The sequence below is a fragment of the Echeneis naucrates genome, chromosome 15 (assembly GCF_900963305.1).
Source record: "Echeneis naucrates chromosome 15, fEcheNa1.1, whole genome shotgun sequence".
NCBI lineage: Eukaryota > Metazoa > Chordata > Actinopteri > Carangiformes > Echeneidae > Echeneis > Echeneis naucrates.
In genome coordinates this window covers 69,744-337,725 of record NC_042525.1, presented here as the reverse complement: position 1 = coordinate 337,725, position 267,982 = coordinate 69,744, and the positions used below count along the sequence as shown (strand labels likewise).

The window sequence follows — 267,982 nt, the reverse complement described above, 5'->3', positions numbered from 1 at the left end:
CACACACAGAAAGACAGACAGACAGACAGACACACACACACACAGAAAGACAGACAGACAGACAGACACACACACACACAGAAAGACAGACAGACAGACAGACACACACACACACAGAAAGACAGACAGACACACACACAGAAAGACAGACAGACACACACACAGAAAGACAGACAGACAGACAGACAGACACACACACAGAAAGACAGACAGACAGACAGACACAGACACACACACAGAAAGACAGACAGACACACACACACACAGAAAGACAGACAGACAGACACACAGACACACACACAGAAAGACAGACAGACAGACACAGACACACAGACACACACACAGAAAGACAGACAGACAGACAGACAGACACACACACAGAAAGACAGACAGACAGACAGACACAGACACACACACAGAAAGACAGACAGACAGACAGACACAGACACACACACAGAAAGACAGACAGACAGACAGACAGACAGACAGACAGACAGACAGACACAGACACACACACAGAAAGACAGACAGACAGACACAGACACAGAAAGACAGACAGACAGACACAGACACAGAAAGACAGACAGACAGACACAGACACAGACAGACAGACAGACAGACAGACAGACACACACACACACACAGAAAGACAGACAGACAGACAGACAGACAGACACACACACACACACACACACACAGAAAGACAGACAGACAGACACAGAAAGACAGACAGACAGACAGACAGACACACAGACACACACACAGAAAGACAGACAGACAGACACAGAAAGACAGACAGACAGACAGACAGACACACACACACACAGTCTCACCGTCCGGGACTTCGTGTATCTTCAGGAGCTGCAGCGCGGACAGAAACTCCATCTTGATTGTTTTGAAACAGCCCGCCAGAATCAGCCGAACTTTTGCACATGCGCAGTTAAAATTTCCTTTTTTCTCAGGTTTGTTCTTCCGTCATCTTGTGGCGGGAGGCCGAACTGCAGCAGGGACCATCAAAGGTCACTGTCACATGACCCGGTCGTGGGACGTCATATGAAACGTCACACGTGAACAGAAACAGTGACAGTGACGTCAGTTCGGATGTGCCCTTAAAGAACATTCACAGGTTAGATTTTAAATGTCACAATGAGAAGGCCATATTAAAAAACAGATTTCCTTCTTAAAATACATATTAAAGCAGTAATGTGTTTTTGTAAAAAAAAATGTCAGCTTAATAACCAATACAGTCACACAACAGCCAATCAAGCACTTGGGGTATCCAATGAGATTGAAGATCTGTCCTGTGGCGCACCATGCCACCCCCTTGGCCCCGCCCATCCTGCCAGATGTAAACAATATTTCTTCTTCTCTTGTTTCGATGGAATCTGTCAACTCCAATTTTTTTATTGTCAAAAACTCCCTGGGTGTATTTTCATTCAGGAATTTTATTGATTTGATTTTTGGATCATCTTACAAAGTCAAAAACAGGTCAATTATTTATTCAAAACAGAAAAGCAGAGGTATGAGATATTTCTGACATCCTGAGAAGTAACATTCAAATTTTCTCCCAAAAGTTCTTAAGTAGGACAGAATGTGACAGTACGGACTATAAATATTATATATAGAATATGACTTAAACAGAACTTTACATAAAGTCTCTTAAAGTTTTCAACACAATTCTACACTGAACCAAAGTAGGCCACACCACAATGAAAGCTGAAAGAACAAAAAAGGTCAAAGCAGCAGATTTTTCAGTGTTGGAGTCAAGCACCTGATGGAGTGTGTCCTCCTGAAGGCCTTAAGAGATGAAAAACACATCTCATCGTCCAAACAAAGTCAAAGTGTCAAAAACTGTGTGTGTGTTTGTCAGAATGTTTGTTTCAGGAAGAAGCAGACGGATTCCCATCAGAGTCCAGATCCAGCAGTGACTGAGTCCAGACCACTAGAGTCCAGCAGTTAGTTGGTCCGTCCCATAGACTCCCATGTTAAAGGTCCATCCTGTCTCTAGTCTGGACTTAAAACTGTTGTGGTCTCGTGAGGCTGTTCAGGTTAAAGTGATGGAGGACTGGGGGCGGGGCCTGTCAGCTGAGGACGTCCATCTCTTTCTCCAGGGCCTCCACATTGTTCTCAAGGCTGTACGTGGCCCATTTGTTGAGCCGGCTGTAGAGCGGCAGGCCGTTCTTCTCCCGGTACAGGTAGACGCCTGTTATTCTGTTCCAATCGGTGCTGTTGATTGGACGAAGACTCTGGAGTCCATCCAGCTGCTCCCGCTCCTCCTTCTCCAGAGCCACGAAGCCAAAGAAGCTCTTCACGTTCTGGGCAGCCAAGAAGTTGGTGTGGACGGCGGCCGTGCGCTCAAACAGGGTGTTCTCACTGTGGCGATACTGGGACCAGTAGTCCTCCTGCAGGTATCCGAGGGGGGAGGAGCAGCGCTTCAGACACATGATGAGGAAGATGATCACAGAACTTCCTGCCAGCAGCAGCCAGCCAATCAGCTGCAAACAACACACAGTGTTACCACCTCAGAGCATCACCTGACCGCCTCATCTCTGTGGTGACAGCATCTGACAACTGAACACACAAGAGACAAACACAAAGCAGGAAGTTCTTCACTACCTGAGATTCATATTTCAGTTGACGCTCAACTTCCACCCAGAAACTCTGCACTGCCTCTGGAACGCCTCCTGGACACGACAATCTAGCCATGACCTCTGACCCCTGACCTGGTGGGAAGTTCTTCAGGGTGCTAGGATCAACAAACTCACTGAGAGCGCACGTGTACGCCTGGCCGTGCAACAAAGAGATGACCACCCAGGTGAGCGGCGCCACCACAGCTCGACCTACGATGCTTCCCAGCAGTGCGAAGGCAGTGGCTGCCGACAGCTTCCGGCACTTTCTGAGGCGGCACTCGGAAACCAGGTCCCACGTCCTCTTGTTCAGCATTATTCCCACCAGGAAAAAAGCCAGTGCTGGAACGCCAATGGCCGCTAAGCCGTAGCAGTAGTTCCTCCCTGAAGCGCATGGGCAATGAAAGGCAAACACGGTGTACGCAGACTGTCCGGCAACTGTCCCCAGAGCAATCAGACCGTTAAAGATCATCACATCTTTACTCTTGAAGAAGAGCGACACAAACTTAAAATTTTCTGTGACGAGTGCAGCAGCAGCCATGTTGGGTGTTTACTGACAGTTAAATTGAAGGGACACAAAGAAAAGGAAACTGATGAACAGCAGCTGCTACAAGATGAAGGGAGTTCACTTCTATTGTTCCTCTACCAGTCAACAGACACAGATTGAAGCAGACTGAGAAAAGACTCAAACAAAGAGTTCCTGTCCAACAGTCACGCAAACTCACACAGGCCGTTTCCTGAGGCAGGTCATGTGACTCAGCCTTTCAAGTCCAGCAGAAACATCCAAACCAACAAAATATGAAGAAAACTTTCAAGTCCGCGACAGAAAGTCGACTGTGAGGCTGAAAATGAGCAGCTTCCTCTTCATTCAGTCAGACTCCTCCCAATGGAAAAAAGGAAAAAACGTGGTGTGTAAGTGAAAACATGTGTTGGAGAAGGAGCGGGGGGGCTGAAGGAACCAAACATCAGACCTACAGACACTGAATCAGCTGAGTCAGATTGTATTAACAAACTGACTTTGAGTCTGTTTGTTCTAAACTTTCATTTGCATTTTTGTGTTTGTTAGTAAAATCAACTCAAACCCACAAATTCAAATAACCAGAGAAATTGAAGGAGATGCAAACATACAGACAGAGAGTCAAAAAAAAGACAAATAGACAACGAACTGCAGAAAATCAAATCTACTTCAACATCATCAAGTCATCAAAACACAAGAACAACATCAACCCCCAGAATACACGTGAGAGGTCAAAGGTCACTGAATAGAAGTCAATGGACGAACCGAGTTAGATCCAACTGAATTAAGGCAGTTTGACGGATCTGAATGCTGCGTGGACCTTTGACCTTTGACCTAAGATCATCTACATCCTGCTCGGCGTGTCCTAGACATCAGAGTATAAAATCTTCCTGTCGCGGTCCTCCCAGGTGACGCAGGTCCTGGGTCTGTGTGCGATGCGGGTCACGTCCAGCTCCGGTTTGCTGTAGAACCACTTGTTGAGCAGCTGGTCCATCTGCTCCTGCTTTGTTATCCCGTGAAGTCGCTCTTCCTCCTCCTCCTCCCACCCGTCCAGGAACTTGCTGATGATGGGCGGGTGAGGAAGACGGAAGATGGTGTCCTCCCTCATGTCCTCAAAGAACTGCACCACACAATTCTGGGCGAATTCACGAGCGTGAAGGACGCAGGTCTCATCGAAGAGCTTCTGCTCCATGTCCAGGTAGTTGCTCCAATAACGCGTCTGCAGGAAGGTGGCGTGGTCGTCGAAACACGGCTTGACGAGGCGGCCCAGGGCTCCCAGTATGATGAGAAAGAGGAGGATGGACCAGCCCACAGCCTGGACGGGGACAAAGGATCAGTATCTCAGTGCATGTCTGTGTGTACACACGTGACAAAAGCTCAGCTGGGACAATGACTCACATTTGTCTTTGTCTGTCTTTGAATTGTGTGTTTTGTTTGTATTGTGTGCATTTGTGTGTGTACTGTGTGTTTAGTTCTCAGACTTTGATTTGAGCAAAACCCTAGTTCCTTTTTTTTTTTATAGGACTCAGTCCTGTATCTGACCAGACCAGGTGTGGGCCCGACCCCCAACGGATTAAAAGGTGTGTGTTTAAATGTAGTATAAAGTCATCTCATGTTGCTGTGGTATTGTGTTGTGTTGTGTTGTGTTGTTGACCTGAGAGTAGCAGCGGATGTAACGTGACACGGCTTTACGGAATGAGCTGTTCTTGAAGATCACATCTTCTTTACAGGGAACTTTAGCCATGATCCGGATCACCTCCAGACCAGTGCTGTTTGGCAAACCTGAAGAAACACAGGACAGACCAGGACAGACCAGAACAAACCAGGACAAACCAGGACAGACCAGGACAAACCAGGACAGACCAGGACAGACCAGGACAAACCAGGACAAACCAGGACAGACCATGACAAACCAGGACAGACCAGGACAGACCAGGACAAACCAGGACAGACCTGGACCAGGAGAACCAGTACCTGAAAAAAGACCTGGGTCCACGGTGACACTGAAGGCACAGATGAAGATCTTTCCATCCAACAGAGTGACCAGGATCCAGACCATGGGGGCCAGCAGGGCCCTCTGCATCATGGCTGAGAACAGGTACCTGGGGGCCGGTGGCAGGTCAGACCCAAAAACCATTAGATTAGATAAAAACAAAATTGTTTGCATTCTTGAAAAAACAAAGAGTCAGCAGACAAATAAACAGGAAGTCGGTCAGTGATGGATCTGCGTATCCTCGTTAGGACGAAGGAACAAAATGGCCAAAGCATCAGACTGAATCAGGAGTTTAAGGAGGCGACAGACTCACTTCACCACAGCTGGATTCTTGGACCTGTTCCCTGTCGGTCTCATCCACTCGTCCATCATGACACCCGTGTGTCTGTTGACCAGGATGCCCAGGAAGAAGAGGATGATGGGAGGGATGATCATGACACCCAGCGAGTACAGCTTGTTGTACTGGGGGAGGCAGGGGCAGTTGAAGTCGAAGCTGGTGTAGAGTTTGACGCTGACCAGGGCCAGGATGATGCAGATCCCGTTGGAGATGGACTCGGAGTTGGACTGGAAATACTGCAGGACCAACTTCAGTCGCTCCATGGCGTCACGACTCTGAGAGCCGAAGGCTCTTCAATGGCCAACGCAGGAAACACGGCTGAAACAGACACTGATGTTCACTCGACTCAACCTCACAGTCTGAGTCCTGACTCACCTGTGCAGGTAACAGAGCCATGTGACCACACCCTTCGTTGCTCTTAAAGGAACCACAACAGGAAGCACCAACTTCAAAGCACAAAGGGCTGTCAGTGAACGCAGCACCATCCTCCATTGTCTTCAGGAAAAGGAGCAGGATGTCCTTTTGAGATTTATTTTGAAAAGGCAACTCAAGACCTTTGATTGTCTTTACTTTTATTGGGTAATTTCAAACTAAGGGTGTGCCTAGTTTTTCGTTGAATCATGAAAGTTTTTTTTTTCAATATTTATATTTACAGGAGACAGAAGGTAAGACAGAGAAGTCGGACTGAAACATGATGTCCACTCTCTCATCGTGCTTCCATATATTACACTTTTCATAGTAAATACTGACCTGGAATAGAAAACTGAATCATGTTCTGCAGGTGTAACTGAGGCTGGAAAAGGCCACGCCCCTCACAGCTTAACATGATCTGTGGAAACGACCTCAGATTTGTTTCATATCCAGCTGTAACTGAACTGTTCAGCTCAGTCTGACCACAAACACCTAGTGTATTTGATTATGTTTATTTGTTATTTAGATGCAATTTCCTTTATTAAAGTTTTAGGGCTTATATTTTGAAGTTACTCGTCATATTCTGTAGCTTCACAAAGATACAATCAGTTGTTTTGTGTTCTTTTATTTTCTTTTGTTTTACTACAAAAAGTTACATGTCATCTTTGTTACAGTCAGTTTCATTTTACGGGAGCTTTCAGAGATAAACCACAAAGTCACTGATGAAACAATCAGTTCTGTTCAGCCTCAGAAATCAGGTCAAACAACACAAAGTTTTTATTTCAGTACAAAATTATTTATATCAAAGAGGAAAGAACATGTTTACTTGACCTGCATGAAAGTGCTTTAATTACAACATCGTTAGATGATTTTTAATCATCAGAGTGGGGAAAAAAAAAAAAAAAAGCTAAAGAAGGAGATCCACATTAAACAACAACAGAGACGGCCTCTCTCCACAAATAATAAAGTGGGTGGAGCTTCCTGACAGGGAGGAGTCAGGCCATACGATCGATGGTTACAGTCCAACCATCAGAGCTTATTAAAGCTGAACAAGGCAGCGAAGGACAAAATATACGGTTTTGATACACAGCAGTTTGGTGATGTTTTAGTCACCATGACGACGTCAGCCAAGTCGTCTCCAGTTCAGGTCAGCGAGATCTCTGACGACTCTTCAGCATCGATCACCCTGAAGACGCCAACCTTCTCCTTCTTCACACCGCTCTTCCCTTTTTCTGAAAGACACAAGACCAAAACAGAAGAATTTTAAAGTCAGGAAGGACAGAGACCAGATTCAAACACCGACTTCACTCATCCATCCATGTTGTTGTTGTGCCTCCTCACCCAGTAAGTCGCTGCGGTCCAGTAAAGCCTCCAGATCCTTGTCACTGATCACCTTCCCCTTCGACGCCTTCACCTGTCTGAGGCAACAAACCAACAAGTTACTCTCCTGGTTTCCACCAGAACCAGCTGATTCTAGTCCAGTGATTTATTTCTAGAGGTCCAGTTTGTCTTTCTGCTCAGACAGAGCTCAAAAGGAGTGATGTCATCAGGAAGAGACACAGTGGAGGGGTGCTTTCATCAGCATTCATATGTTTTTCCAACAAACAGAGACAGAGCCTAAAAGTCCCTCCAGATAGTTGCATCAAGTGAATGAATCAAATCATGATTTTTTTTTTTTTACCTTTTAACACTTAAGATTCCTCTTGTCCACCTGGACCTTTTGCTTAATTTAACCATAAAAAGGGCCAGAAGGTGTCTTGTCAGTGCCATTTTTCCAGAACACATAATGTATTAACAGTAAATGACAAAGGAGCAGATTCGCCAGCTTTCGTCAAAAGTGCAAGTGGAATTACCGTAGTGACCCAATATTGGCTGGGAAGCGCAACAGCTCAGCTTTCAGGATCCGCTGGAATTCTTGCATAGTTGAGCAAAAGTGGGCGGAATGCTTGATGAAAAGGGGTTAACTTCAGTCAAACCAAATCTGGGCGCTTCAGCCATCGAGAGCTAAACTGCTCGTTCTTATTTTTTATTTTAAGTGTAAGTAAGATTGGTGAAAAAAAAAAAAAAAACATCTTCCCAAGGGGCGGAGCTTCGTGACTCCCCGACTCATTAACTGGACATGTTCAGCTGACGATAAGGAGCAGCCATATTGAACCTAACCACTCAATAAATACTCATTTTGGGCCTGAAAGCTAATTGGAGGCTTTAACGTTGACAACAAAAGCCGAGTCCAGGTCAGGTTCTGGTCTTACTTCTCTGCGCCTTGGGCTTTCAGCAGGTCCATCAACTCGTCCAGATCAATGCAGCTTTTACTTTGATTCAACTCTGCCTTCCCGCCTTTGAACTTATCTGGGGAAGAACAAGAAGTGTCAGAAAGCACCTCAGCACTTGATCCAGAGTTTCCAGGCCTACTGATGTAATGCTGGTGTGTGCATGTGTGCGTAGTGACTGACTCTTGTGAATGACCATCTGCTCCAGCTTCCTCTTGGCTGATGCTCTCTCCAGGATCTTCTCATCGATGGTGTTAACAGTGACCAGACGATAAACCAGCACCGGTTTTGTCTGACCGATGCGATGACAGCGATCCTGGGCCTGCAGGTCCGCCTGGGGGTTCTGTTAATCGGGGGGGGGGGGGGGGGGGGGGTATCAGCACACACTGTCTCAATTGCAAACACAAACAGGAAGTACCTCCAGCATTGATGATGGATAATGTGTCACCCACCCAGTCACTGTCAAAGATGATGACGGTGTCGGCGGCCGTCAGGTTGATCCCCAGACCTCCAGCTCTGGTGCTGAGGAGGAACAGAAAAACTTCCGGATCTTGTGAAAACTTGGACATCTGAGGGAGAAGAAGGTGATGATGTCAAAACAAAGAAGAAGATCAGAGAAGACACACAACTGCAGCCCGACACTGTGCCGGCTCAAGTCAAAATGTGAATCTCACGTTTTCATCTCTGTCGGCGTATGACATCGAACCATCCAGGCGGCTGAACTGGAAGCCGCGCAGGAAGCAGTAATCCATCAGAATATCCAAGATGGACGTCATCTGACTGAAGATCAGGACCTGGATCACAAAGACACCCAACACATCAGGACGGACTAAACTGAGACACCTGAGCTCTACAACAGCACCGAGTAAACCACTGATCACGGATCAGTCCTCGAGGATCAGGACCAGGACCACCTCGACCTGAGTCAGACGATGTAGCTGCTGGTTCCTGTCTCACCTTGTGTCCTCGTTCTTTCAGAGCTGGTAAAAGTCTGTCCAAGATGAGCAACTTCCCCGAACTCTGCACCAACTGCTCATCTATCTGTTGGGGGACAAGGAAAATATATGATGAAGTCTCAGGAAAAAGAAGTGAACCTGTTGAATCTTTTCAGGGCAATGGGGGGGGGGGGGGGGGGGGGCATTACCTTAAACTCCTGTGTGACAGGGTCCAGTGGGTACTCCACCAGGTAGGGGTGGTTGCAGCATCTCTTCAGCACCATCAGGATGTTCTGCAGCTTCAGGGTGACCTGAGAGTCCAGCTTGGTCTTGATGTCCAGCACCGGCATAGATCTTTAAGCGGAGAAGACGGTCAGACTGAGACACATGGAGTCGTCAGGAGGACGACATACGTGTGGGCGGTGCTTACCTTTGCTCGGGCTCCTTGTAAAGACTCTCCAGATACTTCTCCAGACCGCGGGGTGTGTCTGACTCTGTCTCTTTGTAGTCCACCACCTTTCGACCTCTACGCTTCGGTCTGCCACTCATTGTCAGCTCCATGGGAGTTTCTGTCTGCAGAACATCAGGAAATTAACACCATTATTGATTGCTCGTATCATGATAGTGATGAGGAGGGTTGAGCTTCATCATAATTCAGGTCTCTATATCACATTAACACACTGCAGTAACTCAACAGGTCTGGTTCGCATCAGGCCAGACTTTAGAGAGATGTCATTAAGGTACTCTGTGTGTTTTAATCAGGTCACAGTGACCCTGACTTTTGATCTCCAAAGTTTAATTTCTCCCAAGGTTCACTTTGAGACCAGGTCAGTGAATCCAACATGGCATTACCTTTTCCAAGCCCAGCGTCTTGGTGATGGTCTTGTTGACCACGGCGGTGTAAAACAACTCCTGTTTGGCCGTCAGAGGGGCGTAAACGATTATCTCCTTCTTTGGAGGAACTTCCAGCGTCACATCTGTTTTCAACCTCCTCAGCAAGAACGGAGTCAGAATCTGAAATGAGCCAGAACCTTTAGGACCTGCAGAACCCTAAGAACTTGGAGGGAGAGTGTTCCACAGCAGACACTGACAGTTGGAAGGAGCTGCAGAGGAACGCTGACACTGACCTGGTGCAACATGCTCAGGATGTTCTGCTCGCGCTCAGCAACCACGACACTCTCAGCCTCCCCAAGAGTGTTGATGTCAAACCATGATTCAAAGCTGCACAGGAAACATGACAGGACTTCACATCTGAGCCACAAGTTCAACCTCAACTACGAGAACATGAGGCTGTTTTGTATTTTTACAATAACATAAAAAAACAGTAGAGACTTCATTTGGCTCTGAAAGGGTTAAGCAGCAGAACTGATCTGCTTTCCACTTATCAATAATCAAAAGGAAATACCTCTCAAGGTCATCAAACACCTCCGGCAGCAGGAAGTTGAGGAGGGACCAGAGCTCAGCAAGGTTGTTCTGCAGCGGCGTCCCCGTCAGCAGCAGCTTGTTGTCGGTGGGAAGCACCTTCAGCTCCCTCACCAGACGACAGTTAAGGTTTTTGATGCGATGGCCTTCGTCCACAATCAGATACTTCCAGTGGAAACGCTGGAGACACAACAGGAAGTTAACAGACTTATCAGTACATTGAGCCTTCTCTCTATCATCAGTTTGACTGTTCCAGCAAGAGTCGCATCACGCAAGGAGTCAATAAATCAAGAAATGATTGATAATCGTTCCTTGTTAATCCTTTCCCAGAGCCTCCCTCCCAGATGTGATCCCTGCTAGGATCTTACCTGGAGAAACTTCCTGTCAATCATAGATATCTCAAAGGAGGTGATGACCACAGGACACATGCTGAGGAGCCCCTGAGGTCTACGGATCTGCTTCAGTTTTTGGGCCCTCTCTGCCTGGGGGCCGTGATAGAGGACCACAGATACCTGGGACAAACACACAAGACCAGGTCAGACTGGAAGGGACCAGGTGAGACTTGAAAAGACCTGGTCATCCTCTCACCTCTGGCGTGAAGCGTTTGAACTCATTGATCCAATTGGGCAGGGTGGAGAGCGGCGCCACCACCAGGAAGGGGCCCATGACTTTCTTTTCAATCATCATGGCAATGTGAGCGATGCACTGGATGGTCTTCCCCAGGCCCATCTCATCCGCCAGGATCCCGTTGATGCCATTCTCCCACAGCATCTGGAACAGTGAAGAGACAACAGGGCGGTTTAGTCCACACAGAAAATACCTTAATTAATTTCCCTTTTGAGGTCACTTGACTCACCCTCAACCACTCGATGCCCTCGATCTGGTACCACCTCATGACCCCCCCAGTGAAGAGCTGTGGCTGCTGAGCAGGGACCGGCTCGCCGTTGACCATCCTGTTAGGGTCCAGCAGGTGCTTAGCATTGTCTCGCACCGTCTCTGACAGCCGGTTTTTGATGTCTTGGTTTGAGTCGCTCATTTTCTCAATGTCCTCAGCTTCTAGTTTCTTCTGGACCGGGCCCTCGTCCTAACGTCACAGGTTTGAGATGTAGGTTTGGATAAAAAAAACCTTTGGGCCCCCAACAGAGGCTTAAAATACAAATCATCAAAAATTAAGGACAAAATCATCCCTTACCGCTGCCTCCACTTTTGCTTTCTTAGCCTGTGACATGATTTCCTGAAGAAAAAAAAAATCCAGCAACTTGAGATATGAGTAAATGGAACATGAGCAGAAGAGGAAAATAATAATAATAATAATTTAAAAAAAAAAAAAAAAATCAAAAATCTTACTTCTTTTGACATGATGTCTGAAATTTTATAGTCTTCATCCCTCCTTCTCTTCTTTTTCTCTGGAGAAAAAAAAACAAAAACAAACAAACATCACACCGAGTTTGGCTCATTTAAAATTAGTATCATCAATAAAACTGAGTTACTTCATCGACGAGTCAGTCAGGATGGACTCACCTTTCTCAGGTTCAGCCTTGTTGGTGCCCTGCATCAAACACAGAAACCATCTTTAATCAATCATCTTAACTTCCTCTGATGTGATGCTCAGGTGTGTGAATCAAATGCTCCTCACCTTCTTGTTCTTCTTCTCTAGTTTCTCCTTTCTTAGTTTCTCCTGAAATGAAGAAACAGAACGTGAGCATCTGCAGGAGCAACACCTCGTCACTCATGGTTGCGTTGCAGTTCACACAAACTCTACCTCGTTCTGTTGCTGCTCCATTTTAGTCAACAGGAACTTGGAGTAGATGTTGCTCTTCTGCAGGAGATGCTGCAGCCTCTTAAAGCGCATGTTGTGAGAGTCTTTCTGCCACGTCTCCCGGGCCTTCAGAGGAACAACACACACACACACATCACTACACACAAATGACCACAGTACACAACTTTCTCCCAAATCATTTCGGTGAAATGGACTGAGAGGCTTCAGGTCCTTCTGACCAATCAGGGGAGAAGCTCACCGCTGTCACTCAGCACAATAAGAGTCTTTCGAAAACCAAACAGACCTTTTCCATCATCTCCTTCTCTTTCCTCTCGCCTTCTTCCATCAGCTGCTTCTCCTCTTCCTCCATTTCCTTTGTGATGACAACTTCAGATGACACACTCTCACATTTCACACTGACATCTTCAAAGAAACAACAGCGATAGTTAAGACCCAGTTGGGACACTTCTTTTCAAACCATAGCAATCAGATATTTAGAGCATTAGAGGCTTTGGAGCTGATTTTTCATCATGACTGCTCCGAAGAATGAGCAGAACGCCTGACCATTTAGAGACATTTTAAAAATTACAAAACAGAAGAGCCTGAATGAGGCTTTAAAAAGTGAATGAAGGTTACTACCACCACCACCATCATCATCATCATCTCATAGCTAAAGAGCAGTAGCTCCTGGGGGGTCGCTGACCTTTGGCAGCTTCAGTCTCCATGGTGGTGCCCAGAGGCTCCTCGGGCTCGTCCGGTTTGGGACAGTGAGGAGACACACTACGACTTCCTGCCTTCACACTGTCCACACAAAAACAACACAATCAGACCAACACAGTGTTAACACTGACATCAACAACACAATCAGCCCTGCAGTCACTGTCTCCTGCACCGCTGACCCCCTTAAATTACCACAATAACACAAACAGTGTTAACTCCCACTGTTTAAAGGGTTAACATGCTGTTTCATTAAATATTCAACATGCAGACTTCGAACTTCTACCTAAACATTCATCTTTTAAACTTTCAGACAGGAAATTATTAAAATAATTAAACTTATGAACAGACTGTTGTGATATCAAACATTTCACTCACCTGCTCATTGCTTCCTGCAGAAAAGCTGATATTTAGTTTTTAATGTTTTTCTGTCAGAAAACTGACTTTAATAAGACAAAACAACTTTTCAGAGTTACACAACCGACTGATTCACCAGACCAGAGACACACAAAGACAGTTTGTTTAGAGCTCTTCAGATATGAAACATCTGCTGGTTCGGACTCTGCCGGTTCGGACTCTGCCGTTCTGGACTCTGCTGATTCGGACTCTGCCGGTCTGGACTCTGCTGGTTCGGATTCTGCCGGTCTGGGCTCTGCCGGTTCGGACTCTGCCGTTCTGGGCTCTGCCGGTCTGGACTATGCTGGTTCGGATTCTGCCGGTCTGGACTCCACGCTCTCGGGTCCCGATCTTCAGCCGCCAGAAGCGTCGGAGAACACCGAGGAAACAGCCGGACGGAGCCTTTCAAAATAAAACCGTTTAACACCGGTTTACATGGAAAGTTGCCTGAAGAGGCTGGTGTGGTTTCTTATTCTGACGTTCCCAAGGACTTCCGCTTCTTTCGTTTTCAGGGCGACTTGACTCATATGGATGGGCGGGGTTAATCCATTTCGCGCCAGTACGGACGAAACCATTTCCAGTAAAACAGGGGGATTTTTGTTAACAGCTGTAAAAATCGCGATATTTCAGGAGCAAACACGAACATCGGAATAACAATGACACGTTTTAATTTGTTAAAATGAAGTTAAACGCGAGTCTGTTCACTGGAGGTTATTTATTTCAAAGACAAAAATATTGAATAACTCAGCGCCTGCCCCCGACAGACATAATTACCATAACTAATCTGATAGTTCCCGCGAATCTAAATTGCGGAAATTGCTTGTCTATACTTGAACATAATAAACACAAATTGACTTAGTTAATTACATATAATATTCAGTTATATATATATATATAACACATATATAGTTTACTTATGATTATGATTGATGTTATTATTAATTAATTATATTCATTATTGGATCAATTCCTATCTGATTCAGATAGGAATTCATCTGTTCGTGAATTTTTCTCTTCACAGTTACTAACCAGAGCTTTAAAATGTCACACAGTGAAAATTATCACTGTCAATCAATCAAATCAAATCAATCAATCAAAACTTATTACAGACTCAGAGCCCAAGATAAAAGATCAACACAACATCAATACACATAAAAGAATCACACTACACACAAAATATAAAAGATTAAATTCACCATATTCAGGTTATTACTGTAATACATAATAAATGTGTGATAATAAATGGACCGACATTTGTGTGATGCTTGAAGTTAAATCATTCGCAGCTCATTTGTGTATTTGGTTGTGTTGTGTTTGTAATGTCAAACTGTTAAATATGTTTAAAAAATGTTGTTTGTGTTTTGCTTATTTGCAGGCGTTGTTGAGTTGCAGTGCTTTGAGCTCTCAGAGCCACCGTACATTAATTTATTTACGCTTTAGGTCCTCTTCCTGTCTGCTCTTTGCTCTGTTAGTTTTGAGAAATTAGAAATAAAAACACAATGAGAGGAAAAGAGCATCTCTGTTTTGTGTGTCATGGTGGGTCGGATAAAACAAACCTCGGAGCTTTGACATCACTGTAAGCTCTAACTCACCTGTGCAGGTGAGAACATGAACCGCCGGGTCGCACCTCCTTCCTGTTTGATGACTCAACGTGACGTCGTTACCACGGGAGAAGTTTCTGGAAGAATAATGTGATCAGTTTTAGGATATCGATCTTTTCCGATCTAATTTTATTCACTTTGATCAGAACTGGACCGTTGCCGGAAATACAGGTCGTGCCTTTAGAAATAAAAGTCTCTCCAGACAGAGTCCAGGAGGGCGAGCTTTATGTTGAAGTGTTGGTCCGGAACTTGTGTGTTGTGTGTATTGTGTGTAGTTGTGCACACGGGGCAGTGTGTGAGTCTTGTGTGCCACGTTTCACTAAATGACGTAATCCCAGTGCGGTCTGACAGGTCGATGGTGCAGTAACGTTACCGACACACATTCAACACAACCGGCCGCTGACACACAACCGCCCCGTCCGTTCCTACTCGGTTCCTGGCTGTAGAGACGGCTCCCAGTCGCTTCTCGGTCCCCGGCCGCCCGGTACTCCTGATCGGCTAACCCCTCTGGCTAATGTTAGCCGTTTCCTGGTCGGAGCTGCAGCCATTTTGGGTTTTTACGGAGAAGCCAGTAGCCGGCCGCCGTCTGAAGCTAACGCATCTTCATCACCGAACAGCACCGTTTGTCTGAAAAAGGAGAGCTTTCAGCGGAGGAGACAGGCCACACACCGAGACAAACATGAATCCAGAGTAGTGAGTATCTGTCTGAAGGACGCGGGGGACATTTTGGAGCTTTTAGTTCTGGTTAGCTCCGGGCTAACCCGGAGTTAGCTACGTGAAAGAACTTGCTGGCTCGGTTAGCGGCTCCGTCAGCTGCTGACTGTTGGAAGTCCACCTGTACCTGCCGGAACAGGCTCCGTGTTCTGGGTTACGGTTAGGGTCAGGGTTCATGGTTACCCTGTTTACTGAATAAACAGCTGGATGTCGATGTAAATACAGGACACGGATCTCTGTTTGCTCACAAACACCAGCACACCAGGCTGAGTCGTTGTGTGTCCGTGTGAGTCTGTATGTGTTATCGTTGTGTTGGAGCTTCACCTGTTGTTGACCATGACTCAGTGTCGGTCAGTCATGTGGGGGTCACATGCTGCAGGACAAGCCCCAGTTTCACCACAGGGATGTTGAGCAATCACTCACTTCACTTTTCTGCCTCTGCTTCATCAAACTGCTCTGTCAAGCCGATCACGCTTCAAATATCTGGATACTGGTCTTACTGGTCGTTGTTACGTAAATCGGTGCAGTGTCCATTCATCTCTGCAGAATCAGTGTAATTAATGATTCACCTCCTTGGTATGGAGCAGATCCTCAGTCAGCGTCATAGAGGGAAGATTCACCTCATAATTTACCTAAAAATTCAGTAACGTGTGACTGAGGCTGGTTTGGATTTTTCTGTTGAACACAGTGAACAGACTGATGACGGTCTTCTTACTGTCAGATCCTTCTCTTGTCTTTACTAAGGACTCTGTTTGTTCTAGTTTTAGTTGGAATCCTTGATTTTCGTCACACCCGTTTGGCCAACTGCTTTTTGTCAGAGATGTGTTGAGCAGCGAGCGGTCAGCCTTGCATAAGGACGACCATTGTCCTCGGTCACAGGTTTAATGAAAAGGGAATGACTGGATTTTATCCAATGGGGAGAAAAACAGAGACGTCTTGGGAGGAAGGATACGACCAGACTCAGCTGATGTGACAAGCTGCTTCCCTCCATGATGCTGCTGATGGATCAGTGGTTTATACTGCAGAACTTGGTTAATTTGGAGGTTTTAGCAGTATCAGACCCATCAGGCTGTGGTTTAAATCAAAAGCTTTACCTTGAAAGCAGATGGAAACACATTATTCCGGGTTTCACTCCTCAGGATCACAACATGCAGCACAGATCCTTTCCTCTGGATTTCTGCTCTGCTTTTGTTCTCAGGATTATGAGTTTGTGCTGCGATAGGTCAGCAGGGAAAGTGAGACTGAAAAAGGCAGGATACGAAGAGCCTTCTGACAGAGTAGATACTGGTGTGTGTCTGTGTGTGTTGGGAAAGATTCTAATTATATGGCCTCCTTTTTATATGTGTGTAATTGTGAGCAGGATGTAGTTTAGACTTGCATGTTGGCTGCTGGCTGCCTGGACCCGCCTCGCTGCATGATGGGCAGGATTAATGTAACAGCTGAATGCCCAACCTAAGTATGAAAGTTCCCCCTCAATAATACTGTTACACATTCCACAGAGCACAACAGAATCAGACCACATAATCCTGAAGGCTCCTTCATTCCCCACAGTATGCAGTGTGTTTGATGTTAAGTATTCAGATGGGTGTCAGGAAGCTTTTCATGAGGAACACTTTAGTTTTTCCTCTTCTCTTGATGACTCAGGGGTTTTGTTTTTTCAGGAAGTCAGTTCTTATTTCAACACCAATAATGTATGAAATTGTTCTCCTGAATCATAAGACTGGTCCCAGCGGTAACTGGTTTCTGGTGATTTCCAGTTCAATTCAACTTCAGTCATGGTTTGTGTTGGTTGTTGGGGAGTTTCCTCTGCAGGAGCAGGAGTTCTGGCCCAGGAACCAAAAGTGGAACTAAGTTTCTGTGGTTAAAACAGATTACGTTTCTGGTCAGCAGCAGCACATAGCTGTTTTATCAGCCAAGGACAGATTATCAGAAAATGGGCCCCTGAGAAGGTAAAAGGTCAGCCAGTCCCACTACAGGAGAGTTCCACCACAGGTGCTAGTTCTGAGTCTCTGGGTGCTTTTCGTTGACTGAATACGACTCAAAGAGCTGGAGTAGAAAGTTACACCACGTGACCAAGGAAACTTTATATGGCCCATCACCTGGCTTCCTGCTCGTCATCCTGAAAATGTGGCTGATCTCAGCAGGGTCATTGTCCTCAGTGTTTCCTTCCTTTGTATGCTGCAGATCTTTCAGTCACTCTGCCAAACCATGAAATGACACTAATGCTGATCAGCATCTCAGTCAGACTGAGTGTCCTGATAGTTCTGAGTCATCTGAACCAGGTCTTGTTTTAATGGGTAATCTGTAATTTGCTCACCTTGTTAACTATTTCTGAAATGTCATTTTCTTCTTCCCTCTTAGTGACTATTTATTCAAACTGCTCCTGATCGGGGACTCTGGTGTCGGAAAGTCTTGCCTCCTTCTTCGGTTTGCAGTAAGTTTCCCAAAGAAGCAGCAGATTCAGTGTCTGAGAATCTGGTTTCAGGGTTTGAGGAAACTGGAAGAAACTGACTGTCTGTACCTGCTTCATTCAGATCATTGTATAATGACTGACACTCCAGGTTGTGTGTCTGCTTGTGTGTTTAGTGAACAGGTTGTGTGAGTGATCTGACCAAGTGCGTTTCTCTCTGCAGGACGACACATACACAGAAAGTTACATTAGCACTATTGGAGTGGACTTCAAAATACGAACCATAGAACTGGATGGAAAGACCATTAAACTTCAGATTGTAAGTCTGTGTGTGAATAAACTAGTGAATAAAAACTCAAGCTATCATTCATTCTGAACTGAGTTCTGGTTCTGGTCCACAGTGGGACACGGCAGGTCAGGAACGGTTTCGTACAATCACGTCTAGCTACTACAGAGGAGCTCATGGTATCATTGTAGTCTATGATGTCACAGACCAGGTGAGTATGACATCACAACTGTAACACCTTCCAAACACACACTGTCCTCCATTTACACACCAGCATATTTCATTCATCCATAAAAAGAGTGTGATCTGATTCCAGACTTCACCGGACTGAGATGTTTGCTCTCTGGCCTCTGATGGGGGAATCAAATCCATCTTCTTTCCTCTTCCTCACTCTGAAATTATTTTGATCATAAGTTGCACTAGACATTTTCATTGTCCGTTTAAAAAAAAAAAAAAAAAAAATCTGTCATAATCTAGTTTATCTGTCATTTTAATTTTTGTTTTTAATTATAATAAAGTCATAGTCAATAGTATTTAATTTTCATTCATTTGTTTTTAATACAAATTCAATTAGAACAAACTAAATGATGCACTTATAAAGGCATGAGAGAAAACATTCATCATGTCAGCACCACATTTCCCTGCAGTGACATCGGTGACCACTATAAACACCAACTGTGGCCATAAGCATAAAACAACACAGTTTTACAAAATTAAATACTTGCAATTAAAATATGAACAAATGCAAGAAATCAGCTGAATTTAACTCAGTTCACCTGCTGCGGCCTGAACTCAGTCTCATTCACACCTTCCTCCTGTTGTGCATGGAGTGAAACGGGGTGCCCGCTATTGTGTAACCAAATGCGTCAGGTGACGCTGCTGCAGAGGCGATTGTCATTAAATTTTGTGCCTTTGCCTCGGACAGACAGCTTCTCATGGCTGTTTTGATATTGCTTTGAAGTAAATGCAACCTGTCAAAATGGCAGATGGCCTTCAGATTTGTCTGTCAAATCTTAAAAAAAATCCATCAATGACGGCAAATGCTCGGTTAACGCATTCCCTGATTCTGATGTTAAACTTCCATTTTGCCCTGAAATCGAAAGTCACTCTGAAACAGGTTGCTGACTATTGTAGATGTTGGGCATCACCAATGACCTGACCTGGCTTTGCTATGAGGTCGGGCTCAGGGCTCTAGGTTTAGGGTTCAGGGTTTTCACAGGTCTGACTCTGATCTTCTCCTCTAAATAAAATGAAGATCTGAATTGAGACATTCAGGTCTGAAAGGATTGCCCTGGTCTCATCTGATGGTAGTCCTGAAAAACCAGGAAGTAATCCTGGATCCTGTTGCAGATCTTTCTGAAACCACCATGATCCAGTTTAAATGCACTTTGACACGTTAACGCACTTGAGTCTAGTCTTCTTCATGGACTTTGGACTGAGAGCAGATGAACATGTGATGTGGTCACTTGCTGTTGCTCACCTCGTTAACCACTGTCTTCTTTCCGTCTTCTGCTGTCTATCCCCTGTCTTCCATCCACAAAAGAAGCACAGCTCCTAAAGTGTGACATCAGTCTGCAACAAAGTTTCAAAGTGACTTCCTGTCAGAGCATTTGCACGCCGGTCTTTAAACACATCCATATTTCAGTGCTTCACTTTGCTCTGAGCCTCAGCTTTAGCTCTCTGCTAATGCTAATCTGTTTCCTGTGTCAGGAGTCCTTCAACAACGTCAAACAGTGGCTGCAGGAAATCGACCGCTACGCCAGTGAAAATGTCAACAAGCTTTTGGTCGGGAACAAGTGCGACCTGACGACAAAGAAAGTGGTGGATTACACAACAGCAAAGGTAACACACCTGAGTGGGTACACTCAGACTCACGCTCTGCGGGTTTTACCTGCTTCACGTCAGCTGTAGTCAGACTCAGGTGATCGACCTCCGTCCTCACCTGGAGCTCCATTGGTGGAAACAAGTTTCAGAGTTCAGATGTTGATCAGTCTGAATCTTTACAAGCAGAAACTCACTGAGCAGAATATTTAACAGCTAAAATAAATAATATCATTAATCTGACCTTCATCTCCTGCAGGACATCGTCTCGACATCTTTTTCATGTAATGCAGAAATAAAATCTGACCCTCCCCTCTCTTTTTTTTGTTCATCCAGGAGTTTGCAGATTCTCTGGGAATCCCCTTTTTGGAAACCAGTGCCAAGAACGCCACCAATGTGGAGCAGGCCTTCATGACAATGGCCGCTGAGATCAAGAAGAGGATGGGCCCTGGGGCCACAGCCGGGGGGGGTGAGAAGCCCAACGTGAAGCTGACCCCCGGCACAACTGTCAAGCCTTCGTCAGGAGGATGCTGCTGAGAGAAAAACCACCTCCATTTGAACACCCCCACCACCTCTCCCGTCCAGAATTCTCACCCAAACCCAAACTCCACCGTGTCCCAGTAACCCCTCTGCCCCCTCCCCACCAGACAGGACAGGAAAGATTGATGACATGTATGTGAGAAGATGAGGTTGCCTGTATTTGTACTGTACATACTGTAGCCGCACTACCAAAAACAAATAAAGCATCCTTCTTGTCTTACTGTCCTGTTATTGAGGCTCCGCCCCCTGCCCCTCCCTCCTCCCCCCGCCCTCTCAGAAACGACTTTTATTTGGTTGACGAGAGGAGTGTGTGAGAGAGTGTGTGTGTTTCTCTGCATTCCTTCAGCTGTCGGATGATTCAGTTTGTAAAGATCTTTTCTCCTTCTGTGATTTTGTTTCAGTTTTGTGTTTATAATTTTGTTTGCTCGGCCTTCTGCACAGCAGCGTCACTGTCCAGCACCTGAAGTCTAGTGCGACCATATATGTACATAAACAATATGTATATATATATATGTAAGATCTGATCTGCCAGTTCTGTCATGTTCATACGTTCATGGGAAGTCTTGACTCTTTTTGTCTGCATTAAATCTGTGGCTGAAGACGTAACATGTAACAATTCAACTTCAAATAAATATTGTACAACAGACTGTACGAGGCGGCAGCAGCTGTTTGTGTAGGAACCTGAGTTATTTATTGTGCGTTTGTTTGGATCATCACTGATCTCAGCAGAGCTCATACAAACACCATGTTCTCTTGTTTTCTTAATAAAAGCAACTGGTTTCAGTTTGAAAGGAATTCTGGGAGCAGTGTTTCAGTGTCTAGTTGTGTACGAAGGTCACGATGTGTGTAGTTGAATGAGCTCAATGCTGAAACTCAAACAGGAAGTGAGTTGAAGCCATTTTTTATTCCACACAAATTGTGATAAAATATTAACACAAACACGAAAATGTCCACAACTCATGAGTTTCATTCCCGAGACATCACAGTGATGTACTGGTGCAGGAAGTGAGGACAGAAAAGGGAACTCTGATCAGCACTAACACATTAGTTGGTTGTCATAGTAACGGGTCAGAAACATCCTGTTTGTGAAGTCTAGCTAAAATATTTGCTTAAAAAAGTGTTCAAGCATAAAGTTAGAAAAGGTGAGAAAACAAAGCCAATAAAAACAGCCACATCCTGTGGTCTGTTTATGAGGTGGATCCCTGGGCCTCCACTGGGAGCTGGTCCCGGTTTCTGTCCTCTGTGCTGGGCAGACTGGGCGGGGTCAGGCTGTCCATGGCCGACAGGATGGCGGCGAACAGGCGTTCGGTGCAGGTCTGCAGGGCTCCAGACTGGATCTGGATCAGTTGCAGGGCGTCTCTGAGAACTGGACCAGGATACAGAAAACAAAGATGTCAGAGGAAGACCAGAGAAAGGAAGGCACCTGTTGTTATTGGAAGAGTGTGTGATGATGTCAGACTGACGTGGAGATGTAGTGTTAATGCAGCTGAGCAGGAGTTGTCCGGTGTGAAGGACGCAGGAAGTCAGTGGCTGGTGGCGGCTCATCACTCTCTGGAGACTCTGACAACAAGACCAAGCCTGTGAGGAAACTGGAGCTTCCTGTCCCGCCATTCTTTGCTGCAACAAAAATTAAAAACTGGTCTTACCTGATAGTCAGCCAGACACGACTTTACGCTGCCGATGTCTGTGGTGGGCGGAGCCAGCAGCTCCATCTTCTCTGACACGGAGTACAGCTGCTGGATTAGCAGCTCCAGATGTGAGCAGAAGACCTGAAACATCCACAACATCTGGTCACAGTTCAGGTCCAGACGCTGTCAGGATGAGGGTACTCAGGAGGAGCCCGGTTTGTCTCTACCTGGATCTGCTGCATCAAGGAGTCACTTTGCTCCAGCTCGCCTTCGTTGCTCTTTTGGCTCCCAGGAAGCGAGAGACCCCGCAGTTGCTCCATCAAGACCTCCACCTCCCTGAGACCGGACCGACTCAGCCCCCCCCTGACAGGATCCACCCCCATCACAGAGCCAGCTGTAGGGGGACAGGACATTTTTCAGACACCAAATGGTTCTGCTCTCCACTTCGCTTGAGACCCTGAGAATCTAGACTAATGAATACCAGTCTGAGCAGGACTCATCTCCTCTCCGCCCCCCCCCTCGCCCTCAGCATCCTCTTTCAGAGCGACAGAGGACTGGATGGACATGGTCCCCGGCTCCAGAGACTCCCAGCTGGCTGAGACAGGCTGGCCGATCGTGGCTGTCACCTCCCTCACCTGCACGCAAACACAACAACATCAGGAGCAACTGCGTTTTCCTGCAGCGCCTGAAGAGAACACACTTTAAGCTGATTCATATTTATTTTCTAAAACAATCATCAACGAATTATCAAATAATAAAATCTGAATATCACCATGGAAACTGTTCCTGTCACTTATCTAAATCATTGATATGAGGCTGACATGATAGCTGTGCAGAGTCAGCTGTTTCCAGGTCAAACGGATCATCCTGATTGGTGATCGATCAGTGATGTCATGGGTCCACTCACCTGTCTACTCAGCAGCTGCAGCTGCTCCAGCTGCTGCGGAAGAGGCCAGAACTCGTCCCCCCCGCCACAGAGAGACTTGGGCAGGGGGGGGAGGCAGGATAGGGGTGGTGGGCATCTCTGGTACCGATACGGTCCACCTGAGTCTAGACTGTAGTGCAAACTGGGGGGTTCTGTTAGGGGGGATGGGGTACTGCAGAGACCAGATGATCTGGTTAGCCCCAGGTGGTCAGGTGACCCACGCCGCCCCCCAGGCGGAGACTTCACAGAGAGGTCCAACCCTGACAGACTGGTGGCGCTACAAGGGTGGTCCAGCTCGATCCCCGAGTCCTGCAGGTCTTGGCAGAGAGTGCCCCCCCCCTGTGGTGGTCTGAGGGGGTAGGTGTAGTCCAGCAGAGCCTGGTACTCCCTGTCCGGTTCCCAGTCTACAGACAGCCTGTCTGGAGACGGAGGCCCAGTTTTGGGGATGGCACAGGCCCAGTAGTTCTCCTGATGTGGGGACATGGTCTTTCTTTTGGTCCCCCCCCCACCCCCCATCCCCATCTGGCCTGACCTCCAGTGCCCTGAGCGAGGGGTGTAGGTGGGGTTCAGGACGGGGGAGGACAGGTGCGGTCTTTGGGGGGGTTTGGGGGATCTGTGGACCTCCAGGATGGAGCTGAACAGGCCACTCTCAGCTGATCCTAATGTGGGTTCTAAGTGGGACCGCCGGCCCCCAAGCTCCCAGACCCCGCAGGGTGAGGTGGGCAGGTCTGAGGGGGGTGACACATCTCTGGGGGAGCAGCTTGGGCTCCAAGGGGACACGCCCTCACCTGGTTTGCTTGAAAAATTCTTCTCAGCTTGGTCTCTGCTACAAACACCTGAGAGTTTCTCCTGGTGGGGGGGGTCAATGAATTAACTGATTGTTATAACTCTGCCCTTAAAAAACTGAAATGATGTGAATTCATTTAATTTAGCATCAGACTCATCAGTGACTTTAAAGGTCCTCACCTCCTGACTCTTCTTTAAGATGGACGTCTCTGCACAGAACAGAGGTCTCCTCATCACATACTGTCGGTCTGTCAGCAGACGGCAGGTGGACGCCAACGACACACTTTTGTCTGTCCCTCCTCTGTCTCTCTCTGCTTTCTCTCTTTCACTCAGGCATCTTGTCCTGAGCTGAAACTCTGAGAGACTTTGTCTCTTCCATCTCTGGGCTTCCATTGGACGGAGGAGACGGAGAAGATGGCGGAGATGGAGGACGGTTCTGTCGACTGAAGGAAGAAGCTCAGTCAGAAAAATTAAAACAAAATGTCTCTCTGATTGTTCAAATCTTTTGTTCATACCTGAGAGTGACTGAGAGTCTTTTCCAACATAAACTTCATGTTCTGAAGTTTCAAAGTTCTGTCACGACAAACATATGAAGATACAGACACAATGAGCAAAGTCTGGTCAAAGAGACCAGAACCTGATCCTGGGCCTACAGAAACCAGGTCTGGCACATTACAGACTTTGTGCTTCAAAAACTAATCATCTATAATCAGCCGCTCTGTTAAAGGCATAAAACATCAACAACAGGAAGCTCTAAATCAGTCTGCTGTGACGTCACAGAGATGAGGTGGGCCTCCATTGTGGTGCTGTCTGGTTTCCCTGGTGACGGCCAAGAGGGGGCGGTGGCTCCGACAGAACAAAGAGGCAGAAAAAGAAACACAATCAGTCAGTGTGTGGACACACAGACTCTCACACACACGTCCTGCTGGTTGATCCGGATCCACAGACACAGCTGATTCTGACTCTAACTCAGCTTCAGAATTTAGAAACTTGTTGATTTTCAGGAAACAGCTCCTGTTTTAAATATTAACAACGTGTAGGCTTGTCACGTGACAGTTTCTGGTCCAATCAGGACCGAAGTGATAAAAGTTACAAAAGTTGGCCCGTTGTAGTGACGTCAGACTGTTTGGACCAATCACCGGCGGTACATTAACACGATACCTGAAGGCGGAAGTGGGGCGTCACCATGGCAACAAACAGATGGCTTACACTTGTCACCTGCACCCCCAGATCCGGATCCGGATCACGACAGCGACCCGAAACTCATTTTAACATGATTCCATGAACACAACAGCGAAACCCCACGCCCAAGAAACCGGGACGGACCGAGACCGACCCGGACCGACCGGGACAAAGACATTACAAAGGGACGAACCGAACACAAGCTAACCTAGTCTTGGACCAGCCGCTGGTCCTGGTCCACCCGGTCTCTGATGGTCTCTGATGGTCTCCGGTAGTCCTCCCGGGCTCTGATGGTCTCTGATGGTCTCCGGTAATCCTCCCGGTCTCTGATGGTCCTCCCGGTTTCGGATGGTCTCTGATAGTCCTCCCGGTCTCTGGTGGTCTCTGGTAGTCCTCCCGGTCTCTGGTGGTCTCTGATAGTCCTCCCGGTCTCTGGTGGTCTCTGGTAGTCCTCCCGGTCTCTGGTGGTCTCTGATAGTCCTCCCGGTCTCTGGTAGTCCTCCCGGTCTCTGGTGGTCTCTGGTAGTCCTCCCGGTCTCTGGTGGTCTCTGATAGTCCTCCCGGTCTCTGGTAGTCCTCCCGGTCTCTGGTGGTCTCTGGTAGTCCTCCCGGTCTCTGGTGGTCTCTGATAGTCCTCCCGGTCTCTGGTAGTCCTCCCGGTCTCTGGTGGTCTCTGGTAGTCCTCCTGGTCTCTGATGGTCTCCGGTAGTCCTCCCGGTCTCTGATGGTCCTCCCGGTTTCGGATGGTCTCTGATAGTCCTCCCGGTCTCTGGTGGTCTCTGGTAGTCCTCCCGGTCTCTGGTGGTCTCTGGTAGTCCTCCCGGTCTCTGGTGGTCTCTGGTAGTCCTCCTGGTCTCTGATGGTCTCTGATGGTCCTCCCGCCGTCAGCTTCCTTTTTAGACTTCCTCGCTCCGTGCTGCCTTCACGGGCTGCTCGTCACATCCGTCATTTGTCTACCGCCGTTGGAATAAAGTTCTGACTAATAATGCTGAGGACTCAAGACTCAGGACTTCTTTACTTCTAATGACTACTACTACTAAACGACTCTAATGATGATGATGATGATGATTTCTGGAATTCACTGTAGTAAAGAGGCAGAATTCAACCATTTTCTGTCTAATTTTTTGTTATTTTAATGTATACATTTGCAGAGTGAAAAATCTTCATTCCAGCAGTGGAAGACTTTTTCTTTATTGTTCTGACCACAGGTCGGAGGTCCCTACGTAAGTTTGACTTTACGTTGTTACCAATAACACACAACATTAAAAAGAAGATGGCCAACAGGATTTCAGGTGTTGGATCAGGACCAGAACTAGAAGTCCACACAGCGGCCCTTCCTCTCCCAGTCTCCATAGCGAGTGGGTTCTGGGCCCCGGGGACCCCCCTTTTCTTTGGTGATCGGGTTCACGTCATCAGGAAACTCTGGGAAACAACAAGATACTGGTTCAGTTTGGTTCACAGCAAGGACCCCCAGCTGACCTAGCTCAGACCAGAGTCCAGTCCTAACCCTAACCCTGGTCTTAGGAGATTCATGCTTTCATACAATGAATAGATTTATTCTATTCTCTGTCTGCGGACCTCCAGGAACCCAGGCCAGGTTCCTGATGGTCCAGACCTCAGTCTAACACCTGTATACATCTGGACTCAAAGTCCACTTCCGGACTTTCAGCACCGTCGTCCTCAGTCAGGTCACGTGACACATGAGAGCGGAAACAGAGAACAGCGGAGCCGCGTTCACGGCCTCCTCTGCCCGTCGTCTGTTTGAGCTCCACGGACTAAAGACGGAGGCTCACTCTCCAGGACGTCTCTGCTCCTCTCCTCCGGGCTGTCGAACCGGCCCTGCGGGGTTTTGGCCTTCCTCAGCGGCTCCTTGTCCTTCGCTGCTCCACTGGCTGCCCGAGGAGCCCCTGAAGACAGACACAGAATTTAGGACACGGACACACAGAGCCCGACAGCGGTGACCGAGGTTCGGCCAGCTCACCTGCGAAGAACCGGTCCAGAGCCGGACCCGGAGATACCCGGACTGAAGCACAGAGATTCCGCAGCAGAGACATGTCCAACTGGACCGACTCAAGGAACTGCTGCTGTATGTCGCGCTGCAGTGACGCAGATTCCGTCATCACCATGCGACAAAACATGGAGCGAAACACGGTGGTGTAATGTTTGTTACACGTCACTAGAGGGCGACACAAGATCAACTTTACAGTGGTGATTAAAAAAGAAATAAAATACCAACGCTACTATTATTATTACACATTCAATTGCTATGAGAGAAGATGATAATGGGAGAAAGTATTTTATAATATCAGTCAGTTTCTTTTCTATCTGTATTCTAGAAAGTACTGTAAGTATTTTCCAATTTCCGCGAGCCAAATCAGGAAAGAATTGTTTATGATTTAAGCTTTCGCTTCTAAAAAAAAAAAGGTTTATTCATTCAAACTTCAGTAGTTGAGTCCTGGAAACCAAAAAGGAAATTGTCATTTAAGGGGAAATTATCACCAAATTTTGGTTTAGTCAAATTCTTCAAAGATTTTAGGGAACATTGCAAAATAAATGTATACTAAAGGAGAAAAAAGAAAATGTAATTGATCTGATGCTGTTTCTTCTGTATGTCAGAGTGATGGCACAAAGCTGGACTCAGGATGTTAGCCTAGCTTAGCATAGATACATGCTGCCTGTCCAGAACTAAAAACATACAGCTGAACTGGCCAACATGGTCTGTCTCTTAATTCATTCCCTGGACTGAAGTGGAAATGAGGAGGTGCAGCTGACGGGGCCTTTTTCTTGATGAAGTGAAGAATGTGAAGATGAAAACCTGGAAGTGTTTCAGCACCTCTGACTGAGGATCACTGTGTGTAACATTGTCGTCTCATTTCTCTGCCGTTTCAGATTAAACACACATTTTGTCCCCTGAGAGCAGCTCAAAGACACAAACAGTCTTTACAACCAGTCTGGATCATCAGCAACCTGTTGACATGTTTTTCAGTCTTTTAAGATGAAGAATAAACTCATGTGGCTGTGTTGATGTCGAACCTGCAGCAGATCTGATCCTGGAGCATCACAGAGGTCCAGCTCTGATCCAGCTGATGATCAGATCTGGCTCACAGGAACTAAACCAACTGGACCTGCTGACATCAGAGTTCTGTGAGGTCCACTCCAGTTGTTCCAAATCAAAGACAGGAGCCATTTAATCGAGCAAAATATTAATGTTGCTCTTCAGAGAAAAACAGCCCGGCCAGAAATATGTGGACAGCTGACAGCAGGCCAAACAGAGATCTGCTGCTTTCTCAACTCACTTTACCTTTATCAGCTCTGGTGACTGTGCTTCCTCCCCAGGGGAAAAAGTGTGTGTGTGTGGGAGGAATTCCAGGAGGTTTCAGTGCTGATATTTCTGAGTGGATGATGAAATTTCTCCTTTACATTCTTCTTCAAGCTTTTAGAGAGCAGTTCTGGAGAATATCACATCTCACACACACACACACATTTTCAGAAATTCCTGGACAAAAAAATAAAATGCAACTCCCATTTTTCCAACATCTGTGAATCTTTATCAACATAAATCTGGAAAAGAAAAGATCCTGCTGTGTAAAAAAAAAATAAACACAAAGAGTCACAAACACAAACACAAAGAGATGAAGAATTATTCTATCTGCTGTTTCATTTAATTTATTTGTGTTTTTTCTAGAAGTAATTGATAGATTGAGAGTTTTTTTTAATGTTCATTCATTTCTTGAATGGATTTTAATGATCTTCTTGTCCTTTTAGTTTGTCGTTTCATCTCTGGGTGAATCAGTTTAATCTCCAGGTTTTAATCATAAAATCAACCCAAATAATAAAAGTTAAAAAAAAAAAAAACAGAAACAGTTTCACTCCAGGACAGAACTCATTTTCATGGTCAAAGTTTAATAAATAAGAAAGAAAAAGGTGTTTTAATGGTGGCAGACTCACAGACTGAGATCTCACACAGTTCCTGTTCTGGTTCAGAGCGGCTGGTGGAGACCAAACATTGAATGTCACACTAGGTGACCCTGCTAATAATCCACTGATGTCGGTCAAACAGCTGATTTCCCCTGTGGATCAATATAAAATCAGTTGTACTTTGAACGCGAGCTGCTTATTGTTGTCATTTTCAGATTCAGGCCTCATGTTGATGACCAAGAAAGAAAAAGCTGAGGGGGGAAAAAGAAGCAGCTGATTTCTTCTAAAACAAACAAAATATACAGGAAGATAAAGTCGAGTTAAATGTGTTTCTATTTAAAATGACATCAGGCTGAAAAATGAAGAATATATTCAGTAAATTGTGACTGTGATGTTTTCACCAACTATTTATATGCAGATTGAATTTATTTCAGCAATAAAATGTTAAAAAGTCTATTACATGTTCAAACCAGAATATGTGACAGAGGAAAGAATTAAATCTGATGAACAGAAAATATAAAAATGATAAAATATTAAAATATCTGCTGGTCTCTCTCTCTCTCACACACACACACACACACACACACACACACATAAACATATGATTGTTGGTCAGACAGAAAAACACAATAAACAACAAGAGTTTATGTGAAGTGACCTAAACTGAGTCAAAGGTCAAACGTGAAGTTTTGACGTCAGTAAACGTCACTGATTGGAGGCCAAAATGACGGAAATTTTAAATCACCAGGTGTGTTCAAAGTTCTCTTCATACAAAGGTGCTGAAACAAGCGCTGCTGTCGAACGCCATTACACGTCAGATAACCACTGATGACGTCAAATATGAAAATATGCTGTTTATGAAACATCGAGTCTTTTAAGGTCAACTATAATACTACAGTCCTGGTCTGGTCCTGGTCCGGGTCTCTGTAGGATCCACATCGGACCGTGGATCCTGGTGGATCGGGATCCAGTTGAGCCCTGTTAGCTGTTAGCCTTTAGCTGAACTGACAGGGGTGGGGAGCAACAAAGTCCTGCACCGGGATAAAGTCCACCTCGGTGCCGAGCCGGACTCTGTCCCGGTCCCGGCTCTACTCGCAGGCCGACACCGTACTGATCTTGGCTGTGTTCTCGGTCCAGGGCTGCAGGTTCTGCAGGGCGAACAGGGAGCTGTTCTGCAGGCACAGCGGGTCCGGTGTCACCGGCTGGTTGATGCTCTTCTGGAAGGCCTCCTGCTGCAGCTGCATCAGGATCCGGTTCGCCTGCTGCCGCTCCGCCTCCCGTTCCTCCGCCGTCTGCCGCCTGCAACAAGGACACACCGGGACTCCGTCAGCCCGGATCCACCGGATCCACCTCTGATGATTTTAGTATCTAACGCTGATTTAAAGAGCTCAGAAAGACCTTAAATGATGAGAGATGTTTCTCATCTGTGCATTTACGGAAATTAATATAAATCATATGGCATTATTTACACAAAGACCATAAAGTTAAAACTACTATATACACAAACGCCGATAAATAATTATATTTATGGTTTACACGCTATAATTCATTGCAGGAGAAGTTCCGTTGTTCTCTGGGGAATCATTAAAGAGGAAAAACAGGCCAAAATAAACAGTAAAAAAATCTTAACAATCAAATAGGTGAAGAAATAAATTCATAAAGTGTTTCCTGATTTTTTTATTTTTGTTAAAATCGTTTCTTCTTTTCTGTCTGCTGAACATTGTCCATTTTAAATTATTTTTTACATGTTCATGTTTTATTTATGCTGAGATTTAAATGATCAATAATATTAATTATAACTGATAATTAAACGATTAACGATAACGACCACTGATGATGAAAATGATTAAAAACGTTAACAATAATATTGTGAAAATTAGCCGTATTTTTTAAACTGATCATTTTAAATATAATTATTTCTCTTTTATTCTTCCTCTTTTCATCCTGTTGTTTTTATTATTAAATGTATTAAAATATTATTAACTGATCGATAAGCCTGTATCTGGTTTCCATGGGGACAGACACCAGAGGTGGATCTTGTTGTTTTTTCCGGTTCAGGAAATTTTTTTTAATTTACAGAAGCCCTGCAGTCAGTCAGCTGTGTTATTTAGTTCACCTCATCACTATTAAAAGGACTTCACTGCTAAAAGACAGAAACGCCACCAGCTCCGTCCTCAGAGACTACAGGAAGGTCCAGCAGGACCAGGACCCGACAGTTTGTGTTTCGTCATAATTTCATCAAAAATTTACTGAACATGTCAAAGTGGAGTCAAAAGGACGACTCCTGGTGATAACGATCAAATCAATAATCCAGAAATAAAATGATTTTGATTTTTTTGATTTTGCGTCCAGGGTGGCCCCGCCCCTCGCCCGGAACGTTGGCTGGGATTGGCTCCGGCAGCCCCGCGACCCGGAAACGGAAAAGCGGTAGAAGATGGATGGGTGAGTGTTAATTTTGCCCCATCGGAGCCTCTGGTCCCTAAAAACCAGGCCCTGACCAGCAGAAAGAATCATTCACCTCCATTTGGTGCGTCTGTTCTGGAACCAGGTTTTGACCTGAGCGTCCGTCATCTTCAGAGCTTTGGCCAAAGCTGCTCGCTCAGCAGACGCCAGATATTTCTGACGATGGAAACGTTTCTCCAGCTCACAGATCTGCAGCCTCGTAAAGGACGTCCGCGGCTTCTTCTTCTTAGGAGGCGTCCGGTTCTGGTACGGGTGACCTACACGACGTGTCACAGTGAGCGGTGAGAGGGACACTGGACAGGTGGGACAGGACAGAGGAGGACAGGTGAGACAGGACAGAGGAGGACAGGTGAGACAGGACAGAGGAGGACAGGTGAGACAGGACAGAGGAGGACAGGTGGGACAGGACAGAGGAGGACAGGTGAGACAGGACAGAGGAGGACAGAGGAGGACAGGTGGGACAGGACAGAGGAGGACAGGTGAGACAGGACAGAGGAGGACAGAGGAGGACAGGTGGGACAGGTGGGACAGGACAGAGGAGGACAGGTGGGACAGGACAAGCGGGTGTGCAGGGAAAGACACAGAGCAGCAGTTTAAAGTTCAGATTCCGGTTTGAATTTATTACAGATGAGACAGAAACGACTTCCTGTCTGTAACTTTACTGTCCATCCGTTTTACTCCGAAACTCGAAACCTTTGATTAACAGGAGAACTGGATCTGATGGTTATATTTAAATATTCATTCATTTATGGTTTTTATTTATTCTGCAACTCTTTGGAGAAACTGTGTGTCAGAAAGAAGATGAGACGCCAGAAACAGAAGAAGAAACACAACAAACAGCAACACAAAAACCTTCACACAATAAAAACGTTCACCATCATTGCAGTAATCCTGCTGTACAGGTCTGACAGATATCAGGTGTTAATGGAATCACATTGAATTCATAATTATTACAGAAATAATATCGTCCATCGTTTGACAGACTTGAACATAATAAATGTTTATTATTAAATCAACATTAACTACACAATTTAAACGTCACGATTTAAGTGTTTAAATATCGGAAAATATAATTACAGAATTATTTTAAAATGTCGTTTAAGATGTAATTATGATACTAATAACAATTGTAATAATAATTCAGATAAGAATAATTAAATATTTAGGATTTTCTTCTATTTTTTTAAATCTATATTTTATATTATTATATGATTTCACATTTGTTCAAACATTTTATGACCATCAATATTAAATCGAACGCTGGTTTGATGTAAAAATTAACAGATATTTTTTCATATTATATTGAAATATTTAATTTCTTCTTTTAACTGTTTATTTTGGTCGAATAAAATCTGGAGATCAAGTTTTCTATCTGAGGAAATAAATTAATAATCGGCCGATCAATTAAATCCTTTATCAAACATTATTGATCGGGGAATTTTCAAAAGTTGTTGTTTTTAATTATTAAAGTAATAATTAATATTAAATCTGCGGCCTTTTTGAAAACAGACTTTTTATTTTATTCAGTGAACTTTAATCAATAATTGATTAATCTTATTTTTTTCCTAAACTGTGGACCGAAGTCTGATCCACCTGGGAACCGGTCCCGGACCCGCTGATCCGGACCCACCTGTGAACCGGTCCTTGGTGTAGCGCCGGTTGCTCTCCATCCAGGGGAAGGTGAGCGCGCTCAGGTTGTTGATGTTCCCGGTCACCGGAGGAACGGCGGGGCTCGCGCCGTTCAGAGGCCGGTGCGCGGGGACTCGGATGACCCCGGCGCTGTTCACGTTAGTTCCGGTCACATTCACGCCCATGTTCATGTGATAGGAGCCGCCAAGCGAGCTCATCCCGCACGAGCCGCCGCCGGTATATCCGGTGTTGGCGCACGTGAAGCCGCCGCCGTTGCCGCAGCCGCTCGAGCCGCCGCCGTAGGGCGGGTGTCCGTAGTCCGACTCGTGCATCCTGGCTCCCAGCATGCAGTTCTGCTCCACCGTGTTCAGGATCTGATCGATGCCGAAGCTGATGGGCTCCACGTGCGCGTGCTGCTGCAGATGCGCCCCCAGAAGCCCTAAATGGTCCATGACCTCCGCGAGCCCCCGCTCCGCGCGAGGATCTGTCTGGTCCGCGCGCCGCTCCGACTGGGCTGCAGCTGCACGAGCTCCGCGGGTTTTCTATGGGGCGCAGGCGCACGTAAGTGTGTGTGCGTGTGTGTGTGTGTGTGTGGCTGGGAGGACGTCTGTCAAGGCGCCAAATAGACCGCGCCAGATGAAGCTCCGGGTTTGGGCCTAAAGAGAGCGTGAGCTCAGGTGCGTCCTAAAGCTCCACAGGTAAGGATCAATTAGCCGCGCACGCGCACATCCGTTGAATTTTCTGACATTATATAAAAAAATCTGATCGATCACTTAATATGATCAGTTTTTTCCAAACACTGATCGATCAAAGTTTTTCTTCATCAGCAGGTTCGAGTCCGGGCCCTAAAGGGCGGGAAACTGAGCTCATTAAAGATGCTGACGTCAATGACATTATAAATGAATAGTTTGGAATTAATTCGATAAACAAACAAACGAATAAAACAGTAAATTATCGATCAGGCGGACGGTGATTGATCACGTGCTGCTCCACCTGTTTTATTATTCATCCCTGCTGATGACGTGTTTTCACGTGTTGGTGAGCACTCAATAATAAGAATAATAATAAGTCATAATGCGAATTCATTAAAATCCAAATAACGAACCCGGAAATGATCAACGAGGCCGGCGACTCCAATGAGAGGAGGATTAATGATCGGACACCGGAAATCACGGACTCCATGACGTTTCACCGTAGATCGGAAATAACGAGCAGCTTCTTCCCTCGAACAACAAACACACAATTAAAGCACGATGATTCTTCCGCCTCCGGAAAACCACAGGGACTTAATTACTTAATATTTAAGTTTAAATATTTAATCAGCTGGCCCGCTGCAGAGTTTAACGCAGGAGCACCCAATCAGAGGAGGGGATCTGGAGGATCCATGATGAAGATGAGGGAGAGGAAGGAAGACAGAACAAACAGCACTGAGGCTTCATCTCTATTATTTATAATAATAATAATAATTGGATAAAATAAACAGGAAGACTAAACCAGAATAATCGATCATTTACTGATAATTGATTCATAATGATGCGGTTCGTTGTCTGCAGAAGGAAGTGGGGTGTTTTCTGAGGCAGCTGGTAGTCTGAGACTTTGTGGACTTTGTCCTGGTCCTGGACCTGGTCTGTGTATTACTGTGTAGGCCCTTAAAATGGGAGAATCATCATCCATCAGAGAGCCCGTTTGAACTCAGTGAGACCAGAACCGGATCTTCAGTCAGACCATTTAAATGATTAATTGAATCAAACAAAACAGCTCCACTCAGAGACTGAAATCCAGCTCTGACAGTGAGGATAATAAATCATGATAATTACTGATGGCTGATTTATGTTTCTAATATCTACTCTTAGCTATGGTATGGAACATGGACAATAACAATAATAATAATAATAAACATAATATTTTTTGAATATTCTGAAATTAGAATTTTCTTTTTCTCATGTCCCTAAAGTTCTTCTTTTTACGCATTATTATTATTATTATTATGATTTACACTTCTGGTGTTTGTGTTTGTGTGTGCGTGTGGGTGGAGGGGTGTTACCTGAGTCCTTGACCTTTGACCTCTCCATTATCTTTCCTTGTCAGAGCAGCTTCCATCACGGTGACTGAGAGAACAACGTCTTCGTTCACTAACTGTCAGAAACCGTCAGTGCCACTTCAGACCTGACCGTGGGGTCGTGGTGGCCACGCCCCTTTTGTTAGCAGCAACAGGTTGTATCTGTGGTGGCCCTGAAGGTTCAACACACCACAGCGTAAGGAAAGAAGCAAAACACAAGAATATTCCGAAAAAACATGCGTTACAAATATACACAACACAACTAAAGACATTGTGTGTCACATTTGTTCATGAAGGCAGCATGTGCTTGATGGGATGGCGCCGCAGCAGCCTGAACAGGAAGAGCCCGATCTGACGGACAGGAGTCAACTGGAGCCTTGTTCTGTCAGGTCTGAAATAACATGTGGAGACGAGGGACGATCATCCTGTTCAGGAACACGGGGAAACACTGCAGCATGGACGACTATCCCACCGCCACCCCCCAAGAGGAAACACAACCAGAACAGAAATGAACTCTTCAGTCAGAGTGAACGTCGGCCATGATGAAAACCAGCACAACTGATGACACATTTATATCTGAAATATCATGTTAACTGGTTTAATGTCACCATCTGTGATGTCATCTACAGGTTTTCCGTCTGTCGGACATCTTGCTGTTTTAAACCAGTAGAATATTTGGACGAGAAGGTGTAGCCAAGATGCTCTGTACTCTCTTCTGATTGGGTGGTACACTCAATTACACAATAGTCACGCCCCCTACTAGGGGGCGTGGCTATTGTGTAATTGAGTTTCTCCAGACCATAAACTTATCAGGAAAATGTTTACTAAGCTAATAAATCAGAGAGGAGGAGGGACATTTTCCCATAGACTTCAGTACAGTCTGTTATGTTTAAAAGGGCAGACTGGCTGCTGTGATCAGCCATCAGTGATGCTGATTCTGACCGACTGCTGTCAGCTTGTTTTGTGTCGACTGATACATTTCCCATGTGTTGTTGTGTGTATCTGTTCACAGTGTTGTTAGTGTTTTTGTGTGTCTGTTCTCTATTGTGGTTCGGTCCAGACCCTGATCCAGATCAGCGGTGGACTTACAAGTCTCGCTGTCCGCTCTCTGTTTCCTGCCGGCTGTTTTCCTTCCTGCTGTGTGACTGACAGCTCCCCATCTGAGCACTTATCATCTGAACGTCAAGCACTTCCAGAAAATCCCATTTTCAGGTGATTAATGGAGGCCAGTCAGCACGAAAAAAACAAAACTAAAAAGATACTACATGTCAAACCAAAATATCCGTTCCTTTCTTTCACATGTTCTGATGCAGCTCGTTTGAAATGAGTCATTAAATCTTCAACTTCATTGTTTCACAAAAACAAAACTAAACCAGGAAGTCATTTTCCTGCAGCACCTTCACCTTTGACCTCAGGGACCTGACAGGTGACAGCGACAAGTCTGGACCGGTGATCTGTCCCTACCTGTCCCAGGACACCCAGAGCCTCTGTCCAGGCTCACAGATCCACTGGGCCACAGCGTCCGATAGTTTCCCATATAAGGCCCGAAGTCAGCCGGCTCAGGTCGACCTCTGTGTGAGGACGGTCGGGCCGGGGGGAGGCTGGGAACGCTCGATGTTTGGCCCGAGTTCTCAGAGCGGAAGATGAAACTTTTAGGCGCTGATGAAGAAACGTCTCCCTGCTGATCTCTGACTCCGAGTTTCTGTGAGAACTTCCACAGAGGAAGATCCACGTTGGCATCGATCAATCACAGTGAACTAGATCTTAATGTGGCTCCTCAGACTGGGACCTGAACCCAGATCCTGGTTCTGATCCTGCATCCAGGATCAGGTTTCAGTGAGGGTCAGTTTGTTTTTGCTGGCAGCTAAAGCCCGTAATGGAGAACGGGATGTTGTTTTAGTAAGGGTAAAGTTAGCATGAACGTTAGCTGTGAGCTAACAAGGACTCATGTCACCCTCAGACCGTTTCATTTCTTCACCAGCCTCATTTTGATCAGTTTTAGGAAGGGTTGGTTATTAATCCCTGAGAATTAGAGATGTCTCCTGTGATACGCTCTGTTCCATGAACATTAAACAGAAAACGCAGACACAGTGTGATCCGATCCGATCCGAAGAACTTCTGTAGCTTCTGTCAGCAGAGATTTAAAAAAACATTACAAACTGAAAAATATTCAACAACTGATGATAATATTTGCAGTTTTATTACAACTACTCCGTCGCTCTGCGAGGGAAACGTGTCATTAGAGCCGCAGACAAAGACACAACAACAGAGCTATGAGCATGCAGTCAGTCTCTTTAGACCAAACACAATCTATCACACAGACACACAAGACAAGCATCATTCTAATGTGACACAACACAACCATTACAACTGGGCTAACTCATTTTCTTTAATATCTGTTGTTAGAATACTTGAACATGAAATTGCTCCTGTCATTTATTTCAGAATGATAACTTTTGATTTTTGACCACAGCGCAGAAAATGTCCCTGATTTCCAATTCAGAAATCTGATCACCTTAGTTGTGAAAAACAGTTTGAGCTAACTACACAACTACTTTGTTAATGGCAAACAAAAAAGTTCTACATCTTTTTGCCCAAATCATCATCCTGAAGATGATGATGATGTGTCTTTGTAACTGACGGCTCAAACTGTTTTCACTCAAGGTTTATCCAAAGTAACACATACACACACACACAGAGCCAACAGGTGGGCTGTGTCCTATGGAACACCCCCCCCCCTCCCCTGTCAGCACCCTGAGGCCCCAACAACTGTCCTCCCAGTGCATCGTGGGTGCTCCGTCCTGCTGGAGGTCGAGTGTGTGTTTCCTGCCGTCACTGTCAGACTGATGATTATTCTGGTCTTCAGTCCTCATCCATCTGAGACAGCCCATCCGGTTCTGATCATCTTCATCTGCTTTTAGGAAGTTTTCAGTATTACAGTCCGTCATTGCAGCAGCCAATCAAAACTGGCCGCCGTGACATCAAACGGCCCCAAAATGGCATCTATGATCAGGCGAAGTCAGGTGACGTATCAGAGACTCGTCTCCTGCGTGGAACTGTTTCTGCTGCTTCATAAGCCCTGATGATGGCAGCTGTCTACCTGAAGCGTTGACGTATGATCAGACTCACTGATGTTGGTGGTTTTATTTATTTCTGCAGAACCTGATGATAAATAATGAAATCTTTCAGGTTCTTCACTGAAACAGATAAATCCTCTTTTTAAGAGTTTGAAGCTGACTTTTATGATAGTCCCAATAATATTGGAGATGATTTCAGTTCAGGGAGATAATTAACGTGATTTGGCTCAGGAAAAGTTTGAATGACCTGAACATTTTTTGATAAATTGCTTTGATCTGAATGGGTAAACTGAACGTCTGATCACAGAAGAAAACAGCTTAAATACATTTAATGCACAATCATCAACTGCTGAGACCATTTTCAAACTCTCTCTCTCTCACACACACACACAGACAAACACCCCTGGGGCTGCACAGGCACCAGACAGTCTGTTTCTGAAGTGTGTGTGTGTGTGTGTTTCTGCCATAATGACACGTTCAGATCCAGATCAAGCTGCAGATTCAGGGAGGAGAGAGGACACCCCCCCCCAAACCATTATAACAGATCTGGACTCTCTGACTCTGTCACTTCATTAAGTTCCAACAATCTTTCTGACAAACTCAAGTCTGTTGTTTTTCCTTCGTCCTGTTTCTATGGTTTTTATAGAAAAGCTAATCTGTGTGTGTGTTGGCAATGACAGACAGCAGAAACACACAAACAGACTAGAAGCTGGGTTTAACAACAAAAATGTTTGTGTGTGTGTGGTTGTATTTCTCTCTTTTCTCTCACAGGGGTCAAAGGTCAGTTCTAATTGTCTTAATGGACAGTGTGGACCTAAGGCCAGCAGATCTGAGGTCAGTCCAGATCAGAGACCAACATAGTGTTAGACACAACACTGACATCCAGCAGCCAGATCCAGTTACTGTGTCCACACACACACAGACTCACACAAACTCACACGCACACAAGGCGAGCATATGGATACGCTGCGGTTTGTCAGGAAGTAATTCCTGCACAACGTCTCTAAACCAAAAGAAGTTGTTGCTGATGTTTCTGTTGAACTGCATGAACTACACAACAGACACACACTTTCTACCACAATGAAGCATTGGTAGTACACACACACACACACACACACACACACTTCTGTCGGCTTGTAGTTGTGGGGACTCTTGTTGACATGAGAAGCTAACAGACAGGATCAATAACCTTGAATTGATCAGGCTCCTGTTGTGTGACATCATCAGGGTTGTGTTTTCCTCTGTTGTCATTTCATGAACTGATTTTTGTTGGAACTTTCCTGTGTGGCGATGAAAACGGCATCACTGAGTAACACAGCGGGCATGATGATGGGCGGACCTTTCCATGTCGGGGTCAGAGGTCAGGAACCATCATAACTCCTGGCTGTGTGTTTCCAGCTTCCTGGAGCTGGTCGGAAGTCCTTCGGCTGAGGCCTCTCAGAGCCGTCACAGTCAGATATTTATGAGCCAGAGAGTCCAGAGTTCACATACTGAGTCCACACACTGGGGCCCCCGTTAAAACATGATGTGGCCCTGAACTCGCCTCTTAGGGCCCAAACAGCAGTGGTCCCCTGGACTGATTCTGTTCTCTCTGCAGCAGATCAGACCTCCAGTGTCTCAGTCCTGAGGACAGAAACCAGCTCAGCATTGGACTGTCTCCTCCACCGGACCGGACCAGACTGGACCAGACCCTGGTTGTCATGGTTACAAGGCCTGCAAACTGGTCTCTCCATCACCCTGGTTACAACAGTGATGGTCACATGGAGCACAATCAATATAAATCCCAGGTAAGGATATCACAACGTCATTGGCACCATCACATTAGCTGTGATGAGAAGAGAAGTCTTTTGGATCAGAACCAGAAGAATCGGATCAGAGAACAAAATGTTTCTGCTCCGTTTTGTTTTGTTTTTTTTTTCAGAAAAAGTCCTGAGGACCAAAAGGTCTCTTTATTTTGTCCTTTCTGTTTCTTCTTGTCGTAAAATGATAATAATAACCAAACAAACAACTTTTTCAATTCTCTTGAAATATTAATAGTTAATTCCAAAAACCCTTTTTTCATTATGAAGTTTACAATCAAAATAAAAACTTTTTGATTCTGATAACATTTAAAAACAGAACACAAAATACTAAAACAAAAACTATCACAGATACAAACACCAATAAAACAACACAATTAAAACAATTAACCCAAAACATAAAACTCCAGCTGTTCTACTGTCTGAGTGTGTGTGTGTGTGTGTGTGTGTGTGTGTGAGATAGACTTATGATGTTTGAGTCAGTAATAAGTGGAGGCAGCGTGGCATCACTCAACAACATAAACAGTGTCAGAGTTTGAAATAGACCAGACCTCACACACACACACACCTGACTTGTCACTGTCAGTCTTTTTCTCAGGGACAGCGGAGCCAAACACAACCAATGTGAAATGTGTGTTGCTGTAAGCAAACAGACACACACAGGTGTGAGATTGTGTGTGTATGTGACAGAGAGGTTGTAATTTTACACAAGCCTTTAATTGACCAAACTTTTGTTCAACATACTGGGGAAACATGGCTGCATCAGTCTCGTGCCAATTACAAGTGGCTCCATGCCGACCGGGCCCCTGGTCGCCGTGACAACCTGGATGATTGATCACCAACAGCAACAATTCTCTAACCTGATCAGGCAAATTACCGTGGCGACCGCCGGGGCCATCTGAGTCCCACACTACAAAATTAAATCCACTGAGCTCATCACCTCAACTCAGAGATACACACACACACACACACCAGCAGCTCCACAGCTCTTTTTATTCACACAGACAGAAAGAAAGAGAAGACTGTGTTGTGGGGCCCCTGGGGGCCGAAGGACCAGGTGACAGGAGCTTTGGGGGGACACGAAGACATGAAGACATATTAATGTACTAAAGACTTAATGAACCTCCATAGTGGGGGGGGTTACTTTATTAGTTTACAGCAGATTAATGGGGATAATCATTTAAGTGATGGAGATGGATTACCCTCTCAAAGCTGGACGCACAGCCACCCACACACACATACACACACAGACATGCAGACACATACAAACACACACACATACACACACAGACATGCAGACACATACACACACAGACACACATATAAAGCAGATCTTTTCACAGGTTGGATCTTTCTCAGTCTTCCTCACAGTGACAAGGATCCATCAAACATGATGATCAGCTGATCATTCACAGTTGGGGCGGGGTTTACCCCTTAGCCCCGCCCATCAGGGACACATCCTCCTGCGGTTGTCTTTTTCTTGGTCTTTTTGTTTTTGTTGTGTTGGTTTTGTGTTTTCTTTGGGCAGTTTGTCCATCAGCCACTGTACACATTAATCTGATCCTGAACCTGATCAGGGTCTGAACCACTAAATCTGGACTACAGGAGTCCTGATCCTGATCCTGACTCATCTTCATCCTGAATGAAACCAGACCAGATCCCATCAGCATGCAGCGCTGCAGCTGAACCAGGTCTGACTTCATCAGAGGATGATCTGTAAATAAACATGAGTTCTGTCGCTCGGCCTTCTGGGTGATTGAGTTTAGACCTGATGTACAGTTGATGGAGCGAGTCTCTGCTCCCTGGAGGAAATTAAGACGCCATTTTGTCACCCAGATATTGCCTCCATCCACTGGCAATAAAAGTGACACACACACACACACAGAGCAGTTTTACACATACATATTGAGATGCACACGTGCACGAACACTTCTGCAGAGTTGGTTGCAATCATGTTCAACAATGCAGGTACACACACACACACACAGACAATCCTGCAGCACTTCACTTCACATCTGCACACAAATAAAGTCAAGGGTGGAGACACATACAGACAGAAAACACACACACATCCACCAAGAGGTTTAATTACTGTCCTCTCTTTGGTTTGTCGTCTCTCGGCTGCAGCTCTAAGACAGATCTGAGTGTCAGAGCGGCTGACAGATGGAGACAGAGCACAGGTACCACTGCATATGTACAGACACACACACGCACACACACTACAGTCTCACATAAACACATATGAGCATTAACCCTCTAACTGTGCTCCTTCTGGTTGCCGTGGTAACAGAGTACACAGTAAACAGAGGTCGGTCTCTGGACCTGAATGGTTTGGATTAAAGCTCCGTGAATCTGGCTCCATGTAAACAGCTTTAAAATGACCATCAACATCTCTGCTGCTGGAGAGGGCAGTAAAATAACACACACGCAGTCTGAATGTCATCACTTCCTGTTTTTGTTTCTTTGATCTGAAAGTGAATATGTCAAATAGGAAATATGAAGGAAAATAAAATAAAAAGATGAATAATAACCATTGACTGATGAGTCTGAAACAACCTGATTGTGAAAAAAAAAACGTTTCACTCATTTATTCATTCACATTTATTTATTTTTTATCATTATAGTTATTTTTCTCTTACATTCATCCAAACAATGTGTTTTTACTCACTTATTAATGTCAGCGATTGAATTCGCATAAGAAATACAGACACACAAAGACACATTTTCCTTTTCACTTCATCTGTTTGTCTTTTTGGTTTAATTATTACATCTGTCCATTTTTTCCTTCATATTACACATTTTTATTTTCCTTATAAAAAAAATCACATCTAATCTGAATAATTTCTGAAAATTAAGAGAGAGAAGCTGTTGTAACGCAAACATACACACAAACATTAGCATCATCAGAGTCACAGTCAGAGGTTTAATAATTTATCAGGGTGAAAAATGAGATGCAGCAGCTCTGCAGCTCTTTGCATCTCAATGAGGTTTTCTAATAAACCTGTGTATGTCTGTGTGTTTCTCACAAACACAGCATGTGTGTGTTCCCAAAGAAACGGTGCACGAAAATAAACACAAATAAGTGCAAGAAAATCACGAAGTTGCTGCTTGTTTCTGTGATGGAGTCTCTCTCTCTGTCTCCTGCTGCTCTGGAATAAAATAATGAATAACCTTTAAATTTAAATGATCAGTTTATTTTTTCCATAAATATAAAGTGAAACACTATCCATCAATCATTCATCACATCATCAACACACAACTTAATAAAATAGTAAACCTGAAGAGAAGATCAAGTTAAAAAAATAAGCGTCTACAAGTGAAATACATGATGATTTGATTCTAATAAGATTCCTTCTGCAAAGCTGAAATTTAAAAGTTCAGTAAAAATCACATCGAACACGTGCAACATAATCCTTTAATTTAATCATCCTGTCATTTTGACCACAGTGATGTCAAAGCTCTGGCAGGTAGTCTCTGTGTTTGACCCATGACCTCATCAGGATCCAGAACCAGGTCCAGACCTGAGCCGGGTTGAGCTTCTGGTCTACTACCTGCAGCTTCCCATTGAATGTTCTCGTGGTGAGGACACGCCCCCTGGTGGTCTCAGCAGCATTTAACAGCCAGAGTCACTCTGGAGTCAGTTTTCTGCTCAGAAACCAGAATCTGGGCCACAATCTGAGCCAAAGCCACATTCAAAGGTTTCTGGGCTCCAGCAATAAAGAACCTCCAGAGACAAAGAGAGAGACGATATCAGGGAGTGAAGAACCTGAATAATGAGGACTTTTTCAGAAGAACAAAATAAAGAGAAGTTTTGGTAGTTTTTCTGAAGAGAAAAACATTTTGTTCTCTGATCCGATTCTTCTGGTTCTGATCCAACAGGCTTCTCTCTGACCTAACAACTGATGTGATGTTTATAGTGGTTTTCTCTGAAGGTCCTGGTTGGGTTCCCGGCCTGGGGCCTCCAAAGACATCCTGTTTGGGTTTATTGGTGACTCTAAACTGTCCGTAGGTCTGTCTGTCTCTTTGATGGACAGGAGACCTGTCCAGGGTGATTTGTTGATTTGCTTATGTATCAGGATCCCTGTTGGCTCTGCCCTGAAACACTGCTGGTCCAACTGGGAATCACATAAAAACAACAAATTTCAAAAGAAGACAGAACAAACACGCTGTTTGACTTGTAACGTGAAGGCTCCACCACTCGGCGGCAGCAGAGCTTCATTATTTTAAGGCGTCCAAGAAAAAGAAAATTTAGATCAAACGGACAGAAATTTATTTGTAAATTATTTATTTTATTTGGAATAAATTTGGAATAAATAGCATATAACACACAAAAATCTTCTTTGTGTTTAAGTGTTCAGTACGATCAGAAGGTGAAGAAGGACGAGGCGGTACCTGTGAGGATCATGGTGTGAGAAGAAACAAAAAAACTGCATGTGTGTTTTTTTATGTTGTTGGGAGAGAGGGCGAGAGGGAGGGGGGAGTTTAGCCTGTCCCAGGATGAAGTTAATCATCTGGCTCCTGCGTTTGGTGGCCCTCCTGTACCTGAAGCCCAGGATGAAGGTCTGGAGGGAGAACACCTCTTTCCTGAGCATTTGGTCCAGCAGGGAGAACAGGGGGCCGAGCCGAGGACTCTGGGAGAAACAGTGAAAGACCGTTTCTACGGCACCACAGAAGGGACACTTGTTGGAGATGGATGGGTCGAGGACGCAGACAAAGGCGGCCACCTTTGGTGAGTGGAGGTTTGTAGAGGCTCCTCCACTCAGGCTTGTTGGACCCAGTGCAGCTTGTCCCAGAAGAGGTCCACCAGTGCTGCTTGGATCCTGGAGAGCAGGTTCGGAGGGGGGGTTGACGCAGGCCACAAAGAGGAGGACACCAGATTGTTAACCACTAGTGTCCTTCCTCTGTACGACATGCCGGGCAGGAGCCACCCCCACCGCCTCAGTCTGCCCTGTGTGGACTCCAGGGCGCCGTCCCAGTTCTTTTTTAAAAACAGTTCGTCGCCTAAAAACACCCCCAGGTACTTTAGCCCTCCCGTCCTCCAACACAGCCCCCCCGGTAAAACCAGCTCATTTAGAGAGTCTTTTCTGACTGCCACAGCTTCGCTCTTTTTCCAGTTCACTCTGGCTGAAGACAGTTTGTTAAAAAGGGCCACGTTCTCCTCTAAAACCCAAATGTCCTTCTGTGTATTTAAAACCACGATCAGGTCTTCAGTGTACGCTGACAGCTTAACTGCTGCGGGACATCCAGGGAAGGCCACTCCCCCCAGCCGAACCCAAAAGCACAGAGCGTCCGCCACAGGTACCGGTGTTCGACCCGGTCAAAAGCCTTCTCCTGGTCTATGGAAATAAGACCAGTGTCCACGTCCAATGAGCCAGAGAGCTCCAAAACATGCCGAATTAAAGTGACGTTGTCACTTATGGTCCTGCCGGGCACACAGTAACTCTGGTCCACATGAACGACCTCGGCCATCACCTCTCTGAGCCTCCGGGCCAGAGCTTTGGCCAGGACTTTATAGTCCCCACACAGTAAGGAGACCGGCCTCCAGTTCCTCAGGTCCTGCAGGTCACCCTTTTTGGGGAGCAGGGTGATGACGGCTCTCCTGCAGCTCTGAGGTAGCAGTCCGGTCCTCAGGCTCTCCTGGAACACCTGCAGCATGTCTGGTCCCAGCTCAGACCAGAAGGCCTTATAGAAGTCCACTGGGAGACCGTCGATTCCAGGAGCTTTCTGCTGGCGAGGCTCATGAGGGCTGCGTTCAGCTCCTCCACAGTCAGCGGGGCCTCCAGCATGGTGTTGGATGCTGCTGTCACCTGTGGCAGGCTGGAGAGGAAGGCTGCAGCCAGCTCAGGGTCCTCCACCAGCTCCTTCCGGTACAGCTCCTGGTAGAACTGTGTGGCGAACCTCCTGATCTCCCGAGCGTCCTCCACTGGGGAACCGTCGTCGGAGGGCAGGGGGTGGATGATCTTCCTCTGGCCGTTCCTGCGCTCCAGGCCGAAGAAGAACTGTGACGGGGCGTCCATCAGGGAGGCGTTCATGAAGCGTGACCGGACCAGAGCTCCCTGTGCTGTTACACCCAGCAGGTTGGCTAAAGCAGCCTTTTTACTTCTCAGGGCTTCAACACACCCTTGGTCTCCTGTACAGTCCAGTAAGGTCTGTACCTCGGTCTCCAGGTCCTGAAGGGATCTGATGATGTGCTTGGTGACGTTGCACGTATACTGCTGACAGAACTGTTTAGTCAGCGTCTTTCCCCACTCCCACCACTGCTGCACTGAGGAGAACGTGGACTTCCTCTCTCTGTGTGAGGACCATAAAACCCTAAAAGCTTCTCTAAAAGAGCTGTCTGATAACAGAGCTGTGTTAAAATGCCAGTAGGCGCTGGGGGTCTTTACATTCTGGATAAAAAAACAACAGTGAACCAGAGAGTGATCAGACAGGCCGACAGGAACAATGTGACAGCTTTTAAAAATGCTAAAATGGTGTTTAAAACAGTAAAAGCGGTCCAACCTGGCCAGAGAGACAGAGTCGTCTTTAAAATGAGTCCAGGTGAACTGTCTGTCCCTCACGTTAAAACCTCTCCACACATCCTTCAGCTCGTGGGTTTCCATCAGGCGTTTGAGCCGAGCAGAGGAAGCAGGATGAGGCTCCAGGTGGTTCCTGTCTGACCTGTCGTCTTCAGTGCAGTTAAAATCACCCCCCAGGAATAAATATTCATCAGCACAGTCACTCAAGGTTTTACATAAAACATCTAAAAACTCCATCCTCTCTGTGCTTAAAACCGGAGCATAAATACAGATAAAAGCCATTTTAACATTTTCATACAGAGCCATGACTTTTAAAATGTGTCCTGATAAAATATGCTCTACCTCCACGGAGCGAGGACTAAAAGTTCTAGAGAGCAGGACCCCCACCCCGGCACTGTTGGATCTCTTGTGGCTCAGGAAGACCCCCCCAGGCCATTCCTTCTTCCAGTTCCCCTCAATTTCTGGGGTGCTGTGAGTCTCCTGAATAAAAACCACATCAAGTTTCTTAATCTCAAACAGTTTAAAAGCAGCAGCTCTCTTGGAGCTCCGAGCTCCGTTAATGTTAAAAGATCCGATGTGGATGTTCGACATGGTGGAGGTAAAAAAAGGACACACTAGAAGAAGCACAGATAGTTAAAAGCCGTCATCATCTTCCTCATCATCATCATCATCATCGTCATCATCATTTGAGAGCTCATACCTCACCTTTGTGACCAGCTTTTTGAGCCTGTAGACCACCTGGTTGCTAAAAACCTGCTCTTTTCTCAGCCGGCTGACAGACGTGATAAAACCGTTGAGGTCAGGAAACTCCTCCTCCAACTTCACTGCCCTCTGACCTTTGGTCTCCATTAAAAAAGTCTTTACCCTCTTAAACAAATAGACTATCCATTTTTCTTTTTGGGAAGCAGTCAGATAGCTGTCCTTCTCCTCATCGGAGAGAGTCAGCAGTCAAATCCGTGTCATCATCTTTGCTTCCCTGTTTTTTCCTCTTTCCGGTCTACAGAGTGAGGCCTGAGTCGTCAGCGCCGTCCTCCATTAAAATATCAGGAACCAGGCAGACTGCCTGACAGTCCTCCTCTTTCCCTCCACTCTCCTCCAACAGTTTAGAACCAGTTTCCCCTTCCACCTCCATCACCTCCTGACCTCTCCCTGTCTGTCCATTAACATTTCCTACAGTTGGTGTGTTGGTCACCTCACCAGGTGAGTCCGACTCACCCGTTCCCTCCTCTGTCTCCCTGACTCCGGCTGCGTCTGCCGGTGGACCACCAGAGGCTCCGGCCCCGGAGCACCGGCCAACCCCACTGGTGGGTCTGAGGGCGGACCACAGCCCGGACCCCCAGCCACTCCTCTGGTCTCAGGACAGGCCCACACCAGGTGTCCCTCCGCCCCACACCCAAAACACTTCATGGTGTCAGATGTCACAAACACCATGTATCCGAACCCGTCCACCCTGAAGGTCAGGGTCAGGTTCAGGGGGGACTCCGTGTCCTTCAGAACCATGTGGACCTGTCTCCTGTGACAGGCCACATGCCGCAGCTTCGGGGACTTACAGCCCAGTGGCACCATTCTAATGGGCCCGACCATCTGCCCGTACCGGGACAGGGCTTTGGCCAGGTCCTCGTTTTTAATGAAGGGGGGGATGTTACTGATTATGACCCTCTTGGTGGGGGTCTCCAGCGGCTGCACCGGAGTGAACGGAGAAGATTCCCTTCTCCACCACCTGCTCCACCTTACAAACCTCGTCCAGGAACAGGACCATGGCTCCGTTCATCCTGGAGGCCGTCCTCCTCCCCCACAGCCAGGGCCACCTCCTCTACAGTGGGCGGACAGCCGGGCACCTTAACGCCACCAGCCAGACAAAGCCTGGCCGGCAAACTCCCCACAAACACACACAGACACCAAACAACAATGAACAAATAAACACAAACACTAAACAGACAACTTACACCGAACTACACTTCAACAAAACTCAAAAATACAAGCTATTAGTATTGTTTTAGATTTAATTTGCTCTGACCGGGGTGGACAGAGACGGGGGGGGTTCTGCCCTGCAGCTCTGTTGGATCCATTTCTCCATTTGAATCAACTAGAATTTGATTAATATGCTAATGTTTGTCTGTGTGTGTGTGTGTGTGTGTGCATGGGGGGGGCTCCTGGGGGGCTCTGTAATTAATCACAGCTTAAAGTAAATGAATACATACATCAGTTTTGTCAGGAACGTGTTCAGTTCAACAGCCCGTTAAATTGAAGCTTGAAGTGTTCAAAGCTTCCAACTAAGACTTTCACATCTGCCCATTTAGTGATCAATCATCCAGAGCCCGGGGCCTCAGGATCCGGATCACCAGGACCAGGACAGGATGGGTCAGTCCATCCCAGTCAAGAACAGTCCAGTCCAGTAGAGTCCAGAACAGTCCAGTCCAGTCCAGTCCAGTCCAGTCCAGAATGGCCTTGTCCATGTTATTATTACTGTAATAATAATGATCACTGTGTGACATGAATACATTAATACAACAAATTCTAAAGAAGAAACAGTTTAAATAGCATAATTGTTATTATATACAGACAATATTATCTGTTGTCATATAAGATAATTTTCCTTTTTTCATAATTTAAATGTATACAAAATGAAATAAATAAAATGGCAGAAATTATAGTTATTTTATTATAAATAAATCAACAACATATAACAACATTACATAATAAGTTTTACAAGTTTAACCAAGTTTAACCATTTATGTTACATTAATAACAAATCATTCAGGATGTCGTTATAGTTATGTTTTTAGTGTCAGCTCCCAGTTAATTCTCCTGTGTGTGTCTGTGTGTCCTGTAAATAATATGAATTAAATGTGAATAAATTCACTCACTGCACAAACGTGATGATGAAAATCAGGTGACGTCATTTTTCACTGAGCTCCGTTAGTGTAGCATGTACGTCATCCCACACACACACACACACACACACACACACACACACACACAGGAGAGTCAGCTGTCAGGAGTGCCTTTAAACGGCCCGTGATGTGTTCACAGACCGGTGACAGTAGTTTTTTGACACTGTTGTGTTAAAGGCACTTTAACTGGTGAAATATAAATGCATGAAATGTGGATTTCTTTCTTCACCTTCATCATCATCACACGATAATCCGGTGGTGTGCAGCAGGTGACGTTCAGGTGAGTCTGGTGTTGACGTCACAGTTCAATCATCCACGTCGATCTCCTCGTCCTCCGAGCAGAACCGGCTGCTCGGCCGGTCCGGCTCCCGGGAAAACGGCGACACGTGCGGCCTGCTGGAGTCCAGGCCTCCGGTTCCGGGAGTGTGGTCCGGCTCGGTGGAACCCGGAAGTTTGGACTTTACCGTCCCGAGGTCCACGGCCCCCGCGGCCTTGGCGGACTCCACGTCCGCCTTCATCTCCTCCAAGTCCCGCTTGAACTTGGCCCGCCGGTTCTGGAACCAGGTGATGACCTGCGCGTTGGTCAGGCCCAGCTGCTGGGACACCTGGTCCCGGTCCGCCGGACTCAGGTACTTCTGGTACAGAAACCGCTTCTCCAGCTCGTAGATCTGGTGGTTGGTGAACGCCGTCCGGGACTTCCGGCGCTTCTTCGGAACGTTTCTGTGTCCGAAGAGCGAGAGACCATCCCGGCCTGAAAGACGGAGACCAGCCGGGTCAGCCTCAAGACATGGATTTAATGTAAGCAGAATATTCTGAAACATCAAATTGAAATCTTTTTCCGTGTAAAAAAATATGATTCGTTTTTAATGAAATTAGCTTTTTTCCTGCCGCACCAAACTGGATGTTGTGTCGACACAAACACAATTTAAATATATTTTCTCTTTGTGGCCTGTTGAATAAAATCCGAGTGAAAATTACATCCAATTCATTTATAGTAGATTAATGCTGAAATATGAAATTCCATCAGTTGAATTTTATTTATATTGGACCACATCATGAAAAAGTTCATTCACTGCAGGTCCAAACAAATCCACCACAAAATATTCGATCACAAAACTATTTATTGGTTTAAAAACACCGTTTGGTTAGGGTTATTTATTTATTTTACATATTTTAGTATTTGATGACAGACCCGTGAATCTCTGACTGAATAATAATAATACATTCAAAATATTATCAGATCTTCTTTATTTACACAAATTACGCATTTTTCTGGAATTAACAAAACATGGCAATAAAATAAAATGTTAATAAAATGGATAAATTAAAATGAAGGTTTCATTTTAATGAGATGTTGGGGGCTCTTACCTTCGGCCGCCTGCAGCACGCTGACCTCCAGGCCCCTGAAGGTTTTGCTGGCCAGCTCTTCCAGCGCGCAGAGCGGGGACGCAGACAGGCTGTAACCGGCCGAGGGCAGCCTGTCCCTGGGGGAGAGGGGCCGGGCCGCCCCGCTCAGCCCCCCCCCTCTCCGGATCGGAGCTTTGCTCAGAATGTCCTCGATGCTGAACGGCGTCAGCGGCTTGTTGGAGTTGGCCGGGGGGGGCAGCTGGTCCAGCCGGCTGAGCCCCCGGTCCGCCGGAGAGGCTTCCTTGGTGGTCATGGGGGGGGGGGGGCGGGGGACCGGGGGGGTCCTGAAGGTTTACACCAGGACCAAGACTGAGCTGCTGGGGCCGCACAGTCAGGAGAGACCAGAAGAAGAACCCGCCGGATCACAGGTGAGGTCCACAGGTCCACTTCGTCCGAGTCCACTTAGACCCCCCCGGCTCCCGGACTCAGGTCCAGACTGACACACGACCAGGAGCGAACTGACGGTGAGAGAGAGGGAGGGGACGAGTTAGGGCTGAGGGAGGGGGCAATTATTGTCCATGTCTCCCTCTCTGTCCGACAGACCAGCATGACAACACCGGAGAGTGTGTGTCTGTGTGTGTCTGTGTGTGTGTGTTTCAGAGATAAATAAAACTTTTTGAGCGAAATAATTAAACTTGAAGATTTGAATATTTCTGGATTGAGATTTTTTTATATTGAGAAGGAATTATTTTTTAAGCAGGGACCATAACAAAGAAAATCTGAGGTATTTTTTCTGTTTCTATGAGTTTTGTCAGTGGACTGTGGGGGGGGGGGGGACTGCCGGTACTTCCAATAACAAAACAACAGAAGTGTCAGTAATAATGATGATGATGATGATGTATGTGTAGAAATATAGATGGATATGTTCGTCTCTTTGCCTACAGCTGTGTTTATTTGCAGCCATAAAGAAGATGGATGAGTGTGGGGGGGGGGGGGGGGGGGCAGTCAGCCTTCTGGAGCTTTGACAAAGTCCTGGATGGTTTTATTTTGTAATCTGCTGCTGTGTTGTCATGCTGTGACATTTGATTACTCGCCTGGTCCTGAATCTTTGAGGACCCCCCCCCCCCCAAGCCACTCAGCTCAACATTATATTATTATTATTATTATGACAACAGTTGTGTGTTTTGTGCCTAACTTCCTGCTGATTGTTGATTGTGAGTCAGATGTTGGCGCCTCCATTTGAAGATGTCCAACATCCAGGTCACAGTTTGTGTGGTTATGCGGTTGTGTGTTGTGCAGTAATGGACTGCTGGGGGGAGACTGCCGTCATTCAGGAGATGATCTTTAGGAATCTGCAGGAAAATCAATTTTCATTAAAGTGAAGCAGCTTCAGTCGGTGATGGACCGGTCACCTGATCAGCTGCATCCATCACCTGTGGACTCATGGGAAATGGGTTACACATTACTCTGTGTGTGTCTGTAACCTAACTGACGTCGATGACAGCATGAATTTACAGTAAGAGCTCCAGGTGTGTGTAGACTGTTTTCTCTGTTTTCACTGAGAGGTTCTACCTGCCAGGTGAGCACGTCTGTTACATCATGGTGGACTTTGGTCTGTCTCCCCTCTGAGGCCAAATTAACCAGTCTGGACTAAAAGACTCTCCACTCTGGTTGGTCCAGAAATAGTTCAAACCACATGACGTGATGACATCATGGCGTGGTGGACACGCTGCGTCTGTACGTGGTTATTTCTGTGTCCTGTATGTTTCTAACCTCAGGAGAAGTTGGTGTGAGATATGTGGAGCTGGTTTTTCATCATTACTGAGCAGAACTCCTGATCAGATAAAAACAGAAATGACCCAAACACATGACAGGAATTTTTCTTTGGAGAAGAAGGAGACATTCAGAGTCTGAACTGATCAGACAGAATAAGATGAGTCTGAATAGGAGGAGAGCTTTTTTAAAATGACAAACACAAAGAGAGTGTGTGGGGGGGTCTATCCTGCGAAATGAAGCAGGACAAAGAAGAGAGCAAGAACCAAGATGGATTAATATGTGATGAGAGTGAATTTGCAGACACCATTAAAACTAAAGAACAGGAGGGAGAGAGAGTCGCCACATGAAGCTTGTCTAGTTGGAGGGAAAACAATCACAGTATTCAGTCAAGCCATTAATAACTGTTTCTGTGTGTGTGAGACATGTGCCCTTTGTGAGTGTGTGTGCTCCAGGGTGTTAATTTCCAGCGATGGGATGAGTCCTTGGCTTCCCAGCGTGAATCATATTAAAAGTCAATTGGCCTTAAAATTTGGCCGGACCCCCGAAGTCAACATGTAGCTGAGGGTGATGATATTGACGGTGCCGCGGCCGCCATCATATGGCTGAAATTGAATCTGACCAGAGAAGCCAATGGGCCAGACACACGAGTGACCATTACACTGATGAAGACGCCTCTGCCTGCACGCCGTGTTTGTCTGTGTGCTGTTGGGATGAAATTATGTTGTGCTGTCTTGTGTTGCGTTTTGTTGGGTGGCCCCTCGGCCGGTGACATCACTGCGACCATCAGCGTCCCCTGACTCTTAATTTCCCGCCTGTGTGGCTGTGTGCCGAGGTGTGTCAATGCTGCTGAGAAATGGAAAGAGATGAGAACAGAGTCCATCAGCCTCCTGCTGCTGCTGTGATTTGCTACGACCTCGACCATAATCACCGCACGCCAGCACTGCACCGCCAAACATTAACAACCTCCACCAAACTTCACCAAACTTGTCCAAAGTTCTGTCACATGACCTTTGGCTGAATCCCTCGACAGAGCTTCAGGTGTGTGTGTGTTCTGGGGGAGGAGTCAGTGTTTTAATGGATGTCTCCTCTTCACTCAGTTTATGATCCAGAACTTCTCCAGCAGCTTTTACTGATCTCAGTCTGACAGCATCAATGTGACTTTATTATTTTTGGTGGGACGACCCAGCAGATGGCCCCGCCCCCAACACCAGCTGAGCCACACACACACAGAGGCTCCATCCGTCATTGTGATGTTAATTGTCTCTGGGTTAAATAAGGCTGTTTGTCTCTGATCTGATGTGAGGACAATGTTGTCCCTCAGTGTTCACATAGATGTGTATCTCTAAAGCTGACTCCACTTCAGCCCGACACACACACTCAGCTGTAGTTCCTCTTGTTGCAGAAGAAGAAAACCATCCTGGCTGGAACTGCCGGGATTGGTCCTAATGCCCCCCCCCCCCCCCCCCCCCAGTGAGCCGCAGGCTGGATGTCAGTCAATCAAACGACAGCTCAGCCTGCTGCTGATTCACTGTGACTGAATCTTCAGTGTCCAAATCATGAAATCATGTCTGTTTTGCTGGGTCCAGGTCTCATCCAGCTGGGGACAGCTGTGTCTTCAAACTGCCGTCTCTTTGAAGACAATAACAAATGACCGCCAGGAGCATCAAAGGACCGGGGGGGGGGTCGAAAGAGGGAGAGAGTCTGATGTCTGTGACTAAAACCACGACAACGGACACCTGAGAAGACACCTGAGGAGGGGACACCTGAGGGGGAGACACCTGAGGGGGAGACACCTGAGGGAGAGACACCTGAGGGAGGGACACCTGAGGAGGAGACACCTGAGGAGGAGACACCTGAGAAGGAGACACCTGAGGAGGGGACACCAGAGGGGACACCGGAGGGGACACCGGAGGGGACACACCTGAGGAGGGGACACCTGAGGAGGGGACACCGGAGGGGACACCGGAGGGGACACCTGAGGAGGAGACACCTGAGGAAGGGACACCTGAGGGGGCGACACCTGAGAAGGAGACACCTGAGGAGGGGACACCAGAGGGGACACCGGAGGGGACACCGGAGGGGACACCTGAGGAGGAGGGGACACACCTGAGGAGGGGACACCAGAGGAGGGGACACCTGAGGAGGAGGGGACACACCTGAGGAGGAGACACCTGAGGAGGGGACACCTGAGGAGGAGGGGACACACCTGAGGAGGAGACACCTGAGGAGGGGACACCTGAAGAGGGGACACCTGAGGAGGAGACACCTGAGAAGGAGACACCTGAGGAGGGGACACCAGAGGGGACACCGGAGGGGACACCTTAGGAGGAGGGGACACACCTGAGGAGGGGACACCAGAGGGGACACCTGAGGAGGGGACACCGGAGGGGACACCCGAGGAGGGGACACCTGAGGGGGCGACACCTGAGGGAGAGACACCTGAGGAGGGGACACCTGAGGAGGGGACACCTGAGGGGGAGACACCTGAGGGAGAGACACCTGAGGAGGAGACACCTGAGGGGACACCTGAGGAGGGGACACCTGAGGGAGAGACACCTGAGGGAGGGACACCTGAGGAGGAGACACCTGAGGAGGAGACACCTGAGAAGGAGACACCTGAGGAGGGGACACCAGAGGGGACACCGGAGGGGACACCGGAGGGGACACACCTGAGGAGGGGACACCGGAGGGGACACCCGAGGAGGGGACACCGGAGGGGACACCCGAGGAGGGGACACCGGAGGGGACACCTGAGGAGGAGACACCTGAGGAAGGGACACCTGAGGGGGCGACACCTGAGAAGGAGACACCTGAGGAGGGGACACCAGAGGGGACACCGGAGGGGACACCGGAGGGGACACCGGAGGGGACACCTGAGGAGGAGGGGACACACCTGAGGAGGGGACACCAGAGGAGGGGACACCTGAGGAGACACCTGAGGAGGAGACACCTGAGGAGGGGACACCTGAGGAGGAGGGGACACACCTGAGGAGGAGACACCTGAGGAGGGGACACCTGAAGAGGGGACACCTGAGGAGGAGACACCTGAGAAGGAGACACCTGAGGAGGGGACACCAGAGGGGACACCGGAGGGGACACCTTAGGAGGAGGGGACACACCTGAGGAGGGGACACCAGAGGGGACACCTGAGGAGGGGACACCGGAGGGGACACCCGAGGAGGGGACACCTGAGGGGGCGACACCTGAGGGAGAGACACCTGAGGAGGGGACACCTGAGGAGGGGACACCTGAGGGGGAGACACCTGAGGGAGAGACACCTGAGGAGGAGACACCTGAGGGGACACCTGAGGAGGGGACACCGGAGGAGACACCTGAGGAGGGGACACCTGAGGAGGAGACACTTGAGAAGGAGACACCTGAGGAGGGGACACCAGAGGGGACACCCGAGGAGGGGACACCGGAGGGGACACCGGAGGGGACACCTGAGGAGGAGACACCTGAGAAGACACCTGAGGAGGAGACCCCTGAGGAGGGGACATCGGAGGGGACATCTGAGGAGGAGGGGACACACCTGAGGGGGAGACACCTGAGGGGGTGACACCTGAGGGGGAGACACCTGAGGAGACGTCTCCTCTCGTCGTCTCCTCTCTCCTCCCCTCCTCTCCTCTCAGGCTCCTCCCCTCCTCCCCTCCTCCCCTCTCATAGTCTCCTCCTCCTCTTTGTAAATTCACTTAAACTAATAACTTGCAGCAGACTTTTCTCTCACTCCGTCACGCTGCTCTCCATCATGTGATGGCAGTGTGTGTGTGTGTGTGTGTGTGTGTGTGTGTGTGTGTGTTGTGACCTGACAAGCTGCCGCTGATCTGGTGTCTGGTCTTCAGTGGACTGAGACTTCTGGGACTCACAGGTTCTCCAATGGCTGAGGAGGTTTTACTTCCGTCGTCAGGAAGACTTACTTCGGTGAGTGGACGGACCAGACCAGGTCCAGATCTCGGTCAGCTGACTGAGTGTTTCAAAGTCCAGCTCAGAGCGTTCAGACAAAGTGGATCAGTGAGAGATTTTGATTCACTTTAAAGTAGGTCAACATTTTAAAATTGGCGAAAGAACTGTTGGATTCCAATGAACTGAGTTTGTTTCTCTGTGGGGGGTCAGGGAGGGTCGGGGAGGTTAGTGGGGGGGGGCAAAGTAAATGAACAGATTTATTGTGTTTTTGTGTTACCAACCAGACGGACCAGGTCTGGGCTCCTATTGGCTGAAATGTGTCCTCACTCTGTCTGGTCCTGGTTCTGACTTTGATGATTATCTGTAAACTCTAAAGGAAGAGAACGACCAGTTTATTTTCACCAGAGAGGAATCCTGTGGGCTGTTAGTGGAGGTGCAGGGGACGATGCAAATGAAGGAAGGGACCGGGTTATGATGTCATCAGGCCTGGACCTTCTCCCAGACAAATGAAAGGGGGGGGGGGCGCAGGAGGGAGGTGACTGAACTGAACCAGACAGTAAAACAGGAAGCAAAACATTTCTTAGATCAGAAAATCAAAGCTACTGAACCTGACAGGAAGTAAACCCCCCCACCTCCGTCCTGACTCCGCCTCCTCAGCAGGAATCATGTGAAGCAGCATCTGATGTCTCTGTACCCCCCAGCACCTGACCGGCTCTCTGTTGGCGGTGGCGTTCCTCTCTTCCTTTGGGAGCTCCATGCTTTATGGCTACAATCTGGCTGTGGTGAACTCCCCTGCTGTGGTAACACACGCATTAAGTGATTATTGATCATGTTTCCCTGTTCTGTCCTCTGATTGGTTAATCCAGTCACAGTGAAATTGTATTTGAGGACTCTCTCGTTTCTTCTCGTCTGACCCTTGACTCTTGACCTCTGACCTTCAGTACATAAAGGACTTCTATAACCGGACGGTCCTGAGTCGTAATGGAACCGGACTCAGTGGAGAGACCTTGACGATCATGTACTCTCTCACTGTGTCGGTGTTCGCCATCGGAGGTTTGGTGGGCTCCCTGATCGTCGGCATGTTGGTCACTCGCTTTGGCAGGTAACACCCCCCCACTGACGTCATTTCCTGTTTAATCAGCTTCTGAACAGTTGTCCAATTTTGTCTGTTTGTTTTTAGAAAGATCTGACTTGTATGCTTTTGTGTGTGTGTGTGTGTGTGTGTGTTCAGGAAAGGAACAGTGGTGAACACAACGGTGCTGGTTTTCATTGCTGGCTCCCTGATGGGCTTCAGTCGGATCTGTGGTTCACCTGAGATGGTCATAATAGGCCGCTTCATCACAGGGATCCACTCAGGTACACACACGGACATGCAAACACTGTAGTGTAGTTGTTTTGATCTAAACTCTTGGTTTTTGTCTTTTGTGCCTGCTGAATGTGCGGCTGTGTCCCTGAAGGCATCTCTCTGAGCGCCGTCCCGATGTATCTGGGGGAGATCGCTCCTAAGAACCTGCGGGGCTTCCTCGGCCTCGTCCCCAGCATCTTCATCGGCACCGGAGTCTTTATCGCCCAAGTCCTCGGCCTTCATGAGCTTCTGGGAAAAGTAAATGCTTCTTTCTGACAACAGCCAGTCATGTGACCATGTGGTTACATCGTCTCGGTTCCTCTTGTCCACAAATCAGAATGAGCATCAAAGTAAAATGGGTTGATGGATGAAACGAGCTGCTCCGTCATCAGACCTGTAATCAGATGTGGTCTGTTCCAGGAGGAGCATTGGCCCGTCTTCCTGTCTGTGGTGGTGGTACCCACCTTCATCCAGCTGATGCTGTTGCCATGGTTCCCAGAGAGCCCCAGATACCTGCTGATAGAGAAACACAACGTGCACGCTACCATCACAGGTCGGTCCGTCAGACGTCACCAAGGCAGAGTCCAATAAAGAAGAAATAAAAGTCCGGATCCGTTTATTTTTAATACATTTATAAACAATTCTTTTGTTGATGTTGCAATAACTTCACAGATTCGTCAGCAAAGTAATACAGGCTTATTCAGACTGTATATGACGAGATGCTGCCCCACTCCGCCCTGATCCTGCCCCTTATCCTGCCCCTGATCCGACCCCTGATCCTGCTCCCAATCCTTTCCCTCAGCTCTGAAGTGGTACCGGACCAGGTGTAACATCCAGGTGGAGATCGAGGAGATGCAGGAGGAGCAGCGCTCGCTGTCGTCAGTGGAGACACTGTCGGTGTGGAAGCTGCTGCTGGACGACTCCGTGCGTTGGCAGGTCCTGAGCGTGATGGTCATTAACGTGGGGATGCAGCTGTCGGGCATTGATGCTGTAAGAACCTGTTGGGTTTTTCTGGGATCAGGTCCCCTGCCCCCTGTCCCCTTTCAGCACTGTATCACTCTAACACCTTTAATAATGTTAGTCTGACACCACCTCTTTAATGTTACAGTCTGACCCCGCCTCCCTTAATAATCTTAGTCTGACCCCACCCCCTAAATAGTGTTAAAGTCTGACCCTGCCCCCTTGAATAATGGTACAGTCCATTGTGAAACCCCAAACCAAAATGTTCTACTGGTCTAAAGGTCTTGCCTGAGGCCAGAAGATGGTCTTTATGGTCCAGAACTGATCCTGGATCAGGATCACAAACATCTGTTCTGCCTTCAGGTGCTGAGTGTCCTTTTAGTCAGTCCTTGTGTAGAACTGAACCAGTGAGAACCTCTTACGGTGGACTCACCTCGTCTGTCTTTGTGCGTTTTCCTCCACAGATCTGGTTCTACACCAACAACATATTTGAGAACGCTGGGATCCCCGGTCCAGAGATCCAGTACACCACAGCCGGGACCGGGATCATTGAGATCTTTGCTGGACTCGTAGGGGTAAAGGGGCAGAAACAGATGCTGGACTAGACTGGCTCCAAATGAAAAGTGAACAATGATGATTTGATCAGATCAGTCACTGTTGTTGTTTTTCCTTCAGTGTTTCACGATAGAAAAACTGGGCCGGCGGCCTCTGATGATTGGAGGATTCACCATGATGGGAATCTGCAGCGCTGGAATCACACTCGCTCTCATTTTACAGGTGTGTGTGTGTGTTTTTCAGACCTGTGTTGAACTTGACAGTAATGATTTAGGCAGTCATAACAGACCAGGTAGACACATTGAGTCCTCATTTCCTGGTAGGAAGAGCAAGAGAGCCGCAGTGAGAGGAAGTGAGGTCATGCCAGATGTTGTACAGATGTTGTTTTGTGATGCTGCAGAGCGGAGCTTCACCTCTCTCTCATCCTGCAGGCTCACTTGTCGTTCATGCGTTACATCAGTGTTTGCTGCGTTGTCGGCATCATTGCCGGATTCTGCATCGGTCCAGGTGAGCAGGACTTCCTGGAGTCCCTCCACTCCGTCAGAGCTCTGATGGTTCTTCTGTCTTTCATGTCTGAAGCTGGAACTCTTATTATGCTTATTCCATCTTCTATTATTTCATGATGTCTCCAGAGGAGGCTGACAGAGAAACGGCTGTAACGTCATCAAAGCTCTTCTTCCTGCTCAGGTGTTGTATGTTGTTGCCCCCTGGAGGACACAACACAACACAAGCTCCTGCTTTAATGTTCACTCAGTCAAATCGGTTCATTTCTAATGAATGAATCAATTTTACAAATGTGAATATCCAGTTATTTCATATTGGCGGTGCAGTATTCTCTAGTCAGCGAAAATTGTAGCAGTGCTTTATTTTCTTTATTATGCAGCTGATTCTCATCCTGAAAAGGACAAATAATTTGGTTTTAATGGTAGACTAGAAAAATAATCAAATCTAATCAATTTTATTTACAGAGCATGTTTAAAAAAACAACCTGGTTTATTGAGGTGCTTTACACAAATATAAAAGTAAATGAAATAAAGATCAAGGAAAATATAAAAACTTGCCAAATAAAAGCAATTGAAAGAGTAAAAAACAAGAAGGGTGTAAATTGAAGGTCTCAAATTGTGTTAAGGCCAAAAACAGAAGTGTGTTTTAAGACGTGTTTTAAAACAGCTAGCCTGGGGCTGAAGTTCCAGAGTGAGGATCGACTGACAGATGAAGTCCGTTACAGTAATCAAGGCGTGTAGTAATGAAAACAGATATGAACAGTTTAACCTTTGAGAGCATTCTGCAATGATAAAAACCAGCTTTGACCACAATAAAATACATCACTAAATAAATAAATATGTGTTTAACATAACGCTCACCTGAGTGGTGAGATGATGAGCAGAAGGTATCCTGTCAGACTCATAGATGGTTGTGTTTTTCTATGTTTGGTTCTGGTCCTGGTCCCGGGTGTGGTCCAGCGGGGGTCCCCTTCCTGATCACAGCTGAGCTCTTCAAACAGTCCCATCGCCCAGCGGCCTACATTGTTGGAGGATCCCTCAACTGGATCTCCAACTTCACTGTGGGCTTTGTCTTCCCCTTCTTACAGGTGAGAACTACCTGCTTGCCCCTCCCCGCCCCTGTTCGGCCCCGCCCAGTGACATCCCACTGAGCTCTCCTCTGTGTCCCTCAGATGTCAGCGGGGTCGTTCTGCTACATGGTGTTTGCTGTCATATGTCTGTCTGTGGCGGTCTACGTCTACATCGTGATCCCAGAGACCAAAAACAAGACCTTCATGGAGATCAGCCGGATGTTCTCTAAGAAGGAGGCGGTCCTGGAGACCCAGGGCCTGATCCATGTGGACCAACTGAAGCTGAAGAAGATCAGTGGTTACGGCGGACTCAATCATGCATCGCTGGAGTTTGACAGCTCTTCTTCTGTGCCTTAAAATGGATACTTGTGGTCTCACCAGGACTGAAGCCACGCCTCACTTCCTTTACTGTGACGTACGCCGTCACCAAATACCACCTCACATGGACTCAGTGGATCTGATTGGTGGAGCTGTATTTTTCACTTGATGTCTCAGGAAACACACAAGCCTGCTGCAGATATATTCCTGGTCCTGGTCCTGGGGGGGTCATGTATAAATTCATGCTGGAGGTTTAGATCCGAACTGGTAGCATCTTTTTATTAACATATTTTCACTAAATTAAACGAGTTATATTTTTTCTCTAAAATGAAATGAAATCTACGTACAGAATTAAAAACTATCAGAAAGTTTTGTTATATTAACTGAACCACGAAAACAGCTGAAAGACTTTTTTCTTTCATTCACTGAGTTTTAACAATGAATTAACAGTTGACTTAAGTTAATGCTGAAAATGCTGGGGTCAAAGGTCACAGACAAACAGTCAGACCTCAATGTTAGATGTCCTCATGAGGACATCACACCCCCCTCCCCAGGCCTGGCACCTCAGGTCCCCATAAGTGTGGAAAGTCTGAGCAACACCAGAACCCAAACACACCAGTTATTACTCTAACACACACACTCTCAGCATTGTAATTCAGGACAGTGTTTTCATTCATTCTGTTTATTATGAGTCATAAATACCTGTATAAGATAAGATAGGCTTTATTTTATACATGATACAATGAGCAGTGAAATATGTTGTTTCACCTTCTACCAATAAAAACAAAGCACACAAATAAAATAATTAACTCTGTGTGTGTGTGTTACTATATCAGAATGGACAGATAGGTGCTGATCCTGAATCTGGATCTGGATCTGTACCTGGACCAGGTCTGGGTGTGAGGACCGTAGGTGTGTAAATGCTGCAACAGGAAGTGGAAATGTGAGATCATTATCTGGGTGAAAGGTCATCAATTAACCATTTAATAGTTTCTTAACTCCATTCATTCATGCAGAGACACGTTTGTTTGCATGGTGGTTTGCTGCAGCCTGGTTTATTTCAGTCACACAAACTTAAATAACACAACGTCAAAACACAACATGGTTTCCTGGGATTGAAAAGTGACTTTATAAATTATCATTTTAACCAGAAACCAAACAGAAAAAATGAGACAACACGGACAGATAAAGGAAGATGAAGATGATGATGATAAACTTCTGTGTTACTGTCCTGATGTTTGGCTGTCGTTTGTTTTCCTGCCACCAGAGGATGCTGCCGATGCGTCAGAAGTTCCTGCCTCAGGATTCAGGTCCGGAGAGAATCGGCAGGTGGAATCATTTGGTTGACTCACATCCTGAATCTGTTCAGACCTTCAGACCGTACCGAGACACCCCCCCCCCTCCCTCTGTTCCCAGGAGAAGGTGACACAGACACGTCATTACTCTGCTCATTTACAACCCTGAAAACAACAAATCACCAATACACACTGAATACACACGCCCCCCCCGTCTGTGGACCGGCCCTCCATGTGCTGGGGGCCTTCACCTTCAGACCTATTTGAAGTCTTTGTGCTGCAGAGCTTCTTTGTGTCCTGGACTCTCATCTCCACAGTTCAGACACTTCACAACTACCTGTAACGCTGGACCCCCCCAACCCGCCCCCGCCTGAGTGTCTGCCTCTATGAATAACAATACAACAGTTTCCCGGTTGTGGCCCTCGTGTGTCGCCCCCACAAGGTTCTATTGGCCCTATGAAGGCTCTTTACAGTCACTAATACATGAGAGACAACAATGGCAGCTCATCAGTCTGCACTGTGATTGGTCCTGCCGTGACTTGAGCCAGGGTGTGAAACGCGTGGTGTTAACAGAATCTAGGTCGGTCAGATACAGATCTCTGAGGTCGGGCTCTGTGTGTTCCTCTGGTGAACTTTGTCTTCACAGTAACACAATACACATGAGGTGAAGTGGCGAGTTTTCGTTGGTTGTCCCAGTTGCCATGGTTACATCAGTAAATGTTGTGTCGTAGGGATGCCTGAACAGCAGATCATGTGATCTTCAGTCCAGTTCAAGGCTTAGGTCCCAGTCAGGCTCAGGTGTCCTCTGTCCAACAGGTGGATCACTCAGGGTCCAACATCAGATTGAAAGGTTCAACTGGCCCTAAAGGGAACCAAAACTTCAAATCCTTCATGAAGCAGAGGGTCTCTTTTTGGTTCCAGACCTCCATAGATCATGTCCTGGACCTTGCTTGTAAATTTGTGTTAAGAACCCATTTTCTAAATGCATCTGATGGTTAAAGGTCACAGAAAACAGCGTGACAAAATCAAACCAGCTGCATGTCACATTGATGCCGTTCAGTCATGTAAACAGGAAGTGGGTGACACCGTCACTGGACCTCCAGCTCGGCCTGTTCCCGCCTTGGCCTGATGGCACCCAGCCAGTGGTCTGTGGTCGTTCAGGGTCGGAGTTGCGTGCAGCCTTTCTGGGTGGAGCTCAGCCACGTGGAGCTCCAAAAAAACTGACCGCCTGTAACCTGTGATTTTAGCCGCGGTCACACTCTGGAGCCGGACTCGGAGGACAGGACTCTGGTCAGTGAGGTTGACCTGGGTCAGACCTGAACCCTGTGTTCAGAGCCGACAAGGCTCCATCCAAATATGCAGCCTGTGAAAATGTCAGACGTCCAGGAGACAGGATGGAAGTGTCTCTTTACAAACTGTGGAAGATCCTGGTTGAGAATCCGCTGTGGTCAGCTCCAAGTTACTCCTGCATGCTGAGAAATACCCAGAAAGAGGCTAATGCAGCAGATTGAACCTGAAACAGGAAGGAGTTCCACTGACTCTCAGACGTCTCACTCTCGTCCACGTTCTTTCGTCCTGATCCAGCTCTCCATGTCTCAACCAGTGTTTTCCAGCCGTGAAGGAGCGAAGACATCTCATCACAATTTGTCCAAATCACAGCGCAGGCCGGGTGTAATGAGCGGGACGCCACAGCTATGATGATTACAGCATCAGCAGCGGTGAGCAGCACACAATAACTGCTGGGAGCTGACGGGGGGGAGAGGAGGAAGAGGAGATGTTGGTCAGCTCCTCATGCAGGAAAAAACAGCAGAGTCTCTGTAACTCAACACAATCACAAAAAAATCTGCACAAACTTGTGGACATCAGCTGTAGTTGTGTCTCCTCCCTCAGTCTGATCAGGAAGTCCAGTTCTTCCAGATCGTCATTCCCGTTCCTCCTCTTCCTCTGTGAATGATAACTGACGTTGTGGGTGTCTGTCTGTGTTTAAAACAAACTGGCATCACTCGTGTCATCACAGCTGACGGATTATCATGAGCCCACAGGTATCACTGGACCTGGGTCTCAGGAGGTTCTGTGTTGGATCCTGAAGGTCAACACCATCGCCAAAAGAAAATCTGGAGTTGATTCAGTCATCATAACATCGTCATTGTGATAACTTGAAAACAGGATCAAGGAGAAGAAATGAAGTGTTTGAAACAATATTATAGATAAATGTGTGCGTGTGTGTGTGTGTGTGTGTGTGTGTGTGTGTGTGTGTGTGAGTCATTAACATGCAGCTTCACCCACAGATGGATTGCTCCTCTGTTCATCCTACAGGTGATTGATCTGTTAACAACTATTTCCCTTACAGACCTTTGATTGAGTGCTGCTTGTCTTTGCCTGAAAGGAACAGTGTGTGTGTGTGTGTGTGTGTGTGTGTGTGGAGGCCGGCCCACAGCAGCCTCAGTTGGGGGTTTTCAGTTCTCTATTTATGAGCTTTTCTTTACATATTCATTCTGCTGCTGTTAAACAAAAGGCACAGTGACTGTACTACTGTGTGTGTGCTGACAGAAAAGAATAATAAAAGAGGTCCTGGGACACAGCAGACCATCTCTGTGATGAAGTCCTGTCTGTCCGTCTTCTGCTGAATCATTCGGAGACTGGATGTTGGTGAAGGTGAATCTTCATGTGAATCGAAAATCGTTTTAGTTAATTTTAAACACTTTTACAGAAAATGATGAAGATAAACTGCTGAGTCTGTAGAGCATCCGTTCCAGACTCTGAGCTCAGGACCTGGTCTCTGGTCTCTGATCTCGATATGTGAAGTGTGGGAATTTGACAGTGTAGATAACAAGGCCCTGGTTTCCATGGTGAAGGTATTTGATTGGCAGCTGGTGGGGGGGCTTGATTGATAAGGACCCCCCTGCTATTCCAGTGACAGCTGCTGTCAGAGAGTCAGAGTCCACATCAGATCTATCAACTGGTACACCCCCAACACACACACAGTGTGATCAACTTTCTTCACCATGTCTCAGAAATGTATTCAATGAAAGACTTTAACTGTCAAAGTGTTAAAATTAAACAGCTCACAAACTGATTCAACTATAAAATGTGATGAAATAACTAACAGGTTCAACTCATTAATAATTAATAATATATAATAATCAATTAATAAACATTTCCCAGGTCATTTTAGAGGAAGTGGTGACCTCAGAAACAGGAAGTGACGGCTGAGCTCCTCGTTAAACTGGAACTATTTCACTGATGAACTGGGAGAGAAGCTCAGATTCAATGTCCAGATTGGCCCCGCCCACTCTGACATCATGAAGACCATCATCACCAGCACACAAAACAGGAAGTTAGCACTGAACATACAGATGTCTGGTCATTGAAGTCGTGTTAAAAACATATAAATATGTGAAGCTGCAACCTGCAACTTCTTCTTCTGTGGTTTTCTCTGAGCTGACGCTTGCCTGGTGAGTATCCCGCCATCATCATTGATAATGAATGATTGTGTCCTGGTTTTTAACATTGCTAATGTTAGCATAGAATAAAGTGAAACCAAGCACTATCTGAAAATGGGCGGTCTCCTCTGTCACCACCTGGGGGGCCGCCAACAGAGGAGGAGCAGAGATAATGTCTCTGATTGACAGCACCCCCTGCCGTCCCCCCAAACCCAGAGAGCATCAATACTTAAGAGAGACCATGAGATGGGGGGTTGGATGATAAACATTATCCCTCAACTTCCACCATAAAGGGATCAAAGGTCTAGGATCATCATCAATATCGTGAACTTTTAGTCCACGTGGAGTAGAAGAAGACGCCTTCAACTTCCTGATCCTCCTCTGAATTCAAACAGCCAAACAGGAAGTCTGGTCTGGAACACAATCTCAGAGAAACAAAGTTCAAACTCCCCATTTTGTATTTAATGATCTTGACCTGCTCTGTATCAGCTACACCAATTTTTACCCAATTACAGCCTAACAGGGTAACCTCAGCCAATCATTTGTCTCTATCACGTCATTCAAGACAATGGGACCCACCACCTGTGGCGTATCCTAAACCCGGACCCTCCTCCAGCCTGACGTTTCCTGCTCAGAGTCTGGATGCTGACGAAAGATTCCTCTGACTGGTCGAACCCTAAACCTGTCAATCGTTCACTTCCTGTCTGAGTATCGAAGTGTTTCCCTCTCAAGGTCTCCAGATGAACTCAGTCTGAGTTGGAATCTGAGTCCTATTCTCAGAGCTGGTCTGGGTCCTGGTCTGGGTCCTGGTCTCCTGCTGTGTCTGCAGGTTGACCTGGATGCTATGCTGGGCCTGCCTGTTGGTCCCGATCCCAGTCCTGGTATTGGCGCCCCTCCCTTGTGGTCCAGCCACCCCAGAACAGCATCTGTTAAAGTCATCAGTCAGCCTTTGAAGGGGGGGGGGGCAGAAACTCTGAACATGACGTGTTTCCAGCAGCCACTTCTTTCTTTCCCTTTTGAAAAAGTCCTACAAGACCCAAAATTACTCTCTGCTCATTAAATTTACACTCCCGGTTCCATTTAATGCTAACCTACCTCAACAACAGGAAGTGAAGACAAAAACATCTCTGTCCTTCAATCACAATGTTCAATTCCCACAAGTGTGTGTGTGTGGGGGCGGGGGGGGTCCATTTGATGTTCGTCCTCTCAGGAAAGCTTCTCTCTAATGTAACATGACCATCCCAGACTCCTCCCACAACACTGACATCATCAGCTTATCATCATAAAAACAGAATTTTTCATTGTTTTAGCTTCCAAATACACAAATATGACCTTTGACCTCTGTTTCATCTCAATGACATGAAATATGACTTGATCATTATTTTTCTGTACCAGCTTCAGATCTTTATTATTATTTATTTCATGTTTATGAAATCCTTCAGAAAGTGAAGTTCACTGTTAAAAACCAACCAGCAAACAACTCCAGTCAGCATCCAGTCAGATCACATGACTCTAAAGTGGACTCTGATTGGTCTGTAAACACAACATGGCCTCACATGTCACACAGAGAACTGAGTGACACACTCCACACACAGACGCAGCGAGGGCAAATTCATGACCAGTTGCGATTTAAATCAATTGCATAGACCCCCCCACACACACGCACACACACCATGAGTCCATCAGTGGGAACTCAGCAGCTTCCGCCGTAAACCCACACAGCTCCAGTTTCCCACGCTGCCTCACACACACCAGCTTGTGTGTGTGTGTGTGTGATTAGGGTTAGGGTTAGGGTTAGCACTTTTGTGTGTTCTGGTTGAAGTCAGATGTCTCATTTAATTTCAATTTGTGTTTGTATTTGATGATGTGACAAAGTGTTCATTTAATCATATTTGTGTGTGTGTGTCTGCTCTCAGACATTCAGCTAATTCTCAGCAGCGGCAGGTTGCCAGGTATTTTTACTGCCTGACCTGTGTGTGTGTGTGTGTGTGTGTGTGTGTGTGTGTTGGGTGGTGTTAGCAGAGCATAGATGTGAAAACCAGCAGCGTCCAGCTGACTGAAGTGAAGGCAGAGAGTCTACGGTGGCCTTGAAGGACAAACAGAAACAGGAAGTGCCACAGGAGGATCCAAGTAAAGCGCCATCCTTTGACTGAGGTTGTCTGAGGTCACATCCTCCCTTCCCCAATATGACCAATGAGAGGAGAGGAGAGTCAGTGACACACCGGTTCAGGGGCTGAGTCTTAACCTGGCTTCATCTTCAGGGATGATTTTGTCAGTCGATGATAGAAAACAAGGTGTTTTGGTTTCACGGCATGTTTTCGTGTTGCAGCAGCATTTGAAGGGCGTTTTATTAATTAGTTAACATAAAAAGCCATGACATGCCAGCTCCACCCCTGTGACAGACAGGACAACTACTGATTGGGTCAAAGGTGGTTCTGGACTGAACCAGCTCACCTTTCCATGAGTTAGCTCAGGGATGCTAATGTATAACTGCCCTCTGCTAACTTCTCAGTGGTCTTCATTTTGTCCCTTCTCCTGCCCCGTACATGTTTGTCCGGCTTGGTTTGTTTGTGGTCAGACTAAAGTTATGAAACATGTGGGGCTGAGGACTCTGAGCTGACCCTTGACCACCAGGTCCTGGTCTCAGGTGACTGTGTGTGTGTGTGTGTGTGTGTCAAAGGACACCATCCATTTGTTGCCTGATGCAGGTCTGGGTGTGTAATTAGAAAGTTCAAGACTCTGGTGGTCATTGACCCTCCTGCAGGATCTGGTTAAGCCCTGCAGACCGGAGGCTCAGTGGGATTCAGATGGAACATCAGTGAATGTGTCTGTTGGTCAAACCTAGAAGGACAATGAAAGATGTTCAGATTTAAAATGGAAATGTCTGTAAGTTCAGAGATGGCAGCCTCTCTCTCTTTCTCTCAGTCTGTCTCTGTCTCTCTCCCGCCCTGTCCAGATAAATAAACAGATGAGCTCACACTTAATGATGGAGAGGAAGGACTAAGAGCAATCCAATTCAAATCAATTTCGTTAACCATCTCCAGCCCACAGGAAGAGTTTCCTCCTCCATCAGCTGTGATTCCTCCTGATGGTTCTTCCTCTTTCCTCCTTAAACTGATCAGATCTGATCAGTCCGACTCTCTGACTCCTTCTGTGTGTTTATCCGTCCATTCTCATCCTCCATCTTTGATAGTGACGTCTAGAGTCACATCTCTACATCGGACGCTCCTATTGGCTCCGGTGGGTGATGTCACAGCCAATCAGAGTCTCTGGGTCAGTCCTGTATGTTTGTGGGTTTATTGTGTTGACAGAATAAAGACAATCAGATATTTGGAGCAGATTTTTCATCATTAGTGAGCAGAACTGCTGATCAGATAAAGATAGAAACGACCCAAACACATGACAGGAACTTTTCTTTGGAGAAGAAGGAAACATTCAGAGTGTTTTTAGTTAGTTCCTGTTTTCTGAGTCTGAACTGATCAGACAGACTCAGATGAGGAGAGTTTTAGACTTTAAAAAAAAGAAAGACAAAGGGAAGACAGAATGAGGGGGTTTTAACACAAACACAGCCAGTTCTGTTAATGACATTGTTTTGTGACTGGAATCTGACAGAAGTGTTGACTTAAGGTAAATGAATGAATAATGAACGAGTGGTTAAAGTGGTTAACGACTCATTCATTAAATGAACATCAGCTCAGGTGTGAATGTTTGTGACCTGGTCTGAGCCTCCTGGATTCATTTGACCCAGCATTAGGAAGTGAAGAAACATGGATGTCAAAATAAAAGCCTTTAACTAAAAGGCTAAAAGGCTATTAAAATGCTCCAGAAAAACACCAATCCAGAGAACACAACAACACAACGAAACACAAACCACAGGATGAAGCACAATGTCTTCACCTTCACAAGGTGAATGAGTCCGAGTCAGGCGGGTGATCCAGCTCTGAGAGGAGGGGGGAGGAGAAGAGGGAGGAAAAGCAGAGGAAGGAAAGATGGAGGGGGAGGAAGAGCAGAGGGAGGAAGGATGGAGGTGGGAGGTAGAGAAGGGGGAGGGAGGATGGAGGTGGGAGAAAGAGAAGGGGTAGGAAGAGAAGGAGGAGGAAGGATAGAGGTGGGAGGAAGAGAAGGGGGAGGGAGGATGGAGGTGGGAGGAAGAGAAGGGGGAGGAAGGATGGAGGTGGGAGGAAGAGAAGGGGGAGAAAAGGAGGGGGGAAGAAGAGAAGGGGGAGGAAGAGAAGGGGGAGGAAAGGAGGAGAAGGAGGAAGAGAAGGGGGAGGAAGGATGGAGGTGGGAAGAAGAGAAGGGGGAGGAAGGATGGAGGTGGGAGGAAGAGAAGGGGGAGGAAAGGATGGAGGTGGGAGGAAGAGAAGGGGGAGGAAAGGAGGAGGGGAGGAAGAGAAGGGGGAGGAAGGACGGAGGTGATAGGAAGAGAAGGGGGAGGAAGGATGGAGGTGGGAGGAAGAGAAGGGGGAGGATAAGAAGGGGTAGGAAGAGAAGGGGGAGGAAAGGAGGAGGGGAGGAAGAGAAGGGGGAGGATAAGAAGGGGTAGGAAGAGAAGGGGGAGGAAAGGAGGAGGGGAGGAAGAGAAGGGGGAGGAAGGATGGAGGTGGGAGGGAAGAGAAGGGGGAGGAAGGGAGGAGGGGAGGTGGCAGATGGCTGCAGAGCAGGAACGATGGAGAGAGAGAGAGAGAGAGAGAGAGAGAGAGAGAGAGAGGTGTAACCAAGGTGGTGAAGTAGAGAGAGGGAAGTTGGAGGATGGGAGGCGTCTCTGTGTGTGTGTGTGTGTGTGTGTGTGTGTGTGTGTGTGTGCATGTGTGTGTTGGGGGTTACCTGTTCTGGAGGAAAATGGAGCTTCACCTTCATGATGGGACATAAAAACAAACTCAGTAGATTAAAGATGATCTGCCCCCTCCTCAGTGGATGAACATAAAGGCCCCCCCCCACAGGGCAGCTGATGGATGTAGAGACTCCTGGGGCTAAGGGGGGGCAGTTAGAGCCTGAGCCAAGTCCACATATACACAGACAGACCTGGTCCTGTGCTGGTTCCTGTGCTGGTCCTGGTTCTGTTCTGGTCCTGGTACTGGTCATGCTTTGGCCCTGGTCCTGGTCCTGTTCTGGCCCTGGTCCTGCTCAGGTCCTGGTCCTGCACTGGTCCTGGGTCTGGGTTAGTTAGTTCAGACTTTCTATCCTCGTGGCCGATACTCTGCTAATTAACGATAATCAATAAAGTCTAATTGATGATGAATGTCATAAAGGGCGTGGTTTGAAGGTCGTTCATTTCTGACGTCACACGGTGAGCGGGCCATTCATCCTGGGGGGGGGGCTAATCGCCTGTAATCCTTTTAATGTCTCTCACTCAGTCAATACACAACCAGCCTCACTGTAAAGTATTAATGTGGGGGGGGTCAGGTCCATGACCCTCTTCACTCCGAGGATGCCCTCTCTTTGGGAGGGCGTCATTTCTCTTGGTGTTTTTGACTGAGCAGCGCGCGCAGGGCAGCTCAGGCTCCTCCCCCCCCCCCCCCCCCCCCCCCTCCCTCCGGTCCTCAGGTAAAGAGATGTTTTAAATGTGGGGGGGGGGAGCGGGGCCGGGGTTGGGGGGGGGTCCGCTTTTGTTCTGCAGGAAAAGGGGCTTGTTCTCCGCAGAGCTGCTGCCATTTTAACGGGGGTGTGAGAGAGACACAGTCCCGCCACTCCAAGCCGAGCAGCAGCCGCGAGGACCGAGCCGGAGCGGGAATACACACTCTGACACACACACAGACACACACAGACGCACACCTGAGGCCGGAGCAGGACGGACTGTCAGTCCGGCTCCGCTCTCTGAAGGAAAACCTGCAGCGCGCTGCTCCAAAACTTCAGGCGCAGCAAAGATCCTGCAAGTGCACTTGGTCCTGCAGCCCGGACCAGGACCCGGACCCGGACCAGGAGCAGGACCAGCACCGTGTCCACGAGCTTCATTACCAGGTCGTTCAGCTTCCTGCAGAGCACCGGCTCAGCCGTAATGGACCTTGGTCTTAAGAATCCTCACCTCTGATCCGGATCGGAAATTTGTGGACCCGAGCTCCGATTTCATCAAACCAGACCAGCTGGACTCTACAAGAGACAAGAATTTACTGAGAGACCGTTTCACCTCCATCCAACATGCGACCCATCAGGTCCAGACTCAGCTACCTGTGAGTCCTCACCTCCTTCTGTCCTCTCCTCCTTCCTCTCCTCGTCCTCACTAACTTCTTCTTGTTCTTCTTCGCAGGTTTCTGCACTTGTTTGCTTTCTTCTTCTACGCTCAGGTGAGTCACACTTAAACAACAAATATCTGACAATTATTGTTTTCATTCTGGGAGATAAAATCTGTTAACATGTGCAGTGGAGGCGCGCGGACATCAGGTGAGGACTCATCCTCACACCGTCACATCTCCCATGGTGCACCGGGCAGGGGGCGCGCGGCCCGCTGCTCCACAGCCCGGTCCTGGCACAGGGCGCGCGGGCACAGACGGAGCTCGGACCGGGGGCGGGAGAAATGAGGAGTCAGACCCGGTCTTAGTTCCGTCCTGCAGGTCTCCGGGACTCAGCTGAACTTTAGAGAAATAAGAGAGCAATGTTGACGCGCTGACGACGACGACGATGATGATGATGATGATTTAATTTCTGACAGGTAACCAATCAGTCCCCGCCTAATTTCACGCAGCATGTAAGCGAGCAGAGCAAAGTGACGGACCGCGTGAGCCGCAGGTTGATCCGGATCTACCAGCTCTACAGCCGGACCAGCGGAAAGCACGTCCAGGTCCTGCCCAACAAGAAGATCAACGCCATGGCGGAGGACGGAGACGCGCACGGTAAGACCTCCACTTAGAAACCAGGTGTCTCCACTCCACTTTAGGTTTTTAAAGCGTCGGTTTAACACTTGCAGAAAACAATTCGAATTTTATTTCAGACAAATCAAATATTTTATGGTTTAACTAATTATTTCTGTTTGTAAGTAAAATAATTCTCTGATATTTTCCGACGTGGCTGAAAAATCATTTAAATTATTAAATTAATGAGCAGAAATAAAGAACGGGTGTTTCTTTTATTAGTCAACACGTGCACATGGACAGCCTGCTACCGGGATAAAGTCCGGATTTACCGGAGACCGGCCGGGGCGGGGGGGGCGTCCGGCGCAGAGTGCGCGGTGCTGGGGCTGGTCCTCCAGAGACCCGCCGGTCTGGAAGATCCATTAGAGTCATCGCGCTGCTTCCCCAAACATTTCCTGCTCAGAGCCCCCACCCCACCCACCGGAGCCGGTCCAGGCTGCAGCTCCTCCATCTCTGTGCATTTGAACAGTTTGTGTAGATAACGGGGGTCCTGGCGCTGTGGGGGTCTGACTCTGCAGCTTCAGACCCGGTCTTATGAGACCATGTGGATTTGGATTATGTTGCATCTGATGCTTTAAAGTTGTAGATCGGTATCTAGGAGGTCCTAAACAGCACCCGGTTCAGGTTCTGGAACGTGGTCCGAGATCAGACATTATTAAAATCATCTTAAAAATTAAGCTGAACTGTATTATTGTGAGCACAAAACTTCCTGAAATGCAGATTCTTCTCAAGAAGAATTCATGATGGACCTGACTCCAGAGTCCAGAATCCAGAGTCCTGACTCCAGAATGAATCTCTTTCTCTTTCAAAGAATCAGAGACACATGGTTTTAGCATTTTGAAAGAATTTCAGCTCACATGAATCTCCAGGAACAGTCCCTGAGGTTGGAATGTGTGTTTGTGCACACATGTATGTATGTGTAAGTGTGTGTGTGCGTGTCTGCGTTTAACTGAACTCCTGTTTGTGTGTTTCAGCTAAACTCATTGTGGAGACAGACACATTTGGGAGTCGAGTCCGGATTAGAGGTGCTGAGACTGGATTCTACATCTGCATGAACAAGAGGGGGAAGCTGATTGGGAAGGTGAGTCCGGTTCAGCTCCTGGAGACCACGAGTCTGAACACAGCTAAATATCACCACACACAGACACACAAGTCCAGATTCCAACAACAAAACCCAGAAGAGACCCTGATGTGGGTCAGTCACACACATTGTGTTGACAATAACAAAATATCACAGGTCTGTGATGACTATATAAATGACGACTATGTATGTGTGTATGTATTATGTGTGTGTGTTGGGCTTTCTCACTATGACGGCTAATAAAAAGAGCTGGCCCCCCCACCCCCCACCCTCTCCTCTCCACCCACCCAGCACCCCGCCTCGTGCACCATCTGCCCTGAGCTACCGGCCCAGTTACAGCCCCAGTGTGTGTGTGTGTGTGTTGATGGGAGAGGGAGTGTGTCTTTTGGATGTATGTGTGTACCATGACTATTTTTATAACACATGCTATGATCTGGGGGTTGGGGGGGGGGGGGGGGGGTACAGTAGGAAAACACCAGGGGTCCAGGTCCAGGTCCTGGTCCAGTCTGGTTGAGTTGACCTGACTGTACTGTCACCTTAAATAGACTGTTGATCACACGTTGTCTCATAGTTCTGGGGGGCGGTATGATGATCAGAGCTTCACAGTTTGACCTCAGGGCCGACGGTTCAGGCTCCGTCCTCCAGTTCTGACCCTCCAACCCACCGAGGGGGGGGGGCCTCGGCCTCTCTGATGTATAATGACTGTAGCATCTGCTGTGTGAATGTGGGGGGGCTGATATCTTCTCCATGTCTCCTGCAGAGAAATGGTCAGGGTCGCGACTGCATCTTCACCGAGATCGTCTTGGAGAACAACTACACGGCGCTCAGGAACGCTCGCTATGAGGGCTGGTACATGGCGTTCACCCGCCGTGGCCGCCCACGCAAGGGATCACGCACACGCCAGCACCAGCGCGAGGTCCATTTCATGAAAAGGCTGCCGAGGGGGCAGCAGCCCGCCCATCCGAGCCACCACCGGCCCTTCGACTTCATCCACTACCCCTTCAGCCAAAGGACTAAACGCACTCGGTACTCGTCAGAACACTAAGGATCATGGGAAACACGGACACTGAACAGACACACACTCTCTGAGCTTCGCTGTGTGACTTTCTGTACATACACCCAAAGATCACAATCTATTTTTGTACTCGGGACTTTTAGTAACAGAGTTTGTTTTTAGAGGCACAGAATCCATTAGATCCTGGTCTTGGAGTCCTGGGCTCCAGGTCCAACTCCTGTACCTGGACTTGCGGGGGAGTTGCTTTAGAGGGTTGTGTAGTTTTTGTGTTGCTGGACTCACCTGCTGGGACCTGATGAGCTGCTGAACGCTGCATTCATAGACACACTGTCCCTCAGAGCGTTGGAGTCAGTGAACGCAGCGTCTGATGAACATTGAAGCAGCTACACCTGATCACAGGCTCCTGTCCTGACGTGTACAAATGCATCAAAGTGTAAGGGCTCCAGGTGTTGTGTCCTCCCCCCGGATGTTTTATACTTATATAAATCTATTTTTATTTGAGGATTGTAAAATAATTTTAAATGATATTTATTTAAACACAACTGAGCATTAGATCTGACATTAAACTCTTGTTTGGTTAATGTCTGTTTGAGCATCTGTGACACACAACACTTTAATACAACACGACACAGAGACAACACAGATATGCAACATGGAGACCACATTTTAACACAGCTTGCATCTTTGACAAGAACCTTTCCACTGTTTCAGTTACACATACACAATCTGAAAACAGGACTCATGTTGTCTCCTCTCAGTAAGTTTGAGACTAAAACAGTAGAAGAAGAAAAGACGAGTTTAAAGGTCAAATGTGTTGTTTCGTGTCACTTTGGAAACTTTAACATGCATTAAACATACAAACGTGTGGAACAGAAGAACAAACTGAGCTGTGTCATGTTGAGTTGTTGTATAAATGTTGCCATGTTGTGTTGTTGTTGTAGTTGTTGGAGGGGGCACAGAGAGACAGATGAAGATGGACCTACTGCTGCCATGTCTCCATGGACGCAGGTTTGGGACAAAATGAAAATGTCCTGACTCTTGACATTAATCTGTTTAAATCCGTCCATGTTGTATTAACAGGGATTTGTCCCTGAGCAAAGGAACAGAGAGACACCAGGTCAATCAACTCAACAGAGTTTTCATGGTCTTAGACAGAGACCATGACCCCCCCCCAGCTGAACTGCCTTGTGGGAAAAGTCGCACCTTCTGTGTTGCCCCCATGCAAATGTGGAGAAACAGGGGAAATGTCACTTTCATCCATTTTATTGAGCTGCTGCCGTTGTCCTAAACTCTGGATAAACAAACAGCTGCCATCTTCATCTGATTAGGGGGCAGTTTAACTCCTGGACCCACCCCCATCAGAAAAAACAGGCAGCTCATGCTCTTAGTGTTTGTGATCAGACCTGTTGTCTTTTCCATTGGAAGCTGTAAGTTTGTGTTTGTGCGTTTCTGTGGCTGATCTGCACAATTATCAGCTAAATGTGTTTGCCAGCTCAAGCAGAGCCCCCTGCCCTAAAAAGATCAAAAGAGATGATCCCCCCACACACACACACACCCCCACCACAACCGTCAAACACCCCCCCCCCATCCCCACTCCCAACCTCTTCATTTCCTTTCAGCCATTATAGTTCAGTTGGAAATCCAAACATAAATTATGTTTCTGGATGGTGTGGTGTCTGCGTATTTGAATTACAGGCTGCTTGTGCTCAGCTGACCTTCGTCACATGCATGACAATCAAATAGATACTACGGATGCCAACCGTCAAAAGGTCAACCAGCTTTTAGGGTTTAGACCCCGATACAAGCTGAATAGGAACTGTGTGTGTGTGTGTGCTGTATGTGACGCTGTCCTGCAGCCTCTTCGTCAGCGGGCTGATGTGGCAGATAAAATAGTGGATAGAAATAGTTTTATCTGAGATGTTTGCCACTAAAAACATAAATCATTCTTTGTCTCTCTTCTGAGTGAAGCCAACAGACAAACAAGACCATGTTTTAGTCTAACATCACGTCGTCCTGTCCGGTGTGTTCAGGGCCCTGAAACAGACGAGCTGAAACTGAGACCTTTGAAATGGTGATGAGCTGCTGATCCCTTCATTTCAGGACTGTATCTCTGGATGTATGTGAGTAGTCATGTGGTCTGTTTTCTCAGGTGTGTTACTGTTCACATCCTGATCCACAACACAAGCACAGATCAGCCTCTCATTGAGTTCCTGAATCACAACCAGTGACTCATTGGCTGCTTTTGGCAGAGGAGCAGAGAGTGAATACTCGAGGAGGCAGAGCCTCTTCAGAGGGGCTCTTCACAGCACGACTATGAAACAAAGTGACTCATTGAGGAGTCTGAAGTCCAACTGCCTGTTTCCATCCTTCAGCCTCTGTCAGTCCATCATGGTTTTTTCATTTGACTTCCCCAGTTGGTGGATTTCCTCGTCAGGTCCACCGTAGACCACACATTCACTTCTTCATCTCTTCTCCCAGTGCACTTATACACTTATATTTGTTGAACTTCCGGCTTTGGGTCTTATTTGTGTCCACGAATTCTCACCTTTTCTCTGTCTGGAGGCAGCAAAAACAAATCTGATTGGGTGACTCTATTTTGATGGTTTTGGCTTCAGTTCCTCAACTCGTGTATCTAGAGGCTAGCCCCCTCTGTTGGCCAACACAAACACAGCTCCAGCGGTTTCCTGTCTGTTCTGCTGCTTGTCTGTCTCTTTGCTGTTTTTCAACCACAAGTAAAGACCAGGACATTTCTGGGAACAGCTCCAGGATGGGCCGGATCCAAAAAACAGGTATATTCCACCACAAGAAATTGTCTACAAGAAACTGGTTCAAAGGACACAGTTTATTGTGAATATCAACATCTCCAATATAAATATTCACAGAGCAGGACATTTGAATTGTCTGTCAATTATTTGAAGTTGTTCCACTATATTCCACTGTCAAACCAGTAAAACAGCAGTTTGTCTTTGTGCTAAATCCCTTATTTTTCCATATATTATGGGAATATTACACTGTATAATCGTTCAGTTTAGGTTGAAGGAGCTTGTCTGCCAGTTTATTCAGATTTTGTGGTGGTGTAAATAAATATGTATTTACTTATTTTTTACTTACTGTTATCATTTTTGTGTAGATAGAGCTTGCTCACGGGATTCCATATTATTTTGACCATAGTTAATTATAACAATAATCTTTCATTACAGTTAAACGTGTGGAAACAATCCAGACCATAAACGAGACAAATTCAAATTTGAATGAGCATGTGAAAAAAACAGGTAAAATACAAATATAGGATGAAACTATTGACTTCATAAAACAAACGTTTCTGAAAAAATACCAAGTATTTATTAATGGTCATTAAGACAAACAACAAACAAGCAAACAAAACAATACAACACAAAAAGAGACAACCGAGTTTTTACACAATAATGGACTCAATCAAATACAAATGAAAGAGGTTCAGTAAAAACAAAAACCAAATTATTATTTTATGTTTTCAGAAAATAAACAAACGAACAGCGTCTCAAGGCTACGTCATCACGCCCAGTGACGTACAGGTTTCGTCATCAGCCGGCAGCACGAACAGCTTCCTGCTTTCTGTCTCTGAAATATGGTTCCTTGTATATTTGTTCAAACTCCCGAGTTTTCTGAGCGTCTCCTGCGGGAAAACGAGCCCCGTGAGGCGGACGGCCGGGACGGTGTGAGCGGGGAATAGAGCTGCCGTCCGCGGCCTCAGGATGCTGCTGCTGCAGCTGCCGGACGACGTCCTCTATCACGTCCTGTCCTACCTGGACTGCAGGTCTCTCAGCCGGCTGGCTCAGGTCTGTAGGAGCTTCTGTCGCTTTGTGAACCGGGACGAGGTGTGGAGGAGGACCGCCAGACGGTGTCTGAACACCGGGATCGGTCCGGACGGAACGGACATGTAAGAAAACTGCTGCCTGCCAGAGCTAGCCTGTTAGCCTGTTAGCTGCTGACCCTGGTGGATTGGGGTTAGCAGTAGCAGGGCTGGATTACCTCCGGGGGGGGTTAGGGGCTGTTATTTTTGTCATTGTCTTCTTTTGCCAGTATGTTGATGGACCACAACCACCATAATTAATCAGCAGCATTCAGGTTCGTAATTGATGCATGTACTCATCCATCCATCTTCTTCCAGAGGTTCTGGAGCCAATTTTGGGCTGATCGATTAATGGAATTTTTAGTGAAATTGCGATTTCAAACATCACGATTAGCAAATCACACTGATGTTTGATGGTGCCATACCTGGGAGCCATAGCAAAGAAATACAAATGATGAGTCCTTTAGTTCCTTCAGTTCCTTCATGGTGAAATCGTTGGATGAACATGGTGATGTGATTTGTCTGCCTCAGATATCCTCACATCCCTCTGAAGGAGAGAGTGAAAGTGTCTCGGAACTGGAGAAACGGGGTCTGCAGGAGGGCAGTTCCTCTCAAATGGAAAACACAGTAAGTTACCTGCTCAGGTCGAGAGCTTTCTTCCTTTGCTTCCTGTCCAGATGCTAAGCTAGGCTAACCAGTCAGTTCATAACACGGGACAAAAGTTTGACACAAGTTTTCTGCTATGTCCTTGTCTGCAGACTGTTGCCATGGTTACAACTGGACAGGGATGTGCTGTTTCTGTCTCAGGCTGCTGATATTGGAGCGTACCGTTTGCACCAAGACTCAGGGAAGATCCATCGAAACCCATTTGAAATCTACTCAGGGCACATAGGAGATGTGTGTCACTTTGTCCTGACAGACTCTCATCTGATCAGTGGTGGAAGGTAGATCACATTCTCTCCTCCTGACCTCCCTAATTAGTCTGCAGATAATCAAAGTCATCATTTGTGTTTAAGTTCTGGATGAACTTTAAGTACAGAGAACACTGAAGCAGATACATGAAAACTAATCACAGCTTTGTTCATTGAAAATCCTGACTGATCTGTCACACACTGAGACCAGTATCCTCTCCTGCCTGTCAGTGATGGCAAGATCCTGGTCCATAGCAGGACCAGCAATGAGTCAGTGGAGCTGTCAGGTCATAACCAGGAAGTCAACTGTGTGGACTCAAAAGATGGACTCATCATCAGCGGGTCCAGAGACCGAACAGCCCGGGTCAGAACCTCTAGAGTTTAGATTTCATAATGTAATGCTCAGCACCTGCAATTCTCATAACACGCCATGTTGCTCTTAAAAATCCAAACTTTTGCTTCTGTAGATCTGGAATTTGACCTCCAGCTGCCCCAGAGACACCATCCACATGTTTGACAGAGTGTGGTCTGTGGCTGTTAGTCCCTCACTGAGGTGAGTCCTCCTCTGAAACCGGTCCAGCCCAGGGCAAGACTCAGACAGCCAACTGTAGTCGTGGTAGGAGTCTGTGTGAATGGATTATGATGTAAAAAGTAGAAAATATCCATAAAAATGTGTCTTTATGGTTAACAGCAGAAGGTTCAGGTTCACATGAACAGAAAACAGTGAAGAGGCTCAGTCTTAGTAGTGGTGGACGAGTACCATGTTGGTACTGAGCCACTTAGTGAACCCCCCCACAGCCAGAGCTGTAACTGTATCCTGATGGTAGCAGGTGAATGTCCATCTGGCTTCAGAATGGAAACATCTCAGGTTTGGGTGAGGGCTGCGTTCTCATCGTCTGAATGGTCTGGTTGATGTGGGCGTCACTTCTTTGGATCTGGTTCCTCTGTTGCCTCGGTGATCTCCCGCATCATTGGTGTGAGACCCAGCGTATGAATTTGGTTCTGAGTTATTTTCAGCTGTCTGATGTTTTTGCAGCATAGAAGCTGATTATTACAATTAAGTTTTTAGGTCCTTGAATCTGGCACTCAGCACGTGAGTGAGGACCAGGTTAAATATTCCTTCGTCTGTTGCTGTTGCTCCCAGGAAAATAAGAAACCTAGTACATGCAGGGAGGCCTTGTATCTGGTCCAGTTTTTGGAGAGTCGCTCAGATCTGAGAGGAACGATTATCCACATCGTTAATTCTTCAATTTGCTGGCTGAAATAGCACACTGTGCCTCAGCCCGCTGCCTCCTCATAATGGAAACCTGCTCTCTGCCTCTCACTGACCAGCGGCCTGGTTAATTAAAACTCCTCTGGAAACCAGGTGTCAGGTCACTTATATACCTATTAAACCCACACCCATCTCCTCCAGCTGGTCCCTGAGGGTTTTCAGCTCAGAGGTTAAAGTCACAGACCAAGTTGTTGGACTCGGTCACAGTCACAGTTACACAACTACTACACTGCCTGAAGGTTAACACACATTAATCCTCCACCTGCAAAGTTAGCACAACAGCTGAAAGGAATCAGGACACATCAGATGTCACATTATCACGTTTATGATGACATCACCTTAGCATTGACACGGAGGAACAAATATTTTTGGTTGTCATTAAAATATGTTTAAAATAAGTCATCTTCTGAATATAGATCAGACTGTAAACATGGCTGCTTCATGTGGAAGAGTTAGAATGTTGGTCTGTTAGCTCCTGACCCGGCCTGTGTATTTCTGGTGGCTGAGGGTTAGCAGTCACAGTATCAGGGCTGGATTAACTCCTCGGGGTTCAGGCTCCCAGAAAGCAAGCAGTTCTCAGCTCGGTGATTTGTTGGGTCTGGCTATGTCTATTACGAAAATAAGAAAATAAGCAGTTCATAATACAAACAATAACTGACGGTTTAGGGAACGTCTCTGGCTTCGGTGCTGTTACAGGGGATCTTGAGATTTACCATTTCTGTTCATCATAATCCAACTGGAGGGAAATTAGTCTGTGGGTGAACCAGGTGCACAGCCAGAGTTTCCATCCCTCTATCTTCCCTTTAGATCTCATCTCAAGGTCTGCTACAGCTTTACTGTGGCTGCGGTGAAATGTCAAGGTTGAAGCAGGAAGGCTGCCTCCACCAGCTGAGATAAACGTAATTCAGTCTGATTTGATTGATTTGAATCAATTCAACTGAAGTAATTCTCAAAATTCTGTTTTGTTTTGTTTTGTTTTGTTTTTTTTTTTTAGAGAGAGAATCTGAAACTTCTCTCTCGCTCGCTCTCTCTCTTTGTCTTTCCCTCTCTCTCTCTCTCTCTCTCTTTGTCTTTCTCTTTCCCTCTCTCTCTCTCTCTCTCTCTCTCTTTGTCTTTCTCTTTCCCTCTCTCTCTCTCTCTCTCTCTCTCTCTCTCTCTCTCTCTCTCTCTCTCTCTCTGGGTCTGGGGGTCGAGGCAGCAGGTGATGATCTAATAATTGCCTGAGATGTTTCCTGCTGTTGTCCCAACGAGCCCCAACAGGCTGGCAGCTACTGCTGTGCAGCGGCGGGTCGGGCTGATGCTGTTTGGTGGAGCAGCACACAGTGAGGCAGTGCAGATGGTTCGATTCCCTCATCAGGGTTCTGGAGCTTTAGTAATGTTCCAAGTCCCTCTTTCTGACCCAGCTTTGTTGACTGGATGATGGAAGTGTTTTCATGGAAGCGCAACTAGTCTCTGTAGCAGGAAACACCACAGATGACCACTACATTTAGCATTTGATCGATTATTTGCTTTGTCCTCAGGAAGCAAGTATTGGTTAGTTTCTGGTTAGCTACAAGTTAGTTGCTGTTACTTAAAGGCTAGTTACCGTTCATTTCTGGTTAGTAAGCTATGCCACCATTTGGTCGTGTGCCTTGAAGTTGCAGCAGGAAATGGTTTTTATTGGTCCTGATGTTGTGGTTGAACTTTGTGTTGTGCAGCATCTCTTTAGTAGGTTCACAATTATTTTTCCTTCAATCACACAGAACCTCAAGTTTTCTACAAACTATGAATCCATAACTTTTAGATTCTCATGTGCTAAATGTCTCCTTTTTCCATGGAAACAGTTTGCAGTGTTTTGCCGACGACAACAGTGATTGACTTTACCACCTATGCTGAAGATGCGTTGTTTTTATCTGTCCTGTGAGTGTGTGTTCATATGTGTTTAAATCAGGGGTGAATGGAGGCTCTGTCCTGATCCTGGTCTTAATGTGACTTTATGCTCCAGTTTCTGGTGCTAGACTAGGTGGGTTCCTGACTTGGAGCTGGGGGGTGTTGGGGGTACGCGGCCCTGACTAGTGGTGTAGAGCAGGGGGCTGGGCAGGAGGCAGTGAAGGGAGAAGCTACCCTGAAGAGAGGTGAGGATGGGGAGGGGGGGTTGTTTTGTCTAGAATTCCTCAAGCACAACTACAAAGATGCTGCAGGGACCAAAAGCGCTTTTGAAAGTTTCCAAAAGAAGAACATGATTGTTGGATAAACCATCCCCACTTTGCCACTTTCTCACCACCGCCGGGGGAGGACGACCTCTGACCTCCGCAATGAAAGTACAGGGTGACGCCACAGCAGCCACCCAGCCAGCCAGAGCCAGCGCTCTCTGACTGCACCCCCGTCGCCGCTGCCACCACCCAACCTCACACACTCCAATTTCACCCCCACTGCTCTGCCCCACTCAACCGCAAGAAAAAAACAGAAATTCATGTCTTTCTCTTTGGTCTCTCCCGAGCCGTCCCTGTGGCTCAGGAGTCAAGAATTCAATTAGTTAAAAAAAGAGAAGAAAAGAGCGAAGCTGCAACAATGAGCGATAAGGGGCAGAATGAGCGTTCCCACACGCTAAATACAGGGCGCTTTCCCTGGGGCCCACAGAGCCAGAGGACCCGCACCACAGGAGGCGAGAATAATCACAGCTCCCTCTGAACCCCCTCATTACACACACACACACCTTACATTCCTTACACACAGATAGCTTCATGCAGACACACATTACAGCCAGACATTCCGCTGAAGAGGGGCACACCTTACAGACGCGCACACACATACACACAAAGACCTCTCATTACATGCCGGCCTCTTACAGGTGTTCTCAGGTCTCAGGTATTCATTCACTTTGTCTGAAAAACAAGAGTCTGAACAGTGAAAACAAGAACACAACACGCTCAGATCAGAGCTGCAGCATGGGGACAAATCAGATGATTTATTTCATTATTTTGGGGGATGTTGTGCTTTAAAGATTAAAGGGTAATGTTTTCTGAAGAAATTCTGTTCCTCAAGTACACAAACACAACAGGACATAACAGATAGGAAAGACTTCAGAGTAAGAATTATTCTTTTTATTATAGTTGTTATTAGTAGTATTAAACATCTCTATTAATATATACTTACTGCACTTTCACTAGATGGTAACAGATAAAAATGCATCAAAAGCAGATGCAAGGAAAGCAGTGAAATAGTTGTTTATTTAATTTAACTGATAATTTCATCTTCCACCAAATGAAATGATCGCATAGATCCTGCAGAGGATTTGACTTCTCTTTCACACAAAAACCCTCAACATGTCGACAACACACAACAGTGCCGTGGCTCATTTGTCCTGTGAGCTGATTCTGTTCAGTTGAGCTGCAGAAAAAAAACCCACTTTATTTGACAGTCTCATAAACTGAAGTGTTAAAGTTGGTGCCTATTAAAGGTGTTATCAGTTCATTTTGGTCTTTTTTTTATAGTTTTAAATATATATGTTGTTTCATTCTTAAGTGATTAATCAGGCAAGAGAAGAAACGGGTAATGAACAGAATCATTTGAATCCATCTGTAATAAATAAATTGTTTCAATGCATTTTATTTTGAACAAATATTGTCCATGAATGAAACTCGTTAGGGCTGTTACATTGAACATGTTTTACTCTAACTGAGTAAATTTGAAGTTTATGATAATTTCCTGTAATGAGATGTTTGTGATGATGGTGAGCGGAATAAAGCTGCGGCTGACGACCTCCATCTTCCTCATGTGTTTAATTATAGACTGTAGCTGTATGCAGGGTTGAGCTGTGGACTGATCAGGCAGCGTGGAGCCTGAACAGCGTGGGAGTGGAGCTGTGTGCCGGCAGCAGTGTTATTCATACAGCACATTATCCTAATGAGCGTCACTCCCACCACATTTCAGCAGGAGAAAGCTCTGTGATCACTGAAGCTCTGCTTCCACTGGATCCCAATTTAAAAGCTGTCAGTCGCGCCGAGCCGACAGCACACACTCCCGCCAAAATCTCTCCAAACGATGCTGTTGGTTCAAAGGCTATTTTCTCTCTTTTTTCTCTCTTTAACTGTTGATTGATTTCTTTCACAGAGACAGTAGTTTAGATCCAAGTGGACTGCATCAGGTCAGAATCAGATGTCAGCTGGATCTGGTCTGATATGACCCTGTGGATTAATCTGACCATCACAGAAGTTTACAGAAACACGAGGAGACATTAGCATCACCGTGATAGAGGCGGCTCTAGAAGCAGTCAATTAACATTAGTGTGCTGTCGGGTCCAAGTCTGTTCCAGGCCTTTTCCAGGTCTGTTCCAGGCGACTGAACAGAGCCCAGAGGCTGACTGAGGAATGTCCTGGTGACCCTTCACACAGGAGACACAAACAGAAGCCAAAAGGGCCGCAGGAGGGGTGGGGGTGGGAGAACTAGGTCCATTCGTGTGTGTGTGTTCATGCATAGCAGCGTGAATTTGTGAGAAAGAAAGTGCATGTTTGTGTGCATGCATTTGTTTGCCCATGCATATCAGTGTAAGGCTGGAAGACGCAGAGGAGGGTGTGTGTGTGTGTGTGTGTGTGTGTGTGTGTCAGCAGGGATCAGACCTTGCACCCTTTGACCATTGTCTCCCTCCCTGACCGATATAAAAGCATCATAACCCTTTGAGCTCAGACATATTTAGAAAGCAGATAAAAGCACTTTTTACAAACTAGATACACGTCGGGCACAAAGCCTGGGGTCAAGCGCAACAAATTAACAACCCTCTTTGTGACGGGGTGAGGGGGTGACAGGGCAAAGCTAAACTGCCCCTGAAGTCCAGAGCCAAATGCCTCCACATTCCCAGAGGGCCGTTCTCTCCCTTTGGCTGTGATTGGTCCTGATCGCTGTTGATTCATGTTCTCCATAAACTGATTCTCACTCTCATCTGTCACTCAGGCTCCGCCCACTCTTCTTCGATTGTTTTTAACTTGTTGCTTCAGTTTTAAAACTGAAACTATGAAACCGTTAACTCATTGTTGTCCTGTTGTTGGCCTGTTGTCCTGTTGTTAAGCTGTTGTCGTCCTGTTATTGTCCTGTTGTCGTCCTGTTATTGTCCTGTTGTTGTCCTGTTGTCGTCCTGTTATTGTCCTGTTGTTGTCCTGTTGCCTTGTTGTCTTCCTGTTGTCCTGTTATCGTCCTGTTGTCCTGTTTTCCTGTTGTCGTCCTGTTGTCCTGTTTTTATCCTGTTATTGTCCTGTTGTCCTGCTGTCGTCCTGTTGTCTTCCTGTTGTTGTCCTGTTATCGTCCTGTTATCATCCTGTTGTCATCCTGTCGTCCTGTTGTCTTTCTGTTGTCTTGTTATTGTCCTGTTGTCGTCCTATTGTCATCCTGTCGTCCTGTTGTCTTCCTGTTGTCGTCCTGTTGTCTTGTTATCGTCCTGTTGTCGTCCTGTTGTCGTCCTGTCATCCTGTCATCCTGTTGTCGTCCTGTTGTCTTGTTGTCGTCCTGTTGTCTTGTTATCGTCCTGTTATCGTCCTGTTGTCTTCCTGTTGTCGTCCTGTCGTCCTGTTGTCTTCCTGTTGTCGTCCTGTCGTCCTGTCGTCCTGTTGTCTTCCTGTTGTCGTCCTGTCGTCCTGTTGTCTTCCTGTTGTCGTCCTGTCGTCCTGTTGTCTTCCTGTTGTCGTCCTGTCGTCCTGTCGTCCTGTTGTCTTCCTGTTGTCGTCCTGTCGTCCTGTTGTCTTCCTGTTGTCGTCCTGTTATCGTCCTGTTATCGTCCTGCTGTCGTCCTGTCTTCCTGTTGTCGTCCTGTCGTCCTGTTGTCTTCCTGTCATCCTGTCATCCTGTTGTCGTCCTGTTATCGTCCTGTTGTCTTCCTGTTGTCGTCCTGTTAACGTCCTCTTGTCTTCCTGTTGTCGTCCTGTCGTCCTGTTATCGTCCTGTTGTCTTCCTGTTGTCGTCCTGTTGTCCTGTTATCGTCCTGTTGTCTTCCTGTTGTCGTCCTGTCGTCCTGTTAACGTCCTCTTGTCTTCCTGTTGTCGTCCTGTCGTCCTGTTATCGTCCTGTTGTCTTCCTGTTGTCGTCCTGTTGTCTTGTTATCGTCCTGTTGTCGTCCTGTCGTCCTGTTATCGTCCTGTTATCGTCCTGTTGTCTTCCTGTCGTCGTCCTGTTATCGTCCTGTTGTCTTCCTGTCGTCGTCCTGTCGTCCTGTTATCGTCCTGTTGTCTTCCTGTTGTCGTCCTGTTATCGTCCTGTTGTCGTCCTGTTGTCGTCCTGTTATCGTCCTGTTGTCTTCCTGTTGTCGTCCTGTCGTCCTGTTGTCTTCCTGTTGTCGTCCTGTTATCGTCCTGTTATCGTCCTGTTGTCATCCTGTTGTCTTGTTACCGTCCTGTTGTCTTGTTATCGTCCTGTTGTCGTCCTGTCATCCTGTCATCTTGTTGTCGTCCTGTTGTCTTGTTATCGTCCTGTTGTCATCCTGTTGTCTTGTTATCGTCCTGTTGTCATCCTGTTATCGTCCTGTTATCGTCCTGTTGTCGTCCTGTTGTCGTCCTGTTGTCGTCCTGTTGTCTTGTTATCGTCCTGTTGTCATCCTGTTATCGTCCTGTTATCGTCCTGTTGTCGTCCTGTTGTCTTGTTATCGTCCTGTTGTCTTCCTGTTATCGTCCTGTTATCGTCCTGTTGTCTTGTTATCGTCCTGTTATCGTCCTGTTATCGTCCTGTTGTCTTCCTGTTGTCGTCCTGTTATCGTCCTGTTATCGTCCTGTTGTCGTCCTGTTGTCTTGTTATCGTCCTGTTATCGTCCTGTTGTCTTCCTGTTGTCGTCCTGTCGTCCTGTTGTCTTCCTGTCATCCTGTCATCCTGTTGTCTTCCTGTTGTCGCCCTGTTATCGTCCTGTTGTCGTCCTGTCGTCCTGTTAACGTCCTCTTGTCTTCCTGTTGTCGTCCTGTTGTCCTGTTATCGTCCTGTGGTCTTCCTGTTGTCGTCCTGTCGTCCTGTTATCGTCCTGTTGTCTTCCTGTTGTCGTCCTGTCGTCCTGTTAACGTCCTCTTGTCTTCCTGTTGTCGTCCTGTCGTCCTGTTGTCGTCCTGTCGTCCTGTTATCGTCCTGTTGTCTTCCTGTTGTCGTCCTGTTGTCCTGTTATCGTCCTGTTGTCTTCCTGTTGTCGTCCTGTCGTCCTGTTATCGTCCTGTTGTCTTCCTGTTGTCGTCCTGTTGTCCTGTTATCGTCCTGTTGTCTTCCTGTTGTCGTCCTGTCGTCCTGTTATCGTCCTGTTGTCGTCCTGTTGTCATCCTGTTGTCATCCTGTTGTCTTGTTATCGTCCTGTTGTCGTCCTGTCATCCTGTCATCCTGTTGTCTTGTTATCGTCCTGTTGTCGTCCTGTTGTCGTCCTGTCATCCTGTCATCCTGTTGTCTTGTTGTCGTCCTGTTATCGTCCTGTTATCGTGTCATCCTGTTGTCTTGTTGTTGTCCTGTTGTCTTGTTGTCGTCCTGTTGTCTTGTTATCGTCCTGTTATTGTCCTGTTGTCATCCTGTTGTCTTGTTATCGTCCTGTTGTCGTCTTGTTATCGTCCTGTTGTCGTCCTGTTATCGTCCTGTTGTCGTCCTGTTGTCATCCTGTTGTCTTGTTATCGTCCTGTTGTCGTCCTGTTGTCTTGTTATTGTCCTGTTGTTGTCCTGTTGTCTTGTTATCGTCCTGTTGTCATCCTGTTGTCATCCTGTTGTCTTGTTATCGTCCTGTTGTCGTCCTGTTGTCTTGTTATCGTCCTGTTGTCGTCCTGTTGTCTTGTTATCGTCCTGTTGTCGTCTTGTCATCCTGTCATCCTGTTGTCTTGTTGTCGTCCTGTTGTCTTGTTGTCATCCTGTTGTCTTGTTGTCGTCCTGTTATCGTCCTGTTATCGTGTCATCCTGTTGTCTTGTTGTCGTCCTGTTGTCTTGTTGTCGTCCTGTTGTCCTGTTATCGTCCTGTTGTCATCCTGTTGTCCTGTTATCGTCCTGTTATCGTCCTGTTATCTTGTTATCGTCCTGTTGTCTTGTTATCGTCCTGTTGTCATCCTGTTGTCCTGTTATCGTCCTGTTGTCTTCCTGTTGTCGTCCTGTTGTCTTGTTATCGTCCTGTTGTCGTCCTGTTGTCGTCCTGTTGTCTTGTTATCGTCCTGTTGTCGTCCTGTTATCGTCCTGTTATCGTCCTGTTGTCTTCCTGTTGTCGTCCTGTTGTCTTCCTGTTGTCGTCCTGTTGTCATCCTTTTGTCTTGTTATCGTCCTGTTGTCGTCCTGTTGTCTTGTTATCGTCCTGTTGTCGTCCTGTTGTCGTCCTGTTGTCTTGTTATCGTCCTGTTATCGTCCTGTTATCGTCCTGTTGTCTTCCTGTTGTCGTCCTGTTGTCTTCCTGTTGTCGTCCTGTTGTCGTCCTGTTGTCGTCCTGTTATCGTCCTGTTATCGTCCTGTTGTCGTCCTGTTATCGTCCTGTTATCGTCCTGTTGTCTTGTTATCGTCCTGTTGTCGTCCTGTTGTCTTCCTGTTATCGTCCTGTTGTCTTCCTGTTGTCGTCCTGTTGTCTTCCTGTTGTTGTCCTGTTGTCATCCTTTTGTCTTGTTATCGTCCTGTTGTCGTCCTGTTGTCTTGTTATCGTCCTGTTGTTGTCCTGTTGTCGTCTTGTCATCCTGTCATCCTGTTGTCTTGTTATCGTCCTGTTGTCGTCCTGTTATCGTCCTGTTATCGTCCTGTTGTCGTCCTGTTATCGTCCTGTTGTCGTCCTGTTATCGTCCTGTTGTCGTCCTGTTATCGTCCTGTTGTCGTCCTGTTGTCCTGTTGTCTTCCTGTTGTCGTCCTGTCGTCCTGTTATCGTCCTGTTGTCTTCCTGTTATCGTCCTGTTGTCTTGTTATCGTCCTGTTGTCGTCCTGTTGTCTTGTTATCGTCCTGTTGTCATCCTGTTATCGTCCTGTTATCGTCCTGTTATCGTCCTGTTGTCATCCTGTTGTCCTGTTATCGTCCTGTTATCGTCCTGTTATCTTGTTATCGTCCTGTTGTCTTGTTATCGTCCTGTTGTCATCCTGTTGTCCTGTTATCGTCCTGTTGTCTTCCTGTTGTCGTCCTGTTGTCTTGTTATCGTCCTGTTGTCGTCCTGTTGTCGTCCTGTTGTCTTGTTATCGTCCTGTTGTCGTCCTGTTATCGTCCTGTTATCGTCCTGTTGTCTTCCTGTTGTCGTCCTGTTGTCTTCCTGTTGTCGTCCTGTTGTCATCCTTTTGTCTTGTTATCGTCCTGTTGTCGTCCTGTTGTCTTGTTATCGTCCTGTTGTCGTCCTGTTGTCGTCCTGTTGTCTTGTTATCGTCCTGTTATCGTCCTGTTATCGTCCTGTTGTCTTCCTGTTGTCGTCCTGTTGTCTTCCTGTTGTCGTCCTGTTGTCGTCCTGTCGTCCTGTTATCGTCCTGTTATCGTCCTGTTGTCGTCCTGTTATCGTCCTGTTATCGTCCTGTTGTCTTGTTATCGTCCTGTTGTCTTCCTGTTATCGTCCTGTTGTCTTCCTGTTGTCGTCCTGTTGTCTTCCTGTTGTTGTCCTGTTGTCATCCTTTTGTCTTGTTATCGTCCTGTTGTCGTCCTGTTGTCTTGTTATCGTCCTGTTGTTGTCCTGTTGTCGTCTTGTCATCCTGTCATCCTGTTGTCTTGTTATCGTCCTGTTGTCGTCCTGTTATCGTCCTGTTATCGTCCTGTTGTCGTCCTGTTATCGTCCTGTTATCGTCCTGTTGTCGTCCTGTTATCGTCCTGTTATCGTCCTGTTGTCGTCCTGTTGTCTTCCTGTTGTCGTCCTGTCGTCCTGTTATCGTCCTGTTGTCTTCCTGTTATCGTCCTGTTGTCTTGTTATCGTCCTGTTGTCGTCCTGTTGTCTTGTTATCGTCCTGTTGTCATCCTGTTATCGTCCTGTTATCGTCCTGTTATCGTCCTGTTGTCGTCCTGTTGTCTTGTTATCGTCCTGTTATCGTCCTGTTATCGTCCTGTTGTCGTCCTGTTGTCTTCCTGTTGTCGTCCTGTTGTCTTGTTATCGTCCTGTTGTCTTGTTATCGTCCTGTTGTCTTGTTATCGTCCTGTTGTCGTCCTGTTATCGTCCTGTTATCGTCCTGTTGTCTTCCTGTTGTCGTCCTGTTGTCGTCCTGTTGTTGTGTTATCGTCCTGTTGTCTTGTTATCGTCCTGTTGTCGTCCTGTTATCGTCCTGTTATCGTCCTGTTGTCTTCCTGTTGTCGTCCTGTTGTCGTCCTGTTGTCTTGTTATCGTCCTGTTGTCTTGTTATCGTCCTGTTATCGTCCTGTTGTCGTCCTGTTGTCGTCCTGTTGTCGTCCTGTTGTCGTCCTGTTGTCTTGTTATCGTCCTGTTGTCGTCCTGTTATCGTCCTGTTATCGTCCTGTTGTCGTCCTGTTGTCTTCCTGTTGTCGTCCTGTCGTCCTGTTATCGTCCTGTTGTCTTCCTGTTATCGCCCTGTCGTCCTGTTGTCGTCCTGTTGTCGTGTTATCATCCTGTTGTCTTGTTATCGTCCTGTTATCGTCCTGTTGTCTTCCTGTTGTCGTCCTGTTGTCGTCCTGTTGTCTTGTTATCGTCCTGTTATCGTCCTGTTATCGTCCTGTTGTCGTCCTGTTATCGTCCTGTTATCGTCCTGTTATCGTCCTGTTGTCGTCCTGTTATCGTCCTGTTATCGTCCTGTTGTCGTCCTGTTGTCGTCCTGTTGTCTTGTTATCGTCCTGTTGTCGTCCTGTTATCGTCCTGTTGTCTTGTTATCGTCCTGTTGTCGTCCTGTCGTCCTGTTGTCGTCCTGTTGTCGTCCTGTTATCGTCCTGTTATCGTCCTGTTGTCGTCCTGTTATCGTCCTGTTATCGTCCTGTTGTCGTCCTGTTGTCTTGTTGTCGTCCTGTCGTCCTGTTATCGTCCTGTTGTCTTATTATCGTCCTGTTGTCGTCCTGTCGTCCTGTTATCGTCCTGTTATCGTCCTGTTGTCGTCCTGTTGTCTTGTTGTCGTCCTGTCGTCCTGTTATCGCCCTGTCGTCTTGTTATCGTCCTGTTGTCGTCCTGTCGTCCTGTTATTGTCCTGTTATCGTCCTGTTGTCGTCCTGTTGTCTTGTTGTCGTCCTGTCGTCCTGTTATCGTCCTGTTGTCTTGTTATCGTCCTGTTGTTGTCCTGTTATCGTCCTGTTGTCGTCCTGTTATCGTCCTGTTATCGTCCTGTTGTCTTGTTATCGTCCTGTTGTCGTCCTGTTGTCGTCCTGTTGTCGTCCTGTTATCGTCCTGTTATCGTCCTGTTGTCTTGTTATCGTCCTGTTGTCGTCCTGTTATCGTCCTGTTGTCTTCCTGTTATCGCCCTGTCGTCTTGTTATCGTCCTGTTGTCGTCCTGTTGTCGTCCTGTTATCGTCCTGTTATCGTCCTGTTATCGTCCTGTTATCGTCCTGTTGTCTTGTTATCGTCCTGTCGTCCTGTTATCGTCCTGTTATCGTCCTGTTATCGTCCTGTCGTCCTGTTATCGTCCTGTTATCGTCCTGTTGTCTTCCTGTTGTCGTCCTGTTGTCGTCCTGTTATCGTCCTGTTATCGTCCTGTTATCGTCCTGTTGTCTTGTTATCGTCCTGTCGTCCTGTTGTCTTCCTGTTATCGCCCTGTCGTCTTGTTATCGTCCTGTTATCGTCCTGTTGTCTTCCTGTTATCGCCCTGTCGTCTTGTTCGCGTCCTGTTATCGTCCTGTTGTCGTCCTGTTGTCGTCCTGTCGTCCTGTTATCGTCCTGTTGTCGTCCTGTTGTCGGAATGCCCTGAGCTGGGATCGGAGCAGCGAGCGGTGGTGGTCTTGGGAAAGCGTGGTGCTCCCTGTGCGGTCAGTTGGTTGATTTGGCACTACCAATGTTTCTACTGGATTCAACTCTCAGCATGAGCTCCCACACTTTGTGTGTGTGTTGTTGTCTATCTGTGTGTGTATCTGTGTCTGTGCTTCTGACTGTGTGTGACAGAGTGCTGTTAATGTGTGTAGTTGTGTTTTTCATATCTATGTGTCTGAGGACTCAGTTTGTGTGACCCTGCCACGTAGACCCTCAGATGATACAACCAGCTGATGAGGTTACCCAAACGGCAGCAGAGGCCCAGCGTGCTGCTCATGGGGGGGGACTCCGTTTGGTCAGAGATATGGCTGTGTGTGTGTGAGGGGGGGTGACATCTGCCCCACATTAGGCGAGAGAGGCTCTGACCTTAGCAGCTATAATATCAGTGAGAGTTCTGACCCCAGATCAGTCCTGGTAGGTGCTTCAGAGGGGTGTGGGGGGGTGGAGGGTGCTGGGGGAGACAAGAGGGGAGTCGTTTCATTGTATGGCCGGTGTCCCCCGCCCTGCCTCCACCAGCACCACGGCCTAGTGAGGGGTGAGTAATGTGAGTAATGGAGAGTAATAGGGTCTAGATAGTGAGTGTGACCGTAACCCTATTGTATCCTGTGTCAATGGGTCAAAGGTCACCCGCCACGCATACTGGTCCTGCCCGACCCATTTGGGCCATAAATGAGTTTACCCAACACTAATTACTGGGGGGCTGCCAATGGGCTGTGCTGCCTAACAGGCCTGACAGCTGCCTCTATGCCTCACTTACACATCCTCAACCCCCCCCAACTCTGTCCTGTCCTGCCACCATTTTAAACTCCAAACCCCCCCCTTACACACACACACCCCATCAGCCTTCAATTCCCTTGGCAGATGGGGTGTGTGTTGATGCCAGCTCAGTCTGGTTCTGTCTGGACCCTCTTTATGTAACCTGGGCCTGATGGACCAGTCCAGTCTCCTGATAATGTCTCAGGTCAGGGGGGGGGTATCGGGCTTCAGGGAGCAGGGAATCGAACACAGTCCAGCCTCCATCCTCAGACTAGGTTGGTCCAGAGTATGAACTGTGGGCTGGTGGGTCGGTCTAGAGCTGAGGGATCAACATTGTTGTTATTGTTTGTGATCAGATAGAGTTTAATTTTTCAGATCAATGACTTTTGAGATGCAGTGATGTCACAGGATGCAGCTCATGGCGTGGTGATGTCACAGAGTCTCAGCCTTAGCTGCTTCCTGTCGTTGTGGTACACAGATGGAGAATCATCATCTAGTCAACATTCATGTGGTCTCTGGTTTGTGTGTTTATCCAGTCAGGCTCTGGAACTATCTCTGGAATTTTCTTGTTTCTACTCACATGCGCAGCTGCACATCTGGTCGGTCAGTTTGTTTCTTATACCTGAAGAGTAACGCCCCCCCACCCTTTTAGGACTGTCCTTATACTGTTCATTCTGGAGGAGTCTGGGTCTGAGACTAGCCCTCAAAACTGGACCACCTACAGGAACTTATGAAGTAAAGACGATCTGGACTGATACGGACTCAGCCTGCAGCCCCCCCCCCCATGGTGCGTCAACAGCAGCAGCGTTTGTCAGTGACCACCTCCCTTTAGCTGGCCCCTCCCCCTGTCCATCAACCCTGCAGGAGAGCACTAAGCCCGAACCCAACAGAAGCCCCCCACTACCAGGACCCCTGGTTACCCCCCACCCTCCCATCAAGCTTCCAACAGCCAAACACACCCCAACACCCCCCACCACACACACATGCAGGGAATTTACTGAGCATACCTGGTTACCAACCTGCTCCAATCAGAGATTCTCTTTTCTTCTGCTGCCAACAATGCATCTTAAAAAGGGGGATGGGGGGGCTTTCTTTTTGCTGCTTTTCTCACATCAGCTGTTGACATTATAAATGATCAATAACTTTCAGAGAAAAGAGGAGGACCAGTCAAAACAGGAAGTTTCACTCTGAGGGTCAAAGTTCAAACATCAACCACAATGTTTCACAGTTTAGAAACCAAATGAAGCTCCAGAAAAACACTTTTCATGAAATATCCCAAATTTTCTTTGCAGCAGTTTGTATAAAAAACATCTGAGATCACAATCTGTCTCCCCCCACAGTTCTTTTGTTACTGGGACATCGTGTTGTGAGAATTTCTCTCCTCTTCGTATCTGGGACGTTGAGCGGTGAGTTAAAACTCTAAATGCTGTTTACTGATTATTTGTTTTTTTCATTAAAATGTAACATGCCATTAACATTAAAGTTATGGAGAAATAAGGGGTGTGGCCTCTTTCAAAGGTGTGATTGACACAAACTGACATAAACCAATGTATTAGCCCCACCTCTTCACCCATATTTGGATTAGCTGGGCGTGAGAGGCAGACTCAGGCAAGGCCAAGATGGCTGCTTCAGAAACCTGTGGTGACATCACAGAGGTGGCATCCATTTTTCTTCACTGTCTGATGTTTTGTGTTGAAGGCTCATGGTCTTTCTGGCCCCTCCCTCCTGTGGTGATCAGTCTGTTTGCTGATTGGAGGATGAACGGTGTGATTTCTGATGATGCTCATGATGTCAGAAAATCTTTGCACTGATATAATTTATGTATCATGCCCCAGTGCATTGTGGGTTGTGCTGTGATGATTTAAGTTTCACTGCTGCAAACCTAATTCACCAAGCCGACATTCCCACGTGGCTTTAGCAGCACTGAGCAGCTCTGGTGGGGGGGGGGGGCTCCCAGGATTCCTGTCTCTGAAAGACGAGGCTTAAACCTGATACGTCTCTGATGAGGCAGCTGTAAGTCCCAGCTTTACCTGAGCCAATTAAAACAAGACGACACAACACAAAGCTACTTCCTGAAGTCGGGGGGAGCAGGCCGCAGGTGTTGAGGAAACGTTACAAGGTGTAGTGGACCTGGATAATACCTGCATCCTCTTAAAGCTCAGGATATCTCATTTTCTCCCTGGGCTCACATGAACAACGCCCCCCCCCATTCCTCTTTCAGATAAACAGCTGAGAGCAGCAGGTGATGATGATGATGATGATCGGGGCAGACTGTTACTGTAACTACACAACCACAACATGACAAACATGAACAAACATCACACACACACTGCCCTCACGCACCAGCATCAGCTTCAGACTCAGTACAAACACACATCTCTTTTGATTCAAGAGCCAAAACATCATCATCATCATCTCCCTGTTGTACCGGCAGCACTTCCTGTCTGTGGAAAATGAAAAGCAGTTTGAAAACAGCAACGGGTTCACAATTAAAGAACCAGCTCATAGTATACTGTGGTCCTGGTCTTCGTGCTGGTCCTCGCCTCATCCTTTGTGGTCCCAGCATGCCTGACTTTGCAACATTAGGAAGGAAATTAAGTAAAATAATTAAAATTTTTGGAAAACCTCCGATTCTCTTCCCTTCTGTTACCTGGTTCCTTTTGTTTCGTCATCTTTTCCATTCCTGTGTTTTTTGGGGGGGCATGAAACAGTTCAACGTTGTTCTACAAATTTTACCTTCATTTGCCTTCGCAATGAACACGTGTGTCACATTTTGAAGTCGGTCATTGTTGTGGTCTGAGGACCGGCCCCCAGCATCCCAGTGGTCCTAGTGGCCCCAAGCGGTCTGACCCCCCTTCACACACACAGTTAGGCCAACCCTGGTCGACATGCAGCAGGTTCCCTCTGTTTGTTTTAGGCAGTAAAAACCTCGGTGGGGGCCTTTTCTCCACCTGTCTGACAGCTTTTGACGAGAGGGCCCGTCTCCCCGTGTGGCCCCGGGCCCCTGTTTAGAGCTTAGACTTAACTTTACAACAGCCTCCAACCACTTGCGCCACAAAAACACACACACTCTTTTCTCTGGCAGAGGATAATGGCCTCAGCTTCTGCTGCTGTTTCCAACATTGTGGATTCATTAATGAATCCTTTCACCATCTGTGTGTGTGTGTGGCCCCCGAAGCTAACCTGACTCCTGTGGGGAGACCAGACCGGCTTAGACCAGGACTTAGACTCTGTGTGCCACACAGTCAGTGGCCCCTCATTACAATCAGTCTGTGCCCCCCAGGACCACCGACCTGCCCCCCACACAAAGTTGCTGAAAACTCAAACTGCTTCATTCTCCAGCAGCAAAATCAAGATCTGAGTCAAAGTGTTCATCTGAAGAATCAGGGTCCTCAGGAACCGGGTCTGAACAGACCAGAACCAGAGGTCAACTCTCAGGGATATGGACGCCACATCTGTGAAGTCACCACAGGTTTCTGACATCGGAATGCCCCATTCTTGCCACCTTAGTAGTACCTGACCCCGCCCCTTAACCTCTGTCCAGTACAAATTTGGCAAAGAGGTGGGGCCTGTCAGTTGGTGTCAACCATACGCCACAACCATGTCACTCATAAAAGCCACGCCCCCAAAACGAAACCATTCTGTCCTAGGCTGTGGACATGTGGACCTTAGGACACGGAAGTCTATAAGATGGACTCTCTACTGGACTCTAGTGGTCTGTGGAGGAACTGCAGGTTGTAGTTCATGGTCCTTCACAGAGACAGTGAATCAAACTAACAAAACTTTATTCACAGACATCTGAAAGAGTTCAAGTTTGGGAATCCTTTTATTGACTTTATGCTTAAAGTGCACGCTTTATATCACATGATGTCATGTGACATGACGCCATGTGTGCAGCCCTCGGCGGCGTGCTGTCAGGGTTATGACTATGAGCCTCCCTACTGAAGCTTGCACCTTCCCTCCACTGCCCTGTAATCATGGCGCTCGGTAAACACCGTGACCCTCCAGGTTCAGCCTGCTGATGTCACATGGAACGACTACAGGTGACGCTCCATTTTATGGACAGCTTTCTCTGACAGAATGGTCAGATTGTGCCCCCCGCCCCTGTCAGTGCTGTGATGGAGACATCATTACTCAGCTATGAATGAAGCGGCTGCTGCCCCAGCCCTGAATGGGGCTGTTGTTGTGGGGAATAAGCTCCAGGGCTTTAGTCGTAAAGGGAAAATGAGGGTCACTGCCCTGCAGACTCCCCATTGGCTCAGGCTTAGTCATGAGACCTCGGCACCAAGAGAGCTCTCACCCAATAAGGCGCCCTGTGGGCAAAGCCCCAGTCCAATAAGAAGGACCCCCGAGGGCAGGCGGGGGATTACCAGCTCCAGGCCGGGTGGGGGGGGCACGAGTCGAAGGACGGACCACTCTGTCGCCAAGGCCAGCAGACTCCTTTAAATGGTTGCTACGGCACAGGTATCGAACAGGCGACAGTCGCACACAGTCACGGTCATGGGGGGAATTAAAGGGCAACAAAGAGACAGTTATTCTGCAATAATCTGCCCCAGTGAGGGCAAGTTATTCTCCAATAATCAGGAGGCTGTGATCACAAGAGCGTGGACACACACACACACACACACAGATTCTACAAGTGGAGAAGAAACACTGATAGAAACAGGAAATCCTTTCAGAATAAAAGCCTCTCCCCCCAGGTCACTGTGTGTGAGCAGTCTGGGCACAGACTTCCGTCGGGGGGCTGGAGTCCTGGATCTGGTCTTCGAGTCTCCGGTCCAGCTCTTCACCTGTGGCTATGACACCTTCATCCGTCTGTGGGACCTTCGGCTGGACCCCCGGTACGACCCCTCTCCCCCCATCTCCCCTCGTCCCACCCTGACCCCCTCCCGTTCCCTTGCCCCCTCTCCCATCTCCCCCATCTCCTCCCACTGTCTGTCCTGATTGTGGGGCAGTGTTCAGGGGGCGGGGTCAGTGAAGTAAGACAAATGAGATGTGATTGGCAGATCACTCTGGGACTAAGGGGGGGTGAAGGGCTGGTGGGGGGGGGTCCCTCTTTAGATATCAATAATTGATCTGGTCTAAGCACTGAGGCTCCCAGGGTCACACTGGAGGTCCAGGTTGTCTGGAGGTGATGACACGGTGACAACATTAGAAGAAACAACCTGGATGATGTCATCAGCATGTTCATGTATGTGCGTGTGTCTGTCTGCGTGTGTGTGTTAGGGATGGTTATTTTCTGCCAATAGACATCGATCCTCCATTAGAGCCTCATCAATAAGTGATGGAGACACTGGGGGCAGACAGAGACGTCTGGAGACACACACACACACTAGTGTCCTGATTCACCTTAGTTCAGATTTTGGGCGTTGGTCTTGACCCCCCCATCCTCGTCCTTCAGTGTAGACAGTCTGAACTGAACTAAAACTGAAACTGTTTCCTGTTAACAAGCTGAAGCCTCAATGATTTGTCAGTGATACGTTCACTCAGCTGTCAGTCAAAGAGACCACACCCCCCCAATCCCCTTACAACCTGTAAACAGGTGTGTTCTCCGAATCCTTCCCTCAGTTCTCATGAAGAACAAACTGATCTCCAGAGACCAGAACAGTTTTGGGTCCAGACTGCAATCATGCTTTATCCATCCCTGGTGTTCTATGGAGGAACTGCGGGTTTAGTTGATGGGTCAGTCCTACTAAACTCTCATGTCCTTCCCAACAGGAAGTGTGCAATGGAGTGGGAGGAGCCACATGACAGCACTCTGTACTGCATCCAGACAGACGGAAATCACATGATTGCCAGTGGCTCCTCGTACTACGGCGTCGTACGGCTCTGGGACAAACGCCAGACAAAGTGCCTACAGGTAAACACCCCCCCTTTTTGTATGTTGGTCACATGTCTGAGGAGCAGGTTCTGACTGCTTCCTGTGGTGCAGTTCTTCCAGCTGAGCTCAAACCTGGCGAGCAGCCCCGTATACTGCCTCCGCTTCAGCAGTGCTCACCTGTACGCTGTCCTTGCCACCAGCCTCCATTGTCTGGACTTCAGACTGACCGCCACCTGCATCAGATGACACATAGTGCACCTTTATCAGTTCCTGTCTGTTTTCACAATAAAAGTTTTCACATTTTAATGGATGGTCAGTTGTCTGTGTTTGGTTGAATTGAACCTGAACAGACTTCCTGTTGTGAATCTGTCACCCTGGTGACATCACTGTTACATTACCAGCAACGTACAGAGACCATCAAACTGAAGACATGAAGAGGACTCACTGGCCCTTCTTTTGAGAACCATGTCCCATTAATCCTTGCTGCAGCAAATTTAAAGTAAAAAGAAGACTGCGAAAGGTGTTTTGTTTTTTTTTTAGGAAATGAAGCTTCTGAAACTTGTTTATCTGATCCTGGAGCTTCAAATCCAGATCTAGAATACCTTGATTTCAAAAACTGCAGCTTCAAGTTGATAAATGAGCTGGACTGACAGAAGTGTTGGATGACAGGAAGTTGACATGTGGCAAGTAAAGGGCTAATCCGTTAGCTCGAGGCTCTATGAGTAAGAATCAAATTCTCTAAAGACGTCCGTCAGACACAGACCAGGTCTCTGAATTCACACTGAACCTTTGAAGGGATTAAGGCACATTAGCCTCTTGTCAAAAACATCTCATTGCCATGGAAATGCACTGTTTGGGTTTACATTCATTTGACCTCTGACCTGAGATCACACGGGAGAGGAATCCACTTCATACAATGTGAGGATCCACTTGATGGACAGAGACCTGGATAAGCACACACACACCTGGACTCTTTGTGTGTGTGTTAGGTCACCTGTCTAAAACACGAAATACCAGATGTGCCTCAACCTTAAACTTTGTGAGCCACAGATTGAAATCTTCTTTCTCACATTTTCGTCAAATCTAATATTTAACGTTTAGATAAGATTCATCTGTTTTAGTGAAGAACAATCTAAAATAATTCATTGTTGATCATCAGTTTCTGCAGAAATGAAATCACCAACATCGGTAAGTGATCTGTCTCATGTCCCCTAAAGTCAGATGTCCAACTGTCCTGCTGCCTCGTCCCCTGGTCACACAGAGCTCAGTACTGTGTGAGGACATTAACATGGTCAATGTTGGTTTGATACTTTCTAAATACAACATATTCAGGCTAAGCAGCCAATAGAGATGGAGATGTTAATGATGTCACTGTGGCTCATTATCTCACAGTCAGTAATTTAGTAAATTTTGTCTTGTCAGATGTAAATGTTGAATCGCTGCTGATGCTGACATCTTGTCAGTCAATCCTCTGTCACCCTGACAGTGATGTCACTTATGATGATCAAATCAAATCAGATTTATTTATATCACGCCAAATCATGACAAAGTTCCATCAAGACACTTTACATACAGAGCAGGTCTAGACCAACAGATCCCCCGATGAGCAGGAAAAACTTCCTTTAAGAGGCAGAAATCTCGTGCAGAACCAGGCTCAGGGGGGGCATCTGCCTTTAAGGGTTGAGAGAGAGAGAGACACGTGGGGCAGGGGTGGCAAAGTTGGGCAGAGAAGGGAGAGATGAGAGCAGGAGGACAGGATATTCAAATCAGGTGCAGGCATGAACATGATGCTGCATGAAGTTCATAGAAATTATGCTGGATGGAGTTCAAGAAGATGTGTGAGCAGCAGATAGTGATGATTCACCACCAGCAGGATGAGGACAGGGAGAGAGAGGAGAGGCAATGGGAGAGACAGAAACTTTAGGTAACATGGTTAAGGGATACAGTAAACATACTTAGAACTGGGAGAAACAGGGATTTAGGAGAACCATTGTTATTGGTATGTCAGCGCATGCAAGAGGGGGAGGGAGAGATGCTCAGTCCTTCCCCCAGCAGTCTCAGCCTATAGCAGCAGAGCTAAAGAGTAGATGGACTTTGACTTTTTAACTATCAGCTCTGTCATACAGAAAGGTTTTCGGCCTGGTCTAAAGAGTCTGACCTGGACCGATACAGAGAAGAGGAGACTGATAACTGAAAGATCTGCCTCCAGATTTACTCTTGGAGACTCTAGGAACCACAAGTAAACCTCCATCTAGAGAGTGGAGTGGCCTGCTAGGACAGTAAGGAACTATGAGCTGTCTGAGATATGATGGAGTTTGGTCATTAAGAGCTTAATATGTTAAAAGAAGGATTTTAAATTCTACTCTGTATTTTACCAGCAGCCAATGAAGAGGAGCTAACACAGGAGCGATCTCTTTTCCTTTAGATAGCGTTTCTCTCAGGTGCTTAGGACCAAGTATAATAACTTGTCTTTATCTGAATTTAGAAGTAGAAAGTTACGGTTGATCCAGACTTTTATGTCTTCAAGATATGTCTGCAGTTTAACTATCTGACTGACTTCATTTAGCTTCATTGATAAATATAGCTGAGTGTCATCTGCATAGCAGCGGAAATTGTTGCTGTGCTTCCTGATAATGTTGCCTAAAGGAAGCAGATATAAAGTGAGGAGGATTGGTCCAAGTACCGAACCCTGCGGGACTCCATGACTGACTACAGGTCATGAGGAGGAGCTGTTGTTTACATGAACAAACTGATGTCTATCTGATAAGTAGGATTTGAACCACTTTAGTGCAGTTCCTTTAATTCCAATTTCATGTTCCAGTCTCTGTCGTAAAATATTATGATCTATGGTGTCGAATGCAGCACTAAGATCTAGAAGGAGAAGTATGGAGGCTGATCCATTGTCTGAGGCCATTAGAATGTCATTGTCACTTTAACCAGCGCTGTTTCTGTGCTATGATGGGCTCTAAATCCTGACTGAAACTCTTCAAGCAAACCGTTCCCATCCAGATTGTTGTGTAATTGGTTTCTTACTTTCTCATTGATTTTAGAAATGAATGGAAGGTTTGATATGGGTCTATAGTTTGCCAAAACATCTGGATCAAGGTTCGGTTTTTTAAGTTGGGGTTTGATGACTGCAGTCTGAAGAGTCTGAGGTACATAACCCAAAGATAAGGTCAGGTTAATCAGATTTGGAATGAACGGCTCAGTTAAGTTGAAAATCTTTAAAGAGATTTTCAACTTAACTGGTTAGCACTGGGTCTAAAAGACAGGTTGATGATTTAGATGACGAAACCATAGAAGCTGGCTCTGAGAGATTCAGAGATGAGAATGACTCCAGGTGTAAAATAGGTGTTAAAGTTGATTAAGGAGCTGAATTCAGTCGAAGATTATTGTCTAATGTAGGTAAGAGCTGATGAATTCTTTCTCTGATTGTTGTTATAATAAAAAAAACTCAGCTGTTTAGTTTAGCGTAGCACTGTAACATGACAGAGTGGCATCACTAAAGCATCACTATCACTAACCTTAACAGAAACCTCAGCTCAGACTCAGGGGACAATAAGTGTGCCCTCCCTACTGCCCCTAAAATCCTTTAATAGCATATATCAGATCATGTGATGTCCATTAACCAACACAGGGGGGCCACATGAAAGTGAAGGCCTGGGTGCGTACAGACATTGCACATCCATGCAGGAGATGTGGCCCCAGGGGACCGACCCCTGAATTAATCATGGGAGCAGAGGATGATGGCTGATCTCCATGACAACACTGCTCGCTCCAGGTTTTAGCATCAGTGTCACATGATTCAAAAATCCTGCTCCTAAAGGGGTGGGGGTGGGGATGCCACCACCTCAACGTTTTAAGACAGAGGGTCATGACCGAGGATGATGAGAATATCATCTCACTGTCTGGCTGGGAGATGGTGATGAAGTCTGAGATCAGATGCTGGATTTTAGGTCTTGTGCACACTCGTCTTCATCTCCTCAGAAGTGTCACTAGAGGTTTGGATCTCTAGACCTTTGGGGGAGAAAAAAGACCTGAGACCCAGATCTGAGGAGACGTCATCATTTCAGGAGGTGCTGCCGGAAAAGCCTTTTCATCCACACAGACTCCTTTTCACCCTCATCATTATCATCTTCATCGTTACAGATGATGAGATATTCAGGTCCTCCGTTCACTATGGTTGGTCTGTTCATGTCTGTCAGTCCCTCACTACATCTTTAGAGACACAGGTGAGACATGACAGTGTCTCTGGACTGTCTGTGTGTGTCTTCCGATCTAAAATGGTCATCGCATATTTGTGCTGATGGGGCCACCTGGTGTTTGTGCAGTGAACTACAGGACTCCTCTCAGTGTCACGGGCTCATTTTCATTACCACATTAAGGATTGTCCACTCTCTCTTCTTTTCCTCTGTGAATATTTTGTTGCAACAACAAACAGACAGGTCAGAGTCTCTGAGGCAGCTATTTAAAGCTAATGTCTGAACAGTAGCTGAATTCATGACTCTAATCAAATCAAATTTTTTTTGATTAAAGAAAGAAACCAAATTTTTTCTTCAGTGCTGCAACAAACAATTGAACATCTGTGTGTAATGTAGAAATGTTCAAAAAGACATTTAGTGTGCTTTATTGTTCTTTTTCAAAGCTCTTGTTAACTTGATGTTTCCTGTGTACTGCAGAGCAGTGATGCATTAATCCATCACTGAAAATAGTCTCATAAAAACTCATCTTCCTTTTTGAAGCTTGATGTTTTTTCACAAATATTGCTATTTATTATTTTCTTGCAGCCTCCTGCCAGCAAATTCTCCATTCAAAGTTACTTGGCAATAAAATGGATTCTGGTTTGTATTTAAATTTGTCTCAGTGATTCTGCAACAGCTGAATTGAAATGTGTGTGTGTGTCTTGAAATAACACACACACTCATGTTCCTCCAGAGGAATGCGAAGGAAAATCAACTGTATCCCCCCGACCCCCCAACCCAGGATACAAGTCTCTTCATCCTCCACAACAGCCCCCTCCCTCCCCCGCTCAGCTGCAGCCCCTCACCTGTCAGTCATTCCAGGGACAGCAGGCCTGTCAGACCTCCAGCAGCCTCTCAAAGAAATCCCCCCACCCCCAGGCCTGCTAAACAAAAATAAAGTCACATTGAAGAGAATGAAGAGAGCTGCAGAGGTAGTGGATGGCCCTCCTGGCTGTCACTCAGGGGCCAGGCCCTTAATCCTATTGTCTGCCCGACAGGATTACAGTCGGTGGTCCGTCCTCCCTGCGGCTGCCTGAAGGAGAAAGGCCAGATTAAGGAGATTAGCTTGTATCCTCCTGACTTGTCAAACTGGGATGTGAGGAACTATTGACTTTGTTGGGAAGCTGAATGAGCAGAAGCAGAAAGAAGAAGGTCATGAAAGAAGAAAACAGAATTCCTGAGAGGACAAATGGATTTGTTTGGTTTTGTTCCCTCAAACTGGACTGAAAGGTTCGAAGGGCCTGAGGGTGTGTGTGTTTGAATGTCATTCTTCATTACAGATGAAATGTTCTCTTGGGTTCAGATCATGTTGGTATGGAGATAAGAGGGTGAGTTCTGGACCCAGACCGAGTTTAGAGTCCGGGAGGACCCTGGTTCCTAATTTAATACACAGTTTAATTTCTCTCCATATTGTTGTTTGTCTGTTCTTTCACTGTTTGTCAATAAAGCTCTCGAGCTGAAAAAATCTAATTGACTTGACAACAGGAACAGCCAATGGCTGTCGGGTTACCGCCCACATTCCTGGACGGACCAATGGCGGAGCAGCCGTCCGGAACAATCGTTGGACTTTTCCGAACTTGTTTTGTTTTGGTCGGTCGGTCGAAGCTTCACCGGCTGTCAGAAATGTTCTGATCCGAACACAGCAGCCGGACTCTCCCCTCTCCGTCATGGTGTCGCCGAAGGCCGCCGTTGGAGCAGAACATCTGGCCACAGCGGCCTCGGTGTCGGAGGTTAGCGGCTCTTACACAGCGAGCATTGGTCTTAGCCGGCCGACTAACTGACTCCAGTCGGTCCAGTCGGGATGGTTCCGTCTCTGGATCCTGATCTGTGGGCCGGGTTAACGGCTGCCTTCATCACAGACCAGCTTCATCATCACCAATTGTTCTAAAAACGACCAGTAGTGTTAGCATTAGCTGCCGAGAATAGGCTAACTCGGCTAACGTTAGCAGGGAAAGGCGCTAGCTTTGTGTGCTTTGTGTGACTGATGACTCTAAAACTCATCAGATCTGTCTGATCTCACTGGAATGAATGAACCACTTTGAGATTTTACTGCCGAGGTTTCTGATCCTGTTCCGGTCTGCGATCAGCTAATTATGACAGTCAGTGATCATCTGAGGAAACAAACTAATTCAGCTCATTCGTGTGTGTGTCAGGACTACAGTCATGACACACACAAAGAGGTCGATCAGGAGCTAGTCAAATTAGTCTCTTTGATGTGTTGATGTACAAAAGAATTCAACACAGAATAGTTGATATTAAACAGGATGGCCTTCCTTAAATGTTTTGTAATAGCCATTAAATAAATAAAAGTTGTGCTTAAATTTGGTTTTAAATCATTTGCATTACAGTCTCGTTACCATCATGTTGAAGTCACCAAGATGATAAAAAGTATGGAAGTGTTTGAGGCATTGAAAAACAAATCTGTAGTTTTGTAGTTTCAGTAACTTCCTTGTGTTTTTTCAGGCCAACCTGGTTTGTCAAGGCTTAAACAACCAGACCTACATCTGTGAGTCAGGTCACTGCTGTGGGGAAACACAGTGCTGCAGCTACTACTATGAACTGTGGTGTAAGTGACTCATCCCTGCTTCAATCGCTTCATGAAACTTATTCAATCATTAGAAGCAGAATCACAAAGAATATTTGTCTGTATTTCTACCAGTGCAAAGTTGTTATCGTTTAGCAGACTTAAAGGTGAAGGAATGAGAAGCACATGTTTGATATAGCTCAGTGGGACCAGTTTGACAGGTGGAGTCTAATTTATCCTTCACAATCTCTGCTTGTTTACTGTCTGAGCTGCTGCTCGGCCGCCTGCTTGTCTCTCATGTTTCAGACACACCCAAGAGCCTTTTAACAGAAGCTGCCAGACCATCAGGCACTCAGTGGTGCTTCTTTATTTAAGGCTGCAGGTCCATGCATGAAAAACTAACAGACAGAATGATTTTCTCAGGACTGACAGTCATGTTTGAACTGTTTGTGAGGACTCATGCTGAAGGTGTTTGGACCCATGTGGTCCCTGCAGGGTTCTGGTTGGTGTGGGCCCTGATCATTATCCTGGCATGCTGCTGTGTGTGTCAGCACTGGCGCTCCAAACAACGTTTCCAACAGCAGCGGCGGCAGAATGAGATCAACCTCATCGCCTACAGAGAGGCTCACAACAACTCTCAGCTCCCGCTCTATCTCCGTACGTCTGTGCTGCTGCCTCCACACATTCCTCACATACATGTAGTCAGTTTCACCTGTCAGACACTTCACCTGCTGCAGGTCACACACTCCTCAAGTTAAACTACACCAAAGGGTCACCCCAATCTCTCTGATCATGTTTCCTTCTGGTTTCTAATCCTGTTTGTGGGGTACAGAGGGGGAGACGTTTTTCTCTGGGTTTATTTTTGGACATTTCTCTTCACATCCTCCAGCTTATGGAAAAACAAGTTTGTGTATCTTTAACCTCAGTCATTGTTCATGTCAGACATGTTCATGTTTATCCTCCTTCTTACTCGTTATTCTTCAGGGTTCTTGCCCACCTACCTGCTGCCGGCCTATGAAGAGGTAGTTGGCCGCCCAGCCACACCCCCTCCCCCCTACACCCCCCTCCAACTAGTACCTCCACCCACCGATCCACCTGAGGAGTCTCTGTGTACCCAGTCTGTGATCTCCGTCCCCAGTGATACTGATGCAGCACTTCCTGTAGCTTCAGAGGCCCCGCAGACACTCCTTCACAGCGCCACCAACCCCAACAAGGACTCCACGCCGGGCAGGTACCGGCGCTTCACTGGGGATTCTGGGATTGAGGTATGTGATGGTCAGGAACTGTGGGATCAGCACAGCTTCTTAGAGACAGAGGAAGAGGGGGTGGGACCTGTGGAAGACCCATGTGATCACAGGTCCTTTGAGCAGTGCTGCAGTAGTGATTCAGATGGACACACAGAACCAAAGTCTCTGAGGTAATCCAGAATGAACTTCCTGTCTGTGGAGATGCCACTCTGCAGCTCTCTGATGCAATATTTTTACACATGGTGCTCAGGGGTTTGGTCTTTTACAACATGTTAAATTTTGACTGACACCAGTGTGACAGATGACACACTTGATGAAATATTCAACAACTTCCCAAAATGAAAAGTTCCATCCTTTTCAAACAACAGTGAAACAGGAAGTGCAACACTTTGTTAGCATTTGAACAGTTACTTCTTGGTTAGAGAGCCACTGCTGCATCACTGTGACATGAAAGCCATCAAAGAGACATTTCACTTTATTATCAGATGGTGCTTAACTCATGAAACTGACCAACGTTCAGGAAAAAAAAAAGAGTCAACAGTTCAGACATCTTGACCTCAAACATTAGCTACACACGTTTATGTTGAATCATCTGCCCCTCAGTCAGTGATGGAATCTCCTGTTTTCTGTCACACTGATGTTAGTCAAAGGTTCTGATGCCATTGTGCCATAATGAGTAGCCTCTGAAATATTTAGATTAACGTAATCAAATTGAGTCACTGGGAGTGAACTCATGGATATTCATCATTAACCAATGTTGTTTTCCTGTATTTGTTAAGTTGTTTAAAGTATTAATAATGGATCTGAATTCTGATTCTGAAACATGACATCTGTGTTGAACATTACTGGTTGTAAATCCAAAGTGTGTGTACAGAGGAAATGACTGTGGTGAAACAGAATAACACTCCATGTAAAAATGTGTCTGGCTGTCCGGAAGCTGACATGAAACCCAACCTTCCAGTGCACTGAGGCGACGTAGAGCCTGCTGAGCACTTTTCTACATATGCAGCACCTGGTGCTAATCTCTGTACATTCGCTCTTTGTTACCTGCTGAATAAAAGTATATTTTTCTGTTCCGTTTTGTATAAAAGAGTTATTAAAATGTAAGTGAAGAACCAATCGTTGTGTTCTTTCATTTCTTTCAGCTCTAAAATCTATTCAATCTACACGAGTGCAATTCGTATCCATAACCCTCAGACAGGATCAATGAGCTCCTGTCAAATACACTTTTCATTTAGACAATTTATCAGTTTAATGAGACAAATTATCCAAAATACATTGACTAATGCTAAGCTTCTTAGAAACAAAGCTCCACCTGTTCAGTTTATGGACCTTCACTAACATATTTAAAGATGAATTGTTGACAACACTGGTCTCTTGAAAAAAAAAAAAGAAGTAGTACATAATTTATTTCAGTGCAACTTCATAACTATGAATTTAAGTTTGACAGCTAACCTTTGCTTACTTTTGAAAAAAAAAACAGCTGACAGAACATAAATTTAGGTCTATGTTCATTTGACAGTTTTATTTACATTAAAGGTGTTTGAGGTGGTTTGTGAATAAACCCTAATGGACGCTGTCTTGATTACATTATTAATGCCTCATTTCTGTATGAGTTTGAGTGTTTATTTGAGTTTATAATATGATCATTTAATTCAGTAACAGGCCGCAGTGGGCGGGGCCATGTCCAGCAGGTGGCGGTAAAGTAAAATTAAATGAGACGAAGAAGAAAAGGAAACGATCTTGGCGCATGCTCCGCGCTATTAGGACGGATCTCGGTAAACTCGTAAGTGCTGCTGTTGTTGTTTACTCGGCTCACGAGCCGTTTGTTTACGTATGTAGTGCCTTACGGTGGTTAAGCGCCGTATAGGTTTTATTGTGGCTGCGGATGTCCGCCTTCTCTCCTTTACCGGGCACTGAGCTAACTTTAGCTTAGCCTCCATTTTCCTGCTGACGCCTGTCAGCGTCATGCTAATTCTAACGGTGTCAGTTTAACGACTTGTCGTCCACAGAAACGGTTCAAGATGACGACATCATGGAGCGACCGGCTGCAGAACTACGCGGACTTACCCGCCAACATGGACGGAGTGACCATGAAGAAATATCGGCGTGAGGCTCATCAGAGGTAGGAGACGCTTTCTGCCCCCGAACACCAGGGGGCGACTCCCCCGGCCAGAGAAGAGGTCACACTGTACTGAAATCGATGGGAAAACGGTTCAAGTCCTCAATACAACATGATGTTCATTTTTTTAATGTCCAGGAAGTAGGGGATGGGTTAGGGGGCGGGGCCACTTTGTGATTGACAGACGGAACCGCCCAATCAGGAGAGAGTACAGAGCATGTCCGATCCACCTTCTCCAAAGATGGTTTCTACTGTTTTAAAGAACCAAGAGGGCCGACAGTCCATGATGAGATGGAAGCTCTAAAAAGTCTCAAAAACAGCTGACTGACGAAACAGTTGCTCAGTCAGAGTTCTGGCTCCCAGCGATTCTTCCACCCAAACCAGTTTGTTCTCCCAGCGGTTTTAATGTCCATATCCAAAACCATTCATTGGTTTGGATATCAGAATAAAAATCACATGAAATGGGCCGGAGAGCAAACTCTGTGCACCTGAATCATGTCTGTGTTAACACAGTGTTGTGGTTTGTTAGTCATCATTCTGCCCATTTCAGCTCAGTTACGGTCTCATGTCTGTGTGTTGCTGCCTCGTTTGTCAGAAAGAAGCAGTTTGAACTTCCACTGTGAGCAGAAGCTGAAGGGATCATCAGATCCACAGAAATTATATTTATTTAAACATTCTTTTAATGGACGACAGTCACACAATTGAAACAACCTCTTGAAAAAAACTGAAGAAGGATGTTGACACTGTGTGTGTGTGTCTTCCAAGCAAACAGGAAGTCGGGGTCTGACTGAAACCTGGAAATCTTTACAGCTGCTAATTGTTTTTTTGAATAAAACACAAAATTTGTTTGAAGTCATGAAAGAAGCTGATTTCATGTGAAAACATGATAGATATATTAATACTGCTGATCATTTTCACACCATCAGCTTTTAACCTGGAGTTAGGGACATAGTCGGTCTTGATGTCGGTGTGTCCACAGCACTGAGAGCAAGTTCAGTTCTGTCCTGCAAACAATGTTGGGCACACCACTTTAAAAAAGTAATTATTTATAGTTACTATTTACTTCTCTCAAAAGTAACTTGTTAGCAGGGAAAGTAACTATTGTGTTAGATTTAAAAAACATATATATATACATACACCAGTAATAAACTTTCAATTCAATAGTTTCTGAAGTTATATATCGTAACAAATAAAGAAAATTAAAATAAACTTGTTAATTCCTCTCAGGCTGAGAGAGCTGGTGTCGATTTAATAAGCTCAGCTACAGTAACACACCCCATGCAATTGTTGGATGGAAAGAGTAATTAGATTTCAGGATATTGAAAAAAGTAACACTTGCTATTTCAACACTGATATTCCCTTCACTACTTACAAAACACAAAGATTTCTACATTTCACATTAGACTGCTGACTGAAAACATCAAGAGAGGCGGTTAGGGTTTCCATGGACTGGTTTGTCACTTGCCTGTACTTTTTCAGACATCAGTCTTTATGACCTCTGTTAGGCTTATCCAAAGACTGACGTCTGAAAGCTCCAGATGTTCAGTCACAGCTGTTTGTTATGTGATGGAGGAAGTTTAGATTGAAATAGGCAGCACGTGAGTTTTCCTCATTTCAAAATACACATTTTAACCCTCACACATTTCTTCAAGTTCATTCCTTCAGTTTCGGTTGAGAAGCAAAGACACTGGATGAAAAGAGGTGAGATCATCAACCTGGGTCAGAAAAATCACTGTCAGCTGTTTGTCTGAATAGGCTATAGATTATTAATTGGTGTGACATAAGTGGTTGGAGTAGCAGTTTGGCTTTAGTGGTAATACTGCATGTATTCTCTATTGCAAAGCTTTCCAAGGGATCTGGCTCAAAACCATCCTGGAATGAGGTATGCCGTCCTTTTGTTGAACAGACTAGGACTACTGACTCAATGATTCATGTGTGTTGGTGTCCATGAATTCATGAACTCCATCCATACTGACACCAACCAGTCGGGCTCCTCCTTGTGGAAACATCAACTGATTGGTCACTATGGTCCCCTACTCTGCATCTTTTCTTTAATCCCATCACTTCCTGTCGGCCTCACGTCATCTCACCCTCTGAGTGGAGACAGACTCTGCAGCCTGAGCAGAGTCAGATTATATTTCGCTCTGTATAATCTGTATCTGAGTGTCTGGGTCTCCACTGATGACGATTCAATGGACAAGTTTTTCCTCTGTTACTGCAGCTTCCCTAGTGATGGTAGAGGTCAGGGGGTTGAGGTGGGGTGGGGGGGTCTCACTGTAGCTGATGAACTGATCAACCAAGAATAAACCAGCTACTTTGATAAAGTTTTTCTCAGGCGAACTTTTGACATGTGGATTATAAAAAAAACAATGAATGAAGAAACTGTGTGACTGATTGATAATGTAGATAAATTCTTATAGATTTAGTCAAATATCAAACACTTGGCCAGATTTTCTCACGTTAGGGTTAGTTAATGGGGTTAATCTTCAGTCACATCAGGAATGAAGTTTCTTCTTCTGTGATGATGATGTTTTTGTGTCTTTATTCTGAGTCAGCTCCATTTTACCTCCAATGCTCTGATGTTTGTATCAGTAACAGTGAGCGTGTGTGTGTGTGTGTTGTGTTGTGGTCAGACTTAGACTGACCTCAGGAAGTTTGTGTTGATTTGTGACAGTGTTGCATGATTATCTCTGAACACATTGTTCTTCCTGCAGAGTGTTTGTGAACCGCAGTTTGGCCATGGAGAAGATCAAGTGCTTCGGTTTTGATATGGATTACACTCTGGCAGGTGGGTGCAGTCTGATCCTGATCACAGCTAACATGAGGTCTGACCAGAAACCATCTGTCCAGTCCTCCCTCATCCTCTGTTGTAGTCTCTCAGGCCTCCATTAGTTTCTTCATCTGTTGTCATTTCCTCTGAGTTAAAGCAAATTCAACTAATTTACAGCCCACCAGGTTTAATTTGAAAACACTTCCTGCTCAGCAGTTTGTTATTTTCCCTTCTGGCTTGGGCCTCAGAGGGCCCTGGAGACCTCATGGTCCCAGGGACCAAAGGATGGCCTGAAATATAGTAATAAACTTAAAAGTAATAAATATACAAATATATTTTTGACTGAATTTGAATTAAAATGCTCTGGTTGTTGATTATGTGTGAACATGACACCCACCCATAGTCTATAAATCTCCTGAGTACGAATCTCTGGGCTTTGACCTGACGGTGGAGCGTCTGGTCTCCATCGGTTATCCACAGGAGCTGCTCAACTTTGTGTACGACCCCTCCTTCCCCACCAGGTTGGTTCAGGATCCCCAGCAGTTTGTCTCTCTCAGGTATGTCCTGTCCTAAATCACCTGTCTTGTCTTTCTCAGAGGTCTGGTTTTTGACACCATGTATGGAAACCTGCTCAAAGTGGACACCTATGGGAACATCCTGGTCTGTGTGCACGGCTTCAACTTTTTAAGGGGGTGAGGACTGCAGGGCTCTCCTGGTCTCCACAGACCATGTCTGTGTAAAGACCTCAACACTGACAGCCTTAGGTCTTTAAAGATCTGTGTTCCAGTGGACCAGATCTCTAAAGACCTCAGCACTGATGGAAGCATTTGATCAGGTGACCTGCTGACCTTTAACCTGCTGATGGCGCTACAGGAAGTGAGCTAGATTCATCCTCAGAAAACCATGACTTTTTTACTGAGTGTGCGTGTGTGTCTGTATAGACCTGACATCAGAGAGATGTACCCCAACAAATTTATCCAGCGTGGTGACACCGATCGTTTTTATATCCTCAATACACTCTTCAACCTTCCTGGTGAGAAAAATTACAGACATTACAGACATCTAACCGATATTGAAGTCTTTACTGGACCGTCTGTCTTGGATGGACGGGGCTCCTGACATCTCCGTCTCCCTCCACAGAAACCTACCTGTTTGCCTGCCTTGTGGATTTCTTCAGTAACTGCTCCAGATATTCCAGGTACTGAGTCTCTGTTCCTTCTGTCTCCATCTGAGTTCTGTCTCAGGCTTAAACATCATTCATGTCTCTGCAGTTGTGAGACTGGCTTCAAAGATGGAGACCTGTTCATGTCTTATAAGAGCATGTTCCAGGATGTCAGAGATGCTGTGGACTGGGTCCACTTCAAGGTAATGTCCAGACAGATGTGGACTTCTCATGCAGTCACCCCACCCTCTGCCTGTCCTGATCCTGCTCTGATCTCTCCTCTGTCCTCAGGGCTCTTTAAAGGAAAAAACTGTTGAGAACCTGGAGAAGTACGTGGTGAAGGACGTGAGTATCGTCTGTCTTCTGCATCTCTGTGTTGTTGATGTTTGTTGAACTTGGTTATGTTGTTCCTCCCCCAGCCAAAGCTTCCTCTCCTCCTCAGTCGCATGAACGAGGTAGCTAAAGTGTTTCTGGCCACAAACAGCGATTACAAATACACAGAGGTGAGACATCACACAGCAGAGTCCTGGAACCAGAACCTGGTCTTCTCTTCTGGTCCGCATTGCTCTCAAAATCATGTTTTAATTTTTCAGAAAATCATGACCTACCTGTTTGACTTCCCCCACGGCCCTAAGGTAAACATCGGTCAGCTAATTTTAGTGGATTTGGCTTCAGATTTTTTAAGATCCATTCATGATTAAGAGCTAATCATCTTCATCACAATTAACACATTAAAGCTTCACCCACTGGTGATGTTTTTGTGTTTGTCTCCCCCCTCATCTCTGGTTGTGTCCTCTCAGCCTGGTACCCCCCACTGTCCCTGGCAGTCTTACTTTGACCTGATCCTGGTTGACGCTCGTAAGCCGGTGTTCTTTGGCGAGGGGACGGTGCTGCGGCAGGTGGACACTGTAAGTGAAGCCTGCATGAACACAAGACGTGACTGTGCTTACATCTGAGAGCAGGTTTCACTGAGGCTTGGTTTGTCTCAGACCACAGGAAGGCTGAAGATTGGGACGTACACCGGCCCCCTGCAGCACGGCATTGTTTACTCTGGAGGTAAAAACAAACAGCTGAACTCAACGAGGGGTCTTCAGACCAGATCTGTGACTAACCTAGAAGACACTATTAATTATTGGTGTTACTGTCCTGGTGAAGATCTCCAACTCAAACAACTCCTCTTACTGGAGTTAGGTCCTGAATTAGTAGAGTTAATATCAGAGGTTGAATTCAGCTGCAGTTTGATGTCAAACATTGTAAATGTTTTCTTCTGTTCTTCTGTCCTGGTCCAGGGTCCTCGGACATCGTGTGTGACCTGCTGGGAGCTAAAGGAAAGGACATCATATACATCGGAGACCACATCTTCGGGGACATCCTCAAATCGAAGAAACGTCAGGGCTGGAGGACTTTCCTGGTGATACCTGAGCTGGCCCAGGAGCTGCATGTGTGGACCGACAAGAGCTGTGAGACACACACTCGTACATACATGTGCACACACACATTGTTGATGTGTGTTTTTCACACAAACATGTACCTCAGATCATAGACACGCACATGACTTTGATGCTATGTGAGTGATGTGAAATTTGATCAAATAAAATTTCCAAATATTGAAGTTTGACCAAATCTCCAAACTCAAGGGAACATGAATGCTTTAAATAACGTGTGATCTGAGTCGATGGAAATTTCTCATCGTATTTCAAGAAAATGAAGACTTGACTGTGGACTTCCAGGATAAAAGATCACTTTGCACGTTGCTTTGGTTAGGGTTAGTCTTTTGGTGGATGAAGAATTCCACATGGTGAATTTAAGTTAATTCGACTTTCCAAAGCTCTAGGAATGTTGCAGGAGGTGAAACGTCAGGTTGAAGGAGTTTAATGTCTAAAGACGACCATTCTGTCGTATTTAAAAAATTTTAATTCTGTGACAGGATGTGACTTCATGATACTGATGAACTAACTCTGTTTTTCAGCCATTTTTGAGGAGCTTCAGTCTCTGGACTGTTTCCTGGCAGAACTTTACAAGTGAGCTGAAGAGTTTAAATTCTGATTCAGACCAACAGGGTCCACTATCTGCTGGTCCAGGTCTGTGTGATCCTGATCAGTCTCTGTTCTGTCCTCAGACACTTGGACAGCAGCAGCAATGAGAGACCTGACATCAGCTCGCTGCAGCGGCGGATCAAGGTATGACTGTCTGTGACATCATCCGACATGACTGGTCTCCATTATGACATCATCACTACTCTGACCATTGACAGTGAAGTTCAGGGTCCCTGGTCCCTGTTCTGTGAAGGACCTGGGTGTTAGATCTGCAGGTCTTCAGGTTGTTGGATGTTGTCAAACCAACAGGAAGTGTTCTTTCTCTCCATGTCCTCAGAAAGTCACCCATGATATGGACATGTGTTACGGCATGATGGGAAGTCTGTTTCGTAGTGGCTCTCGTCAGACACTGTTTGCCTCCCAGGTGATGCGTTATGCAGACCTGTACGCCGCCTCCTTCATCAACTTGCTGTACTACCCCTTCAGCTACCTTTTCAGAGCTGCACATGTACTGGTGAGTGTCTGTGTGTGTTTGTCTGCTTTCCACTTCCCGTGTTTTTGATTTGTCCTCCCTTCCTTCTGCAGATGCCTCATGAGTCAACAGTAGACCATGCCCACATCGCCATCATTGAAACTGAATCTCCTCTGGCCACACGAAACCGCCACGATGTGGACTTCAAGGAGATGGAGTGCAAACGGCACCAGTTGACCCGGTCCATCAGCGAGATCCAGCCTCCCCACTTCTTCCCCCAGGCCCCCCAGGAGATCACCCACTGCCATGATGAAGATGATGATGAGGAGGAGTAGATGGCTTCTTTCTGTTACACTCAGTTTTAATGTTTGATCTTTTCTTTGTGGCTGCACAAACCTGAGTCCGGATGTCAGATCCACATTCACATTTAAGAGGATCGGGGTCAGTGGGTCTGCTGGTCTGGACCTGATCCTGTTCAGATGAGGCTTACTGGTACCTGGACCTCCAATACACCAGTTAACAGGAAGAACTTCCTGAACTCAGGCAGAGCCAGACTTGGGTCCAGCCCACCCTCTAATTCCAGGTCTTTGACATGAAGGCATTTCTCATCAGCACAAATCTGGAATCAAAGAAACAAACTGAGTCTGTTTCAATTTTTGTGTGTGTGTGTGTGTGTGTGTGAGAGTGAGAGGGAAAAAAAAGTGTGTGGGTCATGTGGCATCAGAAGCAGATCCACCTTCCTCCCTCAGTTTTGAATAAGGCCAGGTTTGTTGTATGAATAGATTCTCGTCTGCACGGGGCCACGTTGGGACCCCTGGCTCCTGAAGTCTGGGGCTTTTATTTTTCTGTCTGAGAAATGTTTTTGAATGGCTAATTTTCCTGATGAAGATGGTCTGTGAAGCCGCTGTTACTGGAAAAGGATCAGCTGCCGTTGAGATTTGCACTGTTGTCATGGATACTGTCATCACTGATACTGTTGTCATGGATACTGCAGATTTATGCAATAGAGTGGTTTTATAAACTTTGGATGATAAATAAGTGTTTTTTTTTTTTGTGTGTGTCCATGGTGTGAAAGCAGCTGCTCTGAGTGACAGACTGATGATTGCTCAGTGTTTTATAGTTTGTGTTTGCATTGTTACATCCTTGGTCAGTTGTGATGATGTGGACTGTCTCATGAATGTATTTCTGTGTTCAGCTGCTGCATGGTGATTTAATTCCCTGAAGTTTGTAATAAACCTTCTGAATCAACGTGGCTACAGAGCTTGTCATCACAGGATCTAATTTAAATACAAACAAGAATCACAATTGTCACAAAATACACAATGTGATGCTGAGCTTCTTGCCCAAATTCATCAGATGGAGATGAGATTTGACCTTTGACCTCAATCCCTGCACACTGAGGGCAGAGACACGTGCAGCTTGAAGGAACAGGACTGAGCTGCCTGCGCTCAGGGACGCCACCAAGGTCAAGCAGCTGTTGGACCTTCAGCAGCTGATAAGTTTGTCCCTTCGCTCTTTATCAGTCTGAGCCAATGATGCAGCCGAAGAACACCATTAATTAAAGGCTGAAATATTCTGTTCTGATCCGTCTGTTTCTACTACATGCACTCGTGAACAGGTAAATGTGGGCAGAGCTGGACAATGAAAACGGAACAGCAGATTTAACAGACAGCTGACCGCAGTGGTTCAGATGATGTCATACAATGAACAGGTAAAGGAAGTGACATCTTCATTCAGGTGATCCCGAATCTTTTACTGTGCCGCCAAACAGACGACAATAGATATATTAACCAACCAAAAAAAAAAAAAAAAAAAACCACACAGGCCAGGTTTGTGTTTGAATCCAGAAGGACCAGGACCAACACTGTAGAACCTTCAGGCTCAGACCTCGTTAGTCCCCAAAGGATCCTCCTCAGGTCCCATCACTTCAGCAGGTGTCTCAGCTGATCCTGCAGGTTCTTCGAGTGCTCCACGCTGGGGGGGTGGGGGGACAACCACAGTGATGTCATCTGTGTGTTATGGCTTCATGAGGACATGATGTTGTCATCAGTGTATCGCAAACAGACTGTTTAGACTTACTTCTTCTGGATGGCTTCCTGCCTGAGAGACAGACAGGGAGACAGAGACAGAGACAGACAGACAGATAGACAGGGGGAGAGAGAGAGACAGATAGACAGGGGGAGAGAGAGACAGAAAGAGACGGATAGACAGGGAGAGAGAGAGAGAGACAGACGGATAGACAGGGAGAGAGAGAGAGAGAGAGAGAGAGAGAGACAGACAGACAGAGAGACAAGGAAGAGAGAGAGAGAGAGAGGGAGAGAGACAGAGAGAGAGAGAGAGAGAGAGACAGAGAGAGACAAGAGAGACAGAGAGAGAGAGAGAGAGAAGAGAGAGACAGAGAGAGAGAGAGAGAGGAAGAGAGAGAGAGAGAGAGAGAGAGAGAGAGAGAGAGACAGAGAGAGAGAGAGACAGAGAGAGAGACAGACAGACAGAGAGACAAAGGAAGAGAGAGAGAGACGGATAGACAGAGAGAGACATAGAGAGACATAGAGAGAGAGAGAGAGAGAGAGAGAGACAGAAAGAGATAGACGGGGAGAGAGAGACAGGCAGCACCAAACAGAGAGAGAGACAGAGAGACAGAGACAAAGGGAGAGAGGGAGACAGAGAGACAGAGGAGGGGGGGGGGGGGGGGACGGACAGAGAGTCAGTTTAGAATCAGTCCCACAGTGAATCCCTGTCCCTCCTGTCTTCATGTCCTCCACCTGGCTCAGACCTACATACTCACTGGTACTGCAGGTGTGTGGTGATGATGGACATTTTCCTCAGACTCTGAAAGAGACAGTTGGACATTAGCGGGTTAGTATCACAGCCCCCCGTAGTAAATGGTGCCTGCTGTCTTCACTCACGTCCTCAGAGTGCAGGATGGCGTCCTCCTGAATCACCATGTTTCTGGCCGCTTGACCCAGAAGCTGAAAGACAATGACGTCAGATCACGTGATGACGTTATATGTTTGCCGTGAACCGGATCTTGTTGCTAATCTGATATCTGATCTTTATCTTAAAAAACCCGGATAGCCTGAATTATTTTATCGAGCTAACGGAAACTAAACCGGAGCTCCTAAAACTACGAACGAACAAAACAGCCGTGCTTTTATTGTGGAGCAAAGACTGCACAGCCGCTTCCGGTTGTTCTTCGCGTTTTCCTTACGACAAAAAGTGGCGGGTTTTTACCTCCTGACCGCGGGAACCCTTCAGCACTTGGCGGGTCAGGGCGATGATGTCAGAGCTGCAGGACGTGACCTTGTCGGACAGAAGTCCTTTAACGGACTGACCGAACCGCGGCGGGGACTCGGCGGCCGCCATTTTGTAATCTTAACTACGGTGCGCTGTCAGGGTCAAACTACACAGAAACCGCATAAAATAATAATAATAATAATAATAATAATGTTTAAATAAAGAGTATAATATTTGATTCTCATTTATTTGATGAGGAAACAGTAAATAATGTCAGACTTTAATATTACAAGTTTTTTTGTTGTTGTTTTTTAATTTTGTTTTTATACAATATTGTTGACTTGTTTCCCCTGTTTTCTGAGGTATCTTAATTATTAAATGAAATTGTTAAGTCAAATCAAATCAATTTATGATTATGTAAGCAATAATTCAAACTGTTGCAATTGACACCCAACAAATCCTCCATGAGCAAACACTTGGTGGCAGTGGGAGGAAAACCTCAGAGAGGTCAGCTGTCCTCTGGGCAGCACACCTTCATATTTATTCTGGGCTACAGTTTTATCATTTCAGTCCTATGTCTACTTTTTTAAAGTGATCCTGAGTGAATGATGAACACACTACACCAACATAAAAGTCTATCTCACTCATCTCTGTTGCTTGTTTTCCTATTATTACATGTTGGAGCTGAAAATGTGAGGATCCTTTATTAATGAAATCTAGAGCTGGATAATCATAAAAAAGAGCGGGAAATCAAGAAACTGAAACTTGAGATCGAGCAACTGGAGTATGAGAAGAACACCCTGCAGTAAATGGTACTTTAAAATGTTTTGTTAAGCATGATTGACATTTTATACTTAAGACTTTTCCTTTTCCAGAACTCTAATAAATAAGAAAGCACATCCTGTGATTGGTGTTTTTTTATTGGGTGAAAAACCGCTGCTGATGGCTTTGTTTGGTCCCATTACTTCCATCTAGTCACCAAAATAACAGAAACGGTGAGCTCATTTTCAGGGAGGATGATCATTGAAGTCAGCGCTTTTTACAGCCGACTTTAAGCCGAAAGTCGGAACAAAAACTGGTCCAGACCAGGTTATGTTGCAGCATCCGTTACCATGGTGATACAGACAGCTTCAAAGAGAGCCGCCTTCGTTACACAGAAAAGTCTGACTTTAGGCTCAACATAGCTCGATAAGGCACTAATCTGTCTTCGGAGTTATTAATCCCCTTCTGACTGCTGTTTTGTTACTTTAAATCTTTCAACTGCTTCTGACACTGTGGACCATAAGATGCTACTACTGAACCTTAAAAAGTGTGTACACATCGAGGTATTTTCATATAAAACTAAAGGTGGCAATACCCAGACTAGACCCAGGAACAACCTGCCCATCAATATAAAATCTGCTGATGTCCTGACTGTCGAAGAACCTCTTGTCTTTTAACACAAAATCATTTGAGCATCTTGTTTATGTGTCTCTTTAGTGTCTGGTTATATTGTGCACATTTTAAAGACTCTTTGATCAATTCTGGTTGTTTGTAAATGTGCTTTATAGTTAAATTTGATTTTGCCCAATCTTCTTTCATGAAAGTGTGACGTTTTTAATGTTTGTGTAAAATAATTAAACTGTAGTATAAACTTCTTCAGTATTTGTGTTTTTTGTATTAGAATGAACTTCTTTAATATCAGTGTTATTGTAAAGTTTTTTTAACAGTAGTGTAAAGGTCTTTAAAATTGTTATAGTTTGAAGAAGAGACCAAAAATAGATTGTGAGGTAGAAAGTACAGTTACAGGTAAAATGCCTCAGTGATCACTTCCTGTCAGTGATGTGTGGTTGTAGTTATTTGTGTGTCTGAGCTGAACCATTGTTGTATTTGTGTGCATTCACATTGTGGTCACGAGTCAATAAATCAAGTGCAGTCTTATCTCGTCCGAGTTGGCGCCGCCTCACTGCCAAGGATGTGACATTGAAGGAGCAGAATAAAAGTCGGGCCCCCAGCAGCTCAGGGCCGTCTGTGCTGGTCTCCTCTGAGCTGCTGGCCGCAGGGATGACTTGGTTTCTGTGTGTTTGTGTGTTTTTGGCTCTAGCCTTGTTAGCACTGAAGTTAAAGCTCAGAGTGTCCACACGAGGCCCCCAGGAGCCCCCTTGCCTTCCTGCACTCCCCCTGATTGGCAGTCTGCTCAGCTTGCGGGGGCCCCAACCTCCTCATTTGCTCTTCAAAGGACTGCAGGAGAAATATGGACAGACATACTCTCTGATGATGGGCCCCCACCCCGTCATCATCATCAACCAGCACAGACATGCCAGAGAGGTCCTGCTGAAGAAGGGGAAGGTGTTTGCAGGAAGACCAAGGACTGTGGGTAACCCCCCCCCCCAAAAAAAATCCCTCCACTGCTATCTTTTGTCTGTCCTCGGCTGTGGTCATTGGTCATTCATGTTGTCTCCTGTCTGTCCCTGTCCTGAAGGTGACCACAGACATCCTGACCAGAGATGGGAAAGACATCGCCTTTGGAGATTATGGGTCTACCTGGAGGTTCCACAGGAAGGTGGTCCATGGAGCTCTGTGCATGTTTGGGGAGGGGTCCTCCTCCATCGAGAAGATCAGTGAGTACACATCTCCAACACTAGTCCTCTGAGCATGAAGCTCACACGCTGCAGCAGGTTTAGGACACCAGGTCAAACCTCGGCAGGTCTGGTCTAAGGTTAAACTCCACAGACCGGAGCTACTTTTTGTTTACTGTGTTCAGTGTCCAGGACTGACGTTGATCTGTCCTGGGTCCTGCTCAGTCTGTGCAGAGGCCCAGGCCCTAAGGTTGGTCCTGTCTGAGTCGGCGGCTGCCGGACTGGCCCTGGATCTGACTCCGGAGTTGACCCGAGCCATTACCAATGTCATCTGCTCTCTCTGCTTCAACTCATCCTACCGCAGAGGAGACCCCGACTTCGAGGCCATGCTGCGCTACAGCCAGGGCATCGTGGACACGGTGGCCAAGGACAGTCTGGTGGACATCTTTCCCTGGTTACAGGTGGGGGGGCAAAAGAGACATTAAACCTCTGAGTCCTAGTTTTCAATGACCCGCAGAAAGACACATGTTCACTTCTGGCCTGTTTCAGGTGTTTCCCAACGCAGACCTGCGTCTCCTGAAGTGGTGCGTCTCCGTCAGGGACAAACTTCTCCAGCAGAAATATGATGAACACAAAGTAAAGACAGCAAGCACAGAGTGGAGCTGGACACGGTGCAGCACAGCAGGCTGCTCAGTTTGTTTGTGTTTGTCTGCCCCTCCCCAGGCCAATTACAGCGACCACGTGCAGAGGGACCTGCTGGACGCCCTGCTGAGAGCCAAACGCAGCGCCGACAACAACAACACAGTGGAGGCCGGATCCGAGTCCGTGGGGCTCAGTGACGACCACCTGCTGATGACAGTGGGAGACATCTTCGGAGCTGGAGTGGAAACGACCACCACGGTGCTGAGATGGGCTGTCATCTACCTGATCCACCACCCTCAGGTGCCCCACACTAACCCAGCTTTCCCCCAGACAGACGCCATGAGGGTCCTTTAACTGTCAGCCATTCCTGTCTGCTTTGACTCCACTGTGATGTGATCACATCAAGAACAAACACATTGGTTTACACACACACGTGTGTGTGTGTTCAGGTGCAGAGGCGTATCCAGGAGGAACTGGACAGTAAGGTGGGGGCAGGGCGCCCTCCCCAGCTCAGTGACAGAGGCAGCCTTCCCTACCTGGAGGCCACCATCAGGGAGGTGCTGCGGATCCGTCCTGTGGCCCCCCTGTTTATCCCCCATGTGGCCCTCAGTGACACCAGGTATTGTCCAACAGTCCCGCCCCTAATCAGTGCATCAGTGGGCGGAGTCTCTAACTGCCCCTGTGTCTCTGCAGCATCGGGGACTTCACCGTGAGGAGGGGGACTCGGGTCATCATCAACCTGTGGTCTCTGCACCACGACGAGGCGGAGTGGGAAAATCCAGACCGGTTCGACCCCGGTGAGTGCAGGTGTAAAAAAAAAGAAAAAAAATTAATTAATTCTCCAAAATCTTGCAAATATGAAAAAAAAAAAAAAAATCAATAAATTTGGAAAACATTCCTGTGAACAGAATGAATATTAAATTCAACTTTTAAACATGTTTGCAAACGTTCTCATCTCTGATTCACAGGTGTGTTTGTAACGTTTAGAACTTTTTCATGAAATTTCCATTTATTTATTTTTCCCTTTGCAGATAAATATTCTCAATGCAAGAATGTACTAATATATCTTATCTATTTAAGGAGGCTTTTCACAACATAGACCTAAATCTATGGGAAAATGTCCCTCCTCCTCCTCAGTAAACGTTTCCCTGATGAGTTCATGGTCTCCATCTCTAGTTTACAGTCTTCAACACAACATGATGTTAATTTTTTAAATGATGCTCCATTTAGAGGGAAACAGAATAGCTAATTTGTTCAGACGAATATTGAAATTAATCTTCTTCCACTTAAACACAATCTTGTCTTTTAAGTGAAGTCAAAATAATCTGAATGCAGAAAAAAGACATTTAGGTGATTTAATGTTGAGTCTAGTGCACAGACTCTGACCTCTCACCTCTGACCCAAACTGTTTCTGTCTGATGTGGATGTAATTTCAGGTTCTGGACAAATTAAACTAAAACTCTGTAGTCCAGCAGGTAAACCGAGTGAAGCAGAACTAATGGCCTCTGAGGTCTGGACATGCGCTGATCCCAGTCTTCTTCCTCTGCAGGTCGGTTCTTGAACAGTGAGGGCACGGCTGTGGTCATCCCGTCATCCAGCTACCTCCCTTTCGGTGCAGGGGTCAGGGTCTGTCTCGGGGAGGCCTTGGCTAAGATGGAGCTCTTCCTCTTCCTGTCCTGGATCCTGCAGCACTTCACCCTCTCTGTCCCAACAGGCCACACTCTACCCAGCCTTGAAGGAAAGTTTGGCGTGGTCCTCCAGCCAGCCAAGTACAAAGTGAACGCTACACCGAGACCAGGTTGGGAGATGGACCAGAACCAGATGTGCTGAGACCGTGTCTTCCACTGTGGACGGGCCTACGAGCCAACAGAAGGTCAGGGATGTAGCGGTGAACAGGAAAGAGTTTCTCTTTGTAATGATTATTTCTTAACTCTGGACTGAACCTGACGAGGGTCCAGACCTGCACCAGCAACAGAGGAGTGCCAGGTTGACCAAGTTCTGGCTTCTGACGAAGTAGGTCCTAACCTGGTTCAAAACTGCAGCTCCACAGCTGATTGGAGAACCACGTTTGTTCGCCTGAGTAGATCCAGGACTCTGGGTCTGGACCTGAGATAGATGTGGTCTTGCAGTCAGTTTCAGGTCACAATATACATACACAACTTTAATCATCCAGGTGTGCTCTCTATAATTAATAATTAATAATTAATAATTAATGAATTATTTAAATTTGTTTGAGTGTGAACAGGCAGAGAATGACAAATCTATGACAAATTATATATAGTAAAAGGCTGTCTTTTATAAGGGGGGTGGCTGCTTTCATTTTCAAAATAAAACTAAATTAAATAAAACTAATCTGGTTTTTTCATTTTATTTGAGTAAAAAAAACTGCAAAACTATTCAATGTTTTAATAAAATCTAACATAAGCTAAAAAAAAGCTAAATAGAAGATCATGATCTTCATCAGGACATTCACTTGACAGGGTCTCTCCCTTCTTGTCTGGCGCACCAATCTCAGCTTGTCAGTCACCACCTGTGTGAAACAGGAGACCTCAGTTGGGTCACCTGGTCACCCCAATGTCAAAATAAAACACTCAAACCTGGATGGGTTGATCAATCACCAGCCTCCAAGTTATAAACAAAGGAGGACACTGTTCAGGAGAAATTAGTTTTATTTCATTCAATTATGATAAGAATTATAAATTTCACTCAGATTGATGGACAGCAGGTTCAGATGGTGTTTTAGTATATGCTGGGATAATAGACAACAGCATTAGCGTGTTAGTGCTAAATGAATCTGTTGGTTAGTTAATACACTAAAACATTCTGCTTATTGTAAAATTCCTCTACAAGCTAACATGTAGCATGTAGCATTCCTCTTTTACTAGAACTGATACTAAAGCTAACATAATGCTGTAAGTTAGCCACAGGCTAACGCAGGTTTAATAAGCTAACTCTGACAGTTGGCTTCTACTCAGATGTAGCAGGATGCTAACGGTGCTCTGAACACCAGCAGTTAACTTTATTCTAACAAAAACTGATTATTTACAACGGTGAAGAAGAAACAAAAACAAATCAGATTGTGCTACAGAGGTCAGAGGTCAGCTTCAGAAAAATTATGTTATAACATGAAAATAAAGAAGTTAAGAAGTTGAGTATGTTTAAAGATGAAGAAGATGAAGATGAACTTTACAGAAGCTGAAGATTCAGAGAAAAGCAGACTGTGACAATTTGTGTTGAGATGAAGCTGAACGTGAAGCAAGTGGAAGATGGGATGAGAAGCCGAGTCCAGGAAGCTCAGATTACAGTGAAGATGAGTTGCAGGTTTGTTAACAAAGTTGACAGGAAATGGAAACAGGACATTCAGCTTCATCTCGGTTCGTGTCAGATGGGTGTTACCGTGGTAACAACTGAGACAAGCTCTGTTCCATGTTCAGATCTGGAACCGGACCAGACCATCCTGGTTTCACTGTGGCTTCTGTTACATTAAGAGGAAACAGTCATTTCTACTTATGAGACACAGAAACATTTTTCTTTGAACTCTGACTCATTTTGTTTTTGACCTGAAGACAATAAAGATTTTACAAAAACAATCAACTCATAGTTAAAAAAACTGAATGAAGTAAAGTGCAAATGATGGATCCTCTGTTTCGTGTGCGTGAAGGATGCCATCTATTGGTGAAACCACAGAGCAGTCCCATCCTGTCCAGACCTGCACTAATCCAGATCCGCCTCAGACCCAGACTGGACCTCGTCTGCTGCTCTGAAACTATTCCAAAAATCAATTTTTAAACTTAAACTTTATCTCAGCCACTGTGTCGTAAATATGTCCCTTATAAGTGAAGAAGCCGGTGACAGTATTGAAGACGTTCGACCCCCCAGGTAGAAAAAAACAAGTGCAAATATTCCCACCAATAAAAACAGGAAGTGTTCCTCTGCTGTGGATATGGCTGTGATGCTGCTCCGTCTGTCACTGTAAACGTTAACTTGCTGTGAGGTCATGGTGGCGCTCCGAGTCATCATGAACCTGGAGGACCATGGTCTGCTGGTTCCGCTCTAACGGATTCTGCTGGACTATGTAGGAGTTCAGCTTCGGTGTGATGGAACCACAAATGGGACAATAAGTCACATGACTTCCACTTCCAACAGACGTCTGACATAGCAGCTCAGGACTCCAGAGAATCCAGTTCAGACCTGACAGAGTCAGAAGTCAGGACCACCTGAGGACCAGTGGGCAGAGACCTGAACCACTGGAGGAGGTGCTGTTACTGGCAGAACCAGTTCAAACCAGATCAGACAAGCCGAGCCGATCACAAGCATGGCAAAGTTCAGATCTGATTTGTGATCGATCACCTGAGACACAAGTTCCCGGTGAGGAAGACCTTCATGCTGTGGTCCAGGGGTTGGTTGGTACTGGACTGGTTCCAGGATAAAGGTTCTAGCTTCAGTTTTGTTCTTTTTTTTAAGTCAGTTCCTGGATCCAGTCCAGACCCACAGGATCTTCACACAACATCCAACCTGCATCTGTTGTGTGATGCTGGTGCCTGGACGCCTCAGGGAGGGGTCTCAGCAGACCCTGTGGGTCAGGAGTTTAGATAATGAGGGAGTGGCAGAGGCGACCAGCAGGAGGAGGAGGAAAGTGTCAGTTCTCAGCCAATGACAGAGCCAGAGCTGCCTGGAGAGCTGCCTCTTCATCAATGCTGTAGTCCTGAGAAGAGAGAGGGACAGTCAGGTCGGCTGACCAGGACCCCCACAGACCACTGAAGACCAGAAGTCTTGGTCAGATCTACCAAAGAACTACACACTGAACTCACAACGAAGGTGTCATAGGAGAACTTGTGTCTGTGCAGAAGATGCTGGAGGAAGTTGGAGCTCTTGTAGCTAGGATCTCCCCACGGCATGGCTGAACACACCGGGCAAACCTGAACACACACATTTAAAATATGAACAAAAGAGGAAACAAGAAGTATCAGTGTCAGCTGAGGTTTTGGTTCGAGGACTATGATTCCCTCACCACTTTGTTGGGGTCGTTGCGGTGGTTCTCCATACAGTGTTTCACCAGCTCCTGCTGGTCCAGGTTTCTCGTCCCACAGAACGGACACACAAAGGTAGACCTGTTTGGAATATTGCTACATGAGGGAGGACACACACACAGAGGGGAAGATGAGTTAGCATGGACTGTTTTGTCATTCCTTCTACACAGATCAAATCAAATCAGATTTATTTATATTGTGCCAAATCATAACAAAGTTACATCAAGACACTAACCCAGATCTACAGCAGGTCTGGACCAAACTCTTTATAAAATGATTTATGAGACCCAACAGATCCTCGATGAGCAGGAAAGACCTGCTTTAAGAGTCCTCCTCAGGCAGGGCTGCTTCCCCCAGCAGTCTCAGCCTATAGCAGCAGAGCTAAAGAGCAGATGGACTTTGACTTTTTAACTATAAGCTCTGTCATACAGAAAGGTTTTAAGCCTGGTCTTGAAAATTGCTGGAAAATCCACCCCCCGGACCAATACCTACAAGAAGAGCCTGATAATTCAAAGATCTCCCTCCAGATTTACTCTTGGAGACTCTAGGAATCACAAGTAAACCTCCATCTAGAGAGCGGAGTGGCCTGCTAGGACAGTAAGGAACTATGAGCTCTCTGAGATATGATGGAGTTTGGTCATTAAGAGCTTTATACGTTAAAAGAAGGATTTTGAATTCTACTCTGTATTTTACCAGCAGCCAATGAAGAGGAGCTAACACAGGAGAGATGGGATCTCTTTTCCTTTAGATAGCGTTTCTCTCAGGTGCTTAGGACCAAGTATAATAACTTGTCTTTATCTGAATTTAGAAGTAGAAAGTTACGGTTGATCCAGACTTTTATGTCTTCAAGATATGTCTGCAGTTTAACTATCTGACTGACTTCATTTAGCTTCATTGATAAATATAGCTGAGTGTCATCTGCATAGCAGCAGAAATTGTTGCTGTGCTTCCTGATAATGTTGCCTAAAGGAAGCAGATATAAAGTGAGGAGGATTGGTCCAAGTACCGAACCCTGCGGGACTCCATGACTGACTACAGGTCATGAGGAGGAGCTGTTGTTAACATGAACAAACTGATGTCTATCTAATAAGTAGGATTTGAGCCACCTTAGTGTAGTTCCTTTAATTCCAATGTCATGTTCCAGTCTCTGTAGTAAAATATTATGATCTATGGTGTCGAATGCAGCACTAAGATCTAGAAGGAGAAGTATGGAGGCTGATCCATTGTCTGAGGCCATTAGAATGTCATTGGAGACTTTAACCAGCGCTGTTTCTGTGCTATGATGGGCTCTAAATCCTGACTGAAACTCTTCAAGCAAACCGTTCCCATCCAGATTGTTGTGTAATTGGTTTCTTACTTTCTCATTGATTTTAGAAATGAATGGAAGGTTTGATATGGGTCTATAGTTGGCCAAAACATCTGGATCAAGGTTCGGTTTTTTAAGTTGGGGTTTGATGACTGCAGTCTGAAGAGTCTGAGGTACATAACCCAAAGATAAGGTCAGGTTAATCAGATTTGGAATGAACGGCTCAGTTAAGTTGAAAATCTCTTTAAAGAGGCTGGTCAGCACTGGGTCTAAAAGACAGGTTGATGGTCTAGAAGACTAAGTATAGAAGCTGGCTCTGAGAGATTCAGAGATGAGAATGACTCCAGATGTAAAAGAGGCGTTGCGGTTGATTCAGCAGCTGCAGAACTTAGTAGATTATTGTCTAATGTAGGTAAGAGCTGATGAATTCTTTCTCTGATTGTTAGACTGTCAGACAGACACACACTCTACCTGGGTATAGGCTGGGATGTGGGAATCATCGGAACAAACTTAGGACAGTTGTTGATCTGCTCCTGCACCTTCGAACAGGAAGTGATGTGGGACCTCATCTTCACCAGAGCCACCTGACAACACACACACACACACACACACACAATAACGGTGTCTTCGTATCTTAACAGTTGTATTTCATGTTAATCATATGATGATGACAATGTCCCCCAACCTTCTTGCTGCAGCCCCTGCAGGGAGCTTTGTATGAGGCCAGCTGCTTCTCCACGCTGGAGGAGCGCTCCACCTTCTTGGGGTCGAAGGGCACGCGACAGAGAGGGCAGAGGGGGGAAGTCACCTGAAGACATGGCTGCAGACACTCACCACAGAACCTGGTGGGGGAACATTAACATTAACTCAACACAACATGAGACACTGGAGCCAGGTGTTTTCACATATAAATGTGTGTGTGTGCACAGCATCAGTGCCTCATGTTTGATCCACAGCAGTTAAAATAGCTGCATTTCCCAAAAACAGAAATAGATGTGAAAAGCTCAGATTAGAAACGGTCTCAACAGGGAGTGATCATCATATTGATGTGTCTTTTACTGTAAACATTTGAGCTTATGTTCAGCAGAAAGATGTCCATTTTATTATCACCTATCTTCATAAGTTCTATAAAAAAGCATGTTAATTATTAGAAGACATCGATATGATTGGTGTGAACCTGATCAAGTTTATTAAAATTGAAAACAAAGAAGTAACCGGAAAATTCATCCTGACGTTTCACTCAGCGTCATGTATGTGACGTCACACGTGCGTTTATCACCTGCCGCAGGTGATGTCACATGTTTTACTCAGCTGTTACAAACCACACAACCCGACACACACACACACGCGCGCGCCGGGACTTTACGTGTGAGCGCAGCTGCTGATGCTGACGGGTTTGTGATACACCTCCAGGCAGATCGGGCAGGAGAACTGGTGCTCAATGCCGTCCCCCGGGGCCCCCGGGGCCGCCGAGGAGCCGCCGCCGGGCTGCTGTTGCTGGAGGAGGAGCTGGCTGCCCGCAGAGACGAAGCTCCGGAACATCGCCATCACGGAGCCGGAGAGGATCCGTCGATGACAGCTCGCTCCGGGTTCAGAGAGGCGGCGACCGGCCGGCGGACACGGAGCCTGTTCGAGTCCCGCGCTGTTACACGAGCCTCGGCCTCATAAAGACACGTCCCCGGGCTGGGGGGGCCGCTCCGGGCGGGTAAACACCGGCAGCTGGGCCGGTCCGGCGTCAACATGGTGCAGGACGGTGACCTGAATAACGGCGCAGATCTGCGGCGGCCTGAGCTCCATCCGGCTGCTGCTCAGATCAGCGGCACGCTCAAAGGCTCATGGGAGATGTAGTCCGCCCCGCACTCCGCCCCGGGGCCGTCCTCCTCAGAACTACAACCCCGAGCTGCGTCACTGCCGTACGGTGGCCGTACGGTAACCGGCTGGGACAAATGGGACGAAATTCGTGTTGCCAATCATCACATCCCGCTAAAGCGGGAACCGGCAGCTGACCGGAAATGATTAACCCGACCGGAACATCAAGTCCAAAGCAATCAAACTGCCGGAGCAGGATCCGAACGAGCCCAGCTGGTGGCGATGTTACGTCAGGAGGACGGCCGTGTACGTCATCAAATGGGGCCGCGATCGGACACGTGACGCAGCCTGTCCGTCTCCGTGTATGTTTGTGAGATTTCCATCATGTGTCAGGTAGACGAGCACTACGAGGAAGGACTGGAGCGCGCGGAGGTGCCCAGGTAGGTTCTGACGTCGGGGAGGGGGGTCAGAGTCCGACCAGGACCCGACGGTCTGGACCAGGAGGGGCACCATGGGACCTGATCCTGATGTCGGTCTTCTTCAGTGTTTCCAGGAAATGTGTGAAGTGTAAAGAGGCGGAAGCGACTGTGGTAATCAGGGCGGGAGACTCGTTCTGCAGGTGAGGGGGGGTTGGCGGGGGGGGGGCTGGGGGCGTTGGGGGCGTTGGGGGCGTTGTTCTACATGTAGAATGACTGACTCTTCATCCTCCTCTTCCTCAGGACCTGCTTCAGGGAGTACTTCATCCACAAGTTTAGAGCCATGCTGGGAAAGAACCGGATCATCTTTCCAGGAGAGAAGGTGGACGTGGACTCTGCTGGACGTCAGTCGTCCTCAGGTGTCTCTGTACCTGCTCAGTAACTGTCTCTGTGTCCAGGTGCTGCTGGCGGTCTCTGGAGGACCATCATCATCTTCAATGCTCCGTCAAGTCCAAGAGGTTTGTTTCCTGTTGTTACAGTGAGGACAGAATGTCCCGGTCCATATCCGTCTTGGTCCAGTTCCGTCCAGTTCCATCCTGGTCCATATCTTCTTGGTCCAGTTCCGTCCAGTTCTGTCCTCTGTCCTCATACTCTGAGTTTGACCCAGTGATCTCTGTCTCCTCAGGGTTTGAGTCAAAATGCTCACAAGAAGCTGAGGTTCTGTCCAGGGATCATCTTCATCGACGGTAAATGAGAAGAGGACACGCTGGAGGCTCAGTGGACACAGAGCTGACTGTTGTTGTTTGATGTTGTGTGTTTTCAGAGGGGGGGGTTGTGGGACAGTCCGTGGAGCAGAGACGGAGGACGGCAGGGGAGCTGCTGACTGTGTTCAGAGCCGCTGGGTTCCCTGTCCACATGGTTCCTCTGGAGCAGGTGAGGTCATCGCTTCGTGGTCAGCCGTCCAATCCCATTGGAGTCATCGGAGACAACCTGACTGTTTCCTCATCCGTCCTCTCAGGTTCTGGATCTGCCCAGTTCCATTCTGGCCTCGGCTTCATTGGCCTCCAAGAGAACGGCCAGCTCCTACAAGGTGGCGGTGGACCGCTTCGTCCGGACGGATGGCGGCAGCAGTCTGACACCGCAGGACCAGGAAGTGATGTTATTACCGCCAGTTAACCAGTCACAGACACAAGCGCTGCAGCAGCTGATGATGTCAGCAACGACACTGACAGCCAGACAGGAGCTGCTGAACACACTGAGGTCAGGGGGCGGGACTACGCTTTGGTGGTCAGGTGGGGGGCTCCTGGCTTAGGTTCTGACCTATAACCTTTGTGACCTCACAGGCTTCACCTGCTGGTCCACACAGCTCGAAGCAAAGGATACAACAAAGTGATGCTGGGAGACAACGGAACCAGAGCAGCCGTCAAACTGGTGTCCAGCATCGCACTGGGGAGGGGGGCTCAGCTGGCCCAGGACACTGTGAGTGAGACAGTCTTTGTGACAAAGAGAGAGACAGACAGTCTGTGTGTGTGAGACAGAGAGAGAGAGAGAGAGAGAGAGACAGACAGTCTGTGTGACAGAGAGAAAGACAGACAGTCTGTGTGAGAGAGAGAGGGAGGAAGAGTGAGACAGTCTGTGTGACAAAGAGAAAGACAGTCTGTGAGAGAGAGAGAGAGAGAGAGAGAGACACACACTCATTTAGTGTGTGTGTGCGTGCGTTGTAGGGTTTCTCTGACTCCAGGTTTGGTGACATCATCTTAGTTCGCCCAATGAGAGACTACTCAGCTAAAGAGATTTCTTACTACAATTACTTGTTCAGCGTCCCGTCTGTCTTCATACCTGCTCTGGACACAAAGGTGAGTTGGCCCAGAAAGTGATATCATCATGACATCACAACAAGTGTCTCAGGTTGTGTCCAAAGCCACCCCCTCCTCCCTACAGGGAGATGAATGTAGTGGACTGTATTGGACACTACTTTTGGCGCAGCTAATTGCGTCATTGCTGTCATTTTGCTCTCCTCTCACTGTTCCTTGTTCTGCTGGAATCGCCATTTTTGCTGCAAGCGCAGTGCATCATGGGATATCTTGCGTGGTCGTGACGGGTTAGTGACCATCGGCTATTCTCTACTTTTCACAATGCATTGTGGGACACGTTGAGTGCACTACATTTTCTCACAACACATTCGGACACCACTACAAAATGACGAGCTCACTATATAGTAATTAGGGGGCGGTTTTGGACACAGCCTCAGTCTCACTTTGTCTCACGGAGACGCAGCACTTCATGTGCCCATGATAAGTGCTTTGGTCCGTTGGCCTCGTCATGTTTGTCCCTTAGACGGTAGACAAATCCAGCATTCAGCATCTGACCGAGATCTTCATCACCAAACTGCAGGCCGACTTCCCGTCCACCGTCAGCACTGTCTACAGGTCAGTGAATGCTACGCAGTGTTTGCCTGTGACATGGAGTCCAAACTTATCAGTGATCTTGTCTCCTGTAGGACCAGTGAGAAGCTGCAGACAGTCTGTAGGGGCCCGTCCACCCCAGAGCACACCACCCGCTGTCTGCTCTGTGTCTGTGACCTGGACACTGCTACAGGTGAGTGGACAGGTCAGGGTGGGTCTGGACAGAACAGGTGAAGACAGGTTGTTTCACTGAGGTCCTCCCTCCTGTCTCCTTCCTCGTCCCTTCTCTCAGAGGAAGCCTCAGCCTTCCAGGCCACATTGACTTCAGAGCAGCTGTCTGTAGGACCTTCAGGAGCTGCTAGGACTGAGACCCAGAGACAGGATCCAGGTAGAGGACACATGTAATACGTGACCTGTGAATCTGTCCCTTGTATTGTTTCCCTTGATCCCAGAATCTGAATGACTGAATCTGTTTCCAGTGGGGCTGAACCAAGCTGCCCCCCCCAGACAATGCTGCCCTTCAGGGGGAGGAGCTGAGGACTGTGGGAGAGCAGCAAGCGGTGGAGGCTGCTGTTCGTCAGCCAGGTGAGACCCACTTGGTTCTGGATTTGATGTCATTGGTTTTGCAGTATCAACATAAAATGTGTATTTGTGGGTTAGTGGCAGGAACCTAGTCTGGTCCCAGTTCTGGCTCCTTCTCCTGGTTTGTGTCAGAGCAGTAAACTGTTGTGATCTTCAGACTCCACCTCTCTGTCCACTGTTTTAGGCTCCTGGTGGGGTCCGATCTCAGGAGCCTGTTGTGTTATAGTTGTCAGCTCATGGTCAAAGACTTGGTAGGTGAAAACACCTGCACAGGTAAACAGACCGAATGTGATATCACTGATGTTTGACATGAAGTCTGCTGTCTCATCCAGGCGTCAGTGGAAAGTCTTCCTCACTACATCCTGTCTGAGGCTCAGAGGAGGCAGAGGAGGTGAGATCTGAACCAGTCTTGCTTCAGAATAAGACCAGTTCAACATCAGTGGTCAAATCTGGAACTAAGATGTGTTGTTCTTGCAGGTCTCAGATGAGAGACGAGATCAGTGACTTCCTCCTTGGTGATGATGAAGGTTAGCTCATCCTGAAGGAGGGATTGCTTTGTTTTAGATTTACTGTTATCAATAAAGTTTTTATTCAAAACTCTTCCATTGTGACAGTTTTTCAGTAGCAGCTGACAGAGCTCAGTCAAAACCAGACCAGATTCATTCATGAAGTCTGGATGATCACCCTGTACAAACATCCAGATATTAGTCGGATCCAGGCTTTTATGAAACTGAACACTACTGAGATGACATCGAAATCCCAGATAAAAATCATCAGGTTGTGATGTCAATCTGAGCTCTAAACTGGAAACGTGAAGTCTGAATAAATAAACAGATGAAGGTCAAAGTTCTGAGAATCGCTGAAAGTGCAGTTTTATTGAAAAGACAAGACGAGTCTACAACTATTTTCACACACACACACACACACACAAGTATTTACAGAATGATTCACTTTAGAGTCAAATGTCTCAGATTTTGTTAATGGCGGCAGCAGGCAACGTTGACTTATCCAGGTCGTCAAAGTACGGGTGAGTCATGGCCTCCCGTGCTGAGATCCGCTTGGGGGGGTTGTAGGTCAACATTTTCTAAAGAGAAGAGGCAGGACAACAGTTTTCTGTACCCACATTCTGTCTTTTGTTTTTCATGTATACATATATATTATTAAAAAAACAAAAAAAAAAAAAAGTCCAAATTCAGACTCCGCTCAACCTCATCTGATTCTGTCTGATCAAACAGGAACTAACTAAAAACACTCTGAATGTCTCCTTCTCCAAAGAAAAGTTCCTCTCATGTGTTTGGGTCGTTTCTGTCTTTATCTGATCAGGAGTTCTGCTCATTAATGATGAAAAATCAGCTCCAAATATCTGACTGTCTTTATTCTGTCAACACAATAAACTCAAACATACAGGACTTATCCAGAGACTCTGATTGGCTGTGACATCACCCACCGGAGCCAATAGGAGCGTCTGACGTAGAGATGTGACTCTAGACGTCACTATCAAAGATGGAGGATGAGAATGGACGGATGAACACACAGAAGGAGTCAGAGTCAGACTGATCCAGACCCCGATCAGCTGATTCTGAAGGAAACAGCAGCTGATGGAGGAGGAGCTAAGCTATTTTACTGCCAGAACTGTTATTAATGTGACAGTGACATTGGAGCAGCACACAAATGCCAAGAAAATCTAACATTTGTTGGTAGGCTTTTATGAAAGACCCCTTTATCAGAGTTTCATTTACATTTTATCATTCATATTACAGGAACTGCATTTTGCTGCTCACTTGGAGTTTCTGAAAGAGTGGAAAACTCACAAATAAATAATTTGACTCAGTGGCTTGCAGTGCATCTTTGGTTCGTCATATCAAATATCAGACTGTTGAATTGTATCCGATCAGTAGTTACTGTTTGGTTAATGTATCTGATCATGTGTATCGTATTGGCTGATAATCCATTGATCAGGTTTGTCATGTATTCATTCTGATACTCAGGCACTTACTGCCAGGAGGTCCAGGCCGTTCTTATCCAGGTTCTTCACCATGGATGACAGATTCCCAGACTTCCACTTGGGGAAAGTGTTTTTGTAGTCAGGCAGACTCTCCACCTCTGGCCACACATCGTTGTTTGGGGTTCCCAGAGTCCTGGAAGTGCAGATACACAACAAAGGAGGGGCTCACAGGCTGCTGCTCATTGGTTGAATACAAAGCCTTATCGTCACATGGACATTCAAACAGCTCCAAATGATTGTACTGATAAACAGACTGGCTCAAAGGAGCCTGTTTTCTGAGTCACAAAATATGAGGGACTGACAGCTGATGAGGCTCTAACAAAACAGATGTGTTCTGTTGGTCTACCTGAAGATCCTGAAGAGCTGGTCGATCTCTGAATCTCCATGGAACAGGGGCTTCTTAGTGGCCAGTTCAGCAAAGATGGTTCCAGTGCTCCAGACGTCAACAGGGGTTGAGTACCGGGGGGAACCCAGGAGAACTTCTGGAGCTCGGTACCAGAGCGTTACAACCTGAGGACACACATGGGTTCCATGCTGTTAAAAGCTGTTTGATAATGAATGGTTACTGTCCCACAGGGGTGGGGACACTCACCTCGTGGGTGTAGACCCGGACAGGAACTCCAAAGGCCCGAGCCAGGCCAAAGTCTGCCAATTTGATAACTCCCTTGTTGTCGATCAGGAGGTTCTGTGGTTTCAGGTCCCGGTGGAGGACTCGGCGGCAGTGACAGAAATAAATGCCCTCCAAGATCTGGTAGAGGTAACTCTGGGGGTGGGGGGGGGGGGTAAGTTTTTTTTTTTTCCTTTTTAACATTTGTCCGCACATGCTCACAGGCACATATGGTGCAGCAGCAGAGAGAAAAAAGGTGCAGTGATCAAGTGGACTGTTGACTGCCCACTATGCCTGGACGGCATGAGTAGACAGCTTACTACTCACTGTACATTCTATTATTTTTGTTTGTTTGCACATACAGAATTATTGTATCATTCCATTTTACATCCCTACACACAACACCTCAGCTTCTACTACTAAGATTTGCTGCCAAACAAAATTTCATCGTTTCTCAGTACGACAATAAAGCTTCTTCTATGATTGCTTACTATGCATTGATGTCACCAAATCCTGTCTCATGATCCTGTTTTCATAGAGACCAGCAGAGACAGTTACTGGTCAACCAATTAGAAAAACTGACAAATATTCAACTCACCATTTTACCATAACACAGGTGAACTGCACACACACCTTGACTAGCATCGGCTCCATGTACTGTCCCGAGGGGATGGAGTCCAGGTACTTCTTGAGGTCCATGGACAGGAACTCAAAGATGAGGTAGAGACGAGACTCCTGCATCAGGACATCCAGGAGTCTAGGTATACACAGTGACACACAAGTTAGGTTGTCATCATCATGTAACAAAGTGTTCCAGTAAAACTTCGATCCTGTATTGTTTGTTGAATATTTCTCTCTTTATACTTTACACTGACTCATCAATGATTTCTCCCCTTCACTGCCCGCTCATATAGTCAGTTGATTGTCATCATTGTGTTTTACCTTGAAAACATCAGTGAGTCAAACTTGGCTCTCCAGTCAGTTCAGACTGATGCTTGATCTCCATTGATGAAGGTGATGAGAAATTAGTGAAAACTAACCCTAACATCTATTTCTATGACTGCAACATGATGGGAAAAATTATCACATTGCAATATGATAATTTCAGTTGAAATAGACCTTTGTGGAATGTATTTTCACAAAAAAAAAAATATAAATAAATAAATTGGGGGGGGGGGGGGAATCGATAATTATGCTTGTTGGTCTTCTTCCAAACAAGCAAATATTTCCCCTCATGTCTGGAAACATGATCTGTTGTTGGAACATCTGTGGCATCACAACATTGATGCTACAAAACAGTTATGACACATTTTACTTTCATCAAAAAAATTGCTCATTCAATTTGGTTTTGCTTTACACTGCATGGTGGCTTCGAATGTATTTTGATTAATTGTGCAGCTCTAATTTGTACACAACATGCTGATATTATTTTGTAGAGACAGATTAACAGCTGTTGTATCTTTTGGTCTGACATGGTGCTTACTAGTGGAAGTGGAGCGAAAGCAGTAACACCTATTACAGACTGAGATGACAGCAACGACCTCAGAGTTGATGATCTCTAAACTCTCCACACAGCGAACCCACCGCACGACGTTGGGATGTTTCAGCTCCTGGAGCAGAGACACCTCCCTGACAGCGGTGCTGGGGACCCCCTCCTCCTCGCTCTCTAGGCGGATCTTCTTCATGGCGACAACCTGCCCGGTCACCTTGTGTCGGCCTTTATACACCACTCCATAGGTGCCTGCAGGGACATGTGAGGTGTGAGACAGACAAACAAACTGCAGCCATGACTGACTGACTGACTGAAGCAGCCAAACACCGACCTTCTCCAATTTTCTCTATTTTCAGATAGTCTTCCATTTCCACCTGAAAAAGAAAAGGTCAGATTTCAACATGCGTCATGATTTCCCAGGATCCTCAGCTCTCCAGGTGTGACCACCGACACATCAGCTCACTAACTGACTTCAGGCTGCTGACGTCATGACCAGCAGCCTTGTGGACCGACTGGACCGCGCATTAACGTTAGCTGGATGTAGACTGAACGTCGTTTTAACGTCGTTCTGTCCGGTATCAGCGGTCAGTTACAGGTGAGCCAGTGAGCGTCGACATCAACTGCTGGTTAGTCGACCAGCGTTAGCTTAGCTCATGCTAACGGTATCGAGTCTATCTTCTACCTTCTTATTGGCGGCTGTTTGGGTCCAGACTTTTTGAGTCCCGATCCTGGAGCTCCCTGACGGACGGTCCAGCTGAGGTGGGGCCGGGTTAAACGCAGATATGAGCCGCCAGAGAACGTTGTGACTTCGGCCAGAGTCCGTCCGATCTGCCGCTGGAATCTGCGCTCACTCTTTTGAATTCACCGCAGTTCGGCAGCGGTTCAAAACTGACCAATCAGATCACACGCTGCGCTTCAAAACAGCCAATCAAGGAAGGGAATGAGGTCACGAGGCCAGAGCGGGAGCGAACGCGCTGATTCTGGAATCAGCTGTGTGCCCCGAATGTTGTCTGTCAGGCGGAGAGCAATGTTAGCATTTATGCTATAGGAGCGTTAGCCTGAGAGCCTGAAGGAGGCTTCAGTGATCTCTGAACAATGACCATCGAAACAATTAATACTTTATTAGTAACGGAATTCACAGACAGATATGTCTCTGCATGAATGATGACAGGACAGTTCGTGTTATCGTCCCAGACTTTATTCAGTTTGTGCATTGAAGTTACAGCCACAACAGACTTCTATGTATTCTTCTACACATTGTGTCAGCGATTATAGATATTAACGACAATAAACTTATTCTGCTTAAATTTATGAACATTATGGATCTGAGTGTAATTTCATCTTCAACAGCCCCATTTATTAAACCAGCTCAAGAATAAATAAAATCTCAGTAAGACTCAAGTGACACAGGTTCAGACTCTCAGTCTCTATTTAACATAATTGTTGCACAGCATCTAAAGGAGAAATAACGTAACTGCAGATTTTACACAACATTTCCTTACTGACATTTAGAAAAAGCATGCTCTAAATCAAGTAGAGGCCAGGAGTCGTAAACTCCGTAAGACCCAGGACAGAACAGACACAACCATGAGAAGATGGGCTTAGATGGCACAGACAGAGAACAGCCCCCTCAGAGTCTGACCTACCATTAAGTCACATCATACAGAGTTTCTCATCTACGGACCTCCACATCACCCAGATCCACCAAACCTCCCAGACCTCACAGACCTGAATTCACCTGTTTGAAAAGTGATTGATAGGACCGCAACATGAACAACTTTAACTTCACTGTGACCTCATTGTGGATGTGAGTCACAGTTCCGACTTCCTGGTCAGGTGGTTCAGTCTTCCTCATGTGAGGTTGATGATTTTACTGGAGATTGAAGAGTGACGCTGTCTTGAAGACAAACATATTTACAGCATGTCCCTCGTGACATTACATAGACAGGAGGATATTGAAGGTGAAGGTTTGATGCATGCTGTAAAGGTGACTGTCTCTCCTCTTTGTTTCTTTTCTGTCTCTTTGACAAACATCTCTGAGTCTCTTTAATAGTTTTCTGTTTCTCTCTCTGAGGTCGGAAGTCAGAGGTCATAGGTCACAGGTCACCACTGTCACCAGGCTCAGCAGCCTCCCATGGTGCCTTGCTGCTGTTTATAGATGAGATGAGGTGGAGAAACAGAGTTTCAGGGTGTAAGGGTTGGACCCATCTGAAACACAGACACACACATTTATTTCCCCTTCAGTTACATTTTCTTTAAAAAGAGATTTTTTTTTATAATTATGGTATATTTTTGTTGTGTAAATAAATAATTTTCATATTTTCTTGAGGTAGAAATGCCTTGGCTGATGACTGTGGATGCTTTGTCGTGACATCTAAAAGTCCCAGAAGTCCTGTTTTAAGGTTCAGTTTCTGAATCCTGACTCTGATCATTTCTCTGTGGACTGAGACCTTTGAGACTTTAAATGGATTAATATAGAACCTAATTTAGGATCAGGGACCACATGGAGGTCTACCTTGAGACTGTATGGACCTTTAAACCTGGTTGGCTGTGAACATTATTTATTTTTACTTTTATTATTCTGCAGGAAGTCGTCCAACCTGTGAGGATGTGTTCAGTGTACATAAGATATAAATTCATATAATTTGACCAGTGGACTCACTGGGGATCCTGATCTGGTAATGATTGAGAACAGTCAGGACCTCCACAGCCTCTGTCTTATTGTCAAACTCGAGCAGGCCGGAGATGGTCTTGGAGGATGCTGGTGGACGAATGCAGGAGAAGAGTGAGACTGTCTGCCAGTGATTCAACAAAAAGGCAACAACAGTCTCACAGTGATGTTTTACTCACGTTTGGCATCAAACATCTTGAATTTGATGAAGCCAGGAACATCGTGCTCTGTACACAGCTGACAGGAAACAACAGATAACCAATGTCAGAACTGCGACACCATGTGACTCGATCAGGAGAAGGAGTCACAGCTCCACCCTGTTTTCACAGCAAAACATGCATCTGGTCTTCCTACAAAACCTACAGGTGAAAGGTCACAGACACGAGCGGAGGTAGTGTACCCTGAGTAAATGGTCCTGGGACACACATGGAGGGACGTTGTAGTAGTGCAGCACTGCAGATGGCGGCTGGATGATGTTTTTGGATGCCTGTCCAGCGCTGCTGAAGCGGTTGTTCCTCGTCATGGCAAAGTCTTTGTAGCTGCTGCTGCCGTCCTCCAATTCAAACACCTGACTGGGGATCACCGCATGCTGCTTAGACACACTGACACAACATACCTGAGTCACTGTGCTGCCTTGATGACATCACACCAATACACACACAAGTGTGTCACAAAGTGGTGTAACAGACACACACTCACCAGACGTTGAGTCTCTTCCCAAACACCTTGATGCTGTTCAGGTGAGTGATGGCTCTGTCAACAGCATATTCGTCCCCCATTTCCACCAACGCTGTGCCAGGAACACTCTTCATGAACTTCACCTAAACACACATACACAGTATGTATCAATCAAGATGTTTGAAATCATTCAGAGAGGAAAATGAATCTTGTTTTTACTGACATTAACTTCTATTATAGACACAAAAAATACTCAAATGCACACACAAACCTTCTCGATGTTGCCATAGAGACAGAAGAGGTTGAAGATGCGGGTGCAGTTCATCTTGGATGGATGGAGGCCACTCACCATGGCGACAGAGCTGGAGGCGTGGCCAGAGTACGAACAGGACGACTGAGGCAGAGGGTAGGACACCATGTCTGGGACGTCCACTGAGCTCAGCTTGTACCTGCTGTTACTGGGCAGAGGCAGCAGGGGGCAGGTCTGACCTGGGGGGGGGGGGGGCAGGGTCTTCATCATCATCATTAAAGATCACAATCATCAAACACTCAACAGTCCAATGTCCACTTTACCTCTGCACAGCACCACTTTGCCCCCAGTGCACACAATCACACAACTGCACCCAGTGAAGAGGAACATAACACAACACGACACAACACAGCACAACACAACATGACACAACATGACACGACACAACACAGACAGCTCACAGTAAGACAGTGTAAATGACAGCAATCTGTTTCCATGCAGGTGAACGTAAATTTACTGACCAACAACTGTTGTGTGTGGTGTTTGTGTGTCTGTGTATTACCATAACTGTTCTCACTGTAGGATGATGGGTGTTCACCTAAAATGGCCTGTCTCTGTCTGCCCTTTCCACGGTCTGAAACACACACACACAAACAAACACGCACATTTAATCAAGAGTTCTCCATCTGAGTCCATAGAACAGAACTGTCTGTCTCCCTGGACTACCACAATAAGACAGCAACACACCTCTGACACACACAGGCTCTTACTGTTCATGCATCTAAAAGCTCAAGAGAAGGACGATCCCCTCTGTTACGAAGACTGAAGCTACTGGACCACAGCATGAACCTGGACTGAGCTGAACCTGGACCGAGCTGAACCTGGACTATAACATCCTGTTCATGTTGGGACTGTTCTGAACTGTCCTCTGTCACCTTTCACAGTTTAAACATTACATTTATACAGAAGCTTCACTCAGACCAACAATCACAACTTGTTGTGACTTAAAGTGAGTTGAATTCAAAGTCAGATTTTTTAAACCAGATCATGAGGATGTTTGTTCTGAGAAATGAAAAGTGAGATGATGAATCAGAAATCAAGTTTTATTGAGGTAGATTTATGATACAGAGTCATATGAGATAGACAGTACCTGTGAGGACCAAGCTCTGTTTTCTCCTTCAGCACGAATCAACCTGCATTACATCATCATCATAATGACAAACATGACATCATCATCATCATCACCGTGGCTGTCAAACCACACAACGCACACATTACACACATTACATACATTACACACCTACACTATATACCAGTATATCAGCTTACATTACATCATCATCATAATCATACTGGCTGTCAAACACATGGACTAAGACAATTTCATACACACACACACACAAACACAACACACACTTGAAATTACATTGGAGGCACATTGACTTGACACTTACTTTTTTATAAAAGCAAAACCAGACCACGCTAGGTCAGATGAGACCAGAGCAGATTAGACCAGACCCCTGTACCAGATCCTCATCTAAGACCTCCATGTTCACATATTTGATATAAAAGAATTGTGATCAATTCCTACTGCCTCACAGCTTCAAACAGAGGAATTTTATATCCCAAGAGCCCCTTCAGTAGAATAACCCAAACCCTGGGAGTCCACCTGGACTTGACCAGATTTGACCAGTCCCATATCAGAAAGGGGCCAAGCCAACTGTTTGTTTTAAGGAGGATCAGATCCTCAAACGTCAGCAGAAAGATGGTTCACCAGTCTGTGGTGGTAGGTAATCTATGCTGCAGTCTGCTGGACAAACTGGTTCAAAGAACAGGTTCTGTGATGGGAACCAGATTAGACTTACTTGGGGCTGAGGGGGAGCAACGCACACAGAGGGAGGTAGAAATGATCCTAAAATACTCTGAACATCCTTGTGGATCAGAGAGACCACAGCAGGGAGCACTTGGTCCATCAATGATGCAGAAAATCATTCAGTCATTCATGCTGCTCTCAGACTTCACAGCTCCTGAATTTGAGAAGATCCCAAACAGCAGAATTTACCTCCACGGCTCAATAAAGGATTTTTGATTGTGATCTGTTTCCCTGTTCCAACCTTTCACAGCTGAGTCCTTCATCATGGTTGAGGACCAAATCTGGTCACTCATGTTTCCCAATCCCTGATTCTTTGTCTGGTCAGACTCAAAGCACTGGCCCTAAAGGAACCAGACGAGGAGACAATTCCCATGATCCCACACTGCATCATGATGTTGCCAAACCTGTTTCATGTGACAGATTTGACTGAGAGCCAGTTCAATGCACCTCCAAACAACTGAACAGTGGATTCACAGATCTGTGACCAGTTCACAGTGATTCAATCAGTTCATGATTTTCAAGCAAAGAAGGTGTTCTGATGATCATGATCTTTGACCTTTGACCTGATGGCTGTTACAGACTGAATGTGAATAAATAAGGAACTTTAACTCTTCAAAATAATGTTTCCTGAAATGATTGAATCAAGAATGAACCAACCTACATGAACAGAGTCCTGATCTCAGGACGGTGCAGCACCACCTGTAACCTAAGACCTGACCCAGTCAAACCCTTAATCTGAGGATCAGAGGCGTCACCACTGTAGGACAAAGAAGCCCAGAGCATTCTGGGACCGGGACCATGCCAGTCCAGACCAGATCAGATCAGACCAGATGGCCGGTGACAGACCAGGGTTCAGGTCTCCAGTACCAGGTCTGAGTAAGGACTCTGGATCAGGTCAACAGGACCCGTCTGAGTAAAGACTTGGGACCAGGTGTGAGTAAAGAGGAGCAGAAAGATGGGGGTCTGACTGACGTCCTGCGGCGGCAGAGGTCCTGGGCATGTTGATGCCCCGGCTGTGTGGCAGTCTGCAGGTCTGGGTGGGTGGAGGTGAAGATGGGGGAAAGCTGCTGTGCAGAGTCAGCCTGACTTCTGACGTCCGTCCCTCTGTCTCCCGCGGTGAGAGCAGGTGCAGGCTAATTGGCTGGTGTGAGTGTTTAGACGTGAGGTGGAAGAGTCTTGGTGTGCCGAACGACTACACGCATAATCCAATCCAGACTGAAGACCTGGACCCAGAGTCCCCAAACTGAAACTACCCTAGGATCCACTTTGGCACCCGAGACCAGGAAGTTACTAAGAACAGGCCTACCTTCATCATCATCATCATCATCATCATCATTACAGGAGCTTCTTTGTGATGAGGAAGGAGGTCGAGGGACAGAGAGAGAGAGTGTGCGTGTGTGTGTGTGTCTGTGTGTGTGTGTGTGTGTGTGTGTGTCCCACCTCGTCTCAGGTGTGGTTTTGTGTAGTCCCAGCTCTCATTGTCATTCTTGATCACATTCAGACGTGTTGGCTGTTGAGACGAAAGAAAAAACTTTAAAGACTTTAAACTTTAGTGTCAATAATAGAACCACATTATTATTGATGTTATTTATAAATAACACAGAGACAGAACCTTCATCCTCTTCATCAGTCTCTGTGTTGGTTTCTGATCATACTAATGTGACCATCTCTTGTTGAAAAGAAAAAAGTACATCAGAAACTGAACCCAGACCTGAACCCAGACTAGGGCTCCCAGGTTTCAAAGTTCAGTGAATCCATTTTAACAGTGATGTTCAATCGAGTGGATGTTTTAAGTTCTACATTTGCTGATAATTCAATCAGCATTTATTAAAAATTTTAACGTAATAAGATCACACCTCATTGTGACATCAAAAAGTGCCATCAGCCTTATCTCTCTTACCCGGGCGTATTCAATCTTGAGTGTGCAGCAGCCGGCGTAGATGTCCGCTCCGTTGAGAGCAGCTTTGGCCTTTTGGGCACACTGGACAGACTCAAACCTGGAGGGAGGGGGGGTTAAGGATAAAGGCACACTCTAACACACAGATGCACACAGGAAGGAGAGACACACACTGAGGAGGGATACTCCACCATGGCCTGGATCCCATTCCGCTTGAAGATGACAATCCTCAGGACGCTGCCAATGGGATTGCACACTGTGTACAGAACGTCCTGGACCACGGGGACCACAGACATAAATCAACACACTAAGCAGGACAAAAGAAAATGATGGGCAGTGTCAGTGTGTGTCTTTGCGTGTCTGTGTTTGTACCGTGGTGATGGGGTAAAGGGGGTTCTGGATGGACAGCAGCAACACCTTGTTGCCCATATTGGGGTTATCAGCACTGGTCGGCCTGGTGATTCTCTTGGAGGTGGAATAATTAAAATGAGCCTGTTGACCTGAAAACATGAAGCAAACACATAAACATGTTAATAAACTCAGTGACACCAAGACAAGGACTAGGATCAGGACTGGGATCAGCACTAGGATCAGGACTGGGATCAGGACCAGGACTAGGATCAGGACTGGGATCAGGACTAGGATCAGGACCAGGACCAGGACTGGGATCAGGACCAGGAATAGGACCAGGACCAGGACCAGGACTGGGATCAGGACTGGGATCAGGACCAGGACTAGGATCAGGACTGGGATCAGGACCAGGAATAGGACCAGGACCAGGACTGGGATCAGGATCAGGACTAGGACCAGGACTAAGACCGGGACTAGGAATAGGACTAGGACTGGGATCAGGACCAGGACTAGGACCAGGACCGGGATCAGGACCAGGACTAGGATCTATATTCTGGACAACGTGGGAATCAAACCTGCGATGTAAACGGGCTCTGTGGCTCCACAGGACACACAACGGTCAGCACTGTCCACTGCTGAGAACTCAACCAGGGCCTGACGCTTGAACGGCATCATCATCACATAACTGAGGGGACACACACAGGTCATCAGGTCTTTTCACTGTCATTCATCACCTCCTCTGCAGCAGCTTGTGATGCATTAGACAGTATTCAGTAACACACAGACACACACAGGATGTTTTCTCACCATATGGGTCCAAACTTCTCCAGAGCATCAATCAGATCGGCCTCCACCACAGACTCACACAGGCCTCTGACGTGAACCACCGGACTGGGAGAGATTCTGTGGGAGTCAGCACCATCCTGTAACACACAGTAACACAAATGATACACAACAGTTACACTACTGATATACAAGTCACCAAACAGGTAACAGGGGTCCTACAGCTTAAGGCAAGTTAGATCTAAGACTTTTTACGACTTTTTTAATGCCACTTGGAGTGAAATTTAAGACCAATTTACAATTACCAAAACTGAAGAAAAAAATTACATAGATTCCTCGGGGTTAGGGACAATTTTGGTCCAGTGAAAAAACTATACAATGTACTTCAAATGTTGGAAAAACAAACAAACAAAAAAAACGCTTTCTAGTGTGGAACGCATGGAAAACAATAACATAAATCAATCAATCAATTTTGCCTCAGATAGACGGGCCTAATCCAAACTTGCTAATGTAGGCCATCTTGTCGGAACTACACACAAACGTACGGGTAATTTCAGAGACCAGAAACATTGCGCGGAATAAGTCACCAACTCCCTCATTTGACTTATATGAATTGGGTTTTGTTATGGTGTTCAGACACCACAGTACCTCAGCTTTCAGTGCAGCAGTACACCCAAATATTGTCTGGTGGTCTGGTGCTGGTGTCAGAGATGGGGTTGGAGGAACGGTGGAGACGAGGGTAGAACAAAATTGAGAAATACCTGGTGTCTAACTGGCTAACTGTGCAGGTTTCTCAGTCTGCATGTGGAATTTCTTTCTGCACCAAATACAAAGTGCCTCATACACATTGTCTGGTACCGGTTTCAGTGTTGTATCAGCCAATCAGATAGTGCTTCTTGCTTCTCCTGTCAGACTACATTTCTAAAATGAGTGTTGTTGTTTCCTCTACCCTGATCTACATGGTGTTTATGCGAGAGGCATTATGCAAATTGTTAAAAAAATAAATGTCAATTATTTTGAGATTTTGAATTGCAATGTCAGAGAAAATAAATTAAATCCTCCTTTCCGTGTCGGCATTTTTAAGACCTTTGAAATACTGATTTAAGACATCTAAATGCCAACTAAGACCTTATTTTTTAAAACTTTAAGGATCCACGGGAACCCTGAGGTAAGCAGTCCACAGGGTTGGGTCACATGATCACATGATGTCAGGAGGTCAACGGTTTCTGGAAACAAGTTTCCGCCTTCACTCTGTTTGTAAGGTGAGGGTCCAACCTGTGGGGACAACAAGGCTGAATCCAGCTGGTCAGCCCGTCACCGGCATGCATACCAATAGGTGAACCCCTGGACCACCGTGCCAGCTGCTGAACGGGGCGGCCAGGTTCTTATTCTGTAGTTTTATCTATTTATTTTAATCATATTTTGGGTTTTTGTGTCCTTACATTCGTTATTAGTATTAGTATTTGGCAGAGAGGGCAGCAGGAAGCGAAAGGGGGGTGACCTGAAACTACCGTACGTCACTTTCCCCGCAAAGATTGTGATCTATAAAAAAAGAGACTTGACAGGAGAATGCATGCACCCCGAAACAAACTCTGACTCATGGCTTTTGGGCATACGTACACTTTTAGTAATGATCCTACACACAGTTTCATAAATGAGGCCCCAGGTGACTGACTACACAGTGTGTGTGTGTGTGTGTGTGTGTGTGTGTGTGAGACAAAGGGAAGCAGATCAAAATTTGTGTTACATTCTTCTCTTGGAGCTTCACATCTATGTGTACTCTGCGTCGTCACAGCAACAACCAGCAGGATTTCACCAGTTTAACTAAAAACAGACTCAGATTTATCACATGTGTGTGTGAGTACGAGTCTCACTTCTCTCTCCTGTTTCGTAACTTCCACATGTAATGCCCCCCCCAACAAAGAGGGACTCTTTTTCTTCCACTGTTTTAGATTTAAATTAATCGATTTTCATCTGGAAATCTGAACTCATCACACAAAGCAATATGACTACATTATCTACTCCTTAAATATTAATATCTACACAATCACCTGGACCTGGGCCTTGATTAGGACCAGGATAAGGACCTGACGTGTCACAATATCAACAGACAGACTCACACAGTTGCTTCACTGAAGGTGACACTTGCAAAACGTTCTGTATGATGTCATGTTTGTAACAGTGGCATTCCCAGTGCTCACAGTTTTACTCTTTTTTATTAATCTTTTTCAGCAGCTTTTCAGTTATTACAGACGTTAAATCCACCAAGTTCATGTTCATGTATCAGCGCTAATGGCTAATATTGACAGATGGCAGCTACACTGATTAATGGAGATGCAGGAAGGCGAAGAGGAGCTCGAGTCAGAGGAAGTGAGGGGACCGAGGTCATTGACCACAGTCCTACCCACAATCCTTCAGGGAACCTGACAACTAACACAGTTAACTGACTGAAACTGTTCCCAGAAACCAGCACTGAACGAGCAGATATCGCTCTGCAGAAGTGAAATCATCTGAGGCCCAACCAGAACCAGGACCAAGACCAGGACCAGGATCAGGACCAGGACCAAGATCAGGACCAGTACCAAGATCAGGACCAAGACCAGGACCAGTACCAAGATCAGGACCAAGATTAGGACCAAGACCAAGATCAGGACCAAGATCAGGACCAGGATCAGGACCAGGATCAGGACCAGGACTAAGACCAAGATCAGGACCAAGATCAGGACCAGGACCAAGATCACGACCAAGATCAGGACCAAGACCAGGACCAAGACCAGGACCAAGACCAGGACCAAGATCAGGACCAGGATCAGGACCAGGACTAGGACCAAGTTAAGGACCAGTACCAAGATCAGGACCAAGATTAGGACCAAGACCAGGACCAAGACCAGGACCAAGACCAGGACCAAGATCAGGACCAGGATGTTTTGATTTTCAAACTGCATCGACACGGACAAGTTTACACAAAAGTCAAACCACAGCAACAAACAAACATACATACATACAGATGTTTTATGTAAAATGACTTCTCTACGTGTGTGTCGGTGTGTGTATCATTGTGTGTATGAGTGTAGTCAGTGTGTGCCCCCCCCCGTTAGTTTCTTACCTTCCTTCCGGTTCCGTACTGACCAGAGATCCACCGGACCCGGTTATCTGGTTCCGTCTCTCCGTTACCGGGCAGTGAACCGGAGTCTGAGTCCTCCCCCTCCTCCCCCTCCTCCCCCTCCTCCAGCTCTTCCCCCTCCTCCCCCTCCTCCCTCTCCTCCGTCCTCAGACGTTTTGCCGCCCTCCCGTACTCTCCGTCCTCTGCCGTCGCCATGTTGGGTTATCAGCGGTCCTGTATGGAGGTCAGACCGGGGGGGACATGATGTCCTGGTGTCCTCCTGTCTTGGGTTGATGTCTCCGTCTGTCCCCGTCTGATTCTGTGGAGGTGTGAGGGCGCTGACGGCCCCGCCCCCCGCTCCGATTGGTCAATATGCCGCTGCGCCTGGATACACGGCGTCTGATTGGATGGTGACGATGCGTCAACAAAGAGCGCACAGACTGCAGGAAGGGGGGGGGGGGGGGGGAGAGAGAGAGAGGAAGGACAAAGGGGGAGGGGAGGTGGGGGACACATCAGCACTGTGGGGGAGGCGGTGATGTTCTGATGTCCCAGAGAAGACCTTTGACCTGAGAACATGATCATCAGGAGTAGGCGGAGTCTGTTCCTGATGAAAGATGAGAGGTTGCTATAGCAACACAGCTAATCAATGAGCAGGATGATGCTTTCTCATGTGAACCAGCCTCACACAGACACACTCTTACACAACAGTGTTACACACACACTGTTACACAACACTGCACAAAGCAATGGACAAGTGACACCAGGTCTTTCACAATTTTAGGTTTAATGTGGGAAAGGTCACCTGAGGTCACCTAATAATGTTCACAGAAACTGATTGGGTGAGTCATTTGTGGATTCCTTTCCACTTCCTGTCAGCTCCTCCTCCTCTTCATCAGTGTCCCCGATCAGACAGTGGTGAAGGTGAAGCGAGTGATGTGTTGGTAGAGCTCACCTGGACGCAGGAGACAGTCAGGGAAAGAGTCCTGACAACACACACACACATACAGACAAGTTTCCATCAGATTAGAACTCATAACTCTTCCTCATCATCCTCATCCTACCTGGTTCACAGCATCGGGCCAGTTCTGAGTCTCCAGACAGAAGGAGCTGTGCCTCCCGTACCTGGCCCCGCCCTTTCCTGCTATTAAACCATCCAGGAAGTTGGCGGTGTAGAACTGTACTCCCGGTTGGCTGGTCGAAACCTCCAAGACACGCCCACTGGCCAGGTGACACACTCTGTGGCCAGGAAAGACAGTGTGTTGTTATGTCACTGTGTGTTGGTTTCATGTTGTTGTGCAGCAGCAGCACCTGGCGATGTGTCTTTCTGTCCAGGTGTCTCCAGGTGACGAAAGACAGAAGTTGTGGTCAAACCCTGGACCAGGAATTTCCTTCAGCCGTGGGCCAATCAGAACAGGCTTCCTGAGGTCAAAGGGCGTGGCCTCCACTGCTCTGACCTCTCCTGTTGACACATGAAGTTACAGATTGGACCTTTGTGACCACGCTCATATGTAAGGCTAAACAGAGCTCCGCCCCCCAGCAGTCACTGGTGACTGATACCTGTAGGAATCGATGTGTCGTCCACAGGCAGGTAAGACTGAGCACTGATGGTCACCTGGTGGTCATAAATATCTGCTGCACCCTGCACACACACACAGCCTATAGGAGGTCCTCCGACTGATAAATCAGGTGATCACACAGCTAATGTGAGTTCTTACCTGTCCAGCCAGGTTAAAGTAGGTGTGGTTAGTCAGGTTGATGGGTGTGGTTTTGGTCGACCTGGCCTGATATTCAGCTGTTAGTGTTTCCCCCTGAACACACAGCTCCTCTTATTATTACCTTTTTAACATCCAGAGTGAGAGTGTCTTTTAATCCAGGGAAGTGTGTGTCATCACACAGGTGAGTTTACCTGTAGAGTGTAGGTGACGGACACCTGAACCTCCCCGGGATAACCCTCATCTCCATCTGGGCTGGTGAGACTCAGCCGGACACCCCCATCCACTGCTGCAGCAAGCCACACCGCCTGCCGACCGCACAGAGCTCAGGTGTGTGAGTTAGTCCGGACAGGTGTCGGTCCCCTGCTGACCTGCTGACTCACCTGGTTGAAGCCCTTCAGGCCTCCATGAAGAGCATTGGGTCCGTTGTTGATGTGGAGCTGATGCTGTTTCCCCTCCAGGACAAAGCGCCCTCTTGCAATCCTGTTGGCCACCCGGCCGACCACGGCCCCCAGGTACCTCTTATCTGACACATAACCTGGCAACACAGCACCGGTGACATCATCAGCGGTGCTGCGTGACGTCACCACTTCTAATTAATATTCATGATCTTACGGGCTGTTCTGGACCTTCTACCTTCCAGGGAGTCGAATCCCAAGACTACATCCTCCATGCAGCCGTCCTTTCCCCCGCAGACCACAGACCTGATGATGGCGCCCAGAGTCAGGACCTCCACCCGGACCTGGGCAGACCGGAGGACCCAAAGGTCCACCATGCCTAGTCCTGCCACCTCCCCCCACTGCCGCTGGCTCACCTCAGTCATGCTGGAGCCCAGGACCACGACGACCAGGACACGGGCTTCAGGTCCGGATTCACGTCCCTGATAATCCACGTTGTTAGGACTGAGGCCTGAACAGCTCGTCAGTGAAGTGAATTCTGTCAAATTTATTTTCACCTGAGAAACTTTAGTCACTCACGAGACTTTGCAACTTTATGTGTCACGTCATCTGACTTCCTGTTGTTACGTGGTCGCATTTCTCCCTCAGTACAGACTGACAGGCAGCCAATCAGAGGACAGGCCACTCGACATGCGTCTGAATGATTTCATTCATATAGATTAGATCAGATTAGATTAAAAGACCTTTTTGTTAATTTATTTTACATAAAACGGATTTGTCTTTGATACAGGCATACACAAAACATCGTACAGAATGTATGAGAAAGATAATGACGACTTTATATGGAAATAAATAATTTGGCTTCCTCCACACTCATATTATACTGTTATGTTATATCATGTTATTATAATGTGACTTCTGATGTTGCATATGTGAAAACCATGTACGAATGAAGAAGTGATGATTGTGTTGACCTTTTGTGTGAAAGACAACAGGCTGTAAAATGAGATGTTGAAGCTGCTTTATTTTATTTTTCTCTAAAACTCCCGAAAAGTTGATGATGATGATGACAATGACCCCCTCACTCCCGTACTAGAGTCATTGCCTGTTCAGATGTTTCCAGGTTCAACATGTGTGTAGTTTCCACCTCCTCTGTCTTGTGACTTGTGTGTTGTTTCCTCCGTCTGTGGACGTAGCCAAATATCTCAGACACAGAGACATGGACAGTGACCTTCAGACTAATAGACCACAGTCAGATTTATTGCTGGTTAATGAGGCTCTGTTAATGATTTTGCTTTAAGGAGCTGATTGTGGACTAGAGGTTGTAGATCAACCAGGTTTTAATCCTGAAGCTGATGAGCTGGTTGTGTTAGCTTGTGCTTTTATTGTGACACAACATATTAAATTAAGTCAAACTATTTTTCTGCACAGTCCTGAACTCAGTCCAACGATGAAGGCCAACATATTGAGATGAAAACTCTGACAGAAACTGTACCATCATCAGTTTCATGTTCTGGACACTTTATAGATTTGAGTAAATGCTTGAATCCTCTGGACCTGGAGCTGGGCCTTGAAAGAGGGACCCGACCTAAGTCACTGAACCGACAGCATGTCTCCAGACCAGATCCAGGTCCACGGACTGGCACTAAGTCACAGACCAGAACGAGGTCATTGGGCCGACACTGGGTCACCAGACCAGAACCAGGCCTGAGTCAAGTCTTTAGAAAGAAAATGTCAAAGTTTTCCTTGGATCAACTTTTTTTTCTTTTGGAAAAAGAAAATGTCAAACCTGAAACATCTGATGTCATGTGACCATGGAAACAGTGGATCTGGTTGGCACTGACTGAGACTGGAGGTCATGTTTCATAAAAGCTGTGAGACTTTCAGATGATGTTCAGTGTCAGTCTGTGCAGTAAGATGGTTTGATTTTGGGGAAGTGCTCTAGCCGCTGTCATCCAGGCGGCTTAAAATGGCGTTGGCCTGTGACGCCACTTTGCTGCTGCTGTGGTCACTCAGTTTCCTGAGACTCTCCTTCATTTTGACCAAGTTCAGCTCGTCCCTCATCACACCTGAGGACAGAGGAGGAACCACAGACACGTCAGCAGAGGGTAAGAAGCTGTTCCTGTCCAAAGCATCTACTGTGAACACTTTATTAGGAACATCTGTCTAACACCAGGTGGTTAAACTCTTCCTCTGAGACTCTGTGTTCCTTTTAAATCCCAAAGGGGGTCTACTGTATCCAGAGCTGACACTAAACTGTACTCTACATCTCGGTGAATTATTCTGCAGAAAGTGGAACTGACTCAGTCTAAAACTGGGTGTGATTGGGGTTAAGGTCCAGGATGTAGGCTTACTGGAGTTAGCAAGACTGCAGATGAGACCTAGAGCGCTGAACTTGACTTCGACAGCACCCACAGGATCCTCTAGCATCTTCTTCAGGAGGCAGATTAGCTCCATCTCCCTGAACACGTCCCTCATGGGCTCTGCAGTCGCACAAACACAAACACACCACCGATGAAAGACACAGGTTCACCCTCCATGTCCTCACACAAAGAGACAATCTGTCACTGCTTTACCAAGGTTGATGGCAGATGCTATCGCCAGCGCCACCAGGGCTTCATTCTGCATGATCACATGCTCGCTTGTTGCCATGGAGATGAGATGCCGAACCCCGTCTGCTTTGGCTACAGCACAAACCACTTCCTGTCAGAGATAGGAAGTGACTCTGTTAGACAGGCACTGTCAAACCTGGATTTTCAGACCTGGACTCATTGACTCACGGGGCTGCGGCTGTGTCTGATGAAGGCAGCCAGGAGGCGGCTGGCTTCTCCTCGGACTCCAGCGTGGTCTTTGGCTTCACACCACTCCATGACCCGGGTCAGGAGCTCAGCATCTCTGCCCAAGACCAGGGCAGCCTCCTCTGATGCAAACACACAACAACAGAGTTTAGATCAGTGTGATGTCACAGCGCAGGGGAAGGGATCAGTCTCGGGTGAACTCACCTTGTCCATCTACCATCATGCGCAGCGTTCCAAGCAGTTTGAACTGGACCGGTGGCATGTCGGAGCTCAGCAGCGTCTTTATGCGCTCAGTCACTCCGTCCTCCAACATCCGCACCTTGTTAGAGGCTGAGGCAATTCCAGCATCCATCATTATAGATATAAAATAAACCCCAACCCTGCGAGCACAGGGAGCACTGGGAACGCTGAGAGCACAACAGGGGAGGATGGCACAACAACGAGGAACATGGTACAAGTGACCATTCATTCATTCATCAGGTCTCCAGTCCATCACAGAGACAGACAGAGACCAACAACCACAGACTCACACTCAGACCTACAGACAATTTAGAGTCACCAATGAACCCAAACATGACGTCTTTGGAGACTCCACACAGAAAGGCCCCATCCCGGGAACCCAACCAGGACCTTCTTGTTGTGGGGCAACAGTGCTAAACGCTGTGACACCATGTTGCCAGGAAGTGACCATTTAAAATAAAACAGGAAATAAGCGAAGAGACTATTAAGTGTCTGACTTGCTCTGACCGTACCAGGGATTGCCAGGTTTCTGAGTGCGCTCAGTCCAGCATGTTGAACGGACACATCTCCTTCATCCACATGTTGCTCCAGCAGAGTCAGGATGTGAGGCACCACACCAAGGTCCAGCATCTTCAAACAGTTACTGTCTGACAGACACACAGCACACACTGTTACATCACAGGTTGAAACGCATCCACACACACATACACTGAGTGACCTTACCGTTCCTGGCGAAGTTGGCAATGGCGAGGGCACCAGACAGCTGCAGCTGAGTGTTGGAGCTCTGCAGCCAGGACAGAACATCCTGATAGATGCGTCCTGATCCCTCGCCAAAACACTTCTGCATTGACTCGTCTGGGGCCGACACAAATAACCTGCGATCAGTCGCTGTGACATCACAACACTCAAGCACTGATATCAGATATTTCCTGATTCACCTCCAAGGAGCAGTGACACAATGAGGTTGGAGGCGATCTTGATGCTGCAGAGGTCATGGGGGTCAGAACCACCCTGCAGATGCCCAATCATTTCAGATAAAGACTCAGGAACCCCTGACTCAGCAAACTGCAGCTTCAGAGCATCTGACACATCAGATGACATCACATCAGAGTAAGAATGTTGGTTAATATCACAGAACACAACAAACAATTCACATCATGATGTGACACTGATCCAGACTGACTGACTGACCAACCCAGACTAGCTGGAACAGATTATATTTTATATAACATCAACATGAATAAAATGTCTGCCATTCACCGATCAATCAACATCAAAACATCTGTTTCAGGTCACGATGACATCAGTCTCCACCACCCTGCCGGTCTTACCACTCTCTCCAAGCGCGCCCAGTATCTCCAGGATGACATGTCGGCGTTCTGCGTCAGGTGCTCGCTTCAGCTGAAACGTCAGCACATCTGCTACATCCAGCTCAGCCAGGGCCTGTCTGGCTGAGTCTGCAAACACAGGGTCAGGTGACTACATGTCACAGACACAGGCATGATGGGATGGCGTTCCCTCAGCACCATCAGGGAATGAACTCACCCATGTCGGCCAGATTACAGAGGGCAAGCAGGCAGACGTTGACCAGCGGGTCGTTCTCTGGGTGCTCCCTCATTATGGACACCAGTCTGGGAATGACTCCGCTTTGGACTAACTGGTCCTGCTGGTATGCTGGAGGGAGGAAAAAGGAGGATATGAGTCCGAGATTCATTCTATTTGAAATTAATCCTAACAGAGAGACAAAAGCATCTTCCTCAACCTCAGCGCCACATAAACTCACAGTTGTCAAAGCAGATACGTCCAATGGCTCGTCCAGCGTTCAGCAGCATCTCTGGGTCCCTGCTGTTCAGGTGGGGAACCAAGACCTTCACCAGCCCCGCCTCAATGCACGGCTCCCGGACTGCCGCTGGAACACCATCATCATCATCATCATTATCATCATCACCATCATCTCGAATAAAACAGACAAACAAAACCCCTCCAATGGGAAAATCCTTTCATGGAGGTGGAACAGAGAGGGGAACATTGGAAATAATGACAGGAAATAGATACTGTACCTTCTCGGGCCATCTCTGCCACCACCAGAGCTACCTGGCAATTCAGGCTGCTTTTATTCTGAAGGGCCTGGGCCAAGGAGGGGAGAATCCCACTACTGGAAATCTCAACTGCAGCATCTTTCCCTGCGGACACAACAGCAAGAAATGATGTCGCAGCCAGTAGGAACACATTTCCTCGTTCTGACTGATACAGTTCTGCTGTTTCTCCCCAACACCAGAATCAGCCACAACAAGAATCAGGCTTTGCCCGTCACACCTGTCTGCGACAGCAGCTCCAGATGTTGGTACCATGTCTGAAGCACCTGTGTCAGTTTTCAGTATGAGACAGGTGGCATCATGACTTACTCTTCTCCAGCAGAGAGGTCAGCACCGTGTCCAGATGAGGCTTCAGCTCCTCCTCAATCAGCTCTGTGCTTACACTGATGGCCTTCAGTGCCTCACTCAGGGAGTCTGCATATATGCATGCACACACACACACACAGATTAGCATCATATTCCCTGCTGCAGCCCGAGTTCAAAGCTGTGATGAGTTAGCTTAACAGAGAAGTCCCAGTTTGTCTTTTCCTGTGTGGCTCCAGATGAAGTCTGGTGCCACAGACTCTTCTTCAATGTTTTATTTGTGTTGCTTTGAAAAAGTGTTGCGGTCACAAACTCCAGTAATTTGAGATTCATCAACACTGACTCTTATGACATCACAGTTTGATGACCCATCATTATTTATTGGCTCCTTGTCTGAACTTCAGCTCGCCATCATCAGTAGAAACAGGAAGTCAGAGCAACCTCCAGCCAGTCAACATCATTGATATCAGTCAACATTTGGTCCACAGCAGGGAAACACACACACACACACAAAAACACAATACAGTGTATTGCACACACGCCCTGAGGAGGGATTTTCATGATAATCAGCTCAGCTAATCTGCTGTAAGTCGAATGAAAATAGCTTGAGTGGACCCAGCCCCCACCTCCTAATGATTCCGGGGGTGGGGGGGGGCATGTCCATGTGTCTTTGAAAAGAGACCAGACAGGTAATTTTTTGGGGGATGATTTCAGCTTCAGCCTGCGCATGTTTCCTCATATAGAAACAGAAGATGCAGATCCAGACAGATCCAGAACAGGAAGACAGGAAGTCCACTAAATAAAACTAAAGATGAAGATGAAGATGAAGATGATGGTATTGCTACAGTCTGAAGTACAAGCTGTGGGCACTTCCTGTCTTGGGAAGTGGGGGGGGTGTCCACACCTTGCACCAAAACACTGAGGAGACTCATTCATTGATCTATCAAATCAATCGATCAATCATTCAACCACTCAATCTGTCATCTTATCACAAATCTACCAGTGACACTGAGGATGTTCAGAGGAAGCTACTCACCAGCGTCTGTCATGGCTGCTGGTCGACCGGCTCTCTGGCTGCTCACTGCCAGTGTGTGTGTGTGTGTGTGTGTGTGTGTGTGGGGGGGGGGGGGGGGTTGTTTGTTTGTTTAGCTAAGGAGCCCCCCCCCCCCCCCCCCCTTCAGGTCAGGTGTTCCAAACTCCGTCTCTCGCACTGACTCTCTCCTCCCTCAATCTCATTATCTCTCTCTTTCTGTCCTCCCTGCCCCCACACTATGCTTGCACTGCCTCTCCTCCATGTCCTACTCCTACCCCCCCCGCCCGCCAGATGAGTTTCAGCTGAACAGACTCTGACATACAGAAAGTCGTGACACACACAAATGTCTGCAGATGTGTTTCTACTTTTGTCCACTGGGTGGAGCAAAAGGATAGAGAAAACACAAGGCCACCTCCTGTCCCTGGTCCTGGATTCTGTAGTTTAAACCAGCTCAGTGTTATTATCAGTCAGACATTGGCTGTTTGTAGAAGGAAGCAGGTGATGATGTCATTAGTGCTGCGCCTCCAAGCCTGCTGGCATGCTGACGTTAATCTGAGTAATCAGATTACTTCAGTGAACCAAGAATTTTATTATGCGTGACCTCTGACCTTTGTGTGTCAGATCAGTGGCTCTTCCAGGTCCTGACCCTCCAGTAACCAGTCTGTCATCACACAATGTCTTCATCCTATGGAAAGCATGAAAGTTATGATAGTTAAACTATGGACAGGTCAAAGGTCAACATCATCTGTGTCCAGGTACAGCTGATGGACTGGTTGTCCATGTCACTCATGAAGAAACTTCATATAATCTCCCCCCTTCGTCTTAACCCACTAAATCCCTCCAGCCTGATAGACAGAGTCTGATGAAGTGTTTCCTTCTGCCAAAGAAAACATTATTAGAGGGAGTGTGTTTGTTTTTTCCACCAGACAGACATTCATTCATTAGAATAATCTCTTCAGTGTGTCAGTCTGAACCCTGATGAACTTTCATCTGCCTGATGCTCCACTTATTACTTTTGTTTCTTTCTGATAAGGCCTAAGAACAGTTGAAAAAAGCCACCATCTTGGATCTTGTGTATACTGGAGTATACTGAAGTGGAGTGGAGGAGTTTATTTCTACAGATTCCTGCTGCCCTTCTGATAGGCCCTGATCATCTCTCACGGAGGTGTCCGTTTTCATTTGTAAAATGATCTGAAGCTAATCAAAAACCTTGTTTTGTCTGAAAAGTCTCAACATTTTTGTTTTACTGTATATTTGAAGCTAGGCTAGCTGTTTACTTCTTTTTTCTTTCTTTGTGCTAAGCTAGGCTAACCATGTTTTAACTGCAGCTCTACACCTAACATACAAATTTCAATGTTCTTTTTTGTTTATTATACTATAGTTTTCTCCTGCTACATATTTAATGTTAGCATCAGCACCTGTTCATCTTCATCCTTCACTCACCAACATCTGTCTCCACATGTGGAGCTAAGCCTTCTTCTTTTGCTTCTGCTTCTTGTCTTGTAGCCTGCTAACCGGCTAACCATAGCTAAATGGGTGTCTTCAATTTCTGATATGTCACTGTAGCGTTGAGGCTAAGGAAGAGTTGGACCTTTTAGAATCTCTTGTCAAGCTACTGATGGTTTGCTGGGGGCTTTAGCATACCTATCTAACACCACTAATGTAACCAGAAACTGTTGAGATGAGCAGCAGTGACATCATCAGAGGATATTTATCAGATAGTGTCCCCCACTTAAACCTCACACTTCTCTTTTCATCCCCAAAGTCAGTCAAGTCAAGTCAAACTGTAAAATTACCATGTCACAGTTTGCCCCAGAGACTGAGGGCTGTGGGAATCAAACCATGACACCTAACTCCCCTGGGGGGCAGGTCTTTGTCTCTGTGGATCCATCTGTTTGGCGACCTCAGCCTGGTAAATATGTAGATCTGCAGAGGCTTTCAGTGTTGTCTTTTTAGCACTGTAGACACTGCTCGGGGGGTGGGGGCAGAAACACAAACAAGGAGATTCTGAAACACATTCCTCAGGGTCCTAGCTCAACTTAGACCTGTTCCAGAGGAGGTCCTGGTCTCAGGAAAGTGGAGGACACTTCTTCAGCCTCGATGCACATCATCTGCAGCTACACGCTGTCATTTCCTGTTTTATTTTGAAATGACTCTCCCTGTTTGTCTGTTAGTTTTACTTCCAGTCTTGTGACAGCTTGTACTGCTGTCTGTCGTTGCACCTGTGGCTCCTTTTCTTCCTCACCTGTTTAACCTAAGTCAGATCATGATTAGTGATAAAACAGAGCAGCTCCAAGTGTCTTTGTGATGTGTTGGTCCATCACCATAACGACACCAGGTTCATGGAGTCAGTCAGTGACAGGACACCCCTCATCCTCCCATCCCCAAATGAAGCATCACAGAGTCTAGACCTGGAACAGATGTATACCAGTTTGAACAACAGTGTCAGTCATGATCCAGACCATAGACCTGGACCCGCTGATGTCTTTCAGAAGAATGTAAAAAAGGTTTTAGACTTTTGTTTGGGGTTAGGGTTTATTTAATTTAATGTTTTTTAGTTTAATATCATTTCAAAACTACCACATCTGTAGCACTTTCTCTCAAGCTGCTGTTGATGTTTTGGTGCTACATGAATAAAGTTTAGTGACCCAGTCTGGGTGTGAAGACTGGAGTTAAACTGATCCTGGCACAGAATCAAATCCACAGTCAGACACAGCTGTGAACATCAGGTTTCCTCCAGCTGAAGAACATGCAGAGACACAGACCAGTGGCAGGAATGTGTCTGCAGCCCAGAGGACACAAGGGGAAGTCCAACCGTCTCCAACAGAAAAAATGCAAAGTGAGAAGAGAAATAAATCAGATTTATTCAGTTAAAGCAGATCTCTTCTGTGTTTTGTTGTGAGCAATGGCTCTGGCAGGCATGAATCTGCAGCTCAGCTCGTCACTGTTACAGCTGGTGGAGACCAAACACAGAGCTGAGCCGTCAGCCAACGCATTGGGCTGGCCCCGCTGACCGGACTGAGGACCAGGAGGTTTCGTTGGTGTATTTGATTTGTTCAGTGATCTGGGGTTTTAATTCACCACTTTAGAGTCTCAGTGAGTGTGTGTGTGTGTGTGTGGTTGAAGGGGAAGCTGAACTCTCACCTCTCTTACCTGCTGACGCTGCAGCCTCACTGAGCACGCTCAGCACAGATGGACGTTGGGACTTGCCCACATTCTCCATGAATGGCATCAGCCGGAGGCAGAAAAACCTACACAACACAGGATTCTGTCAGAAATCAATAAACTTCCTTAGTATTTCATTCGTGAAGAGAAAACCAGTCCCTGTTTCCTTCCAAAACGTCGACATTAATATTTTTTTGAAGCTTTTATTCCAGCTTTAATTTGCATTTATCAATCATGATCAGAAACGTTTCGGTGAGATATCGCGAGACCGTGACGGAGACCGGAAGTGGTGTGAAAAAAGTTAATTTCTCCCGCTTTGTCTTAAATGGTCTTTTTAATGGGGAGGTGGGGGAAGATCTGCGGACCGTGTTTGTTTCTGTGACCGTGAGGAGCCGGGGAAAGTGCGAGGGGGAATAAATCTCCCGGTTTTACGACAGTGAACGTTACGTTTTACGGGCAACATGGCGCTGTACGGCCAAGCCCGGTGAAACGTTCAGGTGAGCTGCGTCTTCTTCTTCTTCTTCTTCTTCAAACTCAGCTCTGCCCGCCGTCCCTCGTTCGCATCAGTTGACGTCGGGAGCAACATGGCGGCGCAGGGAGGCGTCTCCTTCCAGGAAAAGGTCGGGAGACTGCTAAGCAGGCGGGACGGAAAACCGGTCCTGAAACCGTCCAGGACTCTGGCCCTAAGGGACGAGGTGGCCAACAGGAAGGTCAAGAAAGGAGGTACACTGTGTGTGTGTGTGTGTGTGTGTGTGTGTGTGTGTGTGTGTCTGTCTGTCTGTCTGTCTGTCTGTGTCTGTGTCTGTGTGTGTGTGTGTGTGTCTGTCTGTCTCTGTCTGTGTGTGTGTGTGTGTGTGTGTGTGTGTGAGTGAGTGAGTGAGTGAGCGATCGAGCTCTAACTCTGAACTTAACCACTCCAGCTTTGTTTTCACTGATGCCGTCTGATTAAGTCTACATGCTGTTGGGACTAATCAGCTCCTGTCCCCCAGACTACAGCACAACCTTGGAGTTTTCTAAATAAAAGCCCATTAAAAGACCCAGCAGTGTTTCTGTTCTCGGGGCTGGAGTTCTGAAACTGTGTGGAGTTTGAACAGAAATTAAGTGTGCCACTGTCTCCTGCAGATTGGAGACTTAGCTCCAGATGTGTAATTAGTGACAGACATTAAGACCGTTGCTGATTTTTGTGGAGTCGTCAGGATTAAAAAGAAACCTCTCCTCCTCAGAGGCCACATGTGTCACAGAGATGTCTGTCCTCATGGCGTGCTGGAAGCAGAACAACTTTGTGGACAGTCTGTGCTCCACTGAGATGAACAGCTTCTACTCCTGCGTGGAAAAGGCTCAGGTGAGTCCATGTCCGTCACACTCAAATCTGTCTCAAATGTGAACTACAACATCATTGTTATGTTATACTCCCTCCCCCACCCAGGGTATGCAGAATGTTTTGATCAGATAAAATAAACTCAGCTGTGAGTTCAGTGAGTGATTAGAGGAACCAACACAGTCCAGCTGCTTTCTGGCAGGAGACACAACAAAATCTATTCTTTCTCTCTCAGCACATCTGTGCTGCAAAGTCTTCTGCTGTTTCCTGTTGATGAAGCAAAGTTAGTTTTCCTTCAGCCTGCAGATCCGCTTCGTTTTGTCTCCAACATCCAGTGTCAGCAGTTTTTACTTTCCTACATCTTCAAGAATACAAATCACTGTCAGCCATTCTAACCAATCACCTTCTTCTTCCCCAGGCTGCACTGAAGAATAAATCAGATGAGATCAGCTCTCAGGCAGGACGTCTGCCCCCAAAACAGGCCACCACCCTCCTGAAGAGATACCCCAACCTGTGCTCTGAGATCTAGGCTTAGGCTGGATTGAGGCTGGACCACACACACATCTCAGTCAGGACCTTCGTCAATTTACAGTCATGAGCTGGTGTCCTTGGCAACTTTGTCTCCTCTGGTTGATGTGATTTCCTGCTCGTCTCCTGGTCTGACCCCATCTCGTCTGGACTTAATTTAGCAGAGTGGAGACCTGATGGAATTATTCTTCTTGGGTTTCACGGCTTGTCTTCCATTATGACTGAGCACTGCAGTGACTTATCACTGTTGCCAGGCGCTGGTTAAACATCAGCCAATCACAGACAGAGTTGCAGCTCTTTGGTGGATCTGGACTCACATCATCCAATGTATCCCAGAATGCAATGCATGGAGGAAAGAGCCTCAAAGGCCCTGGAAAGTAATTAAATTGATGAAAAAATGCTGTTCTGATGTTTGTTGATGTTTGTTTGTTTGTTTGTGACAATTTAAATAAAATTAGACAATGAGAAGTGAAGGCTCCTTCACTCAGTACATCCCACATGAACAAATGTCTGAATGAGTCATTCTTTCCTCAGCTGCTTCAGAATATCCAACTGTGTTAATGGTGCTTCTTGTTGTGTCTGAAGAACAGGATGTACTTTATGTTGTGTTTGCCCCCCCCACCATTGTCATAATGTGGAGCGGTGTCCCTGGTTATCAGCTGCCATTACAGGCCTAGCCGCGCCCTCCTTATCACTTCCTCCCAAATGTCTGGAGCACAGAGGAAACACCATCACAATATCAGTCCTCCTCCTTCCCACCTTAGACCAGAGCCCACTTCAGACTACGGGGTCTAAACTGGTCACATGTGAAACATGACCCTGGTCCTGCTGAGGATAAATCCCGACTCAGGACCTAAATACAACTCAGGTCTGTAAACAAGTCGGCCTGCCGACACTAACCCCATTACTGAGCTGAGCTACCCAGCACATGGTCTACATCAATGTTCACAAGGACCAGTCCATCAGGTTTCTAGTCAGTGATGAAGTCCCAGACCGGGTCCTGAAACCAGTCTGGGCCTTCAAGGACCTCAGGACTTTTCACTTCTCTGCTGCTCTTAACCTCTGAACACTGTCATCGATCAGGGTGGTGGGAGGAGTCATCCCTAATGACGCAAGTGGCCACGCCCTGAAGAAGCAGCTGTGTGTGTGTGTGTGTGTGTGTGTGTGTGTGCACACTCCAGGTAGGCGTCAGAGAGTTTTTGGTCAGTCTGTTCAGCAGCGCATCATTTTTAGCTCTGGAGCGGACTTGGGCCGGGTCCAGACCACGGAGCCGGTGTTTGAGCGTCTCCCGTCAGTTCCTTCGGTCGGACGGGGAGGGGCAGCCGGAGTGTGGAGGACATGGTCCCGGCAGGATGGACGGGACTAAAGTCGTGCCCCGGTGCCTAATCCCAGTCTTGATTCCGGTGCTGGTCATCTTCGTCCCAGCCGAGGTAAGAGGGCTGTGACTGAACCCGGTTCAGGTCTCTGTCGCAATTTGAGGATTTAGTTGATTTTTTTCGGAACCTAGTCTGTCCAGCTGCGCAGAGTCCGCACGTCCATCTCTGGATGAGGATCTGGACCTGGACCCGGTCTCGCATGTTCCCGCTGTTCAGCTTGTGACGGTGGGTTTCACTGTGACGTCATCAGTTTTTATTTTATTATTATTGCATTTTTTTATGTTTATGTAGTTAATTCTGCACACTAATTATTACCGGATGGTTGGGCACACATGTTGGAGGAGGGGCAATAATCTTGCCCCTCCTGCAGGATGTGCTGGTCTGGCTGCCCCCCCCCCCCCCCCCCCAAGGCCCCAGATCCTCAGCTTTTACAAGTTATGATCTGCGCTCTAAGTCAACAAGCTGCTGATGACGTAATCGCATCCTAAAACCTCAAAAACTGTATTAACCTCAGTGACATATCAAACTGGACCAGAACCAGACAGAAGCTGTGACCTGGTCAGGACTTGGACCTGGACCCTGGTCTTTGTCTTAGTCTCTGGTTAAGAGTTCTTCACACTCTTCATTATTTGGTCTTTTCCAGGTCAGCAAGTCTAGACTTACTGATGCGTCCATCGGGGCGTATACCTCCCCGCTCCCCTCTTTCACTCTGACCTGTCACCTGTCCTCCCTGTGAGCTCCTCTTGTAGGTTTGATAATAAAAGTGTTTTTGCTCCTCAGGTGTGTGGGGGCGGGGCCTTGGATGCTCAGCAGAGAGCAGGTGAGTCTATCCACACAGTGTGTTGTTGTGTTCAGTGTGTCACCACAGTGTAGGATCACACACAGTGTTGTGATGTGAGGATGGTCTTTTATGAAAGGTTATGAGGTTGAAGCTGATTGTTCAGTTGTTCACGTTACATGACTGTGTCTCTTCAGCCCCTCCCCCTTGTCCAGACCTCGAGGACCAGGGACACTATAATGGTTCCGTGTCCCACACAGACTCGGGCTCCCCCTGTCTGAAGTGGACCGACTTCCCAGACTACCTGAGGCAGCATCCGGGCCGAGGCCTTGGGGACCACAACCACTGCCGGAGTCCAGACCAGGACGACACACCCTGGTGCTTCTTCAGGGAGCAGTCCGGTGCTGTCAGTTGGGCCTACTGTGACTGCCACCAGGGTGAGCCAGGCGGGCAGCTTTGAGTGAGCTGGGCCTGCTAACTGTCACCATGAGAACAGCTTTTCTTCCTGTGTTCTTTGCAGGTGCAGTCAGGCTGGTGGGAGGGGCCTCAGGAAACAGTGGACGTGTCGAAATTTATCTGAACCACAAGTGGGGGGCGGTTTGTGACACACACTGGACAGACCGGGACGCCACTGTCATATGTAGACAACTTGGACTGGGGTGAGACACACACAGACACACAAAAATACACCAGAGCTGACAGGGATTAGCTACCACAGAAGGCTGAGGTTCAGAAAAGGAAGTGCTGTAACTGTAATGATATCATTTTATTAGAGACAGCTTTTGTATCATGTATCATTGCATTATGACCTGGTCATCTCATGATGATGGCCTGGAGCTCCACCCACTTCTCCACCTCAGCCTTAAAGCTTAGTGGTGACCTTGCTCTGTGCCACATGTGCAGTGAAATCGGGACAGCCCTGCAGCATTCCTACTTCAGTCCAGGATCTGTCTTCCACTATGAGCGTCTGAGTTGCCGGGGAAATGAGAAATCACTCCTCGAGTGCCGGAGCCGGAAGTTTGTCAGCGGTGACTGTTCCCATGGCAACGAAGCAGGCATGGTCTGTGCTAAACCGGAAGGTGAGAAACAGGCACAGAACATGTGTCACAGACCAGAACCAGAACACATCACCGTTGACTGAGGTGGGTTAGAGCCACCATGGTTCATTACTGGTCAATGAACTGACTTGATTATTGATCTTCATCGTCATAGAGCAGGTCTGAAACCAGTCGCCCCTTTTTTTGTCAGGTGTCCCTCTAAGGCTGGTGGACGGTCTGGAGGATTTTGAGGGCCGGGTGGAGGTGTACTACAGAGGCAGGTGGGGGACTGTCTGCGACAACCAATGGGATGACACTGATGCTGATGTGGTGTGTCGACAGCTGGGCCTGGGGTGAGACCTCACATTGACATGGATGCATGTTGGGTAATTTTCACATGTTGTGTGTGCTGTGTAAAGGCACAACAATTTGTGACCATCACCAACATCAAGGTGTGTAACTGACCTTCAGGGGTGTGGCCAAGGCCTGGAACTTGGCCCACTATGGTCAGGGTTCTGGTCCCATCCTGCTGGACCAGGTCCAGTGTTCAGGAAACGAACTCTCTCTGGAGGAATGTTCACACAACAGCTGGGAGATGCACAACTGTGACCACAGAGAAGATGCTGGGGTGTCCTGTAACCCATACACAGGTCAGAAAAAAAACCCCACAGAGATCAGATACACAGAACCACACAGTTCAGACACACACAAACTATCAGTGTGTGTCTGCGTGTAGATGGAGCAGTGCGCCTGGTCGGGGCCAACAGTTGGAGTGAGGGCCGTGTGGAGATTTACCATCAGGGGGCCTGGGGCTCTGTGTGTGACGACAACTGGACCGAGCTCAACGCACAAGTGGTGTGTCGACAATTGGGTTTCAGGTCAGTGTGGAACTGATAACGATAATTATGGTGATGAAGAAGTACCACAGATCCCTGGTGTGTTGTGTTGCATTGTCAGAGGCTGTCTCCGTCTCTTTCAGGGGCCGGGCGGAGGTGGCCCCGGATGGGTCATTTGAGGAGGGGCAGGGCCCGATTCTGCTGGACGAGGTGCAGTGTCAGGGGTCAGAGGTCAGGTTACTGGACTGTTCCCACTCTGGGTGGGGTCAACATGACTGCTCCCACAGCGAGGATGTGGGGGTGCGGTGTGAGAGGAGGGGGGCAGGGATGCCAGGCCTGCGGCCCCCTGCTGGTGAGTCACACCTTCGGGCTGCAGACTATGTCCTTGTGACCCCCTGGCACTGATCAGTGACTGTGTTGCAGGCCCCCTTCTGCGTCTAGTGTCAGGTGAGACCAGGGCTGAAGGCAGGGTGGAGGTTTTCATCAACGGCCGATGGGGGAGCATATGTGATGATGGCTGGAACGATATCAACGCTGCCGTCGTTTGCAAACAGCTGGGATTCAGGTCAGTGTGACATCACATCTGACATCAGGGCTAAGGTTCACCTCAAAGGAGAACCAGGAGTATGGTACCTAATGTCTCTGTTGATATGTCTGTGTCCCGTATTTCCTGTCTGTGCGTCAAATCTCAGCGGGACAGCTAAAGCTCGGTCCATGGCATACTTCGGTGAAGGCCTGGGGCCTATCCATCTGGATAACGTTCGATGCTTTGGCTCAGAGACATCCTTGGGCCAGTGTGCATTTGCGAATCAACATGACTGTCGCCACAGCGAGGATGCCAGTGTCATTTGTGATTACACTGTTGACCCCTTGAAAGACGAGGCTGCAAAAACGACCTGTGGCCTGAGAATCAATAACCAGGGCCGTCGACGAAGAATCATCGGAGGAGATAAATCACTGAGGTCAGTGACCTCACACTACCACTCTTGCTTTAATACATTTAACACCCAATGAAAACCATGAGGAAAACCTCGGGACCGTTGGGTTTCCACCTGTGGTCCTGTCAGTGTCATGTGTAATGTGATCTCAGGGGGGAGTGGCCCTGGCAGGTGTCCCTGTGGCTCAGGTCCCAGGCCAGAGGAAACCACCCTCTGTGTGGAGCATCCCTTATCAGCTCCTGCTGGGTGGTGACAGCTGCCCACTGCTTCAAGAGGTAGGAAGCAGCTCCCCCTGATGGTGGGAACTCTAAAATGAGTCTGTTAAATTGAGTCCTTCACCTGTTGAAGGTTTTAGCCCAGGTTGTGATTCTGCTCCTCTAGGTTCGGCAGAGACCCCACTCGCTACATGCTGCGCCTGGGTGACTACCACACCGAGGAGCAGGATGACTTTGAACGCACCTTGTCCCCTGAGCGCATTGTTGTCCACAGAAAGTATCAGAGTCAGGGCTGGGAATACGATATTGCCCTCCTGAGGCTCAAGGGCACAGAGGGTGAGTGTGTGGCGTTCAACCCTCACACCGGCACAGTGTGTCTTCCAGAGCCGGGGAACCAGAGGGAGAGGAAGCCTGCTGCTTGCATCATCACCGGTTGGGGCGTCACAGGTAAAAAGACCAGACTGATCTGGTTCATCTGATCTGAACCGGCCTGACCTGCCTGTCTCTCTCATCCCCCTCAGACTCTGAGTATCCCCGGACTCTGCTGCAGGCCTGGGTCCCCCTCCTCCCGGCCTGGAAGTGTAAGAAGCGTTATGGCAAGCGTTTCACCAGCCGCATGCTGTGTGCCGGCAGCCTGTCAGAGCGCCACCGGGTGGACAGTTGCCAGGGTGACAGTGGGGGTCCATTGGTCTGCCAGGGGGAGGGGGGGCGCTGGGTGCTGACTGGAGTCATCTCATGGGGACATGGCTGTGGGAACCCCTCCTTCCCTGGGGTGTACACTCGTGTTAGCAGGTTCCTGCAATGGATCAACAAAGTCATCAACAAACCCTACAAGGCCTGATAGTTCAGGGAGGAGGCCCCTGAGCCTGGTCCAGGACACCTGGTCAGAGGAGGAGGCCCATGTCCAGTCTCTCCCTCCTCTCACCACAGACTCTACTGGGAGGCCACATAGAAATGCATGTTCAGGGCTTTGTAAGGTATTTGCGACCAAAATTGCGCAATTGCGAGATTATGTTACATGGTCACCTCATGACTAACCACTAATGATGTCACTCTTACAAAATGTATTTCTGTCAAAAAGTGATTTAGTGATCCATTTAAGAATTGATCACAAGCAGCAAGAACCTTGATCCAGGGGCCCTTAGTCAGGTGTCCACAGAGTCTGGAGTCAGGAGTCTGTGGTCAGGGCCACAGTGAGTGTGTGAGCATTTCATGTGTCTTGGTTCGCTTCTGTTTTGTTGTTGTCATTGAAAATCATCCCCGCTAACTTGTATTTCCAGAACCTTCACCTTCACAGACCAGACAGATGACATGGTCCACAGGACTGGACCACAAAGTCTCATCATGCAGCAGCTTGTTGGCTCTGAACTAAGTTGAAGCCATTTGTTTTTATATGTTATTGCTTTAATAAAATCTCAGTTCAGTTAGGGTCTGTGTTCTGGATCTGATCCTCGTTGAGTCCCTCCAGTGTTGTGCTTCAGCTGCTTAGTGTAAACGTGTATCTGTGTGTGTCCGTGTGTGTTGTCCAGTGTTGGATGAATTACGTATCCAACATTCAGAAATGTAAACGTTGATGTTCGACTGGTAGAATTCATCAAATGTTTTGTTGAATCTGAACCGAAATAAATAATTTGATATTTCATCCCAGTCTGAACAGAAATCAAAGTTTATCATCTAATTTATTCGTAGTTATTCGTTTTTATTCAAATTAAATTTGGTAAACACCGTTTGATTGTTAAAAGGCGTTTTTGTTACCTAAACTTTGACAGTTCCTGAGCGCTTCAGAATGTGAGTCCGGAGACTCCTTCAGTAATTATTCCACCGGGCCGCTGGGCTCAGGTGTCCCGGCTCGGCCCCACCTCACCTGGCCGCGGAGTGGAACCCGGGCCGCGGCCGAGCTGAGCCGGCAGCCGGAAGCTGTGATCAGCTGACGGAGGAGGAGCTGAGAGAGGTGAGCCATCTTCCACCGGCAGACCGACGGAACCAGGGATCCAGGGAGACCGGAGATCATCTGGGGACCCGGTGTCAGCTGGAGACAGAGACAAGTAGAGGAAGCCCGTGGCCGTGGGGGAGGGGGGCGTCAAGGACCGGAGCTGGGGAGGAAAACAGCTTAACGTCAGACACCGGACTCTAACCCGGACCCTCCGGTACAAAGAAAGGAAAACACCGAGCGGGGATTAATGTCGAACATGAAGGAAACATGAAAGAAAAGGCCTGACTCCGGGGAACCGCGGAGGGTGATTAACTTGTCGGTCCGGGGGGGGGCGCGAAATGTAAACAAACAGCTATCTAAGCTAGCTGAAGTTAGCCGACAGGGTAGGCTTCGTACCGCTAGTTCACACAGTTCATGTCGGTAGAACTGGACCAGACCGAGGGGAGTCCGGACACCTTGGACCAGACTTCGGGCTGATACCCAGGCCGGACCTCTGTGCAGGGTCCCCAGTGGATGACAGCCGTCCGCCGTATCTCAGTGGGCCGTTATTAGCAGTTAGCCTCGGAGCTAACGGGGGCTAAATGTTATTTGCATTAGCTTCCCGGGAGAAGAACAGAAAAGCAGCACAGGAAAACTGAACAAAGGGCCGTTTGTCGGCTCTGAAGCTCCGTCCTGTCTGAACGTTAAACCATCCAGGATCCGGATCAGTCCCACTGACTGGCTGAAAACTGTCGGTATGAAGGAAAACTACTTAATGACTTAAAGATCTGATCTGTGAGCTGACCGACCTTCTGCAGCCCACTCTGTTCGACTGTGACCGGGTCGATCTCTGGAGCTCGGCTCGGTGTCGGCTGTCCGGTCAAAGGGAGGAGGACCTTCCGTTCAGATTTACAGGTTGTTGGGGAGGGGGGGGCAGCTCGGCCTGGACTGAGCCGTTCAGTCGATCCTGGTCTGAATTGAAAACACACCAATCTGTATAAAACCCATATCAGCTGGTTGGGACACTCGGGAATCGAACCTTTGTGGTAAAAACCTGTCCGGTGGGGGCCTCGGTGGGCCCCTCGGCCGTGTTTTGGTTGCTCGGGGCCTCCCTCCCCAAGTCTTCAGTCTCCCGGGTTTCCTCCGGGGTTCCAGGCTGAAGAAAGGCCGGGGCCTCTCACCAAAGCCGCCGGACTCCGAGGCCGTTAAAAGTGGATGTAATGGAACTGATGTTCGCCGAGTGGGAGGACGGGGAGAGGTTCTCCTTCGAAGACTCGGACCGGTTCGAGGAGGACTCCTTGTGCTCCTTCATCTCCGAGGCCGAGAGTCTGTGTCAGAACTGGAGAGGCTGGAGGAAACAGTCTGCCGGACCGAACTCCCCCACGGTGAAAATTAAAGGTGGGACAGGAGCAGACACACAACCCCCTGAACATAAGTCACATCGGGGTCAAAGGTCAAAATATATAGTATAGATGTGTGTGTGTGCTCCTCCATTTTTCTGGCCTTCAGTGACCTTTCAGAATAAGAGCTCATTCATTTGGTTTAAAACAAAGGTTAGGAATCAGTTCTGTTCTCTCTTCGCTCAGGCTCTTTGTTACAAAACTGAAGCTTTGGAAACTGGTAGAAGAGGTGGGGGGAGTGGGTCTTTAAAAACCCAATGACAACATCAGCGGCTCCTGCCTCCCTGAGCTCAGTGGCTATGGAAACTTTACACTTTAAACTTGTCAGCTTCACTTCTAATCCAGGCCAAAACTATCAAAGTGTTTGATAGGGCCAATATTCTGTAGAATATTGGGCCACCTTAAATAGGCTTCATGTCAGGATCAGGTGTAATAGGCCCTGCCCACTTCCCACAGGAGTCAACTGAGTCTATTATAGTCCCTCCTTTCTGATTGCGGACAGCTAACAGTCATTAACTTACTGCAGCCAGTCACAGATGCCCATCTGGTCTGACATTTTATGTGTGGACACTCATATGGTCAAAAGTGTCACCAATAAATTTTTAATGATGAACTAATTGATCAATTGACCTGCTAAGACACAGACACAGGGCTGTACGCTGAGCTGATCTTCCTCCTGTGGTCTTCCTCAGATGGTCAGGTGATCCCCCTGGTGGAGCTCTCAGCGAAGCAGGTGGCATTCCACATCCCGTTTGAGGTGGTGGAGAAGGTTTACCCTCCTGTTCCTGAGCAGCTGCAGCTTCGAATCGCCTACTGGAGCTTCCCTGAGAACGAGGAGGACATCAGGTGAGGTTGCTGATGATGATGATGATGATGACAGTCCCCTAGCAGAGCTTGTGGTTCACATCTGATGCTGGACTGATCCGGTTGGCAGATCTGAATGATGACAATGATGATTATGAAAAAGAAGGCTAACTAACATCAGTTGTCTAACAGTCTCCATCTGCTATTGATGCCCCCTCCCAGGTTGTACTCCTGCCTGGCCAATGGGAGTCCAGATGAGTTCCAGCGTGGGGAGCAGCTTTACAGGATCCGAGCTGTCAAAGACCCCCTGCAGATCGGTGGGTGTCCACTGTGGAGGTGTAGTCTAAGTGTACATCCGTGTGTGTTGTCTTCTGATTGTATGTCTGTTTGTCAGGCTTCCACCTCAGCGCCACTGTGGTTTCCAGTCAGGCCGGTCAGTCTAAAGGAGCCTACAATGTGGCAGTCATGTTCGACCGCTGCCGCATCACTTCCTGTAGCTGCACCTGTGGTGCGGGGGCCAAGTGGTGTGCCCACGTGGTGGCACTTTGCCTCTTTAGGATCCACAATGTGAGTTTTTGTCTGAAGCCTCTTTTCCACTGATAGATAAACCAATAATCAGATGAGGCAGGTTTCAGGTGTGTGTGTGTGTGTGTGTGTGCATGCGCTCGTGCTCATGCGTGCACATGTCTGTGTGTCTGCAGGCTTCAGCAGTGTGTCTGAGGGCTCCGGTCTCTGAGTCCCTGTCTAGGCTGCAGAGGGACCAGCTCCAGAAGTTTGCCCAGTACCTGATCAGTGAGCTGCCTCAGCAGGTAGAGTCCAGGTCCTGGTTTTGGTTCTTCATGTGTCTTCATGTATCAATAATTCAGATCTGTGTTCCAGATCTTACCCACAGCCCAGCGACTGCTGGACGAGCTTCTGTCTTCCCAGTCCACTGCCATCAACACAGTGTGCGGTGCTCCAGGTACTGACACCAGCACACACACAACCAGAACAAATAATGAAGCACGTCAAGATTAGAAGCAGAAGTGTGTCTGTGTGTGTGTGTGTGTGCGTGCGTGTGCGTGTGTGTGTGCGCGTGCGTGCGTGCGTGCGTAGACCCAACAGCAGGTCCTTCAGCATCTGACCAGAGCACCTGGTACCTGGATGAGTCAACTCTCAGTGACAACATTAAAAAGACTCTGCACAAGTTCTGTGGCCCCTCCCCTGTGGTTTTCAGGTACCTGTTGCTGCACAGCTGCATACACACAGACACACATGGAGCCAGCAACATTGCTTCCAGTGTAGTCAAGAAGTATTTTTGTTTGTTTAAAATGCTGTCTGCTTAGTCTAAAGCTGTTTCCTCCTGTCTGATTTCACAGTTGCTCTGAACTTGCAATTTTATTCACAGTGATGTAAACTCCATGTATCTGTCGTCCACGGAACCACCAGCTGCTGCTGAGTGGGCATGTCTGTTACGACCTCTGAGGGGCAGAGAGCCAGAGGGCATCTGGAACCTTCTGTCAATTGTCAGGGAGATGTTCAAGAGACGAGACAGTAATGCAGCGCCGCTGCTGGAGATCCTAACTGAACAGTGCCTCACCTATGAACAGGTAGGTCCCAAATGACACGCTGCGTCTAGGTGTGTGTGCCAGTAAACCCAAAGTGAACCAGCTCTCAGCTGTGTGTGCGTGTGTGCGTGGTTGCATGGTTGTGCAGATCATCAGCTGGTGGTACAGTGTCCGGACCTCAGCGTCCCACAGCAGTGCCAGTGGCCACACTGGGCGCAGTAATGGCCAATCAGAGGTGGCAGCCCACGCCTGTGCCAGCATGTGTGATGAGATGGTGGTGCTCTGGAGGCTGGCAGTGCTGGATCCCACCATGAGCCCCTGCAGGTTAGGCCAGGATACTTAAGAGTTGGGGACGCCAAGCCAGACACTGCTAACAATACTAACACTTCGGCTGCATCTCTCTTCCAGGCGTCTGGAGTTGGCCATCCAGCTGAAGCAGTGGCACCTGAAGGTCATCGAGATTGTGAAACGGGGGCAACATCGAAAGTCCTTGGACAAACTGTTCCAGGGCTTCAAACCGGCTGTGGAGTCCTGCTACTTCAACTGGGAAGCAGCCTACCCCCTGGAAGGTATTACCTACTGCAGCGCCGATAAGAAGAGCGCCACGTTTTGCTGGTCCAGGGCTGTGCAGCATCAGAGAGGAGTCAAAGCTGCTGCAGGGGGGGGTGGAGAACCCCCAGAACCAGGGGGAGGAGGGAGAGCTGAAGGTGATTATAAAGGAAGGGGTAGTGGTCAGTTGTGTCAGCAAGAGGTAGCGGTGCGACCCAAAGAGACCATCATGACGAAGAGGAAGGGGCTGTCAGTGAGTGGAGGCGGGGGTGTGCTGGTCCGTCTGGGGGGCAGCATGTCTCTTGCTCTGGAAGATGGAGGAGGGAAGTGCATGTACAAAGGGACAGGCGCCTCGTCTGGAGGAAAGCTGAAGCTGACACAGGGAAGTGGGAAAGGACCTTCTGCAGGAGGCCCTGGGGCTGGTGGGGGTTTGGCTGTTGGTAAACATGCCAGCGCCAAGCGTAGGACCAGCAGCGAGGACAGTTCCTTGGAGCCTGACCTGGCTGAGCTCAGTCTGGATGATGGCTGCAGTTTGGCTTTGGGAGCAGAGGCTAGCAACACTTTCGAGTTTCTGCCCCCCCCAGCAGAAATGCTGCCTTCACCCAGCCCACTGCTCAGAGACTCACGGAAGTATAGCAGCAGCAGTGGGGGGAGCAAGATGTTTGAAACAAAACGCGTTGGCCACACGTCTGCAGTGCTTCCTGCTGCTGCAGAGCCCGCACCACCTTGCTTCCCTGCCAAGGAGACGATGCTGGTTGTCATGGATGTGCCCCTCGCATCAGAAAAGGGGATGGAGTTGGAGGAGGAGTCCATCCAACACAGAGAAGAAGAGGGAGACTCAGTCGGATGTAACCAGCCATCCACCTCCAGCACAATGGCACAATCAGGCAGCGTTGAGACATCTGCCAAGGTGCTGCATGGCTGCAGAGAGATGCCACCAATCGGAGCACTGCCAGGGGGCGGGGCTTCAGCCCTAACTGGAGCAGCCAATCATAGAGCAGAGGCACCAGGTGGAGCAGTGGGGGGAGACGCTGCAGGTGAGGACGACTATCAGGCGTATTACCTGAGTGCCGCCTCTGAGGAGGGAGCAGACAGACAGCTGACTGATAGTCACCAGGAGGAGGAGCCAGATATCTTTTCAGGGATCAAACCGCTGGACCAGGAGGGACGCATGGAGGTGAGGATAGTCTCTGAGACTACCTGCCACTTGTCTTACTCAGACCTACTGTGCTGGTCTTTGGTATTGAATCAGGCCAGTGACCTTAGAGTCATGAGGCCGCAGTCACATTTAGAAACATATGGACCTGCAGATCAAAAGATCTGCCATGTGACATACCTGATGCAGACCAGTCCCTGCTCTCTGTCCTGTCCTGTCAGGTCCTGTTTGCCTGCGCCGAGGCCCTCCACGCCCACGGCTACAGTAACGAGGCATGCCGGTTAGCTGTGGACCTGGCGAGAGACCTGTTAGCCAACCCACCAGACCTGAAGGTGGAACAGCCTCAGACTAAGGTAGGACTAGGGCAAGTGCAGTGCTCCAAGACTCAGAAAGTCCAGGTCCTCTTAAATTTGTCACATGCTAATTGTCAGTGCTTCCCTGCTGTAATCTCAGGGGAAGAAGAGCAAGGTGTCGACCAGCCGTCAAACTCAGGTGGCTACAAACACTCTGTCCAAAGCTGCCTTCCTTCTCACAGTCCTCAGTGAGAGGCTGGAACTCCACAACCTGGCATTCAGCACCGGAATGTTTTCTCTGGAGCTGCAGAGACCACCAGCTTCCACCAAAGCCTTGGAGGTCTGAGCCACAGACATAGAGACACATAACCTGTTGCTGTCTCAATGGAGTTAATGCCGTGTCCTCTGTATAAATATGTGCTGTGAACACATTATGCAAAGTGTGCCACTGACAGTGTGTGTCTGTCCAGGTGAAATTGGCCTACCAGGAGTCAGAGGTGGTGGCTCTGCTGAAGAAGATCCCTCTCAGCCTGGTGGAAATGTCGGCCATCAGAGAACGAGCTGAGCAGCTCAGAGATGGCAGTTTCTGTGACTACAGGCCTGTGCTGCCTCTGATGTTGGCCAGCTTCATCTTCGATGTGCTTTGCACCCCAGGTGAGGACCTGAGGTCTTGGTGGGTGGGTTATGGATTCAAGTTAATTAAATTAGCTACATTCAATTCCAAGATAAATTTTAAAGGGGAATTTTAAACATTAACATCTTTTTCACTTTCCTCCATACTGTTTGTGCAGTCGTGTCACCAACAGGTTCCCGTCCACCAAGCCGCAACCGCAACAATGAGATGCCTGGTGATGAGGAGCTTGGCTTCGAGGCCGCCGTTGCTGCTCTTGGTATAAATATCAGTTTTCTTTATTTCTTTGCATTATCATCTTTTTCTGTTTGTGTGTTTTTCTCCTGTTTTTGACCATCATCTGTGGCTCATCCCACCTCCCAACACCTTCACTTCCATCTTCATGGCTCCGTCCTCTGCAGGTATGAAGACCACGGTCAGTGAAGCAGAGCATCCTCTACTGTGTGAAGGCACCAGGCGGGTGAAGGGCGACCTTGCCCTGGCGCTTATGATAACCTACAAGGATGATCAGAGCAAGCTGAAGAAGGTAATGGCAGTTGATGTTTTTGGTCATTCAACAGGAAACAGAATCAGAAAACAGCCATTAAAATGCCACACAGTTAACACCACTGAGAAAGACTAAATTTAAGATTTGTCAGATTCGTCACAACTGTTAATGTTCATTGTTAAAAGTAGTTTCTTCCCCCCCCCCAAAAAAAACAGATCCTGGATAAATTGTTGGACAGAGAGAGTCAGACTCATAAGCCTCAAACTTTGAGCTCATTCTACTCCAGCAAGCCAGCCGCTGGAAGCCAGCGCAGCCCATCCAAACACACAGCACCAGGCAACAGTGGGGTGAGTGGAGCCACTGGGGGGGTCTCCAAACACCCAACCCCATCTTCCTCTGTGGCTCCCGTGGCAGCCTCCTCCTCTTCCTCTGTTGTGACACTCACTACAGATGTGGTGGCCCCCCAGGCTGAAATTAACCCAGTCCAGACCAGTACAGCAGGCGAGAGTCCTGCTGAGGCCAGGGATCATGGTGAGCCCCCCACTTTAGTGTCATGTCTTCTTATGCTGTTGGGTGTCTATATGGTAACAATTTGATTACGTGACACATCCACCTCCTGATGGTGTCTTTTACCTGTCTTCTAGTGTCGGAGGTGCCACCATCATCCAGTGACCAGCACAATGAAACAGCTCCTTACAAACTGGAGCCCACAGTTCCCAGCCGCCTGGCACTGGGGGGTCGCTGTGGATACAGCCAGCGCTGCTGGGGCTCGCCCGTCCGCCAGAAGAAGAAACACACTGGTACACATTTTCACTCGTCTTCACTTAGGTCAGATCTTAGTCCCACTCTGTGGTCCGGGTCTGTCTACGTCTGACCTCTGACCCTACCTCAGCAGCCCAGTTATTGACACGAATATGGTTTCATGGTGTCCGGGCAGGGATGGCGAGCATCGACAGCAGCGCACCAGAGACAACTTCAGACAGTTCCCCCACACTCAGCCGTCGGCCGCTCCGTGGCAGCTGGGCAGCAGCATCTTGGGGGCGGGGCCAGGACAGTGACAGCATTAGCAGTTCATCTTCTGATTCACTGGGCTCCTCCTCCTCCAGTGGCTCTCGCAGGGCAGGAGGCGGGGCTAGAGCTAAGAGCACTGACACCAGCAGGTAAATGCACATCGTCCTCAGCAGCTCACTTCCTGTACTGCTCGTCAAAACACTGGCATCTAGACCAGGTCACATGACTTCAGAAGGCATGGTTATGTATTAGCTCCATTCAGCGATGAACGCAAAGCTCAGATGTGTAAGCTCACCTGTCACCTACTCAGGTTAAAGGTCGAATGAGTGGGGGGCTCATTGCAACGTCATCATGTTGATGTGTAAACAGATGTGCTCAGGTGCAGATGAGTGTTTGAAGCTGTTGGTGTCAGGTGATAAACTGCTTTATTCTTAACAACTTTGATGATGTCTTCTTCTCCACATTTTCAGGTACAAAGGGCGACGCCCAGAGTGCCATGCCCCCCATGTCCCCAACCAGCCATCAGAAGCAGCAGCTCATTTTTACTTTGAACTGGCCAAGACAGTGCTAATCAAAGCTGGAGGCAACTCCTCCACCTCCATTTTCACCCAACCCTCGGCCAGCGGTGGCCACCAGGGCCCCCACAGAAATCTGCACCTTTGTGCCTTTGAGATTGGCCTGTATGCACTCGGCCTCCATAACTTTGTCTCCCCCAACTGGTTGTCAAGGACTTACTCCTCCCACGTGTCCTGGATTACTGGTGAGGAGCAGGTTGTCTGGGAGAGTGATCAGAGATATGGAGATTCTCTAACTAGGTATCTTCTCCTCCCTCAGGCCAGGCCATGGAGATCGGCAGTGCCGCTCTCAACATCTTGGTGGAGTGTTGGGACGGTCACCTCACTCCCCCTGAAGTGGCATCACTGGCAGATCGAGCATCGCGGGCCAGGGACCCCAACATGGTTCGGGCAGCAGCGGAGCTGGCCCTGAGCTGCTTGCCTCACGCCCATGCTCTGAATCCAAATGAAATCCAGAGAGCTCTGGTCCAGTGTAAAGAGCAGGTACTGCTGGTCTCAGTCCAGTCCAGGTCCTCAACGTTTTCTAAAAGTTTGGTCCATCTGATCGACTTAGAACTATAGTGACCCCTCTTTCTCCCCCTCCCTGTTCCTTTCCGGTCAAGGACAATGTGATGCTGGAGAAGGCCTGCATGGCAGTGGAGGAAGCGGCAAAGGGCGGGGGGGTGTACCCCGAGGTTCTGTTTGAGGTTGCTCACCAATGGTACTGGCTGTATGAGCAGTCAGTGGGGGGGGGCTCAACCCAACAGCGGGAAACCTCTGGCCGCTGTGGCGCAAATGGAGGCTCAGGCAGGAGGCCCCCAGAGTCCAACTGCAGTGTCCTTGACGGTGGCACCAACATGGAGTCTCAGGGGGTGGCGACAGTGACGGCCTCGGTCTCTGCGGCGGCTGTGGTGCCTGTCATCTCGGTGGGCTCAACCATCTACCAGTCCCACACCATTCCTGGGCCAGCCATGGCACACCCCCATGGCCAGGGTCTCCACCCCTACACCACCATCCAGGCCCACCTCCCCACGGTCTGCACCCCCCAGTACCTGGGACACCCCATGCAACATGTACCCCGGCCCACAGTTTTCCCTGGAGCCGCCTACCCCCAGGTCAGACTGTGTGTGTGACTGTGTGTGTGACTGTGTGTGTGACTGTGTGTGTGACTTGTGTGTGTGTTCATATGTGTGTTTGCTCCTCAGGGGATGCACCCTGCCTTCATCGGGGCCCAGTACCCGTTCTCCGTGGCGGCTGGCCCCCAGCCTCCAATGGCAGCCACAGCTGTGACGTTCCCTGGCGTCCCCGTCCCGTCCATGACTCAGATCGCCGTCCACCCGTACCACACAGAGACTGGCCTCCCCCTCAGCACCACTGTAGCAGGTCAGGACCCCTGATGGTCTCATTCCCAAGCATAAACCTCATCAGAGGCTGGTACATTACCATGGTGACTGCCAAAATGTGTAACCTTCTTGATTGACAGTTGGCAGCGTCCATGCGGGCCCCACCATCCAGGCCATCCAGGGGGCATCCCTGCCCCCACTTTCCTCCCAACCTGCCTCTCTGGTTAGCGCTCCTTTTCCAGCAGAGGACGAGCAGCACAGCCAGCCAATCAGCCAGCAGGGCCTACACCACCTTCACTCTGCCTACAGAGTTGGTGAGGAGGCGTGGCCTAAGCTCTTATAGGCCTGTGGGTGGCATTCAGCAGGTTAACATGTGTCTCTGTGTGAAGGCATGTTGGCGTTAGAGATGCTGGGGAGGAGAGCACACAATGACCATCCCAACAACTTCTCCAGGAGCCCCCCCTACACCGAGGATGTCAAGTGGCTGTTAGGATTGGCTGCCAGGCTGGGTGAGTGTGTGTGTGTGTGTGTGTGTGTGTGTGTGTCTGTGTGTCTGTCTGTCTGTCTGTCTGTCTGTGTACGGCTGTGTGTCTCAACACTGACTGTGTTGTGTTATCAGGTGTGAACTACGTGTACCAGTTTTGTGTCGGAGCAGCTAAAGGTGTCCTCAGTCCGTTCGTCCTGCAGGAAATTATCATGGAGGCTCTGCAGAGGTTAAACCCCGCCCACATCCACGCCCACCTACGTACACCTGCCTTCCATCAGCTGGTCCAGCGCTGCCAGCAGGCATACCTTCAGGTAGGACACTTGGGGGGTCATATGGCACAGGGGTCACAGATGTTCAAATACACCAACACATAGTAATTTTACCACCACCACCACCCCCCCAGTACATCCACCACCGGCTCATCCATCTGACGCCTGCTGACTACGATGACTTTGTCAACATCATCCGTGGTGCCCGGGGGGCGTTCTGTCTGACGCCGGTGGGGATGATGCAGTTTAATGACGTCCTGCAGAATCTGAAGAGAGGGAAACAGACCAAGGAGCTGTGGCAGCGCATCTCCCTTGAGATGGCCACCTTTTCCCCCTGAGCAGCATGCTGAACCGGGTCTAGGTCTCTGTATACACCTGGGCCTGGGCCTGGGCCTGGGGATTGGTCTGGACCTGGATCTCCTGTAACTCCTACTCAGCCTCCAGCATCTCTCCTGCCACTGTCCAGAAAACAGTCTGGCCTGGTTCTATCAGAGCCTGATGCGGACTTACTAACACAGGCAGGACAATCAACCCCCGCATCCTGGATCCTGGACCCGAGAGACTCCTTTTTCAGGATGTTTGACCTCCCTGTTTATCTCTGTTTTGTTCATTCACTGTGGATTTAAACTGCTCTACTTTGTTTTGGCATCAAATCGTCTCCTCTGTCTCCCCCACTCTGAAGGGGATGCAAGGTGCCCCCCAGCCCAGCTCATTCCTGGTGTTTTTTGGTTTTTGCATCATTCCAGAGTGACCTGGTTTCTGATGAGGAGGATGAAGATGATGATGACTGTGTGCGAAGATTCCTCTGTTTTCTGTTCAATCTTTTTGATACTTGAGGTAGAAAATGTCCTAATCAGAGGCTCTGGAGGCTTGGACCTGGACCACCAAGCAGTCACTTAAAGCTTAAGTCCTGCTCTAAGTCAAACCACCCGGTCCAGGTCTTTGTTGTGACCTGGTCCAGGTTCCGCAGTGTCAAATCACTGTTTTTGTTTTTTAGATATAATCAGTTTTTTCTACTGAAGGTTTTCAGGTGGGACCTGTGATATGTACGTCACCACAACGACTACAGCTCCAGAATGTGAGGAGGTCAGAGAGCGACCGCTCAGGGCCACGTCATTAAGATTCCGCCCCTCGAACCTGAGACACAATTCTGCTCCTCATCATCGTCAACCCTCTCCTCCTTGTTAATGACTCGGGTTAACTCTGACCCTAACCAAGTACCTGTTGTGAAGAGGAGCAGCAAAGACCTGGTCCACAGTCCAACACGGGTCCATGAGCTCTCCTTTGAGGAGAGAAGGTGGTTAGGTGGCCCCCTCCATCCCCCTCCTTCAGACCGTGGTGCTCCATCTCTGTCCAGGCAGCTGCTGTGGTTCTCCTCCTCCTCTCTGATTGGCTGTTGCCTCACAGGTGAAGACTCAGTAGAAACGTACTGTGATATTTTTGTATTCTCAGAAAAGTGTAGCTGGTTGAAAAGTTTAATTTAGAGTGAAAAGAATAAATAAAGAGTTAAAGCAATATCGACGTGTAGAGTTTACTTAATAAAGATCATTGAAAACAAGCTGAATGTTGCTGTGTTTTCTTAGAAGTGGCCAGCAGTGGGTACTGCAAGTTCAGACGGGGTTGAAAGTATAGCCTCATTTTGTTTCTGTTTTACAGATAAAATACAATTTCTATGTCAGTAACTTGTGACACCAATACAACCTGTTGGTGTCGATAAATGATAGTTTATCATAACTTTCGCTTTGCCTGGCTGACATTTCAGCCTTTTGCCACCTCCCACCCCTGAAGCAATACAAGGAAATGGGTGCCACCTACCCAACATACACACCAAGTTACAAGCTAACAACATAAATGACAGATTCTAAGATTGTTACTACGCTAAATGATCGTAATATTTAAAACACATTTAGAGGAACTTCAATTATTGCTTCTGTTTTTTTTTTGCTAAAAATAAAAGAAATAGTTTTAAGTTGTATGTTCAGCAGGTGAAGGAGATTGTGTTGGCATATGGCATTCCCGGACAAGACTGGCCTCACTCTCTCAATAGTCCCCACAAAGACAGGGCAGGAACGCTCACACAAACGAAAGGAGGTCATTTCTGTTGTAGGTCACTAGATATCCTGTTTCATCAAATCTACAGGAAGTGGGTGAAGAAAGAGAGAGTAAATTGGATCAACACAGACAGGCTGCTTCGAAGAGACAGATCTGTCCACAGAGACGACTGGAGACAACACTTCCTGCTAATGCAGCACATACCAACACAGTGGATCAAAGTTTTTCACTCCTTTTAATTTAAGTCACCAACACACGAAAAGGCAACAAAGAGAACATAATTAGCACCAATTGTGCAGCAAAATACACTCACCAGCCACTTTATTAGGTACACCTGTTTAATTGCTTGTTAAGACAAATAGCTAATCAATCAATCACATGGCCACAACTCAATACATTTAGGCATGTAGATGTGGTTAAGACAACTTGCTGAAGTTCACCAAGCAATCAGAATGTGGAAGAAATGGGATTTAAGTGACTTTGAACGTGGCATGTTTGTTGGTGCGTGACAGGCTGGTCTGAGTATTTCAGAAACTGCTGATCTACTGAGATTTTCACACACAACCATCTCTAGGGTTTACAGAGTGAATATATCCAGTGAGTGGCAGTTGTGTGGACAAAAATGCCTTGTTGATGTGAGATCTCAGAGGAGAATGGTCTGGTTCTAGAAGATAGAAAGGCAACAGTTACTCAAGTAACTACTCTTTACAACCAAGAAATGCAGAATACCATCTCTGAATGCACAACACATCAAACCTTGAAGAAGATGGGCTACAGCAGCAGGAGACCACACTGGGTGCCACTCCTGTCAGCTAAGAACAGGAAAGTGAGGCTACAATTTGCACAGGCTCACCAAAATAGCACAATAGAAGAAAAATGGAAAAATGTTGCTTGGTCGGACAAGTCTCGAGTTCAGCTGCAATGTTTAGATGGTAGGGTCAGAGTTTGGTGTAAACAACGTGAGAGCATGGATCCATCTTGCGTCGTATCAGTCGTCCAGGATGGTGTGGGGGATATTTTCTTGGCACACTTGAGCCCCTTAGTATCTTCTGAGCATTGTTTAAACACTGCAACCTAATTGACCACAATGCTATCTGACATCTAACAACCAGCGGCAATGCCACCTGATGGTCTTTAGAGGGAATGAAGGTTTGTTCTGTTACTCTGTCAGTGTGTTTTGAGTCTGATTCACTTCATGTCAGTAAAAATTAAGTTTCTTTTCAATTCAAGTTTCATCTGTTGTTTTCTCAGTTGATCCAGAGAAGAAGAAGACGAAGAAGAAGGAAACTGCAACAGACAGGAAATGGGAGGTGTATCCCCCTCCCCCACCTCCTCTCTCTCCTCCAGCTGTTTAAAAGCAGCTGGTGGTCGTGTGAGCCTCCACTCAGTGTTGTGACCTGGTGCAGATATGACAGCAGTGGGAGAACTAGTTTTGGTTTTGGGTTTACTGGTGGGCGCTCACTGTGAGGTCAGAGCTCGAGACCCTGAGGTGGAGCATGAGGAGCTGGGAGGAAGAGCTGCAGCAGGAGGGGAGCCAGGGGGGGCTCATCTGAGAGCAACAGAGCCCCCCCCGCTGGGAGACCGGATAGGGTGAGTCCAGATAAAACCCTAACTCAGATTCACTTCTCTGAGCTTTGATCTGCTGCCACTAATCAATCAATCTACCAATCAATGAGTTGATTGACAGATTAAATATAAATTTAAACATACATTTTCTTCTTTTTTAAAATGAATGACGTCTGTAGACATCAGCTCAGCCCTCAGGAAACATTTTTCTCTGTCTGTCAATTTAAATTACTACTGATCATTAGTTCACAAAAAGTCCAGAAAGTGAATCCAGAATGGGTTTCTTCTTCATCTGACCCTCAGATTAATCAGATGGCCCTTTGGAGGGGCCTGACCCAGCGGTTGGGAACCAGCAGACTGAGCTGTGTGACATAACGAAAGTTACGACTGTAGTTGTTTTGCGGATGAGATCAGGATCAGGTCCAGGGACAGGAAATTCATTGTTTTGGTCCCCACAAAGAAGTTGTACAAGCAAATGTGTGTGTGAATTGCTTGGGGTGCGTACAGCAGCCTCTGTGTGTGTGTGTGTGTGTGTGTTTTTGGTTTCTTGGTTTTTGGTTTTTGGTTTTTTGGTTGAGTCTCTCCATTTACAATAATTCACCCTCCCAGAGGTCAGAGGTCAACAGGTGTGTATGTTGATGAGGAGAAGCTGGAGGAAGATGCCTGAATTAAATGGGGGGAACAGATCTGAAAATTCTGTTCATGGTGTCATGATGTCGTGAAACTACAAGATAAACTCAAACTGTGGGGGAGTCATGGGTGGGTGGAGCAGTGGGGGGGGGTAGGCAACACTCAGTCCTGGTCTAAGGTTACTGAACTTCAGAGACAGACAGTGACTGGCTGCTGTGTTATGGACAAAGGTCGAAGGTCACACATCAACCCTGTCCCTCATAAATGATTTTCATTTGAAGCTGTGAAGCTGAACTGTGTCAGTTGTGTGTCCTGTGTGTCCCCAGGAAATGACATCACAGGAAGGGGCAGCAAAGGAAATGAGTCATTTCATTTGCAGAAACAATGGACTCATGAAATGTTTCCATGTAAAAATCAGAGTCTCTGAAACTGGAACTGAACTTAACACACAGATTTTGTAGTTTCCTCACTGACACAGTTGACGTTGGCCAGAGGTTTCTGGTTTATGGCTCTGGATCTGGTTCTTCTCAGCTCTGAGACAAACTCTGTTCAGATACAGTAGATTGTAAAACATGAACATATCAGAAGACAGGAAGTGACAAGACAAATAATCCAACATCAACACACTCAAGATGGCTTAATGTGTGCGTGTGTGTGTGTGTCTCAGGTACAAAGTTTCCTCCCAGCCTCAGAAATGTTGCTGTCCAGGTCTTGGTGGAACCATCTGTGAGGACGCAGGTGAGTCAATCACACACCAGGGGCCGTTAGAGGGGGTAACCGGTTCCAAAGATGATGATGATGCTTCCTTTCTGTAAACTTGTGCGTCTCTGACAGTCCCTGATCTTCAGCTGGATTCTGGGAGCTCACCAGTGATTGGACAGTTTGAACCAGAGAGGACAGAACCTCAAGGTCCAGGTACGATTAGACCTTTGTCCCCAAATAGGGAACTGTGCTGATCTAAAGAGTCAACATGCATCAGTTTCTGCTGTGACAACCCTGCTTTGTTGCAGATCCTCAATCTATTCATGTGATTCAGAGTCTTTCTATGATGATAAAGCAGGACACCAGGTTCTTCTGGAATCTGAGGCCTGGTCGCTGATGTTTTTGGATGTGATTTCTAATTTCATCATTTATTTATAATGAGGTGGATGCTGCTGTCTTTCATTACCCAGAACCCAATGCTGCTGTGATGGCACTAGTCACGTCGGTGCTGCAGAGCTTTAACCAATCCCTGGAGCAGCTGAGCCGCCAAGTCAGGGACCTGGTTCAGGATGTGGCTCAGCTGAAAGCCAGCCAGCAGGGCCCAGAGCAGCAGATGGAGCCCCTGGATGGACCCGAGCTGCATGAGACACTGGAGGAGCAACTCGGAGCCCGACTGGACCAGGTGTCTCAGGAGATCAGGGACATCCAGAGACAAATGGACAGTCAGCAAAGAGATGTAGAGAGCAGGCTACACTCCCAGCATGCAATGCTGCACTATAACTTGACCAGCTTTAAGACCGATGTTGACATGAAGCTGAAACGTAACCAGAAGATGCTGCAGGTCAGTGGACAAGAGACAGAGACAGACAGAGAGAGAACTATCTTTTATTCTGAAAGTCGTCAGTTGTCTGTTGTTGTTGTTGTTGTTGTTAGCTTCTTTAGCACAGCTGTGAAATTAACTAGCTGATTGAGTAAACCCCCCAAGACCTTTGACCTCTGTTGCCCTCTGACCTTAGCTCAGCCTTCGGGCGGTGAACTCCACCCTGTCAGACCTGAACCTGGGTCAGACCGAGACTCTGCCTCCTGGCTCGCTGCTCCCGGACTCCTCAGCACTGTGGGAAGCCATCGAACGTTTGGACAACATGGTGATCAACAACACGGTGAAGGTGGGCCATTACCCATCATCCTCTGTGCAGCCTCTGATGACCACAATCAGAGCTGGACACGCATACTGTTTTTACTGCGGGTCAGTAAAGGCTCAGGTTTAACCTCTGAGGAGAAGGAACAGGCTCATTAGAGACTGATGCCACTAAAGAAGGAAAAATCTATATTATTATTGATCCTTTTTTTGGGCTGCTGTCAGGAGTCAAAGGTCATGGATTTAAAGGAGAAATTTGTCAGTTTTGCTATAATAGCTACACAGCTAATGCACAACAGTTAGCACACTGTAGTCTGAAGAGCAGCTGCTTAGTGTTTAACCACTGAGACAATGAACACAAATAACTGAGGAAATGTAAATTGACTTAAATGTAAAAGCTTAAGGAGTCCGGAGGTCTAGGTCTGTCGTATTCAGGTCAGAAGAACAGAGCCCCTCCCCTTGTACAGCGATGCTGATCACTGATTGATCAGCAGTCACACAGGGGGCTATTTGACTGGTGTCATTATGACCCCCTCCTCAGCTCAGGATGACCTGTGACCTCTGTGGCAGGTGGACGGACTGGCAGAGGACATGGAGGTGACCTTGGGCAGCAACGAGCAAGTGAGGCGAGACTTAAAGGATCTGGAGAGCCAAATCAAGCAGGCATCTCGCCACAGTCAGATCCTGTTCATGGAGACAGGGCTGGAGGTCGAGGATGCCAAGATGGTGGTACTGCGGCGGGTGGAGGAGCTGGCCACCAACCAGACTCAGCACCACAAGCTGTTGATGGACATGGAGGTGGATGTGAACTACCTCTATGCTAACCTCTACAACCACTCAGCTGTTGCCTGTGACTGCACTGGCCTGAGTGCCGCCATATCTCGGCTGGAGAGGGGTGTGGCCAATGTGACGGCACTGGCCAATAACAATAGGTTAGCTCTGGATGAGAACAATGAAGAGGCAGATCAATGGGGCACCGCCAACGACTGGGAGCCGGTGGTGGAGGCAATTCGGCGTGGCCTCCAGCAGGTACACACACAGACACACAGAGAGGCACACAAGTCGCGTGTGGCATAACTCAGACAGTAGTGTGTTTTTGGTCCTGTAGCTGGGGGAGTCTGTGGTGTCTCAGCAGACCAAGATCAGGACTCTAGAGCGCAGCCTAATCCAGCTGAGTGCTTCACTGAAGGCTGAGGTATCCCGATCAACAGAGCGGGATGTCGAACTGCAGCAGTGGATGCAGCACTTGTCGAGCTCCTTCCAATCTCTGCTGGACGATGTGATCCGACACAGCATTGTGCTGGAGCTACTGCTGGGGGACGAGGTGTTGGATTTCCTGGACCGGCTGAATGAAGACCAGAAGACAGACTCCATTCTGGCCCTAAAGGAGCAGCTGAGGAACCTGAAGGAGAATGTGATAGGACACAACCTCAGCATCACCTCGCTGCTTGGCAACAGACCAGGTACAACCTCGGAGGAGGCGGAGCTTCAGTTTTGGTTCCTGTTTGTCTGACTCAGATCCTGGACCAGGACTTGCAGACAGACCCTAATCCTGAACATCACATTATCTTGTTTTATACCAACAGGAAGTTACATCACACACCTGCTCAAGTCAATGTAACCGTAACTTCTTATCATGAATGTTTACTGTCCAAAGTGTTTATGTGCAATGCATTGTGGGAGAATATGGGAGAGTGTGTCTCTGTGGAAACCATGATGAGCCTCTTCATCCTCCTCCAGCTCCCACAGTGCAATCAGAAGACTGAGGTCAAAGACTTGGGCCAATCTTAATGCAGCATTTTTACCTTCTGTTACAAGGAGACGATGAAGCGATGCTGTCTGCTGACCAGCCCTCAGCCCCCCACCTCCCCCCTGATGAATGGCGTTCTGCTGGCGTGAGGAGGAGCAGGGGTGGCGAACCATTCAGGGAGCGACAGCTTCTCCTCTCTCCTGACAGAAAGCATCCAGCGCACAGAGGAGATGGCAGCAACCTGTGGAACCTGGAGAAGCTGGTAGAGCAGTTGCAGTTGAGGCTTCTCCACCTGGAGGAGAAACCCTGTTCCCACAAGGCTCTGTCTGAAGGTGGGGTGGATGCCAAGCTGCAGGCGGAGGTCACATGGCTGAAGAGGGGGCTGGAGCAGCACCTAAGGATGTTCAAGAACATCTTTAGTAATGCTGATGTACTGGCAAACTCCAATGCCACGTTGGAGCTTGACAAACTGTGGCAGCTGTTGGCAATCAAAGGTGGCAAGAGGGAGAAGAGATTAAGAGGAGTGGGGGGATCAGGAAGAGGAGCAAACCATCACAACAAGAGGGTGACATCAGGTGAGGTCGATTCACTAAGCTCCACTGATCATCAGTTGTTGATCAGATCCAAGATCAACTTGAGTCCATTTGGTTTTTGATTGTGAATGGCCACCTCCTGAACCTGCTTGTCTCCTCAGGTGTTTCTGTCCCGTCCAGTCAATCAGACAACTCTGTGCTGTTTGTGGCCCGACCACCACTGAGCATCTCAAGCAGCATCATTGTTTTCCAGTCTCTGAATCAGACACAGTTTTACTCTGAGACCGGAACCTTCACAACCCCACTGGATGGCATCTACTTGCTTATTGTCACCTTGGACCTGAGGCCAGGCCCCTCCCATTTGGTCCTAAGGAGGAGGTCAGGGGAAGTTCTGATGTCACTACACCAACAAAAGGTGAAGGAGGCGGGGCCAGCCACAGGTGTGAGTCTGCTGCTGCTGAAGGAGGGAGAGGTGGTGAGCCTGGAACTGAGGGGAGGCATATATACGGAGTCAGAGGACAACGTGTTCATTGGGCTACTGCTCCATCGGACCACCTGAGGGTGCTGTGGACCAGACTGTCAATCCAGAAAAACCTGAACATCTTCACATCCAACAAGGTGATCAGGGACCTGCTCTGTCTTTTGGTCCCCCTCTTCCCACTATTTTAGTTCATGTGTGTTTAGTGCAGAGCTATAATCAGTACATTGTTAGCCTAGCTTAGCATAAAGACAGGAAGCAGTGGGAAACAGTCTGGGGGGGGTCCTCTTTCTCTCTAATTAAAGTTTTTCTTCTGATTTCTAAGCTAACATAATCTCTACCTTCCTCTTGATTGCCGGTTGTTACTTTCAAAGGAAGTCCTGAATTTTCGACTACAGATCAGTTTGAGGACAAAACAAAACTTCATCTATAAAACGTACATTTGTTTGATTTTCACTTTCCCTGCTTCATAAAGTCAGATGTCTGTCACTGACCAATGCACCATTTGTATGGAACTGATGTAAAAACACAGAGCAGTTTATATTTATATGGAGGATCAGCTGAGCTGAAACCACCTGAACGTGTCATCAGCTGTCACTGAATAAAAAGCTTTAACCCATCAGCTTCTGTGTGATGCCATCACCCTTTAAATGTGTTTTGTGACAAGCAAGTCGAGACATTGATGTGGCTACATGAAGACAAAAAAAAGCAAAACACTTTATTAGAGAAATAGTTGATTATAACAGTCAGCTGGATCACTTAGTAATTTATTAGCCTGTTAGCAATTAGCCACATCAGGTGAAGCTAACAGTGGTTTTATGTCCTACAAACAGATGTCACCACCCCCGGTGTAAAAACTTTCTCAGTGTCCCCGAGAAAAACTGAAATAGAAGAATGTAGACTCCACAGCATTCTGTTGCCTGGATCATAGTCCTACACAAGGATTGTGAATGTCAGCAGCCGAGGCAGGACGTGAACAGGGAAACAATGCAGCAGGAGTGCTGACAACTTTATAAAAACAAACCCCAAAAACAAACGATCTTTCCATCAGCAAAGCATGATGGAAAGATTAAAGGCTGCTGAGATGTTGATCATCAGGATGAAGAGTCAGCAAATCAGTTGAAAGACCTGACTGATGTCTGCTCAGCTATTGCACCACCACTTGAGATGATGTCAACGTTCAAACAGATGATGAAACCTGATCTTCCTGTTCATTTTCACCATTTGCTAAATTCTGTCATCACCAGACAGGGAGCTGAATGCAGCAGCTTAGCAGCTTCGACACCAACATGATCATTTCCTCATCAAACTTCATCTAAAAGACTAAATTTTAGAAAAATAAGCATCAAAATACATTAAACAAAGGAACTAATCTGCAACACTGAGTTATATCATTAACCAGCCAGGTCTGAACAGATGAATCGACCAACCAGAGTTTGTATTCTGGTCTTAAGTTTCTTTTGGACTCACTGTCTATTAACCAGAGTATCAGGTGGGCTGACCAGAGGCTGACCTGGTCTGATGTAGTCCGAGTAGATCCAGGGAAGTCAACAGAACCAAAGACAGACAGAGGTTACTATAGGTCAGAAAATATATTAGCTGCAACTCCACAAAAATAAAAGCATCAGTTATTCATCTGAAATTCTTCAACTCAGCCCCAACACAGGTGGGCGACTAACAGGCTTTACAAAACTAGAACAGGTCTATAGGTCAGCAGGTCTGTAGCAGAGTGAGTTCTTCTACTCTTAGACTTAGAAAAATAAATAGGTTGAGTCCAGTAGTTTTACAATAATTGTTATTGTTATCCATTTCCTGTTCCTAACTTCCTGGATTTGTCCAGCTATGATGCTGGCTCAGCAGCCGATTTTCCAGTTTCCTTCAATTAGACAGCGAAGGAAGAAGCTCTGCCCCCTGAAGGAGGAGTCACTCATTCCAGCTGGTGAACAAACATTGCAGCAACTTCAGACTTTTACTTTGACCTGTGTGTGAGTGAGAGATGCTCAGCTCATGATTGTGAGAATGAGACAGGAAGTGGAGGCATGGGTGGGGCTGTTTGCCTCCTCTGTGTTCAGCCGGTTGGTGGGAGATGAGCCATGTTGGCGCTGCAGGATAAGCAGAGGGGGCGTAGCCCTTCAACAGGAAGCCTCTGACAGTGGGAGCACAACGGGAAGGGCTTGCGGTTCCAGGGAGGGGCAGTGGTGCGGAGGTTCCAGGTGGAGCTGGCTTGGACGGTCCTGTAGTCTGTATCATGGTGCCAGTCCGTCTCTGGGGGGATGTCAAGGCGGAGAGGGTGAGAGGGTCCTTCCCCCGGCACCCTGAGGGAAGGGGGGGCGCTGACCTTACTGGGCAGCAATGGTTGCCAGTAGTGACCATTTGTCATGTTGGTTGAATGGCGAGGAAGGGAGAGTGTGGTATACAGACTCTGAAGACCAGCCAGGGGGGCAGGACTGGAACCAGTTCTGGGTCTGGGGAGGGAGGAACCGGGTTGGGGGGCTCGTCGAGGAGCTTGGGGCAGAGTCCCATATCTTAACATGACACTGTGGACGCCTTGATCTGAGGTACTCTGATGCCTGTCAGATGAAACCAGCAAGTGCTGCTGGACACCTTCTGATCCTAGAGGGGGGGCACAGAACATGACCAATGACACACATGAAGTCTAACCCCTTAATGAACAATCAGGACGTGAATTGAAGTGACTGGGGAGGGGGTTTACCTGTGTGTTCCCTGGAGGTGAGGCTGGAGCTGTAGTGCAGTGCTGCCTGTGAGGGAGGGGGGTGCTTTGGAGGAGGTGCAGGAGCTGGGGGGCCGTGGTGGAGAGGGTGGGAGGAGGAAGAGGGGAGGTGCAGAGAGGAGGTACTGGGGTGACGTCCGAGGGAGGAGAAGCGACACTTGGGTTGGGGGTGTTTGGACAGGTAGGGGTCCTTCTGGGTTAGGGTGGGGAAAGAGACAATGAGTTCACTTAATGGAAACATGAAGAATGACAACACTCCCCACAGTGATGACACCAACATTACCCAAAGTTCAGTTTTGTGTGCGTTGCTTACACGGGTGTGGGAGAGGCTCAGGTTTTGGGGTTGGGACCCAATGACGGTCCCACTCAGGCTGCGGGAGAGGCGTCGCAGGTTTTCAGCACTGTAGCTCTCATCACCTGACGAAACCTGCAGGGGTCGGAGGTCAGAGATCAGACTTGTGGTCTTTTAGCACAGACACAAATTGTCAAATGACTTCATGACAAAAGGTGAAGAAACTGACAAATTTACACACAACAAAACAACACAAACAATTTGACAACAACACAAAGGTACAGTGTGGCACAATATAAGACTACAAGGTGACAACACAAAAAACATGACAACATTACAACACGAAGATTACAATGCAGCAGCAACACATAACTTACAATACAACAAGAGAAAACACAAACATGATAGCACAACAACACAGATTGAAAACACAACCTGATAACAAAATAACAACACACACGTACCTTGTGCTGAGGTGGCGTTCTGAAAACATTTTTCTCAATCTCTGCTGTCGGCGTTTTTGACCGTGCAGATCCTGCCAGTTTTCTTCTCATTCCTACACACACACAAAAAGGAGTCAATCAGTGCTGTGACTCTGTGCACTGATGACCTCTGACCTCCAACAGATCTTTGGTCTGTAGTCCTACCTGGTTTATTGCCCATCGGACGAAGACTGACTCCGTGGCTGCCCCGTTGCATACTGGAAGCCAGGAGACTGGCCTGGTACAGTGAGTCCAACTCTGACAGCTCCTCACTTGGCCCTGCCCCCCCTCCCCCACCTCCTCCTGAAGCACTCTGGGAACCATAGTATCTGTTCACATTTTGGGCCCAACGCTCCACGGGCAGCATGCCGCCATCCTGGTGGAGGGGTGGGGCCAACATTGGGCCTGGCTGGCTAGTGGGAGATGGAGGGCTGCTGCACAGTGAGGATGGGGGAGAACAGGTCAGTGGATCAGGAGAATCAACAGTGTCAGGTGGGTTCAGGTCAGAGCAGGACCAGTTTCTGGTGGAGCAGGTTCGCTGAGGTGGGAAAAGTCTGGAGGCGGCGCTTGGCACAGGGGATGTAATCAATGGCCATTTCATGTAACACTGCTCCTCCACCAACATCAGATGACACCTGTTGCTGGAACCAACGGTAGATGGGTTATGGGAGTACAGCTGAGATGGGGGTGGGGCACGTACTGGGACGAAGACAGAAGTCACTCTGGTCAGGGGGATAGACTGATTCGCTTCCTCAGGTGTAGAGGGTGGAGCCAAGCTATCCAAAGGCGTGTCTATGCTAAGACCAGGGCAGCGCCCAGAGTTGGACTGGGTCGTGCCCATGGGGCAGCAGGGGTCCCCAGTCCTGCTGTCCTCCCGACAGCTGAAATCGGGGTCTGTTCTGGGGAGAAGGGGTTTAACATGGCAGGTAGAGAGAGGTGTGGCCTGCTTATCCTGGCCGGCAGCTGACTGGTCACCCCCTGTGTTTGTTAGAAGTATTTGGAGCGCGAGAGGCTTTTCACTGCAGATAGAGTGAGGGGGGGGGGGAGATGGGTTAGGAAGAAATGTGTGTGCGTGAGAATGTGTCATAGTCATGGACACACACAATAAAATGTTAAGGCTTCTCCCCAAACATGCAGTCACATGACTCCATGTGGAAACACAAGCTTTGTGATTGGTTGACTTGGAATGTTAACAAGCCTTTTGATCATCAATTAGGCAGTGGTGATGGGTGGGGTTCTGAAAGCTGCCTAACATCTGATTGGCTGAGCAGGCTACAGCTGGTACCTGGGCTGTTCCTGCATCTGCTGCCCCTGCTCCTCCTCCTGCTCCTCCTCCTCCTCCTCCTCCTGCTGCTGCTGCTGCAGGCGGAGCTGCAGACTGCGGGCTCTCTTCATGCAGCGCTGCAGCCGATTGTGACTACTAGCTCCGCCTCCAGCTACCACTGGCCGCAGTTTGGCTACAGCCAAATTACATTTGAACAGAAAATACAAAACAGAAAGAAAAATGAGGGGGAAAAAAAAAATGGTGCAACAAAGAAATAATGAAGATGATTCATGAAAAATCTTCAAAATAAAGAAACTTGGTACATGGTAGAGCATCTTTTTGTGCCCGTCTTTTGATAATTATGACTGATAAAATCTGAATAAATGCAGTGTCTTTGCTGCATAAAGGTGATGACATCATTAGAAGGAGTCTGACTAGTCAGAGTAGTCACATGACCTGACAGGATGTCAAGTGAATCACTCTTTTTGTCTCTAAATGTCTCCAATGTCCCAAAACAACTCCTACATCCCTCACCACCCGTAAAATTTTTAAATGTCTGTAGACGTCTGTAATGTCTCTAAGTGTCTATAAAAATTCAAAATTTCTTAAAAGTTCCTAAATGGCTTTAACTGGTCCGTTTCATGGTGGGCGGAGCTTACAGACTGCTTCATTGACAGCTGACAGTGCTGAGGCGACTTCGCCTGCCTGATCCAAACGAACTGACTGATCCAGAAGAAGCTCTGCCTCCAACACACAGCACTCAAGGCCATCACTTTTACCTGCAAGTGAACATGTAGCATATGGGTCCACATGTCCCCTTTCAGATCAAAACCATCAGACAGTGTGCATCTGTCAATTTGTGTTTGTTTGTGTGCGCCCACCCTGTATCTGCAGCTGGTCTAGGTCCAGGTATTTGCTGGGTCTCGGGTTGAAGCCGAGCGCTGCCTCTCTCTCCTTCTCTTGTTGTCGTTGCTGTTCCTCCTCATTTGCTCGTCTCAGCACCTCTTCCTGTAGCTCATCCAGTTCACTGCGGCCTTCAGGGAGTGCTACATAAACACACAGACAGACAGACACACACAGTAATCAGGGGTTACAGTGATGTCAGTATGACACAAAAAAGGTTTCTATAACATTAATATAATGTAAATAACCTTCATATAAAAGGTTAATAATCAGCTGCAGATTCTCTCTGCACACAGGGAAACTTGTTGCACCATATCCAGTTCTCTTCACACACTCATGGTATACACACTTGCACAGACACACACTCTGTACCGAGACTCCCCCTGCTGAAGGAGCCAAACTCCTGCAACAGGGCACCGCTGCTCTTTGACCTGATGTTCCTCCATGACGGTCCCAAGGAAGAGGAGCAGATCAGAGGCTTCCTTCCAGCAGCCTCCCTGAGAAGAGGTGACACCTTCATGATCTGGACAACAGCATCCAGTTTATAACTGGCCTGTGGCACAGAAAGTGACTTTGGATCCTAACCCTAACCCAATTGTTACCTGTCTCCCTGGTTCAGGTCCAGGCTGACTGGGCTGCTGCTGTTCCTCTCACTACTCTCATATCCGCTCTCAATCCTCTGGATCAGCCTGGGAGGGGGAGGAGGAGGAGGAGGAGGAGGAGGAGGCAACTTTGCCTCTCCCACACCTCCTTCTCTTTGGTTGTTGGAGGTGGCAGGGAGAGTCCTGGAGGAACCTCGTCTGATGGTAATCACTTCCTGTGGGGCCAGGAGGGAGGCATCGACCCTGTCCGAGGCTAGAGATCCATCATAATCAGGCAGGGAGGCTCCGAGCGGGCTGTAACCCGCCTGCCGCCGCCTCTCACGGGTAAAGATGCTGTCAATGTTGAGTGCCTCCCTCCGGGGTTTCCACGCCGGCCGGAACCTCCCAGACCCTGTTCCTCCAGACAAGCTGGACTTGGACTCACTGCTGGTGCTGTCGGCCTCCCAGTCCTGGGGTTTGTTGGAGGAGGCAGCGGGAATGAGGCCAGGGTCGTGGCTGTCAGAGGAGGAAGTAATGTCAGAGTTGAGGATGGAAACTGGTGTACAGGAGGAGGAGGAGGACAGGGGGCGGCTGTGGAGGATGTGGCTCATGGTCTCTTTGAAGTCTCGGAGGCGACTAGCAGAAGATGAGGAGGATGATGATAGTTTGAGGAGGTGACGAGGAAACTTCTGCTCCTTCAATGTCTCTCCTGGAAGGGGAAATAGATTTACAAAGGAAAAGAATGCACATCAGAGAGAGAAGAAAGTGGATTAGAAGTGAGAAGTAGGAAAAGTTGAGTAAAATAAAGGTGAATGAAAAATAGAGGGACATTAAATTGAAGTGACAGAGGAAATGATGTTGAAGTCATGGTGAACAGAATAAAACAGATGGAGAACAGTCTGTCTCTCTTAGTGTCTCTCCCTATTTCATCCAATTAATGTTTTTTGCTGTTTACTAAACTTGTTCACAGAGTATAATCCGATTCCTGTTTTATTACACCTTCTGACACTGAAGTCGAGATCAGAACAAGGTAAAAATTTCATCTCTACAATAAGAAATACAGTTTTGTTGTGTTGTGTTGAGTTTATTGTTGTCATGTGCATGACTGTACAGTAAAATTCATAAGCACGTAAATAAATATCAAGTTTTCAGAATCCAGTGTTTGAAATGCTTTAAAACTCCATTCTGTATCTGCCCTCTGGTTGGTGCCCATCCTACCCTCACTGTGGTACCCAGTCGACAAGGCTTCGTTTTTGGCCTCTGATCTCCGGGTGTGGACAGAGCTCCACCTCCTATCATTGGCCCTGTCTCCCTTCCTCTGACACTGGTGCGGCTCACTGCCCGTCATGTGGCCTTAGCAACAAAAAACATGGCAACAAATGTTGAAAGCACAAGGTGATGATGAAGAGGAAGAAACACCACACAAGGGTGTGACTGGACCTTAACAGCTCTGCAGGAGTAAACACCAAGTTTTCAAAATAAAATCTCCTGTTTTCTTGAAATGACACAGAATGTAGAGTTGAAACATTCAAATCAACCTACACTATGTGTCATTCATTCATTCACTCACGCATCTTCTACATCTTAACTGTTTCTGGGTCATGGGGGTCTGGAGCCAACCCCAGCTCAATCTGGGCGAGGGGCGGGGTCACCCTGGACAGACCCTCTCCAGCCCATCACAGAGACAGACAGAGACCAACAACCACTCCCACTCCCACTCACACTCACTATAAGTCATTGATTGATCATAAAAGAGAGAGAGGCAGTGTGTCTGTCAACAGGACAAACTCTGTGGGTTCTTGGTCACATTGCTGCAAACATTGCTGCTTCTGACTCATGTTATAGATCAATCACTTGATTAATTATAAGAAATTAGCCAATCATTACAAATAAGGTAGTGGATTATGTTTTTGATCCCACAACAGTAATCAGACAGATCCATAACTCCTCCATTCTGAAGGAAACACCAACCTATGGTCTCCACGCTGCAGAGTGAGGCATGCAGGCCTGTCTCTGGGTGCTCGAGGTGGATGATGGTTCCCTGGGGGTCAGATGAGGAGTGACTGGCCAGCGACTCATAGCGAGAGGGGGTGGGCCGTCGGCATGAGTAGCTTTCTGTTGACGAATCAGTGCGGGTGTCGCTCGATATTGATGGCTCACGGCCTGGATTTGGGGCGGGGGGCACAAATATGTGTTGTGTCCCACAAAACTGAACCACTAACACTACAAGTACTACAACTACCACCATGATTTCCCCATTTTCTCTATTCACCTCTGTTTTGTACTCCTTACTACTAGGACAAGTATTACTACAAATATTGCTGCTGGGTTCATTTAGTTACCTGAGTGTTTGCTGTTGTGCTACTACTACGACTCCTAGCTGTGTTGTAGTTACCCGAGTCTTCGCTGTCGTAACCGGTCTTGTTTAGGAGGGGGAGGTCGAGGCGTGGGGGTAGATCCTGTAGAGACACAGGTGTACCCCGGGGATCAGCATACAGCAAAAGCAGAGGCTGGTAATGGCCCTTGATGCAACGACAAACCACGTCTTTCCACTTTGGACCAATCTGCAGAGAGACAAACTCAGACTCAAGACTCAAGAAAACTTTAGGCTAAGATTGCCCTCAGACAGGTCCGAGATTAATCAACAGAAAATGAACTGATAAATCAACTCGCTGATGGATCATAAGAAGATGAACTGAAGGTTCTGATGATACAGCAGGATTAAGCTTAGAAACTTGAACTCCTCAGTTCAAACTGTTGTTGAACCTCTAGATTCACCACCAAACTCCAGCTCAATAAGTTGAGAAACAGCAATGTGATGTGAAATGACATCAAACAGCAAACATTCAATTGTAAACCCATCAAATTGTCAAAGTTGTGAATCAGCAGACACTGTTAAGAACATCCGCTCACCACGAAGATGGTGCTGGAAGATTGCAAAGTATCGGCATCTTGTTGTCGGTGCGTTTATATTTTTGCACAACAAAAATCCTTCAATCGTTATTTCACTCCTTCCTCCATTTTTGCTCCAGCTTGAACAGGATGTCGTCGAACTACAACCACTGAGCACTAACCATGTGCCACTGAGAGAGCAAGAGTGTGATTGTGTGTGTTTGTGTGTACAAGACAAAGAAAGAGATAGAATGAGAGTCTGCAAATTGAGCAAATGTATCGCCTATGGTGTGTGTGTGTGTCCTGACCACACCCTCTGTTCTGTCCAGCGGCTCTAATAAACAATAGGGGGATATCCTTGTTTTCACAACCAGCAGAGAGAGAGAGAGAGAGAGAGAGAGAGAGAGAGAGAGAGAGAGAGAGAGAGAGAGAGAGAGAGAGAGAGAGAGAGAGAGAGAGAGAGAGAGAGAGAGCTCATTCCACTGAAGTTTTGAAACAGCACCGATAGAAGAGAAAGAAAATAATGAAAGAGATAGGAAAGGTGTTTAAGGTCAAGCAGGAAGAGAGATCACTACAGCACAGCAACTGTGGCTGATATCAAGCCTAGCTCCGCCTAACATGACATCATCATAGTAGTAATAAGGAGCCCAGAGGTGTGTGATTTCCTTCCTGTAGAGATCAGTGTTCGTTTTATCAACATCATACCTCCTTCACATCAGCGTCATCAAAGTACATCCATCGACGGATCTTAGTTTGGAAGAAGAAGGTGGAGTAATGTCTCCCATAGTAACACACCATGCCAACCAAGTAGAGCTCAGACTGACGGGCCTTTTCCTCTGTCACCCTGTAAAACAGCTGCAGAGGAAAACCACAAAAGAAGAAGGAGGAAGAAGCTGCAGCAAAACCATGTCAGTGCCAATGACACCACCATTTACCAGTGTGGTCAAGAGAGTACTACTAATACTGCCACAACTGCTGCTACTGCTACTTCCAACTCCTCCTCCTTGTTCTTACATCTCCCAGACGGAGGCAGGTTCCCAAGGTGTGAATTACATCCTCAGCCAGTTCTGAGTGATCAGAGTCCCAAACCAGACCAATAGTGATGATCTCTGGACTGTTGAGGAGGACACGGGCCATCCTGAGCTGCTGACCACACTGACTCTGAGGAGAAGAGCAACAGGAAGAGGCCCAGCAGTCAGTCCTGCAGTTTCACAAAGCAGTTAGCCACAAACATGTGATCATTGTGGCGTACAGGACAGCTGCGAAGGTCTCCCATGCTGGCGTTCCGAAGCAGCTCACCAAACATGGCTGGAGTTGCTTTCTCCCTGGACTCCAACATCTTCACTGCCTGATTACTAAGAGGAGGAGGAGGAGGAGTAAGAGGACAATAGATGTCAGAGATCAACATGTGTCCATTTTTGTTTTTTTTCTTCTTCTTCTCACACAGAGAAACACAGAAGAATTAGACAGACATGGACACACAAACTTACCACAGGGAGGTGGTCGAGATGTAATGGACCATCTGAATGAAAGGCAGAGGGTCTGAGGAGGCTCCACAGCTGCTGCACACACACTGAGAGAGAGAGAGAGAGAGAGAGAGAGAGAGAGAGAGAGAGAGAGAGAGAGAGAGAGAGAGAGAGAGAGAGAGACAGACACACACACACCTCAGTCAGGACTTTGTTAATTTATAGTAAAGTAAATTAGGTAAATGATGGTTTTGAAGGACCACTGAGATCAGGTTCAAGTCCAGGTGAGGTCAGTGGTCAGTCCTGATGTGTGCTAAAGAAGTACAACCCCCTATAAATAAAAACAGGACACATTAATGTGCAAATCTCAAAAAACATTTTATTCTCAGTGGAACAACATATCAGATGTTGAAACTGGGACATTTTACCATTTCATGGAAAATATTTGCTCATTTTGAATTTGTTGGCAGCAACACATCACAAAAAAGTTGGAACAGGAAAATATTTACCATTGTGTTGCATCCCCTGTTCTTTTAACAGCTGCCTGTAAATGTCTAAGAAGGGAGGAGAAGCCGATTTTTTGTTCATCTCACCACACAGCAGTTTTCCATGTTGCCTGAGACCATTTTAAATTAGGCCCAGAGAAGGTGATAGCGTTTTTGTGTTCAGATATGCCTTTTTCTTTGCATGATACAGCATTAACTTGCATTTGCGGATTGCACGGCGAACTGTGTTCACAGACAGTGATTTCTGGAAGTGTTCCTGAGCCAATGCAGTGATGTTCAGTTGAGAATCATGCCTGTTCTTAATGCAGTGCCCTCAGGGCTTGAAAATCATGAGTTTCCAGTTTTGACCTTCGCCCTTGTCCGTTGCACACAGATTCCTTCCTCATTCTCTGAATCTTCTGATAAAACTATGCTATGTAGATGATGGGATCTCCAAAGTCTTTGCAATTTTACATTGAGGAACATTTTTATCATATTGTTCCACAATTTTTAGACACAGTTTGTCACGGATTGGTGAACCTCTGCCCATCTTTACATCTAAGAGGCTCTGCCTCTCTGAAATGCTACTTTTATAGCCAGTCATGTAACTGACCTGTTACCAATTAACCTAATTAGTTGTCAAATGATCCTCTAGTTGTTTTATGATTTGTGCTGGTTACTTTTCTAGCCTTTTGTTGCCTCTGTTTTTGGGATTTGTCGCTATCATCAAATTCAAAATGTTTTTCATGAAATAGTAAAATGCCTCAGTTTCAACCTTTGATTTGTTGTTTATGTTCTATTGGGAATAAAATATGGGTTTATGAGATTTTAAAATCATTGCTTTCTGTTTCTATTTACATTTTACACAGTGTCACACCTTTTTTGGAATTGTGGTTGTAGTTTAAAGGCTGTAGACTCACAGGTGTTATCAACTCTGACCAGTCTACTGCTCAGGTAGATGTTCAGGACACAGGTAAGTTCACCTGATGTGGCAGACCATCAGGAAGCGACACACAGAACCCCATCTGTCAGTCATACCACATCCTTATTGAGAATTCAAATACACAGAGCTAAGGACCTGGTGCCTTTCCCAGACCTGCAGGTTCACAAAGTCTGGAAACACCTGGAGAGGCTGAACCCTTTCAAGGATCCCGGACTTGTCAGAATCCAGCAAACAAGACTCTGGACTGTCCCCGATCCTCCAATGGTCCCCTCTGTTGTTTCCTCTAAATGAATTGCCTCCATAGCAAGAGATGTGTCTCACCTGCTCAAACAGTGTCATGGCGAACTTCTGGTGGGGGACACAGTGTCTGGAAGTGCAGACATCCTCTTTGGTCTCATCTGCGATGTGAAAGTGAATCCTCATCAGGATGTTCTCCTGCACAAAACACAGGGACCCAATTAAATATAATGTGTGTGTCCATCTGCATATGTATAAAATCTGTCTGCGCATTTGTGTGTCTATATATGCGTCCCTCTGTTTACATATCTGTCTGTGTGTATCCTTACGAAACACTCTGCAGCGTCATCCATGACACCAAGTTGAAACCGCTGTTGATCCTGGAAAGTTTTGGCAAGTGCACTGCGAAGAGCGTCAGATGGTAAAACCTTCTCACAGCTGAACTGAAACTGTGCGAAGATACTCTGAATAAGAAAACACAGAGAGGGAGGTCAGAGATGGGAGGGGCAACAGAGAGGTCAGTGCAGGACCAGCCTCAGGTGTTGTCTCTCACCTTCAGAGCACAGAAGATGCAGGAATCTTTCATGCACTTATGAGTCGTTAACTGACGGAAACTACGACGGAAGATGTCCAGGTGCCAAAGGACCTGGTGGGGTGGAGAAAGAAAAAAGAGAACCATCAGACACACCAGCCCCCCCAAAAAGGTGTGTGTGGATTTCTAAAGATCTTGATATGACCTAAAAATAAACTGTGACAGATGGAAAATAATCACCCCCTCTGTAATAAGATGGGGGGTGTTCCTCCTTCCTGCTCCACCCCACCCTCCCACCAGGTCCAATATGTTGTTTTGCTTATTCAGGCAGTCCACCTAAGCACAGGACTCTGTGGGTGTCTCTTGGACTAAAGGTCCTGGTTCACACTTTGAAACCTCCAGCTTGACCTGTAGCCTCAGTTATTGATTACTGCTCTTATATTAATAATCAACATGAAAATATTTCTCACAGTTTAAAGTTGAGCATTTCAGATCCAGCTGTCACAAAACCCAAGCCATAATAGTTGAATCATTTCCACCTATAGCATTTAAAGATTATGTACAGCTCACATATAGATTGTAGATAGCTCGTGTATTAATCTTACATAGTTTACAGATTAATTGAGTCTCAAACCAATCATCCATCAGTAAGCACCACATGACCACGAGGGGTGTGCCAAAAAAAATAAAAAATTAATTAAAATGAAAAATAAAATGTCCCAAAATCGATAAAAATAGATTAAATTATCAGGAGGGGGGGGGGGGGGGGGGGGCGTCGCCACTCCTTGCTGTAGCCCAGTCCATTACTAAGCACCAATTAACCTAGATGACACCAGGAATCAAACCGCACCCATCTTATTGTGGGGCAGCAGTGCTAACCACTGTGCCACCGTGCTGCTCAAGTCACCACGTACATTTATATCAATTAACTTGGACAAGTTCAGGTGCCCCCACTGAGAACTGAACCGTGCCCACTACACACTCAAGTCATTCATTCATTTATTTATTCATGGGTAGCGGGTGGGCATTATTAGTGACCCCCTCTGAGAATTTTGCCAACAGATACATTCCTTTTTATTTTGGGGAAAAAAAAAAAAAACTAAAACAAACAAACAAAAAGAGTTTATTTAAAATGCCAGTTGTGTGTTATTCCGTGTTTATAATGAATTCCATTTTTTCTTGATTGCAGATTTTATAGGCCCCCATTTGCCAAATGCCTGGGAAGATCAAGCTTGACATGAGCTTCACAGTGTGCAAGGTTTGCAAATTGAGGATAAAGTACTTCAGGAATCCATGTTTAACTGCACTATTTTTGTTTTATAAAGAGACACTTTTATTTCTGTAACTTAAGCAATATGTGATATTGCTTTCATGCAACAATTACATCTAAGCATGGATAAATGTTTAAGACTTAATAAATATGAAAAAGACACTTTAATGTCTCAATTTGTCATTCTGTCAGACTTACTTAGTAATGCCTTCACTATGTGCTAATGTGTTAGCTACAGCAACTGGCCAATATTCAACGGCTTCAAACTGACAAGCACATAAGCAAGTGTGTGTGTGTGTGTGTACCTGCAAGGCGCTGTTCAGGAAGCAGCTGTTCTGTCCAGGTTCGTTGCTCAGCCCTTTACTGGGAGCAATGGATGTCATGGTGCGAGGTTTCAACATCTCCTGGACACCACCCTCCACACTAGTGCGGCCCCCAACCCCACTTCCTCCCCCACCTGAAGCAAAGTAGTTCCTCTTCCAGGACATATTCCCTCCTTCTCTCTTTCCTCTTCTGTCTCTCTGCCCTGCTCCCTGCAGGGATCAACTTCCTGTCGTCCGTTGTTGTATCGATGCAGACGGAGCCATGTCCTCCAGCCAAGGGGAGAAGCCAGACAAAAATATGATGAAAGCTGCCAGCAGGACAGACAGAGCAGGAGACTACAGTAAGGTTCAGCTGCTGTCTTGAAAGCCCATGAGCTGCAACAAGAGAAATTATTCAAGCTGTGAGCAGATTTGTTGACAGGTTGTGGATATTGAGGATCATGATTCAGTATCGTTCACCAGCAGCTTTTTACTCCAGATGCCAACAAACATTTTCAAGGTTCTTGTCCTCCAAAATCCAAAACTTTCAAGGACTCCTCCTCCCTGTGCATGTGCTAGAGCCACTGCAGGTGACACAACCTTTACCCTCTTTTTACACGCCAACATGTGCAGCTGAGCCCTGATGGCTCTTTAGCCTCCTCTTCATCATCACCACAAAGCCTTAATGCAGCCACAACCCACGGCCAAGGTCAGAGGTCAGCAGAGGGCAGCTGGTAACTACAGATCTACAGAAGAAGAAAATGGAGTGTGAGGGATGTCTGCTCCACTGGTGTCACCAACAGACCAAAGGAAGATTCTACTCCCCCTGTTTGACTTTTTATTTTAAACATCAGAACCAACCAGTGACAGGGAGCTTCTGAGAAAAACTGTAAAGCAGAAATTGAGCTGGCGTTCTGTCTGTAACTAAGACTGAGCCAATCAGAGGCTCTGTACATGAGACTGAAGCCAAGAGGTCCTGTGAACTGGAACAGATCTACTCTTAGACCTTCAGACCTCCTTATGATGTCCTTCAGTGACGTCATAAGGCTGACTCAAACAGGAGTCAGTCACTGCTGCATTGACTTCACTGTGGACCTAAACCCTGAAACTAAACTAGGCCTCCACAAGTTCTAGCTGAGGCACCCAACAGTCTCTGAGAGGGTCCAGGACTAAGATCAGAGTCTTTCAATCAGAGGGATTCAAGCCAAACATGATCTAAGAACAATGAATGTGTGTCTGTGTGTAATTTAGCCAGGGAAGAAGAGGAAAAGTGCAGCTCAGAGCAGAGTGAGGAGGGATTAGCCCCGATCAGACCGCAAGTATCAGGATTAGACTGTCTGTGTGTGTCTGTCAGTCCATTGGGATTTTGACTATGGATCGAACTGTTGATTATTCTCTCACTTGTTTAGTTCATTTTCAAACAATGTCAGGGTCACATGAGACAAACACAAAACGGACACATTAGACATTGCGATCTAACAATCACTGATCAATGACCATGTCAACTTCCCAGTGGACTAATGGTTTCATCTTCAGTCTGTTTTGGTCCAACCAATAAAAACACACAGTGTCAGAGACACTGAGACACAGAGACTTCAGACCAGATTTTCATCTTCTGTTGATCGACCGATGGATCCAGCTCACACCAGCAAGTCATCCAAACAACCAAAGACACAAACAAAGAGCCACATTAAGAACAAACCGCAACAAAAGCTTTCATCACACGAATGAGCAGAAACAGACGCTTTTAATCTGAAAGTCATTGGAACAGCACTTCCTGGGTTACGGTACGTCATCAGGGCGCTCCACTCATTTAAAACAGGTCGTTTGTCCTTTTCGTAAAACCTGAACCGGGACTAACTGGTCTTAGCCGGTCCGACTCTGGACCTGGAGGCCCGAGGCTGACAGGAAGCGGCCCCACCACCAAACTCCGTTCTCAAATATCAAAGTTTAGGGTCCCGCCTCAGACACAACAGGCTGTCCGGGTCCTCCTCCGGCCGGACCACTGGTCCGGGTTCAGTCCCGGTCCCGCTCCAGGGCAGAAACCGCCTGTTTTTAAACGTAGTCTGGTGTCACATTCAGTAAACTTCCCTCTGAACAATGAGGACCGCCGCCTCTGCTCCGGCTCCCGGTGCACAAACACGGACACCGGCCGGGTGTCGGTCCCACCGAGCCGGTGTGGAACCGGTACCGACAGCACCGTTAGCTTCGGCCAGCGGTCATAAAACACAACGCAGAAAGAAACATAGAGGTCTGAGGCGGCTCACCTGAACCATAACCCAAAAACACTCCGACACCGAGACCAAAGACCGGCTGCTGGATCCAGAACGGCGGTTATTGTGTTTGAAGGAGGGGGAGGAGCCAACACCTGCAGCAATGAGTGCGCGGGCACAAGTGCGTGCACTCGTGTTTTTTGTTTGTTTGTTTGTGTGTGTGTCTGTGTGTGTGAGTGTGTGTGTGTGTGTGAGAGAGAGAGCAGTAATTGATTACTGGGTTTATAAACATACATTCATTTATTCATTCATCTTCTTTTCCGTTTCCGGGTCACGGGGGTTCTGGAGCCAATCCCAGCTCACCCTGGACAGGTCTGCAGTCCATCACAGAGACAGACAGACCCCCACTCAGACCTATGAACCCAAACATGATGTCTTTGGAGGCCCCAGGGCAGGAACCCATCCAGGACCTCCTTATTGTTGGAAAACAATAATACAACAAATAAAAAATGTAATAATAAAGTAACTTCAGCATTATGGTAACTATTGAGCGTAGAGATCATCGGTCATTGATCTGATTCTGGGTTTACTGCGAGAATTTTATTGCTCTAAAAATTAACGTTGGTCTTAAAGGTTTCTGTGTCAGGTATAAACAGGTGAGGGGGGGGGGTCCTCCCTCCGACACGTCATCACGAGCTGCAGGTGAGACCTGACAGTCCGACCTGGGTCAGTCAGACACATTGATCTGTCCGACCGTGAATGTTGTTGATGTATTGATCGAATTGGAACCAGAGACCGTGTCAGAATCAGTGTTAGCTCAGCCGGACACGACAACACACTGCAGCTGCAGACTAACAATCTGCCTTCGACAACAATCCGACATTGATATTTATAATTAAAATTCGCCAACTGAGGCGGGAAATGTTTATGCCTTAATTTCTGCGAACACAACAACAGTGCATCGGGTGACATCGTCACCTCAAGAAGCACAAACACAACGCTGACACACTGTGGGCACTAATGACACCTGTGTCATCTCATCTCTGTGTCTCAGACGTCTTGTCCTGGTCCTGGTCCTCTGTCGCAGGGCTGGGGGCCTCTCGTGTTGCTACCCAGAGGCCTCATTATTATGTCAGCGTATAAAAGATCATTACTGTCATCATCATCATCATCATCATTGTCATCACCAAAGGTCTTTGGGGAGCTGAGTCATTCAGCCACATGATCAGAAACAGACAGAGCTTTTATCTTAACATCAGACCAGGTTCAGAGTCAGACCTGAACCAGGTCTGCACTTCAGAACATCCACATACTTTTGGCCTGATAGATGAACTGAACAGCAAAGAGATCTGAAAAGTTACAGCAACACATGATCTCTGTCATTCCGTCCGTCTGTCTGTCTGTCTGTCTTTCTTTCTTTCTTACCTGGATAAACAGCATCCTCCCTCTTCCTCTTTAGAAACTCCGGGCTGATGGAGACAGCTGCCTTTTCCAGGTGACTCAGCCAGAGAATGACATCATCCTTGTGAGCACACGCACCTGTTCCCTCAACAAGGACCACCCCTAAACCAGGCAAACACCTCCCATTCCACTTCCTGTATCTCTTAAAGGGGAAGTGTCGGTGACTGAAGCCTACAGACCAGTGATGAGGCTGAGGAGCACAGGTGACCTTGGGGCAATGGGGTCTGGCTCTGATGTGGCTTGATCTGGCTGTGGTATGACTTAGCACTGGAACAAGTTTTAGTTTTTTTTCTGAGCTGCAGAGATTAAGATTGCTAACAGACCTTTAGAGCCCTGATCTCAAAGTATTCACTTTCTACTTCTGTGATATCTATACAAATATTTAAGCTTTGTGGGCCAAAGTTTGTAAGGACTTAATTTGAATTCTGGTCCCGGAGGTCAAACTCCAATCTTTTCTTCATCATCAGTCTGATCAGCTGACACTGAGAGGGAGGAGTCTGTCTTCAGGCAGGATACAGAGCTGTGATATCAAAGCATGTGAAACACTGGAATGTCAGGGGCTCAAGGTTCTTTGTGGTTCCTGTAGAGGAAGGTGATGATTGTTTAGAGAGGATCCTCCTCATCCTCAGCAGAAAAATCATGACAACACATGCATGTTTCTAATGACAGTTTATTTCAAGCCTGTCTCCCATTGCAACCAGAATATTCTCCATCACCACAGTGATGAAGCTGAAGCTCAAAAACTAGACAGAGAGCGTTGGACAAGAGACCAGAGAGATTAAAAGAGAGAATGACAGGAAGGGGGCTCATCATGCTGCTAAATTTAAGTGTGTCCTTGAGGGGAAGTGACCTCTGGATACCTCCATGTTGGACAAACTGTAGTTTCATGATGGTTTGAGGTCTTTATTCATTACAGTGAAGAGTTGATGAGTGTTTTAATCATCTGTATGTGAGAATATTAATGAGTCCAAAGTTCATTCATTCTGTTCCAGATGATCTGAGTCAAAGGTCAGATGTCATCCCCCATGAACCAGGGCTTAAAATGAACATGCTAAACACATGAAAATGATGAAAAGAGAAAATATAAAAGTCTGGTTCTTAAATAAAGTGAGACAACCTTTTAGAGTAGAATGACTTGAGGACTGACAGGAAACGTGTTGATTTGACCTTTCTCCTTAACCCTAACTCCAAGATCTGCTGGGACCAGAGACCACATGTTCACCTGGTTCAGGTTTGAGCTGCACCAGCATCAAATGCAGCTTTCGGGTCTTCCCATCCCCTGGATAGCCAGACAGGATGTCTGTGGTCTGGTTGAGTCAACTTTCTCATTTTAGTCCCAATCCTTGGGCCAAGCCCCCGGTCTACTCGAAGCTCTGCAGGATGGGGTCATGTCCCGTCTCCTTGAGGAAATGCAGCAGGTCATCTGGGCAGAGCCCCATGGTGGCACTGTTGGTCATGGGGTGGAAATAGACCATTTGATGGCCTCCTTCCACCAGGTCCCGGTCCAGTACAAACTTCACGCTCTGGTCCTTGTCGAAGAGCAGAGCGAGGGCGGTGGCACAGCCTTGACCCACCTATGGATCAATCAAATGATTACAAATCTCATCCATTGATTAAGGAAGAGCGACCAGAATCGGACCTCACTTTTTGGTTCATCTCTCACTTTCAGTTTCTCCAACATGGCTGCTTCATCAGCAAAGCGGAGATTGCCACTGCCTACGCCAAGCTTCTTGGCAAGGTCATTGAGGTTCACCTGCAGCAGAATAGACAGGCTTATGGGACAGGTTATGGCACAGCCACAGTCTGACTCCAAACCCTGGACTGTGGAGGGAACTGACCTGGTGGTCGTGGCGAACTGACACCAGCCACAGGCCTTTCTTCTTCTTGTCCTTCAGGAAAAGGTTTTTGGTGACAGCTCCACTCACTTCCTGAAGGTGAGGCATCATTTCCTCCACTGTGAACACCTGTGGGAGGTAATGAGGGGTTATGGATTATTCTGTGACATACAGTACAGGAAATGCCGGGGGACGTCACTGACATCAGTCTGATGCAATCATCTGGCAGCTGACAGCTCTGCTGTTTTGGCGCCCTCTGCAGGAGACACAACTCGGCTATTAAACCGGAACCGAAAGTCACTCATCAACGATCAATCAATCAAAGTACTCCTGCTTCCGGTCCTTTCATCATAAAAGCGTCCAGTTTAAATACAACGCCTTGTTTTCAGAGTCCCTTTAATTCCCCTTTACTTTGAAGGGCAGTCTAAAGTGGCCACGTGTGTCCGGTCAATTACACGTTGTGCAGAAAACACACAACTTATCAGAGTGCGGCACAAAAGCCGATGTCCTGTTTGGACAGATCAGCCGAATCGACCTGTTTTAAGGTTAGCAGAGCGTTTCAGGGTTCGGGTCGATCCCGGATTAGGGTTAGCCTGGTCTGTGTTTGAACACGGTTACACCCTGAAACCGGTCCCGGTCCAGGACTCTGGGCTCTGTCACCTGACCCCCACGGAGACCTGAGGTCCGGCTCGGGTGCAGTTTTACCGGCGGGTGCTGGACGCAGGTGGTCTGGATGTTGAGAGTCTGCAGGAATTCCTCTAGCTCTGCCCGGAGTTGATCTGACATTTTCGGCTACAGGAACAGAGGACGGACAGGGATCTTCTTCTGGGTGAGGCTAATGGCAGTTGGTCTCTTTGCCGCCACCCAGTGGACACATCGAGCCGCTCCCAGACTCCATCCTTCCACTGGAAACAAAATTAAAATAAAAGATTAAAATAAAACGACTCGTTTCCAGATTCCTGTTCATGAATCCTTCAGCCAGACATCTGATGTCCTGAGTCCTGGTTCACCCTGAAATTAGGCTTGGATCTGAGGCCTTGCCATCCAGGAGGATGGTTATGACTGACTGACTGAGGGAGAAACAGATCTGATCTGGAGCAATTCAGGTTCTAGTTGTTGAACTTTGCCTGTTGCTTCAGTTCAGAGATTTCAAATTCAGACTTGTCTTTCGCTCTGGTGACTTAGACATTAAGATGGTCAAGAGTTTCATAGTCCACAGGAGAGGATGAGAAATGTTGCTCCAACAGAAGAAGAGGTTAAACTGGTCTGAAACACAAATTTGCCCCTCAACAGTTTAAGAGAAAGGAAATGAAACATCAATTTTATCATAGCATCATAATTTAGGTATTCTCTAGATTGCATCTGCACTCCATTAGTCTCATCCCCGTATTCCAAATCCTGAGTCTTGATGTCCGCGGTGACTGACCTCGGTCAGACCCAAAGGACATGTTGACCCACTTCCACCTGAGTGAATATAAAAGTGCTGTGATGGATTAAGCTTCAAATTTCCACAATGACCCAGTTTAATAGAGGATCACTGAACCTGCTGCTCCAGCATCAACATTATAGTCCAGACCAGACAAGACCAGAACACTGTCCTACATTCATCTCAGCTCCCATCAGACTGATGATTGTATATGTATACTCACTCTCTCTCTCTTTCTCTCACACACACACACACAAACAAAGCTGACTTCTATTGAAGGTGAATTATGTCACAACACAAAATCAGATAATCAACATAATGCCACACAGACCTACAGTGTGTGTGTGTGTGTGTGTCTATGTTCAGTTTCCCTTATAAACCTGTCTGTATGTTCATGCTCCTTCATCACTGATACTTCAGACTACAAGGATTCTCTGTCAGGACACCAACTGGATCTGCAGCAGGTGATGATGATGATGATGATGACTGATGACGATGGGTTTGATCCTGTGTATGTTGATGTGTTTGAGGTTGTGCTTAATGATTTTGTGTTTTTCTTTCAATTTATGTCAGATGTTCTGACAGTCTTATAACTCCACTGATCTCTGTTTATAACCAGCTGTTATTATTTCTTGTTTCTGTGCCTTCACTGCACACAGACTCCTGTAACCATGGCATAAAAGGGCTGCAGTGGCTCTGTGGATCTGTGTTAAAATGGAGACCAATCACTGCCGCTTCAATGACCTTTGACCTGTCTGTATTAATTGTCCCTAGACTTCATGCGATGCAAATATTCTCTCCCCCTAACCGCCCCCCCTTTGCTGTCAAGGGGGTGAGAGGAAGAGGAGGTGGATGAATATGAGTGTCTGGTTTGCTAGTCAGAGCACCATTTCCCTCAGTCAGAGTCAGACCTTCACAGAGTCTCTGCAGTGGTCAGTGTTGGAAGGGAACGATTCTGCAGTGACTGATTCCTGGGTCGTGGAGTTTCAACGTACCGCCTCTGGTTCCTCAACGGTAAGTAACTTTTCAGTTTATTCTATGAAAACAGCTGATTGTTGCCACTTTCATATGTTCATGCTTTTTGGTAAACAAGTATGAAAACAACTGTTTTGTGTGACAACTTTAAATAACATAAAAATAAATGAGATTCAGGACTGAAATATGAATCTGAAATCTGTTTGATTTGATATTATTGATAGTATCAAATACTCATTTTGAACAGATGTTTGGTTTATGGCTCCTCCATCATCTTTTCATTTATTAATTTAGATCAGTCAGTGTAGCCGACTGATTGATCACCTGACACATCTGTCCACTGGAGTAACAGGACATTAAAAGAGGGTTGATGGGGAGTAATGGGGGAGCTGCCCAACTGTTTACGCCTGTGACATTATACTGAGCCTCATTACAACACAAAAGGCTGCACAGCAGAAGAAGAAACATTGACACAAGGACACTCAGGTGAAAGGAAGCAGAGACAATGGCCAAATGTTCCTGTTATCTCCTGCTGATATCACAGCTTGTGGTTGAAAGGTTGCCTTTATTTCCTGTTCTGTTGGCAAAGCTAAACACAGACCTGCAAGATGTTTGGCTGATTGGAGGAGGAGGACGATGGAGCCTTCACCACTTCTGCTCCTTTGTACTGTGTTGTGTAGCTGGCATTGATTGTGTTTTTGCTGCTTGTTGTAGAACAAACAGACATTGAAGTGTGTGACATTGATTCAGTATGGGGGTCAGCTCTGTTTTTAACAGGATCTGCCAGGAGTCTGTCCCCTGGACTGGTGTATCAGCTGAGACCAAGAACTCGTGTGATACAGATGTGTTAAAAAATAGAATTATCATATTTTTCCAGCAACTAATTTTAACATTATTATTATTTGAATCAAGGTCTGTCATCAAGTTTGATGACAAGTCAGTCAAACAAGGTCAACAGAATCATCAGTCTATGCACGGGAGCGTGCATGTGAGCCTGCACTCAGAGGACTCTGTCTGATGAGACACTCACAGGCCAGTTGTTGCTCTGAATGTACTCTCACATAGAGACACTCATTTACTGTACTTGTTGGTTATAGATGATGCACGACAGACAGGTGTCGCCTCCTCTTGCTCCTCCTACTCTTCTTTTTTTTTTATTCACAGCTGCAGAATGAAGTTATTGATCAAATGGTGATCAAACACTGACCTAAACCAGTTTTGTAGTGCCTGTTATGTATGTGCATAAACACTCTGACTCACAAACACACACTGCACAAAGACCCGGACCCTCTCAGGTCATTTAATGGACTGATGTGAAATGTTCACAGCATTACAATCAGTCTGCGGCAAAAGACAGAGAACTGGATTTGGTCACTTCCTGAGTTGTTTGGCCAGCTGACCTCAGTATGTACCTGTGATTGGTCAGTAACCATTTAGGTTTAACAGATTGGTCCAGACTGATCTGAGGGGAGCTGCAACATCCCCATGGTAGCTCTATATTTGTCCTCTAGGTGGCGATGGTTCCCAGAGTTCCGTACCCCTTCCCTACTGTGGATGTCCCTGACCACGCTCACTACACCATTGGCTCCGTCATTCTCTGCATCGGTGTCACTGGCATGGTGGGAAATTTCCTGGTCATCTACGCCTTCAGCAGGTGATGAACCGAGGCTAGGACCTGAGCCCTGAGCACTGACTCCCATTTTGAGCCATACATTGATCCTTGTGTTTCTGGGTCGTAGATGGATTTTCCACTGATTACTGATTTTTCCATGTCCATTAAACTAAGAACTTGGTGATGTGTCTGTGTGTGTTACAGGAGCCGCTGTCTGCGGACTCCCGCCAACATGTTCATTATTAATTTGGCCATCACTGATTTCCTCATGTGTGTTAGTCAAACTCCGATTTTTTTCATCACCAGCATGAATAAAAGATGGATCTTTGGTGAGAAAGGTAACGCAACACTCAAAGATGCACAACACACACTGACACATCATGTGACTGACTGTATGATGTCAGATATGAGGAAAATACTTTGTATACTTTGTGTACTTTGTACACAGGCTGTGAGATCTATGCCTTCTGTGGTGCTCTGTTTGGCATCTGCTCCATGATCACACTGATGGTCATTGCTGTTGACCGCTACTTTGTCATCACACGACCTCTGACCTTCATCGGCGTGTTGTCACGGAAACGGGCCTTCCTGATCCTCATAGCAGCCTGGGTCTACTCTTTGGGGTGGAGCCTGCCACCATTCTTTGGCTGGAGTGAGGACAAACACACATGCGCAATATGTTGTATTTCAGTTCAATTGTATGTTATATCCGATTTATACCTACCCCCCTAACCCTAACCCTAACCCCCCCCCTGTAGGTGCGTACGTCCCAGAGGGTCTGCTGACTTCCTGTACGTGGGACTATATGACCTTCACACCGTCAGTGCGAGCGTACACCATGCTGCTCTTCATCTTCGTCTTCTTCCTGCCGCTCTTCATCATCATCTACTGTTACATATTCATCTTTAGAGCCATACGCACAACCAACCAGTTAGTGTGTGTGTGTCCTTGTGTGTCTTCTGAGCTTGTTGGATCTTGTTGGATTTCAGTCCATTGTGTTCAGTTATTCCTATTCTGAGTCATGGAACCAATTGTAGTTGGAACAGCCATCTTGTTTTCAGATAATCTTTTTTAAAATAACATTACAGTTAGTGAAGCGAACCACAATACCGGCAGGATCCAGGTTTATTAACATGAACGTACGTAATACAGACACCGGCCGATCTGAACTGTTTCAACAGTTTAACTTCACTCTGTCGCAACTATTTCATAGTAGCAGGAGGACACTGGAACTGCACCCTTCCGTTAGAGCTTCACCCTCAATCAGGCTCTCTATTGTCTGCTCTTGTCCAGGAAAACCACCTCAAAGATGTTTAGAGGAGGCTGAATCCAGCAGTCAGACGGCACACTTGGGTGAAGAGAGACAAAATAATCAATGGGACCAATAACAAGAAAAATTTAATCTGGGACAATAAGAAAAGAACATAAAGCTCTTTTCTACATGGAAAAGCTCCAATTGGAACTCCGATATCCATTATGTGTTTATGGCTTCTAATTATTGGTTGATTGATTAATTATAATTCCAGCTGATCAACTAACTAACATTTTTACTTGTTTATGTCATTTATTAATTTCAATTTACAATTTAAGAATTAAACCAGAAGAAAAAAATGGCCTGGGGACATCAAATTCAAAGTTCTCCCCTCCGTCTGTGTGTTCAGGGCTGTAGGAAAGATGAGCGCCATCTCTCATGGTCGTCATGACTCAGTGAAAAGTTTCCATCGGCTGCAGAATGAGTGGAAGATGGCGAAGATTGCCCTGATTGTCATCCTTCTCTATGTCATCTCCTGGTCGCCATACTCCTCCGTTGCACTTACTGCCTTTGCTGGGTAATGTCTAGCCCCCCCAACACACTGAGAACAGACGCAATTTGTCTGAGTCTTTGTTCTCTTGTCTCTAGTTTCTGCGTCCCTGGTCTCTGGTCTCTGATCTGTAAGCATTTGATTTTGTAAGTTTGGTAGATCCTGGTTCCTCATTAGTCTCTCTTTGTTTCGGTTCCAGATATGCAGACATGTTGACTCCCTACATGAACTCAGTTCCGGCTGTAATTGCAAAGGCGTCAGCTATTCACAACCCCATCATCTACGCCATCACACACCCCAAGTACAGGTAACACACCTGCAGTTCTATCGGTCATCACCTGTCACATGAGGTTTTTGCTCTTAACAAAGGTCTTGTGATTGGCTGCTGCCACACAGAGAAGTTTACATGAGGTGTTTCAAAGAGTTTATAAAAGCCACCATGGTAACACTGACTATAATATATAATATAGATTTTATACACAAACACCTGAAGCCCTGTGGAGCCCTGTTCTTTACGTCTGGGGAGCGTCCGGGTCAAACTGCCTCCAAATGTCTCTCCAGGGTGGCGTTAGCAAAGTACATCCCGTGTCTTGGCACCCTGCTCTGTATTCATCCTCGTGACCTCCGCTCCACCACCAGCAGCTTCATGTCGACCCGTCGTTCCACTGTGACCAGCCAGACCTCTGACATCAGCAGCCAGTTTAGACGGCAGAGCGGGGGCAAGTCCCGCCTCTCCTCGACCTCAGACAGTGAATCGGTACGTTCAGATGAGGTGATGCACATACTTGGGTATTCTCTGCATTGTGTGTATATCACAGTGTGTCTGTGTGTGTGTCTACCTGTGCAGGGTTTGACAGATACTGAGGCCGACCTGTCCAGTATGGGCTCCAGACCTGCAAGCCGCCAGGTCTCCTGTGACGTCAGCAGAGACACCACGGAACTGCCAGACTTCAAACCCTCAACCAGCTTCAAGGGGAAGGGTCACGACCCGGGAGCCGAGAAGGTAAAGCGTTAAGTAAAGGCCTCTTAGTTCAATGATTGGTGGTCACAGTAGGCGGGGGCCAATTCGTAGCAGCCCAGTGAAGTAACACTAGCCGCCCTTGTCTGCCGCTTCAGCTTCTTATTTCATGTTGTTTCAGACCTTCAACTCCATCCCTGAAAGCAGCGTCATTCCTCTTGTGAGTCTGGTAATAGAAAAACATAACTGTCAATCACATTAACTGCAGTGTCCGACGTGCTATGTTAATATTAACATTTAGCCCCATTTTACAGTTGTTCGCACAGAGTGATTTCAGCCTTCACACAAAGCAACAGGGAAAGAATGAGGAATAATGAATACATTAAAAAGAGAAATCTGTATGCAAAAATGAATAATTCAGCATAAAAGTGTTAAAAGATTTAAAATATGTGAATAAATAGATACAGAAATAAATAAAAATGCTCCTAAAATTTGGCCATTTATCTTTTAGTTGAGACTTTTAGTTTCTTCTTTTCTCAGTATTTTTTCTCCATGATGCTAAATGTTAATGATGCTCCTTTCTCTGTTTGTGTTCATGATTCACGAGAGAAAAATTATCAAAATAAAATAATTTCTGTCTGACAGAGTGGGGACTTCGTAGATGGACATCTGATGAGAGGGATGACTGGACGAATCCCGAGCATCATTGTCACCTCTGAGTCAAGCCCTTTCCTTCCCATTGGACGAAATGGTTCTCGCACTACTCGCCTAAAGACAGTCATCAGCGGGACAGGGGCAGGGTCTGGGTGGACTGACTGCAGTAGCCAATCACCTGCAGCCAATCATGAGCTCTTATCCACTCAGAGTTCTCTTAATGTGGAGTTGAGACACACTTGAGGGTTCACCAGGGATACGACAATGATGTCATCTGTGTCACCGTGGAGACGACACCTCCTCAAAGACCAAACCTAAACCACTGAAATAACTCATCATTATCATCACCATCACTAAAAGAGCAACTTAATGCCTCCTTTAAGTGTTAATGTCCTTCTTCCTTCCTTCCTCTGTCTCAGTGGATGTTCAGAATTTGTTACTTTGTGGGTAGGACTCTTATTTTTATTAGTGAAGTCCTGGTCCAGTATTTTGACCCTGATTTGACTCCTTTAATGACAGGTGTCTTAGGAACCGCTTGATCCAAATGGGTCCTGGTCTTGGTTCAGGGATCAGAGATCATTGAAGTATGAGAGACCCAGTTGATTCTGAGCCTATCAGGGACCAGAATCCATCTGATCCTTCTATCTGAGCCTCATGGGGAGGTGAGAGGAGCTATGAGCTGTAGTTAGCTGACAGGTTCCTGTGCTAAACTAAAGTCTGCAGACGCACTTCTGTTTTGCTGTGTTGTTCACTTTGTGTTCCTCTTTTGGTTTGTGAGTGTCTCTTTTCTTAGTCATATATTTGAGGTGTATTTTGCTCAGGGTTTTATGGTGAACTGTGGTTGTGATGTTGTATCACTGGTGAATGTAATGTGGCTGTGAAGAGAATCTAAATTATTATTTCACAACACAACAGACGCAAGTATTGATAAGAGAAGACGAGAGGGCAAGAAGTTTGCCTGAAGATGAACACGATGCAAATCTGTTGACTTCATTGTTGCTCTTCAAAAGAACAAATAAATCTGTTTCATTCATTTTGGGTATCACCGTGCTTCATCACTGCATGCACGCACACACTTTATTCTGAAAAGTGTTAGTAGTAGTAGTAGTGGATTTAGTGTTCCAATCTGTTGGCCTCGTGTCTGGATTCTAGTCTCTGGACTCTGCCTCTTTAAATAAAAAGCCTGCTAATGAAAATCCATCCAACACTCCTCCCCCCAAATCTTCGTCGGACCGGGCCGGGACCCTGGAGCAGGATCTGTGTGACGGTTCGCTGATTTGCAGGGAAAAGGCGGCGGCAGGTGTTCACTTCCACCTGTCTGAGTCTGCGCGCCTTCCTCTGTTATCAGCTGGTAATCCCATCATCATCGTCACTGCCGGGGCAGGTAGTCTCCGCCGGTTTTGACCTGGTTACGGCCTTTAGCTCGTCCCTCTCACTGTTCGGTTCTCCGGGGGTTCGCTCGGTTCGGTGCCCGGAGCGGAAACTACCTGAGGAAGCAGCAGCAGCAGGTGGGCGGGGTCTGCCGATCACCCGAAAGGAAAGGAAGGATTACGTCATCAAGTGGATGACGAGTGTCTGTGAGGTCACCACGTTAACTCTTCATTAATTGACGCACACAGTCAGGACTCTCTCTGTCCACACTGTGACAGACATACAGGTCATGGGCAACTAGCTTTAGCACCCCCAAAAGTTGTGATGAAAAGTTATTTTTTTACGCTTTTAATTCGTCTTTCACGAGCTCAAATAACGTCCCAGGAAAAATTCAACCGTTTGTAGGTTAAATATAATATACCCATATAATTAAAAAGAACAGCTCCTCCTCTCACATGCTCCCCCGGTACCGGCGAGAGTTGTTCAGTTGTTGGGTTGTAGATCCAGTAAGTGTCTCACACTTTCATACATTGTCTCTCATTACCAACACCTTATAATTATTACCTGTCCCCATATGCCTCACAAACAAAAAATATAAGGCTACTTTCAATATTATTAGGAAGGAGACAGTTAGCTAGATGGCGATTTTTGTTTATATATTTATGTATTTATTTTTTGTTGTATTGTCAATCAACCAAGTGTACACAGTTTGAAAGAAAGAGGCTGTTGTTGTTTTATGCTATGCAAAATCTTAAACCCCAAGGATCATTGCATCCCAGTTGGCTAACTAGAAACCAGGGATGAGATGTATGACTCTCTCTCATGTGTCTCTGTGTGTGTAACCTGCCTCATTGGGTGCTCTCCCTAAAGCTCTGATCCTAGAATCACCTGTTACAGACCTTTATTGATCAGCTCCTACTTCTTCTTCTTCATCGTCTTCATCTCCTCTTCCTCCTCTTTCTTCTTCTTCTTCTTCATCTGCTCTTCCTCCTCCTCCTTCTTCTTCTTTATCTCCTCCTCCTTCTTCATCTCCTCTTCCTCTACCTCCTTCTTCTTCTTCTTCTGTACAGAATAAAACTGAACTGTACAGAATAAAAAAACACATTCATTCATCCATCCATCCATCCATCTTCTGATCTCTTTCTGGGTCATGGGAGGTTCTGCAGCCAATCCCAGGTGAGGGTGGGGTCACCCCGGACAGGTCTCCAGACAGAGACCAACAACCACTCAGACCTACGGACAGTTTAGAGTCACTAATGAACCCAAACATGATGTCTTTGGAGGCCCCAGGCCGGGAACCCAACCAGGACCTTCAGAGAGAACCACCATGACACTTTGCTGCCCTAAAAAACCACAACAAACTTAAAATGGGCCAAATACTCACTGCAACTGTGGTGTGGATTTATCCACCGCTGAAAATGTTTCACTGTCCTTGAAACAGAGTTTAATTAAACTCACCTGAGAGGGAAACCCTTTGATTTCTTGCCAGTGATGTGAGGGATTTGGACCTGCAACCACTGACCTTTCAGTTATCATCACCTCTCCACATGTTCCTTTCTGTTTCTTTATCACACCAACGATAACGAGATGTTTCCAGGCATTGCCCCTGGCTGTGGCTGCAGGAGACCCTGGATGTAATGGGTGGGGGAGGGGCTGAGGGTCTAGAAGAATCTGTCTATATTAGACCCGGTGAATCACGGCAAGCTCTGCATACCAGGTGTCCCCTTTCATGCCATATAAGTCCACCCCCTCCTTTCCTTTCAACCCCCCCACCCTGCCCCCCCACCCCACAATGCCACAGTGCTATCTGTGTCTATTCTTAGGCCACTCTAGGTCTGAGAAGCCAGGTCCTCTTCCGCCCCCTCTGCTTTTTCTTCTCTGGCTCTGTCTCGTCTTCCTCTCTCATTCTGGTTGTAGTCCTGGTCCTGATCCTGGTCCTGGTCCTGGTTCTGGTTTGTGTGTTTGTGTTTTCGTCTTAACTTCTGTTGTGTTTCTTCATCTACTGTTTGACATCACTGTCTCCTTTCAGAGCTCCTTACCACCGGGCATCCTGTGTCCAGCTACTGTTGGTTTCATCGTGGGTTTGTGCGTTTCTTTTGTTGTTGTGTGAAGGATGAGCACCTACAGTGTCTCGTTGCCTGGCCCTGGACCCTGGGGCTTCAGGCTGCAGGGGGGCAAAGACTTCAACATGCCTCTCACCATCTCCAGGGTGAGTTCAGTTTGTTTGTGTGGTCCTGGACTTCCTGCTGCAGAGCAGACCTGCTGGTGTGTAATCGTGTGTTGTGTTTGTTGTATTGGCTGTGTGTTGTGTTGTGTTAGTCTTTCATGGAGTTTAATCAGCTCAAACTTGAATTTTGGAGTGAAATGGGAAGATCCATCTTTCAGGTTCCAAATTGAACTGCGCTGGTTCTGACCAATCAGCATAATGTGGGGGAGGAGCCATGGTCCTCTGTGGGCGTTTCTCAGGTGTGAAGCCAACTGCAGGAAATAGTTAGTGTAGAAGCTACTGGTTCCAGTTTGATTCACTAGATGGTCCCACTGGTGGTGATATCATGAGGTACTAGGTGACGTAATTGGTTGAGTATCTAAGGTGGTATAGCAGCTTGTTCAGGTGAAGTTAAAGATGCTGATAAAGTGTTTCTGTCATTGACTTGTAAAGAAGATAAAGTCAGATAAATCAGATTTCAGTGACCTTCAGTGGGCGGGGCCATAATGTCACAATGTCATGATATTACCTGTCAGTCGCCAGCCTGTGTCTCTCAGAGATCCAAATTTTTCGTCAGGAGGAGGTGGCTCTGTTCCCGCCACCCACCTTGTCCTCCTATGTAGCAAACCTTCACTGTTTAATATCTGGAGCAGGGAGCTTTTACTTTGTTCAGAGTTGTTTCTTTGTATTAAAGTTTTAGTCAGCGTGGAGACCAGGAGTCGGTCCACAGTGAGGGACTGTCCTCTGTGAACCCCCAGCCCACCTCACCCACCCCCACTGGTGCCTCCTTTCAGCCTTTTAAATATATTTAGGTTGAAATGAGCTCAGAGGTCAGCGATGGCTCATTTGTCTCACAGTCTCTCAGGGATTAGTTTGGGTCCAGGTCCAGGAGTCCGGGTTAATTAAGGCTGATGGTCCCTGAGCGACACCTTCCTGAAGGGAGCAAGGGCTGATGGGAAGAGCACCTCAACCATGAGGATTTGAGCTGAGAGAACTTCTTTTGTCTCTTTTATTTTCTTTATGGAATTTTCCTCCAATGTTCCTGGTTCTATGTGGCACGGGGGCACAGTTAACTATGTTCCCCACAACAAGGAGATCCTGATTCGGTTCCCGACATGGGGCCTCCAAAAACATAATGTTTGGGTTCATTGGTGACTCTAGTTTCTGGTTCCTGGTTGCCAGAACAGAGAGAGCTCTGTCACAGCTGGGCCATTACTTCATTTCATCACTTCATAATTTGTTATGATATATTGATTTCATCTGGTGAGTTCATCCGATGTTGCACACCTGATGCAGAGTTTTTAAGGTGGTATCTGTTGTAGTAAAGTTTTACAGTATTACGAGCTCAGGAACTGGACCTGGCTCTTCATGAGATCCTGATCCTGCTGGGATTAAAGGACCCTCAGCATGGGCACCCCCACCCCAACTAGCAAAACCATCACCATGGATCCCCCCCCCACACACACACACACACACACACACACAGCAGCTGCTGACAAGCTGGAAGTTGTTTTTAGCTCCTGAATGTCACACAGAGCTACAGTTACAGACCCAGAGTCTGTGTGATGATTTACTGCTCAGCTCTACATGGGGACGCTGTTGTGACATCACGTCCTGTGGACTCTCCTGTGCCTGAGTGGGTCCTCCTCCATTCTGTGATGTTTCTGATCACAGACTGCATGGATTTGAACCTGAAGATCCAAAGCAGCTGGTTTTGTTTTTGGTACCACCATCTTCTAATTGATCAGAGAGAACCTTCATTGCTGTGCCTTAAAGATGTGAAAAGATGTGGTGGTTCCTGAAGAGCTCTGTGGGGATTTGAATGTAGGGTGTTCTCTTTACATGATGAGGGCTACCTGACCTTTGATCTGTCCACAAGTCATTATTGGTGGGAGGGTCCAGGAAGCAAGTGTAAGAACACTGTTAAATTGAAATGGAACAGAGGGGATTATGGGTGATGGCCGTGGCTCAGTGGACTCAGCTATAGGAACAGCTGTCCATGGTTTAACCCTCAGGCATGAACACTTGTGTCTGAGAAACGCCATAGAGGTCAAATGTCAAATGTTCGAAACGCAGCAGAGTAATTTTTTTCAGACTTTCATTCACTATCTGATTGAGAGTCTGCCTTGTTAAGAGGAGGTGTGTTTGAATCCCAGCAGACCTGAACCTGAACGTCTCTGATTATCTGAACGTCGGTGACCTACTGAACAGGAAACGCTGGTCCTGGTTGGTTGTGGTGCAGGTTGCGTCCTCAATGTTCCACTCTAAGCTGGATTTTCAGATTAGAGGACTTTAGTGTGCTGACATATTGTTCATCACTTTATTGAGGAATTATTTTCGCATCTGATTGATTGATTCATGGAAAATTTATAACTTTTTTTAATCCAGCTGTTGATGAAGTGACAGAAAGACTCAGTGACCTGTGGAGCATTAAAAAAACACACAGGGAAACATTAAGAGGAAGCTGTGTTTTGTTTTTTGACAGACTCTGAATGTCTTTGTCTCTGTGTTGGAACAGATCACTCCAGGCAGCAAAGCAGCACAAGTTAACCTGATCCAAGGTGATGTCATTGTTGCCATCGATGGTGTCAGTACCGATGGGATGACTCACCTGGAAGCTCAGAACAAGATTAAGATGGCAAACTACAACCTGGCGCTTACGATGTCCAAGTAAGAACTGACTGCTTCCCTGACTGACTCTGACTGATGACGATGATGAAGATGATGATGATGATAGTGATGATGAATAGTCCTGATGAGCAAGTGTTATTCAGTCCTTTTTCTTCTGTATACTGGATCAAGTGGACTGTACTGAGTCTAGGCCACATTCAGGTTAAATCCAGATCTACTTCAGAAATATCAGATGTTATAAAATCATTAACTGTTTGCTATCCTGCCTACAGGTCAAAGCGCCCTGCTCCAATGCCAGCACCAAGAATGGATGTCACTTTTCCCATGATCCCTCAACAACAGGTAACCTTACCCAGAATGCATTTTTCTGTCTGCAGCCCAATGAAGCTGATCATTTTTCCTCAGCATCTCTATTTCCTTTCTTTGTTCACCTCTGATTCCTGCTGTGATTTTTGAGGCTCTACCAGGAAACTGGGGACATTTCAAAATAAAACCATGAGTAGTTTTATTTCTGAGGAAATTCAACCCAGTCACATTTTAAAAACCAGATGTGGTTCTCCTCAGGTCTTTAGTTTCTTCATTTGATAAGGACTGAGCCTGAACCTGGACTCTGCAGGGAGTTTTTCGTGGCTCTGTGTCATCACTGACAGACAATGATGAGGAAGAACATGAACATCCCAAGACTGCAATATTTGTACAGTTATGCCCCCCCACCCCACACGCACGACACACACACGCACGCACACACGCACACACGCACACACACACACACACACACACACACACACACACACACACACACACACAATAATATTGATTGAACATTATATGCTGCTACCCCCTGGTGGCTGCAGGAAGGAGACTGTCAAACTAAACATTAACATCTTTTATTACTTATTCCGAAGTTTGAACTAAAGTTACCTTTGACCTTTAGACAATATTGACTTGGAATTTATAATATGAATGATAACAATAATATTAGAAATGTAAAAAACTATATTATTAGGTGTAGCAGATTAACCTTGTGTGATTTCAACTGAAAAAACACTGATGAAACACTAACGTAAAATTTGATTGATTTGATTGATTTTTCATTAAATTATTTTGTCTTTTTGAAATATTTTAAAATAGATATAAAAAAATGAAAAGTAGTTACAAACATTTTTCTGTTTATATTCTCCTTCATCCAGTTCATAGTCATATTGTCAGACTAGTGAGGACTAGATAGATATCCTTTCTTGTCCCATAAGGGAAACTTGTTTTCACAATCTGTCACAAAAACATAGAATACAGAAACAAGAAAAACATCACCAACACCGAACAACATGAGAAGAACACCACCAGACACAGCAAAATACACACAACGTGCACAAGCACAAACACCATCAGACAACCAAACAGACAACTGACATATTCAGGAGTGCTGAGTCCATACAGGGTTACTGGGGGAGGTTGTTGAGTGCAGAGATGGCGGACGGGACAAAGCTCTTGTTGAAGTGTGCCTGTCGCCATCTCAGAGTCCTGTACCCACAGACAGCAGCTGTGTGAGTGTGGATGGAGAGGGTGGTCGGGGTCGTTGGTTATTGCTCGTCCAAGGCGTGTGACTGCTCTGAGGTTGAGCTCAGTGAGGTTGGGTGCGGGGTGGTTAATGATTTTAGATGCTGTGTGTGTGATTTTTGTCGATTTGTTTCTGTTGGTGATGGACAGCATGTTGTAAAAACCGACCGATGCATTCAGAACTCATGAAGCCCCTAGGATATGAGCGAAACAAATCTAAATCCAGTTGCTTTCGATTAAGTTTGTTGCCTGGATAAAACATTTGACTCTTATAAGACTGTCAGTAAAACATATTGATGGGGTATTGATAGCTCTCTGCTCCCCTCCCCTGTCATCCCCTCCCCTGACTCCCCCTCCTCCACCTGAAGCCTCAGTCAGTGCAGGTCAATGGCCGCCTGTCGGCTTCCTCCGTGCCTGCAGAGGCCGACTCTCCAGGGAGGAGAGTTATGGTGGTCAGTCCCGCCCACAGGAAGCAGTATAACTCCCCCATCGGCCTGTGCTCAGAGGAGACTTTGAGGGAGATGGCAGCGGTTCAGGCGGGCCGGCCTGCGGGGTACGTAGAGACTGAGAGGCCCCAGTTGTAATGAGGTGGAGCTGCTTTAATATGATGAGCTTGTTAAAGCAATCGTTGCAAGCTTCATGAGCTCAAAGGTCATTCATATCAAAAATCTTAATAAACTCATTAATGTTAAATCTCAGTTTCAATAACAATAAATAATTGTTTGGTGTGTTTTACAATTCTGTAAGACCTGAGCTGTAAAAATATAGAAAAAATACAATAATACACAAAATCACACAGGAGCAAATAGGACTGAACAGGACTGTTGCCTCCATGGGTTTGTACTTAGCATTCAACCATGAACATTTAGTATTGAGACAAACCTCATCTGTGAACTGCACTATAGCAGCACCTCTTAGACCCCTCCCACTTTATTCTGATAGGTTGATGTGAGCACAGACCAGCCCTAGTAGAAACAATATCTCCCTGTGATATAACACTGACAACTGGGCTTCTGCTGACCATTGACCCTACACAAGAAACACATGAGAACATTCAGTGTTTTAAAATCATGAGCTGGACCTGAGTGAGAGCTGCTAGAACACACACTGATGATGATGAAAGTGGTGATGCAGAGTGTTCATGAAGAGAACATTCTGAAAACACAGAACAATCCCCCAACCTTACCCCAGTCTGACCCCAGTCCAATTCCAACAGCTCTGACCTGTTGGTCTGAGCCACTCTTACTTCTGACCTTCATTTTCTCCCTTTCTGTAGCCTGGTGAACTTCGTGCTCCTGCTGCTGATGAATTGCTGGACTGTCAGAAATTTGTTGTTGTACTTCACTGACTGTCTTTTTTTTTTCCACCTCTTCGTCGAACCAGGTTTTCTCTCCTGCTGCTCCCAAGTCAGTGTTTCAGCCGCTGTGCATGTGTCTGCTATGCATTGGTCTTGGTCTTGGTCTTGTTGAAGCGTTTTTTTGTTTGTTCTTACTGACTGTATCACAGTCTTGGTGGTCTCCTAATTAAACACCATCTTTCCAATCAGCCCTTTATTTTCCTGGTTAGGGAACCGATCAAGATGATTTCCATGTCATGCAGAGAGATGTGGTCAATTTCAAGATGAAATTTCAGGATAAATGCTGTCCAGAAACAAATAAAAAGAGATTATGTTTGTTGGAAACAGCTGAGGTGTTGTCAGTTGATGTCAAACTGAAACTCTGGATCGTCTTAATGAGGCCACACTCACCTGCAAGAGGACCCACCCATTTGATACAGAGACCTCACCCCCTCTGAGCAAATTAACAAATATATTTCTGTTTGTTTTTGCTTTTAAGAATTTAAGCATTTTAATATTTTCAATTTATTAATGGCACTGTGTGTGTGTGTGTGTGTGTGTGTGTGTTATATTCATAACATCCTCCTCTCTCAATAATACATTGATCTGTTTATTAACAGACTGATCTGTAGGATATGTAGCGACTGAGACCTCACTCAGCCCCAACCAATTCCCAAGATCTCCTCCTTCTGAATCTCCTCTCATGTTCTCCTCCCTCCCTCCACCTTGCTCCACCTAGCATTGGCTTTAACCCCAGCATGTTGAAAGACTCCGCCCTCTCTACCCACAAGCCCATAGAGGTGAAAGGCCCCGGTGGGAAGGCCACCATCATCCACGCCCAGTACAACACCCCCATCAGCATGTACTCACAGGATGCTATCATGGATGCCATCGCTGGACAGACACAGGGCAAAGGCCATGATGCTGGGTAAGGGCTCCATCTCTTGCTTCTCCTCCCGCTCGTCTTTCTCAGTTTGAACCCGAGGCCATTCAGGTTCTCCCTGGGATAGGCCACCTGCCCAGTTACCCCTCTCTCACCCGTGATGGACAGACAGAAGTGTCAATGTGACAGGAAGTGAGGTGTTGCTCTTGTGGTTGTGTTTTTGTGCATGTTTGTTTTGGAGGATTTCACCTGGCTGCAAAATGTATTGTGGGAAAAGTTCAGCACCTTCACCTTCAGCTCCACCGTCAGAGTGTGTGGACTGACTGTTGAACGGTGACCTCAGTGTGCTTCACCTTCATCTTAGTGTGCATGTCTTGGGAGGTCACAGGTCTGTTTCAAATCAGCGTGTCACTCAGTTCGTTCCAGATGAACAGCATCATCATTTCATTTCATCATTTTGTTGTGAGTCATGCTGCTTTCACTCAAACTCAAAACAACAGTTCACTCAGTGATGGTCCAGTCTGTGTGTGAGTGTGTTCGGGGGGCAACATAACAGAACACAAACACCACCTGTAGGATCAACACTGTGTCTCCTCCTCTCCAGCCACTACAGTCAACCTCTCATCATGCATCAGGCTCCACAGGCCCTGCCACCTCAGCAGTATCAGCCAATGCCGCAGCAGTACCACCAGCCCCCCTCACAACAAGCTCCGCCCACCCAGCAGAGCTCCATTCAGATTCCTCTTGGCTCAGCCCCACCCAAGGTGGTCAGCACCGCCTGTATCTACCCCTCCCAGCCTGGTGAGAGTGAGCTGCAGGTTTATTCCAAGTTTTCATCCTGATCCCTAGAAACTTTCTAATGCCATCTTCCCCCCCAGGTCCTACTTCAGGTCCAGCTCCAGCTTCACTTCCAGCTCCAGCTCGGGTGCCTTCAGCTCCTGCCCCGGCTTTGACCAGCTCTTCCAATAGGCCTCCATGGGTGACAGACACCAACTTTGCTGATAAATTTGACCCCAGTAAAACAACAACTACCACCACCATGAAGATACAGCCGTTGCCCCAGGCTGCCCCTCCTCCACCATCGTACATCCCCAACCCCTCCCCTGCAGCTCATAGCCCTGCCCCCATCACCCCAAGTCCTGCCCCCTTTCCTCCAGTTGCAAGGGGCGTGGCCCAGAGGGCAGAGAGGTTTGCTGCCAGCAGCCGCACCCCTTTGTGTGCAGCCTGCAACAACATCATCAGGTAACTCATCTGGTTTTGACCCAATTAACTGGTTTCATTAACTGATTTAACTAACAAATCTAATGGATCAAATTAACTTATCTAACTGGGGACACTTGACCTCTGACCTGAGTGTTCAGTCAGGTTATGTGTGTGTGTGTCTGTGTCTGTGTCTATGAGTACCTGAGCTGTGTGATGACACTGAGCTGCTGTGTATAGAGGATTTGTCAGATGATGAGCAGAGAGTAAGGAGAGGCTGTGGTTGTTTCAGGGGCCCCTTCCTTGTGGCCCTGGGTCGGTCATGGCACCCGGAGGAGTTTAACTGTCACTACTGCCACATGTCTCTGGCTGATGTCAGTTTTGTGGAGGAGCAGAACAACGTTTACTGTGAGAACTGCTATGAGGAATTCTTCGCCCCCACATGTGCTCGCTGCAACACCAAAATTATGGGGGTGAGAGCTCCACCTGTCTGTCTGTTTGTCTGTCTGTCTGCAGACAGTGTATTGAGCTGTGTGTCTGTTGTGATACAGGAAGTGATGCACGCTCTGCGGCAGACTTGGCACACCACCTGCTTTGTGTGTGCTGCCTGCGGCAAACCTTTTGGAAACAGCCTGTTCCACATGGAGGATGGAGAGCCATACTGTGAGAAAGGTAGGAGGACCTCATGTCATTTGGGACCAGGACTGGATCAGGGATCTGTGACGTATCACTGATCAAAGTTTCTCTGTGTCTCAGATTACATCGCACTCTTCAGCACCAAGTGTCACGGCTGTGACTTCCCAGTTGAAGCTGGTGATAAATTCATCGAGGCTTTGGGCCATACCTGGCACGACACTTGCTTCGTCTGTGCGGTAAGACCAGCAAAGCACTGCACTCTGACGGCAGCGGCCTACTGTGTCTGCCTTTCCTGTCAAAATTCCAAAGAGCTGCACAAGAGTTACACGTTACAATATTTCAGCAACAGAACGACAGAACATTACAAGAAAATCATGACATTTCAACATTCCAAAATGACAACATTACAATAATGTTACAACAGCACACATAGTATTTTAGACATAGTTTTTATTATCAACTATTGTCTTCTACAGATTTTTTATTATCCAAGTAATCAATCAGCTGCTGTGATGTTCATGGATGATCAGCACAGGATGAGTTTCTCACCTCTCCATGTTTTGGGTATAAATCTCAGAGTGAGATGTCTTGAGAGTTTAATGAATCTCAGACTTCACTGTCTTACCTGCAGGTCTGCCATGTGAACCTGGAGGGTCAACCTTTCTACTCCAAGAAAGACAAACCATTGTGCAAGAAGCACGCTCATGCCATCAATGTGTAGCCCCACCCACACCCTGTGGATCTGCAAAAAAACCACATGCAGATGTCTTTTACAGTGCCTGTAAAGATCCTGAAGCTAAACTCTCTTTGGTTTGAGACTTTATAAATTAATATCAACATTTGAAGTGACGACTCAGAAACATCAGGTTTATTCTGTTTTCTTCCCCTGAAGCTGACTTGACGCCTCTGAGATCCACATGGAGTCTGGAATGCAACATTAAATCACTGGATTTCAGTGTTTAATGATTCTCAAATATCCATCCATCTTCATCAGCTTATCCAGGGTCGAATTGTGGTTAATTCTCAAATAATGCAAAGATAAACAAACAACAGATATTTATCTGAAAAAGTTGTAATAATCTAAAATTAATCATTTAAAGTTGAAATATTACCCATTTAGTTTAGACTGAAACAATCAACTGAATAAATGTAATGAACAATTTATTTTCATAATCGCTTTTTAAATACATTTTGTAATTAAATTATTTTATTATTCATACACAAACAAAGAAAGACAGAATCAATACATAGTTTTAATTTCTTCATTTATGTTTTTTTACTTTGTCATAATTCCAATAAGTTTTATTATAAATCTAAAAGTGCTTTTTTGAAATCCATACATAAATAACTAAAAGGTTTCGTACAGTGACATATTGGACCCTCTGTACATTCACAGTTTGCCACCCGATCCTGAAATCTCCAACTGGAACTATAACCATTTCTTATTCTGACAATAATATAACCTTCATTCTCAAAATATAAACATATATGCTGTCAGTAATATATTCAGAGTCAATATCTACATGAGGTTATTGCACGTGTTTAAAAACATGTCCAGGCATCTATCAATAGATGGATTGATTCTCTGAGGGAGGAGTTGAACAGGTGAACAGGTGAAGCAGTTAGAGGTGGAAGAATTTCCTGTATTGCTCTGTGGTGTAACCTGGGTCTCTGGGTCCTTCTTGACTAGCTCATCATGGACATAATGTGAAGAGTTAGGGTTACAGTCCTTTATTGTCCTTATTTTGGAAACATTTTCCTCCAGAGCGCTGCTGTCAGAGCCCGTCAGTCCTCTGAATAGACGGTACTGTAGGAGGGTCGGGGTCCTGGTCTCCCTGATGTTCCTGATGTCTTTGTCACATTCAACTGCAAATGTTTCTGCTCGCACTGTGTTGTTGACCACCTCCTCTCGCTGAGTCAGGGGGGGTTAGTCCATCCTGAATCATCCACCTCCTGCAGAGTCAGCAGAAACCTCCTGGAGGTGAGAGGATTTTATCACCAATACAGGACTGATGGGCATCCCCCAGCATGAGTTTGTCCTCCCTTGATCAAAGCGTGATCAGGCCTCCACGCTGACTCTGACGTTTATAGTTCAGTCTGTTTCCTGCTGTCAGTGTATTTTTTAATTCAGTGAACCTGCTCAGGTAGTTGTTTTGTTGAAAGTCCCTCTTCACCTTTTATTTCATATTTATTGAGAGTTGTGTGAAGTTTAATGCAAAGACAATTTATCACAAGATTTAAATTTTGATGTTAGATTTTTTTTTTTTTGTAATTACACTGTAAAAAAGTGCAGGAGTGTTGATCTCTGGTTCTGTTCACACTGCAGACCTTATCTGCGTGATACTGTTTAAACTGGATCATTTGGAAGCTCTAAATAAAGGTCCAGTTGGTCTTCAAGGAAAATTCATCTTTTAAACCTTTTATAGGCTTGTGTGCCAATTTCATCCTGAAGATTTACATCATGTAAGTCTCTAACCCCAGAAACAACCCCTTTTGTTTCACTGAGCCCGAGCTCCTAGTTTGAGGAGAAACTTGGGGTTTTCCTATTCATTTCAATTGAGACAGAACCTGGTGGCCAAATGAGGAAATGCACTCAACAAATTGGTGAACAAGGTTTCCTGAGTCCAACAAGTGCAGTGTGGCCGGAGCCTCAGGTCTGTACTCCTGCAGTTTTGGTGCCTCCCTTCTCTGATTTCTCAGACCAACTCAGTCCAGGTCTGATGGTCTGAGCTGGTTTACAGTTTGTACTTTGGACATTTTATACAGTTTGTGTGTTTTTCTGAGTGAAAGTGTTTCGAAAAGTAACAAAACCATCACTTTTAGTTTGTCTTCGAGATGAAGTTTCTGTCACTGAGCTGCTTCAGCACTTTTGATTTTCAGCGTTTAAAAGTTTGTGATGCAAATTTAATAAATTTCACCTAAAAAAATGTATGATCCTTTATTGATGGAGATAAATTACAATAAAAATTTACTTTAAAAAAAGAAATTACTTTGTTGCAACAGCAAGAACATACACACATGCACAATCCGTCTGTGACAACAAAATCAATTTATTCATTCAAATGCTTATCTGTTTCCGGGTCACGGGAGCCAGTCCCAGATTTAGAGTCACCAATGAACCCAAACATGATGTCTTTGGAGACTCCACGCAGAAAGGCCCCAGGCCAGGAATCCCTAACCCAGGACCTTCTTGTTGTAAGGCAAAAGCACTAGTGACAACAAAATATGATTCTAAAATTGTCCTCTTAAAAAAGAAATAATGAAACTGTCATGATCCAATAATGATAACAGTAATTATAAATTATGATTATTGTAATGAGCATTATTTTTTGTACAAATAATTATTATATAAATATGATAAATTATGATCATTTCCTCAAAAAAATGACAGGAAACACCAAAAATTTAAGATTAAATCAGAAATCAATAATAATGAAAAAAACACATGTTCTAAAATTGCCATTCATTTAATTTATAATTATAGTATTTCCCATTTTTTAATATCAATACTGTGAGTCAATTGTAGAATCAGATCCTCTCTTCTGACTGGCTGACTGAAAGGAGATATGAAATTATACTGAGTGTTTTTGTTCATAAAAACCACAAATACAAATCAAACACAAATATTGTAGCCACATTCACCAACTCAGTTTTTGAGTGTTTTGGTGGGAAACCCAACTTTTCTAGTAATTTCAACAATTTTCAGTTGTTTGTTTATGACTCCCCAAATTCCTGAGAAAACCGTTCTGATTTTTAAGTTCTTTTTGTTTATGTAGAGCTCATTGAACTGGATCCCTGAGTCAAATTTCTAATAAATCCAATGCTGTGAGAGGCTGACCTTTTTCAAATTCGCTGTCTTGCTTTAAGTTTAGCGTCCCCATGTGGCCAATTCTTCTCAGACCTTCATGGGTTTGTAGGGGACGCCATTTTTCATGGTTTAACTTTATGCCCCATAACGGGTCCTTCAACAGATGAGTTTAATTTTGGCTTTAAACTGTTCACAATCAGCACAATAAGAGATTAGATTTTTTTTTTTGACAAAATAATTTGACCTTTCACCTGCATCACTCAGCCACAGCTAGTTTGCTCAGTTATTTTAGAAATGGTTTAATGAAAACCATCATTGTCTGAAAAGAGAGCACCCTAATTACAGGCCTGAGGCTATGCAGCATCAGGACAGAGACTAGCCTAAGTTCTTCATAACCTTCATCATCGCACCCTCTTCATCATGGACTCTACTAAATTGTCATGTAAATGGACATAAACCATGTAAACAAACTTTAACTCAGGATTTGAAAGCTGATAAAATAATCCAGGCACAGACCCGGTGAAGAAACAACAGGAAAAAGCCTGCATTCAAAATATACTGCAGCAAACAGTCATGATGCTACATGTGGTGTATCTTTGATTGGAGTTGGTCGGGATTCAGAAAAGAACACAACAATTTTTTTTTTATTCCAGCCTTTCAAAGAAAATACCGTTGGCTTCATTCTTAAACTTCGTGGCAGGAAACCTTAATCCTAATCCATGTGACAGAAACCTCGGACTTCCCTTTTCCAACAGCAGGTGGAACCTGAAAACTAACAGCAGAAAAGCCAATGACATTCATATACTATAAAATACTAAATTGCACTTTCTGTTTGGCAGTTTGATTGTAGCAGTTTGTAAATGAAGGCAGAGCAGGAAAAGAACAGTGTTTGCGTATTAAGTATAAATGTAAAAAAAAAACAACAAAAAAAAAACAAACAAACAAAAAAAAACCCAAACAAACAGAAGTCAAAATAAATCAAAAATAGATGACAGTAGTTCCAAACACGAAGTCATTGAGTTTGCGGCTAATTTTATTGTCAGAAAACCAAACAGCCAGCTGGAAGTGTCCTCAGGACGTAGCTGTGTGGTCCGCCTCTGAGCCGCAGAGTGATCCGTCTGTCCGACAGACGATCTCTGATCCTCCATCAGCCGAACCACCGAGCGGAGCTCCGCCAACCGACCGAAACCCCGCTAATCAGCCTCTGGATCCCGGCACACACCGGAGGAATGTGACCGGAGCACTGCGATGAAGTAGCGCCGAGAAAAGACCGGGTCCCGGCAAAAAGCGAAGCCAGAGGAAGGAGCAGGTAAATCCGGATCGATCCCTAAACTTCGCTCCCTGCCTACGGGGGACGACTTTCGGGCTGCGTCTAAATGCTGGACCGAACGCAATTGTTCGTGTTTACGATTTGAAAATTGACGTTGAGGTTCTATCCTGGCTGTTTGTCTATTCTTAAATCAGGTTGTGTGTGTTTATCTTAGGCAGCAGTGTGTGTTTGGTTCCTGAACACAAATCAACCCAACCTGTCGAGAACACGGTGAACAGATTTGTGTGTCCGTTGGGGCCAGAGAATAGACACGACCTTCTGGCTGCTGTCGTGGAAAAGTTTGTTTCAGCTTCGCTGCTGCGCGAAGTTTGTCGGTTTTAGTCGGTTTTAGTCTAAATATCTCAGTCTCACTGCCCCCCGGGCCTCCTGGGGCAGTTTCCTGGGATATTTTCAGCAGTTTGGACAGATTTTCTGTTCAGTGTTTGTTAGCCACATTCCTCAGATAGCTAACTGCTGCTGGTCGTTGCGGAGCAGCGCAGTTAACCCGTTTAGCTTTCTGATCAATAATCAGAAATCAAACCTCCAATCGATCCCCGAAGACAACTTCATGTTCACACTTCAGATTGTGTTTCTGTGCAGGTATAGGGAGTTTATCATGAGCCCAGTTCACCCAGTGTTGGTTTGTAATCAAATTAACCAACAAACCTCAGCTAACTAAGTTAAACAGACCGGAGATAACAAACTTCAACCAACTGACACTAACTAGCACACCTAAGATAACAAAATTCCACCAACTGATCTGAGCTCAGGTATTTGAACTAAACCAACTAACCTCAACCTGTTGACCGGTGGTGAAGGAACCTGCACTTAACTTGTCATCCTATTTAATTAATGATTGTTATACTTCATTAACAGACGAACATCTATTAAAATACAATCTAGTGCAGTTAAGAATTGCTCATTGGTTTATGAATGGAATATTTCTCATTAGTGTTAAAGGATAGCTCAGATGTGTGGCCCGCACAATCGCTACTTCTGGCCCATGACGTCGAGTTAAAACTGTACTGTTTTACTTATGACGCTAAAGATTAGCCTCATAAGGCAAAGGCTCACCCTTTAACGATCATCTGGGTTAAATATACAAGTAAAATAATCGAAATCGGCTATTATTTTTGAAATGCTTGCGTGGTGCCAGTACGCTTGATTGAAAGTAATTGCCCACACCTGGTGTAGCTCCTCAGTTGTGAAGATTTGCTGCTTTTGTTTTTATGTTTATATAATTTAAAAAATTTTAATTAATGTGCCAAAGGCTGTTGTCCAGGTATCACCTTTGAAATGAGTTACTATTCACAGTTTTTTACAAAGAAATCACCAGATGTATGTATGATAAAATGGGTGTGAGTACTAAATAGAATAGTTAAGTAACTAAATTTGAACTTATCATGGCCAGCGCAGCACCTGAGCCACTGACAGCATGCAGACATACGAGACACTACACTTGTGCAGGATCTTGTTTGGGAGCATATCTTTGAATTGACTGCCTACCATTGTTGGAGTGGTAGGCTCAGCTTTTTGTAGGCTATGCTAACTGTAGTTTCTAACATGACCCCCAAGTTCACAGGTTGACCTTGGTTCAGTTTAGGGTATCTCTATGTTATGTTAGATTCAATGGTATTTTACTTTTGTTGTTGTTTTCAGTCAGTGGGCAGTGTTGTTGTAGTGCTGCTGACTGAGGTTAAACCCATGTCTTCTGGCTTTGTTTTTGACTAATCAATAACTGATAGTGAGAATCCTAAAGAGTTTTCTGTCAGCTGATCAGTCTATTCAAACATCTCGTCATCCTTCCAAAGACCGTAAATTTGAAATGACATCATTCAGCTCTCAGACATGAGAAGATGCTGCAGTTTCATGTTGTCATAGATCGAGAAGTTTATTTGTGAAGAATTATCAATAATTTGACAAATTCACTCAAACAGCTGAGAATTCTTTGGTGTCAGTCCAGTATTTTGTTTCTTTATAAACTTTGATATGAACAGACAAAGATATGAGTCATCAGTTCAGTTCTTGTTCTTTTAGTCCATACATTAAATGACCTGTCAGTCAAAGATCCACATCTTCACCCCGGCTCTGTTTGTAGATGGTGGAGGCGGAGCCACTGCTCTTGGTTTTTACATTCCTTTCACTTGAGGTCAAAGTTCACTTTTTAGTTGATAGTATTTTACAGACATGAGGTCAGTTTTGTGTTGTCCAGGCCGTAATTATACAGAAGCAGGTCTCCTATCAGCTGGGATTCCAGGGAAATTCAGAGCAGCTAAGAGAAACCTGGAGAGGAACAGCATTCATGAAGGAGGTGAGGATGGAGATTTCTGGACATTCTGAACCTGATCCTGAGTCTGGATCAGAAGTTAAAATCAAGTTTCCCCTCAAGCTCTATGTGTCTGTTCAGTGATAAAATAGTCTGTTTTTACTCCAGATTTAAAACAGATAATTCATTATAGAAGATGGTTTAGTCAAAGATCAGATTTTTCTTTTTCTTTCACTTATTTTCTTTCCTGCCCTCCCCCCTCTACCTCCTCTCGGTTTTCCCTCCCTAGGGAGTGTTTCCAGTCCTGGAGTCTGAGCTCTGGGATCTCTCTCTTTCCTCTGCTCTATTTCTATCCCCCTCTCCCTTTCTTCCCCTTAGCGTCTTTTCTTCCCTCCTCCACCTCTCCCTGTCTTGGAGTGTGTTTCCAGTCCTGGAACTGGGATCAGATTACTCAGAGTCTCCTGGCTCTCTGGCGAGGTGGCAGTGGAGGAGGGAGGTAAGGAGGAGGGAAGAAGGGAAAGAGATCAGGTTTCACATCTCCAGCACTCTCCTATGTCTGCCCCCCTCCTTCTCCCCCAGCTGCCTGGAGACAGAGTGGCTGAGCCAGAGAGGAAAACATGCAATCCACCCCTCTCTTCCCCTTCTCTCCCCCACCCCCTCCTCCTCCGCCATACGTCCACCCTCTCTGCAGCAGCACAGCTGATAAATAAAGGCAGTAAATGGGAGCTGAACACAGAGGGATGATTCTTCACCTCCTCCACCCCCTCCATCCCTGCAGATATTTTATGTCCACCACCATGTTTTTGTAGTCCTGGATGTGTGGGAAAGGTGGAACTGCTGCAGATTCCTGAGCCAGTCCTGGATCAGAAATCTGTCTAGCATGTTTGAAATGAGGAAGCTGACTGACCTCTTTTTCATCATCTTTCTGTTGAGATTGAGGACTAACAACTTAAAGGAGTGATGTCATTACACACTCAGTTAGTCGCTGTCCTAACTGATGAATGTGTGGCCTCTACTCTCTTGAGTCTGTGTGAGATATTGGGATCAGTGATAGTGTTTAACTCAGAGGAAGGTGGAGCCACAGTGTCTTTGCTCTCACAGCACCTGGACGTGTGTGTGTGTGTGTGTGTGTGTGTGTGTGTGTGTGTGTGTGTGTGTGTGTGTGTGTGTGTGTGTGTGTGTGTGTGTGTGTGTGTGTGTGTGTGTGTGTGTGGTTTCAGAGGGAGAAGGGCGTGTTTTCATCAATGATCAGAGCCAATAAATACCAAGGTCTGCTGCAGAGTCATGTGACCTGACCTGGTCTGGAAGCTGATTGTGGCCTTCCAGTCTCTTGCTCTCTGTCAGCCTAAACAATATACGTGGTGGTTGTGTCATTAGTATTGCTGCTAGTACTGAATATTAGTAGAACTACTAGCAAGAGCGGTAGTAGTATTATCAGTATTGTTATTGAGATGATTGAATAATCATTCAGCTGATTTAATGATTCTACTCTGTGACAATTCCATTAGCTTAACCTGTTTCAACATTACTCAACAGTTAATCAGATGAATTGATTTGTTAATGTAGATTCATTGAACAAATACTACATGTGTAGTAGTTGTAGAAGTTTGACCTGTCAGTTTTTGAACCGCTGCTCAATATTTTCTTTGTAGCTCCTGTTGGACATGGCTCAGTTTTTGTTCTGCTTACCTGAAGGTCAAAGCAGCCTCCAAGTTGTCCAGTGGCTCCTGTTCTCCATTAATGGTATTGATCTCTGCTTTAAATACAAGCCGCCTGTCCATATGAATAATTCAGGCGCTCACGGACAGAAAGCATCTATGATTCAAACAGGAAGTGGGGTTGAGCGCTGTCCTCTTTGACTTGCTCATGAAATGAGATGATTAGGTTGTGTGTGTGATTTCGTGTGGTCACATGACAGCAGCAAGGAGGGTGACGCTCTTCAAGTGTGCAAACATCATAAGCTCATTTTAGCTAACGATACTTGTCTCCTTATCTGCAAAAGCTGAGTGTAGGTAACATTCCAAATTATTAGGAACATTGAACCTGAACCTGGAACCAGTCAAGAGATGATCCCTTCGAAGATGTCCTGAGGTACAGTTCTTCATTTTTCCTTCGAGGAGTTGCCCTCTTCAATCAGTAATCCTCCTGACCCTACGAGCCTGACCCCTCCTGTCAGATCACCTCAAACAGAGAGTGATGATGCGCAGAGGTCCTTTTAATCTTGGAGCTGATTTTCTGACTGTTCAGCTGTTGATCAGTCGATCCGTGTATATTCGCTCTCAGCTGCCAAGTTGGAAAATTCTCTCAGTTTTCTCTTAATCCAGTTATAGATGCCCAGACAGCTGGCAGCTGGATGTTGTTGGAACAACAGTGATGTCTCAAATCATTGTTCTGCCCATGTTACTCATTGTAAACAGAACAGTTTGTAAGATTAATTACACATGTAGATGTGTTATACCCAAGGTGTCTCTGTTAATCAGGGTCTGTCTGTGTTGACTGGTGCTTTTAAGGGGATGAGGTTTTTAGACCACGATGGACTTTTGCAGTAAGTGGTTTTGTAGTCTTAACAGCCCTGCAGACTGGAGCCAGAGGAAATATCAGACCAGGCAGTACACAAACCCATCACTGAGTTTTCCTTCTCCACCCAGAGTACTGTGAATACAGCATAGACGCCTCCCCACCTCATTTCTGGTATTCCATTTGAATTAGTTCTTGCTGCTGCTGGACTGATGGTATTAGACTGTGTTGCCAGCCTTTACATGCATCCTCCTCTTCTTCTCTTCCACTGTTGGTTTTGTAAAAACTGGTAGCTTTAGCCACTGCCATCAAGATCGCAATGCAAGACTTCTGCTTCTCCATCCAACCTGTTGTGTACCCTAGGCGTCTTACACAGGCTGCAGGGACTGTTCTCTGTGAGGTCCTGTCAGGAAAACTGCAAAATTATGCAAATTTTCAGATGTTTTCTGGCAACACGATGCTGTTATTAGATCAAAAACAAGAAGAAAATATTCCCCTCATTATATGTAGGACTCTGCTGCTCTGTTTATATATGTATCAGACTCATACCTGTGGGGACCGGTTTCTCTGCTTTTTCTCAGTGTGTGTCCTCATAGCTTCAGGTTGTTCGGCACAGCAGTTTCTATCTGTCATCACTAACCCTAACCCTTCTGTATGATTATTTATATTACAAAAGCTTCTCTTCTTTCTCAGATTCGTGCAAATGACATTGGTCTAAAGTGACCAGCTTCCTCTACTTCTACATTTCCCATGGAGCTGTGCGCTGACACACACATTGTTCTACCATGGAGCCAAAAGTCAGGTAAGATAACACGCTCACACACACAGATTGACCTCACTCTTGTGATGACCACTGATGGTACCACAGGTGTCAATCAAAACTTGATTATTCACCCCCCAAACCTACCCCTCCTCCTCCAGTTCTTTGAGCACATTAACCTTTAACTCTGGAGCTGAATGCATTGCTGCCCAATGGAGCCTTTTTGGCTTTTAGTGGGATCATTTGAGTTGTCATCTAGTTTGATTCATGGCAGGAAGACCTGATTACACAGCTTGTGAGAGTGAGAGTGTCATTTTCAGCCTTATTTACCGGATTAGTTAATTTATAAGTTTTACTATCAAATTTGTTTTGCAAAATTCACCTTTGTTTAATTTAAATCTAAAGTTTAAAGAAAAGTTTATCGTTGATTAATGTTCTTAGGGTCTGAAGTTATTAATTGTTAATTAGATTTGAGACCTGGTCTCTCAGCTGTGAACTTGGGTTCTCCATAAAAATTTTTTTGGACGAGGTCAACTGCTGCCTTTGTTTCAGACCTAACAGCCGTCTGCAGCAAAATCACTCCCATATGTCCCTGTGTAGCGCCGCCCCTGCAGCCCCACCCCCGCCCACCCAGCACGCTGCGCTTTCTCACTGCAGCCTGGACCATATCAGACTGACGTCTGTGCATGTGCGTGCATGCGCACGTGTGTTTCTGTGTGTGAGTGTGAGTGATGTTCCTGGCAGGGGCAGCTAACTGGTTTAAAAGGGTGAACTCTTCCTCCTCCTTCTCCACTGTTTGCTCCTCTCAGAGATTTATGATGGTGATGCTATTTTATGATCTGGCTGCATTTGTTTTATGACTCAGCAGGAAGACAGAGGCGACAGTGTGTCTGTGATGGATGGACACGTTTCCATGGTGATGAGGTAAAAACAGACTAATTTGTGACCAGGGTTGATTAGGACACACGCAGTCAGAGAGAGGGAGTTTGAGAGAGAGTCATGTTCATCTTCAGCTACTGATGATGTAAACAGCTGATTCTGATTGTCATGACGTCACATTTGGGATGTACACCCTGATGCTGAATCTGCTGCTGTAACGCAATCATACAGTCTGCACATCTTCTGCTGGCCCTTAATTACATTACACTGCTGTACACTTTGCCTTACACACAAAAAACATGAGCCTGAGTGTGTGCTCACATCCTGCCAAGCTTGGGAGTTCAATTCCCTCTGAGGTCACTGGACTAAACCAGTGTAAATGAAATCAATGATGATATTAAACTTATTTTGATGTTCACCCTTAGGGTTAGGGTTAGGGTCACTCTTTAAATGTCAGAGTGAAACAGGTTTCGGATTCAGATAAGTGTTTCTAATCAATTTCTGTATTGATGAGTAAATTGATGGGGAACAGGCTTGAGGTTTGTTCAGCAGCTGTAAATGAAACAGGTGACCTAATAGTATCTACCTAGTATCTGGTGGCCTGGCCTAATTGAACAGACATTCAGTTCTTCGTTCAGTCGTTCTGACCGTGTCATTGAACTGTGGAGGAAAAACATTTGAAACAAATGTGGGGATGTTGATGAAGATGAGGAAGATAAACCAGAGGAAGAGGCCTGCAGCTCCGTTCACAGTAGCTCAGGGAATTCTGGGTATTCTTATGCTAATCCAGGTTGAGGCACAGAGCAATGGAGCAGACAATGACTGTGGAGCCAGAGAGTCTAGGCTGCAGTCTCCCAGGCCCTGAGAGGGAGGCTGCACCCAGAGGCCCACCTGCAAGGAGGGGCCCCTGGAGGGGACCGGGACTTGGGCCAAGATGGAGGGAGGGGCTGAGAGGTGGGGGGGTGAAATGATAGAAGGAGGCCCTCATCGATCCTCCTTAGGTGGTAATCAGTACTTGTCAGCCCTATATCAGCCCATCATCAGTCCATCAGGTCCTCATCAGTCTTATGACGCAGGTCAGACACTAAAACACGAAGACATCACCTTGAGTTATTCCAAGTTAGGAGGATGAGGGTTAGGTTTTTGTTGACTGGTTCTCACAGATGCGGAAAATGGTAAACATATATGTGTATTTGTTGTGTTTTTAAAGGGAAGTGCATGTGTTGGGTGATTTAGGAAGGGTGGAGGAGGAAAGAGGAGGGAGCTTCCTATGATAAGGCTCCTTCCTGAACCTGCCTGGTCTTGCCCTGGATGAGTCGTTCTGTCTTATCTGCTGCTGCGGCCGTTGTTGTTGTGGTCTCTAAATGGAGCAAGGTGAAGATTTTCCCAGTCCCTTAATACTGAAACACACACTCAGGAAAGTGTGTGCTGCTGAAAAGACATACTGGTGTAACAACAGTGTTTAGTCTAAACAGTGGTTTAGACGAATCCCCTGTGTTGTGCAGTGGATCAGGAACAGGGGTCTATTTGTGTTGGGGCCAATGATGAGATCTGGGTTAAGAGCAGGATGGTACCAGCGTGATGGCCTTCACTAGATTTTAACCTCTATCTCTTCCTCTAGGTTCTGGACTGTCAGACCCAGTGAGACACCGGAGGACCTGATATTGTGATATCACCAGAACCAGAACCCCATCCCTTCTGTCTGCCCTCCAGTTGATCACCCTGCTCCCCGAGGCCCCTTAGACATACTCTGGTTCCTGTGGATTGAGTTTCATCAGGACTAGGGAGACCAGCTGAACATAAAATCACAGACTAAAACGTGAACATTCTGGGATCGGGTCTGGTCTCACACTAACGCGGCTGCAGGATGGCAGGTCTACTGCTGTGTTTGGCTTTTATGGCTGCTGTGCTCCTGCTGACCCCTGACGTTGAAGGTAAGATGGTGTCAGGCCCTGGTCCTATAAAAATTAGTGTGATTCTCTGGTCCTGGTCCTGTATTTTCAAATTTCAGTTTCTAGTCCTTGTCCTGTAAGGTCTTATTCAAACCAACTGAGTCTGGTTACACTCAGGGAAAACTTGTCAGTGTTAATTAATATGTAACTTAAGGCTGCTGATTAATGAGCTCTCCAAGCTGTTGACAAAGATTGTATAAAGGTGAAGACACATTACTCTGTAGTGTTTTTGTAGTTCAAAAGTGGAGTTGCTGATCAGTTTATCACAGAGACCAATTATCAGATCGATATCTGGTTCTGGATCAGAATTGCAGGATCTGGATCTGTTCACTGTGTTCCAATAATCAATATCAATCAATAATAAATACTTGAGCTCTCGTTAAATCTTAAGGGCAAAATTAATTAATAGTTGTTAACCCTAACCATTCAAATGACACAAGTTGATTTAACACCAAACCCAACATGCAGTTGAATTCCAGTCTTCAGACTCAGACAGATGATGTCACTGTTATTGAGTCACATTTTGCTGACCTCATGTGCGTTCTCGGATAGTAGAATGTGGGACAACTGGCCTTAAAAGAACATTCTACAACTATGTCATGTTGCCACATATTCAACTCCCTCTGAGAATTATGACCCGGATGACCTGTTTTAATGTGTATTTGATCTTAGTGGAGGGGATGGAATCATTATCAGCGTTAAAAGATTGTGTTTTCAATCTGGGGTTAGGGTCTCAGGTTTCTTTGTTGTGCACTAAAAGGTTGAAATAGAAGATGAAGTGATAAGGTTAGGTCACCTTCTGACAATCCAATCACACAGCAGGATAAGACAGGGCGGAGTTGAGTTGAGTGAGTCACACTTAAGTGTCAGACGCACACGCCCTAACTTTAATAAAGTTTCTATAAGTAAACAGCTTCTGCTCAAGACACAAGTGCCTTATGTCAAAGAACATCACATTAAGTGACAAAAGCTGAGACGCGTAATGAAAAGCTTCAGTGATAAAGAGGTGGGAACAGCAGCTGTGTGGGATTTAATGGACCAATTGAATGATTTGAATAAATGTCTTCGGCTCTTTCCCATGATGATCTGCGTGTAGAGGTGGTGAGGTAAGTGCAGAACAAAAGAGGGACAGGTGACTGGTTTTATCTGATGTTGAGCTGTCATGATGATGGATGACCAGGTGAGTGATGGTGTGTAGCTGCTGGATTTATGGTCTGGAGGTTGGCGAGGAGACTCCCTGAAAGACCAGATTTGAGCTCCAGCAGTTGAGTCCTGATCAGTCTTTCTTTGATTTTCTGCCTTGCCTTCTATCTCCATTATGTCCTATTTCCTCTCTCCTCTTTGCTATCTCGTCTCTTCTCTGTCCCATTTCCTCCATCCTCGCCACTCTCCTTTCAGGAAGCTGTTGAACTGATTGCTGCTGCTCTTGCTTCCTCTCTGCACATTTACCATTTCCTGTATGGCACTGTACAAGCTGTCAGTGGCGCTAAATGCTCCAAACAGCCATTGTTCTCCGGAAATATCCTTGAGTCCCTGAGGAGATGCATCCTGTGAAGGAAAGCTCATTTACCCTCAGTCCGGACTGATACTGAGTGAATCTGCAGGCAGCCGTGCCCAACACACTACTATGGACTTTGTTATTCAGCATTCATTTCTGCTAATTATTTTTCTCAGTCTATTGATAAAGTGACTAATCATTGTAGGTTGTCAGGTTGAGGTTCAGACTCACAGCCAGGTGGTCAGACCTCCCCAAACGGAGCCCCCAGATGTCTAGAATTGTCACATAATTTATTGGAAAGAAAACACAGAATGGAGCAGATCCAATGTCTTTATTTCATTCATCTTCTCTTCGCGCTCTCACCTGGAGACGATGTTCTCCCTCTTTACAATCCCACTTCTCACTCGTTCTTTCTTTCTTGGCCTCCATCCTCTGTCTCCATGGAGGGAGAGGGGAGGGATCTTTGCCCTCTTGGGTTCCACGGTGGTTAACAGCTGATCTGCTGCTGATGATGATCGAGGAGACCCTGCCACTTTAAGAGCACTCTGCAAATCTCATTACCCAGCATGCTCTTTGCCAGACCTCAGTCTCCGCTCTGACTGCCATACAATTAAGCACACATGTACATGGACAGACAGAGCAGAATCTTAGAACACCCCCATTCCTCATTTACTTCTTCCTCATAATAGTCAGAAATAAAGCAACAGACAATTAGAGCTTTTGACTGAACGGCTGTTGACATAGTGGGTGACAATTGATTTATGCATTCATGTATTTTTTTTGCGTGTATAGTCAATTTGTGTATCTCCTTCCAGCTGCAGGTCAGAACCCAGACCATGTTCTGCAGGGGACAGGTGTGAAACAAGAGGCTCGACGGCCTGATGATGACTCAACCATTGCACCAGAGGACGCAGCCCGATTCCTTAGCTGCTACTGCTCCGGACATTGTCCTGAAGACGCAACGAACAACACCTGCCAGTGAGTAGAGATGAGACTACAGACTAACCCCTAACCCAACCTCAGTCACTTGGCTGACTGCAAGACTGCCTCAATCTAACCATAACCACGCTGAAACAGCCTCAGAGGGAAGACCGACTGCATCTGTATTTGGTGGATGTGAAAAAGGAGTGAACATGAACATAGAGTGAAAGAGGAAGTTGGGAATAATGTCTCTTTCATCAAAGTGACTGTGTGTGTGTGTGTGTGTGTGTGTGTGTGTGTCAGGACCAATGGTCAGTGCTTCGCCATCATTGAGGAGGACGAGCATGGAGAGGCCATCCTCACCTCAGGCTGTATGAAGTATGAAGGCTCACACTTCCAGTGCAAGGTACACAAACTCAGACAAACAGCCACACACAAAGCAATATGTCTTAAGTGTCATGGTTAAGCTCTAACCCTCCTGGCTCAACTTCTTTTCACATCTGCTCCAGAAACAGGACATCCGTTGTTTGATTTATTGTATGTTTTGATTTAAAGGACTCTCCCAAAGCTCAGACCAGGAGGACAATTGAGTGCTGCAACACTGACTTCTGCAACAGAGACCTACAACCTACCCTCCCCCCTCAGGCTCCTTCTGGTAACCTTGATCCTTATTCAGTTATTTATCTGATGACCCTCAGCCCACCATAATCACACTTTTTTTCTTCCCTGGATGTTTCCAGAAGGCAGCCCCCACTGGCTGGCCTTCCTCATCTCCATGATGGTGTGCTGCTGCACTCTGATCTGTATCACCGTGGTCTGCTATTACAAGTAAGATCGCCTGTAAAGAGGCACATGGCCTGAATCTAGGATGTCATGCAAACTGGCAGTTTATTCATATTCAGTAGGTTTACTGCTGTCATGTTCAATTCAATGAATGTGTTATTTTAAAGTTAGGAATATAAATCTGTGTGTGTGTCAGGTATAAATGGCAGGCTGAGCGACAGCGGTATCACAAAGACTTGGAACAGGAAGTCTTCATCCCTGCTGGAGAATCCCTCAAAGATCTTATTCACCAATCACAGAGCTCTGGCAGTGGCTCTGGCCTCCCCCTGCTGGTAGGAACACACACACAGAGGATACAGACAGAAAATTGTGACCTCTTGACCTACATGTCTCTGAATAAATGACATCTGGCTAAGAAAATGAAGAGTGTGAAGCCTCTTGCCAACTTAAATCTCTTCCAGGTTCAGCGAACCATCGCCAAGCAGATCCAGATGGTACGTCAGATTGGTAAAGGCCGTTATGGTGAGGTGTGGCTGGGCCGCTGGAGGGGAGAGAAGGTGGCCGTCAAAGTTTTCTTCACCCGAGAGGAAGCGAGCTGGTTCAGAGAAACAGAGATATACCAGACAGTGCTAATGAGACACGAGAACATCTTGGGTATGTCATGCTTTTCATTCAGACCGATCCATATCTGAACAGTGCCTTTCAGCTCACATCTGTCTCCATGTCTGACACTCCTCCCCCCCTGAAATTGTTAATCCAGTCAGTTCCTTACATTGTGTGTTAATTGGCTGGATGATTTAAAGAGACAGTAAATGCTCAGACTCCCTTCTTCTGCCATCTAACAGAGTTGATAAAGGAAATGCTTTAGAAACAGATATCAACAGTAGGGCCAACATTATTCTTCTTCTATTGCTTCAGCTACATCACCTACATCCCACCTGTCAATCACTCCTTCCCTCCCCCCTTAGGCTTCATTGCAGCTGACATTAAAGGCACAGGTGCCTTCACCCAGCTCTTCCTCATCACTGACCACCATGAGAACGGCTCTCTGTATGACTACCTGAAGCTAACCACGCTAGACACCCAGGCTCTCCTCCGATTGGCCTTCTCGGCCGCTTGCGGCCTCTGCCACCTGCACACAGAGATCTATGGTACGCAGGGCAAACCAGCAATCGCCCACCGTGACCTAAAGAGCAAAAACATCTTGATCAAGAAGAATGGCACCTGCTGCATCGCTGACCTTGGCCTTGCTGTCAAGTTCAACAGGTATGCTGATCAAGTTTTGACGTACTGAATGTTGATCTTTGTTCTTTGACCCCCGTGTGTTATGGACTCATTAGTGAGGCTGTAAACAACTGGAATAACATCCACCTTTAATGACAGGTCTGACCCTCAGGATGATAAACCTGGTAATTGCTGTCTGAGAAGTTTGATGGTGCTTGTTCCTAATATTATTTAATGGTCTGAATGACAGTACTCTTTTGTTGCTGTAGTGACACTAATGAGGTGGATGTCCCTCTGAGCACCCGGGTGGGGACGAGGCGCTACATGGCCCCTGAGGTCCTGGATGAAAGTCTCAATAAAAACCATTTCCAGGCCTACATCATGGCTGACATGTACAGTTACGGCCTTGTTATCTGGGAGATGGCACGACGGTGTGTCACTGGAGGTACACACACACTTTCTCTTTTACATAAACTCAGCTTTATCGTCTTGCAGTTTGTTACACTCAAGTCATGATTTGATGTGATGTCAGACACTGGGTGAACAGTTTTCTCACAATTTTATTTTTGCCAAATGATTTTGCAGACAAATATAATTTGAATGATTCGTTTTATTTTAATTGAAAGGACTCTCTACAAAAAAATATCGAGTTTAGGGCAGGGTCCATAAATTACAAAAATTTCTTCTGAGGAAAGCTATGAACTTCATAATGTCCAAATTGTATCCCAGAACTTACCCCTGTCTGTCAAATAAAATCAACACCATACAGTGTTTATCATTCATCATGCTACCTCCCTTCCTTTCCCAACACTATTAACACAACATTGGCATACATTTCAATTCAAAAGATTAGAATCTTTACAAATATTAGAAAACAGGACTATGAATTTGTTCTTATTAATCAAATGAAAAGTCCCTCCATACTCTCCTCACTTTCGACCAAGCGTCTTCTTCAGTCTGCTCACTCTCTTTGGCTCAATTTAAGTGACATGCTGTATAAACTTGATCAGCTGCTCCTAAACCCTATAATTCCACATGTATAAACCCCCCCCCCCATGTGGGTTATTACATGTCCTGTACTATTTATCAGGCATTGATCACAGGTCTGGATGCCACCATCACCTGGTCCGGACTGCCCTTTGGTGATGCCTGTTTTAGGGTTAAAAATGTCCTGTAACTTCTGCCATTTCCCTTCTTCCACTTGAACCAATAACTGATACTGAAGTTTGATGTTGAAGCAAATGAAGCAAATGAACTCTGTAGTAGTCTAAGTAGTCTGAGTAAAAGGCATCACAATAATTTTTCATCTCATCTTATTTGAATTCTCACACATTTTTATACATTTTTTGTTATATTGCAATGCGTCGTTACATCACACAGTTCATCTTTAATATGTAACAGTTGACACAGTTAGAGGCTGAAGTTGAAGTTGAAGCCCTGGTAAACCTCTTCCTTGATCTCTGCTCAGGGATTGTGGAGGACTACCAGCTGCCATACTACGACATGGTGCCCTCTGACCCCTCCTATGAGGACATGCTGGAGATTGTCTGTGTTAAAGGACTTCGACCCACAGTGTCCAATCGCTGGAACAGTGACGAGGTGAGAGCTCCATTTCCTTCCAGTTGTCGGCTCAGCCCTGTGGGAGACGCCGTGTCTTATCTCTATCTGTGTTATGTTTCCACAGTGCCTTCGCGCCATGCTGAAGCTGATGTCAGAGTGCTGGGCTCATAATCCTGCCTCCCGCCTCACCATCCTCAGAGTGAAGAAAACACTCGCCAAGATGGTGGAGTCCCAAGACATCAAGATCTGACGTTAGTCCTCATCCTTGTTACACCATTCCCACCAGTTTCATCTGAGCTCACCCTGACCTGGAATGGACTGGACCAGACAGGACCAGGTCAGGGCTCTGGCTTCTCCAGGCTTGCCTTCACCAAGAGGAGGAGGAGGAGGAGTGGAAGAAAGGAGATTAAAAAAAAAAAAAAAACGATAAAAAAAGGACCCATCTCAGGGCTGAACTGTGCTGCTCCTCTTCCTCCTCCTCCTCCTCCATCAGTCCGTCAGCTGGATTCAAACATGGAGCATTCGTCGTCGTCCTCCTATCTGTGCAGCCAGTTTGACGCTTTCTGTGAAAGCCAAACACAATGAGGAGGAGGAGGAAAAAAGGGGGTGGGCCACTTGATGCTTGTTGTGAAATAACTTTGTTCTCTTTAAAACTCACCACCCTTCCTCCTCCTCCTCCTCCTGTTAAAGTAAAAATGCCAATTGTTGTTTTCTCTTCAGGACTGAGTTCTCCTGCCATATTTAAAAATATCTGCTCTGTAGAGTCATAATCACAGAAATATGGTACTTTAATAAGATGTGAACATCATGTGTAAATAAGTAGATCCGTGGGAGCCACGCCTCCTCGCATCATTCAAAACCACAACACTTCTCTGCAGTGGAGTCCGGACAAGATGGAGTTGCTGCAAAGATGTCTACCGTCCTGTCTGTCTTTGTGTCTGTCTCTCTGACAGGCTGTCTGTCCAACTGTCTCTCTCTGTCTGTCTGACTGACTGTCTTGTCTGTCATGCGATGTGGAAGGAGCTTGTTACATGAGATGGTCAGATTGTTTTATTTATTTCTTTCGTGTCAGTGACAGGAAGTTCCTCACTGAGGTTTCTGCTCCTCTTACTCAATCTTTGTCCTGATTGGTCCAGACTTCTGCCTCTTCTTCCCTCTCATGTGGGCCACAAGACACTGAACAGGCACAATGCACACACGTGCACGACCGTCGGGGGACTGTTTAATGTAACTTCCTTCATTTACTCCAAAATGCAAGTCCCAGTCTTCATTCTTAAATCAAGTGAATTCAGGAAAATATTCTTATTTCATTATGAAATAGTTTTTGACTAAGATTATTTGGGAAGTTGGTGGGATTGAGCTTGGCTTGGCACAAAGACAGCGGAGTTCATAATAATGGTTTAGAAAACAAATGTAAAAATTACTCTCTTTAGGTGATGTGAGGCTAACAGTTTCCACCCAATTCCATTCTTTGTGCCAGCCTAAGCTAACCATATTATTTGTTATACTGAATGAAATAGAAGATTTTGCAGAAACATTGAACTGTTCCATTAAAAGCGTCGGTTTTCCTGCTGACAGCAATGGGATCATGTGCACGTTGGCTGTGTGTCTGTCCATGATGCTTACTGTTCACACAGTAGCTATTTAAAAACAGTAACTTTAGTGTTTTTCTGTGTAATAAATATTCAAGAAACTCCACTATAGAATAATCTGTAATATGTAAATCTTAAATGTTTGTTTGTTGTTTTGTATAGCATCCGGTTTGGTGCCTTATGAGTTTACCAAGGAAAATGAAAACTCTGTATTCAGTCTGTCCAATGTAACGATTTCTCAGTAAATAACCTTATTTTAGTACACAAACTCAGTCTCTTCTCACCTTCAGTCAACGACTCCTCTGGTTGTTAGTGTGCTTCCTTCAGTTTATATTTTTTTCCTGCTTATCATTCGGTCCAAATTCAGTTTTCTTACAACCCTTTTTAAACTGACTGAAATTCATGAAGAATAGTAATATTTATATACTACAGGAGTATCCACTTTATTGGGCCACTGTAATAGAAGGAAAAATGTGACTAGATGAGTAATGAAATTGAAGCAAAATTTAGATCTTCATCTGTTATAATCCTCACTTTAAGAAAAGCTCTTTCACACAATATGGTCTTATGTGTATTTTATAATTGTTTTACAAAATGTTATGTTTTAAAATTTACATTAAAAAAGGAAGAATTTAGATTTTTTGTTGATAAAAGTTGATAGAAACAGCAACTTAACAGGTAAGACTGGTGTTCATTTCCAACCCAGGAGAGGATGTTTATACACAGTGCGAACCTAACCCTGACCACGGACAATGGGACAGAGGCTCTCGGTCAAATACAGTCTCAATATTTTTTTCCTTCAATTTCAAAGCAAACACCTCAGTCACAGTGGACAGAATATGTTCGCTGTAACTGAGGCGTTTCCTTTTTGTTCCAACAGCAACATCCTGTGTATTGACTTATTTAAAAGAAAAATTAAGCATGTGTCTTGAACCAGTGGAAATATTAATGAAATATATAAAACTTAACTGACAAACATTAGGGTTTGGGTAACTTTTAACTTAAAAGCATTATTGTGCTTGATTACTGCATCAATTATGCCCATTGAGAGGCATCATTATGGGAGTGGCCCTGTTCACCTTTGAACTCGGTGTTTTGTTTTTTCGTTTTTTTTTTTTTTTTAAATGGATAACTAAACATTGTGGAACCTTGAGCTCAGTACCAAGTTTTATATTACAAGCCCTTATTAAAAAAAAAAAAAATCATACCTAATTAAACAGTTTGGGCTATCTTCCTACTTGTCAAAATTACAACCTCGTTAAAGTTGTCACTGAATTCAATGGGTGTGTTTTTAATTACATTCTTTAATGCTCACTTTCAAGTGTTACCAAATTAAAAGCAGAAACTTAAGATTAATGTTGAGGCTACAACAAACGTGTTGACACTTTCAATTTGATTCTGATCAGTTCAAACTTAACATACAAGTAAACATCTGGTGAAGGATCAATCACCATTACTTGTGAGTGCCACTTTTAAAGTGAGTGAAGAGACAAGGATTTGTCAAACATTTGTTTTTATTGTCAACATCCTTCAGTCTGTTCTCTACTTGTCTTCAGGCTTGTTGAAGCAGTAGGTGAGGCAACACTTCCCGCAGTAGTGACGGTCAAAGTGGCTTGCCATGAATACACCAGCGCCACACTCGTCAGCTGGACACTCACGCCTCAGCCGATGGATTTTACCGTTCTCATCCACCTGGAACAAGAAGAAATTTCACTACAGAATCCAACTACAAATGTGTTTGTCAAGCCCTAACCAAAAACCCTTTGTTCTTGTCTCCTTACACTTAAAAAGGAAAGTGTAAAATGTCAGATGAAAACCAACTAATTATGTAGAAACAATAAATTTACCAAGTCTAATTTCATGTTAATAACTCGGTGATGAACGTCACCCTGAAATCTCACTGCCATGTGACAGGAAGTGTTTATACCTTGTAGTATTTGAGCACAGCAAGCTTGACCTTCTTCCTCTTGTGTTTGTTCTTCTTGGGGGTGGTGTAGGACTTCTTCTTCCTTTTCTTGGCACCACCACGCAGCCTCAGCACCAGGTGCAAGGTGGACTCCTGAGCAAAATAAATACCATGAAGCCCAGATTACAACATGCATCTTAAACCTGTGATGGCTTAACTTTCCTTAATATTTAAAATTCACGTGTACGCAGTGCCCAGACTTGAAGACAATATATTAATTGAACGTGATTGTGTTATGGTTTGTTCAAAGTGTATAAGCTTTGTGAAAGATGGTCACTACATCATTGATTTAACAATTAAACTGATCAGATGATCCTCAAGTCAATCTGTCACTGTGCTTCCTCTGGTTTCAGTTCTCTTGGCTCACCTTTTGAATGTTATAGTCGGACAGGGTGCGTCCATCCTCCAGCTGCTTTCCTGCGAAGATCAACCTCTGCTGATCAGGGGGGATTCCTGTAAAGAATTTAAACCAGCCATCAGTGGCCACTTCAGGTCGGATACTTAAGAGAACTGGTTTCAGAAGACTGTCACTTGTTAAATCCAGTCACCCATTTATAAAAATTGGTCTTTAAGTTTCTTGGATCCAAATTTCTTCTTACACTATCAGGACACTGAACATGTTTATCAGCGACACAACTGATGCCTGCAGCTGTGCAGGGCATCTGATCTACAGTGTCCATCGATCATCGGGTCTGAAATGAGCTGTAGACCGAAGAACCTTCTTCACTTTTCATAATCACCATGCGTTATGGGCATATTACATTAAGATGAAAAGGGATTCATCATCAACATTGAAATAAATTTTCTATCAACTGCCTAATGTAGGCCGACAGTGAACATTGTGTGTGAATACAACTGACTCACCCTCCTTGTCCTGGATTTTGGCCTTGACATTTTCAATCGTATCTGAAGGTTCAACCTGCAAAAAAAACAACAACAGATGAGTGCAGGATTCAAAGGTGCCAACCCGTCCGATGTTCTGGACCCCGGACAGAATCCCAAGCCAGATCTGCAGTTCAGCCGCCCGGATCAAAACGAAGCAGCTAGCAAAGTTTTAGCGCTGCCGGCCCACACGTGTTTACGGTGCTCTCCGCTGCTAGCTTAGCAAATTAGCATTAATGACGAAATATCGGACAGGCGGCTGGACTTTCGTCACATATAAGCGTCACCCCGGCTAGTTTCTGGTTGAAACAGAAGTTACATTTGGGGTTTTCGGTCGGAGTGAGCATAAACGACCGCCGAGGAAACCGTCCAGCCCGGATCACCCACCTCGAGGGTTATAGTCTTCCCCGTGAGGGTTTTGACGAAAATCTGCATCCTGGCGTTTAACCCACCTACACAAAGACACAAAACAGGTGTTAATCTCACTATCTGTCCTGAACCAGGATCTGAAAATTTGATATTTAATGAGAATTTTCTGTTAAAGTACAGAGCGGCTCTCACCACCGGTTCACTCCTAATGGCGGATCATGAGAAAAGGGCTTTCCGATCGAGCAACGGGGTTTTCTGCTAGTGTCTGCAGGGGTTAGGTAACGCTGACAGCGCCTGATCAAAAACACAACTCGAGTTTTTTTGTTTTTGTTTTGTTTTAGTTTTCATCAGCACTATCCATCCAAATGTTAATAAAAAAAAAAGTTAGTTAAAGCTGGATTCGGCACCATGTTATTGTCATGGTCAAAACAAGTAACCATAGCAACCTGGCTGTTGACATCTGGCTGCACAACGAAGGCGTCGCGACTTTTCTGAAGAAGCTGATCAGAGCCAATAACAATGAATTAGGAACAAAGCTTAAACGGTTCCCCTGCAAGGAAAGAAACAAGATGGTCTACATCCGAGAGTTTGGCTTTTGCCCGCGATGAACTCTTTTTCAGTATTTTTCTTTTTTTTTTTTTTTTTTTTGATTTATTGAACTCGAGAAGCTTCACCTTAGGAGTCCCGAAGCCGGAAATGATGAACGGAGACTCATCTCCCGCTCCGTGTTTGACCAGGTGAGTCCACTGAGCGCACAACCAGCTGCTTTAAAGGCTTCACAAGATTAAATCACACGATTTATTCAAGGTTAAATTTAAAGGGTTTAATTTTACTTATTGTGGGCATATATCAACCGACAGAGCCCCCAAACTGAAAGAGTCACTAAATGACCATAATCAGCCACAACAAGTGAAATATGATACATCAATAAATGTTTGTTTCATGTTTCATGTTTGCAACACTAAGCATTTCTTTGATCTGGGTGTTGCATTTTAACCCTAACTCAAAACAAATTATTTTATTCATTATGTTGAGTCTTTCTAAGAGATGACTCCTCATCACTGGACTGACACTCACAGAACAGATGGGGTATCATGTTAGTCTGTAACTGCCCATTTTCTTTTTTTCTTCGGAATCTCTGACCTTCAGAGGGAGACATCAAAATTTCAAAAGGTGATCAAGAAACAGAAATCAGCTAACGAACAGAGCACATGGATCACTGGTACACACACACTATTTGAACCTGCTGATGGAAAGTCACAGAAACACCACAGTCCACTTCTCTCAGGTTTGACAGTTGATGAGTCTGACGAGTCCAAGGCTCTGGATACACATCTGCAGCATCTGAAGGCCAAGAGAGCTACTTTACTGGACAGGAAGAGTCTCTGTGTCTCTCTGGAGGTCAAAGCCGAGCTAGACACCAAACTGCAGAATGCCAAATGCCTCAGAGAATGGCTGAGCACTGAGAACCCCCAACCGAAAGTCCTGTAAGAGCAGTTGTGGTCCAAGGCTGATATCAGAAATATCTACTGGGCATTTCTGGATGAAGACCTGAGAGTGAAGTCATGAGAAAGTGATAATTGGCTTTGACAGTTCTAAAACATGGTGTTGGGTAAACGTAGAGATCATTTGTGTGTCAATAATACAAGACAGAAACTCATCATCCTTAAGTGATTATTATTTGTTATCAAAGCAACAGAGCTGGGATTGACTCCAGCAGCCCCTGCAACCTGGAAACAGATAAGTGGTTGAAGATGAATGAATGAATCGAAACAGCAGTTCAGCAGGTTTCCTTATGGACATGCTGGTGATGTGTGCGTGTGTAGGTGTGTCTGTGTTATTGTCAATGCAGTATGAGCTATTGCGTGTTATGAGTCTAAATGTGACTGGCTTCTGATTAGTCATGGATTGTCACTGAGTGGACAACTGTTGACTGCAAGTTGGGAAAAAATGTTTACATTCAGTTTCCTGTCTGCAGGTTGAAACGTCTAAGGCTCATATTTCACAGTCTGTCGAGCTGGAGGGAGGGGTACGTTCCTTGGTTGGTAGTCCTGGGTTCCAGAACTTCGGACAGACCTGCAGTCAGTCTGATTTCAGGACTGGACAGTTTGATGTGATTAGGGTCTTATGACTCTAACAGTCACAGTGTTACTGATCATCTTTGAAGATCTGATGTTCTGGTCTGAATCAGGCCTGAATACAAGTTGATCGTCCCTGTTGCCTCATTTCTTTGATTGAACTTCCTGTTCTTCAGTGACAGACAATGACATTCACAGCTTTAACACAGAGTTGTTTGAGGAAGAGGACCCAAGTGATGTGGATGAGTCAGAATTCCTGATGGATTACCTGGATAGGTGTGTGTGATCACATGAGTTATGGTGGCAGGGCATCTCTGTCTGTCTTTCCTCTTATCAGGTTTGTTGGGGTCTTTAACTTGAGGCAATATGAGGATGCTGCCCTCATTGCTGCCAGCTTTCCTGGAGGAGTCCGGAGGAGCCTCCACATCGCACAGATGTTCAGAGGTGACAAACATACACATCTGTACATGTATAATCAATACAACCCCAGGTTTCTCTTCAGCACTGTAGCCAGGCTGACAGAGAGCCATAGCTCAGTTGAACCAGTGATCCCCTTAGCTCTAAGCAGTAATGATTTTATTAGTTTTTTTTCAGACAAAATTCTCACGATCAGAGAAAGAATTTATCAGCTCTTGCCTACGTTAGATAAAAATCCCCTTCTGAAGACGGCAACTGCTGAATCAGCTGCAGCGCCTCTTTTACATCTGGAATCATTCTCACCTCTAAATCTCTCAGAGCTACCTTCTATAGTTTCATCATCCAGACCGTCAACCTGTCTATTAGACCCAGTACCAACTAGCCTCTTTAAATAGATCTTTTATGTAATTGAGCCGTTCATTCTAGATTTGGTTAATCTGACTTTATTTCTGGGTTATGTACCTCAGGCACTTAAGACTGCGGTCATCAAACCCCAGCTTAAAAAGCCTAATCTTGATCCAGATGTTTTGGCAAACTATAGACCCATATCAAACCTTCCATTTATTTCTAAAATCATTGAGAAAGCTGTAGCAAAACAACTACACGAGCATCTGGATGGGAACAGTTTGTTTGAAGAGTTTCAGTCAGGATTTAGAGCCCATCATAGCACAGAAACAGCGCTAGTTAAAGTCTCCAATGACATTCTAATGGCCTCAGACAATGGATCAGCCTCCATACTTCTCCTTCTAGATCTTAGTGCTGCATTCAACACCATAGATCATAATATTTTACTACAGAGACTGGAACATGAAATTGGAATTAAAGGAACTGCACTAAAGTGGTTCAAATCCTACTTATCAGATAGACATCAGTTTGTTCATGTAAACAACAGCTCCTCCTCATGTACTGTAGTCAGTCATGGAGTCCCGCAGGGTTCGGTACTTGGACCAATCCTCTTTACGCTTTATCTGCTTCCTCTAGGCAACATTATCAGGAAACACAGCATCAACTTCCACTGCTACGCAGACGATACTCAGCTGTACCTATCAATGAAGCCAAATGAAGTCAGTCAGATAGTCAGACTGCAGGCATGTCTTGAAGACATAAAAGTCTGGATGACTGGAAATTTTTTACTTCTCAACTCTGACAAAACAGAAGTTATTGTACTCGGTCCTAAGCACCTCAGAAAAATACTATCTAATCATCTCATCAGTTTGGACGGCATTACTTTGGCCTCCAGCTCCACTGTAAGAAACCTTGGAGTAATTTTGACCAGGACATGTCCTTTGTCCCTCACATAAAACAAGTTAGTCGGGCAGCTTTCTTCCACCTGAGAAACATTAGGAAAATCAGAAATATCCTTTCTCAGGATGATGCAGAAAAACTAGTCCATGCATTTGTAACTTCTAGGCTGGACTACTGTAATTCATTACTATCTGGATGTCCAAACAAATCTCTAAAAGGCCTTCAGTTAATTCAGAACGCTGCTGCACGAATATTAACAGGAACTAGGAAAAGAGATCATATCTCTCCCGTGTTAGCTGCTCTTCATTGGCTGCCAGTAAAATATAGAGTAGAATTCAAAATCCTTCTTTTAACGTATAAAGCTCTTAATGGCCAAGCTCCATCGTATCTCAGAGAGCTCATAGTTCCTTACTGTCCTAGCAGGCCACTCCGCTCTCTAGATGGAGGTTTAATTGTGGTTCCTAGAGTCTCCAAGAGTAAATCTGGAGGCAGATCGTTCAGTTATCAGGCTCCTCTTCTATGGAACCAACTCCCAGCATCGGTCCGGGGGGCGGACTCTTTAGTAACTTTCAAGACCAGGCTTAAAACTTTCCTGTATGACAGAGCGTACAGTTAAAAAGTCCTCTACTCTTTAGGTATGCTGCTATAGGCCTAGGCTGCTGGGGGAAGGACTGAGCTTCTCTCTCTCTCTCTCTCTCTCTCCCTGTCACCCTCTCTCCCTCTTTCTCTCTAACTCCCTCCTTGCATGCGCTGATAAAAACCATCTTTCTTAAAAAAAAAAAAAAAAAACAGTTTCACCCAGTTCTAAGCATTTATACTGCATTTACTAACCATGTTCTGCCAAAGTCTCTGTCTCTCCCAGTTCCTCTCCTCTATCTCCCTGTCCTCATCCTGCAGGTGGTGACTCATCTCCATCCCATGTTCCTGCAACACCTGCTGGTCCCATATAGCATGAATTCTGTATTACAGCTCAACTCCATGAACTTCATGCAACAACATGTTCCTGCCTACACCCCCCCCTCCAATGCCTGCCTGCCTGTCTCTCTCTCTCTCTCTCTCTCTCTCTCTCTCTCTCTCTCTCTCTCTCTCCCTCTCAACCCAACCGGTCGAGGCAGATGGCCGCCCCCCCTGAGCCTGGTTCTGCTCGAGGTTTCTGCCTCTTAAAGGAAGTTTTTCCTTGCCACTGTTGCCAAGTGCTTGCTCATCGGGGGATCTGTTGGGTCTCTTTAAATAAATTTATAAAGAGTTTGGTCTAGACCTGCTCTATATGTAAAGTGCCTTGATGTAACTTTGTTATGATTTGGCGCTATACAAATAAATCTGATTTGATTTGATTTGATTTGAACACTCTCTTTATATTTACTGAACATATTCACAGACATCATTTTAACGTCACAGCAAATTAAGCAGCTGCTGGGGAACATATATACTAACTAACTCTACCCCAAAACAACCTAAACTTACTGACTGACCCTCAACATGGCATGTGCTCAAACCACCCTATCTATCTATCCATCTATCTATCTATTTGTTCTGACTGACCCTTCACAATTTTACACAAATTGAACTTTTATTACTATCAGTCACTTCAGGAGCTGATGATTTAACCCAGTTCAGAAATCAGATGTAAAACCTTTATTTCAGAGCCAAATTAATAAAACTGTATGTATATTTTGTAAATCTGTGTACACACAAAATAGGAAACGTATGTACTCAGTCTTTTTGTCAGATTTATCAAACCCCATGTATGCCTGTTCTCACATGTTTTTCTCTCATATGTCTCAACCATCCTGAAATTTTATGCACATGCAAGAGCCTTCCAAGCATGCCCAAAATTGTCTGGTTTGCATATGAAGGGCTGGCATTTACTTTAGTTTTGAAGAGTTACGAGGCAGCTGAAGAAGAAGCATAATTTTATTGACTGTGAACAAGAAAGAATGGTTGATCAAATTGGGAAAAAGAAAATGCTGGTTATTTGGAAGCCTGAACTCTGGCGGGCCAGAAAATCAGTGTGATGTCTGAAAACCCATTCTTGCCTCCATGGTACAACAGCTTGCAACAATGCTAAAGCAGCCATTGTTGGATTTGGCACAGCCATTACACTACACTACAATCTTTATATAGTGGGATTTTAGCAACCTGTTAGTTGGTCAAACCTGACAGTGCAGGTTATTTTCATTCACTAATCACACAAAATAACAATCTTTATTAAAGAGGATCATGTGTGAGTTTATTTATATAGCGATCACTATCATTATAATAAATATAATGTACAGTGACAGTTACTCAAGAAAGAATGACATTCGTTCTTACCAAAAAAGGTTTGCTAACAACTCACTTGTTGCAAAATGTAAAAGAATGTGTATATAGTACAAATTGTACCAGTATGCACATTCTCACCGTCCGTGGGATTTTATACATGTAGAAACCCACGTGGAAAGTGACGTGTACACATAGTTCATACATAGGTCTTGAAGGTTGTACACGTTTCTCATCTTCCCCCAGATGTGCGGGACTTCACAGGGTCGGACTCCCCTCCCTTGCTGTTATTTTGGGCACTGCTGATAACTATCCCGGCCAGTGTGGCACGACTGGCCCTTCTCTCTCTGCTCTATGTTTCTTTCTCCCTGAAGTGTGACGCCTTGCAGATGGTTGACGTGCGCCGTCACCCAGAACAAGTAAAGAAGGATGACAGTTTGAGCTGTGAAGTCTCTGCTGCTGCTTTAAATCTGTGTCCCCTCAGACTCACCTGGATGGGGCGCGTGGGAGACATCCACACTGAGCATGCACACAGCAACCCACCATGGCCAACCTGTGTCTGGCATTGGCCACCAACATCTACGAGGCCTGCAAGCTGGACAAGAAGACAGCATTGAGCGTGTAGTAGAGGTCTTATTCACAGCGCTACTGAATTCATGAAGAACTGCAGCAATCTCACAGCTGGTGTGTGTATGAGCGAGTGTCTGTGTGGTCCATCCTTGTGGGTTCAGCGTCTGTTGACTATATATAACTCTCTCTCTCTCTTCTCTCTATCAGATGACTGTATGTGGGTTCTGTGTCACTCACCCAGACACTCCCTTCTCCAGGTCTTGACGCAGCCTCAGGGGCAGAGCCAGGCGGCCTGCTTGTCAGTGGGTGGAGCCTGTTTCACTCTACTGGGCAACCATCAGCAGAAGGATTTAGCACTGCAGCTGCTGGACAGATTCATCAGTCGAGGACCAGGTGGGTCCACAGATGGTCATTAATAAACTCAGGTCTGTCTTTAGGAGGGCTGTCTAAGGGGGAGGCAGAGCTGAGACCACCTCAGTTTGACAGTGACACTGGAGACGCTGGTCAGATGGTGAAACATGGAATCATATTCCCCTGCTGTTAGAGCTCCATCTTATATCTCTTCCTTTTTATTAGAAATAAATGTTTTTATTTAAATGAATGTTTCTCTGTCTCCCTGACCTCAGGATATCAGTTTGAGTCCTGAATCCGGTCACAAGTGACCTCAACTGACCCGTGTGCCTCTCCTCCTCCCAGGGGGTTTACAGTACACTATTTTGGAAGATGCGAATGCTTCAGTTGAGGTCTGCATCAACGTGGCATCAATGTGCTCTGAGATGAAACGGGCCGACCAGAGCAAGGCAATCCTGTCCATCCTGCTGGACCAGGGTGAGACAGGAATCTTGTCCCCAGACTCGGAGGGAGTCCAGCTCATGGAGCACATCTTCTGGTGAAAACTAGAATAATTACAGTGGAATGATCAGGACAGTTGTTATTAACCTGAGTCAAACATCTGGACCCACTGAGGGTCCCGTCTTTACCATGATTGACTAGACTTGATTTGTGTCTAAAGACAAACCACAGATTGAAAAAACTTATTGTCTTTTTTTCTTCAAAATAAATTAAAATTGTGTTTTCATCAGTATCAGACACACCCCTCTCTGACCTCTGCCCTCTGACTCGTGACAGTGAAACAGTTTCGGTAAAAAGCATGAAGCATTAGCTGAGACTGAACCGTTAGGACTCTTAGTGTCTAACCTGAAGTCCTCATAAGTGTCATAAACATGATAAACATAAACTCATCAGGTCAGACAGAGCAGCCGTTGTGTTCGTGAACAAACACACTCCCACTATTCTATAAACAAAGCCTAGTGTTTACCCATAACATCAGGAGACAAAGCTTTTGTTGACTATGAACTCAACAGGGACAGGCTGAGTCCAGCAGGGACTAGAGACCAGAACCACTAAAGACTGAGATTATAGAGGGGAAAAGATTCAGTGCTGAATCATGACCGCCTGGCTTCATCACAGCATATCGACCTCCTGCAGTGTGTGTGTGATACTGGCCCATCATGACACAGCCTCTTTCACTTTCTATCAACTACAATCTGATTCATTCCTGTCTAAAACTTCAGATTCAGAGAAAAAATTAAGAGTTGATTGATTTCAGTTATTTTATAATTATTCAATAATTGGTTATGTCAACCACACACAAGAGGACAGACAGGGTAACTGCATCATAACTGCACTCATCATCTTCAGGTTGGACTTACCGATGAAGGCTAAACGTGGACAAATAAATCAGCTCTATGAACCAATCAATAAATCAATGATATTTTGAACTAATAAGAGGAGCCGCCAATACATGATAAAAAGCGGCTGATAAATGTCAGTACCAATCAAATAATCGATGGTAAAGTAAAAGGCATATATATAATCAATCAACCCTGAGTCAGAAAGGAGCAGGTGTGACTTTAATAGATATTGTAGACACCACACACACGCTATCATGTGTCTCCGAAGAAAGCATATAGACCATACAGCCTTACAGAAGCATTTATCCTTATGTTAAATATAGAGCAACCTGAGACCCTTGGTTCAGATTCCTGATCTGAATGGATCTCCGTGCAACAAGCAGAATCCTAGTCGATCCATCCTACTGCATCCAATGATTGAGCCAGCAACTAGAGAGCTATTTCACAGGAAAAGTTATCCTCCATCCTTCCTGGATATGTTTTGTCATCCATCTGACAGAAAAGTCAACCTCAAGGTGGCACTGAACAAAAAACCCTCCAGTTTCTTCTAAAATGCCCAATACACACACAGTAATTATACTGGTTTAGTGGTAGATGAGAGCTTATTCTACATGTTTAAACATGTTTCTGTCTCTTTTTGAAAGGGAGGGGGGGAAAGCGTTGTTCACGTCCTTCATGTTTCTCACGTTACACTACCACGATGTAAGAAGTGCCGTATTTAAAATCTACTGCGTAGAAGAATAATTAGCAGAGTGTGAGAAAGAAGTTTTTTTTTTTTTAATCTTCCGGTGAAGGTTAAAGATTCCGGGGGCCGCGAGGCAGGTGAAGCAGGTTGCTTCAGTCACGTGACAACCTGAAGGAAGCCGAGTTAAAATGACGAAACGACTGCCCCGCTGGAGCAGGCGGGGCGGGACTACACGCCACTCTAACCGCTCTGATTGGCCACAGCCCACGTCAGTCAGAAGTTTCGTAGCATGTAATTGGCCACTGGAGTTCTCCTTTTCCGAACCGGGTCCAAGTCTGGGAACTTGTTGTGTGGCGCATTTGTCTGAACTGTTCGGCATGAAAATAGAACTTCCCGGAGGAGTTATCGGATTTTCACGGATCTAAACTGTAGAAGTTTGTTCAAGGCGCCACGAAAGCAAACAGATCAGCAAGCGTGAAACTTTCCACCTGAGGACTCACTTGGTGAAGTAAAAGAAAATGGCAGACAGCGATGAGCGGCAGGTCTCTTCCACCACACCTCTGTTTAGCGAGGGGATTCATCACTACCAGGCCGAGATGGACCCGGAGCCGGACCAGCCCAAACAAAACCTGTTCAGCGTGGACGATATCGTAGACCTGGTCGGTGGAGCACAGGACGCTCTGGAGAGACACATAGCCGAAGATAGTGCGCCACACGAGGTCACAGAAACTCCCTTGGCGCCCATATCGGAGCCGGTAAGGATACCGGAACCAGAACCGGAGCCAGAAGTAAAGGAAACGGGGCCCGGGGTGGCGAAGCAGATTCCGGACTCAACCGTGTCTTCTTTTGTCCCCGAGACCCTCATATTCTCTGGTGAGTCCCAGGTTGTCTCTCCCAAGGCCGAACCGGAACGTACAAACATCACCCCGGAGCCAGAAACTGCCCCGCAGAGAGACGCCCTCCCAGCGGCTGGACTCCGGAAAACAGCTCCAGCCCCCGCAGAGGCAGCGCAGCGACCTGCGGTGAAGGAGGACTCACCGACTCCTGCAACGTGTGAGTATCTGGACGGAAAACAGCGGATAGTCTGAGCAGGGACGATATTTTCCCCCGAACTCAAATTTTATGAATAATTATGACTTTCTGACTCGAACTAAATAAATCGGAATCAGATTTTAATGCTTTTTTCTGGTGATCACGGTTTCTGGGCTTCTGTCTGCGTTAGCATCCAGACTGTCTGGGTGTCGACATGCAGATAAATAAAACCAGAGAAACCACACAGCTACACGCCGAATGACGTCTGAAATCACCCGTTCGGTGATGTTAACGTGTCGGTCGGTCTGTTCGGGCAGGGCCGGGTCGGTTCCGGTTGTTGGCCCGGTTAGCGGTGATGCTGCCCCGGCCGGGCGGATAGTCCCTGTGGGGAAGAGTCTGACCCCTGAATGTGAACTCGGATTGGGAAAACCAACTTGTTTGTGTTGTGAAGATGACTGCGGTTGATCATTTTGTCGGTGTTTACCGGGTTAGGGGCGGCTTCTCGGCCCGTTCGGCTGCGTTGTACAGAGTGGCCCACCTGTTTTCACCGACAGGAGGCGGCGTCTTGTCCGCCGCTGACCGTAGCAGATATTTCTCTTTATCATTCAGGGTCACTCAACACCGAGCTGCATTTCACGGTTTAGCTGCGTATTTAACGTTAACGTTTGTCTAACGGTTTATAAATGTCACCATTGTCTCTGCTCAGCCCGTCTGCTCGTGCCTCGATCCTCCGGCTAAAGGCTTCCATTATCGGACACGAACCCTGGTTAACTAGGCCTGGGACTGAGGATCTCATCCAGCACCGGGAGTTTCCCCGGGGAACCTCTCTGTGCTCGATGACATCCAGCGGTTTCGTGTCCATCCAAACCAGCTGGAGAGAACAGACACGCCCGAGAGTCTGAGGTTCCTCTGCCACAGACAGGGACTGCAGTGCTAAGCTAACTTACAACGTAATACTTTATTGGGCTGCAGTGTAGACCTTTACCCGGGTCCGGAGGACGGGCTGATGACGGGGAGACCGAAACAGACTAAGGGCCCCTCAGACAGCGAGCTGTCCGATAATGGACGCCGGGAAATCAAGCTGTGAACCAGATTAGTCACAACAAAGGAATCCGCTCCGTCCACTCCCTCTCGGCTTCCGTCCGTGTCCAGATCATTACGACACAATTCATCCTGAAATCAGAGCTCTATTTTTGTATTATGTTATTCCGGCTTCATATATATCACCCCCTCAAAATAAATAAATAAAAATAAAAAAAATTCTCCCACAGTGGGGGTACACTGGGCCGCTCAAGCCTTTAAATGTGGCGTTCATTGACGTTTGATCTGAAGGAGTTTGACTGTTTGACGTGAGGTAGGAATAAACACCCCCCCCCCAAAAAAAAAAAAAAAACAAAAAAAAAAAACATGAGGAGGCAGCAGAGACTGGGTGGGGCTGCTTGGCCTGACGGGGATGGATAAATCATGAGCTCCAGTTTAGACCAGCACAGTCACCAGTCAGAACAAAAGGCTAATGTGTTCAGAAACCATAAAGGGTGATGATAGTAGACAAAAGATTCTTTAGGTTATGAATGGTTAAAACCTGAATTGAATGAAATGTGGTGAAAGTAGCTGCTCTGATCAGGTTTTGGTTTGACAATGATTGCCATTACTTCATTAATCTGAGGAAAATTAGTTGAGGGATACAGCAGATCTTGATTGGTTAAATTCTCACTGAAAAAATTCAGATACTGTGCCTATTTTTGCTGTATTGTCTAGATTATGTGGCCATAATAGCCATAGTGGATTACAAGTATGAAATTGGAAATACAAGAAGCTGTTATAGGTTAGTACAGTATGTGTTAAATTATTCTCTGGTCTTCTTGGATTGAAATTTGTATAAAATCTTGTACAGCAGAAAGTGTCCCTAAAATTAAGTTTAGGGAAAATGGAAACGATCACAATGAATTTACTATCATTCCATACATACATCCAGCCACAATTTTGCTCATGATTTTTAGATTACTAAAATTAAATATCTAAATCTAACAAAAGTTGCGTTGCATCACACAAATACACGTTGCCAAGCCTTTGAGATGAGGTCTCGTTCCCCCAGGACTGACGGGTGGTTTAACCACCACCGGCTTCCATTTTATTTTTGGGTCACCTATATCTGTCACTGCATGTTTGATGTGGTCAGGTGGATTAGATGGAGACACACAGTCACAGAGGCTCTAAGATGTGTCTGTCTGTGTTGTTGTTGTCTCTGTATCCTGTTCTGTGTGGTTACAAGCTTGAATCAGCTCCCTCTACCCAAAACATTATCACTTCCACTGTAGAGGTCAGAGCGGTGGTTACGCTTCAGTTTCCTGCTGATGTTAATCTTGAAACCTCAGCAGTGGCAGCTCTTTCTGTCCCTGGACTCAGGAAGTGTATCTTCATTCAAGAGTGACATCACTGCAGAAACATATGGTCTAACCCTAACCCAGAACTTTTAGTGAAAGAGAAGAGGTCATGCTAAACCTGTAGTTTATGTCAGATAATTGATTAAAAAGTAATGGGAAGCTGAGAGGCTGTGACAGGAAGTGAACCAATTTTTTTTATTTTACAAGATGGCAGCTGGTAAGGCATTGGCCTTAAGTCATTCATCAGTGTTAGGTTGAGGCATTCCTTTTACTTGTTGTTCAAAGAAGCACGTGCAACTAAACCTCCTGGGTTTGAATGTTTGGTTCCCAGTAGGAATCAAGTCAATTCCTCGGCATGATCTAGCTCGACCTGGTGGATTAGGCCATGCCAGGTTGGTCAGACTCAGCCTGGTGACTGGTTTGTATTGTGGAGGTGATAAATTGATAACTGCAATTGATCTTTTTGATGTATATGTTCCACCAGCAGCAGCTGTCTGATAAGATCAGTGAAGTCATTGATTTTAGGTTTATTATTTGTGCATTTGTATATATTTTAATTGTTAGTGTTGGGTTAGTTGTTATTTGTAAATAGACTGCTCAATAAGATGAAGGGAAGTTGAATATCTCCTGGATCTTGATAAACAATTAACTGAAGTTAAAATTTTTGCTTGGTTGGTTGTATAACTTTTTGAACAAATTGACGTAACAGTCGATGGAAACTAAAGTCCTCATCATTCGCTGAAGCTGCAGTCACATTGAAGATTACTCTGAAAAATTGAAACCACAGCAGCATCATACGTCTCCTCAATATGGACATTTGTATCTTCCTTCCTGGAGGAGCTAGAAGGTCTGGCCGACCTGATTTGGCTGCAGGTGCTGTATTACGCTGTCAGTTGTGACAAGGACATAAGCACAATTGTAGGGAAAGACGACTCAGCCAGCTGCTCTCCACTTTCCTGAGGCCAACAACTGTAAAACCATTTCCTTTGTAATGTCGTCTTCTACTGCGTCTTCACTCACTTTCTGTGACACCAAAACAGCTAAAACTAATTCACTAAGTCAGTTTTTTTTACTTCCTGAATAAACAGATCAATGACATTTCACTGATATGGTTTTTTAATGAAGACTGTTCACTGTTTCCTTCAGTTTATGAACAGTGTATTTGCATTTGATAGTCTGTGTGTAATTGTGTGTTGTTGTTGGACAGTCCTCTAACATTAACTCACTCTACATTATTCATGTGTCTCTCTGACAGTGGTTGTGTGTTTTTTGGGCAGAATTTTCTGTATTACCTCCAGTTGCAACTTTTATGCATCATCCCTTGCTGTTGTTCTGTTTGTGTCTCTCTTATGCTGACCTGTCCTCAGACTTTGCCCCTTTGTGTCACCTTGTAGTCAGGATTGGGGTTCGAAAAAGCCTTAGTTAAGGAGCAGAGTCTGTGCTCGAGTTTCATTGGTCGGTTGGTAGCAGGAAGAAAGAAAATGGACAGGAAGGGATGACAGCTGATGTTTACACAGCCGTTCAAACAGTTGTTTAGAGAAGAACAACTGGCCCAACAAGGTGACAGGTAAACACACACCTGTTTGGTTGAAGTCAAGCGTGGCTTTGGTCATGCTAACATAAAGGTATCATGGTGGCTTCGTTGCTCTGTCTGTTTGTTGGGAATCTCGGAACGGCACTTCATAAAATGACAGAGTACTGAGAATTAAAGAAAAAAGAAAACTAACTGTATCTCAATATCAGGTCTTCAGGGACATTTGAGGAGGATTTCTTGCTCTTCCTCTGCTCCTTGTCCTCTTCCGCTGGTCTTATAAACTTACTGAGTTCTCTCTCTCTCCCCCCTTTTCTTCCACAGATGTAAATTCTTCTAAATCTCAGACTTCTCTGATGCAGTTCCCTACAGGCAAGTTTTCTGTTCTTCCTCATATGTCCTCCTGCAGTTCCTCCTCTTTTCCCTCCACTCCTACCTTAACCCATTTGTGCATGTCCTTAGCTGCAGTCGTGTCACTTGTAACATTAGTGTGTTACTCTCAGCGCTGATTGTGCTGAGTTTGTCTAAACTCGTATGTGACTGTTGTGCTGTCGTACAGTAGTTTGTTTGATGATGAAGATTCGCCTCAGTCGTGAGGCACTGATTCTTCCCAATGAAGTTCAGACATATTGTGAGGTGAATCATCACCATCTGATACACTCAGCATGTCTTCCCCCAAAGACAAGACCCCCACCCACCCCCCCACCATGACACAAAACCAACACCCCTTCATGTCAGGCTAGCTGCTTGGTTCGCTGAACACCAGACAAATGCTGACAGGTTGTGACCGTATCACCTTGTTATCCTTTTACACTAGAGCAGTGGAAACTCAG

General features: G+C 46.4%; 34 protein-coding genes and 1 long non-coding RNA gene across 64 annotated transcripts in view; 16 read left to right on the top strand and 19 right to left on the bottom strand.

Annotated features, from left to right (window-relative positions):
• Nucleotides 1–941, bottom strand: part of ncapd3 (non-SMC condensin II complex, subunit D3) — a 12,315-nt gene extending 11,374 nt beyond the window's left edge. For both annotated transcript variants that reach the window (XM_029520637.1, XM_029520638.1), the window contains exon 1: nucleotides 834–941. In XM_029520637.1, coding sequence (XP_029376497.1) covers nucleotides 834–885 — 52 coding nt within the window. In that variant the 5' untranslated portion in view covers nucleotides 886–941. The remainder of the gene's footprint in view (nucleotides 1–833) is intronic.
• A 526-nt stretch (nucleotides 942–1,467) lies between these two features.
• On the bottom strand, nucleotides 1,468–3,192 carry LOC115055345 (calcium homeostasis modulator protein 2). Its single transcript, XM_029521078.1, has 2 exons — nucleotides 2,617–3,192; nucleotides 1,468–2,495 (listed from the first exon to the last, which is right to left on the bottom strand). Exons 1-2 carry the CDS (start codon nucleotides 3,166–3,168, stop codon nucleotides 2,082–2,084), a joined length of 966 nt encoding a protein of 321 aa, XP_029376938.1. The 5' UTR covers nucleotides 3,169–3,192; the 3' UTR covers nucleotides 1,468–2,081.
• A 793-nt stretch (nucleotides 3,193–3,985) lies between these two features.
• On the bottom strand, nucleotides 3,986–5,819 carry calhm3 (calcium homeostasis modulator 3). Of its 2 annotated transcripts, XM_029521077.1 has the most exons (4): nucleotides 5,451–5,737; nucleotides 5,119–5,246; nucleotides 4,799–4,926; nucleotides 4,010–4,459 (listed from the first exon to the last, which is right to left on the bottom strand). In XM_029521077.1, exons 1-4 carry the CDS (start codon nucleotides 5,735–5,737, stop codon nucleotides 4,010–4,012), a joined length of 993 nt encoding a protein of 330 aa, XP_029376937.1. The 2 variants fall into 2 exon arrangements, with proteins under 2 accessions (XP_029376936.1, XP_029376937.1); XM_029521076.1 differs by having other exon boundaries at nucleotides 3,986–4,459; nucleotides 4,799–5,246; nucleotides 5,451–5,819.
• A 703-nt stretch (nucleotides 5,820–6,522) lies between these two features.
• hells (helicase, lymphoid specific) lies at nucleotides 6,523–15,307 on the bottom strand. Its single transcript, XM_029521580.1, has 24 exons — nucleotides 14,977–15,307; nucleotides 13,367–13,786; nucleotides 12,975–13,072; nucleotides 12,576–12,694; nucleotides 12,275–12,397; nucleotides 12,149–12,190; nucleotides 12,034–12,061; nucleotides 11,860–11,918; nucleotides 11,705–11,746; nucleotides 11,369–11,596; nucleotides 11,101–11,283; nucleotides 10,881–11,024; nucleotides 10,496–10,692; nucleotides 10,218–10,311; nucleotides 9,943–10,104; nucleotides 9,521–9,663; nucleotides 9,300–9,444; nucleotides 9,113–9,196; nucleotides 8,830–8,949; nucleotides 8,608–8,724; nucleotides 8,339–8,498; nucleotides 8,138–8,234; nucleotides 7,227–7,303; nucleotides 6,523–7,117 (listed from the first exon to the last, which is right to left on the bottom strand). The coding sequence occupies exons 2-24, from the start codon at nucleotides 13,372–13,374 to the stop codon at nucleotides 7,029–7,031; spliced, it is 2,559 nt and encodes an 852-aa protein (XP_029377440.1). The 5' UTR covers nucleotides 13,375–13,786; nucleotides 14,977–15,307; the 3' UTR covers nucleotides 6,523–7,028.
• LOC115055637 (ras-related protein ORAB-1-like) lies at nucleotides 15,271–21,407 on the top strand. Its single transcript, XM_029521582.1, has 6 exons — nucleotides 15,271–15,678; nucleotides 18,061–18,133; nucleotides 18,333–18,428; nucleotides 18,511–18,606; nucleotides 20,106–20,237; nucleotides 20,553–21,407. Exons 1-6 carry the CDS (start codon nucleotides 15,665–15,667, stop codon nucleotides 20,751–20,753), a joined length of 612 nt encoding a protein of 203 aa, XP_029377442.1. The 5' UTR covers nucleotides 15,271–15,664; the 3' UTR covers nucleotides 20,754–21,407.
• A 234-nt stretch (nucleotides 21,408–21,641) lies between these two features.
• Nucleotides 21,642–25,475, bottom strand: cep68 (centrosomal protein 68). The gene is made up of 8 exons (XM_029521581.1): nucleotides 24,611–25,475; nucleotides 24,276–24,538; nucleotides 23,292–24,158; nucleotides 22,866–23,019; nucleotides 22,612–22,778; nucleotides 22,403–22,525; nucleotides 22,220–22,316; nucleotides 21,642–22,122 (listed from the first exon to the last, which is right to left on the bottom strand). Exons 2-8 carry the CDS (start codon nucleotides 24,486–24,488, stop codon nucleotides 21,944–21,946), a joined length of 1,800 nt encoding a protein of 599 aa, XP_029377441.1. The 5' UTR covers nucleotides 24,489–24,538; nucleotides 24,611–25,475; the 3' UTR covers nucleotides 21,642–21,943.
• A 650-nt stretch (nucleotides 25,476–26,125) lies between these two features.
• On the bottom strand, nucleotides 26,126–27,419 carry sdhaf4 (succinate dehydrogenase complex assembly factor 4). Its single transcript, XM_029521583.1, has 3 exons — nucleotides 27,259–27,419; nucleotides 27,071–27,184; nucleotides 26,126–26,699 (listed from the first exon to the last, which is right to left on the bottom strand). The coding sequence occupies exons 1-3, from the start codon at nucleotides 27,413–27,415 to the stop codon at nucleotides 26,590–26,592; spliced, it is 381 nt and encodes a 126-aa protein (XP_029377443.1). The 5' UTR covers nucleotides 27,416–27,419; the 3' UTR covers nucleotides 26,126–26,589.
• Nucleotides 27,420–30,283: 2,864 nt separating this feature from the next.
• On the bottom strand, nucleotides 30,284–33,739 carry tlx1 (T cell leukemia homeobox 1). The gene is made up of 3 exons (XM_029521606.1): nucleotides 33,289–33,739; nucleotides 31,714–31,951; nucleotides 30,284–30,494 (listed from the first exon to the last, which is right to left on the bottom strand). The coding sequence occupies exons 1-3, from the start codon at nucleotides 33,737–33,739 to the stop codon at nucleotides 30,284–30,286; spliced, it is 900 nt and encodes a 299-aa protein (XP_029377466.1).
• A 16,200-nt stretch (nucleotides 33,740–49,939) lies between these two features.
• Nucleotides 49,940–51,294, bottom strand: lbx1a (ladybird homeobox 1a). The gene is made up of 2 exons (XM_029521622.1): nucleotides 51,003–51,294; nucleotides 49,940–50,385 (listed from the first exon to the last, which is right to left on the bottom strand). The coding sequence occupies exons 1-2, from the start codon at nucleotides 51,292–51,294 to the stop codon at nucleotides 49,940–49,942; spliced, it is 738 nt and encodes a 245-aa protein (XP_029377482.1).
• A 1,975-nt stretch (nucleotides 51,295–53,269) lies between these two features.
• On the bottom strand, nucleotides 53,270–56,257 carry LOC115055743 (proline-rich extensin-like protein EPR1). Its single transcript, XM_029521754.1, has 8 exons — nucleotides 55,877–56,257; nucleotides 55,743–55,817; nucleotides 55,427–55,630; nucleotides 55,098–55,343; nucleotides 54,964–55,038; nucleotides 54,679–54,843; nucleotides 54,494–54,625; nucleotides 53,270–53,371 (listed from the first exon to the last, which is right to left on the bottom strand). Exons 1-8 carry the CDS (start codon nucleotides 56,255–56,257, stop codon nucleotides 53,270–53,272), a joined length of 1,380 nt encoding a protein of 459 aa, XP_029377614.1.
• A 376-nt stretch (nucleotides 56,258–56,633) lies between these two features.
• On the top strand, nucleotides 56,634–61,450 carry slc2a15a (solute carrier family 2 member 15a). The gene is made up of 12 exons (XM_029521494.1): nucleotides 56,634–56,678; nucleotides 57,362–57,460; nucleotides 57,602–57,762; nucleotides 57,892–58,016; nucleotides 58,118–58,263; nucleotides 58,426–58,558; nucleotides 58,808–58,995; nucleotides 59,430–59,540; nucleotides 59,641–59,742; nucleotides 59,952–60,027; nucleotides 60,984–61,111; nucleotides 61,196–61,450. The coding sequence occupies exons 1-12, from the start codon at nucleotides 56,634–56,636 to the stop codon at nucleotides 61,448–61,450; spliced, it is 1,569 nt and encodes a 522-aa protein (XP_029377354.1).
• Nucleotides 61,451–72,194: 10,744 nt separating this feature from the next.
• On the top strand, nucleotides 72,195–75,123 carry fgf8a (fibroblast growth factor 8a). Its single transcript, XM_029521753.1, has 5 exons — nucleotides 72,195–72,319; nucleotides 72,397–72,433; nucleotides 72,799–72,979; nucleotides 73,972–74,078; nucleotides 74,839–75,123. Exons 1-5 carry the CDS (start codon nucleotides 72,288–72,290, stop codon nucleotides 75,121–75,123), a joined length of 642 nt encoding a protein of 213 aa, XP_029377613.1. The 5' UTR covers nucleotides 72,195–72,287.
• A 3,540-nt stretch (nucleotides 75,124–78,663) lies between these two features.
• fbxw4 (F-box and WD repeat domain containing 4) lies at nucleotides 78,664–99,803 on the top strand. 2 transcript variants are annotated; one of them, XM_029521510.1, is made up of 9 exons: nucleotides 78,664–79,012; nucleotides 79,457–79,552; nucleotides 79,684–79,869; nucleotides 80,068–80,200; nucleotides 80,304–80,389; nucleotides 95,023–95,088; nucleotides 98,383–98,523; nucleotides 99,401–99,542; nucleotides 99,615–99,803. In XM_029521510.1, exons 1-9 carry the CDS (start codon nucleotides 78,828–78,830, stop codon nucleotides 99,747–99,749), a joined length of 1,170 nt encoding a protein of 389 aa, XP_029377370.1. In that variant the 5' UTR covers nucleotides 78,664–78,827; the 3' UTR covers nucleotides 99,750–99,803. The 2 variants fall into 2 exon arrangements, with proteins under 2 accessions (XP_029377370.1, XP_029377371.1); XM_029521511.1 differs by lacking the exon at nucleotides 98,383–98,523.
• A 5,474-nt stretch (nucleotides 99,804–105,277) lies between these two features.
• On the top strand, nucleotides 105,278–108,122 carry wbp1la (WW domain binding protein 1-like a). Its single transcript, XM_029521283.1, has 4 exons — nucleotides 105,278–105,474; nucleotides 106,208–106,310; nucleotides 106,764–106,925; nucleotides 107,253–108,122. Exons 1-4 carry the CDS (start codon nucleotides 105,412–105,414, stop codon nucleotides 107,687–107,689), a joined length of 765 nt encoding a protein of 254 aa, XP_029377143.1. The 5' UTR covers nucleotides 105,278–105,411; the 3' UTR covers nucleotides 107,690–108,122.
• A 1,126-nt stretch (nucleotides 108,123–109,248) lies between these two features.
• Nucleotides 109,249–117,346, top strand: nt5c2a (5'-nucleotidase, cytosolic IIa). 3 transcript variants are annotated; one of them, XM_029520996.1, is made up of 19 exons: nucleotides 109,249–109,301; nucleotides 109,528–109,640; nucleotides 111,481–111,519; nucleotides 112,352–112,425; nucleotides 112,811–112,928; nucleotides 113,004–113,099; nucleotides 113,349–113,440; nucleotides 113,548–113,605; nucleotides 113,679–113,772; nucleotides 113,861–113,914; nucleotides 113,989–114,072; nucleotides 114,163–114,204; nucleotides 114,370–114,477; nucleotides 114,559–114,625; nucleotides 114,859–115,029; nucleotides 115,539–115,590; nucleotides 115,689–115,749; nucleotides 115,943–116,119; nucleotides 116,191–117,346. In XM_029520996.1, the coding sequence occupies exons 1-19, from the start codon at nucleotides 109,266–109,268 to the stop codon at nucleotides 116,410–116,412; spliced, it is 1,758 nt and encodes a 585-aa protein (XP_029376856.1). In that variant the 5' UTR covers nucleotides 109,249–109,265; the 3' UTR covers nucleotides 116,413–117,346. The 3 variants fall into 3 exon arrangements, with proteins under 3 accessions (XP_029376856.1, XP_029376855.1, XP_029376858.1); XM_029520995.1 differs by lacking the exon at nucleotides 111,481–111,519 and having other exon boundaries at nucleotides 116,191–117,345; XM_029520998.1 differs by lacking the exons at nucleotides 109,249–109,301; nucleotides 109,528–109,640; nucleotides 111,481–111,519; ... (1 more) ...; nucleotides 112,811–112,928; nucleotides 113,004–113,099 and adding an exon at nucleotides 113,100–113,242 and having other exon boundaries at nucleotides 116,191–117,345.
• borcs7 (BLOC-1 related complex subunit 7) lies at nucleotides 117,163–119,440 on the bottom strand. The gene is made up of 5 exons (XM_029520999.1): nucleotides 119,309–119,440; nucleotides 118,984–119,046; nucleotides 118,863–118,906; nucleotides 118,157–118,177; nucleotides 117,163–118,051 (listed from the first exon to the last, which is right to left on the bottom strand). The coding sequence occupies exons 1-5, from the start codon at nucleotides 119,438–119,440 to the stop codon at nucleotides 118,000–118,002; spliced, it is 312 nt and encodes a 103-aa protein (XP_029376859.1). The 3' UTR covers nucleotides 117,163–117,999.
• Nucleotides 119,441–121,354: 1,914 nt separating this feature from the next.
• On the top strand, nucleotides 121,355–124,341 carry cyp17a1 (cytochrome P450, family 17, subfamily A, polypeptide 1). The gene is made up of 8 exons (XM_029520523.1): nucleotides 121,355–121,663; nucleotides 121,773–121,911; nucleotides 122,095–122,330; nucleotides 122,419–122,505; nucleotides 122,593–122,811; nucleotides 122,961–123,130; nucleotides 123,205–123,308; nucleotides 124,061–124,341. Exons 1-8 carry the CDS (start codon nucleotides 121,355–121,357, stop codon nucleotides 124,339–124,341), a joined length of 1,545 nt encoding a protein of 514 aa, XP_029376383.1.
• An 837-nt stretch (nucleotides 124,342–125,178) lies between these two features.
• rnf166 (ring finger protein 166) lies at nucleotides 125,179–131,200 on the bottom strand. The gene is made up of 6 exons (XM_029520524.1): nucleotides 130,214–131,200; nucleotides 129,533–129,689; nucleotides 129,319–129,431; nucleotides 127,523–127,637; nucleotides 127,323–127,430; nucleotides 125,179–127,216 (listed from the first exon to the last, which is right to left on the bottom strand). Exons 1-6 carry the CDS (start codon nucleotides 130,393–130,395, stop codon nucleotides 127,151–127,153), a joined length of 741 nt encoding a protein of 246 aa, XP_029376384.1. The 5' UTR covers nucleotides 130,396–131,200; the 3' UTR covers nucleotides 125,179–127,150.
• On the top strand, nucleotides 130,219–134,659 carry ctu2 (cytosolic thiouridylase subunit 2 homolog (S. pombe)). The gene is made up of 16 exons (XM_029520522.1): nucleotides 130,219–131,096; nucleotides 131,201–131,275; nucleotides 131,376–131,454; nucleotides 131,531–131,590; nucleotides 131,758–131,818; nucleotides 131,896–132,005; nucleotides 132,091–132,332; nucleotides 132,416–132,551; nucleotides 132,797–132,928; nucleotides 133,410–133,501; nucleotides 133,573–133,670; nucleotides 133,770–133,865; nucleotides 133,957–134,062; nucleotides 134,244–134,310; nucleotides 134,392–134,450; nucleotides 134,537–134,659. The coding sequence occupies exons 1-16, from the start codon at nucleotides 131,041–131,043 to the stop codon at nucleotides 134,589–134,591; spliced, it is 1,524 nt and encodes a 507-aa protein (XP_029376382.1). The 5' UTR covers nucleotides 130,219–131,040; the 3' UTR covers nucleotides 134,592–134,659.
• Nucleotides 134,660–134,915: 256 nt separating this feature from the next.
• Nucleotides 134,916–139,014, bottom strand: cdk1 (cyclin dependent kinase 1). The gene is made up of 8 exons (XM_029520610.1): nucleotides 138,846–139,014; nucleotides 138,495–138,537; nucleotides 138,256–138,412; nucleotides 137,305–137,428; nucleotides 136,657–136,827; nucleotides 136,411–136,574; nucleotides 136,056–136,197; nucleotides 134,916–135,143 (listed from the first exon to the last, which is right to left on the bottom strand). Exons 2-8 carry the CDS (start codon nucleotides 138,529–138,531, stop codon nucleotides 135,027–135,029), a joined length of 912 nt encoding a protein of 303 aa, XP_029376470.1. The 5' UTR covers nucleotides 138,532–138,537; nucleotides 138,846–139,014; the 3' UTR covers nucleotides 134,916–135,026.
• Nucleotides 139,015–139,343: 329 nt separating this feature from the next.
• Nucleotides 139,344–150,184, bottom strand: LOC115055400 (heterogeneous nuclear ribonucleoprotein L-like). The gene is made up of 14 exons (XM_029521168.1): nucleotides 149,773–150,184; nucleotides 146,691–146,806; nucleotides 146,459–146,568; nucleotides 145,905–146,032; nucleotides 145,719–145,804; nucleotides 145,536–145,632; nucleotides 145,076–145,145; nucleotides 142,325–142,396; nucleotides 141,784–142,001; nucleotides 141,534–141,655; nucleotides 141,235–141,436; nucleotides 141,014–141,071; nucleotides 140,826–140,924; nucleotides 139,344–140,371 (listed from the first exon to the last, which is right to left on the bottom strand). Exons 1-14 carry the CDS (start codon nucleotides 149,983–149,985, stop codon nucleotides 140,316–140,318), a joined length of 1,647 nt encoding a protein of 548 aa, XP_029377028.1. The 5' UTR covers nucleotides 149,986–150,184; the 3' UTR covers nucleotides 139,344–140,315.
• Nucleotides 150,185–150,260: 76 nt separating this feature from the next.
• Nucleotides 150,261–152,492, bottom strand: galm (galactose mutarotase). 4 transcript variants are annotated; one of them, XR_003841684.1, is made up of 9 exons: nucleotides 152,118–152,492; nucleotides 151,865–152,019; nucleotides 151,676–151,789; nucleotides 151,485–151,577; nucleotides 151,327–151,408; nucleotides 151,078–151,228; nucleotides 150,831–151,005; nucleotides 150,582–150,752; nucleotides 150,261–150,373 (listed from the first exon to the last, which is right to left on the bottom strand). XR_003841684.1 is itself a non-coding variant. In XM_029521170.1 (8 exons), exons 1-8 carry the CDS (start codon nucleotides 152,302–152,304, stop codon nucleotides 150,662–150,664), a joined length of 1,017 nt encoding a protein of 338 aa, XP_029377030.1. In that variant the 5' UTR covers nucleotides 152,305–152,492; the 3' UTR covers nucleotides 150,444–150,661. The 4 variants fall into 4 exon arrangements, 2 of the variants coding, with proteins under 2 accessions (XP_029377030.1, XP_029377029.1); XR_003841685.1 differs by having other exon boundaries at nucleotides 150,582–150,721; XM_029521170.1 differs by lacking the exon at nucleotides 150,261–150,373 and having other exon boundaries at nucleotides 150,444–150,721.
• A 402-nt stretch (nucleotides 152,493–152,894) lies between these two features.
• Nucleotides 152,895–161,760, bottom strand: LOC115055282 (rap1 GTPase-GDP dissociation stimulator 1). Its single transcript, XM_029520978.1, has 15 exons — nucleotides 161,503–161,760; nucleotides 158,958–159,034; nucleotides 157,323–157,427; nucleotides 156,978–157,100; nucleotides 156,701–156,826; nucleotides 156,463–156,591; nucleotides 156,249–156,374; nucleotides 155,856–155,999; nucleotides 155,641–155,772; nucleotides 155,430–155,564; nucleotides 154,882–155,007; nucleotides 154,660–154,799; nucleotides 154,456–154,582; nucleotides 154,234–154,362; nucleotides 152,895–153,948 (listed from the first exon to the last, which is right to left on the bottom strand). Exons 2-15 carry the CDS (start codon nucleotides 159,031–159,033, stop codon nucleotides 153,821–153,823), a joined length of 1,746 nt encoding a protein of 581 aa, XP_029376838.1. The 5' UTR covers nucleotide 159,034; nucleotides 161,503–161,760; the 3' UTR covers nucleotides 152,895–153,820.
• A 50-nt stretch (nucleotides 161,761–161,810) lies between these two features.
• On the top strand, nucleotides 161,811–163,861 carry chchd1 (coiled-coil-helix-coiled-coil-helix domain containing 1). The gene is made up of 3 exons (XM_029520979.1): nucleotides 161,811–162,237; nucleotides 162,738–162,856; nucleotides 163,251–163,861. Exons 1-3 carry the CDS (start codon nucleotides 162,099–162,101, stop codon nucleotides 163,359–163,361), a joined length of 369 nt encoding a protein of 122 aa, XP_029376839.1. The 5' UTR covers nucleotides 161,811–162,098; the 3' UTR covers nucleotides 163,362–163,861.
• A 2,442-nt stretch (nucleotides 163,862–166,303) lies between these two features.
• Nucleotides 166,304–170,398, bottom strand: LOC115055127 (uncharacterized). The gene is made up of 3 exons (XR_003841658.1): nucleotides 167,017–170,398; nucleotides 166,701–166,899; nucleotides 166,304–166,581 (listed from the first exon to the last, which is right to left on the bottom strand). It is a non-coding gene; the product is annotated as an uncharacterized LOC115055127 (long non-coding RNA).
• Nucleotides 170,399–170,466: 68 nt separating this feature from the next.
• Nucleotides 170,467–182,535, top strand: zswim8 (zinc finger, SWIM-type containing 8). 4 transcript variants are annotated; one of them, XM_029520609.1, is made up of 26 exons: nucleotides 170,467–171,898; nucleotides 172,545–172,698; nucleotides 172,879–172,973; nucleotides 173,051–173,223; nucleotides 173,358–173,465; nucleotides 173,536–173,617; nucleotides 173,752–173,872; nucleotides 174,044–174,245; nucleotides 174,352–174,527; nucleotides 174,612–175,929; nucleotides 176,130–176,261; nucleotides 176,362–176,541; nucleotides 176,672–176,855; nucleotides 177,008–177,091; nucleotides 177,234–177,358; nucleotides 177,535–177,750; nucleotides 177,972–178,119; nucleotides 178,257–178,479; nucleotides 178,801–179,090; nucleotides 179,165–179,388; nucleotides 179,508–179,999; nucleotides 180,090–180,275; nucleotides 180,364–180,541; nucleotides 180,617–180,736; nucleotides 180,847–181,025; nucleotides 181,118–182,535. In XM_029520609.1, exons 1-26 carry the CDS (start codon nucleotides 171,673–171,675, stop codon nucleotides 181,319–181,321), a joined length of 5,820 nt encoding a protein of 1,939 aa, XP_029376469.1. In that variant the 5' UTR covers nucleotides 170,467–171,672; the 3' UTR covers nucleotides 181,322–182,535. The 4 variants fall into 4 exon arrangements, with proteins under 4 accessions (XP_029376469.1, XP_029376467.1, XP_029376468.1 ...); XM_029520607.1 differs by having other exon boundaries at nucleotides 176,993–177,091; nucleotides 180,090–180,267; nucleotides 180,368–180,541; XM_029520608.1 differs by having other exon boundaries at nucleotides 176,993–177,091.
• Nucleotides 182,536–184,408: 1,873 nt separating this feature from the next.
• LOC115055453 (multimerin-2-like) lies at nucleotides 184,409–190,452 on the top strand. The gene is made up of 9 exons (XM_029521277.1): nucleotides 184,409–184,625; nucleotides 185,899–185,969; nucleotides 186,066–186,146; nucleotides 186,404–186,774; nucleotides 186,950–187,099; nucleotides 187,642–188,100; nucleotides 188,180–188,534; nucleotides 188,890–189,396; nucleotides 189,516–190,452. Exons 1-9 carry the CDS (start codon nucleotides 184,444–184,446, stop codon nucleotides 189,911–189,913), a joined length of 2,574 nt encoding a protein of 857 aa, XP_029377137.1. The 5' UTR covers nucleotides 184,409–184,443; the 3' UTR covers nucleotides 189,914–190,452.
• A 110-nt stretch (nucleotides 190,453–190,562) lies between these two features.
• usp54a (ubiquitin specific peptidase 54a) lies at nucleotides 190,563–207,926 on the bottom strand. Of its 12 annotated transcripts, none has more exons than XM_029521632.1 (23): nucleotides 207,851–207,918; nucleotides 204,819–204,958; nucleotides 204,216–204,608; nucleotides 202,662–202,754; nucleotides 202,438–202,572; nucleotides 202,193–202,306; nucleotides 200,468–200,550; nucleotides 200,230–200,332; nucleotides 199,992–200,138; nucleotides 199,683–199,832; nucleotides 198,481–198,649; nucleotides 198,057–198,248; nucleotides 197,304–197,438; nucleotides 196,107–196,794; nucleotides 195,877–196,001; nucleotides 195,483–195,647; nucleotides 195,261–195,380; nucleotides 194,623–194,794; nucleotides 193,503–194,356; nucleotides 193,320–193,411; nucleotides 192,847–192,990; nucleotides 192,546–192,753; nucleotides 190,563–192,445 (listed from the first exon to the last, which is right to left on the bottom strand). In XM_029521632.1, exons 3-23 carry the CDS (start codon nucleotides 204,396–204,398, stop codon nucleotides 191,901–191,903), a joined length of 4,617 nt encoding a protein of 1,538 aa, XP_029377492.1. In that variant the 5' UTR covers nucleotides 204,399–204,608; nucleotides 204,819–204,958; nucleotides 207,851–207,918; the 3' UTR covers nucleotides 190,563–191,900. The 12 variants fall into 12 exon arrangements, with proteins under 12 accessions (XP_029377492.1, XP_029377496.1, XP_029377493.1 ...); XM_029521636.1 differs by having other exon boundaries at nucleotides 204,216–204,541; XM_029521633.1 differs by lacking the exon at nucleotides 207,851–207,918 and adding an exon at nucleotides 206,480–206,539.
• Nucleotides 207,927–208,547: 621 nt separating this feature from the next.
• On the bottom strand, nucleotides 208,548–210,551 carry prorsd1 (prolyl-tRNA synthetase domain containing 1). 2 transcript variants are annotated; one of them, XM_029521485.1, is made up of 4 exons: nucleotides 210,427–210,551; nucleotides 209,725–209,850; nucleotides 209,550–209,639; nucleotides 208,548–209,460 (listed from the first exon to the last, which is right to left on the bottom strand). In XM_029521485.1, exons 1-4 carry the CDS (start codon nucleotides 210,505–210,507, stop codon nucleotides 209,248–209,250), a joined length of 510 nt encoding a protein of 169 aa, XP_029377345.1. In that variant the 5' UTR covers nucleotides 210,508–210,551; the 3' UTR covers nucleotides 208,548–209,247. The 2 variants fall into 2 exon arrangements, with proteins under 2 accessions (XP_029377345.1, XP_029377346.1); XM_029521486.1 differs by lacking the exon at nucleotides 210,427–210,551 and adding an exon at nucleotides 209,925–210,412.
• Nucleotides 210,552–213,639: 3,088 nt separating this feature from the next.
• Nucleotides 213,640–218,754, top strand: opn4a (opsin 4a (melanopsin)). The gene is made up of 10 exons (XM_029521752.1): nucleotides 213,640–213,776; nucleotides 213,939–214,072; nucleotides 214,183–214,386; nucleotides 214,493–214,664; nucleotides 215,396–215,563; nucleotides 215,736–215,843; nucleotides 216,098–216,293; nucleotides 216,384–216,539; nucleotides 217,140–217,314; nucleotides 218,432–218,754. The coding sequence occupies exons 1-10, from the start codon at nucleotides 213,640–213,642 to the stop codon at nucleotides 218,752–218,754; spliced, it is 1,773 nt and encodes a 590-aa protein (XP_029377612.1).
• A 1,659-nt stretch (nucleotides 218,755–220,413) lies between these two features.
• ldb3a (LIM domain binding 3a) lies at nucleotides 220,414–231,929 on the top strand. The gene is made up of 12 exons (XM_029520909.1): nucleotides 220,414–220,471; nucleotides 220,549–220,728; nucleotides 223,244–223,395; nucleotides 223,629–223,698; nucleotides 226,297–226,319; nucleotides 226,989–227,177; nucleotides 227,737–227,933; nucleotides 228,011–228,374; nucleotides 228,625–228,805; nucleotides 228,884–229,004; nucleotides 229,089–229,204; nucleotides 229,600–231,929. Exons 2-12 carry the CDS (start codon nucleotides 220,633–220,635, stop codon nucleotides 229,687–229,689), a joined length of 1,599 nt encoding a protein of 532 aa, XP_029376769.1. The 5' UTR covers nucleotides 220,414–220,471; nucleotides 220,549–220,632; the 3' UTR covers nucleotides 229,690–231,929.
• A 1,966-nt stretch (nucleotides 231,930–233,895) lies between these two features.
• bmpr1aa (bone morphogenetic protein receptor, type IAa) lies at nucleotides 233,896–248,892 on the top strand. 4 transcript variants are annotated; one of them, XM_029520466.1, is made up of 14 exons: nucleotides 233,896–234,085; nucleotides 239,562–239,670; nucleotides 240,497–240,552; nucleotides 242,129–242,441; nucleotides 244,773–244,935; nucleotides 245,182–245,284; nucleotides 245,434–245,533; nucleotides 245,619–245,706; nucleotides 245,858–245,993; nucleotides 246,123–246,315; nucleotides 246,630–246,927; nucleotides 247,155–247,330; nucleotides 248,354–248,484; nucleotides 248,570–248,892. In XM_029520466.1, exons 4-14 carry the CDS (start codon nucleotides 242,375–242,377, stop codon nucleotides 248,693–248,695), a joined length of 1,581 nt encoding a protein of 526 aa, XP_029376326.1. In that variant the 5' UTR covers nucleotides 233,896–234,085; nucleotides 239,562–239,670; nucleotides 240,497–240,552; nucleotides 242,129–242,374; the 3' UTR covers nucleotides 248,696–248,892. The 4 variants fall into 4 exon arrangements, with proteins under 4 accessions (XP_029376326.1, XP_029376325.1, XP_029376327.1 ...); XM_029520465.1 differs by having other exon boundaries at nucleotides 240,494–240,552; XM_029520467.1 differs by lacking the exon at nucleotides 240,497–240,552 and having other exon boundaries at nucleotides 245,622–245,706.
• A 2,641-nt stretch (nucleotides 248,893–251,533) lies between these two features.
• On the bottom strand, nucleotides 251,534–253,488 carry rps27a (ribosomal protein S27a). Its single transcript, XM_029520468.1, has 6 exons — nucleotides 253,447–253,488; nucleotides 253,273–253,337; nucleotides 252,868–252,922; nucleotides 252,371–252,456; nucleotides 251,965–252,096; nucleotides 251,534–251,729 (listed from the first exon to the last, which is right to left on the bottom strand). Exons 2-6 carry the CDS (start codon nucleotides 253,318–253,320, stop codon nucleotides 251,580–251,582), a joined length of 471 nt encoding a protein of 156 aa, XP_029376328.1. The 5' UTR covers nucleotides 253,321–253,337; nucleotides 253,447–253,488; the 3' UTR covers nucleotides 251,534–251,579.
• A 185-nt stretch (nucleotides 253,489–253,673) lies between these two features.
• On the top strand, nucleotides 253,674–260,835 carry LOC115055740 (clathrin heavy chain linker domain-containing protein 1-like). The gene is given in 15 exon segments (XM_029521751.1): nucleotides 253,674–253,840; nucleotides 253,934–253,991; nucleotides 254,356–254,476; nucleotides 254,543–254,741; nucleotides 255,081–255,105; nucleotides 255,233–255,335; nucleotides 255,509–255,608; nucleotides 255,670–255,776; nucleotides 259,500–259,648; nucleotides 259,650–259,672; nucleotides 259,738–259,793; nucleotides 259,796–259,871; nucleotides 259,873–259,937; nucleotides 260,031–260,216; nucleotides 260,520–260,835. Coding segments are annotated over 15 exon segments (1,632 nt in total). The 3' UTR covers nucleotides 260,717–260,835.
• Nucleotides 260,836–262,490: 1,655 nt separating this feature from the next.
• LOC115055054 (reticulon-4-like) overlaps nucleotides 262,491–267,982 on the top strand; it is an 18,034-nt gene continuing 12,542 nt past the window's right edge. Inside the window, exons 1-2 of one of the 4 annotated variants that reach the window (XM_029520457.1) lie at nucleotides 262,491–263,255; nucleotides 267,474–267,521. In XM_029520457.1, coding sequence (XP_029376317.1) covers nucleotides 262,721–263,255; nucleotides 267,474–267,521 — 583 coding nt within the window. In that variant the 5' untranslated portion in view covers nucleotides 262,491–262,720. Of the gene's footprint in view, nucleotides 263,260–267,473; nucleotides 267,522–267,982 lie in introns of all 4 variants that reach the window. The other 3 variants (XM_029520458.1, XM_029520461.1, XM_029520459.1) reach the window with 3 other exon arrangements.

What these genes read in the sequence shown, in the direction of transcription:
- LOC115055345 (XM_029521078.1), bottom strand. Translation starts at nt 3,168, where the DNA reads ATGGCTGCTGCTGCACTCGTCACAGAAAATTTTAAGTTTGTGTCGCTC. An exon ending in AACTGAAATATGAATCTCAG is followed by an intron (nt 2,496 to 2,616) that starts GTAGTGAAGAAC and finishes TGTTGTTTGCAG; the next exon opens with CTGATTGGCTGGCTGCTGCT.
- calhm3 (XM_029521076.1), bottom strand. Translation starts at nt 5,737, where the DNA reads ATGGAGCGACTGAAGTTGGTCCTGCAGTATTTCCAGTCCAACTCCGAG. An exon ending in AAGAATCCAGCTGTGGTGAA is followed by an intron (nt 5,247 to 5,450) that starts GTGAGTCTGTCG and finishes ACCGGCCCCCAG; the next exon opens with GTACCTGTTCTCAGCCATGA. An exon ending in ACATCCGCTGCTACTCTCAG is followed by an intron (nt 4,460 to 4,798) that starts GTCAACAACACA and finishes GTCCCCGTCCAG; the next exon opens with GCTGTGGGCTGGTCCATCCT.
- hells (XM_029521580.1), bottom strand. An exon ending in TGAAAGAACGAGGACACAAG is followed by an intron (nt 8,950 to 9,112) that starts GTGAGACAGGAA and finishes TTTGTGATCCAG; the next exon opens with GTCCTGATCTTCAGTCAGAT. An exon ending in GGACCGCAGCGACTTACTGG is followed by an intron (nt 7,118 to 7,226) that starts GTGAGGAGGCAC and finishes TGTGTCTTTCAG; the next exon opens with AAAAAGGGAAGAGCGGTGTG.
- LOC115055637 (XM_029521582.1), top strand. An exon ending in GCCTCCTTCTTCGGTTTGCA is followed by an intron (nt 18,134 to 18,332) that starts GTAAGTTTCCCA and finishes TTCTCTCTGCAG; the next exon opens with GACGACACATACACAGAAAG. An exon ending in AGACCATTAAACTTCAGATT is followed by an intron (nt 18,429 to 18,510) that starts GTAAGTCTGTGT and finishes TCTGGTCCACAG; the next exon opens with TGGGACACGGCAGGTCAGGA.
- cep68 (XM_029521581.1), bottom strand. Translation starts at nt 24,488, where the DNA reads ATGGAAGCCCAGAGATGGAAGAGACAAAGTCTCTCAGAGTTTCAGCTC. An exon ending in TCTTAAAGAAGAGTCAGGAG is followed by an intron (nt 24,159 to 24,275) that starts GTGAGGACCTTT and finishes CCCCCCCACCAG; the next exon opens with GAGAAACTCTCAGGTGTTTG. An exon ending in CCTTGATGCAGCAGATCCAG is followed by an intron (nt 22,526 to 22,611) that starts GTAGAGACAAAC and finishes TGGATGTTTCAG; the next exon opens with GTCTTCTGCTCACATCTGGA.
- sdhaf4 (XM_029521583.1), bottom strand. Translation starts at nt 27,415, where the DNA reads ATGTTTTGTCGCATGGTGATGACGGAATCTGCGTCACTGCAGCGCGAC. An exon ending in TCTGGACCGGTTCTTCGCAG is followed by an intron (nt 27,185 to 27,258) that starts GTGAGCTGGCCG and finishes GTCTGTCTTCAG; the next exon opens with GGGCTCCTCGGGCAGCCAGT. An exon ending in GAGCAGAGACGTCCTGGAGA is followed by an intron (nt 26,700 to 27,070) that starts GTGAGCCTCCGT and finishes GTTGTTTCCCAG; the next exon opens with AGTTTCCTGATGACGTGAAC.
- tlx1 (XM_029521606.1), bottom strand. Translation starts at nt 33,739, where the DNA reads ATGGACCATTTAGGGCTTCTGGGGGCGCATCTGCAGCAGCACGCGCAC. An exon ending in CACCAAGGACCGGTTCACAG is followed by an intron (nt 31,952 to 33,288) that starts GTGGGTCCGGAT and finishes CCACCTGTCCAG; the next exon opens with TGTCCCTCTCACCGCTCACT. An exon ending in AACAGACGCACCAAATGGAG is followed by an intron (nt 30,495 to 31,713) that starts GTGAATGATTCT and finishes TCCTTGTTGCAG; the next exon opens with GCGGCAGACGGCGGAGGAAC.
- lbx1a (XM_029521622.1), bottom strand. Translation starts at nt 51,294, where the DNA reads ATGACCACCAAGGAAGCCTCTCCGGCGGACCGGGGGCTCAGCCGGCTG. An exon ending in CGTGCTGCAGGCGGCCGAAG is followed by an intron (nt 50,386 to 51,002) that starts GTAAGAGCCCCC and finishes TCCGTCTTTCAG; the next exon opens with GCCGGGATGGTCTCTCGCTC.
- LOC115055743 (XM_029521754.1), bottom strand. Translation starts at nt 56,257, where the DNA reads ATGTCCCCTCCTCAGGGGTCTCCTCCTCAGGTGTCTTCTCAGGTGTCT. An exon ending in CTCAGGTGTCTCCTCCTCAG is followed by an intron (nt 55,631 to 55,742) that starts GTGTGTCCCCTC and finishes CCTCCTCCTCAG; the next exon opens with GTGTCCCCTCCGGTGTCCCC. An exon ending in CTCCGGTGTCCCCTCCTCAG is followed by an intron (nt 55,344 to 55,426) that starts GTGTGTCCCCTC and finishes TCTCCTCCTCAG; the next exon opens with GTGTCTCCTCCTCAGGTGTC.
- slc2a15a (XM_029521494.1), top strand. Translation starts at nt 56,634, where the DNA reads ATGGCTGAGGAGGTTTTACTTCCGTCGTCAGGAAGACTTACTTCG. An exon ending in CGTCAGGAAGACTTACTTCG is followed by an intron (nt 56,679 to 57,361) that starts GTGAGTGGACGG and finishes TGTACCCCCCAG; the next exon opens with CACCTGACCGGCTCTCTGTT. An exon ending in TTGGTCACTCGCTTTGGCAG is followed by an intron (nt 57,763 to 57,891) that starts GTAACACCCCCC and finishes GTGTGTGTTCAG; the next exon opens with GAAAGGAACAGTGGTGAACA.
- fgf8a (XM_029521753.1), top strand. Translation starts at nt 72,288, where the DNA reads ATGCGACCCATCAGGTCCAGACTCAGCTACCT. An exon ending in AGGTCCAGACTCAGCTACCT is followed by an intron (nt 72,320 to 72,396) that starts GTGAGTCCTCAC and finishes TCTTCTTCGCAG; the next exon opens with GTTTCTGCACTTGTTTGCTT. An exon ending in GGGGGAAGCTGATTGGGAAG is followed by an intron (nt 74,079 to 74,838) that starts GTGAGTCCGGTT and finishes TGTCTCCTGCAG; the next exon opens with AGAAATGGTCAGGGTCGCGA.
- fbxw4 (XM_029521510.1), top strand. Translation starts at nt 78,828, where the DNA reads ATGCTGCTGCTGCAGCTGCCGGACGACGTCCTCTATCACGTCCTGTCC. An exon ending in GGTCCGGACGGAACGGACAT is followed by an intron (nt 79,013 to 79,456) that starts GTAAGAAAACTG and finishes TGTCTGCCTCAG; the next exon opens with ATATCCTCACATCCCTCTGA. An exon ending in CCAGAGACCGAACAGCCCGG is followed by an intron (nt 80,201 to 80,303) that starts GTCAGAACCTCT and finishes TTGCTTCTGTAG; the next exon opens with ATCTGGAATTTGACCTCCAG.
- wbp1la (XM_029521283.1), top strand. Translation starts at nt 105,412, where the DNA reads ATGGTGTCGCCGAAGGCCGCCGTTGGAGCAGAACATCTGGCCACAGCG. An exon ending in CTACTACTATGAACTGTGGT is followed by an intron (nt 106,311 to 106,763) that starts GTAAGTGACTCA and finishes TGGTCCCTGCAG; the next exon opens with GGTTCTGGTTGGTGTGGGCC. An exon ending in TCAGCTCCCGCTCTATCTCC is followed by an intron (nt 106,926 to 107,252) that starts GTACGTCTGTGC and finishes GTTATTCTTCAG; the next exon opens with GGTTCTTGCCCACCTACCTG.
- nt5c2a (XM_029520996.1), top strand. Translation starts at nt 109,266, where the DNA reads ATGCTCCGCGCTATTAGGACGGATCTCGGTAAACTC. An exon ending in TGTGTGGACCGACAAGAGCT is followed by an intron (nt 115,030 to 115,538) that starts GTGAGACACACA and finishes TCTGTTTTTCAG; the next exon opens with CCATTTTTGAGGAGCTTCAG. An exon ending in TCAGAGCTGCACATGTACTG is followed by an intron (nt 116,120 to 116,190) that starts GTGAGTGTCTGT and finishes TTCCTTCTGCAG; the next exon opens with ATGCCTCATGAGTCAACAGT.
- borcs7 (XM_029520999.1), bottom strand. Translation starts at nt 119,440, where the DNA reads ATGGCGGCCGCCGAGTCCCCGCCGCGGTTCGGTCAGTCCGTTAAAGGA. An exon ending in ACCACACACCTGCAGTACCA is followed by an intron (nt 118,178 to 118,862) that starts GTGAGTATGTAG and finishes TCTGTCTCTCAG; the next exon opens with GCAGGAAGCCATCCAGAAGA. An exon ending in CAGGAAGCCATCCAGAAGAA is followed by an intron (nt 118,052 to 118,156) that starts GTAAGTCTAAAC and finishes CCACCCCCCCAG; the next exon opens with CGTGGAGCACTCGAAGAACC.
- cyp17a1 (XM_029520523.1), top strand. Translation starts at nt 121,355, where the DNA reads ATGACTTGGTTTCTGTGTGTTTGTGTGTTTTTGGCTCTAGCCTTGTTA. An exon ending in CTCCTCCATCGAGAAGATCA is followed by an intron (nt 121,912 to 122,094) that starts GTGAGTACACAT and finishes GGTCCTGCTCAG; the next exon opens with TCTGTGCAGAGGCCCAGGCC. An exon ending in TCCAGACCGGTTCGACCCCG is followed by an intron (nt 123,309 to 124,060) that starts GTGAGTGCAGGT and finishes CTTCCTCTGCAG; the next exon opens with GTCGGTTCTTGAACAGTGAG.
- rnf166 (XM_029520524.1), bottom strand. Translation starts at nt 130,395, where the DNA reads ATGGCGATGTTCCGGAGCTTCGTCTCTGCGGGCAGCCAGCTCCTCCTC. An exon ending in GCAGGGGCTGCAGCAAGAAG is followed by an intron (nt 129,432 to 129,532) that starts GTTGGGGGACAT and finishes GTGTGTTGTCAG; the next exon opens with GTGGCTCTGGTGAAGATGAG. An exon ending in ACATCCCAGCCTATACCCAG is followed by an intron (nt 127,638 to 129,318) that starts GTAGAGTGTGTG and finishes TCCCTCATGTAG; the next exon opens with CAATATTCCAAACAGGTCTA.
- ctu2 (XM_029520522.1), top strand. Translation starts at nt 131,041, where the DNA reads ATGTGTCAGGTAGACGAGCACTACGAGGAAGGACTGGAGCGCGCGGAG. An exon ending in ACATGGTTCCTCTGGAGCAG is followed by an intron (nt 132,006 to 132,090) that starts GTGAGGTCATCG and finishes CCGTCCTCTCAG; the next exon opens with GTTCTGGATCTGCCCAGTTC. An exon ending in CTCAGCTGGCCCAGGACACT is followed by an intron (nt 132,552 to 132,796) that starts GTGAGTGAGACA and finishes CGTGCGTTGTAG; the next exon opens with GGTTTCTCTGACTCCAGGTT.
- cdk1 (XM_029520610.1), bottom strand. Translation starts at nt 138,531, where the DNA reads ATGGAAGACTATCTGAAAATAGAGAAAATTGGAGAAG. An exon ending in TCCGGGTCTACACCCACGAG is followed by an intron (nt 136,575 to 136,656) that starts GTGAGTGTCCCC and finishes GTGTGTCCTCAG; the next exon opens with GTTGTAACGCTCTGGTACCG. An exon ending in ACGGCCTGGACCTCCTGGCA is followed by an intron (nt 135,144 to 136,055) that starts GTAAGTGCCTGA and finishes TCTTCTCTTTAG; the next exon opens with AAAATGTTGACCTACAACCC.
- LOC115055400 (XM_029521168.1), bottom strand. Translation starts at nt 149,985, where the DNA reads ATGGCGACGGCAGAGGACGGAGAGTACGGGAGGGCGGCAAAACGTCTG. An exon ending in AGTACGGAACCGGAAGGAAG is followed by an intron (nt 146,807 to 149,772) that starts GTAAGAAACTAA and finishes TGTGTGTTACAG; the next exon opens with GATGGTGCTGACTCCCACAG. An exon ending in GGGATCCAGGCCATGGTGGA is followed by an intron (nt 145,633 to 145,718) that starts GTATCCCTCCTC and finishes CCCTCCCTCCAG; the next exon opens with GTTTGAGTCTGTCCAGTGTG.
- galm (XM_029521169.1), bottom strand. Translation starts at nt 152,304, where the DNA reads ATGACTGAGGTGAGCCAGCGGCAGTGGGGGGAGGTGGCAGGACTAGGC. An exon ending in GCCTGAAGGGCTTCAACCAG is followed by an intron (nt 151,790 to 151,864) that starts GTGAGTCAGCAG and finishes TGCGGTCGGCAG; the next exon opens with GCGGTGTGGCTTGCTGCAGC. An exon ending in CGACACATCGATTCCTACAG is followed by an intron (nt 151,229 to 151,326) that starts GTATCAGTCACC and finishes ATGTGTCAACAG; the next exon opens with GAGAGGTCAGAGCAGTGGAG.
- LOC115055282 (XM_029520978.1), bottom strand. Translation starts at nt 159,033, where the DNA reads ATGAAGACATTGTGTGATGACAGACTGGTTACTGGAGGGTCAGGACCT. An exon ending in ACGTATCTGCTTTGACAACT is followed by an intron (nt 156,592 to 156,700) that starts GTGAGTTTATGT and finishes TCCTCCCTCCAG; the next exon opens with CATACCAGCAGGACCAGTTA. An exon ending in AGCATCTGCCATCAACCTTG is followed by an intron (nt 154,363 to 154,455) that starts GTAAAGCAGTGA and finishes GTGCGACTGCAG; the next exon opens with AGCCCATGAGGGACGTGTTC.
- chchd1 (XM_029520979.1), top strand. Translation starts at nt 162,099, where the DNA reads ATGGCGGCGCAGGGAGGCGTCTCCTTCCAGGAAAAGGTCGGGAGACTG. An exon ending in CAGGAAGGTCAAGAAAGGAG is followed by an intron (nt 162,238 to 162,737) that starts GTACACTGTGTG and finishes TCTCCTCCTCAG; the next exon opens with AGGCCACATGTGTCACAGAG. An exon ending in CCTGCGTGGAAAAGGCTCAG is followed by an intron (nt 162,857 to 163,250) that starts GTGAGTCCATGT and finishes CTTCTTCCCCAG; the next exon opens with GCTGCACTGAAGAATAAATC.
- zswim8 (XM_029520606.1), top strand. Translation starts at nt 171,673, where the DNA reads ATGGAACTGATGTTCGCCGAGTGGGAGGACGGGGAGAGGTTCTCCTTC. An exon ending in TCAGTGAGCTGCCTCAGCAG is followed by an intron (nt 173,466 to 173,535) that starts GTAGAGTCCAGG and finishes TCTGTGTTCCAG; the next exon opens with ATCTTACCCACAGCCCAGCG. An exon ending in TCACTCTGCCTACAGAGTTG is followed by an intron (nt 180,542 to 180,616) that starts GTGAGGAGGCGT and finishes CTCTGTGTGAAG; the next exon opens with GCATGTTGGCGTTAGAGATG.
- LOC115055453 (XM_029521277.1), top strand. Translation starts at nt 184,444, where the DNA reads ATGACAGCAGTGGGAGAACTAGTTTTGGTTTTGGGTTTACTGGTGGGC. An exon ending in AACCATCTGTGAGGACGCAG is followed by an intron (nt 185,970 to 186,065) that starts GTGAGTCAATCA and finishes CGTCTCTGACAG; the next exon opens with TCCCTGATCTTCAGCTGGAT. An exon ending in GTAACCAGAAGATGCTGCAG is followed by an intron (nt 186,775 to 186,949) that starts GTCAGTGGACAA and finishes CTCTGACCTTAG; the next exon opens with CTCAGCCTTCGGGCGGTGAA.
- usp54a (XM_029521631.1), bottom strand. Translation starts at nt 204,398, where the DNA reads ATGTCCTGGAAGAGGAACTACTTTGCTTCAGGTGGGGGAGGAAGTGGG. An exon ending in GACCTGAACCAGGGAGACAG is followed by an intron (nt 196,002 to 196,106) that starts GTAACAATTGGG and finishes ACCTCTTCTCAG; the next exon opens with GGAGGCTGCTGGAAGGAAGC. An exon ending in AGACCAGCTGCAGATACAGG is followed by an intron (nt 195,381 to 195,482) that starts GTGGGCGCACAC and finishes GTTCACTTGCAG; the next exon opens with GTAAAAGTGATGGCCTTGAG.
- prorsd1 (XM_029521485.1), bottom strand. Translation starts at nt 210,507, where the DNA reads ATGTCAGATCAACTCCGGGCAGAGCTAGAGGAATTCCTGCAGACTCTC. An exon ending in CCTGCGTCCAGCACCCGCCG is followed by an intron (nt 209,851 to 210,426) that starts GTAAAACTGCAC and finishes TACCTCCCACAG; the next exon opens with GTGTTCACAGTGGAGGAAAT. An exon ending in CAGTTCGCCACGACCACCAG is followed by an intron (nt 209,640 to 209,724) that starts GTCAGTTCCCTC and finishes ATTCTGCTGCAG; the next exon opens with GTGAACCTCAATGACCTTGC.
- opn4a (XM_029521752.1), top strand. Translation starts at nt 213,640, where the DNA reads ATGGTTCCCAGAGTTCCGTACCCCTTCCCTACTGTGGATGTCCCTGAC. An exon ending in GTCATCTACGCCTTCAGCAG is followed by an intron (nt 213,777 to 213,938) that starts GTGATGAACCGA and finishes TGTGTGTTACAG; the next exon opens with GAGCCGCTGTCTGCGGACTC. An exon ending in GCACTTACTGCCTTTGCTGG is followed by an intron (nt 215,564 to 215,735) that starts GTAATGTCTAGC and finishes TTTCGGTTCCAG; the next exon opens with ATATGCAGACATGTTGACTC.
- ldb3a (XM_029520909.1), top strand. Translation starts at nt 220,633, where the DNA reads ATGAGCACCTACAGTGTCTCGTTGCCTGGCCCTGGACCCTGGGGCTTC. An exon ending in TGCCTCTCACCATCTCCAGG is followed by an intron (nt 220,729 to 223,243) that starts GTGAGTTCAGTT and finishes GTGTTGGAACAG; the next exon opens with ATCACTCCAGGCAGCAAAGC. An exon ending in TATCTACCCCTCCCAGCCTG is followed by an intron (nt 227,934 to 228,010) that starts GTGAGAGTGAGC and finishes CTTCCCCCCCAG; the next exon opens with GTCCTACTTCAGGTCCAGCT.
- bmpr1aa (XM_029520464.1), top strand. Translation starts at nt 242,375, where the DNA reads ATGGCAGGTCTACTGCTGTGTTTGGCTTTTATGGCTGCTGTGCTCCTG. An exon ending in ACCGTGGTCTGCTATTACAA is followed by an intron (nt 245,707 to 245,857) that starts GTAAGATCGCCT and finishes TGTGTGTGTCAG; the next exon opens with GTATAAATGGCAGGCTGAGC. An exon ending in GCTCTGGCCTCCCCCTGCTG is followed by an intron (nt 245,994 to 246,122) that starts GTAGGAACACAC and finishes AATCTCTTCCAG; the next exon opens with GTTCAGCGAACCATCGCCAA.
- rps27a (XM_029520468.1), bottom strand. Translation starts at nt 253,320, where the DNA reads ATGCAGATTTTCGTCAAAACCCTCACGGGGAAGACTATAACCCTCGAG. An exon ending in CAAAATCCAGGACAAGGAGG is followed by an intron (nt 252,457 to 252,867) that starts GTGAGTCAGTTG and finishes AATTCTTTACAG; the next exon opens with GAATCCCCCCTGATCAGCAG. An exon ending in CCGACTATAACATTCAAAAG is followed by an intron (nt 252,097 to 252,370) that starts GTGAGCCAAGAG and finishes TATTTTGCTCAG; the next exon opens with GAGTCCACCTTGCACCTGGT.